The 281,051-nt window shown below is 43.5% G+C and overlaps 4 protein-coding genes and 1 non-coding gene across 11 annotated transcripts; 2 read left to right on the top strand and 3 right to left on the bottom strand.

Moving 5' to 3' along the window:
- Positions 1-32,878: 32,878 nt before the first annotated feature.
- LOC100976475 (ankyrin repeat domain-containing protein 18B-like) lies at positions 32,879-97,727 on the bottom strand. Its single transcript, XM_055117828.1, is given in 23 exon segments — positions 32,879-33,381; positions 36,381-36,434; positions 37,633-37,678; positions 40,023-40,085; positions 40,087-40,246; positions 41,599-41,810; positions 42,414-42,697; positions 50,466-50,593; positions 52,829-52,941; positions 58,153-58,304; positions 59,892-59,920; positions 59,922-60,266; positions 60,268-60,806; positions 65,337-65,407; positions 67,352-67,405; positions 68,363-68,499; positions 69,072-69,123; positions 71,629-71,696; positions 74,609-74,746; positions 75,539-75,645; positions 79,952-80,125; positions 86,457-86,571; positions 96,107-97,727. Coding segments are annotated over 23 exon segments (3,390 nt in total). The 5' UTR covers positions 96,313-97,727; the 3' UTR covers positions 32,879-33,238.
- LOC112440875 (U6 spliceosomal RNA) lies at positions 72,821-72,923 on the bottom strand. The gene has a single exon (XR_003028870.1). It is a non-coding gene; the product is annotated as a U6 spliceosomal RNA (small nuclear RNA).
- Positions 96,660-97,723, bottom strand: LOC117981759 (uncharacterized). Its single transcript, XM_055117827.1, is given in 2 exon segments — positions 96,660-96,958; positions 96,961-97,723. Coding segments are annotated over 2 exon segments (1,062 nt in total).
- Positions 97,728-110,231: 12,504 nt separating the features above from the next.
- LOC112440861 (stimulated by retinoic acid gene 6 protein-like) lies at positions 110,232-165,299 on the top strand. Its single transcript, XM_034967041.2, has 10 exons — positions 110,232-113,676; positions 121,205-121,295; positions 125,883-125,934; positions 126,632-126,648; positions 151,297-151,425; positions 152,287-152,357; positions 154,093-154,204; positions 162,078-162,153; positions 164,983-165,064; positions 165,253-165,299. Exons 2-8 carry the CDS (start codon positions 121,236-121,238, stop codon positions 162,120-162,122), a joined length of 486 nt encoding a protein of 161 aa, XP_034822932.2. The 5' UTR covers positions 110,232-113,676; positions 121,205-121,235; the 3' UTR covers positions 162,123-162,153; positions 164,983-165,064; positions 165,253-165,299.
- On the top strand, positions 165,253-255,888 carry CCDC180 (coiled-coil domain containing 180). Of its 7 annotated transcripts, XM_055117824.2 has the most exons (42): positions 166,003-167,074; positions 168,340-168,503; positions 169,239-169,385; positions 182,463-182,533; positions 182,710-182,859; positions 184,138-184,328; positions 186,834-186,922; positions 187,972-188,081; positions 189,129-189,257; positions 189,354-189,464; positions 189,587-189,682; positions 191,802-191,965; positions 193,197-193,316; positions 194,860-194,939; positions 197,567-197,655; positions 198,515-198,637; positions 199,753-199,926; positions 201,286-201,401; positions 202,739-202,865; positions 204,881-204,920; positions 205,050-205,498; positions 218,075-218,301; positions 222,051-222,226; positions 223,846-224,026; positions 225,144-225,290; positions 229,312-229,456; positions 229,635-229,751; positions 232,372-232,470; positions 234,728-234,847; positions 236,468-236,640; positions 236,932-236,987; positions 237,099-237,177; positions 238,753-238,863; positions 240,405-240,471; positions 241,291-241,432; positions 244,697-244,857; positions 245,418-245,555; positions 246,047-246,158; positions 249,000-249,105; positions 249,910-250,045; positions 251,220-251,341; positions 254,664-255,888. In XM_055117824.2, exons 1-42 carry the CDS (start codon positions 166,830-166,832, stop codon positions 254,701-254,703), a joined length of 5,640 nt encoding a protein of 1,879 aa, XP_054973799.1. In that variant the 5' UTR covers positions 166,003-166,829; the 3' UTR covers positions 254,704-255,888. The 7 variants fall into 7 exon arrangements, with proteins under 7 accessions (XP_034823733.1, XP_054973799.1, XP_063450353.1 ...); XM_063594283.1 differs by lacking the exon at positions 254,664-255,888 and having other exon boundaries at positions 238,786-238,863; positions 251,220-251,390; XM_034967842.3 differs by lacking the exons at positions 166,003-167,074; positions 222,051-222,226; positions 223,846-224,026; positions 225,144-225,290; positions 254,664-255,888 and adding exons at positions 165,253-165,301; positions 165,770-165,886 and having other exon boundaries at positions 251,220-251,390.
- Positions 255,889-281,051: the final 25,163 nt, after the last annotated feature.

Below are 281,051 nucleotides of genomic sequence, written 5' to 3'. Positions count from 1 at the left end.
AGCCTCCCTGCCTGATTCTCCTGCCTCAGCCTGCCGAGTGCCTGCGATTGCAGGCGCGCCCCGCCACGCCTGACTGGTTTTCGTGTTTTTTTGGTGGAGATGGGGTTTCGCTGTGTTGGCCGGGCTGGTCTTCAGCTCCTAACCGCGAGTGATCCGCCAGCCTCGGCCTCCCGAGGTGCCGGGATTGCAGACGGAGTCTCGTTCACTCAGTGCTCAATGGTGCCCAGGCTGCAGTGCAGTGGCGTGATCTCGGCTCGCTACAACCTCCACCTCCCAGCAGCCTGCCTTGGCCTCCCAAAGTGCCGAGATTGCAGCCTCTGCCCGGCTGCCACCCCGTCTGGGAAGTGAGGAGCGTCTCCGCCTGGCCGCCCATCGTCTGGGATGTGAGGAGCCCCTCTGCCTGGCTGCCCAGTCTGGAAAGTGAGGAACGTCTCTGCCCGGCGGCCATCCCATCTAGGAAGTGAGGAGCGCCTCTTCCCGGCCGCCATCACATCTGGGAAGTGAGGAGCGTCTCTGCCCGGCCGCCCATCGTCTGAGATGTGGGGAGCACCTCTGCCCTGCCGCCCCCTCCAGGATGTGAGGAGCGTCTCTGCCCGGCCGCCCCGTCTGAGAAGTGAGGAGCCCCTCCGCCCAGCAGCCACCCCGTCTGGGAAGTGAGGAGCGTCTCCGCCCGGCAGCCACCTCGTCCGGGAGGGAGGTGGGGGTGTCAGCCCCCCGCCCGGCCAGCCGCCCTGTCCGGGAGGGAGGTGGGGGGATCAGCCCCCTGCCCGGCCAGCCGCCCCGTCCGGGAGGTGAGGGGTGCCTCTGCCCGGCCACCCCTACTGGGAAGTGAGGAGCCCCTCTGCCCGGCCAGCCGCCCCGTCCGGGAGGGAGGTGGGGGGGTCAGCCCCCCACCCGGCCAGCCGCCCCGTCCGGGAGGTGAGGGGCGCCTCTGCCCGGCCGCCCCTACTGGGAAGTGAGGAGCCCCTCTGCCTGGCCAGCCGCCCCATCTGGGAGGGAGGTGGGGGGGTCAGCCCCCCGCCTGGCCAGCCGCCCCGTCCGGGAAGTGAGGGGCGCCTCTGCCTGGCCGCCCCTACTGGGAAGTGAGGAGCCCCTCAGCCCGGCCAGCCGCCCCGTCCGGGAGGGAGGTGGGGGAGTCAGCCCCCCACCCAGCCAGCCGCCCCGTCCGGGAGGCAGGTGGGGGGGTCAGCCCCCCGCCCGGCCAGCAACCCCATCTGGGAAGTGAGGGGCGCCTCTGCCCGGCCGCCCCTACTGGGAAGTGAGGAGCCCCTCTGCCCGGCCACCACCGCGTCTGGGAGGTGTACCCAACAGCTCATTGAGAACGAGCCATGATGACAATGGCGGTTTTGTGGAATAGAAAGGGGGGAAGGTGGGGAAAGGATTGAGAAATCGGATGGTTGCCGTTTCTGTGTAGAAAGTGGTAGACATGGGAGACTTTTCATTTTGTTCTGTACTAAGAAAAATTCTTCTGCCTTGGGATCCTGTTGATCTGTGACCTTACCCCCAACCCTGTGCTCTCTGAAACATGTGCTGTATCCACTCAGGGTTGAATGGATTAAGGGCGGTGCAAGATGTGCTTTGTTAAACAGATGCTTGAAGGCAGCATGCTCCTTAAGAGTCATCACCACTCCCTAATCTCAAGTACCCAGGGACAAAAACACTGCCGCAGGGTCCTCGGCCTAGGAAAATCAGAGACCTTTGTTCACTTGTTTATCTGCTGACCTTCCCTCCACTATTGTCCTGTGACCCTGCCAAATCCCCCTCTGCGAGAAACACCCAAGAATGATCAATAAAAAAAAAAAAAAGAAAGAAAAAATAAAAATAAAAATAAAAGACATATAAAGAATTGGGAAACATTTCAGGAGACGATCATAGCCTGTATGAATATCAGATTAGAACATACGGATTTACGATGAAGTTGTCTTCAACACCCAGCACTGTCTAAAGGGCTACTGTCCCAAATCCTGTGTGTCCCTTCAGCTTGTCTGATCACCCAACGGAAGTGGATACTTGTAAAGTCTACACCGCTGTACTTGGCGTTAAATCTTGCTCAATTTGTGGTAAGCTATTATCATTTCTACATTTTGTAGAATGATTTTGGTCTGCAGCAAAATTCTATTTCACTTCTTACACCCCTTTCCTTCCACTTGAAATGCAATTTAGACAGAGGCCCTGTGGTGAAAGTTGCAATATTAAGCTTACCTTTAGAAGATCCCTTCTCAAACTCAGAACCCTAGCAGCGTTACCTTAAAAATGAGCTCGAGAGGCCGGGCGTGGTGGCTCACACCTGTAATCCCAGCACTTTGGGAGGCTGAGGCGGGCAGATCACAAGGTCAGGAGATCGACACCATCCTGGCTAACACGGTGAAACCCCGTCTCTACTAAAAAAAAATACAAAAATTAGCCGGGCGTGGTGGCGGGCGCCTGTAGTCCCAGCTACTCGGGAGGCTGAGGCAGGAGAATGGTGTGAACCCATAAGGTGGAGCTTGCCGTGAGCCGAGATGGCGCCACTGTACTCCAGCCTGGGCGACAGAGCGAGACTCTGTCTCAAAAAAAAAATGAGCTCGAGAAAAAAGTAGCTCAGTTACAGAGAAGCAAATCAAGTTATTTCCCAGATAAAAAGTTTCCCAGATTCTAGGAATTGCAGTATCTTGTACCCTAAAATTTTTCCAGGTGACTCCTTTTGTTGTCTGTTGATAACTTTAATAAAGGTCATTTAAGGGCATAAGGTTTTAAAGACTCCCAAAGTGAGACTTAACCATTTTTGGGATTAGCGATTGCATATATCAGTTTATGTTGTGTGCTTAATTACTATGCCATGTGCTATTTTAGTGTTTGGGGAAAATGAAAAATAAAATTTGTTCTTTGGATTAATAAATATGTCTTAATAAAAAATACAGTGAATGACAATGAAAATGCAACAGATCAACATTTGTGGGTATGTATAAAGCAGGTGAGAGGGAAATTCATAGAACTAAATGCATAAATTAGATGATAAGAAAATTATCAAGCCAATAATTTAAGCTCCCACTTGAAGTACGTAGAAAATAAGAGAAAAAAAAAACCACTCAAAATAAGAAGGAAGGAAATAATGACTATAAGAGCAGAAATCAATGAAATTTAAAACAGAAAAACAATAAAGAAAACCAATGAAACAAAGAGCTGGTTCTTTAAAAAGATCTATAAAATTCACAAACATCTACCAAGAGTGACAAAGCAAAAAGGAGAGAATTATAGATTATAAATATTAGGCATGACACAGAAGGTATCACTAAAGACCTTGTAGATGTTGAAAGGATAATAAATGAATACTACAAACAACTCTAAACACATACATTTGGCAACTTAAATGAAATAGACCACTTTCTTGAAAAGCATAAACTACCACAACTTATCAATATAAAACATAATGCAAATAGCCCCGCATAAGATCTCCAGGCTCAGATGGTTTCACTGGAAAATTCTGCCCAAAGTTTAAAGAATAATAGATACCAATTCTGTATATCCTCTTCCAGAGAAAAGAAAGACAGCGGAATACTTCTCAAGTGATTTTATTTATCTCATTTATTTATTTTTACCATTATCAGAATAATCACATTTATTTACTTCCTGTCTTATTCCACCATTTGTATGTAAATTCCATGGATAAGGGCCTGCTCTTACATCCCACACCTCTAGGTCTACAGAGCCTAGAGACACAAGGTGTGAGGAAAGCACTCCGTGACCCTCCCTGGCCAGGCCACATGAGTTCTGGATCTGAATTTAGAGCCACAGACTTTAAGCACTAAAATAAACCTGAGGTTTTCCAGAGGCGTTTAACTTTCTCCTTTTATAGACAAGAATGCACCTAAGAATGGAGAGTGGCTTCCTGCAGTAACCCAGCCACTCAATAGAGACTAAGCCCACAATGACCTGAGTCAAAAAGTCTGCAACCTTTTCCCCCCAAATCCCACCTTCTCCTTCTCTCAACTCATTTTTAAAAGCTAGTATTACCTTGATACCAAAAACAAAGACAGTTAAAAAAAAACAAAACAAAACAGGAACTACAGACCAATATCCCTCATAAATATAGACACAGAATTAAGCAATATGTAAAAAGAACTATATGCTATGAGCAAGTGCAGTTTATTCCTGGAAAGCAAGGCTTGTTCCATATGTGAAAATCAATGTAACCTACCATATTAACATGATGAAGAGAATCACATAATCGTATCAATTGATGCAGAAAAATCATTTGACAAAATGCATGATAAAAACTCTGAGAAATGCCAGGTGTGGTGGCTCACACCTGTAATCCCAGCACTTTGGGAGGTGAGGCAGGTAGATCACATCAGGCCAGGAGTTTGAGACCTGCCTGGCCAACATGGCAATACCCTGTCTCTACTAAAAATACAAAAAAATTAGCCAGGTGTGGTGATGCATGCTAGCTACTTGGGAGGCTGAGGCATGAGAATCACTTGCACTTGGGAGGTGGAGGTTGCATTGAGTTGAGATTGAGCCACTGCACTCCAGCCTGGGTGACAGAGTGAGACTCTGTCTGAAAAAAATAAAATAAAAATAAAAACTCTGAGAAAAATAACAATAGAGAGGAACTTCCTCAATTTGATAAAGAGCTTTTACAAAACCTCCAACACTTAACATTAAACTTAATGGTCAAAGAAAGAATGCTTTTCTCCTAAGAAAGGGAATAAGGCAAAGATATATGCTCTTACTACTCTAATTCAATACAGCACAGGAAGTTTTAGCCAGTTCAGTAAAGCATTTTTAAAAAGGCATATTGATTGGAAAGGAAGAAATAAAACTGTTCACTTTTGCAGATAACACGATGGCTATGTGGAAAATCCAAAGAAATCTATTTTAAAACACCAAAATCAACAACTCCTAGAACTAGTAAGTGAATTCAGCAAGGCTGCAGGATACGACATAAATATACAAAAAAATCAAGTGTACTTTGAGTGATGAACGCTTGGATATAAAAATTAAAAATACAATAAGTACCATTTATAATTGCTCAGAAAAGGAAATACTCATTTCAAATTCTAACAAAACATTCGTAAGACTTGAATGCTAAACATTAGAAATTCTGATGAAAGAAATCAAAGATCTAAACAAATGATGAGACACATCATGTTCTTCAATTTGGAGACTCAAAATAGCAAAGATGTTAATTCTCCCCAAACTCACATATACAATTCCTACAAAAATTTCAGCAATATTTTTTGTAGATGAATACAAGATTATTTTAAAATTGTCTTGGAGATGCAAAGGAACTAAAATAGCTAAAACATTTTTGAAAAAGAATTGCCAAGTTGGAAGAATCAATCTATCCCATTACAAGACTTATTGTGTAGCTATTGTAATCAACAGCACGTGGTATTGGTAGAGTGAAAGATACACAGACAAATTAAACAGAACAGAGAACTCAGACCCACATAAATATAACTGACAGGTTATTGACAAAAGCATAAAAGTAATTCAGTGTGGGGAAAGGAAGTTTTTTCAACAAATATTGCTGGAGCATTTGCATATCCATAAGCAAAGTTGAATGGTGACATGAACCTAACACTCCATACCTGAATTAATTCAAAATAGACCATGGACTTAAATGTAAAACTACAAATCTTTTAGAAAAATACACCCTTCAGGACTTAGGGCCAGGCAAAGAATATTTTAAACTTTACAACAAAAGCATCATCAATAAAACCAAAAATAGATAAACCAGATGCTATCAAAATTAAAGAAAAAAAATTTGTTCTGTGAATGACCTTGCTAAGAGTATGAAAAAACAAACTACCAACTAGGACAAAATGTTTTGAAAGCATATAGCAGACAAAGGACTAGTATCTAAATTACATAAAGAACTCTTAAAACTCAATAGCAAGACAAACAAACAGAAAATGGGCAAATGATATGAACACGCATTTCACCAAAAAGCACAGACAGATGTCAAATAAGCACAAGGAAGGACATTTAACATCATTTGCTATTATGAAAATAAAAATTAAAATTATGATGAGCTATTACTATACACATATGACAATGGTTAAATAAAAAATAGTGACAACTCCAAATGCTAGTGAGGATGAAGGGAAACTCTTTCCCTTATTTACTATTAATGGGAATGTAAAATGGTACAGCCACTCTGGAAAAAAGTTAGGCAATTAAAAAAAATGAAACTGGCAGTGCCACCAACTGCATCCTTGGGCATTTGTCCCAGAGAAATGAAGACTTGTGTTCACACAAAAACCTGCACATAAATGTTTAGAGCAAGTTTATTTGTAGTGGCCCCAACTGGAAACAACCTACATGTCCTTTAGTTCGTGAACAATTAAACAGTCTGTGGTACATCCATAGCACAGAATACTATTCAGCAATAAAAAGGAATACACTATTGATATGCACAACATCCTGGATGAATCTTCAGAGAATTACAGAGTGAAAAAAGCCAATACCAAAAGGATACACAATGCATAATTCTGTTGATATAATATTCTTGACATGACAAAACTATAGAAATGGAGAACAGATTCAGTGATTGTCAGAGATGAAGGAGGGCCTGGGGGCAGGAGGGAAGTGGGTGTAGCTAGAAAAGGAAAACTTGAGGGGGCTTTTACAGTGAAGGCAATGCATCTTGACTACATCAATGCTAATATCCTGGTTGTGATATTGCAATATAGCTTTGCAAGATATTATTGTTGGGAGAAACTAACTGGAATGCAGATCTGTGTAAATAATATTCTTAAAATTGTTTGTGAATCTACAATTATCTTAAAATTAAAATTTTAATTAACAATACATATATTCTACCCCTATCCACTGAATATTCTAGGAGACAAAAATCTAGTAGCAACAAGCATTCCTGTTGTCTACATTGTGGACTCTAAATGTTATCTCTATCTAAAAGGAACTAGAGATCCTTAGAGAAATGGCTGGTTCTCTATCTGGGGCAGGAAATGTACCAGATGAGCCTGCAGCATCTTATTATAAACAGATGCCAAGAAGCCATCAAGGACTACTGGGCACATGTCTAAAGGGTCCAGACACCAACGTGAAGAGGCTCTCACTGGCCAGATATGGGATAATTTGAGCTGTAAAAATGATAATAACTGCAATGTTTTGAAACACATCAAATATTTGAAAAACTCAAGACTTTATAATGATATTAAGAAAGCTCATTAGGCTGGATGTGGTGGCTCACACCTGTAATCCCAGCACTTTGGGAGGCCAAGGCTGGAGGATTGCTTGAGGCCAGGAGTTTGAGACCAGACTGGGCAACATGGTGAGACTTTGACTCTACAAAAAATAAAAAAGTCAGCTGGGCATGGTGGCACATGCCTGTAATACCAGCTACTTGGCTGAGGTGGGAGGATAATTTGAGCCCAAAACTTCAAGGCTGCAGTGAGCAATAATTGCATCACTGCACTCCAGCCTGGGCAACAGAGCCAGACCCTGTCTCTAAAAAAAAAAAGAGCCCCATTTGTTTCCTTTGGAGGATGCTAGGGAACCAACTGATTGCTATAACAATTGGTAAATGAAGGGAAAGAATCTTGATTCTTGATCCTCCATTTCCTGCACAAACAATACTGAAGATTCAGGCGATGAGGGGAAGCTGTTGCATATACAGTCACCTCTGCCCTAACTTCCATGCTTTGGCTGTTCAATCTATCCTCAGCGCTTCAGGAGATGCTCCTGTTAAACAAAAGTCAGATCATGTGACTCCTCCACTCAAACCCACCAATGGCATCCTGGTTCACTCATAACACAGACCCAAGCCCTTCCCTGAGCTAAAGGGTCAACACCATCTGTCCCCACTGCCTCCTAACACGGGCCCCTCCCTCACTCTCATCAGCCACCCTGGCCTCTTGCTCTTTCTCACACTCAGCACGTGCGGGCCCCAGGGCCTGTGCACTTGCAGAGCCTTTCCCAGATTCCCCTGCGGCTATGCCTTCCTCACTTACCCAGTGGTTGGCTCAAGGGTATCCTTATTGGAGAGGATTCCTGTTTTGTGTATCCACTTGTGGTCCCAAACCTCACATGGTTCCATCTGATTTTACAGGCCATGTGCTTCTCCACTAAGCTGCACTGTGTCAGGGACTAAGTGGAGGGCAAAAAGTCAAGGGGCTAAGTGGAGGGCAAAAAGAAGAAAAAGACATAGTCCCTGCCCTCCACAATCTTCAATTTATAGCAGAAAGCCAGGCACACACACACACACACACACACACACACACACACACACACACACAGCCTGCTCAAAGTGAGTTTGCCCTGGAACATGTGGGAAGCTGGCCTAGTTCTGCACAAGAAGGGAACCCTGTATAAATGGACTTAGCAGAGAAGGTCATCCGAGAGGAAATGAGCCCTGTGCGCTGAGCTCTGAAGAGCAGGAGGGCTGAGGTGGTGTGGGACTGAAAGTAAGATTATCTGGAATTATCTGGGTGGGTCCAATCTAATCCCAGAAGCCCTTAAAAGCAAAGAACTTAGCCTGGAAGCAGAAGACAGTTGCATGCATGTACTACAGTTTGGTTATGCACTTCCCAGTAGATGGACATTTGGGTTGCTTCTAGTTTGAGGCTGCTGTAAACACTTTTGTGCAAGGCTTTTTGTGGACATGTGTTTTCATTTCTGTAGATGCTGTGGTTAAGTGGAAGAGGTATGTATAAATGTTTTAAGAAACTTGCAAACAGTTTTCCAAAATGGTTGTATCACTTTACACCATACAGTAGTGTATGAGAGTTGCTGTTGCATTAGTAGTGATTAGCCTTTTTCATTTTAGCAATTCTGGTAGGTCTATACTCGTGTCAGGGGGCGATTTTGATCTGCACTTCCTTGATGATTAATGATGCTGGACATCTTTTAATGTGCTGATCTGCCATATATCTTACTTTGTAAATTGTCAGTTCAAAGCTTTTATACATTTTAAAATTTGGATGTTAGTCTTTTTATTATTGAATTGTAGCAACTTTTAGAAAATATATTCTTTTTTTTTTTTTTTTTTTAGTATTTATTGATCATTCTTGGGTGTTTCTCGGAGAGGGGGATGTGGCAGGGTCATAGGATAATAGTGGAGAGAAGGTCAGCAGATAAACACGTGAACAAAGGACTCTGGTTTTCCTAGGCAGAGGTCCCTGCGGCCTTCTGCAGTGTTTGTGTCCCTGGGTACTTGAGATTAGGGAGTGGTGATGACTCTTAACGAGCATGCTGCCTTCAAGCATCTGTTTAACAAAGCACATCTTGCACCGCCCTTAATACATTTAACCCTGAGTTGACACAGAACATGTTTCAGAGAGCATGGGGTTGGGGGTAAGGTTATAGATTAACAGCATCCCAAGGCAGAAGAGTTTTTCTTAGTACAGAACAAACTGGAGTCTCCTATGTCTACTTCTTTCTACACAGACACAGTAACAATCTGTTCTCTCTTTCTTTTCTCCACATTTCCCCCTTTTTTTCTACAAAACCGCCATCGTCATCATGGCCCATTCTCGATGGTCGCTGTCTCTTCGGAGCTGTTGGGTACACCTCCCAGACGGGGCGGCCGGGCAGAGGCGCCCCCCACCTCCCAGATGGGGCAGCCGGGCAGAGGCGCTCCCCACCTCCCAGACTGGGTGGCCAGGCAGAGGTGCTCCCCACCTCCCAGACGGGGCGGCTGGGCAGAGTCGCTCCTCCAGGCAGAGGCGCCCCTCCAGGCAGAGGCGCCCCTCACCTCCCAGACCGGGTGGTCGGGCAGAGGCGCCCCCCACCTCCCAGGCGGGGTGGCCGGGCAGAGGCGCCCCCCCCCACCTCCCGGACGGGGCAGCCAGGCAGAGGTGCCCCCCACCTCACGGATGGGGCGGCCGGGCAGAGGCACCCCCCACTTCCCGGATGGGGCGGCCGGGCAGAGGTGCTCCTCACCTCCCAGATGGGGCGGCCGGGCAGAGGCGCACCCCACCTCCCAGACAGGGTGGCCGGGCAGAGGTGCCCCCCACCTCCCGGACGGGGCGGCTAGGCAGAGGCGCCCCCCACCTCCCAGATGGGGCGGCTGGGCAGAGGCGCCCCCCACCTCCCAGGCGGGGTGGCCGGGCAGAGGCGCCCCCCCCACCTCCCGGACGGGGCGGCCGGGCAGAGGTGCCCACCACCTCCCGGACGGGGCGGCCAGGCAGAGGCGTCCCCCACCTCCCAGACGGGGCAGCCGGGCAGAGGTGCTCCTCCGGGCAGAGGCGCCCCTCACCTCCCAGACGGTGTGGCTGGGCAGAGGCGCTCCTCACCTCCCAGACTGGGTGGCCAGGCAGAGGCGCCCCCCACCTCCCAGGCGGGGTGGCCGGGCAGAGGCGCTCCTAACCTCCCAGACGGGGCGGCCGGGCAGAGGCGCTCCTCCAGGCAGAGGCGCCCCTCACCTCCCAGACCGGGTGGTCGGGCAGAGGCACCCCCCACCTCCCAGGCGGGGCAGCCGGGCAGAGGCACCCCCCCCCACCTCCTGGACGGGGCGGCTGGGCAGAGGCACTCCTCACTTCCCAGACGGGGCGGCTGGGCAGAGGCGTTCCTCACATCCCAGACGATGGACAGCTGGGCAGAGGCGCTCCTCACATCCCAGACAATGAGTGGCCAGGCAGAGACGCTCCTCACTTCCTAGATGGGGTGGCGGCCAGGCAGAGGCTGTAATCTTAGCACTTTGGGAGGCAAGGCAGGTGGCTGGGAGGTAGAGGTTGTAGCGAGCTGAGATCATGCCACTGCACTCCAGCCTGGGCAACATTGAGCATTGAGTGAGCATGACTCCGTCTGCAATCCCAGCACCTCGGGAGGCTGAGGCGGGCAGATCACTCGAGGTCAGGAGCTGGAGATCAGCCCGGTCAACATGGCGAAACCCTGTGTCCACCAAAAATGCAAAAACCAGTCAGGTGTGGCGGCACGTGCCTGCAATCCCAGGCACTCAGCAGGCCGAGGCAGGAGAATCACGGGAGCCTGAGGCAGGGAGTTTGCAGCAAGCTGAGATCACGGCAGTACAGTCCAGCCTCGGCAACAGAGGGAGACCAAAGAAAGAAAGGGGAGGGGGAGGGGGAGAGGGAGAGGGAGAGCTAGATTTCTTCTAGTCATTAAGCACTTTGGGCCATTTTTCTGTGCATCCGATCTGACATTTTTGCTCTCAGATGAAACATGATAAAGGAAGCCAAGACGCCAGGATTCCTGGAGGGGACCTTGGGTGCTGGGTCTTGGGCTCCAGGGCCCTGATGGGACTGAACCAGAAGGAGCCAGGGAAGGGCAAACACTGGGGCTGACGCCCTATGACCCAATGGCCATTGGCGGCCGGGCCTTATGGCCCCAAGACACCCTGTCCTCAGGCCACAGACACCACGGGCTTTGGTCAGGTCCCAGCCTCCCAGTAGTGTCCTGGTACTAGCAGGTGCTGACCCCTGAGCCACAACCACGGTTTTGGGTTTTGTAAAACCACCTCAGGGACAGAGTTCTGGGGTTGGGTTTGGCAGGAACCATGGCGCCACCCAGGGATGGTGTGTCACTCCTACTTGCCACAAAATGTGCACATAGGCTGTCCCACTGCCCAGCACATCCTGCTGGACAGGATGGAGGAAGTCAGGGAACAGGCAGGGTGGACATCTGGGGTGTAGGGAGAGGCAGGTGCATGCTGGGAGGTCAGACCCTGGGAGGGTTGTGGGGGCATCAGGTGGAGTGGGCTCCAGGTGTACCCTCAATGCACTGGGCAGGTCTCAGGCCAGGCTCCCTGGACCCTGGCTGGGTGATGTGGTCACTGCCTGGGGTACTGCTGTCAGGTCCCGGCCACCCACCCTGGGCAGCACCGTCCCATTTAGGACTGGGCTGAGTCCTGAGACACGACAGTACTGTCCAGGCCTGACAGACTGGGAGGACCTGTTAAGTCCTCCATCTCTAGATCAGCCTCCCACGCAGCAAGGACAGTCTCTTACGTTTACCTTCAGGACACTGACTGATCCATCTCACTCTGAAGCAACCAAGGCAGAGCTGAGGACCTGTGCCAGGCTGGGAGCCAGTCCCCTCCCTAAATGGGCCCGAGGGAAGCACCATCCCTGTCCCAATCCGCTGCAAGTTTCAGCCCAGGAGATACATAGGGAAGGGAGGATGGAGCCTCTCTGCTGGCTGACACTGGAAAAGTGGGACCCAGGAGAAGAGGGAGTGCAGGGCTGGCAAGGGACACTCCAAGCCCACGGACAGCTCGGGCTGCACCATGGGGCTGCCCCTCCTGCGCTGGAAGCTGTGCCCTCTGCAGGATCTGAGAAAGTCCAGTCCTGAGATGGGACAGTGCTGCCCATGGTGGGTGCCCAGTGCCTGACAGCAATCCCCCAGGGAGTGACCACATCACCTGACCAGGGTCCAGGAAGCCTGGGCTGAGACCTGCCCAGTGCACTGAGGGTGCTCCTGGAGCCCACCCCACCTGACACTCCCACAGCCCTCACAAGGTCTGACCTCCCAGCATGCACCTGCCTCTCCCTGCACCCCAGCTGCCCACCTTGCCTGTTCCCTGGCTTCCTCTATCCTGTGCAGCCGATAGACTGTGACCATCTATCTGGCCACTCTGGCCCTTCCTTTACCATTGTCCTTTCAATATCTCTGAGCAAGATCTCCTAGGTCCATCCAAACACCTGCTTTGTCCACTTTTGACTGGGACTTTGGGCACTACTGGGCCATCCCAACTATCCACAGGGCCCTCCATAACGTGCATTGCACCTGACATCTCCCAGCAGTGCTCAGCAGCCCCCACTGACCAGGTCCCTGCTGACCATATCCCACACATCAGGTCCTCCCAGAACACACCCTCATTGATTAGAACCCCATGACCAGGCCCCACTAACCAGGCCCCTGCTGCCAGGCCCACAATGACAAGGACCCCACTGACCAGGCCCCACTGACAAGGTCCTTACTAACAAGGCCTCACTGACCAGGTCCTTACTGACAAGGCCTCACCGACCAGGTTCTTACTGACAAGGCCTCACCGACCAGGTCCTTACTGACAAGGCCTCACTGACCAGGTCCTTACTGGTCAGTGACCCCACTGCCTGGCACCACAGGCAGTGGGGTGACCCTTACTGGACAATGACCCCATTGCCTGGCACCACAGATGAGGCCCCACTGACCAGGCCTCCAGGGTACAGGCTGCCACTGACCAGGCCCGTATTAACCAGGCCTTGGTGACCAGATGCCCCTGAATGTGACCCTAGTGAGCAGGCCCCACTGAATTGGCACCCACTGCTCAGATCCCCGCTCACCAGGTCACCCCATAGACCAGTGCTACAAAAGCCACCACTGACCAAGCTCTCTCTGAACAGGCCCCCACTGATTAGGTTCCACTGACTAGGCTGCCCTGACCAGGGCCCCACTGACAAGGGCCTCACTGATGAGGACATGGTCACCAGGCCCTGCTGACTAGGTCCCATGTGACCAGGCCTCCACTGAATAGCACCCCTTGACCTGGTCACCAGTGACCCAGCCCATGCTGACAAGGCCACCACTAAGCCCCAGCTGACCAGGTCTCCACTGACAAAGCCCCGCAGCCCAGTTTTACACTGACCAGACACCAAAGAAGTGGCTGCCACTAGGTCCCCACTCACCAAGACCCCACTACTAGATCCCCCTAATGAGACCCTCTCTAAGCAGACCCCTGCTGACCATGCCCCCAATAAATAGGCCTCACTGACCAAGTCCCAACTGACTAGGTCCACTGATGAGGCCCACACTGATCAGGGCCCTCCTAACCATACCAGAAGGCCAAGCGGCAATGAGATATTTCATATGGCAGGAGTAGGAGTAAGACAGAGAGAGGAAGGAGCTGCCGCATCCTGTTATACAATCAGATCTCATGAGAACTATCAGGAGATCAGCATCAAGAAGATTAACCATTGGTGAAGGATCCCCCACCCACACCACCGCCCACTGTTTCCAGGCAGAAGCCTCCTGCAGAGGCAGAGCCTCTTGGGAAACTTCCACCATGGCAGTGCAGAAGGGAAATATGGGCTTGGAGACCCCACACAGGAGGCCACAATCCTCCAGACCCCAGATTCATAAGCCCACCAACAGCTCACACCCTCAGTATGGAAAAGCTACAGGCACTCCACACCAGCCTAGCCCATGAGAGCAGACATGGGGGCTGAAGCCTGCAAAGCCACAGGTGCACTCTTCTAGTAGAGGTTTTCCATGAGCCTCTGCCTCTGAAGCAGAATACTCCCCCTTCCTACTACCCCCCACCCTCCCACCACCCTAGTGCCAACCTACTTCCCACCCTACCCACCCCTTTCCTTCCAACCCCAACCCCCTCCTGCCATGATTAAATCACCTCCCACCAGGTCGCACCTTCAACATTAAGGAGTACAATTCACAGGAGTTTTGGTAAAGAAACACAGCCAAACCATATTATTCTGACCCTGATACCCCAGAATCTCACGTCCTTCTCACAGAGCAACATACATTCATGCCTTTTCAAAAGTTTCCAAAAGTCTTAACTCATTCCAGCATTAACTCAAATGTAAAAAGGTCAACATCTCATCTGAGACAAGTCTACAGTCCCTTTCGCCTATGAGTCCCTGAATTTAAAAGGATGTTCTTTTCTTTCAGGGTACAATGATGGTACAGGCATTGGGTAAGCTTTCTCAATTCAAAGGGAAGAAAATTCCCAGGAAAAAAAAAACCACAAATAGAACCACAAGCCCAATACAAGTCCAAAACCCAGAAGGCCAGTATCCATTCAATCTCATAGCTCCAAAATCATGAAGAGAACTCACTATCATAAGCACAGCAATAAGGAGATGATGTTTAATCATTTGTGAAGGATCCGCCCCACCACCACCACTTTTCACCCCTCACCCCCACCATAATCCCCTCATTCTCCCTACCCCCCACCTTCCAACCCCCATTCTCCACCATGATTAAATCACCCTCCACCAGGCCCCACCTTTAACTTTATTATTCTGTCCCTGGCTCCCAAATCTCATGTCCTTCTCACATTGCAAAGTACAATGATGCCTTCCCTACAGTACCCCCCAATCTTATATCATTCCAGCATTCATACAAATGTCCAAAGTTTAAAGTCTCATCTGACACAAGGCTACAGTCCCTTAGGCACATGAGCCTCTGAACTGTAAAGCAAGTTAACTACTTCCAAGGTACAATGCTTGTGCAGGCAATGGGTAAGCATTCTCTACCAAAAGGAAGAATTTTGCCAGAAAGAAAAAAACACACACAGAACTTACAGGCCCCATGAAACTCCAAACCCAGAAGGCCAGTCATTCAATCCTACAATTCCAAAATCACTCTTTTTGAAACCTTGTCCCACATCCAGGGCACAGGGACAAGACGGCTGGGCTCTGATGGCCTTGGGCAGCTCTGCACCTGTGGCTTTGCAGGGTTTATGCCCCACAGCTACCCCCATGGGCAGCGCTGGTGTTGAGTGCATGTAGCTTTTCCCAACTGATGGTACAAGCTGTTGGTGGGTCTATGAATCTGGGGTCTGCATGATGGTGGCCTCCAGTGTGGGGGCTCCAACCCCATATTTTCCTTCTACGCTGCCCTAGTAGAGGTTTCTTATGAGGCTCTGCCTTTTGGGGATGCTTTTGTCTGGTCACCCAGGCATTTCCATACATCTTCCAAAGTCTACAGAGAGGCTCCCAAGCCTCTAGTCTCATGATCCATCCACCCAGTGGCTTAACACTATGAGGAAGTTACCAAGGCTTCTAGCCTGCACCCTCTGAAGCAGTGACCCAAGCTGCATCTGTGCATTTTCAGCCATGGCTGGAGCTGGCGCTGCAGGGATGCAGGCAGCAGTGTCCTGAGGCTGCACATAGAGGGGGGTCACAGGACTGGCCCAGGAAACCATTCTGCTCTCCTAGGGCCCAGGGCCTGTGACAGCATGGGCTGCTGCAGAGGTCTCTGAAATGCCTTCAAGGGCTTTTCCGTATTGTCTTGGCTATTAGCACTGGGCTCCTTTTTATGCAAATTTCTGAAGCCTTCCTAAATTTTCTCCCAGAAAATCAGCTTTTCTTTTTGACCATTTGGCCAGGCTGCAAATTTTCCAAACTTTTGAGTTCTGTTTCTCATTTAATATAAGAATTGTGACTTGTTTAATATAAGTCCCATCCAGAGGTCATTTTCTCGGTCACACATCAGAGCACAGGCTGTTCGATGCAGAGAGGACACCTCTTGAGCTTTGCTTCCTAGAAGTTCACTCCACCAGATATGCACTAAGTCATCACCCTCAGGTTTAAAGTTTCACAGATCTCCAGGGCAGGGTCACTGTGTAGCCATGTTCTTTGCTACAACAAAACAAAAGTAACCTTGGCTTCTGTTCCCAGTAAGTTCCTCATTTTTATCTGAGACCTTCTAATGCTGGTTTTCACTGACCATTTTCCTGTCAGCCTCCTGATCAGAAGTAGTTAACAATTCTTTACAAAGATCCAAACTTTTCCTCATTTTCCTGTCTTCGAAGCCCTCAAAACTCTCCTGATTTCTGTCTGCCACCCCCTTCTGAACCTGCTTCTACATTATCAGCTATCTTTGTCGCAGCCTGGCAATGTGGTAAAGGAAGACAAGTCAATTTTCAGGGGGGAAATTCAAGAAGGCCTCAGATACTTGAATGAAAAGAATCTGAGTGCTGATTGCCAAGACAACAGGGAAAAGGCCTTGAAGACATTTCACACATCCACTTCCCAGTATTAATTTTCTCTATGATCAGAAAGAAATGGGGTTTAATTGGCTCATGATTCTGCAGGCTGTAAGGAAACATAGCGGCTTCTGAATCTGGGAGGACTCAGGAAGCCTCCCAATCATACCAGAATGTCAAGGGGCAATGACATGATTCATGTGGCAGGAGTAGGAGCAAGACAGAGAGAGGAAAGAGGTGCCATGCCCTATTATACAAGCAGATCTCATGAGAACTCACTATCAAAAGGTCAGCGTCAAAAAGATGGTGCTTAACTATTGGTGAAGGATTCACCCTCCACCCCCAGCTCCCACTGTTTCCAGGCAGAAGCCTGATGCAGAGGCAGAGTCTCTTGGGAAACCTTTACTAGGGAAGTGTGGAAGGAAAATATGGGCTTGGAGCCCCCACACAGATGGCCACCACCCTCCAGACCCCAGATTCATAGACCCACCAACAGCTCACACCCTCAGTGTGAAAAAGCTATGGGTACTCAACACCAGCCCACCCCATGAGAGCAGCCACAGGGGCTAAACCCTGTAAAATCACAGGTGCACTGCCCTAGTAGAGGTTTTCCATGAGCCACTGTCTCTGCAGCAGGTTACTACCCCTCCCTACTACCCACCACCCTCCCACCACCCTACAGCCAACCCCTTTCCTCCCCACCCTTCCTACCCTTTTTCCTTCCACCCCCAATCCCCTCCCATCCATGATTAAATCACCTCCCCCAGGCCCAACCTTCAACATTTGGGATTACAATTCCACATGAGTTTCGCAGGGACACACAGCCAAACCATATTATTCTGACCCTGATACCCCAGAATCTCATGTTTTCTCACAGAGCAAAATACAATCATGCCTTTTCAAAATTTTCCAAAAGTCTTAACTCATTCCAAATGTAAAAACTTCAAAGTCTCATCTGAGACAAGGCTACATTCTCTTCTGCCTATGAGTCCCTGAATTCAAAAGAGATTTCTTTTCTTTCAAGGTACAATGATGGTACAGATATTGGGTAAGCTTTCTCAATCCAAAGGGAAAAAATTTCCCAGAAAAATAATACAAACGCAAGTCCAAATCCAGCAGGACAGTATTCACTCAATCTTAAAGCTCCATAATCATCAAGAGAACTCACTATCATGCAGACAGCATTAAGGAGATAGTGTTTAACCATTTGTGAAGGATCTGCCCCCCATCCTTATCTTTCAACCCCACCCCCAAAATAATCTCAACCATTCTCCCCACACCCCTACCTCCAACACCCAGGCTTCAACATGATTAAATCACCTTCCACCAGGTCCCAACTTTCACGTTCCCCATTACAATTCCACATGAGTATCGGTAGGGACACAGAACCAAATCATATTATTCTGACCCTAGTTCTCCCAAATCTCATATCTTTGACACACTGCAAAGTACAATGATGCCTTCTCTACAGTCCCCCAAAGTCTTAACTCCTTTCAGCATTTACTGAAGTATCCAAAGCCCAAAGTCTTATCTGACACAAGGCTGCAGTCCCTTCTGCCCCTGTGCCTCTGAAATACAAAGTAAGCTAACCACTTTCAAGGTACAATGATTGTACAGGCATTGGGTATGAATTTCCAGCCAAAAGAAAAAACTTTGCCAGAAAGAAGCAAAAAATACAGATGAGACTTACAGATCTGATGCAAGTCAAAAACGAAGCAGGCCAGTCATTCCATCGTACAGCTCCAAATCATCTCTTTTTGATCTAAATCCCACATCCAGAGCACAGGGGTGTGATGGCTGGGCTCCCAAGGCCTTGGGTAGCTCTTCACCTGTGGCTTTGCAGGGTCTTTCCCCCACAGCTGCCCTCATGGGCTGGGCTAGTGTTGAGCACCTGTAGCTTTCCACACTGAGGGTGCAAGCTGTTGGTGGGTCTATGAATCTGGGGTTTGCAGAATGGTGCCTCCATGTGTGGGGATTCCAACTCCATATGTTCCTTCTGTACTACCCTAGAAAAGGTTTCCCATGAGGGTTTGCCTCTTGGAAAAGCTTCTGCCTGGAAACCCAGGTTTTTCTGTACATGCTCTGGAGTCCAGACGAAGGCTCCCAAGGCTCAAGCCTTTTGCTCTGTGCACCTGCTGGCTTAACACTATGTAGAATCCACCAAGGCTTGCATCTTGTACCCCTGAAGCAGTGACTCAAGCCATACCTGTGCATCTTTCAGCCATGGCTGGAGCTGGAGCTGCAGGGATGCAGGTAGCTGTGTGCTGTGGCAGAGCACAGCAGTGGGGCCTTGCAGCTGGCCCAGGAAAACATTCTTCTCTCTCAGGCCTTAGGGCCTATGACAGCAAGGGCTGCTGCAAAGGTCTCTGAAATGCCTTCAAGGCCTGTTTCCCATTGTCTTGGCTATTAGCACTGGACTCCATTTTATACAAATTTCTGAAGCTGCCTTGGATTTTCCCACTGAAAATCAGCTTTTCTTTTTGACCACTTGGCCAGGCTGCAAATTTTCCAAACTTTTAAGCTCTGCTTCTCATTTAAATTTAAGTTTCTGCTTGAGGTCATTTATTTGGTCACACCGAAGACCACAGGCTTTTGGACACAGACAGGATACCTCTTGAGCTTTGCTGCCAAAAGTTCATGTCTGTGATTTAGATACACCCTATGATTTAGATACACCCTAAATCATCACACTCAGGTTCAAAGTTTCATAGGTCTCCAGGTTAAGGGCATCATGCAGTGATATTCTTTGCTAAGGCAAAACCAAAGTAACCTTGGCTCCTGTTTTCAGTAAATTCCTCATTTTCATCTGAGATCTTGTAAGCCTGGCCTTCACTGTCCATCCTTCTGTCGCCCTTTTAATTATAACTATTTAAAAAGTCTCTACAATGGTCAAAACTTACCTTCATCTTCCTGACTTCTTCCAAGGCCTCCAAACTTTCCAACCTCTGGCTGTTACCCTCTTCTGAGCCTGCTTTTACATTTTCATCCATCCTTGTTGCAGCCTATCAATGTGGTAAAAAGAAGAAATGTCCATTTTCAAGGGAAAAATTCACAAAGGGATCCGATATCTGCATGAAGAGAAGCTGAGTGCTGATTGCCAAGACAATAAGACAAAAAGGCCTTGAAGGCATTTCATAGCTCCACTTCCGAGCACTAATTTTCTGTAAGATCATAAAGAAAAGAGGAACTGGTTCATGGTTCTGCAGGCTTTAAAGGAATCATAGAGGCCTCTGCTTCTGGGAGGAATCAGGAAGCCTCCCAATCATACCAGAAGACCAAGTGGCAATGGGATGTTTCATATGGCAGAAGTAGGAGCAAGACAGCGAGAGGAAAGAGGTGTGACACCCTGTTATACAACCAGATCTCATGACAACTCACTATGACAAAATCAGCATCAAGAAGATGATGCTTAATCATTGGTGAAAGATCTGGCCCCCCCAACACCCCCACCCCACTACTGTTTCCATGTAGAAGCCTGTTGCAGAGCCAGAGCCTCTTGGAAAACCTCTACTAGGGCAGTGCAGAAGGAAAATATGGGCTTGGAGTTCCCACACAGGAGGTTACCATCCTCCAGACCCCAGATTCATAGACCCACCAACAGCTTGCACCCTCAGTATGGAAAAGCTACAGGCACTTAAGGCCAGCCCAACCCATGAGAGCCGCCATGGGACTAAACACTGAAAGCCACAGGTGCACTGCCTTAGTAGAGGTTTTCCATGAGGCTCTGCCTCTGCAGGAGGCTACTCCCACATCCTACTACCCACCAGCCTCTCACCACTTTACTGCCAACCTACTCCTCCCCACCCTACCCCCTCCTTTTTCTTCTACCCCCAACTCCCTCCCATCCATAATTCAATCACCTCCCACCAGGCCCCACCTCCAACATTTGGGAATACAATTTCCCATGATCTTTGTAGGGAAACACTGCCAAACCATATTACTCTGACCATAAAATCCCTGAATCTCATGTCCTTCTCACAGAATAAAATACAAACAAGCCTTTTCAAAAGTTTCCAAAAGTCTTAACTCATTCCAGCAGTAACTCAATGTAAAAAGATTAAAGTCTCATCCAACACGAGGCTGCAGTCCCTTCTGCCTATGAGTCCCTGAATGTAAAAGGGAGTGCTTCTCTTTCAAGATACAATGATTGTACAGGCATTGGGTAAGGTTTCTCAGTCCAATGGGAAGAAATTTTCCAGAAAAATAACACAATTGGGACACAGGTCCAATGAAAGCCCAAAAACCTGGAGAGTATGTATGCATTCATCATGAGAACTCACTTTCACATAGACAGCATTAAGGACATACTGTTTAACCATTTGTGAAAGATCTGCCCCCCAGCCCCATCTTTCACCCCCACCCCCAGCCTAAACCCCCCAAACTCACCACACCCTCACTTCCAATCTCAACTGTCCACCATGATTAAATCACCTTCTAACAAGCACCACTTTTAACATTCCCCATCACAATTCTACATGAGTTCTGGTTGGGACACAGAGCCAAATCATATTGTTCTGCCCCTGGCCTTCCAAATCTCATGTTACTCTCACTTTGCAAAATACAATTATGCCTTCTCTACAGTCCCCCAAAGCCTTAACTCATTCCAGCATTTACTCAAATGTCCAAAGCCCAAAGTCTCATCTGAGACAAGGCTGCAGTCCCTTCTGCCCCTAAGCCTCTGAAATACAAAGCAAGTTAACTACTTTCAAGGTACAATGTTTGTGCAGGCATTGGATAAACATTCCCAGCCAAAAGGAAGAAATTTGCCAAAGAAGCACAAAACACAGATGGGACTTACAGACCCCATGCAAGTCAAAAACCCAGCAGGCCTGTCATTCCATCATACAGCTCTAAATCATACTTTTTGAATCTACATCCTACATCCAGAGCAGAGGGTGGTTTGATGGCTGGTCTCCCAAAGCCTTGGGCAGCTCAGCACCTGTGGTATGGCAAGGTCTTTCCCCAAAGCTGCCCTCATGGGCTGGGCTGCTGTTGAGTGCCAGTAGCTTTTCAACACTAAGGGTGCAAGCTGTTGGTGGGTCTATGAATCTGGGGTCTGGAGAATGGTGCCTCCCAGTGTGGGGGCTTCCCACCCTATATGTTCCTTGTGTACTGTCCTTGTAGAGGTTTACCATGAGGCTCTGCCTGTTGGAAAAGCTTCTGCCTGGAAACCCAGGATTTTCCATACATACTCTGGAGTCTAGATGAAGACTCCTACATTTCTAGTCTTGTGCTCTGTGCACCTGCTGGCTTAACACTATGTGGAAGCCACAAACACTTGGAGCTTGCAACCCTGAAGCAGTGACCCAAGCTGTACCTGTGCATCTTTCAGCCATGGCTGGAGCAGGAGCTATAGGGATGTAGGCAGCAGTGTCCTGAGGCTGCACACAGCAGGGGACCATTGGGCTGGGCCAGGAAACCATTCTGTCCCAGAAAACCATTCTTCTGTCCTAGGCTTCAGGGCCTGTACAGCAAGGGCTGCTGCAAAGGTCTCTGAAATGCATTCAAGGCCTTTTCCCCATTGTCTTGGCTATTAGCACTGGGCTCCATTTTATGCAAGTTTCTGAAGCTGTCTTGAATTTTCCCACTGACAATTAGCTATTCTTTTTGACCATTTGGCCAGGCTGCAATTTTTTAAACTTTTAAGCTCTGCTTCTAATTTAAATATAAGTTTCTAATTGAGGTCATTTATTTGGTCACACAGAAGACCAGGACACAGACAGGACACCTCTTGAGCTTTGCTGCCAAAAGTTCATTCTGCCAGATACACCCGAAACCATCACCCTCAAGTTCAAAGTTTCACAGATCTCCAGGTTAGGGGCATCATGCAGCGACATTCTTTGCTAAGGCAAAACAAATGTAACCTTGGCTCCTGTTTCCAGTAAACTCCTCATTTTCATCTGAGACCTTCTAAGCCTGGCCTTCACTGTCTATCCTTCTGTCAGCTTTTTAATCACAACTAACAAGTAATTACAATGGTCCAAACTTTCCCTTATCTTCCTGTCTTCTTCCAAGCTCTCCAAACACTCTAACCTCTGGCCATTACCGAATTCTGAACCTGCTTCTACATTTTCAGCTATCTTTGTCACAGCCTGGCAATGTGGTAAAGGAAGAAAAGTCCATTATCAGGGGAAAACTTCAAGAAGGCTTCAGATATTAGCATAAAAGAAGCCCAGTGCTAACAGCCAAAAGATTGGGGGAAAGGCCTTGAAGGCATTTCATAGCTTCACTTCACAGCATTGATTTTCTTCATGTACATAAATAATAGAGGTTGAATTGACTTACAGTTCTGGAGGCTGTAAGGAAAGCACAGTGTCTTCTGCTTTTAGGAGGACTCAGGAAGCCTCCCATTTATATCAGAAGGCCAAGTGGCAATGAAATGTTTCATATTCCAGGAGTAGAAGCAAGACAGAGAGAGGAAAGAGGTGCTACATCCTGTTATACAACCAGATCTCACGAGAACTCGGTATCAGGAGATCAACATCAAGAAGATGGTGCTTAACCATTGGTGAAGGATCCACCCAATACCCCACATCCACCCCCCCATTTCCATGCAGAAGCCTGAGGCAGAGGCAGATCCTCTTGGAAAACCTCTACTAGGGCAGTGCAGAAGGAAAATATGGGCTTGGAGCCCCCACGCAAGATACCACCATCCTCCAGACCCCAGAGTCAAAGACCCACCAAAAGCTCCCACCCTCAGTAGGGAAAATCTACAGGCACTCAACACCAGCCCAGCCCATGAGAGCAGCCATGGGAGCTAAAGCCTGCAAAGCCACAGGTGCACTGCCCTAGTGCAGGTTTTCCATGAGCCTCTGCCTCTGTAGCATGCTACTCCCCCTTCCTACTACCCACCACCCTCACACCACCCTACAGTCAACCTACTGCTCCGAACTTACCCACTTCTTTTTACTTCCAACTCCACCCCTCTCAAGTACAGGAATAAATCACCTCCCACCAGGCCACACCTGCAACATTCAGAATTACAATTTCCCATGTGTTTTGGTAGAGACACACAGCCAAACCATATTATTCCAACCCTGATCCCCCAAATATCATATCCATCTCACCGAGTAAAATACAATCTTGCCTTTTCAAAAGCTTCCAAAAGGCTTAACTCATTCCAGCATTAACACAAATGTAAAAGGTTCAACATCTCATCTGAGAAAAGTCTACAGTCCCTTTTGCCTATGAGTCCCTGAATTTAAAAGGGAGTTCTTTTTTTCAAGGTACAATGATGGTACAGGCATTGGGTAAGTTTTCTCAATCCAAAGGGAAGAGATTTGTCAGGAAAGTAACACAAATGGGGTCACAGGCCCAGTGTAAGTCCAAAACCAAGCAGGACAGTATCCATTTAATCTTACAGCTCCAGAATCATCACGAGAACTCACCATCATGAGGAAAGCATTAAGGAGACGGTGTTTAACCATTTGTGAGGGATCCTCCCCCAACAGCCATTTTCACCCCTCACCCCCACCAAAATCCCCCCCTCCTCCCCAATCCCCACCTTCCAACACTCACTGCTCTCCATGATTAAATCACCTTCCACCTCTCCCAGTTTTAACATTTCCAATTACAATTCCACATGAGTTTCTTTAGGGACACACAGCCAAATCTTATTCTGTCCCTGCCTCCCCCAATCTCATGTACTTCTCACTTTGTAAAATACAATGATGCCTTACCTACAGTGCCACAAGGTCTTAACTCATTCCAGCATTTACTCAAATGTCTGAAGCCCAAAGTCTCATCTGAGATGAGGCAGTCTCTTCTGCCCCTGAGCCTCTGAAATACAAACAAGTTAACTACTTCCAAGGTACAATGACTGTTCAGGCATTAAGAATTCCTAGCCAAAAGGAATATTTTTGCCTGAGAGAACAAAACACAAATAGGACTTACAAGCTCCATGAAAAGTCCAAAACCCAGCAGGTCAGTTATTCAAACCCACAGCTCCAAAGTCACCCCTTTTTTTATCCTTGTCCCACATCCAGGGCACAAGGGTGTGAGGGCTGGGCTCCAAAGGCCTTGGGCAGCTCTGCACCTGTGGCTTTGCAGTGTTCAGCCCATGCCGCTGCCTTCATGGGCTGTGCTGGTGTTGAGTGCCTGTAGTTTTTACCCATGGAGGGTACAAAGCTCTTGGTGGGTCTATGAATCTGGGGTCTGCATGATGGTGGCCTCCAGTGTGGGGGTTCCAACCCCATATTTTCCTTCTGCACTGCCCTAGTAGAGGTTTCCCATGAGGCTCTGCCTTTTTGGCAGCCTTCTGTCTGGACACCTAGGCACTTTCACACATCTTCCAAAATATATATGGAGGATCTCAAGCCTCTGAACTAGTGGTCTGTGCACCCACTGGCTTAACACTATGTGGAAGCCACCAAGGCTTATAGGTTGCACCTTCTGAAGTGGTGTCCCAAGCTGTACCTGTGCATCTTTGAGACAAGGCTGGTGCAGAAGCTGGAGCTGCAGGGATGCAGGCAGCTGTATCCTGAGGCTGCACACAGCAGCAGGGCCATGGGGCTGGCCCAGGAAACCACTCTTTTCTCCTAGGTCCCAGGGCCTGTGACAGCAAGGGCTGCTGCAAACATCTCTGAAATGCCTCCAAGGCTTTCTCCCCCATTGCCTCAGCTATTAGCACTGGCCTTCATTTTATGCAAATTTTTGAAGCCATCATGAATTTTCCCTCTGAAAATCAGCTTTTGTTTTGACCACTTGGCCAGGCTGCAAATGTTCCAAACTTTTGAGCTCTGCTTGTCATTTAAATATAAGTCACAACTTGAGGTCATTTCCTTGGTCACACATAAGGTCACAGGCTGTTTGACACAGACAGGACACATCTTGAGATTTGCTGCCTAGATGTTCATTCCACCAGATACACCCTGAATCATCAACCTCAAGTTTAAAGTTTCACAGATCTCAAGGGCAAGGTCACCCTGCAGCCACGTTCTTTGTTACAGCAAAACAAAAGTAACTTTGGCTCCTGTTCCCAGTAAGTTCCTCATTTTCATCTGAGACCTCATAAGCCTGGCCTTTGTCCCTCCTTCTGTCAGCATTTTAATTACAACTATTTAACAAGTCTCTACAATGGTCCAAACTTTCCTTCATCTTCCTGTCTTCTTCCAAGTCCTCCAAACTCTCCGACCTCTGGCTGTTAGCCACTTGTGAACCTGCTTTTATATTTTCACCTATCTTCATCACAGCCTGGCAATGTAGAAAGAAAAAAAAAAGTCTATTTTCTGGGGCAAACTTCAAGAAGCCTTCATATATTTGCATTAAAAAGACCAGTATTAATAGCCAATATGATGGGGAAAAGTCATTGAAGGCATTTCATAGCTTCACTTCGCAGTACTAATTTTCTGTATGATCATAACAAAAAGGGGTTTAATTGGCTCATGGTTCTGTAGTAGGCTGTAAAGAAAGCATAGTAACTTCTGCTTCTGGGAGGACTCAGGAAGCCTCTCAATTATACCAGAAGGACAAGCAGCAATAAAATGTTGCATATGGCTGGAGTAGGAGCAAGACAGAGAGAGGAAAGAGGTGTCACACCCTGTTGTACAACCAGATCTCATGAGAACTCACTATCACTAGGTCAGCATCAAGAAGAAGGTGCTTAACCATTGGTGAAGGATCCACCCCCCAACACACCTCTACCCCCTGCTGTTTCCAGGCAGAAGCCTGAGGCAGAGACAGAGCCTCTTGGAAAACCTCTGCTAGGGCAGTGCAGAAGGAAAATGTGGGCTTGGAGCCCCCATGCAGGATACTACCATCCTCCAGACCCCAGATTCATAGACCCACCAACAGCTCACACCCTCAGTATGGAAAAGCTACAGGTACTAAACAACAGCCCAGCCCATGAGAGCAGCACTGGGGCTAAACCCTGCAAAGCCACAGGTGCACTGTCCTAGTAGAGGTTTTCCATGAGCTTCTGCCTCTCAATCAGGCTACTCCCCCTTCCTACTACTCCCACCCTCCCACCACCCTATGGCCAGCCTACTCCTCCCCACCCTCCCCACCCCTTTCTCCTTACACCCCTGCCCTCCTCCCATCCATGGTTAAATCACTTCCCACCAGGCTTCACCTCCAAAATTCAGGATTACACTTCCACATGAGTTTTTCTAGGGAAACACAGCCAAACCATAGTATTCCAAACTTGACCCTTCTGTATCTCATGTCCTTCTCACAGGGTAAAATACAATCATGTCTTTTCAAAAGTTTCCAAAAGCCTTAACTCATTCCAGCATTAACTCAAATATAAAAAGTTCAAAGTCTCATCTGAGACAAGGCTAGTCTCTTCTGCCTATGAGTCCCTGAAGTTAAAACGGAGTTCTTTTCTTTAAAGGTACAATGATGATACAGGTATTGGGTAAGCTTTCTTAATCCAAAGGGAAGAAATTTCCCAGAAAAATAACACAAATGGGACCAAAGGCCCAATGCACATCCAAAACCCAGCAGAGCAGTATTCATTCAGTCTCACAGCTACAAAATCATGAAGAGAACTATCAGAAGGACAACATTAAGGAGATGGTGTTTAACCATTTGTGAAGGATCTGCCCCCACCCCTGCCTTTCACCCCTACCCCCTCCATAATTCCCAATTCACCCCACCATCCCCATCTTCCAACCTCCACTCTCCACAATGATTAAATCACCTTCCACCCTCCCCAACCTTTAACATTTCCCATTACAATTCCACATCAGTGGGACAAAGAGCCAAATCATATTATTCTGTCCCTGCCCCCACAAATCCCATGTCTTTCTCAGATTGCAAAATACAATGATGCCTCCCCTACAGTCCCCCAAGTCTTAACTCATTCCAGCATTTACTCAAATGTGCAAAGCTCAAAGTTTCATCTGAGACAAGGATACAGTCCCTTCTGCCCATGAGCCTCTGAATTATAAAGCAAGTTAACTATTTCCAAGGTACATGATTGTACAGGCAATGGGTAAGCATACCCAGCCAACAGAAGAAAAATTGCCAGAAACAAAAACAAAACACCGATGGGACTCACAGGATACATGAATGTCCAAAACCCAGCAGGCCAGCCATTCAATCCTACAGCTCCAAAATCATCCTTTTGGAATCCTTGTCCCACATCCACGGCACAGGGGTGTGAGGGCTGGGCTCCCAAGGCTTTGGGCAGATCTCCACCTGTGGGTTTGCAGTGATAAGTCCCCGCAGCTGCCCTCATGGATGAGGCTGGTGTCGAGTGTCTGTATCTTTCCCACACTGAGGGTGCAAACTGTTGGTGGGTCTATGAATCTGGGGTTTGAAGGATGGTGCCTCCTTGTGTGAGGGCTTCAACCTGACACGTCCCTTCTTTCCTGCCCTAGTAAAGGTTTCCCATGAGGCTCTGCCTCTTGGAAAGGCTTCTGCCTGGACACCCAGGCTTTTCTGTACATCCTCTGGAGTCTAGACGGAGGCGCCTAAGCCTCTAGTCTCTTGCTCTGTGCACCTCCTGGCTTAACACTATGTGGAAGCCATCAGGGCTTGGAGCAGTGACCCAAGCTGTACCTGTGCATCTTTCAGCCATGGCTGGAGCTGGAGCTGCAGGGATGCAGGCAGCGGTGTCCTGAGGATGCACACAGCAGCCAGGCCATGGAGCTGGCCCAGGAAACCATTCTCTCCTCATCCCTAGGGCCTGTGACAGCAAGGGCTGCTGAAAAGATCTCTGAAATGCCTTCAAGGCCTTTTCCCCATTGTCTTGGCTATTTGCACTGGGCTCTTTTTTATGCAAATACTCTAAGCGTTCTTGAATTTCCCCCCTGAAAATCAGCTTTTCTTTTTGACCACTTGGCTAGGCTGCAAATTTTTCAAATTTTTGAGCTCCACTTCTCATTTAAATAGAAGTTGCAATTTGAGGTCATTTCTTAGGTCACACATAAGAACACAGGCTGTTGGATGTAGAGAGGACACCTCTTGAGCTATGCTGCCTAGATGTTCATTCCACCAGATACATCCTAAATCATCACCCCCATGTTCACAGTTTCAGAGACCTCCAGGGCTAAGGAATGTCCTGTGGCTCCTGTTCACAGGACATTCCTCATTTTCATCTGAGACCTTTTAAGTCTGGCCTTCACTGTCCATCTTTCTGTCAGACTTCTGATCACAAGTATTTAACAATTATTTTCAGTGGTCTAAACTTTTCCTCATCTTGCTGTCTTCTAAGGGTTCCCAACTCTCCCAACCTCTCTCTCTTTTACCCACTTCTGAACCTGCTTCTACATTCTCAGATATCTTTGTCACAGCCTGGTAATGTGGTAAAAGAAGAAAAGTCCATTTTCAGGGGGAAAATTCACAAAGGCTTCAGATATCTTTATGAAAAGAAGCTAAGTGCTTGTTTCCAAGATAATGTGGAAAAGGCTCTGAAGGCATTTCATAGCTCCACTTCACAGCACTAATTTTGTGTATAATCATAAAGAAAAGAAGTGTAATTGGCTCACAGTTCTGCAGGCTGTAAAGGAAGCATAGTGGCTTCTGCTTCTGGGAGGACTCAGAAAGCCTCCCAATCATACCAGAAGGCCAAGGGGCAAGTAGATGCTTCATATGGCAGGAGTAGGAGCAAGACTGAGAGAGGAAAGAGGTGCCACACCCTGTTATACAACCAGATCTCATGAGAACTCACTATCACAAGGTCAGCATCAAGAAGATGGTGCTTAACCACTGGTGAAGGATCCGCCCTCCCAACACCCACCTCCACCTCCCACTGTTTCCAGGCAGAAGCCTGCTACAGAGGCACAGCCAGATTCATAGACCGACCAACAGCTTGCACCCTCACTGTGGAAAAGCTACAGGCACTCAACACTAGCCCAGTCCATGAGAGCAGCCGCGGGGGCTAAACTTGCAAAGCCACAGGTGCACTGTCCTAGTAGAGGTTGTCTATGAGGCTGTGCCTCTGCAGCAGGTGACTCCCCACTCCCACTACATCCCACCCTTCCACAACCCTACAGCCAGCCTTCTCCTCCCCACCCTGCCCACCTCTTTTTCCTTCCACCCCATCCACCTCCCATCCACGATTAAATCACTCCCACCAGGCCCTCATCTTTTTGTCATTTTCCAATCCCTCCAAACCCTCCCAATCTTTGTTCGTTACCCACTTCTGAACCTGCTTCTATTTTTTCAGGTATCTCTATAGCAGGTTGGCTATGTAGTAATAACACAAAACCCGATTTAAGGGGGAACATTCAAGAAGACTTCAGAAATTTGCATATAAAGAAGCCCTGTGCTAATAGCAAAGACAAAGGGAAAAAGGCCTTGAAGACATTTCACAGCTCCTCTCTGCAGTTCTAATTTTCTGTATTATCCTGAATAAAAGAGGTTTCATTGACTCAGGGTTCTGCAGGCTGTGAAGGAAGCATAGTGTCTTTTGTTTCTGGGAGAAGTCAGGGAGCCTCCTAATTACACCAGAAGGCCAAGTGACAATGAGATGTCTCCTATGGCAGGAGTAGGAGGAAGACAGAGTGAGGAAAGAGGTTCCACAGACTGTTAAACAACCAGATCACATGAAAACTCACTCACTCTCAGGAGGACAGCATCAAGGTGATGGTGCCTTATCATTCGTGAAGGATCTACCTGCACCATTTTATGACTAAATCTTTTTCCACCTAGGCCCCACCTCTAACATTAGGGAGTATAATTCCACATAGGTTTTGATAGGGATATAGAGACAAACCATATTATTCTGTCCCTGACCCCATGAATCTCTTGTCCTTCTCACATTGCAAAATACAATCATGCCTTGCCAGCATGAGTCTTAACTCATTTCAGCATTAACTCAAAGTTACAAAGTCCAAAGTCTCATCCGAGTCAAGGCTATAGCCTCTTTTGCCTATAAGCCTCTGAAATAAAATGCAAGATCACTGCTTCTAAGGTACAATGATGGTACAGGCATTGTGTAAACTTTCCGTATCCAAAAGGAAGACATTTTCCAGAAAGCTTCTTATTTCCATCTGAGACCTCCTCAGCCTGGCCTTCACTGTCCTTGTTTCTGTCAGGATTTTTTGTCACAACCGTGTAACCAGTCTCTAAGATGGTCCAAACATTTTCTTATCTATCTGTCTTCTTTTGAGCCCTCCAAACTCTTCCAACCTCTGTCCATTACCTAGTTCCAAAGCTGTTTCCACATTTTCAGGTATCTTTATAGTAATGCTTCAGTCCTCATTTGCCATTTTCTGTATGATTCATTTTGAAAAAGAGGTTTAATTGGCTCATGGTTCTGCAGGGTGGACAGGAAGCACAGGGCTTCTGCTTCTAGGAGGCCTCAGTAATCTTCCAATCTTCCTGCAAGGTGAAGAAAGAGTGAGTTGTCTCACATGGCAAGAGGAAAACATGCAGAGTAGGGAGGTGACATAGAGTTTTCAATGACCAGGTCTCATGAGAAGTCACTCATGATTGTGAGGACAGTAGCAAGGGGATGGTGCTAAACCATTCATGAGAAATTTGCCTTCAGGATTCAATCACCTTAGACCAGGATCCACCTTCAATGTTAGGAAATATAATTCAACATGAGATTTGGTAGGGACACATATTCAAATTGCATCATCAATCTTTGAATATAAAGACATCCATAGCAGGCTTTACCCAGCCAGCTTCTTTGAGACTCTTCACAGGGTTTGGGGTCTACAGCATATACACTAAAATATTCATACTTCAAAAAGCAATAAAGTAAGTGGTATCATTCTTCCAAAAGTTACAATGGTAGTGTAGGAATTCATAGCATGGTTTAGGTCATGTTTGCTACTGTTTCTACTCTATCAGCATATTAACTGTTTCCTACACAATTCTATATTCAGCTGAGTTTCAATTGAGAACAAAACCATCCTTGTACTACCACCAATACCTGGCACTAGCTCTTTGCTAGTGTTATTGTTCTGCTGTAGAAAGTATCCTTGAACTGGAAACAGTCCATAATCAAGTATCTAGTCATTCAACACTATAAATTACCGGGTGACTTTTTGAAAAAATAGTATCTCTTGTTGCAAGAAATGCTGCATCTGTGAGTCCATGTTTCTCACTTGAATTGGATGGAAGTGGTGAATTTCAGCCACAGTGTCCAAAGAAATCCTGTTCCTGTGATTCCGACATCATCAGCCTCTGCACCTCTGTCTTCCCTTCTGCCACATGTTGCCTACTCTCCGTGACTTTGGTTAGAGCTTCCTTGTGTATGTGGATGATGTCCGGGATGTTGGCCTGGTGTCCCTGAGACAGCACTAACAGGTCCATGACTGGGTCCCGTTCCTGGCTGGGCTGATTGGCAAAGAACTCACTGACAGTGTTGAAGGCATCTCTGGTGAAGTGATGGCCTGCTCCAGCTGCAAGACCTGGCTGAGGATGAAGAACTGGCCACCTTCTGATGCACTTTCTTAAAGCCCATCACCATCATCTGCTTGCATGTCAACTCATTGGCTGAGAAATTGAGCTGAGTGCCCTGTTGTCTATCTTCTTGGTAAAGCACTCAAAGCCGTCAATCTTGTTCTCCCACTCCTAAAGGTTGAGGGCCACCTTGGGGGTGGGCTCAGGGTCAGAAAGAAGCTGGAATTCACCATCTCATCCTTCTTAGCCTTCCTCTTGCCCTGTCTCCAGGCTGCCTCTTCAGTGCTGGTGTGGCACATCAGGAAGTGATGGAAGATGTGGCACTGTGCCTGCACCCAGAAGCTGGCCGTGTGGTTCATCCACCAGATTGGGCCCTTTCTGCACTTGAAAATAGAGTCCTTCTGAAGATGGCCTGTGGTCTGCCTCTTGGCACCCAAGAAGCCCACAGTGCTGTAGGAGCCCTGATGCATGGACTGGAGCCCCAAAGGCAGTGCACACCCTGCTCCTGAGCCTGCTGCTCATTTCCTCTATGTGGCTCCATTTGCAGCACAGTTGTTGCACTGAGGCCTGTGCATGCCAGGCAAGGCCAAGCTGGCTCAAAGAGCAAACAGCCACCTCTGCAAGGGTGTGCCAGGTGCAGGTGGACCAGCCACCAACCTCACTCACTGCCAGTCAGGGTAAATCAGTTATTCTGCCCTGGAGGTAGGGCCCCAGTGCCATCTGCTTTTCCTCAGGCCTCCACTCCATCAGCCGTCAGGTGGCAGCCCCTCAGGCTGTGGGAACCTGGCCACCCCTGCTTCCTTGAGTGGGTGAGGTTGGTGGCTGATCCATCTGCTCCAGGCACACCCTTGCAGAGGTGGCTGGTTGCTCTTTGAGCCAGCTTGGCCTTGCCTGGCATGCACAGGTCCTGGGTACTGACACGCTGCTGAGTGAGCTTGTCCTGTGTTGGGCCAAATTCTAACTCTGGCCAGGGCCACAGAAGGCTGAGTCCCCTGGGTGGTAATCCTGACTGCGGCTGGGGGGCCCATAGTGCCCCTCCCCTCCCAGGGCCCAGGATGAGGCCTGACTGGGCCAGGACCCTTTAAGTATGGATCTTTGTTCCCCAGCAGGGGGTCTCTTTCTCACAGGTTGGATGAGAAGATGCTGCTGGCTGCCAGGGTTGTTCGGATGCCACGTTCACCTTTTCCTCCGGGGACATCAAAGTTTCCAGCTTCCGCTTTAAGAATGACTTCCCAAGGCCCAGGTGCCATCTGGGGCTGCAGGGCAGCTGGCTGCCTGCTGCCCTGGCTTCTTCCATGTTGTGCTGGTCACTACCCACCAAGGGGGTCAGATGCAGGCACCGTGCAGGGCGGTTGTCTCTGGACCTGCGTCTTGGTTATCATGGAGCCAGACTGGGCCTGGTGACAGGGCCATGATGGGGTTGTCCTGGTGGTCCTGGGAGTGTCCAGAGGAGATGCAGAATGGAATTGCTGCAAGGATGAATGAGATGACTGTCAGCACAGAAAAGGCACCCGGTGAGTGCTCAGGGATTACCCTCAGTAGCTGCAGAGGCCAAAACCAACCATCTGATAGCAACTGTTCCCAAGCCAGGAGGAAGAGAAGAGAGCAGGTCCCACTCACCTGAGTCTGATCAGTCAGCTGTGTTGAGATGTGCCTTTCACCTAGAAAACAATCCTTAACGCAGAGCCACTCACAGAGACTGCTGTGTGTCTCTAAGTGCTCCACAACACAGAGGCGATGGGGACTCAGAAAGAGTGACATCGTGGGGTGACACAACCCACCACAACGGGAGCCTGCTTGGGTCAAGAGGGCCAAGAGTCAGTGTCCTCTATCCCCTGAACTGACATGTGAGCATGCGTTGTGTTTGTGTATGTGTGTGTGTATGTGCATATGGGTGTGTTTGTTTGTCTTGCTTCTCTGGCCAGGCCTAGCTGCTCCACTTACAGGAGCACCCAGGTCCTCATCACTAACACCACTAGGGCCCAGGGCCAGGATTAGAGCCTCCATAGGTGCTCCCCAATCTCTGCCCTCCCCACCGAGGGTGGTCCTGGGGATGCAGACAGAGGAGGGGCGCTGAGCAGAGCAGAGAGGGCTGGCACCCTCTCTAGGTGGAACCCAGGTCGTGTGTAAAGTTGGAGGTCTGCCAAGCAGTGCTGAATTCAACACATCTTCTCACATTCTCTTTCCAGCAACTCTCCAGGGTGCCCTGACTCAGCTTCCCTACAGATGGAGGCAAGGAGGCTCCACAGACAAACCCCGTGCCTGAGGTCACACATTGGCTAACTGGCCAGGTTCCTACTGACCAGGTGCCCCCAATGAGGCCCCTAATGAGCACTTCTCCATTGACCAGGTCCCACTGATCAACTCCCCACTGACCATGTCTCCCTAACCAGGCCCCCATTAGTAGGCCTCATGGACCAGACCCCACTGACCAATTTCTCACTGACCTGGTCCCCACTGACTGAGTTTCCACTGACAAGACCACAATTTACCAGGTTGCCACTCACCTCACCTCCACTGAACAATTCTCCATGGATCAATCCCCAGCTGACCGAGCCCCCTCTGACCAGACCCTCAATGACCAGGCTGCAAGTGTCTAAGGCCCCACACTGACCAGACCCCTAATATACTGAATAGATCCCACTGACCAGTTTTTTATTGTTTATGTTCCAACCGATCAGGCCCCACTAAGGCGGCCACCACTGACCAGGTCCCCACTGACTAGGCTTCCAATGACTAGGTCACAAGGTACCCACTCATGAGATCTTCACTGAGGAGGCCACCGCTAACCAGGTCCCTGCTGATCAGGTCCCAACTGACCAGGTCCTGATGGCTAGGTCATCTCTGACCATGGTCCGCTGATGAGGCCCTTGAGCAGCTGTGTTCAAAGTCTCATTACAATGCCCCCATCAGCCCACAGACCCTTCCTTCCTGCATGTGTGCCCAGAGGTCAGGCCCTGGGGGTTTTCTTGGGCTGTAAGGCCTCTCCTCCAAGACACAGGGAGGGACAGTCAGCCTCAGGCTCCAGGTACCCAGCTTCACACTCAACCCCCAAGGCCCTCTGGGCCCATCTCAAAGGAGACAGTGAGGTGGCCTGGCACTGCCTAGACATGCCATGTAGCCTTTTCCTGAGTGTCAGAGTGGGAGGAAGGGAGGGACATTTGGCAGACGAGACACCCTGTGCTGCTGGGTCTCCCAGGGCCCTTCCCGCAGAGCCCTGATCTGGAGACACAGCACAGAGGCTGCAGGGAAACTAATCCAGAACCCTTGAGGCTGAGCCAGGGACCACATGAGGACTGTCCCCAGACAGCTAGAAGGCCCTTTGCTAGTTTCTTGGTACCTCAGTGGATGGGGCAGCGGTTCTTCTGTTGGGGACTAGTGAGCGCGTGCTGGGGAGGGCTCTCCTGTGCTTCCTCAGTGGCTCCAACTCTGCTTATAAGAAAAATTACTCATTCTAGGGCTAGGGCAGAGAAAACACAAGATTAGCCAAAACCCTGGCTCAGCCTCAAGGGTTCTGGATTAGTTTCCCTGCAGCCTCTGTGCTGTGTCTCCAGATCAGGGCTCTGCGGGAAGGGCCCTGGGAGACCCAGCAGCACAGGGTGTCTCGTCTGCCAAATGTCCCTCCCTTCCTCCCACTCTGACACTCAGGAAAAGGCTACATGACATGTCTAGGCAGTGCCAGGCCACCTCACTGTCTCCTTGTGCCAGAAATTAAAAAAGTGCTGACAGAGTAACGGGGACAAATCAAAAAGACAAAGTCAGCTTGAAATGTCTACCACTGGCCTAATCTCAGGGAATTGGAGCACCAGAATCATGAGCTTTGCCTTCACCTTTATTTATTGGTTTTATTTCACCATGTAGAACAAAGAAGAGAATAAGAAAAATAATCATCTGGCAACCATCACAGTAACACTTGTTCAAACACAAGTCATCCATGAAATGCTAAATCTAGTGTGTTTTGAGGAGTAACCAGATATTTACAGAGCCTCAAAGTATCTCCACAAAAAATACTGTTGAACTACAAAAAGAAAATTGTAACATTAGTATGGACGAACCTGGCAGATACTCTTTAAGTCTCCTACTATATATAGTAATAAAAACTGTAAAATGCAAAGAAGCCTTCGATGACCTTTACTAAAGTATCAATGATGACTTGGTTGTTTGGCTGTTTAAACAGCTGGCATTCAGGCAATTTGAGTAGGTCAAACTCAATAATAATGGTGTTCATTTGCAAGATCCACTTAAAACTTAAGGAGGCTAAAAAACATCATTTAAAATAACATATAAATATTCATCATACATGATATGAAAATATTCTACTTTAGTAAAGATTGTGATGTTTTATATTTTATGATAAACCATTAAAATTTCATGTAAATAGCCCAGTAATAAAGTTTTATGATCTTTTAATTCATGCTTTTCCTTAAGATTTTATGGTTAAATATTCTCTTCATTAGATGTGGCTTACCAGTGGATTCTAGAGAAGAAAGGAGATGGGAGCAAGTGTTCAACACAGCAAAAGCTGGAAAGAAAAAGAAAGAATTATGTTCTTTACCTAAAACATTTCAGTTAACGAAGTGTAAGTTTAAAATCTAAAGAGTTGAGAACGTTATCAGAGTTAGTAAGAATGAGAAATATGTACGTACAATTACAATACAAAATTACTATTAAATAATTTACACATGGCGTTAATTCTAATTGTGGTTAAATATCACAACTTTTTCATTCTTCATTCATGTACTCAACAGCCACATGCTAAGGTACTAGAACGAGCACTGGAATTACAAGATGAAGATGGCATGGTCCACCTCCCAATAGTCATATGCTATAACCTAAAAGACAGGCAGGTAATGTCCATATAGAGTCATAAATACCATGTCAGGTATACAGCAGGGCACTACTGGAACACACAGAAGGGACATCTATCCCACTTTTGTGTCAATATCATGGGCTTTCTGGTGGAGGGGATGGATAAGTTGATGCCTGAAGGACAAGGAAAATCTTGCCAGATAGAGGGAAGAGGCGAAAGCAAAGAGCCTGAGGTAACAAAGAGCCCTGTGGAGTTCTACTCTGTCCACTTTGGTGCTAGAGCAAAGGGCAGAGTGCAGTAAGTGGCAAGAGACAAGGCTGAGTAACCTGACGAGAATTACATTGACATGGGTGTTTTTATTTCATGGTGAAATTTTTGGAACTTTTCCTGAGAACAGATGTAAGCCAATGACACAGTAAATGACAGGAGATTTAAAATGTCACCTGTCAAGTGACTGCTTATGAAGGGTTATTGCTCAGCTAAGTATTTCTAAATGAATCTGAGGCCTGTTTGCCTTCAATCTCTACCAAAATCCTGAGAACCTGATGATGCCTTTGTTTTTGGAGAATCGTTTCAGTGTGCCAGCTGACAGTTCCATGAGGATGGCAAAAGTGAAGAAATTGTAGAGCCAGTAAAAAAGAGATGGATACACTTCTTGGGAATTTTTTAAGCTATGGAACAGTAAAAAGAGATGGATACACTTCTTGGGAATTTTTTAAGCTATGAATTAATGGTGCATAAGTATGCTCTTCACTGTGAAAGTTTTTGGTTTCACATCTTTCATTAGATATGTGTAAGAAAAAGATACCGTAGTATCTACTAACCCAACAATGAAAAGGAATGCCATTTGCTATTTACACTTTATTACTAAAATAAACCTAAATTTAATTAATACATTTTGGCAACATACTTTTCTTTGTTTCTGTAATTATTTGTTCTACACAGTCCGGCTCCATCTAAAATAAGTAAAAAAACATGATAATGTTTAAGTTAAACAAGAGACATTATCATGAGATTAATATATCACTTACAAAATGTGGCCTTTAGTATTTTTAGTGACTAGACATAACATGAAGTTTGCTTAAATAGAAAAATAATCACATAAGTAAAGTAAAATTTCTACTTATTTTACGTTGAGATAATAGAGGATGTTTCTGTGTAATGCTGTTTAGAGTAATCTGACAAAAATAGATAATATTGGTCTATTAGATATAAATAATTTTAGAAAGGTGGTGTTTTATTAGTACAAAGGTTAAACAATGGACGGGCATGACAGCTCATGCCTGTAATCCCAGCACTTTGGGAGGCAAAGGTGGGCAGATCATGAGGTCAAGAGATCGAGACCATCCTGGCCAACATGATGAAACCCTATCTCTACTAAAAATACAAAAATTAGCTGGGCATGGTGGTGTGTGCCTCTAGTCCCAGCTACTTGGGAGGCTGAGGCAGGAAAATGGCTTGAACCCAGGAGGTGGAGGTTGCAGTGAGCCGAGATCGTGCCACTGCACTCCAGCCTAGTGAGAGAGCAAAACTCCATCTCAAAAAAAAAGAAAAAAAAAAAGGTTAAACAATTAAAGTCATATTTTGCAATGAATGCATTGCTTTGAAATTCTTAGCAAAACTGTTCTTTATAAAAGTTTAATCCATTTTTTTACTTCAATAAATTTTTTCTTAAAAAGAAATTTATATTCTTTACTTATTAAAAAAATTTGCATAGTAAAGTTTTCTTTTTTTTTTTCTAGTTTGTATTCTAAATTAAAGTGGTACCTGTGTAAGTTTCTTCCAAAAGTATATTGAGGAATGCTGAGGTTTGGAGTAAAATTGAACCCATCACACAGGTAGTGAGCATAGGACCCAAGAAGTAGTTTCTCAACCCTGGCCCACTCTGTGCCTCCCCATTCTTATTTCCCTGTGTCTATTGTTCCCATGTTTATGTCAATGTGCACCTAATGTGTAGCTCCCACATATGAGTGAAAATGAGATATTTGGTTTCTGTTTCTGCGTTAGTTTGCTTAGGATAGTGGATTCCAGTTGTGTCCATGTTGCTGCAAAGGACATGATTTTGTTCTTTTCATGGCTGCATAGTACTCCATGGTATATATGGAATTTTCCAATCTACCTTGGATTTTCAATCTACCTTGGGTGCACCTGGATTGACTCCATGTCTTTGCTATTGTGAATAGTGCTGCAATGAACATACATGTGCATGCATCTTTTTGTTACAATGGTTTATTTTCCTTTAGGTATACCCCTAGTATAGTAATGGGGTTGCTGCATGTGGGATTACACGTGCCTGTCACCATGCCTGGCTAATTTTTGTAGTTTTAGTAGAGATGGGGTTTCATCATGTTGGCCAGTCTGGTCTCAAACTGCTGACCTCAGGTGATCCACCTGCCTCTGCCTCCCAAACTGCTGGGATTACAGGCGTGAGCCACTGCACCTGGCCAAGCACAAAGCTTTTAACAGAAAAATGGAAATGAACCTTTCAATGTTTTATTTAATTCATAAAATGCACTTATTTTGGGTTCTATTAAATAATAAATATCTATATGTGGTTAAGTGTTTGGTTGCCAGTCATTCACTTGTGATTATAGGTGGACAGAGTTAAGATGGTGCAAAGAAACTTTAGAAGTGGTATGGGCTGGGCACAGAGGTTCACCCCTGTAATCCCAGCACTTTGGGAGGCTGACGTGGGTGGATCACAAGGTCAGGAGTTCAAGACCAGCCTGGCCAATGCAGTGAAATCCCATCTCTACTAAAAATACAAAAATTGGCCAGGTGTGGTGGCGGGCACCTGTAGCCCCAGCTACTTGGGAGGTTGAGGCAGGAGAATCACTTGAATCTGGGAGGCGGAGGTTGCAATGAGCTAAGTTCACACCACTGCACTCCAGCCTAGGCAACAGAGCGAGACTCCATCTCAAAAAAAAAAAAAAAATGATATGACCCACAAACTACAATCAAGTAGAGTAAGACAAAGCATCTCCAAGTATACCATCAGTTATTAGGCAATAACATGCAATTTCTAAAACCTAACTTAAATGCAGCTTTTAAAGAAATTTTAAGTATGTCAGTTTAGCCACATTTATTGAATAAAGTTAGCCAATGGGTGCCTCTTGAAAATGAGAGCTCTGGGGAGTTAAAAAATGTAAAGTTCCCATTTCCTTTCTGTGTTAACAAAGCCAATTATAATCTTTACTTAGCATGCATAAGTCAACAGAACAACTCAGTATTTCACCAAATTAAAAACAAGAATTATATTAGAGAAATGAAACCCAAAAGAGAAACGGTCACATAACTAACCTCAGTCAAGGAGTTCTTGCAGTTATTTGAAGTCTGTGGGTTTGAAGTAGGAATTCTTAGGGGGCATTTTGGGAATATATTTTCTGTTGAGTCCTATACTATTAAGATTTTCAACACAAGGTAACTCTGGGTCTGGCCTCATAGGAAGAGTGCTGAGAAAATATTTCATCCGTTCTTTCTCCATAAGGAGCTTGGTGCTGATCACTGCTATTTTCTTATCCGATCTGTAAAGAGAGCAAAGACAAATGCTTAGTATTTCATTTTTCCTTGAATGATTCTTAGTGACTTGCATTTTTTGAAAAGTTGCCCTTAGAGTAAACCAAATTACCCACTAAACAGTGTTTTCACATTAATATGTGTGAGAGCATACCTCTTGTAAGTAATTATAATTTTAAAATCATTCTAAATAAGTGTATGTGTTTCTAAGGTGATTTCTACTGAACAAGCAGTTCAAAGTGGACAGGGAAGAGAAATGGCTATCAGTGATGTATGGCTCAGTAGGTAACCTAGCTGCCTTCTAAAATAGCTCTACTTGTAAGATTCTAAAGATTCCTTTAGAAATATTTGTATTTAAAGGGTAACTATGTGGGAAAATGATTGTGTTAATTTGCTTGACTATAAGAACCACTTCATTATAAATAATTATATCAAAACATCATGTTGTACTCCTTAAATAATGTAGATTAAGAAAACTAAAATGAACAAAAATAATCTAGAAATACTTGTGTTTAGTAAACTAGTTTCATGTTTCACCCTTGTACATTTCACCCATTATCTAAGAACACTTAAGTATTTGGCACTGAGGAATAACTCAGAGCAACAACTCCTGGGGTAGAACTAGACTGGTTGGTGATCAAAAAGAACTAAAACATCTCTGAAGGCAATTAGCCCTCAACACTGTGACCAAGGCACTGGAGGTGGGGTTGTTCTTTCTGCCTTCCACACACCCCTTCAGGCTGAACAAAGTGTTATTTTTGAACCACCTTGTGGATTACACTTCTTTTCATTCCTGTGATAATTATTCCCTATTTCACAAGGATGCCTTTATGTAACACCTTGAAAATGTTATGCAAATAGTCTTTCTTGAGGCACCCTCTAGTGATAACACCTAAAGATCACAATCAAAAACAGTCCCTGCCTGAGTGCCAGGATGTGCCCAGAGTAGCAGTATCACTTGACACTTTGGGTTTAGGTTGTGATCTACCAAAAAATAAATTAAACTCGTTAATATTTCCATTTAGGGAAATTCTGACAAGTAATTTTATAACAAGATCACTTTGTTAATCATAAAGCTTCAAAAATACTTAGCGAAAAAAACTAACAGGTCAGGTTAACTACATGAGACTTTTCAGGGGAAAAAAGCCACATAAAAACAAAAAAGGAGAAGAGAGACAGAAACTATCCTTGATGAACATTTTAAAGGTAGGATTATTTACTAACATTATTTTCCAAAATTACATTATCAAATTAGCATTCACTTCCTACTGATCCCCTGAAGCCATCTCACTAAAAATTATGCTTTCAAAACAAATTAATGAGCTTAATTCATTTTCTATGAGTATATGTTTTGACTTACTTCATTATTTTTTCTGAGATGGAATTGTTAGCTTTCAATGCTACTGCAAAGGCTTCCTTATATTCTTCCAATTCAGTTGTAACCTCTTCATAAGCAGTTTTCATTTTGGAGAATTTACATTCCACATCTTTAACTTTGAGTTCCTTCTTTTTTAGTGAAGCCGTATTATCCTTGTTTAACTGCTCTAATTGTTTTTCAAATTCTGCTTGTTCCTAAAATGAATGAAAATACACTTTTAAAACAATTATAAGTTAATTACCATATGTTTGTTGCCTTTCATTTTGAATCAGTGATTCAAAGAGCAATTTTGAATATGTTAAAAAGAGGCTGAAGCTTAAAATATTTATCAGCAATATCAACAAAACTAATAACTGAATTCAGAATTAAGTCTGATTTATAAAAATTTGAAATCATAATTATGTTAGTATTAATGTAATCTGGTCCTATAAAAAGTAATAGAATCCACTTATAATTTTAAAAAGTGAACAATGAACAACGTAGCTTAAGACCAATTCAAAAGTATCATATAATTTCTAAATCACAGTTTTCTCTTATGCCAACTCATCTTAATCATCAAATCCCCCCTTTTACTCTATAGTGAGAATCATTACTTTGAAAGACTGATTTTGTTATAATAATAATGGAAATTTAAATATTTAAAAGGAAAAAACATCACTTTTTTTTCTAGAACTCTACAAAGGAAATTGCCATAAGAGAGGCAGAGGAAACACAATATATACATATCCAAAATATAGTTTGCAGTGAAATAAATGAAAGCCCATTACAGATAAACTTACCTGATTTTAAAACCTAACCTGTAAATGGATTTCTTCTAATTTTTCTATTGCCTGCATTGCTCTTTCATCCAGCTCCGATTTATATTCTTGTACTTTACCAAGTTCTACCATATCTTTTTCCATATGTGTCTTAAGATTTAATACTTCTTTTTCCAACATCTTTTTATCCTTCTCAAGTTTTTCACATTTCTCTTGTACTTTTCTCATAGATAATAACTCCTGATGAAGAACTTCATTGTCTTTGGCCAAATTGACACATTTTGAAGATTCAGCTTCCTTCTCGGCCATAAGATCATCAAATTGCATTAATAAAATAATAGAGCTTGATAATGAATTAGGCTGAGAATAATCTAATACAAAACCAATAGCAAATTTTGAAATGCATTGACTTGCATTAAAATGTTATCTATAATGCAGTAGATTCTTCAAATGTGAACCCTTAAATTACTCAGAATTTTAAGAACAAAGTTAAAGCTACCATGAGTCACAAAAATATGCTTTACTATCATCATCTTTGCCACGGAACTTTTGCACTTGCTTTTACTTTTATTTTTCTAATAATTCATTTTTGTTCCTCCTTAAATGGCACTAAGTTATCTCTTAGTAAAAAGTGTCTAACCCTCTTCCCTCATCATCATTCCCCAAAATTTGTCAAAAAAACTTTCAGAGATATCATATTGAGTTATTTAGGCCAAAGTCAATAAATGGCTCTCAGAATAAAACTTTGAAAATAATATAATACTCTACACTAGGCATGGTAGCTCATGCTTATAATCCCAGCACTTTAGGAGGCTGTGGCAGAAAGATCACCGGAGGCCAGGAATTTGAGATCAGCCAGAGCAACATAGTGAGACCCCCATCTCTACAAAAAAAAAATTTTTTTTTAATTAGCCAGGCATGGTGGCTCAGGCCTGTAGACCCAGCTAGTTGCGAGACTGAGGCAAAAGGATGGCTTGTACCCAGAGTTCAGGGCTGCAGTGAATTATGACCACATCACAGCACTTCTGCCTGGATGATAGACAAAGACCATATCTCAAAAAAACACAAAATAATGAATCCTGTAAATAAGAATTCTGATACCATAAGCCTTTCCCCAAACTGCACAGGTTTCATGCTAATTTGAATTGCATTTTAAGAAGTAATGATTCTTGGGGTAAAGGCCATAGAATACAGCACCCAGAAATAAATCCACATATTTACAGCCAACTTATTTTGGAATAAGGTGCCAAGAACATACATTGGGGAAAGGACACCTTCTTCAAATGAATGACACTGGGAAACTATCCATATGAGAAATGATACTAGCTTCCTATCTAACACCATATAGCAAAATAAACTCAGAATTGATTGAAGACTGAAATGTAAGGCCCAAAATTATCAAACTATTACAAGTAAACATAGGGAAAATGCTTCAGGACATTAGTCTGCACAAAGATTTGTATAGGTAAGACATCAGAAGCATAGGCAAAAAACAAATGATAGACAAATGGTACTACAACTGAGTGAAGAGAAAACCTGTAGAATGGAAGAAAATATTTTCAAGCTATTCATCTAATAAAAGACAAATATCAAAAATACACAAGGAACTCAAATACCCTGACAGTAAACAAAAATAATCTGAGTTCAAAACTAGGCAAAAGATCTGATTAGATATTTCTCTTTTTTTTAAGAGAAAAAAAGAAATACAAATGGCCAATAAATACATTTTAAAATGTTCAGTATCACTAATCATCAGGGAAATACAAATCAAACCTACAATGTGATATAATCTTGCTCCATTTCAATAAATGGCTATCATAGAAAACACAAAAAAAAGTGCTGGTGAGGTTTCAGAGAACAGTGAACTCTTACATGCTGTTGGTGGGAAGGTAAATTAGCGCAGCTACTATAGAAAACAACATGAGGTTTTCTCAAAAAATGAACAATGGAACTGCTGAGGGAGCAACCCCACTACTGGGTATTCAGGCGATAGAAAAGAAAACAATAGATCACAATGATACTTGTCCTCATATGTTTATTGTAGCACTATTCACAACAGCTAATGTATAAAATCAACCTACATGTCCATCAACAAATGAATGGACAAAAAAATTGTGGTACACATACACAATGGAATACTCACCATATAAAAAAATGAAATCCTCTTACTTGTAGCCACATGGATCAGTCTGGAGGATATTACGTTAAGTGCAGACACAGAAAGATAAATACTGTACATTCACACTCATGTGTGGGAGCTAAAGAAAAATTGAGGGCTGGGCAACATGGCTGATGCCTGTAATTTCCTAGCACTTTGAAAGACCGAGGCAGGAGAATCACTTGAAGCCAAGAGTTCCAGAGCAGCCTGAGCAACATAGAGAGACATCTCTACAAAGTAAAAAATCAAACAGGTGCAATGGTGCACTCCCATAATCCTAGCTGCTCAGGAGGGGTGAGGTCAGAGGATCACATGGGCCCAAGAGTTTGAGGCTGCAGTGAGCTATGATCAAATCACCCTCTAGTCTGGATGACTACAGTTGCCCAGAGCCCAGACTACATTAGCAAGACCCTGTCTCTTAACAACAAAAAAGCTCATAGAAGTAGAGGAAGGGAGTCTGGTTAATGGATACAGAATTACAGTTAGATAAGAGGAATGAGTTCTGATGTTCTGTGGCATTGTAGGGTGAATATGGTTAACTATGATTTATTCAATATTTTTAAAAAGCTAGAAGATTTTGAATATTCACAATTCAAAGAAATGAAAAATGGTTGAAGTAGTAAGTAGTAGTAAACATGCTAGTTAGCTTGATCATTACGCACCATATAAATGTATAAAAATGTCACTCTATAGCCCATAATTATGTATATACATATCAATTAAAACAAAAGAGAATCTATATTCATCCCATTAAAAGAATAGAATATGGGTCATCCTTACTGATGGCCTTCTCCAAATGAATAGAATGCAGTACAAGGGATACCATGTGGCTTCCCTATCTCATCTCAGACTGCTTTCCCTTCAAACTCAGCCCCCAGATTGTGAGAGAGATCAGTCCACAAAGACAGCCTGGGAGTGCCAGTGTCAGTGTTCATGCTGCCTGCCCCAGCCAAGGTTCCAGCCAATGGCCAGCATCAACCATCAAACACATGGGTGAGCAAAGCTTCAGATGATTCAATTTCTCCAACTTCCTAGGGAAGCTTAGGGGAGCAGAGGCAAGCTGTCCTGGCCAATCTTTTTCCAAACCACAGGTTCATGAACAATATAAATGTTTTTCTTTTAAGCCACAAAACTCTGGGTAATTGTTAGAAAAATAAGTTTAAAAAAGAGACAACAGGAAACATAACTTATGTAGCAGAAAAGAGTCTCCTTTAAAATAGGATCTAATAAATGTTGAGATTAATTTATTGATGAGAAACATTATTGAGAAGCAGCAGATAACCAGGAGAGAGATGTAAGCTGCTGAGGAGGAACTTTTCCTAAAACCCCCTTCAATTATGAACTCTGATAACAAGGCAAGGGTGTCTCCTTACAATTTCCCCACAAGTTAGGAAATAAGACTGTGAAGCAAGAAGACGTATGATTTGAAAAACAACTGGAAATGCTTGGTTACATAACCAAAATCAGACATTTACCTGATTTCAATTAATGAAAATTCTAAAAGAAGAAGCTTTGAGTATTTATTAATCAATCTAGTATTCGATTTTCATTTTCCTTTTTCTCAATGAGGAAATAAGGAGAAAATTATGGAATGACTTTTACTCTTCACAGAAGTAAAATAAACATAGCATACTTTGAGTGTTAAGACATCAAATGCAATTTCTCCTTTACCTTACTTCACATTTGTTTGTATGGAGACGTTAAGACCATCCCATCTCTATATTATACCACAATGCTTCTCTATAGCACACAACTTGGCTCTGAAATTTTGAAATTCAAAATACTAATCTACTATTTGTCTCTGATAAATTGCCTGAATATTACCTGATTTTTAAGTGCTGCACTCCTAAAACTTTTTCTTGGAATGAGTTAAACTTTTTATTCCAAGAATCCTCTACTGAGCTAGAAAGCAGAGCTGTGCATCTCTGTTTCAGTAAAAGGAGGTCAATACAGAAACTGTGGTTTCTGAGAATGCAAGATCTGCACCAAGAAAAGGATTAGCCACAGTGCTACCCAAGAGAACCAGTTACCAGGTGGAAAGAGGATCTGCAAACTGAAAGATGATGACTTCACTTGATTTCCACTGAGGAAAGCTGGCAGCTCAGACTTAAACTTCTCCTTCTTGGATGGTAAACATCTATGGATGATTCTATGAATTATAATGAGTTAGTAAAACATAAGGCACCAAATAGTAGACTATGTCAGCAGATTCTGTGACCAAAATTTACTGAAAATGAAACTATAGAGGGAGGCACTGGATAAGAGACTAAGGGTTTGAATGGAGAAAAAAAGAAATAGTGTGTCTTGTAAGGCTGACTTCCCATCATGTCTTAGAGTAAGTAAGTTATAAGCTGGCCACAGACTCCTTTGAGATACAAAAGGTGAAGTTAAAGATATTCTACTACATTTAATTTTTATTATGACATAAGATAACTGGTAATAGGCAACATGATTGAAAAAATTTTCTCATTAAATTTGATTTGGTCCTGGTATAAGAATAGACATAAACTAAGAATAAACTAAGAATTGATAATCTAAAAATAAACCTGCACATTTACAGTCAATTGATTTTATACAAGGTTAACAAAAAAACAGAATAGGAAAAGCATAGACTTTTCAATAAATGATATTGGAACAACTGGGTATCCACGTGCAAAAAAAATTATAAAGTTGGACTCTCACCTAATATCATATTTAAAAATTAACTCAAAATAAAACAGTTAAATGTAACAGCTAAAACTATAAAAGTCTCAGAAGAAAACATTGGTATAAATCTTTGTGAAGATATAAAGATGGATAATAAGCACATTAATAGATGCTTAATGTAATTAGTCATTAGGAAAATGTAAATCAAAACCACCTTGTGGTATCACTTCACACCACAGGATGAAATCTTTGTTCAATAAAAAAAGAAAATAAGTGTTAGGAAAAATGTAAAGAGATTAAAGCCCTTATCCAATGCTGCTGGGGATGTAAAGTGGTGCAGCCACTTTGGAAAATAAACTGGCAGCTCCTCGAAAGGTTAAGCATGAAGTTACCATATGACCCAGTAATTCCAGTCATAAGTATATACTCCAGAAAAATAAAAACATATGCAAGCACAAAAACTCATACATAAATGTTTACAGCAGTATTATTATTATTATTATTTTGAGATGGAGTCTTGTTCTGTAGCCCAGACTGGAGTGCAGTGGCGTGATCTCAGCTTACAGCAACCTCTGCCTCCTGGGTCCAGGTTCAGGCAATTCTACTGCCTCAGTCTCCTGAGTAGCTGGGATTACAGGCATGCACCACCATGCTCAGCTAGTTTTTGTATTTTTAGTAGAGACAGGGTTTCACCATGTTGGCCAGGATGCTCTTGAACTCCTGACCTCGTGATCCACCTGCCTTGGCCTCCCAAAGTGCTGGGATTACAGGTGTGAGCCACCACACCTGGCCTATAGCAGCATTATTAATAAGAATCAAAAACTGGAAAGAACCCAAAGGTCCATCACCTCATGAATGGTTACATAAAATGTTTGATGCATCCATACAATGGAATATTACTCAACAATAAGAAGAAATTAAGTACTGATACTGATAGAAGCAGGAGACAGCAAAATGCCTAGGCAGATATGGAAGGGTCCCCGGAGAATCTCCAGGCACACAAGTGTCGACACCAGATAAAACATCTGGTGTAGATAAGAGAACCTGCACAGGGGCTTGCCTGGACATGCCAGCAGCAGACTGGAGGCCCACATGCACTGGGGAGTTGGGGTGGAGCCACCAAGAATTCACGCCTTATGCAGAGGAGGAGCCTGGCCTCTTCAGCTAATGTGGGCTGGTCCTGGTATTCAGTTGTGAGGTGGAAATCTGTTTGCAGGACCCCTCTCTTTGCCGAGAGCTTCCCTTTCACTTAATAAATTCTGTCCTTTTCACCCTTCAATGTGTCCACATGGCTAATTTTTCCTGGTCATGAGAGAAGAACCCAGATTTAGCTGAACTAAGGAGCAAAAGCCCTGCATCAATACCTGCTACAGCACAGATGCAGCATGAAAAATTATGTTAAGTGAAATAAGCCAGTCACAGTAGACCACTTGCTTTTTATTTCAGAGACTTATAGGCAAATCTATACAAAGAAGGTGAGTGGTTCCCTAGGGCTGAGGGAGGAAGGGAAAACTAGTGAAGATAGCTAAATGATGTGGGGTTTGTTTTTAGGGTGATGAAAATATTCTAAAATTGATTGTAATGATGATTACATAACTCTCTGAAAATACTAAAATTCAAAGACTTGTATATTTTAAAGGAGTGAATTGCATGGTGTGTTAATTATTTCTCAATAAACCTGTTACACCCTGAAATTTATTTGGTACTAGTGATCTGGAGACATGGGCTGCTTGGTTTCAGATCACTGGCCAGGGTTCAAAACATAAGAGAATCAACAGCATGTCTTTTGTATAGAAAAATATATACATATATATATTTTAAAGTATCCTTTTTATTAGTATCAAGTCTGTAAAATTAAATGAATAATCTTTCACTTCTTAAAGCACTGAGAGATTTATATTGAGGAGCAAGACCTTGTATTCTTTTGCCCCAATTTCTATCTAAAGGGTCTGGGAATCACACCCTTCAATCAAATCTCATCAGATGGGTTTTATTAACTCTTATAATGTGGCTTACTTTCTAACCTGATTCTGGCACAGCATCACAGAGAGAAGGAGCTGAAAAAAATCAAAGTATTTTACCCCCAAATATATAGTTTTTGACATATTTTGAAATGGCTGTTGCAGGGCCAAGAGATTCAAATGGCCGTACAAAGCTGTCTTTTGTGGGGGAATTTGCATCTGTAAGAAGTCTTCATTAATGCAGCCCAATCTCTCCCCTTCTAGGTCTTCCCAGATCTAGGGAAGATTAACTAAGATCCTGATGCATTTAAAGTCTGAAAAGATATATTTACCGTCTATTTTCTCTGAGGGCTGCCAGCTAGGAGGCTTCATCTACATAATAAGAACCTTAACCTCCATAATGACCTTATCTTAATTAAGGCCGTCCTTTATACCTATTTCCAGTTTTAGACAACAGATTTTCTTTATCAATTGTCACCTAAAGAATTCTTAATACCCACCTATGACTTGTTAGCCCCTCTTTTTGATGTCCCACTTTTAGGCTGAGCCAATGTATGCCTTCCTCATATTGATTTATGATTTTCCCTACAACTCTGTCTGCTGGAAATGTACAAAACCAAACTGTAATGTGACTGTCTCATGAAACATTCTCCAGAGCTCTTGAGATTGGGTAATCCAGGGCCACAGTCACCACACTGGCTCAGAATCAACCTCCTTAAATGTATTTTGGCCGAATTTGGGTTTATCCATCATTAATATTTCTCCAAATTACATAATTTTAATCCCCAAACTGATTTAAAATTACCTTATGTTTAAATATGAATTATTGTATTATAAAGATAAATGTATTTGTATGTTCATTGCAGCATTATTCACAATAGCAAAGACATGGAATCAACCCAGATGTCCATCAATGATAGACAGGACAAAAAAATGTGGTGTATATACATCATGGAATACTATGGAGCCATACAAATGAATGAGATCATGCTTTTTGCAGGGACATGGATGAACTCGAAGCTGTTATCCTCAGCAAACTAATGCAGGAACAAAAAACCAAACACTGCATCTTCTCACTTATAAGTGGGAGGTGAATGATGAGAACACAAGGACTTGAGGAGGGGAACAACAAACACTGGGGCTTGTTGGGGTCAGGAGGGAGAGCATCAAAATTAATAGCTAATGCCTATGGGGCTTAATACCTAGGTGATGGATTGATATGTGCAGCAAACCATCATGGCACACATTTACCTATGTAACAAACCTGCACCTCTCGCACATGTAATCTAGACCTTAAGATAAAATAATAATTTTTTAAAATTACCTTCTGTTTTAGCTTCTTAAACAGAATATCCATTTTCAGTTGATCTGTATTTAAGTCTCCATGGCAACTGAAGTCTTCATTTCCAAATACATTTAACATATTTATTGTCGTTTCTAGGCATTTCTTACATCTGCAGAAATGTAAGAACTAGTAAGTCAAGTATTTTTAAGAGTAAATATTTAATAATTGTTTAAACAGATATTACGTTATGGCATATCAAAGAAACAAATCTATAAACTATGATCCTCTCAGTTTCAACTGAACATAGTTTGAAAGCATTCTATATGAAATTATAGTCTTAGATAAATAATATGAAGAACAATTTTATGGCATGTATGGCAGGTAAAGTGATATTATAGCCATACAGTTTTTGTTTTTTTTTTTTTTTTTGAGATGGAATTTCACTCTTGTTGCTCAGGCTGAAGTGTGATGGTGTGATCACAGCTCGCTGCAACTTCTGCTTCCTGGGTTCAAGTGATTCTCCTGTCTCAGCCTCCCAAGTAGCTGGGATTACAGGCATGGACCACCATGCCTGGCTAATTTTGTATTTTTAGTGGAGATGGGGTTCACCATGTTGGTCAGGCTGGTTTTGAACTCCTGACCTCAAATCATCTACCTGCCTTGGCCTCCCAAATTGCTGGGATTACAGGCATGAGCCACCACACCTGGCCTAACCATACAGTTTTTTATAAATAAACTATTCATATCCATTTTGGTATGCTAAGATAAAATAACATATTAGTAAATATAAGACATAACCAAGAGATGAGTAACCAAGATTAAAAAAAAGTAAAACACATATATGTTTGAGAAAGACACAAAAATACATTTTGATATCCGTTGACCACAGTCTATAAGAAGAAAAAAAAGTACACACAAAAAGCACAAGGACATTATTCAATGTAGAAAAAGAGAAGTAAACATCTTTAATGTCTGAATTGAGGAGAAAAAGAAAACAGGCAGTTTTAGAAAAATGGAAAGGTGGAGAGAGATATGTGATGATTTAAAGACTTTGAAGAAGAGATCTAGAGATCTTTACTGACATAATGTCAATAAAATGAAAGATACAAAACCATGTAGAGAAAGGCAATGACAGAAAAATGTTGATTAGAATCAGAAAACCAACTTAAGTGCTCAGTAAATACATAGAAAAGTAGCTGCGTTCAGGGCTTCAAAGACACATTCCATTTTTAAAAAAAAAAATCTGTGATCAAAACATGAATGCTCATTTTATTCTTTTTCTTTAGGTTATACTTTTTTTATATATAAAATTTATTTCTGTAAAACAGAAGTTTAATAAGATGTATACTTCATGTATACAATGGAGGTACCCACATAAAATGAGTAAATTTCCATGATATGTTTTATATCTAAAAGAAAAACAAAGAAGCAGAAACAAAATACAAGCTATATATGAAGATAAATTTTGATGTTAAAGAAGGACACAAATAGGTCTTTAAAAAATTTGAATGCAGCAGAGAATATTACAAAAGGAAGAAAAGATGACCAAATACAGCAAACATGTCTTCAGAAATAAAAGTTCAAACTAGATAATGAAGAGTGCACTTGACATTACATGTCAAAGCATTGTCATTATTGTTTTCAAAACCATTAAAGAATATGTTGCTAAGTGCAGTGGCTTATGCCAACTTTGGGAGGCCAAGGAGGGTGGATCATGAGGTCAGGAGTTCGAGACCAGCCTGACCAACATAGTGAAACCCCATCTCTACTAAAAATACAAAAATTAGCCAGGCGGGGTGGTGCACCCCTGTAATCACAGCTACTCAGGAGTCTGAGGCAAGTGAATCACTTGAACCCAGGAGGCGGAGGTTGCAGTGAGCCGAGATCATGTCATTGCTCTCCAGCCTGGGTGACAGAGCCAGACTGTGTCTCAAAAGATAAATAAATAAATAAATAAATAAATAAATAAATAAATAAAAATAAGTGTAATGTTTTGGCATTCAAAAAAATTTCAGACTGTGTTCTTTTTTCACATATTTTTAATATAAATTTTTTCATCCCAACCTCGCCCCAGCAGCTCAGCTGACTCCAACCCCCTGTTTCTCCCCTTCCATCAGACTCTATGACACATGGTCTCATCCAGAGATCTATTTTTCATCACTTATTTTGTTTTTATACTGAAATTTGATTTTTAAAATAATTCCAACAAAAAAGTCCAAGGGTCATGGACTCCCGCTCACATGCCTATAAAGTTGTGAGTTTCTGAAATACATTTAAAAATAGAATTCATTTAATTATGAAAATGCAGACATAAAATGAATTTGTATCAAGGTTTCAGTCAAGTAAAGTTAGAGTTAAATCAATTACTAAATGGTTAAAATGTTCTACAATATGAAAACCATACCCAGTTGCCTCTTCTTCTAATTCATGATTTTTCTTTCTTATTTGATCTACATTATAGTCCAGTGATGATATTAACTCAAAAAGTTTTCCGAGTTCTTCATGTTTTTCTTCAGGCTTGAAAAAAAAGTGTTTAAAATTGTTTTTGTAAAATCTAGAGACCCTCTTCTATCTTAAAAATATTATTTCTCATAAGTTGATGAATAATATGTATTTAGACAGTTGTATAAATTGCATTTTATAAACCTGATACCAATAATGACAGATTTCAAAACTAGTCATTTTCTGAAAACAGCTAAAAAATATTCACACTTTCATCATTATCTTTTCTGAAATTTAAACTGCCAAAAATGTTTGTTAAAAATGAGAGTTTTTGCACATAAAATACTAAGGGTTAGTAAGATAAATTAAGAGTAGTTATATTTATATTTACATTTTAGTTTTTAAACATGCTCTAGAAACATTGTCATTAATAGTTTAAGATATTCCAAGTTAAATTACATCTTACTAAGATGATTTTTAGAAAACTCTTATCTAGTTCCCATTACATTTTTGATCCTCATCTGTCTTCAGGCTGAGCTAAATACTGTCATTCTCTGTAAGTATTCACCTGTAGGTTTCAGTTTTTCCCTGTCTCTTAACCATTTCTCTTTAAACAAATTTTATTTTTTCTCTAATAAACAAATAATAACTTTTGTCTACTTTTTGTGGCTTTTCTATTATCCTGTTTCTCCCCTTCCATTGGACTCTATGACACAGGGTCTCATCCAGAGATCTATTTTTCATCACTTATTGTGTTTTTATATTGAAACTTGAGATAAACCAGTGCAAGGCTCCTTAGAGCAAAATCTAGATAACAGACATCTGGGTTGCTTGGCAAAGGTCATGTGTAATCCTAAGTTATGAACCTGTCACAATTTAATTAATTGTTCTGCCTCTGTATTCATGCTTTCACACCACTGTAACTGTAAGCCTGCCTCAAGCTAGCCCATCCCATTTTTGAAGTGTGTATAAAAGTCAAGTGCTGTCTTTGTTCTGGGCCCAGTTTATCAGATGTTGAGTCTGCTGGGTCTGAGTACACTCGATAAAGACATCCTCCTGTATACACCCCAAGGTCTCTCTCTGGTCCTCCTGATTCTGCAACAGTGTGATCTCCACTCACTGCAACCTCTACCTCCTGGGTTCAAGCAATTATCCTGTCTCAGCCTCCCGAGTAGCTGGGATTACAGGTGCCCACCACCTTGCCCAGCTAATTGTTTGTATTTTTAGTACAGATGGTGTTTCACGATGTTGGCCAGGCTGGTATTGAACTCCTTACCTCATGATATGCCTTCCTCGGCCTCCCAAAGTGCTGGAATTACAGGTGTGAGCCAACATGTCCGGCTGCTACTCCTCTTTTTAAATTCTCTCATAACTGCTAAAATCTCAAAACGTTAACCCGGATTCCCTAATATAAATTTCCAGCTCTGACCTTTTTACTGAGCCCTCTTCCCTCTAGTACACATATTATAGACAATATTCTCAACCACACACTCATACATTGCTACTTGGTGCAGATTACTTTTGTAGATAGTGAATCTTGTCTATTTTATGTTGATTCTTATGGATGTTACTTTGAGTACAGTGTTATTTTCTAATCTTGAAGGGGACTGTCTCACCCTTAGGATATTCACCAGTATACTTTGTCCGTCCTTCCTTCCTTCCTTTTTCTTTCCTTTCCTTCTTTCTTTTTCTTCCTTTCTTTCTCTTTCTCTCTGTCTCTCTTTCTCTCTCTCTCTCTCTTTCTTTCTTCTTTTTTGGACCAGTATACTTTGTCCATTTTTTCTTTTTCTTTTTTTGAGATGGAGTCACAGTCTGTCATCCAGGCTAGAGTGCAGTGGTGCCACATTGGCTCACTGCAACTTCTACCTCCTGGGTTCAAGTGATTCTCCTGCCTCAGCCTCCCAAGTAGCTGGGGCTACAGTTGCACACCACCAGCTAATTTTTGTATTTTTAGTAGAGACAGGGTTTCGCCATGTTGGCCAGGCTCTTCTTGTACTTCTGACCTCAGGAAATCCACCCACCTCAGCCTCCCAAAGTGTTGGGATTACAGATGTGAGCCACGGTGCCCAGCCCTTTTTTTCTTTTATAATGAAAACTTTCCCATAAGAAACAGATTATCAATTGTTTGCCTTTGTTTTCTTTTAAAGAATTTCCTTTTCCATAGAGATATGGCATGATAAACATCTTGTTCTAAAGTTTCTTTTGGGGGACACTCAACTATGTCATTGGGAAGCTCCAGTCAAGTAGAGATCTCCCTTCCTCCTAATCGAGATTCTTCATCTCAGAATGGTGTCCACCAAATGTCTTAATCCAGGTAGTCTCCTGCTTAGGAATTCATGAAATAAGAACCTCTGGAGAAGTTAGAGGCTATTGATTGAGATGGTTTAAAGCTTCCCCTTATTATATGTTTTACTCCCAAGGCAGACATCAAAGTGGCTAATAATTCTATGCCTGATGTCTAACTCAATTCTATGGGAATCTATACAAAACATTTTATTTATGAGACAGTGTCTCGCTCTGTTACCCAGGCTGGAGTGCAGTGGCTTGATCACCGCTCACTGCAGCCTTCATATTCCAAGCTCAAGTGACCCTCCTACCACAGCCTCCAATGTGGCTAGGATTACAGGCATGCACCACCATCCCTCAGCTAACTGTTTAGTTTTTTTTTTTTTTTTTGGTAGAGTCAGGGTCTCACTTATATTGCTCTGGCTGGTCTCAAATTCCTGGGCTCAAGCACTGTTCTTGCCTCAGCTTCCCCAAGTGCTAGAATTACTGGCATGAGCCACCTCACCAACCAGGTGTTCCATGGAATGGTTTGAGAGGCAGTTCTACACAGAAGCCAGAAGGCCTGGGTCTGAATCCCAGATCTATCAGATACTAGCTGTGTGACCTTGAGCAAATTAATTTTCTGTGTCTCTGGTTCTATATCTATGAAATGGAGTGAATAATACCATCTACTTCACTGGGATGTTGGGAAGATTAAACCAGGGACTGACATGAAGCACTTAGAAGAGTACGTGGTGCATGGTGAGCTACAGATAAGATTTGCTTAGAAGCACTTAGAAGAGTACATGTACATAGTGAGCTACAGACAATATTTGCTATTAGCGTGATAATTTTTACTGTTTTTTATATCTTGACCATTGTATGTTTAGACAGGTGGCATTCCAATGGAAGTGGTCTCCTATAGCTGCACTGAATCATCCTTCACACCACTGAAAGTGGCAGCAAATGGGGAGCATATAATTTATAGCTTACTTTTCTCTCTGTGTGACTCAGTGGGCAACAGTCATGTATGTACTACAATGTAAACAGCACCTCCTGGATTGAGTAGTACATAACGGACATGACCAGCAGAGACAGGCTGAGCCACGGAACTGAAAACCCTGGACTCTATTGCTAAATCAAGGCTTCTGAATCCCCTCCCAGCAGCTGTTGCTGTGGCACTGCCTTCACGAGTACTCTGCTGAGCGCTCAGATTAAGGAGCTGTGCTATCCTTCATCAGACAAGCTGCAGCCAGAACTGTTCAGTTGACAAACTGGCAACCATCCAGAAATACAGTTTGGCTACATAGTGAAGGGAGGCAAATTTAGATTCTTTTTTCATACTGAGAAAAACATGAGCATTTGATTGAACAATTCTCCTCTATTAGACTAATTGGTTTTAATTTCATATTTAATTGCTAAAAATACACTTAGAATAAAAGATTTACTGTGTTAATGTCTCAAAGAAGAAATAATTGGTATGGTATATTTTGTTCTATGCTGAAAGCTGCCAAGCTAAAATATTTTCAATTTATACAAGGATAGGTGACATGCATGTTATATATTATTTTCCCTTTAAGCAAATTTATGTTGACAAAATTATCTTCCATTAAAAATTAAAAGCCATGTCAAACTAAGAGCTAAGTTGTTCTGCAGACTGGAAAACAAGTGCTTAGATGTAAAGTCAGTGAGAGAACAGTCAGAGAAAGCTTCATGAAGAGGAAATTGCCTGCCAGGTCTGAATGAATGAGGCTAGATGAGCAGGAACTGAGAAGGCAGGAAGGACAGCATGGGTAAAACTGGTGCTGACATCTGCCCAGTTAACTCTGAGGATAAAGTCCAATAGCAGGGAATTAAAAACATATGTCCATACAATAACCTGTAAATGAATGTTTGCAACAGCTGTTTTCATAATAGCCAAAAAGTGGAAACAACCTAAAGGTCCATCAGCTGATGAATGAATGGAAAACTGGTGTAGCCATGAAATAGACTATTACTTGACATTAAGAAGGAATAAACTACTGTTATGTGCTACAACATGGATAAAATTCTGTAAACATTCTGCTAAGTGAAAGAGCCTGTCAGAAAGACTTCATATTGTATGACTCTATATATATAAAATATGCAGACCATGCAAATCTATGGAGACAAAAGTGGATGGTGGTTGCCTACAACTGGAGTAGGTGGAGAGACATGGAGTGGGGTTGCAGTCATGGCTAAGAGATGTGGGGTTGCTTTTGAGAGTGGTGAAAATGTTCTAGCATTGATTGTGCTGATGACCACACAACACTGTGAATATACTAACAGACACTGATTTGTACATTTTAAATGGTTGAACTGTCTGACATATGAATTATCTCTCAGTGAAACTGTTTTTAAAATCCCATGGTAGGATCCAGATAATTTTCTGAGCTCTCTATTTTGGATGTACATACTCTATTAGATCTGAGTATTTCTATGCCATTACAGTATATTTTAAATGAAAAGAAGATGAAGGCAATGCCTAACTTTTCAAGTAGTTTGTAAATTAACCTAAAACGTGTGCATTTCAAAGAACAGTATGATGGCCTTTCTGTACAAGTTAATCTAGAATCCATGAAATGAATAGGCACAGCTTCTGTGTCCATTCACAAAAGTGAAGAAATAAGACAACTTTCTGGAATATTCCATTAAACATTCTCTTCTGACTTAATCTGGCTTGCCTCACCAAGGCATTAAGGAAATTATCTAAAAATACTGTTTAACAGGAAAAAAGTCAATTTTCTGTGAGGAATGATGTATCATTCTCAACTTTCCCAAGAGTAGATATTGTAAGAGAAAACATATGCAACTATTTTTCAAAATGGCAGGACAAGAGCCAGAGTTGAAGAAGTAAGTACGTTATAAAGATAATAAAATGGTAATGATCAATTATAATGAAAATACAAAATCAAGCTGTCCACTGAAATTAGTATCCTAAAACACTTTATATTATTCAACCAGCTACAGATTAACTGTCTACATGTTAAATTCCATACATACTTGACTTTCTACTTGAAATAATTTCTTCTTTGAAGTCCGTGTCTCATCCAAATTAATATGACAATATGATGTACCTTCCAGTGGAGACTCTGACATTGAAAATTTTTTAAGGTGATCAGCCAGTTCTTCTTGAAGTTGTCTTACAATCACCTGACAAAATATTTTTGTTACCAATTTTATAAAGTACCTTATTATTAAATTATGTTAATCATATTTAACTCTAGCATACATACTTTGAAAATTATTACCACACACACAGATTCACTTTCTTTCCCTTATATGTATACTTTCTTCTTTATTACTGAATTCAGTGAGGGACATAGAAGTTTTTATCTTCCTGCCAAATTGGTATTCTCTTACATGACAGATTGATTCAGCCCGCTATTCATTCAACTTAGACCCTCAACTCAACCTGAGGTCCTCACATACTCAGTCACCTGTTGAAATCCTTCCAACAGATTCCTATCTCAGAATAAAAGTAAAATTCCAACGGCCTTCAAGGCCCTACGTAACATGGCCTCTACCTCCCTCCCTGACCTCAGCTCCTACAACTCTGTCCTGTACAAACTTCAATCCCACTCTCCGTGAACTCTGCCACCCCTCATTAGTCTGAAAATGGGGATTCAATGTCAAACTCATAAATCACAGACAGCTACAAGTATCTTTGTACTGGAAAGAATTATATCCAAATGATAGTCATTGAGACTTAAAATGTAAATTATGAGCTAATTATTCATAAAAATATTCACAGTAAATTATAAACACCTACCAGTGGAAACATTACATCAAATATCTTTTGCTAAAATTTACCACATTTATTCCAAATTGGATTTTATAACAAGTAGAAGTCTTTAAAATACTAAGTGGTCAGAAAAATACATAATGTGAGACTGACATATTTTCAGACTTAAGTCACATTGGTATGAATCAAAACAAAGTTATACCAACTAAAATACATAAAAGAGAGAGCCACTGAAGGAAAAGCATCACAAGACACCGCAACACACTTCAGTTCATCTGGGAAATCTAGAATTAAGTGTCAAAGCGGCTTACTTAATTGAATCTTAATTTCAAAATACACATTTCAGGTACAAGCATTTCCACTTACCCGCTTCATTACGGTCTTAAAATGTGGCAACATAAAGACATTACCTTTATTATTTCAGTAGTGTAAGACTACATACCTTATCAACAATGCTCTGTATCTACTAAAATTTCATAGGTGACATAACATCTTTACTCAAAGGAAAGCATCTCTCAGCTCCACCTTTTATTTCCTGGAAACAAAGTATGTTTCCAAGCTGATACAGTAAGCACTTTTTTTGGTTTATTAAAACAGCTTCGTTGAAATATGATTTTTCTTAAAACAGCTTTGTTGAAATATGATTTATAGAATTTATCTGTTTTAACAAAGAGTTCAAAGAGTTTTGGTAAGTTTACTGTGTTGTGCAACCATCTCTTCAATTCAACTTTAGAACATTTTCATCACTCCAGGACAATCCCTCATGCCCATTAGCAGTCATGACCCACTTCCAGCCCCAGGGCTATACAAACATTAATCTTCTTTCTGTCCCTATACCTGTATTTCCTGGATGATTCATGTAAATGGACTTATAAAGTATGGTAAACACATTTTCATCTATTTATTTTTATATTGAACTAGGTTCAACATATAGCCAGAATGAAATGTTTAAATTTTCTTTCCAGAAGGTTATAAATAGTTTTCTTCATACTTCCTTCTCCTTCTGCTTCTTCTTTTTCATACTGAAAGTTTTTCTTTAAAATAATTATATTCATTCATTAATTCCATATTTTTCTCTTCTAGAAGAAGATCTTCCTTTCCATTCTCAAGACAGCCTCCTTGGATATTAATGACTATCTCTTCATTATGGCCTTCCTTATGAGCATCCTCTAGTTGTTGTTCAAGCAAGAGATTTTCGAGTTCTTGTTGACATATTCTCTCCTCTAAAGAGTTCTGTGTTCCAGTGGATTGACTCTCCTTAGCTTCCTCATTTGGATGCATCTGCTTCATTTCCTTTATTTGATGCTGTGCTTGCTTTAGGTCCATCTGTACACTTTCTAAAGCCAATGTCTTTTCCCTGAGAGCATCTCGTCTCATGCAGCTTAGCTTTTAAGGTACTGAACTTCACCCGAGCTTTAGAAAGTTGTTTAGTAAGCAACTCATTCTTATCTGTTAGTTGAGAAATATCAGAACCCATTTTTTCTTGTCCATAAACATCATCTGCTCTCTGTAAAACTAGTTCTAGGTCTTTTCTTTCCAAAATTTCATTGTACTCATTTATAGCAGTTGCCAGGCTAGAATGGAGGGATTTGACTTCAGCTTCTAGTCTCTCTTTGTTGTGTTTTTCCTTCTCCAATTTTGAATTCAGCCTTGAATTCTCAGCTTTCAGATCATTGAGCTCTTGTGAATACTGGGCAATTGTTTTTGTTATCATTTCTTCATTGAGTCTTACACTCTTTTCAAAGTTAGCATTTATTTCTGTAATACTTTTAATTTCATGAATATATTCTTTTTCCTTTCTGAGACTGTCATTTTTTATTGCGTATAATTCCTGTTTGAGCATGGCAACGTCTCTCTTCAACATATAATTTCCATACATCACATCCTTCTTTTTTCCATAACTTTGAGAATCCTAAATAAAACAAAAGAAATGTTTAGCACTCAATAAAACAACATATGATGGTTATTTCTGAAATGAAAGAACAACCTGTACATTCATGCAATTAAAAGTTGCTGTAAGTGGATATCCAACTGGAGAAAAAGTTGAAGCAAAACCTTAAACCTTAGAGAACATGCATTTCAAAAAGTTCAAAAATTTATTTGAAGTCAATGAATCCATAAAATACACACACACACACACAGACACATACACACTCTAGAGAATTTTTAAGAATATCAGAATTGGAAAAGCCTTTCTCTGGATCACAACAAACTCAAAGCATGAAGTTGTTAAAAAAAATTGACTAAATTAAAATCTTGGAAAAAGAAAATTGCATTTATACTCTGATATCTAACCCAGACACCACCCTATAGTAAGAGCTTTACCTCCACATCTATTTGGACAGATAAAATCTCTCAAAGTTTTAAAAGTTCTGTTTCCCTGATCATATTCTATTGTGATTTGACAATAGAATAAATATATAAGCAAGCTGCAGGATTTTCCTCAGGGCTTCTGACTCTACTTCTAGTTCTACATCAGATCACGGTTACTTCTATGGTGTAAATATATCAACACAAAAACAGAGAAACAAAAAGACACAGGCATAAAATGTGTCTTCTGCCTTTGTCACCTGGATTCTCCATGGAATACCCAGATTGAGAGGATGTGACCTTGTGGGTCTTCAGAAACAGAAAAGAAGCTTTCCCATTTCTGAACTAAGCTTATTTTTTTCCTTTGGATCCTGGGATACCAAAAAAGTGAAGGCTCACTGAAATAGAGGAACCAAAGTTTGCCACAACACAAGGAGCCGAGTGAAACGGCTGAGTTGCTAGTGCAGAATCCTGGAAAATGAGATGTTCCTCAAGTTTACATTCAATTACCACAAAAGTTTATAGCTGGAAGATATACAGTAGAGTTGTCCACTCTAGCCCCATTATCTACTTGATAATGGAAGTAAAACCAAGAAATATTAAGTAACTCATCCAAAGCTCCTAAGGTGGCATTACCTAGTATTTCATGGCACCAAAAGGGAAGATACAATTACATATTGCTGAATTACATAAATTACCAGATAAATACATCAAATTTGTCAAATAAATTAAAAGTGTGACTTTGGCAAAGCAATTTAATGGCTCAGAGGGTGGTGGGGGGGCCTCATCTGCTTTTACTTTGAAAGAGGAGAATCTCTAGATTTTTGTCTATCTTTAGAACAAAATGTACAGAACTCAGCCTTCTACTATAGAGTCAAATGCTAAATTTTTGGCTGAGGAGTTATGCTACTTATATGATAAAATCATACATGCCAAAACCTACCATATTTTATTAAACAACATCATGTAAAACTCTGATTCAACAGAAACACTGGAGAGTGATGATTTTCTTAAATATGTGAATGTATATATATTTGTTTCCAAAAATATTTAAAGTGGCCATGATGGAAGTATAAGTTTAAACAGTTTGAGTCAAACAGATAAACTTGCATGCATGAATGCACATTAAACACACTTCTTTGGCTGGGAATATTTGTTGCAACTCTCAAGGTCAGATACATTTTCATGTCTCTTCTCAGTCATTGCTTCCCTCCCATTGTATTACCATTTTATCATTTAAATAAATGTAATTCATCTTTAAATGAATTTAGAAAAAAGAATCTAGACATTATTTCTTTAGCAATTTCCCTTATGCTTATCTGGTTCAGAAGGTCACATGGTATATGGCTAAATAATTTTCCCAGCCCATATGCCACCTGGAAGACTCACAGTGAGACTTAGGTTAATGAATGATCAAAGATTATGAGAATGTTTTCCAGAACCGTCATTTAGATAGCAGCACTAATCTACTTTGACACATAATTACACATTTAGATAACCCCACTGTAACTATGCACATGAGATTTTCTTGAGTAGAAAACCAGAACGAATCAGATAACTTATAATAAGAGAAGCAGCAAGGGAACCTCTTTCTTTTTATAGTTGAACTTTTTTTCTTCAAACCAGGAACTCTACTTGTAACAAGCCCATCTCATTCTTAAGCCTTTGCATATCTTGCTGTAAGTCTTCTTCTACATATGCTTTTGATGTTCTGTCACTATGTGGTGGAGAATAACTCACATTTTCTAATTCAGGTTTCATGCTTTCATAGATATTAGCAGTGGGACTGTCATATGTGGGTCCCTGAAACACACTTGCCAAACACCTTCTAAGCTTTAGAAGAGCTTCTAAGTTCCATGTGGCTTGTGGAAGCGCTGTATTGGTTTTCGGTTTTTGTTAAGTGTCTGTAACAGCAGAAATACTGTAGCTTTCTATTTGTATCACATGCTTCCATTCTTTGGAGTGAGCAAACCACAAATCAAAAAGAACTTTTGGATCTCCAGACTGAGGCCAATGTCTAATGACTAATTTCCAATCTGTGGTATTTTGGGTTATATTTTCTTGTATTTGCATATCAAACTCTTGGTCTTTTTTCATTTCAGCCATAACTACTGGGTTCCTTAATTTTTCAATTTCTATATCATTACAATTCTCTTTCTTCTTCTTCTCTGTGAGAAAAAGGCTACATGTCTGCTTTGTTATAATTTTTACAGTCTGATCTATTTTCATTTGAATAAAGCTTAGAAGATGACTGGCAAGTGTGCTGGAGGGACCCAGAGTATAAATGCAATGACAAGACCTGAGTGAGATGGGCTCCTTCTGTTCAGGCAATGCCTGGAATACCACAGAGTTAGACACTCCAGGTGCATCTGCTTCCTCACCATCAGGGATAGGATTCATCAGATTATGGGGCACTCCCTTTAAGTTTGTCCCTCTTTAAAGTTACAATGTAAGAGCTCTTCCTCAGGACAAACAGTAATTCTGCATTTTTCAAAACTTTCACCAATCTTCAGTTGAACTTTTTTGTAATGAATTTTTTTTTTTTTTTTTTGAGATGGACTTTCACTCTTGTTGCCCAGCTGGAGTGCAATGGCATGATCTTGGCTCAACACAACCTCTGCCTCCCAGGTTCAAGCGATTCTCCTGCCTCAGTCTCCTGAGTAGCTGGGATTACAGGCATGCACCACCACACCTGGCTAATTTTGTATTTTTAGTAGAGACAGGGTTTCTCCATATTGGTCAGGCTGGTCTTGAATTCCCGCCCTTAGGTGATCCACCCGCCTCAGCCTCCCAAAGTGCTGGGATTACAGGTGTGAGCCACCGCACTTGGCATTGTAATGAATTTTAAAGGAAGTCCCGAATATATAGATATATCTTCTTTATTACAATTCTTACTCATTTCTGGTTCTTGAGGCATTTTTTTGCAGGTGCAAAAGTGGAAAATTAATTTGCTTCTTTTGTTTCTCAGATGCCTTTTCTGATAGGGTGCATGTTTTAAAATTAATTTTATTCTAAATTAAGTATGAACAAAGAAAAATAGAAAATAATTAAAATTGAACTGTGAAACTTAATCTATGTTTTACTACCCCTAAGTTACTGGATTATAACTAAGAAGTAAAAAGTAATTTGCCTTGGCTTAATATAGGAGAAAAACCTGAACCAGGAAGCTTAACTCTGTTTGGAGTAAATTTAATTCATTATCAATTAAATCTGACAGAAATGGGTTCACAGATGATATGTAGTATTCTAAAGGCTTTCTCTCTTGAAAAGATTTTTACCTCAGCATACCCTAAATAGTGAACCCCTACAGTGAATTCATATTTCTGAGGATTAACTAAAGAGTAGGCAAATGTTAAATTATTAGAAGCCAAAATGAATACCAATCAGAAAGAGAAGAAAATTTTTAGATTCTACTTCAAATGTTATACTGTAATATGATAGTCTTATCTAGATAGGTTATCTGCATATATCCACGTCTAATATATTCTAAGCTCTACTAGTGACAGTGGGTTAAAAATTTTAATAGCATTTTCTATTTATGTTAAAATAAGAAATTTATTGTTTGTACCCTGACACCAAAGTCCCATTCTGGAAGGCATAATTCTGTCAGTAGGCAGTTGGGTTGCTTTTATGACCCCATCCTCTCCCTGAACATAGACACCGAAGGCAACCAGAAACCAAAAAACAGATGAAGTCTTTAACCTCAGCACTGGTGACTGGCAACATAAAACTGCAAAGTTTGAACCACTGGGAATGATGACTCCTTTAACATGAGGTGAACTCAGTGGCCATCACTGTTCAATTGTTCATAATTTCTCTTGCTTAGTAATACAACTCCATTTTTGATGTTACCTTCTTTATCATGAAGAAGGTTATAAAAATAAAAGAGCAAAGAGAGTTCTGGAAATTTCTGGCCTCAATTCCAAGGGTACAGATAGCTGTGAGTTATTACAGACTATAAGAATATTTTAAATTTTAAAACAGGCTAAAATGTTTCAAAATTCAATATGAAATTATGCTCTGTTGGATTCTAAAAGGATAGTCTAAAAGGTCACTTCACTTGGACTATGCTATGTTATTAAAGAAAAACAAACAAACCAGTATTAAACCAGAAATTTAAATTGTTACATACCTGTGGCTGTTTATTTTCACTTCTTTCAAGCCTTTCTTGCTTTTCCTCTGAAGCCACTTTTAAGTCGTGTTCTGCTGACAAATCCATATGTTTAGTTAAAATGAATGACTTAAAATAAAGACTATCATCTTTATAAAAATTGATACAAAACAACATATACTTTTATAAATTGAGAGTTTAAATGAAGCTTAATGTTTACTGGAATATTTACATTTTTAAGAAACACTTCTAATTATCTAAAACTTTAACAAACCACTTGGGGAGACACTAGGTATCAGCAGGTTCAAGCCATGCAAAAGTCTCAGGGTCATCCAAAAATTATTCCACCCAATATAAAAAAACGAAACTGCTGGAAACAAAACAAAATTTTAAAATACAGTAAAAACATATAAAGTAACACTTTACTATTCTCTACTTCATAATGGTATCTTTTTAACAACATGCTAAGTAAGTTGTTATTTACTAATAATTTGCAAAATTTTTGTTACTGTTACATCTTTATAGTGTACACCCTGTTTTTTACATCTGAAATATTTTCCTCTACTATTCTGACAAATTTATTTTTGTGTTTTAAGACTCAGAATGCAGGCTGGGCACAGTAGCTCACACTTGTAATCCCAGCACTTTGGAAGGCCCAGGTGGGATAACTGCTTCAAGCCAGGAGTTTAGGACCAGCCTGGAGACTATAGTGAAACCCTGACTCTATAGAAAATTTGCCAAGCATGGTGGTGTGTGCCTGTAGTCCCAGCTACCCAAGAGGTTGAGGCAAGAGGATCCCTTAAGCCCAGGAGTTTCAGTTTGCAGTGAGTCTCGATTATGCCATTGCACTCCACCCTGGGTGACAGAGTAAGAACTTGTTTCCAAAAACAGAAAAGGAAAAAAGGCTCAAAACGCTATGTGAAGTCCTCCCTGAATCTGGCTATCTTTCTCCACATACACAGGTGTCTCCTTCCTTGGGGCTCTCTTAGTACTTTTTAAATTTTTCTAATGTCACTTCACCATCTGAGCTGCACATCATGTCTTTGCATGTCTATCCCCTTTGTTGCTAGACTGTAGCAATCATCTTTGTATAAACAGTCTTTATTTTACTAAACATTTATTGAGTTCCTGCTAAGTGGTAGGCACTGGGGTTTAAAGAATGAGAATAAAAGCTGTCAGGGATGGCTTTTCTAGAGATCATGCCTGGGCTGAGACTTAGACAGTGAGGTTCACCAGACTAAAAGAGGCAGAGGGCAGCAATGATAACACATGCCAGGCAGTGGCAAGAGAGGGAGAGAAGCCTCCCAGAGCATATGCATTTATCTACATGAGAAGGATGGTGACAGAGGCATCACCAGCAGCTCAGTAATGCCAGAAAAAGGGGCAGACAGAGAAAGGGCTGCAGAAGATGAAGCCAGTTTCTGAAAGCCTTATATAAACCAACTATTACTGTCATTTCTTAAATTTTTTAAAAAAGCAAAACAAATTAGAAAAGCGTAATTGCAAGAAAAAGACCAACATTTTATTTGATTGTATCTTATCTTATTTGACTTGATTTTTCTTAGAGATGGGGTCTCACTCTGCCACCCAGGCTACAGTGTAATGTTGCTATCATAGCTAACTACAGGCTCAAACTTCTAGGCTCAAGTAATTCTCCTGCTTCAGCCTCCCAAGTAGCTGGGATCAGAGGTGCAGAACACTACATCCAGCTACAGTTTTTGAAAAAATAGTCACGGGGTCTGGTGATGTTGCCCAGGTTGCTGGACCTCCAAGCCTCAAGGGATGCTTCTATCTCAGCCTCCAACACTGACGAGATTACAGGCAGGAGCCACCATCCCCGGCAACACCAATATTTTCAAATGAATAAACTGGAGCTCTATCATTTTATTTTATCATGGATGGGTGAAAACTTTGTAATAGACTCATGTACTCCATGGATTTGTGACAAGGAAACTATAGCATTAACTATGGCTGAAGCTTCCCTTGTCTCCCAGTCTGTTTACATGGTTAAGAGTGGAGATACTCAAGTGTCTTACCTTTTGCACCTTCTTTTCTTTTTTTCAAATTTGCAGGCTTCATAGCTGCTGTTTCTGTCAAACATGCAAGCTTCTTAGACATTCCTTCTGGAAAACATCATCCCTCTGCCTCCTTACCTGGCAAAGTTTCACTTACTCTGCGTGCTTACCCTAAATCCTACCCATTTTTTTTTAGAAGCTTGCACTCATCAACACAAATTCAAAAGTGAATGGCATCTAATGAACATAATAAATACCTAGTAAATAATAACTATACGCTCCCAGGTGACATCTATCCTCCATCTACCCTCTACATAATGGGTCAGCACACTGCAGGCCACAGGCCAAATCCTGCCTACCATATGTTTTTTCTCAATGAAGTTTTATGAGAGTACAGTCATGCCTATTCACTGACATGCTATCTATGACTGCTTTCACACTACAATGCCAGGGTTGAGTAGCTACAACAGAGACCACATGGCCTTCAGCTGCTTAAATCATTAAATCCTTCTTGAAAAAGAGAGAGAGAGAGAGACCACATGGCCTAAAATATTTCCTATTTGGCCCTTTACAGAAAAAGCTTGCCAATCCCTGCTTTATACCCTCAACAGAATGCCCTATATCTCAAATTGAATCTAATGCCTCCCCTGTTTACACTTTTCCAATGAATTTCTAGAGCAAACACTGCTGGCTCCCTACCCAAGAGCAGTTCCTTGTTGTTTCTTGCTGGAGAATCACAAATCTGTTTGGGTATTTATTATCCCAATACCTCTCCCTCCTCAGCTTCAAAAGATAAGTGATTATTCTAAGCTAATCACATAACTACATTTGCTTTCCCAGTGCCTGGTTTAGGAATGAGCATGTGGTGTGACCCAGCTAATAAAATATTACAGAAAGGGCCGAGCACGGTGGCTCATGTCTGTAATCCCAGTACTTTGGGAGGCCGAGGCAGGCGGATCAAGAGGTCAAGAGACTGAGACCATCCTGGCCAACATGGTGAAACCCCATCTCTATTAAAAATACAAAAATTACCTGGGTGTGGTTGCATGTGCCTGTTGTCCCAGCTCTTCGGGAGGCTGAGGCAGGAGAATTGCTTGAACCTGGGAGGTGGAGGCTGCAGTGATCTGAGATCGTGCCACTGGACTCCAGACTGGTGATAGAGCAAGACTACATCCCCAAAGGAAAAAAAAATTACAAAAAGTCCCCTGCAAGTTTTCTCCCAATTTAAAAGACACGTGAAGAAAAGCATCCCTTCCAGCCTTTAGATACTGTCTTGTGAGAACATGATGTTTGGAGTTGTTGCTAAGTAGCCAACCATGAAGGGAGACATGAACAAGACACTGCGAACAGCATAGCTGAAAGAGGAACAAGTGGGATCCAATAATAACACCGGACAACCAAAACAAGTCTGGTTCTTATGGTTTTGGCCACTGTTAGGTCTTCTAGTATTTGCAGCCAAAAGCATTCTACCTCAGAAGATTCCCCTGGCCTACAGCATAAGATCTACTCATTTCTATACTATTAAAAGTCTTTTATTGAACTGGTTTCTAGACACAGGTAAAACAACAACAAAGTCTTTCCTAAGCTTGCCTTCACTGACACATACTAAACATAATAAATACATAATAAATAATAACTATAAGCTATTTTCACCTCATTACCAAGCACTCCATATTTTTTTTTGCACTAGTAAATTTGAACTGCTCATAAACTCTACAAAGTTCACTCAGGTGTCCTATCTTTTGAACTTGCTCCTTGTGTTTTAAAACTTTCATTCTTCATGGCTGCTGCTTCTGTCAAACATGCAAGCTTGTTAGATACTCTTTCTGCCAAGCATCATCCCTCTGCCTCCTTACCTGGCAAAGTTCCACTCACTCTACACACTTACCCTAAATCCTACCCACATTTTAGAAGATTGCATTCATCACCACAAACATAAACATGCCTGGCACATACTGAACATGATACATACGTAATAAATAACTGTAAGCTCCCAGATGACATTGGACACACAGTAAGCACTATTTCAGGTAGTAAATAAAATAAATAACAGTGGTAATAACAATCTCCTAACTCTAGTTTTTAAATGCATTTTGAAACATTGGAAAATGCTTAGTCTATAACAGATACATGATAGTTATTATTTAAGTGGACAAGTATTTGAATGAATTAAAATATTTTTCTTAAAAATTCTGTTGAAAAAACACAAAAATTAAAGTTATCTATATTCTATTATGAGCACCTTAAAGACAAAAACTATGTCAATTCCATCTTTGTCTCCTGCAATTTGCCAAACCTAACTTATAGAAGTGGTTTGATAAATATGTACTAAATTAAAGGTGTCTTTATATAGTTCAGATTGTACAATGCATTAGGTGTTATATTTTTGTTATTGTGAACCATTTTTATAATTTTATTATAATTTTTTGAGCCTAGAGTTTGGCTATTGGAATATTTATTATGATTATCTTTTGCCTAATGGTAACAGAGTAACTTTTTTTTTTTTTTTTTTGAGATGGAGTCTTGCTCTGTCACCCAGGCTGGAGTGCAGTGGCGCATTCTCGGCTCACTGCAATCTCCACCTCCCAGGTTCAAGCAATTCTCCTGCCTCAGCCTCCTGAGTAGTTGGGAATACAGGTGCCCACTCCCCTGCCTAGCTAATTTTTGTACTTTTAGTAGAGATACGGTTTCACCATGTTGGCCAGGCTGGTCTCAAACTCCTGACCTCAAGTGATCTGCCTTCCTTGGCCTCCCATGTGCTGGGATTACACATGAGCCACCACGCCCAGCCTGGTAACAGATTATTTTGTTCCAATAAAATTACTATTATTATGATAATTACCCAGCACATAAAAAAACACAGCTTGTTCTAAGAAGTGAATATATCTCATGAAGTTCCAACTTACGGTGAATAAATTAAAAATAGACCTTGTTTGTATAAGAATATGTAACATAACTTCTGCTTCTTGGAAAGGAATTACTTTTCTGTCTTCTGCATTCAGTAGGTATCTTCAGAAATAGTCTTCTATTTGTATGGGTGCACACTGGCTCCATTTTATGATTCTTATTGCCATTTGTTTATGGTATCAGAATGGGATTTTCGAATTCCTAGTTCTAAAGACAGTTACTTTCTTAGTGACACAAATTCCTATGTAATGCAGTTGACTCTTGAACAACAAGAGTTTGAACTGCAAGGGTCCACTTATATGCAGATTTTTCTTCTGCTTCTGCAACTCAGAGACAGCAAAACCAACCATTTTCTTCCTCCTCAGCCTAATCAACCTGAAGATGATAAAGATGAAGACCTTTGGGAGGATTCACTTATGTTTATGGATAGTAAGTATATTTTTTTAATTTTCTATGATTTTCTTTATAACAGCTTCATTTCTCTAGCTTACTTTATTCTAAAAGCATAGTATGTAATAATGCAACACATACAAATACGTGTTCACTGTTTATGTTATCACTAAAGTTTCCAGTCAATGGTAGGTTATTAGTAGTTACATTTGGAAGGAGTTGAAGTTGTACTCAGATTTTCAACTCCACAGGGATCAGAGTCCCTAACCCCCACAATATTCAAGAATCAACTGTAATTAAGATTTATTTACTAAATGCAAACCATTTACTATAAAAATTAAATAGAAGATCCATTTGCATAACAAGTCTAATTTGTAACAATGTATAGAGGAAAATGCAACATATTAACTTAATCTAATTTCTTATTTATATTAATACAAAAATATGTAGAATTTCAGGAATCATTAGTAGGTAAATGAATTTTTTCAGACAATACTGTTTGAGACTGAGAATTAGCTACAACTAACTTCTTAAATAACTCTGAATTCTAAACTAAAGAAATTAAAAAAAATTTATATATAAACATATATATTTTAAACTGCTCTTTTATGATTAAAAATATGTAATCTTACTTTTTTTGTTTTCTTTGGAGATAGAGTCTTGCTTTTCCATCCAGGCTGGAGTGCAGTGGTGCAATCTGACCTCACTGCAACCTCCACTTCCCGGGTTCAAGTGATTCTCCTGCCTCAGCCTCCCGAGTAGCTGGGATTACAGGCGCCCGCCATGACACCCAGCTAATTTTTGTATTTTGAGTAGACATGGGGTTTCACCATGTTAGCCAGGCTGGTCTCAAAATCCTGACCTCAGGTGATCCACCCGCCTCAGCCTCCCAAAGTGCTGGGATTATACGTGTGAGCCACCATGCCTGGCCTGTAATTTTGCTTTTTTAAAATCAGTAAGATCACCAAGGGAAATCAGAAATTTACTATCAGAAGTCTTACCTTGATTGTCATTTCAAAGATGATTTTTAAGTTTCTTATTTTTATGTTCCAAAATTTGTTGTTGAATGCTATGCATAATAAATGTAATAAATAAAATTAGTATTTTAATAGTGATATGAAAAATCTCTACCAAACAGATTAAATTCTTAAAGCATTTCAGACAATATCAGAGCTAATATCAGAACTCTAATGTCCAATACACTTTAAAATTTTAAGCTCTATAAACTTATTAAGCTTCTAATTAAAGAAGAAAAACAGGAAGTACTCATAAACTGAGAAAAGCATAGCTCAGTAAATTAATTCTAGTTAGCTAGCTTAACAGTCTGGAAACTGTCCTGCATTCAGAGTAAGTCCTCTCTCTGTAACCAATAGGTATTTTATTTTCAGACCAGTTGCTTCTCTTAGGCTCCATGGCTTCTTCCAAAAAATAAAGATTTTACTACTTGACTTCACTAGGTCGTTAGGAGGATGTAATGAGATAACATGTTTAAATGTTCAGAGAAATAGTAAAGCAATGGAAAAATTTATTCTTGAACTGCATTGCTGAAACCATTTTGGAATCTCAAATAAAACCTGATGAGTGTTTTTCCATAGGTTCTAATATTTGAATGTCACAGTTTTCAGAGAATGTGCTAATTTTGGTTATATTAGTTCTATTCATTGCGGCTTGTAGTTCAGAGCATTTTAGCTAGTTCATAACTTGTAACTAAATTTATATATAAATATATTATTATCTCATTAAAACATATAACCTAATTGTCCCCTATTACTGAGCTCATCAATCACACCAAGAGCAGAAAACTAATAGGTGACAAAACCTGGCTGGGACAACTACCATTCCTTTTCTACCTCCTCAAACTCAGAGCCAGCAGGTCTGTGTTAGGGGCTGCATCTTCTTGGTCCTCTCCGACTGACATACAAGACAAAGCCCTGCTTGTATTGTTTTTCAGTTCCATGAAAGAGATGCAAGTTGATGTTTCCTCATTTCCAAGTCATGTACTAACAACATATTTGCATATAACATCCCATGTGCTACTCAGCTCTGTTCTCATTTCACAGATCACCTTACATGAATACTTTTATAATGATCATAACAACAATTTCCATCTCGGGTGTCTCCCGTTTTGTTTTGACTCACATTGTTTCCTAGAAGCTAGTTAACAAATAGTCAAATGACCTTCTGGGGACTGTGTAATATGTGGAATGCTTTCTGAATTTGTGTGCCCTCCTTAGGCAGCAGGCATGCTTATCTGTTCTGTATTGATCCAATTTCAGAATATGTGCTGCTGAAACAAGTATAAAGCCCTGTTTTATACATGGATACTGATGAGTCATGGGTAAGGCTTAGCTCTGTTAAATCCAAATTACCTACTTTAGATACAGAGAATTCTACTGAATGACTTCTGTGAGGTAAAATTTTAAAATATTTTAAATACTTGAGGTAGAGATGCAAGTAGCCTGAGAGATTTTCATTATTATGGAAACACATTACTTGAGGGGCCAACTCCAAGGTGCCCATTACTCTATTGAAGGATAATGTGGAACATTTTGCTATCTAACAAAAGCTGCTACACAGGTCAGAAAAAAGCCTCAAGGTACAGATGTGATAACAAAAGGCAAAGGGACCTCTTCTCTCTTCCTGCAACATTATTTGAACATCCCTAACCGTTGAGTAAAATTCCAATTAATATTTGCTAGAGAAAATGGACACTGGTCTCAAAGGATAACATACCATGAAGGTATAGGCTAAGCCTAGCCAAGAGGTGGGCTACAAATAAGATTTTTAATGTTGGGGGAAGGTCAATTTACCACTATGTGTGTGGCTAGAGCCAGGAGGCCTCGCTGCCAGAGCAGGGTGCTGGGAACAATGGCTGACCCTATGTACATGAACTAAAAAACACTGTAGCTGTGGGCTGGGTGCGGTGGCTCATGCCTGTAATCACAGCACTTTGGGAGGCTGAGACGGGTGGATCATGAGGTCAGGAGATTGAGACCATCCTGGCTAACATGGTGAAACCCCGTCTCTACTAAAAATACAAAAAAAAATTAGCCAGGGATGGTGGTGGACACCTGTAGTCCCAGTTACTTGGGAGGCTGAGGCAGGAGGATGGCGTGAACCTGGGAGGGGGAGCTTACAGAGAGCTGAGATTGTGCCACTGCACTCCAGGCTGGGCGACTGAGCAAGACTCCGTCTCAAAAAAGCAAAACAAAACAAAACACTGTAGCTGTGGACTCTGTGTATGAGTCACCATGAAGAGTGATGGATCTGAATCAGTAAGGGCATCCTGGTGGCAAAAGTCAATCATTACCAGATTGCAGGACCAGTTACAATGGCAGCAATACAGTAAGTGAATCAATGGAAACAACAGAATGATTAGAATGGCCTTTTCCCCCCTTCTTCTGACTTGTAAAGCAAGATTGTCTTCCTTGGGCTTAGGGAACCCCTTAGCTTTTTGAAAAATTCAAAGGAGGAAGGCATAGGAGATAGCCTCAGGGGATAATACAAGATTTTCTGCTAAAGTGGACATTTCAAGACCCAATAACTAATTAGAAAAGTCAGGCCAGGCACGATGGCTAGCAGTTTGCGAGACCAAGGCAGGAGAATCACCTGAGCTCAGGAACATGAGTAACATAGTGAGACATTGTCTCAAAAACAAAAAAAAAAGAAAGAAAGAAAGAAAAAGTAAAAGATGTGACATTATTTCTATCTCACATATAAGGGTTATACTTGGAATAAAATGAACACTGAGATCCCTAGGGATAAAGGTCTTTAAAAGTCCAGAAAGAATCTTGCACTCATTGCTACTTCTAACTAGTCTAGATTTCTGTTTGATTTCTGGCTAAAAAGTGGACTAACTTGTTGCCATTCCAAACTACCTCAACCAAATTATGATCTGTCACCTAATATATAAGATGCAATAGTTGTAATTATTTTAAACCTTAATTTAGTATTAACCGGTCTTTTAATATAAGCACATACCTTCTCAAATCACAACAAACAGCATAATCCTCGGCCATTTGGCCAAACATGTCTTGAGAAAAGATATTTATATTTTGTTGAAGGAGGAGGCTGATGATACTTGACGAGCTATGCTGTACTGCAAGCATGAGGGCTGTTCTAAAATAATAAAGAAATAACAGCACTTAAGAACTTTAATAAAGATATTTAATTGGCAAATTGGATACATTTTACCAATTTCATATCTTGCCTGTCAGGATAAACATAATAACCATTTACATGTACTAGCTTATGTGTATAAGCATCTTGGGTGCTAAAGTGTTCATCTGGGTAAATTACCACCAAGGCTAAAAGGCAGGGACAACAAGCAAGCTTCATGTTCCATTGGGATATGACATAATACAAGTTGCTAATTTATAGTCCTTTGATGGCCAAGAAACTGTGCTGAGGTCACTTATCTAAAGTAGGCAAAGATTTAGATGAAGATTTCCCCATTGCTTTCCTAGTCTGATATATTGTAATTCAAAGTCAGCTAGGGATCAAATAAGTAAGAGCTATCTGCATACTGAAAACAACAGCAACAACAATAATGATAATAATAATGATAATGGTAATAGCAGTAGTTGTAAAGTGAAAGTTAAAGTCTACACTTTATAAAATTAATAAAATACAAAACCCCTTTAGCTAATATAAGATTGCAGGACCAAAAACATCAAATTACAAATAACAGTCTATAAGAGAAGATGAATCCTACTATATACTGTTTTTTATGTTGCTCAGTCCAAATAACTGCTTTTCTACCTAACTGATTATTCATGTTATTTTTTACTATATGCCAATAATTATAAGTTAAATCTTATTAACAGTTCTGACTTGAGTGACTCTTACCACTCTAGAACACTCAGATTTTTAGGAAAAAAAAAAACAAACCAAAAACAAAAACTATTGCACCTTCTGAAATTGTCAACGGAATGTATATTTGCCTGGTTCTTCAATAAGAATTCCACCACATGCTGTCTCCCAGAATTTATGGCAAACAAAAGTGGAGTGTTTCCCTCCTGTAAAAAGCAAAAACAATTTATAATTCACAAAATTATGTATTTCTCAACTGAACTAAAAATCTTCTATAAGATGCTATGAACTTAAACATGCAATATAGAGAGAAAGTAAATGCAAAGCAGTCCCGTCCTTTTCACTCCTCTGTGCTTTCCCACACACTGTCTTGTGAACACCCCTCCTCTGCCTCCCCACATTAACTTCGGTCATCTCCAAAACTCCCTTTTTTACCAGTCCCAAAAATCCTTGTTTCTGTCTCAGCATTTAGCACAGTACATTGTAATTATTTCATTGTTTCCCACTGAAACCAAGAGCTTCTCGAGGGCAAGGGCTGTATCTTTTTTCTCTATAACCCTAAAACCTAAGACATAGTAGTGAATGCTTTAAGATTTTAAAATAAATTAATGATCTAAATTATTATCTCTAGAGCCGTGTTTCTTAAACTATATTTCGAAGAATATTTGTTTTACCAGAAGAACTGCACCCCAACAAAAAGATTCCATGATCATCTGCATTTGAGAAGTATTACAAAATTATATTACATGGCCAACAATCTAGAAATCCCTTGAACTTTGCCTAATCTCAATTTGACAATACTTTTTGTGGCAAACATTAACATTTTAGGAACTAGAGTTTCAGGGATACAGTTGCCAGAGCTTCCCAATACAAGTGGAGGTTTCCTCTGGGTGGCACAAACTTGCTTGATTTACTTCTATCAATGGTGTCAGGATGCCAATGTCAGGCACTCCTGATCCAAAGGGGCCACTAAGGAAATGAGCTCTGAATTAAGAGAGATTGGCTTCAAAATCACTTATTTTCCTTATTATTAAATAGTCCATGGGATTTTTCCTAATACAAGAGGATAGATTTTAATCTTAACTATTAGAAAGCTCAGTATGTTCTGTGTAAGACAGACCAGTTAAAAATTTTTGAAAATAAATATTAAAAAGCAAAGCTCAGTAAGAAATTCTATTCTCAATTATAATGATAATCCTGGGATGCTAATGCAACTTTACTTTTTAAATCTATTTGTATTGATTTCCATTTAAATTGCTATTTAACTTTTTTTTACTTTAGGCAAAATATAAATCAGAAATAAAAATACAATGGCTTATCAAAAAAAGTTCTAATACTGATGTATAGGGCTTATTTCTAGCATAATAAAAGCCAGTAACTCACTTGCATTTTTGTCTTTTGAAATGGGGTCTCACACTGTCACCCAGGCTGGAGTGCAGTGGCATGATCGCCACTCACTGCAAACTCCACCTCCTGAGTTCATGCCATTCTCTTGCCTCAGCCTCCCAAGTAGCTGGAACTGCAGGTGCCTGCCACCACACCCGGCTAATTTTTTGTATTTTTAGTACAGACGGGGTTTCACCGTGTTAGCCAGGATGGTCTCCATTTCCTGACCTTGTGATCTGTCTGCCTTGGCCTCCCAAAGTGCTGGGATTACAGGCATGAGCCATCGCACCCAGCCATCACTTGTATTTTTAAGGGACATTGCTGAGAAGAAAGATATAATGTCTGCAATATTCATAATCTATCCACTTCTCAGCAGGAATAACCTAAAAAGGCTTCTAGGCATTCTTATGAGCAGATGACTATTTGTGGTATAGATATAAAAAAACAGGTAGGCATTCTTATGAGCAGATGACTATTTGTGGTACAGATATAAAAAAGAGTTAAAAAAACTTCTGAATTCTAAAATTCAACTCTATAATTGAGGGACTTATATAAACTATAGACTATATATTATGAACCAATGGTGTCTTGAAAACCTTGAATTCTTTATGAAAACATACGATAAAAAAGGAGTTGTAAACTCAAATACTTATAAGGATGAAGGAGGTTACCTAAGTAAGTGAAGTACTCAGGTGGACACAGTAGCAAACTGGAGAATATGTGCCTCCTACACAGGGCAACCTCTGCACAGCAGACCAAGCAGTGATGCGGTTCAGGGGACACCAGATTTGATTCTTAAGCCTGATGTCCAGATTTCTGCATGAGTCCACTAAAGTTTACATGTTGAATCAATTCAAAGAGGCAAAGAACAAATCTATATGCCACATTTAGACTACAGCCCTTGTGTTTTTATATTTGCTATGAATGTGTTGCTAAATGATTGTGTATAAACCAAGTACTTGCCTGTGGAACTTTTTCTTTTTCTAGTATCATATGTTTAATAAAAAAACTCAGGCCCTGATATATACCTAATAAAAATTGCTGTTAACACTCATAATACCCACCTCAAGAATTTTCCCAACATTTATTCATTTGCAATCTATGTGTATATAATTTTCCCAGATTGTTAACCAAATAGATAATTAGTTCATAGGAATGCTGAAACTAAATTATTAAAATAATTCCTATTGTATTCTCACTGACTTCAAGGATTTCAGTGTTTAAAACTGACATCCTGATAATGCCAAAGCTCTATAAACTTAATAGACATACTGAGATAGTCCCTAATACAACTGCAACTGAAAAAAAAAGGTTCAAGATCTGCTACTGATCTAATTGAGAAAATTTCACTTGTAATGAACACTTGTTGACACATAATCGCTTGAATGGTGACAAAGGAACATGAAATGGTGAAAGGGTCAGTCTCTACTTGTTGAAAGATTACTCACAAGTAAATTGCTAAAAACTTTCTGAATGGCAGTGAATGATTCATGGTGGGAAGCAAAAGGTGTTATTCTGTAAGCTGAGAGATGTTGCCAGTGATATTTCCACTTCCCAGTCACAAACGTAGAGAAAGACAGATTAAGTCAGGTTAATGTTATTGGAAAAGAGAACTTTGAAGAAAGTAGCACCTATCAAATGCCAACTCTTTTAGAGATTTCTTATGTCTTTGAGATACGGGAATTTATATACTGCACTTATCTATTCTGTGCTTCTTAATCAGGAGTGTATTCGAACACTTAGGTTTTTTTTTTTTTTTTTTTTTTTTTTTTTGGCTCTTGTTGTAAGAGACAAGAGTCTTACTATGTATTTTTAATAGAGATGGGGTTTCACCGTGTTAGCCAGGATGGTCTCCATCTCCTGACCTCGAGATCTGCCCACCTCAGGCTGGACTCAAACTCCTAGGCTCAAGCAATCCTCCCACCTCAGCCTCCTGAGTAGCTGGACTACAGGAGCATGCCACTGTGCATGGCTTCAAGAAAATATTTTTAACCATACATGTTCAGAACTTATTAGATCTATTACATCAAAATCCTCAGGGGAAAGCCTACACTTGTAGACTTTTAACAAAATTTCCCGAGGTCACTGTAATGCACAATTCAAGCTGAGAATTACTGCAGCAGACAATCACTTCAGTTTCATCTCTCACCCACACAGCCAATATCCTTTATTAGCTTGGGATGTGGCCAGAGAGAAGGGTATGAGATAAGAGTTATGTATTAAAACTCCAGTGAATTTTCCTGGGTGTGGGTATAACAGGGACAAGTAAACTCAAAATCCCAGTTGATTTTGCTATTTATAAGCTGCTCATCTCCCACCTTCCCACCAAGATATTCTAGATTTGAAAGGAGAGTTTAGACTCTTAGCTAAGTGGCTGTTTTTGCTGGGATGTGTAGAAAGTCAGTTACTAATTTGTTCCACCCTTTGCTGAAGTGTTTCTCACTTCATCACTGTATATTCACTGCCAATCTGGTTTCCTCAGAGTCCTCTAAAAATTAATCTTTAGGCAAGTTTCAGTCACTCTTTTTACCAAACCAAAAATGATTACCCCAAAGCTGAAGAGTGTTTTGTCTCAATACATAAACTGGAAAAAAAACAAACTAAAAAACAAAACCTCTTCTTGGCATTTTCCCTCATTACCTAATTTCCAAGTGACCTGCATGTTTTTGATTGCTCTCCTTTTCCCTTCCTATTTTTCCCTCTTAAACCTTGCCCATGAAAGATACATCCATTTTGTTAGAAGACCGTCAGCAGCAGCAAGACTTCCATTTATTGTAAGTTGTTTTAGTTTTGAGTTTTAAGATAAAGCCTATTTCCAGGGCAATTTTTTTTCCTGTGATGTTTTTACACTAATTAGAAAAAAAATACACCAGGGGTAGGAAACAAATACTTAAAAAGAAGTTTTACCTTAACAAATTCACAAATACTTCCCATAAGTGCACTAAAATAGCTGTGCCCTCTAATACTTCTTTAAAAGTATCAATATTTAAAGTAAAATTTTAGACAATTAAGTTATTTCAAAACATTTTCATTCAGGAAAACTTGAGTTCCAAATATGAAAAATTGACTCTTACCTATGTCAATGTTAAAACAAACATTTTGAAAAGAAAGTTGACTGATCTGTACCTTGTTTAGCGCTTTAATATTTGCATGGTGGGAAAGCAGTTTTTCCGCCAGTGAAGTCCCCTTATTATACACAGCATAATAGAGAGCAGTGTTGCTGTAGATATCCTTAATGTTTGGATTGGCACCATGTTCCAGGAAAATAATGGCACAAGCCTCTTCCTGGCAGTGTACAGCCTATTAGTGTTAGATAAAAAATTAGACTATAAATTCTAATAATTCAAAATACATATTCCACAGGTTCCACCAACTAGCTAATTTAAATGAGACAAATTCATTTTAATTCGGTGGAAAAGCCAAGATGGCTGAATAGGAACAGCTCCAGTCTACAGCTCCCAGCATGAGTGACGCAGAAGACGGGTGATTTCTGCATTTCCATCTGAGGTACCGGGTTCATCTCACTAGGGAGTGCCAGTGGGTGCAGGACAGTGGGTGCGCCACACCGTGCGCGAGCCGAAGCAGGGCGAGGCATTGCCTCACTCGGGAAGCACAAGGGGTCAGGGAGTTCCCTTTCCTAGTCAAAGAAAAGGGTAACAGATGGCACCTGGAAAATCGGGTCACTCCCACCCTAATACTGCGCTTTTCTGACGGGCTTAAAAAAAGGCACACCAGGAGATTATATCCCGCACATGGCTCGGAGAGACCTATGCCCACGGAGTCTCACTGATTTCTAGCACAGCAGTCTGAGATCAAACTGCAAGGCAGCAGCAAGGCCGGGGGAGGGGCACCCGCCATCGCCCAGTCTTGCTTAGGTAAACAAAGCAGCCGGGAAGTTCGAACTGGGTGGAGCCCGCCACAGCTCAAGGAGGCCTGCCTAACTCTGTAGGCTCCACCTCTGGGGGCAGGGCACAGACAAACAAAAAGACAGCAGTAACCTCTGCAGACTTAAATGTTCCTGTCTGACAGCTTTGAAGAGAGCAGTGCTTCTCCCAGCACACAGCTGGAGATCTGAGAACGGGCAGACCGCCTCCTCAAGTGGGTCCCTGACCCCTGACCCCCAAGCAGCCTAACTGGGAGGCACCCCCCAGTAGGGGCAGACTGACACCTCACACAGCCGAATATTCCTCTGAGACAAAACTTCCAGAGGAATGATCAGACAGCAGCATTCGCGGTTCATGAAAATCTGCTGTTCTGCAGCCACCGCTGCTGATACCCAGGCAAACAGGGTCTGGAGTGGACCTCTAGCAAACTCCAACAGACCTGCAGCTGAGGGTCCTGTCTGTTAGAAGGCAAACTAACAAACAGAAGGGACATCCACACCAAAAACCCATCTGTACATCACCATCATCAAAGACCAAAAGTAGATAAAACCACAAAGATGGGGAAAAAAACAGAGCAGCAAAACTGGAAACTCTAGAAAGCAGAGTGCCTCTCCTCCTGCAAAGTAACACAGTTCCTCACCAGTAACAGAACAAAGCTGGATGGAGAATGACTTTGCTGAGGTGAGAGAAGAAGGCTTCAGACGATTAAACTACTCCGAGCTACAGGAGGAAATTCAAACCAAAGGCAAAGAAGTTAAAAACTTTGAAAAAAATTTAGATGAACGTATAACTAGAATAACCAATACAAAGAAGTGCTTAAAGGAGCTGATGGAGCTGAAAACCAAGGCTCGAGAACTATGTAAAGAATGCAGAAGCCTCAGGAGCCGAAGTGATCAACTGGAAGAAAGGGTATCAGTGATGGAAGATGAAATAAATGAAATGAAGTGAGAAGGGAAGTTTAGAGAAAAAAGAATAGAAAGAAATGAACAAAGCCTCCAAGGAATATGGGACTATGTGAAAGACCAAATCTATGTCTGATTGGCGTACCTGAAAGTGACGGGGAGAATGGAACCAAGCTGGAAAACACTCTGCAGGATATTATCCAGGAGAACTTCCCCAATCTAGCAAGGCAGGCCAATATTCAAATTCAGGAAATACAGAGAATGCCACAAAGATACTCCTCGAGAAGAGCAACTCAAGACACATAATTGTCAGATTCACCAAAGTTGAAATGAAAGAAAAAATGTTAAGGGCAGCCAGAGAGAAAGGTCGGGTTACCCACAAAGGGAAGCCCATCAGACTAACAGCGGATCTCTTGGCAGAAACTCTACAAGCCAGAAGAGAGTGGGGGCCAATATTCAACATTCTTAAAGAAAAGAATTTTCAACCCAGAATTTCATATCCAGCCAAACTAAGCTTCATAAGTGAAGGAGAAATAAAATACTTTACAGACAAGCAAATGCTGAGAGATTTTGTCATCACCAGGCTTGCCCTAAAAGAGCTACTGAAGGAAGCACTAAACATGGAAAGGAACAACTGGTACCAGCCACTGCAAAATCATGCCAAATTGTAAAGACCATTGAGGCTAGGAAGAAACTGCATCAACTAACGAGCAAAATAACCAGCTAACATCATAATGACAGGATCAAATTCACACATAACAATATTAACTTTAAATGTAAATGGACTAAATGCTCCAATTAAAAGACACAGAGTGGCAAATTGGATAAAGAGTCAAGACCCATCAGTGTGCTGTATTCAGGAAACCCATGTCACATGCAGAGACACACATAGGCTCAAAATAAAAGGATGGAGGAAGATCTACCAAGCAAATGGAAAACAAAAAAAGGCAGGGGTTGCAATCCTAGTCTCTGATAAAATAGACTTTAAACCAACAAAGATCAAAAGAGACAAAAAGGCCATTACATAATGGTAAAGGGATCAATTCAACAAGAAGAGCTAACTATCCTAAATATACATGTACCCAATACAGAAGTACCCAGATTCATAAAGCAAGTCCTGAGTGACCTACGAACAGACTTAGACTCCCACACAATAATAATGGGAGATTTTAACACCCCACTGTCAACATTAGACAGATCAACGAGACAGAAAGTTAACAAGGATACCCAGGAATTGAACTCAGCTCTGCACCAAGCAGACCTAATAGACATCTACAGAACTCTCCACCCCAAATCAACAGAATATACATTTTTTTCAGCACCACACCACACCTACTCCAAAATTGACCACATAGGTGGAAGTAAAGCTCTCCTCAGCAAATGTAAAAGAACAGAAATTATAACAAACTATCTCTCAGACCACAGTGCAATCAAACTAGAACTCAGGATTAAGAAACTCACTCAAAACTGCTCAACTACATGGAAACTGAACAACCTGCTCCTGAATGACTACTGGGTACATAACGAAATGAAGGCAGAAATAAAGATATTCTTTGAGACCAACGAGAACAAAGACACAACATACCAGAATCTCTGGGACACATTCAAAGCAGTGTGTAGAGGGAAATTTATAGCACTAAATGCCCACAAGAGAAAGCAGGAAAGATCCAAAATTGACATCCTAATATCACAATTAAAACAACTAGAAAAGCAAGAACAAACACATTCAAAAGCTGGCAGAAGGCAAGAAATAACTAAAATCAGAGCAGAACTGAAGGAAATAGAGACAAAAAAAAACACTTCAAAAAATTAATGAATCCAGGAGCTGGTTTTTTGAAAGGATCAACAAAATTGATAGACCGCTAGCAAGACTAATAAAGAAGAAAAGAGAGAAGAATCAAATAGATGCAATAAAAAATGATAAAGGGGATATCACCACTGATCCCACAGAAATACAAACTACCATCAGAGAATACTACAAACACCTCTACGCAAATAAACTAGAAAATCTAGAAGAAATGGATATATTCCTCGACACATACACCCTCCCAAGACTAAACCAGTAAGAAGTTGAATCTCTGAATAGACCAATAACAGGAGCTGAAATTGTGGCAATAATCAATAGCTTACCAACCAAAAAGAGTCCAGGACCAGATGAATTCACAGCCAAATTCTACCAGAGGTACAAGGAGGAACTGGTACCATTCCTTCTGAAACTATTCCAATCAATAGAAAAAGAGGGAATCCTCCCTAACTCATTTTATGAGGCCAGCATCATCCTGATACCAAAGCCGGGCAGAGACACAACCAAAAAAGAGAATTTTAGACCAATATCCTTGATGAACATTGATGCAAAAATCCTCAATAAAATACTGGCAAACCGAATCCAGCAGCACATCAAAAAGCTTATCCACCATGATCAAGTGGGCTTCATCCCTGGGATGCAAGGCTGGTTCAATATACGCAAATCAATAAATGTAATCCAGCATATAAACAGAACCAAAGACAAAAACCACATGATTATCTCAATAGATGCAGAAAAGGCCTTTGACAAAATTCAACAACCTTCATGCTAAAAACTCTCAATAAATAAGGTACTGATGGGACGTATCTCAAAATAATAAGAGCTATCTATGACAAACCCACAGCCAATATCATACTGAATGGGCAAAAACTGGAAGCATTCCCTTTGAAAACTGGCACAAGACAGGGATGACCTCTCTCACCACTCCTATTCAACATAGTGTTGGAAGTTCTGGCCAGGGCAATTAGGCAGGAGAAGGAAATAAAGGGTATTCAGTTAGGAAAAGAGGAAGTCAAATTGTCCCTGTTTGCAGAGGACATGATTGTATATCTAGAAAACCCCATTGTCTCAGCCCAAAATCTCCTTAAAAGCTGATAAGCAACTTCAGCAAAGTCTCAGGATACAAAATCAACGTACAAAAATCACAAGCATTCTTATACACCAATAACAGACAAACAGAGAGCCAAATCATGAGTGAACTCCCATTCACAATTGCTTCAAAGAGAATAAAATACCTAGGAATCCAACTTACAAGGGATGTGAAGGACCTCTTCAAGGAGAACTACAAACCACTGCTCAAGGAAATAAAAGAGGATACAAACAAATGGAAGAACATTCCATGCTCATGGGTAGGAAGAATCAATATCGTGAAAATGGCCATACTGCCCAAGGTAATTTATAGATTCAATGCCATCCCCATCAAGCTACCAATGACTTTCTTCACAGAATTGGAAAAAACTATTTTAAAGTTCACATGGAACCAAAAAAGAGCCCGCATCACCAAGTCAATCCTAAGCCAAAAGAACAAAGCTGGAGGCATCATGCTACCTGACTTCAAACTATACTACAAGGCTACAGTAACCAAAACAGCATGGTACTGGTACCAAAACAGAGATATAGATCAATGGAACAGAACAGAGCCCTCAGAAATAATGCCGCATATCTACAACTATCTAATCTTTGACAAACCTGAGAAAAACAAGCAATGGGGAAAGGATTCCCTATTTAATAAATGGTGCTGGGAAAACTGGCTAGCCATATGTAGAAAGCTGAAACTGGATCCCTTCCTTATACCTTATACAAAAATCAATTCAAGATGGATTAAAGACTTAAATGTTAGACCTGAAACCATAAAAACCCTAGAAGAAAACCTAGGCATTACCATTCAGGACATAGGCATGGGCAAGGATTTCATGTCTAAAACACCAAAAGCAATGGCAACAAAAGCCAAAATTGACAAATAGGATCTAATTAAACTAAAGAGCTTCTACACAGCAAAAGAAACTACCATCAGAGTGAATAGGCAACCTGCAAAATGGGAGAAAATTTTCGCAACCTACTCATCTGACAAAGGGCTAATATCTAGAATCTACAGTGAACTCAAACAAATTTACCAGAAAAAAACAAACAACCCCATCAAAAAGTGGGCGAAGGACATGAACAGACACTTCTCAAAAGAAGACATTTATGCAGCCAAAAAACACATGAAAAAATGCTCATCATCACTGGCCATCAGAGAAATGCAAATCAAAACTACAATGAGATACCATCTCATACCAGTTAGACTGGCAATCATTAAAAAGTCAGGAAACAACAGGTGCTGTAGAGGATGTGGAGAAATAGGAACACTTTTACACTGTTGGTGGGACGGTAAACTAGTTCAACCATTGTGGAAGTCAGTATGGCGATTCCTCAGGGATCTAGAACTAGAAATACCATTTGATCCAGCCATCCCATTACTGGGTATATACCCAAAGGATTATAAATCATGCTGCTATAAAGACACATGCACACGTATGTTTATTGTGGCACTATTCACAATAGCAAAGACTTGGAACCAACCCAAATGTCCAACAATGATAGACTGGATTAAGAAAATTTGGCACATATACACCATGGAATACTATGCAGCCATAAAAATGATGAGTTCATGTCCTTTGTAGGGACGTGGATGAAATTGGAAATCATCATTCTCAGTAAACTAACGCAAGGGCAAAAAACCAAACGCTGCATGTTCTCACTCATAGGTGGGAATTGAACAATGAGAACACACGGACACAGGAAGGGGAACATCACACACCAGGGCCTGTTGTGGTGGGGGGAGGGGGGAGGGATAGCATTAGGAGATATACTAATGCTAAATGACCAGTTAATGGGTGCAGTACACCAGCATGGCACATGTATACATATGTTAACTAACTTGCACATTGTGCACAAGTACCCTAAAACTTAAAGTATAATAATAATAAAATAAAATTCATTTTAATTCTATGTATTTAAATCAAATGTATTTCATGTTGAAAGAGTTGGCTACTATGTACCTTCATTAAAGACGTCCTGTTTAGTCTGTCACAGATGTCAATCAGGCATCTTCTCCCCAGCAAGAGAGTGACCACTTCCACATGGCCATGGGCACAGGCCAAATGTAGAACAGTCCTAAGTGAGCGAGAGGAGTTTTCAGGAAATGTAGTGCAGTATCTCAAAACCTACAATGGTTCATGTAATTGTATACATTGAATGGCATGTTATTCCTCTGCCTTCAAAACAAACAATTTTCTTTTGAAGAAAGTACAATATTTATTAGCTCTTACTGCTCCCTACCTTAATGAAACAGCAGCCTATTTGGATAGAATAAGCTTGGTGTTTGGATTCAGTTCAACTAGGGTTTGAGTTCCACTTTGAACTCGGTCACATACCAGCTATTGCTTAGCCTTTCTGTGCCTGAATTTCCTCATTAATAAAGATGACAAAGCAGCTAGCTCACAAGACACCAGTGTGATGCTTAAATGAGACTCTATGTAAAGCATTTAGAACCACTTCCAGAACAAGCAACAACTCAATAATTGTTAGATTTTTGTTTGTTGAGACAGTCTTGCTCTGTTGCCCAGGCTGGAGTGCAATGGTGTATTTATGCCTCACTGCAGCCTGGAACTCGCAGGCTCAAGCAATCCTCCTGCCCAGCCTCCTGAGTAGCTGGGACTACAGGAGAGCACCAGCATGATCAGCTAATTTTAAAAATTTTTTTGTAGAGTAGGAATGTCACTTTGTTGCCCAGGCTGGTCTCAAACTCCTAGCATGGTGGGAACTTCCCACCTCAGCTTTCCAAAGTTCTGGAATAACAGCTGTGAGCCACGCACTCAGCCAGAAGTTATAATTATTACTATTACTACTCCTTAACAAAAACATTTTAATTAAGTAAAATGATACAATTATTGCTATTTTGCAGGATGATTTAAAGATTAGGTCACATTTCAGAATATCTGATATTGGAACAGTATTTATAATTCATAATTTTTTATAACTATAATTGGTAGCATTTAAAAATCATCTTCTTAATATAGAAAATAGTAGGGTATCACACAATCCATGAGGCCTTACAGTAAGTAGAATACTGTATACGCAGCAGGTCTAGGGCAGTTCTAGGCACCTAATTGACACTTAAATACATTTTAATTCCTAAAAGTACCATGAGGAAAGAGCACTGAAATAACAACATATTTTTAAAACAAATTACTTCTTACTCTGATTTTTAAAAATGTGAAGCTGTCCGGGTGCGGTGGCTCATGCCTGTAATCCCAGCACTTTGGGAGGCCAAGGTGGGTGGATCTGTAGGTCAGGAGTTCAAGACCAGCCTGGCCAACATGGTGAAACCCCGTCTCTACTAAAACTACAAAAATTAGCTGGGCGTGGTAGCAAGCACCTGTAATCCCAGCTACTCAGGAGGCTGAGGCAGGATAATCACTTGAACCTTGGCAGCAGAGGTTGCAGTGAGCCAAGATCACGCCACTGCACTCCAGCCTAGGCGACAGAATAAGACTCTGTCTCAAACAAAAGAAAACAAAACAAAAAAACCGTGAAGCTAAAGGAAACTCATGATTGAGATGAACAGGTATGGCTCATTTTAGTGAACACTTAGATTTACAGAATACATGCAAATCAGACTTTCCAATGATTAATATTAGTATTTAAGACTGATAAATTTTCAAAAGGGCAGTTAAAGCTTATCTCTTATTGTTTTCTACCTTCAGAAATGCTTTTGCTTGAAAGGTGGGAGGAAAAGCTTCAATAAGATTAAGTCCTACTATTCCCATTTTAAATCTCTCATCTTGCTGAGGCAGAACAGGTAAACAAAGTTTTTAAGTATGGAAGGGTCCTGGGAGATAGTGCAAAAAGTCTGCTACATAACATATTCAGGTTATGTTTGATGAATAAATGGATTGATAGAATAGAGTTGGGGAGCTCAATATTTTTAAATACAACTTCTGTAAACCAATATTTTTGTGATAGTAATAATATTTGCTATTTGTTATTTTTATAAGACTACAACTATAATGAAATTATTAATCTATCATTGTTTGCCTATATGTAATGAATCTATACATAAGAAAAACATATACACATAATAAAGTATATACATAAAATCTGCAAGCAGATAAAAAGATTCCCTTTTTACTTCTGAAGAAGCTAAAAGTTCAAACAAGATAACAACCCTCACAATAATAATGATAAAAAATAGTGAGAAATTATTTTTATCTATACAAGATTCACATTTCTCTCTTCCCAAAATTTATTCCATTAATAATATATTTTTACTAGAAATTTTATAAATGCTCACTTCAGAAATCAAACGTAAGAAAAAGGAACAAAAAACTTTAAAATACAAATGCTCAGAAGTTACAAATTTTATCCTATTTTGTACATAGTTTTGCCTAACACCAGACCATAGTATGTTTGTGTGTACGTGCAAGCAAACTGATTTCTTTTTCCTCACTGGCTGTAACAAAATGCATTTTCACACATCAACATATTTCTCTACCTATTGCCACCTTCAATGGCCACATATCCATTCTATGGGTTCTTGTTAACATAAATGCTGGGGAAAAAAGTGCATGTATCTCTATTTTCTGAAGGTATTTTATTACAATGGAATTGATGGGTAAAGGGCATATACATTTTTAAAATGTGGTAATTATCTCCAAATTATCCACTTGAAAAGTCATCAGCAAGTTAAACTTGAAGCAGCAGTGTAAGTGCCACTGCTCTTTATTCTTACAAACACTGTGGATGGAAAACAGTCTCATTCCTCTTTTAACTTAAATTCTCTTATGAGAAACACTAAGGAATTTTTCCTATGTACATAAGTAACTTGTGGATCTGCAAAAAGTACTTTGCTCACTTTTAGAGTTCTTTTCTTTTGGATTTGATTGGAAAGAATTCCCTGTAAAATAAAGTTGTGCTTTTTATCTGTATATATATATAACTGATATATATAACATTATATTAGTAATACAATTTGTTATACATATAATCAGTAATATATATATTATATATAATAAAGAATAAATTCCCTGTAGGATGAAGATACACTTTTCATCTGAATACATATTTTTATATATTAGTAAAAATATATATGGTAAATATTTTTCAGGTGTGTTATCTGTCAGGCCTCTGAGCCTAAGCCAAGCCATCGCATCCTCTGTGACTTGCACGTATACGCCCAGATGGCCTGAAGTAACTGAAGAATCACAAAAAAAGTGAATATGCCTTGCCCCACCTTAACTGATGACATTCCACCACAAAAGAAGTGTAAATGGCCGGTCCTTGCCTTAACTGATGACATTACCTTGTGAAAGTCCTTTTCCTGGCTCAAAAAGCACCCCTACTGAGCACCTTGCAACCCCTACTCCTGCCCACTGAGCACCTTGCGACCCCAACTCCCACCCGCCAGAGAACAAACCCCCTTTGACTGTAATTTTCCTTTATCTACCTAAATCTTATAAAACGGCCCCACCTTTATCTCCCTTGGCTGAATCTCTTTTCGGACTCAGCCCACCTGCACCCAGGTGAAATAAACAGCCATGTTGCTCACACAAAGCCTGTTTGGTGGTCTCTTCACACGGACACGCATGAAATTTGGTGCCGTGACTCGGATCGGGGGACCTCCCTTGGCAGATCAATCCCCTGTCCTCCTGCTCTTTGCTCCGTGAGAAAGATCCACCTACGACCTCGGGTCCTCAGACCGACCAGCCCAAGAAACATCTCACCGATTTCAAATCCGGTAAGCGGCCTCTTTTTACTCTCTTCTCCAACCTCCCTCACTATCCCTCAACCTCTTTCTCCTTTCAATCTTGGCGCCACACTTCAATCTCTCCCTTCTCTTAATTTCAATTCCTTTCATTTTCTGGTAGAGACAAAAGAGACATGTTTTATCCGTGAACCCAAAACTCCGGCGCCGGTCATGGACTAGGAAGGCAGCCTTCCCTTGGTGTTTAATCATTGCAGAGACGCCTCTCTGATTATACACTCACGTTTCAAGGGTGTCAGACCACGTAGGGACGCCTGCCTTGGTCCTTCACCCTTAGTGGCAAGGGCAAGTACCCCTCAACCCCTTCTCCTTCACCCTTAGCGGCAAGTCCCACTTTCCTAAGGCAGGGGCAAGTACCCCTCAACCCCTTCCCCTTCACCCTCAGCGGCAAGTCCCGCTTTCCTGGGGCAGGGGCAAGTACCCCCAACCCCTTCTCCTTCACCCTTAGCAGCAAGTCCTGCTTTCCTGGGGCAGGGGCAAGTACCCCTCAACCCCTTCTCCTTCACCCTTAGCAGCAAGTCCCGCTTTCCTAGGAGGCAAGAACCCCCCAATTACTTATTTCCGCACCCCAACCTCTTATCTCTGTGCTTCAATCCCTTATTTCCGCACCCTGACCTCTTATCTCTGTGCCCCAATCCCTTATTTCTGTGCCCCAACCCCTTCTCTGCTTTTCTGGAGGGCAAGAACCCCCCACCCCTTCTCCGTGTCTCTACTCTTTTCTCTATGCTTGCCTCCTTCACTAAAGGTAAGCTTCCACCTTCCATTCCTCCTTCTTCTCCCTTAGCCTGTGTTCTCAAAAACTTAAAACCTCTTCAACTCACACCTGACCTAAAACCTAAATGCCTTATTTTCTTCTGCAATGCCGCTTGACCCCAATACAAACTCGACAGTAGTTCCAAATAGCCAGAAAATGGCACTTTGAATTTTTCCATCCTGCAAGATCTAAATAATTCTTGTCATAAAATAGGCAAACGGTCTGAGGTGCCTGACGTCCAGGCATTCTTTTACACATCAGTCCCATCCTAGTCTCTGTGCCCAGTGCAACTCGTCCCAAATCTTCCTTCTTTCCCTCCCGCCTGTCCCCTCAGTACCAACCCCAAGTGTTGCTGAGTCTTTCTAATCTTCCTTTTCTACAGACCCATCTGACCTCTCCCTTCCTCCCCAGGCTGCTCCTCGCCAGGCCGAGCTAGGTCCCAATTCTTCCTCAGCCTCTGCTCCTCCACCCTATAATCTTTTTATCACCTCCCCTCCTCACACCTGGTCCGGCTTACACTTTCGTTCCATGACTAGCCCTCCCCCACCTGCCCAGCAATTTACTCTTAAAATGGTGGCTGGAGCCAAAGGCATAGTCAAGGTTAATGCTCCTTTTTCTTTATCCCAAATCAGATAGCGTTTAGGCTCTTTTTCATCAAATATAAAAATCCAGCCCAGTTCATGACTTATAATCTTTTTATCACCTCCCCTCCTCACACCTGGTCCGGCTTACAGTTTCGTTCCATGACTAGCCCTCCCTCTCCTGCCCAGCAATTTACTCTTAAAAAGGTGGCTGGAGCTAAAGGCATAGTCAAGGTTAATGCTCCTTTTTCTTTATCCCAAATCAGATAGCGTTTAGGCTCTTTTTCATCAAATATAAAAATCCAGCCCAGTTCATGACTTGTTTGGCAGCAACCCTGAGACACTTTACAGCCCTAGACCCTAAAAGGTCAAAAGGCCGTCTTATTCTCAATATACATTTTATTACCCAATCTGCTCCCGACATTAAATAAAACTCCAAAAATTAAATTCCGGCCCTCAAACCCCACAACAGGATTTAATTAACCTCGCCTTCAAGGTGTACCATAATAGAAAAAAGTTGCAATTCCTTGCCTCCACTGTGAGACAAACCCCAGCCACATCTCCAGCGCACAAGAACTTCCAAACGCCTGAACTGTAGCAGCCAGGCGTTCCTCCAGAACCTCCTCCCACAGGAGCTTGCTACACATGCTGGAAATCTGGCCACTGGGCCAAGGAATGCCCGCAGCCCAGGATTTCTCCTAAGCCGTGTCCCATCTGTGTGGGACCCCACTGAAAATCGGACTGTTCAACTCACCTGGCAGCCACTCCCAGAGCTCCTGGAACTCTGGCCCAAGGCTCTCTGACTGACTCCTTCTTGGCTTACTGGCTGAAGACTGACGCTGCCTGATTGCCTCAGAAGCCCCGTAGACCATCACGGACGCCGAGCTTTAGGTAACTCACAGTGGAGGGTAAGTCCGTCCCCTTCTTAATCAATACGGAGGCTACCCACTCCACATTACCTTCTTTTCAAGGGTCTGTTTCCCTTGCCTCCATAACTGTTGTGGGTATTGACAGCCAGGCTTCTAAACCTCTTAAAACTCCCCAACTCTGGTGCCAACTTAGACAATACTCTTTTAAGCACTCCTTTTTAGTTATCCCCACCTGCCCAGTTCCCTTATTAGGCTGAGACACTTTAACTAAATTATCTGCTTCCCTGACTATTCCTGGACTACAGCTATATCTCATTGCTGCCCTTCTTCCCAATCCAAAGCCTCCTTTGAGTCCTCCTCTTGTATCACCCCACCTTAACCCACAAGTATAAGATACCTCTACTCCCTCCTTGGCGACCGATCATGCACCCCTTACCATCTCATTAAAACCTAATCACCCTTACCCCACTCAATGCCAATATCCCATCCCGCAGCACACTTTAAAAAGATTAAAGCCTGTTATCACTCGCCTGCTATAGCATGGCCTTTTAAAGCCTAAAAACTCTCCTTACAATTCCCCCATTTTACCTGTCCTAAAACCAGACAAGCCTTACAAGTTAGTTCAGGATCTGCGCCTTATCAACCAAATTGTTTTGCCTATCCACCCCGTGGTGCCAAACCCATATACTCTCCTATCCTCAATACCTGCCTCTACAACCCATTATTCTGTTCTAGATCTTAAACATGCTTTCTTTACTATTCCTTTGCACCCTTAATCCCAGCCTCTCTTCGCTTTCACTTGGACTGACCCTGACACCCATCAAGCTCAGCAAATTACCTAGGCTGTACTGCCGCAAAGCTTCACAGACAGCCCCCATTACTTCAATCAAGCCCAAATTTCTTCCTCAACTGTTACCTATCTCGGCATAATTCTCATAAAAACACACGTGCTCTCCCTGCCAATCGTGTCCGACTGACTCTCAAACCCAAGCACCTTCTACAAAACAACTCCTTTCCTTCCTAGGCATGGTTAGCGCGGTCAGAATTTTTACACAAGAGCCAAGACCACACCCTGTAGCCTTTCTGTCCAAACAACTTGACCTTACTGTTTTAGCCTAGCCCTCATGTCTGCGTGAAGTGGCTACCGCTGCTTTAATACTTTTAGAGGCCCTCAAAATAAGTAGAGGCCTTTCCTACAGGGTCTGAGAAGGCCACCACAGTCATTTCTTCCGTTCTGTCAGACATAATTCCTCAGTTTAGCCTTCCCACCTCAATACAGTCTGATAACAGACGAGCCTTTATTAGTCAAATCAGCCAAGCAGTTTTTCAGGCTCTTAGTATTCAGTGAAACCTTTATATCCCTTATGGTCCTCCATCTTCAAGAAAAGTAAAATGGACTAAAGGTTTTTTAAAAACACACCTCACCAAGCTCAGCCACCAACTTAAAAAGGACTGGACAATACTTTTACCACTTTCCCTTCTCAGAATTCAGGCCTGTCCTCGGAATGCTACAGGGTACGGCCCATTTGAGCTCCTATATAGACGCTCCTTTTTATTAGGCCCCAGTCTCATTCCAGACACCAGACCAACTTAGACTGTGCCCCCAAAAAAACTTGTCATCCTTACTATCTTCTGTCTAGTCATACTCCTATTCACCGTTCTCAACTACTCATACATGCCCTGCTCTTGTTTACACTGCCGGTTTACACTGTTTTTCCAAGCCATCACAGCTTATATCTCCTGGTGCTATCCCCAAACTGCCACTCTTAACTCTTGAAGTAAATAAATAATCTTTGCTGGCAGGACTATGCTGAATCTCCTTAGGCACTCTCTAATCAGATATCCTGAGTCGTCCCAATTCTTAGACCTTTTATACCTGTTTTTCTCCTTCTGTTATTCCATTTAGTTTCTCAATTCATCCAAAACCGTATCCAGGCCATCACCAATCATTCTATACGACAAATGTTTCTTCTAACATCCCCACAATATCACCCCTTACCACAAGACCTCCCTTCAGCTTAATCTCTCCCACTCTAGGTTCCCACGCCGCCCCTAATCCCGCTTGAAGCAGCCCTGAGAAACATCGCCCATTCTCTCTCCATACCACCCCCCAAAAAATTTTCGCCGCCCCAACACTTCAACACTATTTTGTTTTATTTTTCTTATTAATATAAGAAGGCAGGAATGTCAGGCCTCTGAGCCCAAGCCAAGCCATCGCATCCCCTGTGACTTGCAGGTATATGCCCAGATGGCCTGAAGTAACTGAAGAATCACAAAAGAAGTGAATATGCTTTGCCCCACCTTAACTGATGACATTCCACCACAAAAGAAGTGTAAATGGCCGGTCCTTGCCTTAACTGATGACATTACCTTGTGAAAGTCCTTTTCCCGGCTCATCCTGGCTCAAAAAGCACCCCCACTGAGCACCTTGCGACCCCCACTCCTGCCCACTGAGCACCTTGCGACCCCCACTCCTACCCACCAGAAAACAAACCTCCTTTGACTGTAATTTTCCTTTACCTACCCAAATCCTATAAAACGACCCCACCCTTATCTCCCTTGGCTGACTCTCTTTTCGGACTCAGCCCACCTGCACCCAGGTGAAATAAACAGCCATGTTGCTCACACAAAGCCTGTTTGGTGGTCTCTTCACACGGACGCACATGAAATTATCTTTTGTTAATTTTTTTCTGATACACAGGGGATTTTAATTTTAGTTTGCTAAATCAATCTTCAGAATGCCTGCTTGTAAGGTCATTCTTAGGAAGGCCTCTTTTAACGTAAAATGTATCTGTATAAATAAGTCTTTGTGTTTTCTTCTGGTACTTTTCTCATTTTGCATATGTAAAAATTTCAGTCGGAATTTCATTGGGAACTCATTTTTGCGACATAAAATTTCATTAGTTTTCTTCACATAGCAGGCATTTTATTAATAACTCATCCTTTCCTACTCATCTGAAATGTTACTATTATTAATCCCTGTGTATATATCTTACATATATTTCAGTGTTTTTGGATTTCCTATTCTGTTCCATTTATTTATATGTGTTTTTAGCTGTTAGTAAATAATTGTGAGAATAGCACATTTTGATATCTAGAAGAGCAAGTCTTTTTTCACTCCATTATAAACATTTTTAAATGTCATCACAATGGTAAGATAGACAGCAAGTGTCATGCAAAAATGATAAAACCTTGATATTTTCATTCGGTTTATGTAAAACTGATAAACATATTAAGAGCTCACATTTTGAGAAAACTGAGTCTTCTCATTCAAGGAACCCACCTCCCACTTCCAAGTGTCCCTCTAAGAAGCCCCAGTAAAGAACCTATCTACCTAGGTGGATTCGGATGTAAAACCCACACAGGGTTTAATCTGAGAACTCTTCGCCTACTGAAAATGGCTCATGGTATTTTTGACATGGGAATGAGTTCTCATTAGGCACCTCCCTATCATGTATATGGCTCCATGTTTTAAACATGGATATACTTAACTTTGTAAGTTAAATCACGCAAATTATCCACCAAGCGCTACAGGCGGGAAATTGCCAGGGATGGAAAGCAGCTGAGGCTCCATTTGGCTCCGCGGCTCGAGGGCCCGGCGACCTCCAAGGCCCCCGCCTCAGGCGCTGCGGGGAAACCGGGCCTGGGGGCCCCCTCCCACCGCGGGCTGAGCCCCCGCTACCTGTCCTTTCTGTCGCGGGCGTCCAAGTCCCGGAACCTGCGAGTCAGGCAGCGCTCCACCTCCGCGGCGTCGCCCTTGATGGCCACCATGTGGATCTTCCGCAGTTCCCAGTCCCCGATGTGGTACCCCCGACCCGCGTACTCTTGGTCCATGGAGTTCAGGAGCGCCTGGCCCAGGCGTCTCCCGAAACTGAAGAGTTTCCTCATGGTGGCGACTTCTCAGACGCCCACCACCCGCTCCTGAGCCGCCGCGGCTCCTCGTGGCCTTTCCACCCCGACCAAGCTCCAAATCCGCGATTCCCCTCCCCACCCCGCTATCCACCCCTAAATCCAAGATCCACCACCAAACCAGCAATCCACCCCCAAACCCAAGATCCACCCCCAACCCCGCGATGCAGCTCAGAATCCGCGATCCAGCCCGGTCCACCACAGCCTTCAGCAGCGACACTCGCAGCCTCCGACCTCTCAAACCGAGTGAGCTTAACTAAGCCGTTACTCGCGCGCCAGCAGTTGGGTGCTCCGACCTCTCAGACCGCCTGAGCCCAGCAAAGCGGTTAGGCGCGCGCCTGCAGCTCGGCGCTAGCCCAGACTCCGGAAGCCGCTCTCGAGCTCGCGTGGACGGCAGAGGGCGGCTGCAGCTCGGGCGCAGGCGCCGCTGGCTTGCGGGTTCTCCTGGGCTCGCGCAGGACGTCCCGGAATCGCAGGCGCGCATCCCTTCCCGCCTGAGGGCCCGCCTGGCCGTGACTCCCGCTCCTCTCCTCCTCCGAAGAGAGATGGGGCCGCTGGCAGGGGCTCTCCGCAGCCACCGGGGATGGGGCTGAGGGTCGGTTCCTGCCCCGGTGCAGCCGCCGCGGGCAGACCGCCTGGCTTGGCCGCAGCCACAGCGACATCTAGCCCCGGTTCTGCGAGGCTGGGCGCGCCAGCCAGCTTGGGAGTTGCCTGGCGCCTGTAGCTGGGCGCCCAGGTGGTGGAGCATGGCCTGAGCGGCCTCTGGATCGCGAGTGCCCCTGGCCTGAGAGCCCGCCAGACCCTGCCCCTACCCGGCTCCTCCTCTGCCAGAGCTCGAGACCTCTAGCCAGGGGCCCTCTGCAGCCACCGGGGATGGGGCTGAGGGCCGGTTCCCGCCCCTGTGCAGCTGCTGCAGGACAGACCGCCTGGCTCGGCCGCAGCCACAGGGACATCTGGCCCTGGTTCTGAGATGTGGGGAGTGCGGGCGGGCTCGAGAGTTGCCTGGAGGCTGCTGCCTGCACACAGAAGGCGGCTGCAGCTTGGGTGCCCAGGCGGGCTGGAGGTGCATGGCCTGGTCGGCCTCGGGATCGCCAGCGCGCCCAGCCTGAGGGCCCCCAGGTCGTGCCTCCCGCCCACTCCTCCACCTGAGGGGGATTGGGGCCGCTGGCATGGGCACTCGGCAGTCACCCCGTGTGGGGTTGAGCGGCGGGTTCTCGGTTCTGCCCCTGTGCAGCCGCCGCCGGGCAGAATGCTGGCTTGGCTGCAGCCACTGGGACACCTGGCCCTGGTTCTGCGATGCTGGGAGCGCGAGTGGGCTCGGAGGTTGCCAGGCAGCTGCTGCCTGCACACAGAGGGCGACTGCAGCTTGGGCGCCCAGGCGGCGGAGCATGGTCTGGGTGGCCTCTGGAATGCGTGCGCGCCAGACCTGAGGGCCCTCCTGCTGGTGCCACCTGACCCGGTCTTCCTCTGCTGGAGCCTGGAGCAGCTGGAATGGCCACTCTGCAGTCACAGGGGATAGAGTTAAGTTTTCTTATCCCAGGCATGCACACAAAAAGGTAACTATTCTGTGAGGTAATTAACATGTTAATTGACTTCATTTTGGTAATCATTTCAGAATGTGTGTATAAACGCATCACATGTACAATTTTCTCTATTACACCTCAGTAAAGCTGAAATAATTAACAGGATCGAAAGGATAAACCCACAGTTCTATAGTAACAGTTGGACACTTCAATACCTCATTTTAATTAATGGATAGAAAAACCAGACAGAAGCTTTATGAGAAATACAAGACTTAAACAACAGTATAAACCATTGAGAGCTAATATACATATACAGAACAGTCCATCCAACAACAGCAGAACATACATTCTTTTCAAGTGTATATGGAACTTTCTCTAGGATAGGCCATATCTTCGTCCACAAAATATGTCCTAATCATTTTTAAAAGTTTGAAATCATACAAAATATAATTTACAACCACAATGGAAGAAACAACAGATAAATAAGTGAAAACTGGAAAATTCACAAAAATGTGAAAATTAAACAATACAGTCTTAAACTACCAGTGAGTGAAAAAATAAATCACAAGCAAAATTATAAAATATCTTGAGACAAATTAAAATAAAAACAAAACATACCAAAACTTATTGAATGCAGTGAAAGTAGAGTTCAAGGGAAAATGTATGGATATAAACAACTACATTTAAGAAAAAATCTCAAATCAATATCCTCATTCTATACCTAAAGGCAGTGGAAGAAAACAAAAAAAAGACTAAATCCAAAGCTAGCAGAAGGAAAGAAATAATAAAGAGCATAATTAGAGCATAAATCAATAAAATAGAATGTTGGAGAGCAGTAGAATAAATAAACATAGATTCTTTGAAAGATCAAGCCTTTCACTATATTGACTGAGCAAAAGATGAAAGACTAATTACTAAAATAATAAATGAAAGCAGAGCCATTACTACCAACTTTACAGAAATACAAAAGGATTACAGGAGTATACTGTGAACAACTGTCTAACAACAAATTAGGTGCCCTGGATGAAATGGACGAATTGCTAGAAAGACACAAACTACTAAAGTGGTTCAAGAAGAAAGAGAAAATCTGAATAGACCTATAACCTAAGAGATTGAATTAGTAATCGAAAGCGATTAACAAAGAAACTTTTATGACCAAATAGCTGCATTAACTGGTGAGTCAACCTAACATTTAAAGAAGAATTAATACTATTTCTTCTCAAAGTCTTCTGACAAAATATGTGAAGAAGGAATACTTGCTAATTCATTTTTTGATAATAGCATTATCCTTATACCAAAGCCAAGGAGAGCACAAAAAAGAGAACTACAGCACAATATCCCTTATGAATATATAAGCAAAAATCTCTGCAAAATACTAGCAATACTACCAAAATACTAGCAGCAATACTGTATAATCAAAGGATTGTAAACTATCACCCTGTGAGATTTATCCCCAAAATGCAAGGGTGGCTCAACATATAAAAAATCAATCAGTGTAATGTACTGTAACAGTAAAATGAATACGCACGTGATTATTTCAATTGATGAAGAAAAAACATTGATGAAATACAATACCCTTCTATAATAAAAATACTCAATGAACTAGGCATAGAAGGGAACTTCTGCAACCTGACAATGGGATGTGTAAAAAACCAACAGTTAATATCATGATCAATGATGAAACACTGAAAGCTGTTTTCCTAACACCTAGAACAAGACAAGGATGGTGCATTTGCCACTTGTATTCAACATAGCATTGGCAGTTCTACCCAGAGCAATCAGGCAAGACAAAGAAATAAAAGGCATCTAAATTAGAAATAAAAAATAGAAGTAAAATTATATCTACACATGATCTTATGTGTATAAAGCTCCAAACAAAACACAAAACCGATTATAACTAATAAAAGAGGCAGGATGCAAAACAAACATATGCAAATGAGCTATATTTCTATATAGTTGTAAAGAACTATGAAAACATTTTAAAAATTCCATTTATAATAGCATCAAAGAATAAGTTATTCAGGCATAAATCTAATCATGGTGGTATACACAAAACTGTGCTGAAAAAAACTAAAGAGAGTGGAAATAACTGGAAAGACATTCTGTGTTCACGGGTTGTAAGACAACATTGTTAAGATGACAATACCATCTAAAGTAATCTACAGATTCAATGCAATACCATCAAAATCCCAAAGGCATCTTTGCAGAAACAAAGAAACTCATTCTAAAATTCATACAAAAATTCAAAGGATCTGACAGACAAAAACAGTCTTGAAAAAGAATATTGGAAAACTCACATTTTTCAGTTTCACAACCTACTACAAATCTACAGTAATCAAGAGAGTGTGGTACTGGCATAAGACCAATAGACTTTTAGACCAATAGAATAGAATAGATTTGAGATCCTACAAATTAGTCCTCACATATATGGTCAATGACCGTTCAACAAGGTGGCCAAGTCTAGTCAAGGGAGGAAAGAACAGTCTCTTCAACAGCTGGATGTCAGTGCACAAGAGAGAAGTTAGACCCCTACCTTGCAGTATATACAAAAATTAATTCTAAATTAATAAAAGACTTAAATGTAAGGACTAAAAATATGTAACTCTTAGAAGAAAACACAAGGTAAACCTTTATGACCTTTGAGTTTTAAGTGTATTTTGAAGTATGACAGAAAAGCACAGATAACAAAAGAAAATACTCGTAAATTAGATTTAATCAAAATAAAAAACCTTTATGCATCAAAGGATACCATCAAGGGACTGAAAAGACAACCCATAGTATGTGAGAAAATATGTATCTGATAAAATCAAAGTGTGTATCTGATAAAAGCTTAATATCCCACAACTCAACAACAGAATTTCTAACATCCTAATTAAAAAATAGGCAAAGGACTTGAATAGACATTTCTCCAAAGAAGATACATAAATGTCTAAGAAGGACAAGAAAAGATGCTAAACACCGTTATTCATTAATAAAATGCAAGACAAAATCAAAATGAGATGCCACTTTGCATCCACTAGTAAGGCTTTCATAACAACGACACAGAAAATAAATGTTGCTAAGGAGGTGGAGAAATTGGAGCCCTCGTGAACTGACTACTAGGAATAGAAAATGATGCACTTGCTGTGGAAAACAATTTGGTGGTTCCTCACAGAATCACACAGAGAACCAGAAATTCCACTCCTAGGTATTATTCACACATACAAAAATTGACAGCAGGGTCTGGAACAGATATTTTTACACCCAAGTTAATTGCAGCATTATTCGTTATAGCCAAAAGGCAGAGACAACCCGTGTCCATCAACAAATGAATGGATACACAAATATGATACATAAATAATAGAATATTATTCAGCCATTAAAGAGGATGAAGTTCTGATACATGCAACATGGGTGAAACTTGGAAATATGATGCTGAGTGAAGTAAGCCAGACACGAAAGGACAGATGTTGTATGATTCCACTGATATGAAATATCTAGAATAGGCAAATTTGTGAAAATAGAATGAAGATTAGTGTTTCCCAGAGACTGGGGAGAGGTAGCAATGCTGGGTTATTGTTTAATGGGTACTTTATTTCTGTTTGTGATAGAAATGAAGATGCTGGTTGTACAAAACTGGGAATGTACTTAATGCTACTGAATTATATACTTAAAGTTAAAATTTTAACACAATTTAAAAATTTAAATATAGATCTGAGAATTCCTATATCCATTTTTATTTGAAAGTTATTTGCTCAATTGCCAAATATTAAGGTTTTTCTGAATATATTTTTGTTATTGACTTAATTTAGTCCTATTTTGCTCAGAGTACAAACTGTCTATGATTTAAATCCTTTTATATTTATTGAGAATTATTTTATGGTCTAGTATTTAATCTATCTTGATTAATGTTCCACATGCACTTGAAAAGTAGATCTGATGATCGTCACCTTTACTCTGTTGATATCTGTTTCACACATTTTGAAGTTTCACTAGGTTCACCCATTTAAGATTGTTAATTTTATGAACTGGCCTATTTTGATTATGACTCGACACCTTTATCTTTGGCAGTACTCCTGTTCTGAAGACCACTTTATCTAATATTAATATGGGCATACCAACTCTTTTAGGATTAGTATTTGCATGGCACATTTACATCTATACTTTTGCCTAAATGTTGTGTCTGTATCTAAAATGTGGTTCTTGTGAGCAGCATAGTGTTGGGTCTTGTTTATTTATTTATTGTTTAATCTCATCTGAAAATCTGAACTTTGAAATTGAGATATCCAGTCCTTCTATATTTATGTATTAGAAACAGGGTCTGGCTCGGTCACACAGGCTGGGCTGCAGTGGCATGATCATAGCTCATTGTAACCTTGAACTCCTAGGGTCAAAGGATCCTCTCACCTCAGCCTCCTGAGTAGCTAGGATTGCAGGGATATGGCATTGTGCCTGGCTAATTTTTTATTATTTAAATTTTTCTTTTTTTGCAGACACAGGATCTCACTATGTTGCCAGGGCTGGTCTCAGACTCCTGGTCTCAAGTCATCTTCCCACCTCAGCTCCCAGAGTGCTGGGGTTACAGGCATGAGCTATGAAGGCTGGGCCCTTTTATATTTAATGTAATCGTTGAAATGACTAGATTTAAGTGTACCCTGTTGCTATTTGTTTTCTGTCTCTGTTTCTTTTTTTCTTGATTCTTCCTTTAGTGTGATTATTTTTTAGTCTTCTGTTTTCTCTCTTCTGCTGGCTTTTTAGCTATATCTGTTTGTTTCAATTTTTTAAATTGTTAGCTGAAAGATTACAATACGTAGGCCAGGCGTGGTGGCTCACACCTGTAATCCCAGCACTTTGGGAGGCTGAGGACTGCAGATCACATGAGTCCCAAAGTTCAAGACCAGCCTGGCCAATATGGTGAAACCCTGTCTCTACTAAAAATACAAACCAATCCAGGCGTGGTGGCATGCTCGTGTAATCCCAGCTACTTGGGAGGCTGAGGCATGAGAATCGCTTGAACCCAGGAGGTGGAGATTGCAGTGAGCCGAGATCACACCACTGCACTCCAGCCTGGGTGACAGAGTGAGACTCCGCCTCAAAAAAAAAAAATTACAGTATGTATCTTTATCACAGTCTACCTTGAGTTTATATATATATATATATATATATATATATATATATATAATTTTTTTTTTGAGACAGAGTCTCGCTCTGTTGCCCAGGCTGGAGTGCAGTGGCACAATCTTGGCTCACTGCAAGCTCCACCTCCCGGGTTCGCACCATTCTCCTGCCTCAGCCTCCCGAATAGCTGGGACTACAGGTGCCCACCACCACGCCCGGCTAATTTTTTGTGTTTTTAGTAGAGACGGGGTTTCACCATGTTAGCCAGGATGGTCTCGATCTCCTGACCTCGTGATCCACCCATCTCGGCCTCCCAAAGTGCTGGGATCAGAGACGTGAGCCACCGCGCCCGGCCTGAATTAATATTTTAACACTTTAGTTAAAGATAAGAGCCTTAAAATGGTATAATTCCAATTACTCTCCTTTGTCCTTTATGTTAGTTTTGTCACTTATTTTTTTTTCTGCATGTTCGTTGTGAGTTATCAGGAATTAGTGTTGGATTTTGCCAAAATTCTTTTATGTCTTTTGACATGATTCTATTGATGTTCTACTTTATTTATTTATATGAGGTACTATGTTCATTGTGTTTTAGATAGTAAACCAAATTTGCATTACTAGTATTAATTCCAGAGACATGTAGTGTATGATCGTCTTACATACTGTTGGATGTAATTTGCTTCCAGGTTGTTAAACACATTTGCAGGTAAACTTATGAGAGACATTGTTTGGCACTTTCCTTTTCTTCTGATGTCTCCATCCTGCTTTGGTATCAAGCTAATATTGGCTTTCTAAAATGTTTTGGCATATCTTCTCTTCTGTATTTGCTGGAAATGTTTGTGTATGACTGATATATTTTCTTCCTTAAATGTTAGATGGAATTCATGGGTTAAGGCTTCTAGCACTACACTCTTCTTCAGAGGGAATATGTTTAATTACTAATTCAATTTTTTTTTACTTTATATACATCTATGAAGATTTTCTATTTGTTCTTTAGTCAATTTTGCTACTTAATGTCTTTGTCGGAATTTGCTTATTTCATTTATGTTGCTAAACTTGTTGACATTAGTTGTTCATCATAATACCTTAAATTCTTTTAAAATTTCTGTTGAATCTGTTGTGAGGTTCTATCTTTCATTCTTTTTTTTTTTTTTTCTCAGACAGAGTCTCGCTCTTGTCACCCAGGCTGGATCCAGCATCCTGCTACTGGATATGTAGATAAAAGAGAAGTATTACATCTTTGAGATATGGAATCAACCTAAGTGCTGCTCTAAGCATACAAGTGCAGGTATCTTTTTTATATAGTATTTCTCCTTTATGTATATATCCAGTAGCAGGATTGCTGTATTCCATATCTTTACGATAGCAAAGATATGAAATCAATCTAAGTGTCCATCAATAGATGATTGGCTAAAGAAAATGTGGTATGCATACAATGGAATACTATTCAGCCATAAAAACAATAAAATCCACAGTAGTCTCATGTAACAAATCTGCACATGTATCCCTATGTCTAAAATAAACTTCAAAATTTTAAAAAGAATGAAATCATGTCTTTTGCAGCAACATGGATGGAAATGAAGTTCATTATCTTAAGTAAAATAACAGAAACAGAAAGTCAAATACTGCATGTTCTCACTTATAAATAGGAGCTAAATAACACATACTCATGGACACAGAGAGTGGAATAATAGTCATTGGAGACTCAGAAGGGTGTGTGAGTGAGAGGGGTGAGGGTTGAGCAATTTCGTAGTGGATATAATGTGCACTCTTCAGGGAATGTTTACACTACAAGTCCAGACTTCACCACTACCCAGTATGTCCATGTAACAAAACTACACTTGTACCCCTTAAATTTATACAAATACAAATTAAAACATGCATGAGAGAGGACCTTAATTTGTCTTTTCTCTTTCTCTCTTTCATTCTTCTTTTTGACAGAGTTTTGCTCTTATCACCCGGGCTGGAGTGCAGTGGTGTGATCTCGGCTCACTACAACCTCTGCCTCCCAGATTCAAGTGATTCTCCTGCCTCAGCCTCGAGAGTAGCTGGGATTCCAGGCCTGTGCTGCCACTAGTAGAGACGGGGTTTTAACATGTTGGCCAGGCTGGTCTTGAACTCCTGACCTCAGATGATCTGCCTGCCTTGGCCTCCCAAAGTGCTGGGATTACAGGCATGAGCCACCGCGCCTGGCCAAAATCAGTTATCAACTAATTTTCAAACATGTAACTAGCAGGGGTCCCAGTAATGGGGGGACCATTATTGCATGCTTTGAAATTTGAGGGTCTCATTCTGCTGATTAATCTCTAGGCAGCAAAAAACAAAACAAAAAGCAGAACAAACCAAAAAAGTCTACGATGCCTATCAGGGAATGTTTAAGGGTTGTACCAGCGTTTTTTTTTTTACGGTGTGCTTGACACAGAATTTTGTTTTACTTGCTGGGCAGGCTGTGATCTAATTGCCTAGTTGTGACCAATTTTTCCCTAGATGCATAATTTTTTTTCTGAGACTGGCAGACCACTAGGGGTCACCTTGCCAGCCTGTGTACCAGTTAATTAATCCTTACCCAAGAGACTTTTTCTTCCAAGACTTTTTCCTCCAAGACTGTCCTAATAGTTTATTAATTTTTTTTTTTTTTTTTTTAGACAGAATCTTGCTCTGTTGCTCAGGCTGCAGTGCAATGGCACAATCTCGGCTTACTGCAACCTCTGCCTCCCAGATTCAAGCAATTCTCCTGCCTCAGCCTCCTGAGGAGCTGGGACTACAGGCGTGCCCACCATGCCCAACTAATTTTTGTATTTTTTCTAGAGAAGGGGTTTTGCCATGTTGGCCAGACTGGTCTGGAACTCCTGACCTCAGGTGTTCCACCTGCCTCGGCCTTCCAAAGTGCTGTAAGTGCAGGCACGAGCCACCACACCTGGCCCCTAATGGCTTTGAAAGGGTTGACTCAAGCCCGCCTTTATAGAAAGTAGATTTTGCTCTCAAGAAACATTTAGGGCCAGGCGCAGTGGCTCATGCATGTAATTTGGGAGGCTGAGGCAGTAGAATCCACTAAGGCTGGGAGATCAGGACTGGCCTGGGCTATATAGTGAGACCCTGTCTCTACAAAATACAAAAAAACAAAAAATTAGCTGGGTGTGCTGGCATGTGCCTGTAGTCCCAGCTGCTGGGGAGGCTGTGGCAAGAGGATCACTTGAGCCCAGGAGGCTGAGGCTACAGTGAACTATGATTGCACCACTGCACTCTTGCTGGGGTGACAGAGCAAGACCCTGTCTAAAAATATGTATATATTTTACACTAGTTCCTTACTAATTTTTAAAATATGATTTTCTGCAGAATCCTGACAATGTCTTTTTTTAAATCTATGGACATGAACACATAACATTCTCACTGATTCTCTTAACATAATTAATTGTATTAATGGATTTCCAAGTGTTGACTCTCACTTGCATTTCTGGCACAAAAGGCAGTGGATTATGATGTAATGTTTCAATGTGCTGACACAATGGCTTCTAATATTTAAACGTTTACATTTATATTCACATGTCCTATACTTTTGTAATACATGGCTCAAACCAGGGTAAGATCTCATATCACCTTTATGCACCCTTCCTGAAAACTATTGGGAAGATTGACTAAGACTTGAATAGTTTAGGTAGCGTCAGGTTATCAGTTAGTTTACTAGTAGAATTTCTCTCTGGATCATATGAACTTGGTGCTTCTGTGTATATGAGGGACTCTGATAAATGTCTCTGTTTCTTTTATAAATATTATACAATTTAGAATCTCTATTTCTCTAGGGGTAAATGTTAATAAAATATATATTTATAGAATATATAACATCTACATTTGATTGTTAATTTACATTGGAATGCCCAACATTGTTCCCATTTATTTTTCATATCAGTATTTGACTTCAAGTTGCTGTTTGCACTGTAATCTGTTCACATATCCTTCTCAAGTTCCTCGCATGATCCCATTTCTCTGTTCACAGTGAAATAATGGTTTGGCTCAGGAATCTGAGGATTAACAGAAAACTGGGTTTTCTGTAGGGGACCATCTCAGGAAAGCACAGACTCTAGTAAGACGCGTGTGCTCTGCTGCTAGCCCCTCAGTCTAGACTCACCCCTTCCTGCTCCCTCCCTAGGAGCCCCTTCCTGTTGCCTCCAGGGATTATGGAAAGCAAGAGCCTCTGCCAAACACTCTCATCTTGCTAGAGATGCCCACTAGAATGTGGGGAAAAGAAAGCGAGATCAGACTGTTACTGTGTCTATGTAGAAAGAAGTAGACATAAGAGACTCCATTTTGTTCTGTACTAAGAAAAATTCTTCTGCCTTGAGATGCTGTTAATCTGTAACCCTAGCCCCAACCCTGTGCTCGCAGAGACATGTGCTGTGTTGACTCAAGGTTTAATGGATTTAGGATTATGCAAGATGTGCTTTGTTAAACAAGTGCTTGAAGGCAGTATGCTTGTTAAAAGTCATCACCACTCTCTAATCTCAAGTACCCGGGAACATAATATACTGTGGAAGGCTGAAGGCCACAGGGACCTCTGCCTAGGAAAGCCAGGTATTGTCCAGGGTTTCTCCCCATGTGATAGCCTGAGATATGGCCTCATGGGAAGGGAAAGACCTGACCATCCCCCAGCCGACACCGGTAAAGGGTCTGTGCTGAGGAGGATTAGTGAAAGAGGAAGGCCTCTCTGCAGTTGATATAAGAGGAAAGCATCTGTCTCCTGCTTGTCCCTGGGCAATGGAATGTCTCCGTGTAAAACCCGATTGTATGTTCCACCTACTGAGATAGGAGAAAACCACCTTAGGGCTGGAGGTGAGACATGCTGGCAGCAATACTGCTCTTTAATGCACTGAGATGTTTGTGTATGTGCACATCAAAGCACAGCACCTTTTTTTAACCTTGTTTATGACACAGAGACCTTTGTTCATATGTTTTCCTGCTGACCCTCTCCCCACTATTACCCTATTGTCCTGCCACATCCCCCTCTCCGAGATGGTAGAGGTAATCATCGATAAATACTGAGGGAACTCAGAGACTGGTGCCAGGGCGGGTCCTCCATATGCTGAGCGCCGGTCCCCTGGGCCCACTTTTCTTTCTCTATACTTTGTCTCTGTGTCTCTTTCTTTTCTCAGTTTCTCATTCCGCCTGATGAGAAACACCCACAGGTGTGGAGGGGCTGGCCCCCTTCATAGAAAATTGTACTTGTTTTTGGTAATTGGTAACTGGGACAAAGTTTCTTGAAATATCTTTAGCTCCCCAAATGTGCACTGTCATTGTTGCCGCAGGTGAAATGCTCATTGCAGTGCTGCAAAAAGGTGAGGTCACAGGGCACAAACCCGTATCTGAGACCTGGATGCCTTCCTCCACGCACTCACCCACTGGCTGTCCTGAGCATCACCCTGTACCTATTGTCACAGCAACAAGGGAAAAATCAGGTGAGTATTTTCTATTTCAGTCTAGAAGGCATAGCCTGCAGGGGAAGGAAGTGTGCTGGGAGATGGAGCAGGGTCTTTTGTCTGGAAAACGGAATTCTGGGATAGAAACTAAGTCGGTGCCAATGCAATGCAGGGAAGGGGAAATCATCACTGGGTCGTGGGCTGCACTCGTGGAGAAGGAATGGAGGTCAAGACCATAAACCAGCCCCTAACTGCTTCTCATTTAATGTAATCCTCACTGTTCATCATTGTTGGTTTGAATAAAGTCATGAAATCTTTTTTTTTTTTTTTTTTTTTGAGACAGGGTCTCATTCTATTGCTCAGGCTGGAGTGAAGTGGTGCAATTGTGGCTCACTGCGGCCTTGAATACCTCAGCTCAAACGATCCTCCCACCTCAGCCTCCTGAGTAGCTGGGACCACAGGCATGTGCCACCACACTCAGCAAACTTAAAAAAAATTTTTGTAGAGACAAGCTCTCCCTATGTTGCTCGGGCTGGTCTCCTGGCCTCAAGCAATCCTCTTGCTTCAGCCTCCCAAAGTGTTGGGATTATAGGCGTGAGCCATCACATCCAGCCTATTTTTAAGTTCTCTAATATAATTTGGAAATTAATTTGCCCGCTGCCCTGTCTTATCTGCATGAACATTTCCAAGATTTGTAGAGGTGTTTCTATGACACCTCCATGCCTGTGATCATGTATAAGATGTAGCTGATTGAATTACCTTATTCTGTTCAGAAATAGTAAATATAGTGTTTTCACCAACTCTGTGCATAGAATATACCAAATGGAGACCATAAGTGTGTCATGACAGAAAAAAATCTATTGTCTCTTTATTATGGTGAGACTCTTTTCCCTCATTAAATCAGCAAAGAAAAGTAACTGAATTTAGCTTTTTGTGTTAGAAAAAAACATTATGCTCCTCAGCAGTTTTCAGAATTGCATTATTTTTTATCTTTCCTCTTGTTTAAAAATGTTTTCATGTCATCCCCAGGCTCAGTGCTCATTTTGGGTCAATGTATAATCATTACCTCCAGTTTTTCTTGTGCATAATGGACTTGAGTTTTAATATACTGAACTGTTCTGACATTGAAATACTATATTTGATATTTTCACATTCTCCAGTCCTCACTTTTTTTTTCTACACTCATGGTAATTTAGTTTCTCCTCTGCAATGTTTTCCCTCCTACTCGTTTTCCTTCTCCCTTGCTTAGCACACGGTCATTCCATTATGCCCTCCTTCTTGGTTAAGATGGAAAAGAACCTCCTCTTTTAATTCCATTTGTGCATTTAAGAAATTCCATTTGGTTGTATATAATTATTCTTCTAAGATTATGCTAAGATCAGACTATCTATATTTTACTTGGATCTCTGATCACTATAGATGATATTTGCCTATAAAACAAGTATTGGTGTTTTCAATCACAATCAAAAAGAAAAAACTCAAAACGATTCTTTTAAAAACTCACAAGAGGTACAAAAATATTTTTTAAATACATGGATTGTCTTAAAAATTATTTCTCTCTGTTGCTACGACAGCATAGTGGTCAAGTCCATTGTCAGCTTCTGACACTGCCTCTTACAAGGAGGTGACTTTGGAAATGTCATTCAGCCTTCCTGTGCCTGAGATCGCCTCACCTGTCAAATGGGAACAATAAAGCACTTCAAAGAATTGTTGTAAAAGTTCTATGTAAAACACTATTATAGTACTCTTATGCTAGGAATATATATCTATACACACATATATTTTTATAGTGAAACTCTCAGGAAGAGGAAAATGAAGTTTAATAGGAAATTAATGGCTTGGAAACAATGGTAAGTGGGAAAGAGTGGCTTCCAGTTGCCATGGTACAACAGGCCTCTTGTTTCCATGCCAGATCCTCTCACTCTGAATAGGATGATCAGTCATTGAAAAAAGACAAATGGCCTCCAGGGATGTGGCAATAGGAATATGATCTTCTTATCTCAGACCACAGTAGGATTCCTGGGCAATTGCTTTCTTCATCACCATTATAGTTATTTATTTCACCAGATGCACATTAAGGTCCACAGATCTGATTCTGCAGCACCTGACTGTAGCCAACTCCTTGGTCATTCTCTCTAAAAAAATGCTCCATATCCTTGTCAATGCTTGGTATTGGAAATCCTTTTAATTTAAGTCATTCTGGTGGTAGTTTTGGTATCTCATTATAATTTCAATGTCCATGATACAGCTATTTTTTTTTTTTTTGAGACAGAGTCTGACTCTGTTGCCCAGGCTGGAGTGCAGTGGTGCCATCTCACTCACTGCAACCTCTGCCTCCCAGGTTCAAGTGATTCCTGTGCCTCAGCCTCCTTAGTAGCTTGGATTATAGGTGTGCACCACCAAGCCCAGGTAATTTTTGTATTTTTAGTAGAGATGGGGTTTTGTCATGTTGCCCAGGCTGGTCTCCAACTCCTGGCCTCAAGGGATCTACCCACCTCGACCTCCCAAAGTGTTGGGATTACAGGCATGAGCCACTGCACCCAGTCATGACATAGCTATTAATATAGAACTTTTCATGTGGGCCTATAGGTCAATCTAGGAATTCGCCCTTTCAGAGGCTATTCATATTTATATGCATATTGGTGCATGGCAGGGGTTGGTGTATACACCTTGGTGTATGGCTGAGCCATAACTGGAGCATACCTGAGAATTACCCTATTCTAAGTGTGTTTGGAGTCCCAGGCTAAGGAATCCAGGAGTAGCCAACACTGAGATTCACTACTTATCTATGAAGGACAGCCATATCCCTGCCCCATCTCTTGGAACACAGGCTGTACAGGTGATCGAGGCCCTTTGTTTTGGGTTAAATGGAGATTGCTAGAAGGAGGGTTCTAAGTGAAAATGCTATATGCTATATGGACTACATGCTTTATTTTTTAATACAAACGGTAGTATTTCTCCAGGCCAGCCCACCACCACTGGACCACCCCTGTATATAACTCCTGAAAAAACCTTGTTTCCTTCACTGGTTCTGCCTCTCTTACAGTGCCATCCCAATCAGAATCAATGGGGATCCGGAAGGACAATTGGCCATTTAGATAACATTTGAAAATTAACCAATGTAATTGGTTACATTGTAACATTATTATTAAAATATTATTTTAAAATTATTATATAACAGTAACATATGATTATTAAAAATACATATGAACATTTCAATAAAGGCAGAAAAAGCACTTGATATTGAATGCTTTCCTCTTGATTTTACAACCAAGACAAGGAAGTCCATTATCACTATTTCTATTCAATAGTGGACATACTAGCCAGAAACAAAACTAAAAGGTATAAAGATTACAGGAAAGTTAAACCATCTCTATTCACAGATTGGAAGATTGTAATCACATAAATTCCAAAAGACTCTGTAGTCTTTTTGTCCCTTACAAATAATAAGGGAACTTAGCAACATGCTTGAATATAACATCAATATGTAAAAATCAATAGCATTTCTATATTCTTACAACAAACGAGAATATAAAAAAATAAAATGCTATTTAACATCGCATTTAAAACACTGCTCAAGAATAAATCTAATGAAATATATGTTTGATCTCTATACTGCAATCGATCCAAGCACAACTTGGATCCAAACATTAAGATATAAATATGTGTACAATCTACAAAATATTACCAGGAAAAATTAGAGGCCACTTAAATAAATGGTGGGAAATAATGATATTAATGGATTGAAGGACAGTATTGTTAATATACTAGTTTTCCCCAAACAGATCTACAGATCCAACGCAAGCCCAGTACAAATCCTAGCAGTTTTGTTTTTTTTTAAACTGACAAGCTAATTCCAAAATTCACCTACAAATACAATAGCCTTAGAATAAGCCAAAGCAATCTTGGGAGAATAAAGTCACAGGACTTCAAGACTTATTATAAAGCTACATGAATGAACACAGTTTGATAGTGGTATAAAGTTAGAAAAAGACCACTCCCTCCAGCTCCCCATTCTGCCCCCATCCCTGGAAGGCGCTGGCAGCTTTCCCCATCCGATCTGCATAGGTCAAAGGGCGCTGACGGAAGGCCTGACCGACCGGGATGGGAAACAAAGCGGCCCTGAGATCACTTTAGGCCACCTTCTGTCCCTCAGTGCTTTCGGATAGAAAAGGTTTTCCTTCTTGGTCTAGGAAGCCCACTAAGAAGAAAGCCTGGGCTGTGGAGTTATGAGGAAGGGAATGAATAGTACACGGGGGCCAGGCGCGTCTCCCCAGGAACCAGAAGGCCTTTAGCTCTATTAGTTCAGAACGACTTCCAGCGAGTCCCAGCCCTTTTCCATTCCCAGCGCAACGATCGCCGGAATCCAGGCGCCATCCAGGCCCCTCTGTTCCCTGAAAAGACCACGCAGCCTCCAGTGACATCACGGAGACGAAAGGGCTTGGCCACCTGTGGCAGCCATGATAAAACCTAGGGAAAACGGAGCTCGAAGTAGCTTATTTTATTTATTATTTATTTATTTATTTATTTATTTATTTATTTATTAAGGAGTCTTGCTCTGTCGCCCAGGCTGTGGTGCAGTGGCGCGATCTCGGCTCACTGCAACCTCTGCCTCCCAGGTTCAAGCGATTCTCCTGCCTCAGCCTCCCCAGTAGCTGGGATTACAGGCGCCCACCATCACGCCCGGCTAATTTTTGTATTTTTCGTAGACGGGGTTTCAGCATCTTGGCGAGGCTGGTCTTGAACTCCTGACTTCGTGATCCACCCGTCTCGGACTCCCAAAGTGCTGGGATTACAGGCGTGAGCCACGGCGCCCGGCCTGGAGCTTGTGTTACTAAAAGACATGCAAACGCCCTTAACCGCTAAGCTCCTGAGGGGTAACGGTATGCTACAAAAGTGCTTCTGAGCTACTACTCCTGGAGGCTTGGTCCGAGTGACCGCAGCAGTGGGCGCGGTGGAAGAGAAGGAGAACGTGTTGGCCCGGGCCTCCATAACCATGGCTGCTAGGGGCGGGGACTGGGAGCGCGGGTCCCGGGACTGGGAGCGCGGGTCCCAGGCCAGGGTGCGGGCTGGGAAGACTCGGTCCTCCACTGCCCCAGCAGGCCACGCGCCCGCGCGTAGCCTCCCGTCCCGCTAGCAGCACGCTGCGTGGCTGCTCGTTGGCTACTTAGACGGAAGCTCGGTTGGGGTTTCTGCAGAAGTTTCCCCCTTGGGCGGTGGCGGAGCTGATAAGCGCGCTAGTAGCAGCTCTGGCAGAAGCAACGGTGACTTCGAGGGATGGCGGCGGCTGCAACAGGACCTGCAGCATCCCAGAGGTGCGTGTTTTTCCTTCCCTTTGCTATGTATTTTATCCCCCTTTCCTTGGCTAGTGGGTCCTGCTGAAGTCGTTGTTTTCCTGAGAGGTTTTTTCCAGAGCTTCTCAGATGCTCTAATCCACTGCGGCGTTAGAGGTGAGAGAGCCTTTTCTGCTTCCTCCACCCCTGGCTGACGCGCCTCCTCCCAGCAGCACCTGATTGGGACCCAGGGTCCTGTGGTTACTGCGTCTCCGCCCCAGTATTGAGATTCTCAGTCTCCTCGCGTTACCTCAGACTCCTGTCTTGCCCTTTCCATTTCCAGACTCTTGCATTCCTGCAGCTTCTGAGAAAAACCTCCTCCATTTATTGGGAACATGGTTGACGACTGTAGTTGGGCTGAAAGGATTTTTTCTTTTTTAATGGCAGTTATGACTAGAAGAGAAAAGTGGACTCTGGGCTCGATGAAAATTAATTTTTTCGTTTGACATCATTGTTGCCATTCTTTTGTAAAAGTGCCGGTATGAAGTCAGTCTACTGGAACAAAAACCTTTTCCCTCACGTCCCTGAAACTTTCCAGATGTCTTGTCATAGTTCATTAGTCACTCATTTGTTTATTCATTTAAAAATGTTTTAGGAGTTGCTGTGTGCAAAGGCGCTGATTGCTATGGGTTAGTCTTAGTTATATACTTAGCTAACCAAGAAATCACTTCTTGCAGGTGTGCAGTGAAGACAAACTATAAAGCTGTAAAGGAATGTAAAAGAGCAAGAGTTAAATAATAGGAGTTAAAGAAGAGCCTAAAGATAAATGATGCTGTGGGTCACAGAATTTAACCAGGAGGTTTTTGTTTTTCATTTTGTTTGTTTGTTTTTTGCTTTAAAGCACAGAAAAAAGGAAACCCTGTTTTGTTGTTATAATCTAACATAAGTAACGTTAACAATTTGAGGCAAGACGGCGTCTTTTCTAGCTATGGCTTTTATAAGAAATGTGCCATAGGGTGCTGGAGCCTCTGTTAGGGTGATATTTGAGCAGAGACCTGAAAAAGCAAGAGAATTCGCTTAGAAGTTCTGGGGAAAGAGCATTCCAGGCAGGACCAAGAGCCAATGCAGAGATCCTGAAGTAGGCATGAAGTTGGCCTGTGTATGGAGCAGCAAAAAGGCCCTTTTTATTAGAGGGCCCATTTGATTAGGAGATAAGGTTGGGCAGGAAACTAGGAGCCACGTCCTGTATGGCCTTTTAGGGCCCAGGTATGTTTTTTGAATCTAAATATATAGACCTTTAGATACCAGCAATAAGGCGTCTGGGATCAGTTTTGGGATAATGTTACAGGAAGCAGTGAAAATTTTTCTCTGTAATTCCTTATATTAGATAGCTATTACTTTGAATTTACATTTCTTAATTGTCATGTTAGGGCTAGTACATCCTTTGGAAATCCAGTTTATATAAAAGTTGCTTTTAGGCTCAACGCGGTGGCTAATGTCTGTAATCCCAGCACTTTGGGAGGCCAAGGAGGGCGGATCCCTTGAGGTTAGGAGTTCGAGACCAACCTGGCCAACATGGTGAAACCCTGTTTGTACTAAAAATACAAAACAAACTTTAATGGGGTGTGGTGGTGTGGATCTGTTGTCCCAGCTACTCAGGAGGCTGAGGCAGGAGAATTGCTTTAACCTGGGAAGCAGAGTTTGCAGTGAGCTGAGATTGTGCCACTGCACTCCAGCCTGGGTGACAGAGTGAGACTCTGTCTTAAAAAAAAAAAGTTGCTTTTAAAGAATATTAATATAATAAACTTCATTGTCACTTTCTATCTTCTTTTACTTATTAATTTTTTTTTTTTGAGACGGAGTTTCACTCTGTCACCCAGGCTGGAGTGCAATGGCACGATCTCGGCTCACTGCAACCTCCGCCTCCCACGTTCAAGCGATTCTCCTGCCTCAGCCTCCCAAGTAGCTGGGATTACAGGCGCACACCACCACACCCGGCTAATTTTTGTACTTTTTAGTAGAGATGGGGTTTTGCCATGTTGGCCAGGCTGGTCTCAAACTCCTGATCTAAGGTGATCTGCCTACCTTGGCCTCCCAAAGTGCTGGGTTTATAGGTGTGACCATGCCCGGCCTTAAATTTTTTATTGAGGCATATATGACATACGTAAATAACACAAATTTTAAGTCTACAGTTTGATGAGTTTTTAGATACGTGTACACCACCCAGATCAAGATATAGAGCATTTCCATTCATAAGGTTCCTTCATGCTCCTTCCCAGCCAGCAGTTCTTCTTACTGTCCTGCTGACTACTGTTTTGATCTCCATCACCATCTGTTCGTTTTGCTTGTTCTGGACTCATAAACAGAATCATATAGTAGGTGCTTTGTTCAATGTACGCAGTCTGTTTTTGCTTTAATCATTCCATGAGTATACATCCATATTGTGTGAAGCAGTAGTTCCTTTGCATTGCTGTGTAGTATTCCATTGTATAATTGTATAAATATATGTTGTATAAATGTAAGTATAGCACAATTTATTCTAATTGGACGTCTGGTTTATTTCTAGTTGTTAGCTAGCATAAATAAAGTTTCTGTGAGTACTCTTTTGTGTATTTTGGTGAACACATGCATTTCTTTCTTTTGATTGTATATACCTAGGAGTAGAACTGGATAGAATAGTCATGTGGTTAGCACTGGTACCTTGGTTTTTAATGTGTGGCTCTTGGGCCAGCAGTAACAGCATGACGTGGCAATTCACTAGAAGTGCAAATTCTTATTGAAAGTCCTTATGGGCCAGGCACGGTGGCTCACACCTGTAATCCCAGCAGTTTGGGAGGCTGAGGCGGGTGGATCACCTGAGGTCAGGAGTTTGAGACCAGCCTGGCCAACATAGTGAAACCCCATCTTTATTAAAAATACAAAAAATTAGCTGGGCCATGGTGGCAGGCGCCTGTAACCCCAGCTACTTGGGAGGCTGAGGCAGGAGAATCACTTGAACCCAGGAGGTGGAGGTTGCAGTGAGCCGAAATTGTACCATTGCACTCCAGCCTTGGTGAGAGAGCAAGATCCCATCTCAAAAAAAAAAAAAAAAAAAAAGTCCTTGTGACTCATGTAGTCCAGTACTTCTTACTCTTCCTTTTCCCAGTGTACGTAAGAAAGCAGACCTTGCTAAGCGTGGTGGCTCATGCCTATAATCCTACCACTTTGGGAGGCTGAGGTGGAAGGATCACTTGAGACCAGGAGTTCGAGACCAGGAGTTCAAGACCAGCCTAGGCAACATAAAGAAACCCCATTTCTTAAAAAGTAAACAGAGATTCAAATAAATCCAAATGATCTGTCATAGAGACACACCAGTTACAGGCAGAAGGGGGGGGGGCCTCAGGACACAGGTTTTCCAAATTTTAGTCTAGTGCTATAGAACAGTGGTTCTCAAAGGTGTGGGCTCCAGATAAGCTGCAGCATCAACATATTAGAAATGCAAATTATTTATTTATTTGAGATGGAGTCTTGCTCTGTCGCCTAGGCTGGAATGCAGTGGTGCAATCTCAGCTCACTGCAGCCTCTGCCTCCCAGGTTCAAGTGAGTCTGCCGCTGCCTCCCAATTAGCTGGGATTACAGGCGTGTGTCACCACACCCAGCTGATTTTTGTATTTTTAGCAGAGATGGGGTTTCACCATGTTGGCCGGGCTGGTCTCGAACTCCTGGCCTCAAATGTTCCACTCGCCTCAGCCTCCCAAAGTGCTAGGATTACAGTGTGAGCCACCATACCTGGCCCTAGAAATGCAAATTCTCAGGACCCACCACAGACCCAGAATCAGAAACCCTGGGTGTGGGGAGGATGATCATGATAAGAACCAGCTGTGTTAAGAAGAAATGTTCTTTTTAAACTGTGAGATGACCTCACAAAGATGAACAGGTCAATGTAAATTATTAAATAATTGGTAATGATAAGTAGGGCCGAAACTTTGATGATGAATGTGAGTGTATTTCTCCTGGATTGTCCCAAGGGCTACTTTAACAGGCATTTGGGATTCAGGTCACTTGGTATTATGTGAGTTAAAATGTGTATATTTGATATAAGGTCATCCAATTAGGAATAAAGGGGAATGTTCTTATCACATAGGCTGTTTCACATTTTTCATTCATTCAACAAAGAATGAACATTAAGTGGTGAATGTTGTACTGGAAATCAGGAATCTAAGGATGGATAAGCTTCAGTGAGTGAGTTTTCAGTCTAGTGGAAAGACAAGTCAACAGATCATTAAAATATAAGGTAACTACTGTAATGGGGTTGTGTATAAAATGAGCGTAGCAGAATAGAATCCGACTGAGGGAGTTAAAAACTTTACAGAGGAGGTTGCAAAATTCAGTAGGGAGAGAAAACGTGTGAATTTTGAGAATCGTTCAGGGCCCAGTATGTGTGGTGGTTAAGAACCCAGGCTCTGGAGTCAGAGACTCTTGGGTCAAAGTTCTGGTTTCATGATAACTGTGTAACTTCAGTAAGGTTCCTGTCATCAGTCCAGAGCAGATTTCTCATCTGTCAAATGGAAACAAATAGGACCTACTTGAAAGGTTTATTTTGAAGATAAGTGAGGTACCCTGTATCATATGCTTAGTACAGTGCCAGGCACATGGTAAATACTACATAACTGTTCTGTTTGGGGAATAATACAAGTTGTTCAGTAGTATTAGCACATAAAATGTGAGGAGGCAAGTGCTAGGAGATAAAGGTTAAACAAGTGGAGAGAGGCCAGGCCATCAAAGGCATTAAATCTCAACAGATGGTTTTCAGTTTTATCATATGATCATGGAGACCTGTGAAGAATTTGGAGGAAGGGAATGAAATTTTCTGAATTACAAAACCTACTTTAAAAGCAGAGTAGATAATGAATTGGAGGAGACACAAGGGATAGTGGATAGCAGGAAGATGGTGGTACAGACCAGGTCAAAGATGAATATCTGCATGCAGGGCAGTGATTGTGGGCATGGAGGGGAGTTGTTTTATGTAAAATGCACTGGACTTGGTGATGATTGGAATATAAGGGATGACTCCTGAGTTTCTGGCTGGGGGAATGTAGTAGGAATTGGTGCCTTTCACTTAAATAGCACCTAGGATGATAGCACTTAGAAGATTGCATTCAGCATGGGGGAATAGGTTTGAAGGGAGGAATTAGTTTTAGATTTTTAATATTCGTATTTGAATTGCCTCTGGGACATTTTGGGTGAAGTCTAGAGAAAACTATGCTGATATTGCACAGGAGCACTGTCTAGGCTCTCAAGATAGACTTGAGTCATCAGGATGATTCAAGACATATGTGAAGCCTCCGACACCACTTAAAGAGTCAAAGAATGTTTCTAAAGGGGAGGAAGTCTAAGTACTGAGCCCAAGGGAAACATTAGGTTTTTTGTTTTTTGAGATGGAGTTTCGCTCGTCACCCAGGCTGGAGTGCAATGGCATGATCTTGGCTCACTGCAACCTCCGCCTCCTGGGTTCAAGCGATTCTCCTGCCTCAGTCTCCCAAGTAGCTGGGATTACAGGCATGTACCACCATGCCCAGCTAATTTTTGTATTTTTAGTAGAGATGGGGTTTCGCCATGTTGATCAGGCTGGTCTCGAACTCCTGACCTCAGGTGATCCAACTGCCTCGGCCTCCCAAAGTGCTGGGATTACAGGTGTGAGCCACTGCGCCCAGCCCGGAAACATTAGTTTTTAAAAAGCAACAGAATGGTAAGCTGAAAGGTCTGGTTATTGTCAGGGGCCACAGAGAGATCAAGTCAGATAGGAATCAGTTGGATTTGATAAGGGGTTACTAGTGGCTCTGAGAAGATTAAGACTAGAGAGGCAAACATTTTTATATTTTGTGGCCAAGGAGATGTGGTCAAATTAGAGATTGGGGAAAAGGCGGAAAAAGTCTGCAAGGAGAGAAATCAATACTTTTCATTGAGTGCCTACTGGATGCCAGGTATAGATCTAAGTAAGCCCCAAATCCTGGAGTGATCTTCAATTTTTCTTATCCCACATTGGCAAGTCTTGCTGGCTCTAATATATTCCAGCTCATTGTATTTCTCTTCATCACCTCTGTGGCTAACATCCTTTTCTAGCCTAGACTTAATGTATTAGTTTCCTAAGAAGTCTGTGTTTCCAGTCCTGATTTGTTATAATGTATTCACCATACAGCAACCAGAATGATATTTGAAAAGAGTAAATTGGACCATTTCTCTCTCCTACTAACAATGAACTTTCCATGGCTTTCCATCACACCTAAGGTCCAAATTCCTTATAACAGCCTGCAAGGTACAAAGTGAGGCCCTTGAAGTAGCATCTTATAGCTTCTTTGCTCTCTTAGTTTGAGCCACACTTTGTTTCTGTTGATTGAATGCAACCCCAGGTGAGTTGAGGGGCATCTGTATTCATTGCTTTGTGAGAATTATCTATTAGGTTAAAGCAAAGTCAGTGACACATGTGGCTATTGAAATAATTTTACCATTTAAGAAAACTACCAAATCCCTAGAGTTTGTAGGTAGTTGGCAGAAAATAAAAGTGTTCCTGTGTTCCTGCATCTGCCCTTGATCTCCCTAATTGTATAATCTCTTACATCATTATTTTTCCAGCTACCACACCTATATGTTATGACTGCACAGGGTGAAAAAGTTTTACTCTCTCTAATGTTAACTCTTGATCAGTTGCCATAGCCATCTATTAGATTATATCTCGGCTTTGAACAGGATGTTTAATTGCATTTTATTAGAGTTGTGTGCTATTGATAGAGGATAAGAGAGGGCCAGGTAAGCTTGATGGTGTAGATATTGATTGTCTTAACCTCCTTGAGCTCTAGATTTAACTTTTAGTCTTTCTTTATTGGACAGCTTCACATTTTCTAGGAATTTCAAATTCTATATGATGTTTGAATCTTCTCCAAGTTAGAAGGAGAAAATCTGTAATGGTCAATGCATATCAATTAAACTCTTCAGAATATGTGAGGTGATAATAATTACCATTTATTGAGTTCTGTAGGTCAGGAACTAAATGCTTTTTTTTTTTTTTTTTTTTTTTTTTTGAGATGGAGTTTCACTCTTGTTGCCCAGGCTGGAGTGCAGTGGTGTGTTCTTGGCTCACTGCAACTTCTGCCTCCCAGGTTCAAGTGATTCTCCTGCCTCAGCCTCCCAAGTAGCTGGGATTGCAGGCATGCGCCACCATGCCTGGATAATTTTTGTTTTTTTAGTAGAGGTGGGGTTTCACCATATTGGCCAGGCTGGTCTCGAACTCCTGACCTCAGGTGATCCGCCTGCCTCAGTCTCCCAAAGTGCTGGGATTACAGGCATGAGCCACCATACCTGACCCCTAAATGCTTTACAGTACAGAAATACTATGTTAGATTGTCTACTTTTGGGAGGAGGGGCAGCAGAAGGGGAGATCCTCTTATGAGGAAAAACTCCAAGATTACATCCCTGTTATCTTTCCTCCAAATAGTTTCTGATAATAAGTTATTTGTTTAAAAATTATGTTTTAATTAGAATTTGATGGCTTTTGAATACCTTTTACTGACACTCAACATGTTTGTTTTTGTAGGAACTGACTAAGGCTTTGGAACAGAAACCAGATGATGCACAATATTATCGTCAAAGAGCTTATTGTCACATTCTTCTTGGGAATTACTGTGGTAATTTTTCTTATAAAGTATATTGCCCCTTTTTAATAAGTTACTTATACATTTTACCCATAACCAATTAATCAAATAAAATAAAGGTTGTCTTTGAGGATTTTTGAGTTGGTCTTTCATACAAGGTAAAGTAGCTCAAGTGTGACAGATATGTTGAGCAACACCTATTTAAATTTTATGGATGTCTCTTTTTGCTTCAGTGGGTGGATAATGTATATAGGTTTCATTCATAGTTACTGAGTAGGCTGATAAAGAATAGTATCACATTTACTATTTGACAGAGTATTAAAATGAAATGCTCTTCTTTGTATTTTTTTATAAAAAAGAATGTGGCATGGTGGCTCACACCTGTAATCCCAGCACTTTGGGAGGCCAAAGCGGGAGGATCACATGAGCCCAAGAGTTCGAGTCTAGCCTGGACAACATAGCAAGACCCTATCTATATTAAAAAATAATGTATTCCTGTACTGTGTAACTTTAAAAATTATTCTGATGAAGAATCTGGATAGGGAAAAACTGAATATTTTTTTTTTTTAGATGGAGTTTTGCTCTTATTGCCTAAGCTGGAGTGCAGTGGCACGATCTCAGCTCACTACAGCCTCTGCCTCCTGGGTTCAAGTGATTCTCCTGCTTCAACCTCCCAGGTAGCTGGGACTACAGGTGCATGCCACCATGGCTGGCTAATTTTGTATTTTTAGCAGAGAGGGGGTTTCACCATGTTGGCCAGGCTGGTCTCAAATTCCTGACCGCAGGTGATCCGCCCACCTCAGCCTCTCAGAGTGCTGGGATTACAGGCGGGAGCCACTGCACCCTGCCAAATTACGTAAATGATGCTAATGAGAAAAGGAGATGAATTTTGTCACACAGCTTTATTCACTGACCGAAGAGCTTTAAGAAGGAAGCTAAATGTTAAGCCAAAAGGAAGGTACAAGAGTAATATTTATTTGAATTCTGTGTTGGATTAGCTTTTCCTAATTTAAAACCATCTGGTGTTTCTATCAACTCGAAAACTTAGAAATCTAAAACTGATCCGTATTCCGTGTGTGTTTGCTAGAATCTGTAAATAACTGACAAAAAACCATCTTTTTTTTTTTTCTTTTTTGTTTTTTTTTTTTGAGACGGAGTCTCACTCTGTTGCCCAGGCTGGAGTACAGTGGCACAATCTTGGCTCACTGCAACCTCTGCCTCCCAGGTTCAAGCGATTCTCCTGCCTCAGCCTCCTGAGTAGCTGGGACTACAGGCATGTGCCACCATGCCCAGCTAATTTTTGTATTTTTAGTAGAGGTGGGGTTTCACAATGTTGGCCAGGATGGTCTCGATCTCTTGACCTCGTGAACCACCTGCCTCGGCCTCCCAAAGTGCTGGAAATACAGGTGTGAGCCACCAGCACCTGGCCTGGCTTTGTTTTTTCTAATGGAGAAATGAGAGTTTAATTTGCTTTCTTGGTCAGAAGTCTGTTCATTTTAAGTTATTAAGAATGCTGAGATGGGAAATCTTAACAATAAGGTTTTTATGGAGAAGTGAAGTGTACATTTGGATAAATTATGAGAGAGTACAGAAGAAACCCAGAGTTTTGAGAGTATTGTTAGTTTTTAATGTTATATTTTTGAGGGGAATATATGAAAATTATCACAGCATTGTGGATATTTAGACATATATAGGAATTGTGAGAGCAAGAATTTTAAAATCGGAAAAATACTAAGACAGAGGTTATGAGTAATCCCAGAAAATTGTAGACTACATAGTCCTACTTGTACTATTATTTTATCTTTATGTTATGATAGAGTTTTATCACAATTCTGTAAAGCAGTGATTCTTAACTGGAAGCAATTGTTTCCCAGGAAACTTTAGGCAATGTTTGAAGAAATTTTTTATTATCATGAATGGTGGATGGGGGAGGAGCTACTGACATCTAATGAGTATAAACCAGGGGGTACTACGAAACATCCCATAATGGCCAGTACGGTCCTGCCCAACAGAGAAGTATCTGGTTCAAAATGTCAGTAGTGCTGAGTTAACAAGCTCTACGTATTAGATGTTAAATTCTTACTCTGTACTGCTTTGAATGTTTGCTTTTCTGCTGTATACCTATTCAAAAAAGAGATTTTAGGCCTAATGACACAAATGGAAGCTACAAATTAGGAAAGGAAAGGTCTGGGTGACAGGGCTTATTGTCAAATTTGCTTATCCCAGTTTCAGTTTTGGTATGTGAATAATAGGGCTATTCAGTCAGGAAGACAGCATATCTACACTCCTAGCAAATTCCAGAGTCAAGTTATCTAGTGCCTTGATACATACTTGAAAACCCTGAAAAAACGTGGGTCATACCATGCTGTACATTTTCTTTTTTTTTGAGACAAGGTCTCACTCTGTTGCCCAGGCTGGAATGCAGTGGTGTGATCTTGGGTCACTGCAGCCTCCGCCTCTTGAGCTCAAGTGATTCACCCACCCCAGCCCCCCAAGTCACTGGGGCTATAGGCACGTGCCACCACATCTCACTAAATTTTGCTTTTTTTTCCCCGCAGAGACAGGGTTTCGCCCTGTTACAACAGCTGGTCTTGAACTCCTGGGGTAAAGCGATCCACCTGCCTCAGCCTCCCAAAGTGTTGGGGTTACAGGCGTGAGCCTTTATGCCTGACCTCATCCTCTACATTTCTAGGCCTTATTACTTTTAAGAGCAATAGAAAAGTTTCCTGCCTAAATTCCTTTCTTTTTTTTTTCTTCTTTTTGGACCTGGGGGCACAGAGCCTTACTCTTTCACCCAAACTCGAGTGCAATGGCACCATCATAGTTCACTGCAGCCTTGAATTCCTGGGCTCAAGCTGTCCTTCTGCCTCTGCCTCCTGAGTAGCTGGGAATACAGGCGTGTACCATCACACTAAGCTAATTCATTAAACATTTTTGTGTAGAGATGAGGTCTCGCTACATTGCCCAGACTGGTCTCTGAACTCCTGGCCTCAAGTGATCCTACTGCCTTGGCCTCCCAAAGCACTGGCATTACAGACATGAGCCACAGCACTTGGCCCCTAAATTCTTTTCTTGAGTTTTCTTTCTTTCTTTCCTTTCTTTCCTTTTCTTTCCTTCCTTTTTTCCTTTCTTTCTTTTTTTTTTTTTTTTTTTTTGAGACAGAGTCTCGCCCTGTCTCCCAGGCTGGAGTGCAATGGTGCATGGTGCATTCTCGGCTCACTGCAACCTCTGCCTCCCGGGTTCAAGTGATTCTCCTGCCTCAGCCTCCAGAGAAGCTGGGATTACAGGTGCGTGCCACCACGCCCAGTTAATTTTTTTATCTTTATTAGAGATGGGGGTTTCACCATGTCGGCCAGGCTGGTCTCAAACTCCTGACTTCGTGATCCACCCGCCTCAGCCTCCCAAAATGCTGGGATTACAGATGTGAGCCACCGCACCCGGCCGAATAATATCTTAATATCATGCCATTGACATTTATTCTCTAATTACTTCAGAGGTGGCCTTCAGAAGAAGGCCTCTTTGGTAAAATTGCTATTGAGGATATTTCACTAACAAACAAATTTATCTTTACATTTAAATCCAGGAAAAATTTAAGTTAAACTTTTAGGCTTCTATTTTTATCAGACAGGGTAAAAAATTTATAACTCAGAATATTACCTTTTCCCCTCTTTGTATGATAGACTGCCTGATTTTAGTTACTGATTATTTAAAATAATAAGTTATTCAAACCCTCTTCTCTAGAATATAGTATGTGTGAGACAGTATATTTAAAATTTTTATTAAGGCCCATGTAGTTGTATTTCTTTTATAAATTAGTAAATTAGAAAATTTTGTTTTAAGAGATTTTTAATTTAAAATTTCCAGATTACCTATGGCTGGAGTTAACTTGAATTAGTAGGCTTTTATTTAGAGTACTCTCAATGTTTTTAACGTATTTCACTATGCACTGTGTATAAATGTAATCGTTGTTCTGTGTCTCCAGAAGTGAATAATTTGTTTATGCATACATTTACACTATTATCTGTAAGTATATAATTTATCACCTGTAGCCTCTTGACCCCCATGTAACTTGGATATGTGAGAAAACTTCACAGAATTTAAAGATGCTTCTTGGTGTTGGTAGGAAAGGGATGGGAACAGATAAAGCCACTGAGAGAATAGTGGACTGAATAGGTAGCCGCATTGAAGAGTGAGCTGGGGCTGGGAAAGGCTTATGGACCTCAACTCAGCTCCCAGTTACCAAGCCTCCTCCCCACCCTAACTAATGGCATTTTGGGAGTCTGATTTAGATCTGACTTTGTTGTGTGTATGAGGAAGCTTCTCTAAGGGCAGAGGGATTGAGGGAAATGTACATTATTTATATCTATGAAATTAGTGAGGTTTACTGTAGTTAAAATTAATTTAAAAAAATCAAAATGTTTCAGGATAAACAACCAAGTGTTAAACTATTGGTATGTTTATAGCTATAGAGAGTTTGCCATAAGTTCTGTTAAGACAGGTTTTATTCACTGCTGACTCCCCAGTGCCTAGAACAGTGCCTGGGATGTAATAGGTATTTAATAAGTATTTGCTGATTAACAGGTTGTGCAGATGAGTGATATGATAGGTTTTTCTTTCTAGGTGCAGATGCTAATTTCAGTGACTGGATTAAAAGGTGTCGAAGCTCAGAATGGTATGTAGATCTCCCATGGTATTTCAATTTAAAAAGAAGTAAACATTTGAAATTTTTTGGTTTAAACAAATTTGTTTTTACCTTTATAATTTATTTTAAATAATACATGTTTCCTTAAATGTAGACTTCCAAAAATATAATGTTTTTTGCCTAGCTTCTTAGGTTGAAAAGGAGATTTGGGTGAATTTGCTGGTATGGCATATCAGTAAGAAATTACTAAGGAGTCTAGGCCGGGGCCCGGTGGCTCACTCCTGTAATCCCAGCATTTTGGGAGGCTTAGGCAGGCGGATGACGAGGTCAGGAGATTGAGACCATCCTGGGCAACATGGTGAAACCCCATCTCTGCTAAGAAAATACAAAAATTAGCCGGGCGTGGTGGTGCGTGCCTGTAGCCCCAGGTACTCGGGAGGCTGAGGCAGGAGAATCACTTGAACCCAGGAGGCGGAGGTTGCAGTGAGCCAAGATCACGCCACTGCACTCCAGCCCGGGCAACAGAACGAGACTCCGTCTCAAAAAAAGAAATTACTAAGGAGTCTAAAATGAATTCAGGAGGCAAAATGAACCCACTTTTCTTTAGTTGAAAGGTATGGAGAATTGGCTTGCTTAATCAGTATGTTTGTGCAATAAAAATCATATAAATACCTTTGCCTTTAAATGTACTGTTAACTGAAAATGCTTCCTTTTTATGTTTTAATAGGCTCAGAATCTGAGGTGGTAAGTCCAGAGTTTTCATTCTTCATGTTTTTATTTACTTAGGTTAAATTTCAAGTACCCAATATATTTGAGACAGGACTCAGGATGAGCTCTCTGTCAGCTAAATATTAAACAATTCCATTTAAGTACTGGTTCCTCCAGGAACTGAAATAAAGCCATTTTTTCTTAAGTATGGAAGTTTCTAGTCATGAAATTTATTGGGCTATTTTAATGAATTTATCGTGTGGTTAAAATCGATTTCGTATGTTTTAGTATGGTCAAAATGATTATTTATCTGTTCCTTACTAAAACCTTATTACATTTATTTAGGTCCAACAGTTTGAATCACTTGTAGGGCTTTTTATGATAGGCTAAGACAAAAGTTAAGGAAAATTGGAAATGTTTATCTTTAATTCAGTGTAATGTTTATTGTTTTGGGCATGAAGACCTTCAAGTCTTTTCAGTTATTAAAAATTATGGTGGAATTGAATAAAACTAACTTTTAATTTTTTTTTTTTAAAAGACAGTGTCTTGCTCTGTTACACAGGCTGGAGTGCAGTGGTGCCATCATAGCTCACTGCAGCCTGAAACTCCTGGGCTCAAGTAGTTTTCCTACCTCAGCCTCCCAAGTAGCTGGGACTACAGGTGCATGTCACCCTACCAAGCCCGCTAATATATTCTATTTCTTTAAAAAGCTTTTTAGGCTGAGTGCAGATTTTTATGCCTGTAATCCCAGCACTTTGGGAGGCTAAGGCAGGTGGATCGGTTGAGGTCAGGAGTTCAAGACCAGCCTGACCAACATAGTGAAACCTTGTCTCTACTAAAAATACAAAAATGAGCCAGGTGTGGTGGTAGGCGCCTGTAATCCCAGCTACTCAGGAAGCTGAGGTGGGAGAACCCCTGGAGCCCAGGAGGTGGAGGTTGTGGTGACCCAAAATCATGCCACTGCACTGCAGTCTGGGTGACAGAGCGAGACTCCGTGTAAAAAAAAAAAAAAAAGGACAAACTACCATAAAGATGAACCTGCTTTTTTGTTTTGTTTTGTTTTTTAATTAAGCTAAATATTATGTTACTTCATTATGAGGGAACAATGAAAAGTTACAGTTTAAGTTTTAGATTCCTTTATATTTTCAAAAAGAAATAAAGCTATACAATAGAATTAATATTTGGAGAATATTTAACTATCACTCAAAGCATGTAGATAATAGCCAGGCGTGGTGGCTCACACCTGTAATACCACCACTTTTGGAGGCCGAGTTGGGCGGATCACCTGAGGTCAGGAGTTATACACCAGCCTGGCCAACATGGCGAAACCCTATCTCTACTAAAAATACAAAAATTAGCTGGTCGTGTTGGCATGCGCCTGTAATCCCGCTACTCTGGAGGCTGCAGCAGAAGAATCACTTGAGCCTGGGAGATGGAGGTTGCAGTAAGCTGAGATCACGCCACTGCACTCCAGCCTGGGTGGCAGAGTGAGACTCTGCCTCAGTTAAAAAAAAAAATGTAGATAATAGTGTAATTTAGTAAGAAAAGTACTGAACTGAAAATCTGAACTGAAAATCAAGAAATCTGACTCTGGATCTTTGCTAGCCCTGAGAATTTAGTCTAGGCACAAAATGACTATGACTAAATTTTTAGTACCTTTGAAAGGAGGTCCGTGGACCAAATGAGCTCTGGAGTCCTTTCAGCTGTAAAATTATATGAAGGTATAATGATAAATGAGTTCAGGCGAATAAATGATATAGGTAGGCTTTTTCCATTACTACTCCTTTTTTATGTTTAATTAATTAATTAATTAATTTTTGAGACAGAGACTCTCTCTGTTGCCCAGGCTGGAGTGCAGTGTTACAACCCCAGCTCACCGCAACCTCCGCCTCCTGGGTTCAAGTGATTCTCCTGCCTTGGCCTTCTGAGTAGCTGGGACTACAGTTGCCTGCCACCATGCCCGGCTGATTTTTATATTTTTAACAGAGATGGGATTTCACCATTGTTGGCCAGGCTGGTCTCGAACTTCTGACCTTAAGTGATCCACCCGCCTTGGCCTCCCAAAGTGCTGGGATTGCAGGTGTGGGCCACAGTGCCCGGCCACTACTCCTTTTTTATACAAAGTTCTGCAGCATACTGTTACTATTTATTAAGTTGAAGTTCTAAGGACGTGTGAAGTTTTCTATTGTGGAATAGGATCAGGGTTGGCCTGTGTCATGAAGAATGGTAACTAGACCTGTAGAAAGGAGACAGGTTCAGAGGGTTGGAGAAGGAAGTGCAAAGTGAAGTAGTTTTTTTGCATCTAGCTAAAAAGGATCTGCCTATTTATTTATTTAAAGATTGTGAAGAACAGAGCTGGTTAATTATGAGGCAGATTTATGAAATAGCTGCTTGGGACAATAGAAAGTGAGAAAAGGGATGAAATCTTACCAAGTTTTTTTTTTGGAGACAGAGTTTCGCTCTTGTTGCCCAGGCTGGAGTGCAGCGGCATGATCTCAGATCACTGCAACCTCCACCTCCTGGGTTCAAGCAATTCTCCCGCCTCAGCCTCCTGAGTAGCTGGGGTTATAGGCACATGCCACCACGCCTGGCTAATTTTTGTATTTTTAGTAGAAACGGGGGTTTCACCATGTTGGCCAGCCTGGTCTCGAATTCCTGACCTCAGGTGATCCACCCACTTCAGCCTCCAAAAGTGCTGAGATTACAGACGTGAGCCACCATGCCCGGCCCTTATCAGGATTTTGGTCTGTTTCTGGTCGTATCCACATGGTGTAGAATTTGTTTAATAAAATAATTTTGAGTAACCAAGCACAAAACTCTAGGTAGATTTGAAAGGGAGATATTTCCAAAAATTATGAATTTGATTTTTTTGGTGTATGTCTATGAAGAGATTGGTAATGCGTGTCCATTTGAAGTAATTTAAATTGAGTGTGAATAAATGATAATGAGCTTGTATTACTGAGCCATCTCATATACTGGTGGAAGAATAGCATGTGTGGTAAATACACAGATCTGTGTGGCTAGAGTTGAGGATGTAATTAAGCACTCTCATCTCATTCTTTTTTCTGTTTTGAATCTTGCATTTGTTGATTTTAACCATTCTTCAGTCCTACTTACTATGTTCTCAGTTTGCCTTTCTTCCCCTTTCTTCTTTAAATGCTAAGCAACTACTTTTCTTCCTTGTATAGTAGTTTATGAATACATTTCATATCCCTCATTCCTATGTAAGTCTTTGAGGTTAAGAAGCGTGTCTTATTTGCATGTTTGTATGTGCCTCAGTTAGGGTTCCCAGATAAAATACAGCATGCTCAATTAAGTTTGTATTTCTGATGAACAATGAATTATTTATTTATTTATTTGAGACAGAGTCTCACTCTGTCGCCCAGGCTGGAGTGCAGTGGCCCAATTTCGGCTCACTGCAACCTCTGCCTCTCTGGTTCAAGCGATTCTCCTTTCTCAGCCTCCTGAGTAACTGGGATTACAGGCATGAGCCACCACACATGGCTAATTTTTGTATTTTTAGTAGAGAGGGGGTTTCACTATGTTGGCCAGGCTGGATTCGAACTCCTGACCTCAAGTGATTCACCCACTTCGGCCTCCCATATGTTGGGATTATGGGCGTGAGCCACTGCACCTGGCCTATTTTTTATTATATAAGTGTGTTCTGTGTTGTATTTTTGTTTGCTAAACTTGGCAGCCCTTGCCATGTGTATTGCACAGTGGGAGCTTAGTTCAGTGAATCAATCAAAATTGGGTTCTAGTTTTAGTCCTGTGGTACTGGCAGAGTATTTTTATTCTTAGTTTTGCAGGTGAAAAAAAAATACGAGGTTAATGGACTCTAAATCTTTCCCTAAGTTTACCTAGTTAACTAAATTGCTCAGCCTGGCCCAGGAGACATACATACACTTGACTCCCAACCAAACTAGTACACCTTTGCTTAGTTTTTTTCCTAAGTTTTGAATTGAAGAACTTAGATTCTAAGGATTTGTTCTAAAGGATGATTATTTTTCTTGTCCTGTCCCTGGAATCTCCATATTTTATACATATATATTATATATATTATATATATAATATATATATAATATATATAATATATATATAATATATATAATATATATAATATATATAATATATATAATATATATTATATATAATATATATAATATATATAATATATAATATATATAATATATATAATATATAATATATATAATATATATAATATATAATATATAATCTATATTATCTATATTTTATATATAATATATATTATATATTATATATGTTTTATATATAATATATATTTTATATATATTATATATTTATGTATATATTATATATATTATATATAGTATATATTATATATTTTGTATATATAATATATATATTTTATACATAATATATATTTATATATTATATATTTTATATATATTTATTATATATAATATATATTTTTTTACATATTATATATATTTTATATATATACACACACACACACACAAACATAATCTTGTTAGATTACTAACTCTAAAAACTATTTGGGGGAAAACAAATTGAAAGAAGTTTTCTTAATTATGTCTTAAGGGAAATACATGATAAAAATCTTTCAATTTCCTTTTTTATACAGTAGAGGGAGACAGTATTAGAATACTGAAAATAAAATCTGTGGGTTACTGAGGCTTACTTTGTGGACACTAAGAGAGAACAGTACTAAAATAATTTGCTCTTCATATATTCAGATATCTTGATTGTGTTTCACTGTTTGGATATCTTGGACCTTTGTGAATTAAGAAAAGATGCATTTTGCTGGGGAGAATGTGCTTAGTATTAGAGCTTCTGTAAAATTTGCAGCTTAAAAGAGTGATTTCTGTGCTTTTGAGAATTCTCTTTTCTTTCCCACCTTCAAGGTTGAATGAATGTTGCATGTCCATGTGTAGTCAGTCAGTGGTTGAATGTTATTAATTTGAATGATATATAATTTGCGATGAAAGTAAGAAGAGAAAGAGGTAAAACCCTGAAATTAATGAAATAGCATTCCTTAACTATTTTACAATATAATATCTAATATGTTTTTTCCAAGCCAGGATTCATGTTTTTTCAGTATCTCTGATAGTTATTTCTACCTTTTGCTGAATATCACCTTTCATGTTAGCCTATTAATTTTTTAGAAATTAAGAAACTGTAATTTTTTATTTCATCTTGTTAATTTAATGACACTCTTCTCTGGTCACAGTCTCAGAATTGTGACTTTAGTGTCACCTATATTCTGAAATATTCATTTTAAATATTAGGTTTTATTTTTTTGAGATAGAGTCTTGTTCTGTTGCCCAGGTGGAGTGCAGTGGCAGCATGATCTCGAGTCACTGCAACCTCCGCCTGCTGGGTTCAAGCAATTCTCTTGCCTTAGCCTCCTGAGTAGCTGGGACTAAGGTACACACCACCATGCCCGGCTAATTTTTTGTATTTTTAGTAGAGACGGGCAGGCTGGTCTCGAACTTCTGACCTCATGATCTGCCCGCCTCAGCCTCCCAAAATGCTGGGATTACAGGCATGAGCCACCACACCTGACATTAATTTTTATTCCCTTTAAGAATTAGAATTCTCAGTCTTTTGGGGTGAATTTGCCCTTGTGGAAATGTTGTTTTATTCCTATTTTTAGTCAGAATAATTTTTCTGTATTAAACAATACAAAATCTGAAAGCCTGGAATTGTGGGAATTAAAAATGTATGTCTTAGAAGCAAAATAGCCTCCTTTTCTTTTACTAAAATTTGCGAAGTTTTAAAGTAATCCCTTTTTTTAATGTTCAGAGAAGAATATATGTATGTTAAAGAATCCTAGTGATAATGTAATGGAATGGGGTATCTGGGCATGATGCTCCTGCTTGTCTGAATACATATATATGGGAATTTTAAAAATTGTTGTTTTAACATCTTGCTTCATATAGTGGTGGTGATAGTAGTGAGAATTGTTTAATTTTTTTAATTGAGTTAGTTAAGAATCCACAAATCGTAGATCTTAGAATGTATTCTTGTTACTTTTGATATATTTTGTAACATATATTTATATATTTTTAAAGAATACTTTTACTCTACATAATTTTTAAACAGCTATACATTGTCAATATTTTTATCATGTCCTTACATATTCAACAGCAAAGTATTTCATCATATGCATGTACTGTACCTTATTTAGCCAGCTCCATTTTGTTTGTCCTGTGGATAATTATAATAGCTATTTTGACTGTTTTACCACATTGCAGGCACTGTACTGTGTATTATCTCATGTAATTCTCATAGTTACTGCATGGTGTAGGTATTTTTATCCCCAGTTTACCGGTAGAGAAACTGAGCTCAGAGATGTTAAATAATTTGTCCAGGTTTTTCGGATTATACTGATGAAGATACTGATAACTAGCATTCTATTGTCAGTTATTTGCCAGACAGGGTTCTTTATTTTTCTTATACATAGTATCATTTATTCTTGAGAACCCTGAATGAGTTATTCTTGAGAACCTAAATAAGTTAGGGCCTACTAAGTCATTTGCAATACAATACAATAGGAGAAACTGAGGCTCGCTGAGATTAAGTTGCTTGCTTATGGTTATACATCCAACAAATGGCACCTATTTCCAAGTTTTTCTGTTTACACAACTGATTGTTTTTGTCCCAACCCCTGCTTATTTCTGAGGAAATAAGTAAAAATTCTAGCTGAAAAAGACATTTCCGGCAAATTATTTCATATTTTGTCTTCCTCCTCTCTGAAATATGGATAACAGTCTTTTTTTTTTAATAGGGTGATTTTATTAAGTGAGATAATGCATGTGAAGCATGTAGCACACAGGGTATTATATAAAAGTCAATAAATGTTACTAATACTATTTCTATTATTTTATTTTGGTTATTTAGATTTTTATTCAGGCTGTAAAAGCAGTAAATGCATATTATAACATATCACAGAAAATCTGGAAAAGATAAAGGAGCTTAGGAAGTAATCACTCAGACTCACCACTGATGACATTTTAGCCTGTTTCCCTCGGGATAACTCATTATTTCCTGATACATAGGTCGATCACTACACATGACACGTACTGGAATCTTTTTACTTATGGGAATGTCTCTTCTGATTAACTACTTTAAGAAGAAAAGAGGCTGTGTCCTCATGTACCAGCACTGTTTCTAGCTCAGAGTGGGTACTCAGTAAATATTTGAAACGAGCTGTTAGAAGCTTGAGAGAAGACCTTTCAGGTCTTCGCCATTCGTTGCCATTTTTTGCATTTAAAAAATGATTATAAAAAGATTTTAGTTTAAAAACAAAGAAGGTAGATGTACTAGTTTGAGCTCAGGAAGACTGAGCTATTATCAGACAAAGGAATTTGATGTAACAATGAAACGTGCAAAGAGCTCAGTAAGAGTATGTTGGGAAGGTTGCATTCTGAAGATCGGGGAACAATTATTTAACGAGTACAGTCTTGAAGTATATGTTTCTCAAAAGTTTGCCAATAAATTGCCCCAGCTCTTTAGTCTCTGGGAAAGATCTCTTCATGTTAGTCAGTAGTGGTAAGTGGAATCTTCCCACTTAAGATGGTGGTGTCTGGATATCATGATTGTGTAAAAGTAATGACATCTCTTTAATTTTGAAGTTTCTTTCATTGGAAAAAATTAAACTCTGTGCTATGCAGAGGAGACTTTAGAGGTGGATGGATGGTAATACGTATAATGTTGAGAACTAATGATCCAGCACAGTAGGGATTCTTATTGATAACCCGTGAATACTCTTTTGGGATATTAACACCTCGAGAACTTTCCCGGTACATATGAGAGCAACATTCAAGCAAACTACCAAAGTTTTAAGTTAACTTTTAAAGTATTTTTGCCTTAAATGAAAATGGAATGGTTTCTTAATGGTTACAATAAAAACCTCTGAAATTGGACTAGTGCTAGTTCTAGAACTATCTCCCAGAATCAAGACTTAAAACTTCATTTTTAAAAACATTGAAACATTTGAAAGTGCAAGCATTGAAAGTGAATTAAGTGTAAAAAGGAATTCATAGAAAATTAGCGCCTCCCTTCTTTTCCTTTGCTGGGGGAGACAGGGTCTTACTCTGTTGCCTATGCTGGAGTCCAGTGGCACTATCATGGCTCACTGCAGTCTCAACTACCTGGGCTCAAGTGATCCTTCCACTTCAGCTTCCCAAAGTGCCAGGATTACAAGCGTGAGCCACTGCACCCAGCCCCCTTTACCTTTCTAAAAAAGATGCTTTAAGTGCTTTATTACATGCAGCTATTTTGGTGAATAAGTATAATTTCAAAAGTGGAGATCAGCTTGTCTCAGCTGAAACGGGTTGTTACTAAGAGCTTTTCCTTTGGCTTTGTAAAGGCCTCTTTGTTTATGCTGCACACTTACTCAGGTTATGATGGCTGTCAGTAGATGTGAATACTAGTCTGTGCTGCTTTTCAGGTGAAACAAGGAACTTTTTATAGATGATGTGTACATAGTTACAGGAACATGAAGTGTGAATATAGGGTGCCCTGTGGCCAAGTTTAGTGTGTTGATGAACACAGTACTTTCCAGGCCCTCATTTTTCAGACGAGTTGAAAATTAAAGGTGCAAGATGCAGTTTTAATCTTTCAGATAATATTAACAGTTCTTTTCAGTAACTGTTGCTGTGTCATTGCCAGCTATTGAATTTCTGTCTCCTTTTGATAAATATCCCAGCCTTAAAGTAACCAGAGTACTATAACTTAATCCTGTGTATGAGAAATTATTGGTGGTATATTACTTTATAGAAAAACTAGCTGGGCGCAGTGGCTCACGCTTGTAATCCTAGCTACTTGGGAGGCTGAGACAGGAGAATCACTTGAACCCGGGAGGCAGAGGTTGCAGTGAGCCAAGATCACACCACTGCACTCCAGCCTGGGTGACAGAGACTCTGTCTCAAAAAAAAAAATCATAGTTTACTTTAGGGAATTCTAGAGATTCTTATGAAATATTTGTTTTTATGTATGTAGAGTTTAAACATGTAAATTACACTAAAGATACTATACTCTGCCCTTATCCCAGTGACATGGTTTTATATTTTTCTTGTTATGAAAACAGTTGTTTATTGCATTTCTTTGCTCCTAAAGAAAATAAAAATAAACACTCGAGACCACATACCCCACATACACATACCATCACTTGATGTCTGATTAAAAATGTTGGCAACTTTCCCTATGTTAGCACTTTGTTAGGGTATTTTAGGTGCAAATTTTGAAGGTCTTTTTGCTAAAAGTAGATGGTATAAAGATTACTAGGAATTGCTAGTTTAAATGAGTCATCTGATAAAAAGAAGTCAAAGAACCTAGTGGTGAATGGGCTTCTCTTTTTGTTAAGTTTGCCTTTTGATTTTTTAATTCTGTTTGCAAAAGTAATGATCCTTTTCATAGAAAAAAGTTAGAATATAACATTCTAACTCAATTCTTCATTTAAACTGTTTTATATAATGTTATGGTGCTTACTTTAATATTTGCATTAAAAATGCTGATTTTAGCCAGTTAAAAATAGAGGTGAGAGCATTATTTGAATAAAGAAAACAAAAGGTAGATATAAATACTATGTGAGTGTGTGTTTAGGGGTAAGGATAGACTGAGGGGACTAGCCTTGATTAGAGAGTAAAAGATGCTATTAGGATACTATTAATTTTTCATTTTAATAAGTGAACTTAGTCTAGCATTCAGAAGTTCTTAACAGTCTGCCTTCTGCTTCTTTTTCTTTTTCTTTCTTTCTTTTTTTTTTTTTTTCTGAGACGGAGTTTTGCTCTTGTTGCCCAGGCTGGAGTGCAGTGGTGCGATCTTGGCTCACTGCAACCTCCGCCTCCCAGGTCTCAGCCTCCTGAGTAGCTGGGATTACAGGCATGCACCACTATGCCCAGGTAATTTTGTATTTTTAGTAGAGACGGGGTTTCTCTATGATGGTCAGGCTGGTCTCAAACTCCTGACCTCAGGTGATCTGCCCACCTCGGCCTCCCAAAGTGCTGGGATTACAGGTGTGAGCCACTGCGCCCGACTCTGCTTCTTTTTTTATCGTATTTTTCACTGCTCTGTTTTTTTTTTCAAGTCAAGTCCTGAACTTGATGCAAATTGGTCTTCTCCATACTCCCCTATGTGGTGTCCTTGCATACCCCAGTGCTCCAGTTAGGCCATTCCCTGTGCCTCTTGCAAATGATTTTGCCCTCCAAAGCCCTTCAGGGTGTATAAAGCCTTTCCTCTTCACAGTCAGGTGTGGTCTCTCCTGAGCTTTTAGCACATTTATTTATTTAGAACTTTAGTAACTTTCTTAAAGTATCTCACATACTTCCAAATGGTCGAAGATGTGTCTTTAATATTTTAAAAATCCAGCCAGGTGTGGTGGCTCATGCCTATAATCCTAGCACTTTGGGAGGCCGAGGTGGGAGAATGGCTTGAGGCCAGGAGTTTCAGACCAGTGTGGGCAACATAGTGAGACCCCGTCTCTATAAAAAATAAAAAAAATATTAGCTAGGAGTGGTGGCACATGTCTATAGTCCCAGCTACTCAGGAAGCTGAGACCGGAGAATCACTTGAGCCCAGAAGTTCAACACTGCAGAGAGCTGTGATCCTTCCACTGCACTCCAGCCTGGGAGACAGAGCAAGCCCCTTTCTCTACAAATAAAATAAAAATCCCCACCATCTTGAGGACTATACCATCTTATACTAGGTGTTTAGTAATTATTTGTTGAATGAATGAATGCAAAAATGTTAGCATTAGTTGTATTATGTTTATACAGTGAAATGTTTCTCCACTGTAAAACAGGTGAATGCACATGTAAACACAGTAATTGTTTTAGAATCGGATTTCTTAATAGTGGCATTATTGACATTTTGGGGGATTGCCCTGTATATTGTAGGATGTTTAGTAGCAACTGTGGTCTCTACTCACTAGACTTCATTACCACATCTCCCTTCAACTCCAGTTGTGGCAACTCACAATGTCTCCAGACACTGCCATGTATCTTTTTGGGTGTTTCAGAGAAGCTGAATAAAAGTGGGTCTCTCCATATTAACTAAATGATAATGATTAACATCTGTGTGGTACTTTGACTGCGTATAAAGTGCTTTCACATATATCACTGATTCATTAATTTGTTAAGCATTTATTGAGCTCTGCTACGTGCTGTACGCCTCTACTGGACACCAGAGTGTAATATACTGGTGAAGTGCTCCTTGAACTTGAGGCATCATAAAAAATGTGACTTCCCAAGAAAAGCCTTCTCCCACTTTGTTAAGTCACTCTGCCCTTCTTACTGTCTAGCGCCACACTCTGTCTCCTTTGCAATATTTTCTGTTCTGCTCTCCTTAAGGGTAGGTGTCATGTCAGTTTCTGTCACCTCTGTCAGGTCTTGAATGCAAGACCTAGTGTATTGCTAGGCCCAAAACAGGCACTCATAAAAGCAGTTGAGTCGGTGGAAGAATGGATGAAAGCAACATGCTCATAGGAAAGAGACAGGCCAAGATTCATTGCTACACAATATGATGGGTACCAAGGCAGAGAAGTGGGTTGAGGGCATTGTGTTAGTCTGTTTTGAGTTGCTATAACAGAATACCACAGACTGGGTAATTTATAAAGAAAAGGAATTTGTTTCCTCACAGTCCTGGAAGTTAGGAAGTCCAAGATGAAGGCACTGGCAGGTTCATTTATCTGGTGAGGGTCTAGTCTCTCTGCTTCCAAGATGGGGCCTTGACTGTTGCATCCTTGAGGAGTTGGGGAAGAATGCTGTGTCCTCATATAACAGAAGGCAGAAGAACAAAAAGGGATGAACTCCCTCTTTCAAGCCCTTTTATAAGGGCACCTAATCCCATTCACAAGATAGGAGCCCTTGTGGCCTAATCACCTTTTAAAGGCCCCACCTCTTAATACTATCACATTAGCAACAATTAGTTTTGGAGGAGGCACATTCAAACCATAGCAGGTATAAAAGACAAGCATTTAATCAGACTGTTTGTCAGTTGATAATTTTTCCTTCTTTCCTGGAGACCTGTCTATGAGTGGCTGGGAGACCTGTTTAATTCTGAGGTATAGAATTAAGATGGCCATCTGCCTGCAAGTAGAGATAAGCTGCATTCTCCCATATCAACTTTGTTTATAATAAAAGGAATGTTCTGGTCTCCATATGCCATACTCTTTATCGTCAATTTCTTAAACAGTTCACAACTTGGTTAGAGAAGAGGCAGGCTATCTATTGCCCCATCGTCAACCTTTTTTTTTTTTTTTTTTAAAAACTAAATACCTAATCGCTATATTGTTATTCTTTTGTCTGTTAGTGCTCTCCTTAACACGCATAAAAATAGACCAAACTGACATGATCATATTTTAGAAAAATGCTATTTTCTTTTTTTTTAAAAGGAAACAGAAAAAAAGATAGATGGCTTAAATTGTCTACTTATCATAACATAGAATTAGAAATCCCAGTCTTCGTGGCTGCCAAAAAAAAAAAAAAAAAAGGAATGGCCAAAAAATGAAATCAAATAAAAGTCTTTCATTGCTCTTTTCCTATGACTGTTAATATGAAGAAACTTAATAGTTCTGAAAATAAAGATGTAAATTGCTGCAGAATATAAAACAGGATAAAGTCACAATAGCCAAAATGTGGAAGGAACCCAAATGTTCATCCATGGATGAATGGATAAACAACATGACGTATATATGTACAATGGAATATGATTCAGCCTTAAAAAAAGTGCAATTCTTACATATGCTACAACATAGATGAACCTTGAGGACATTATACTAAGTGAAATAAGCAGGTCACGGAAGGACAAATACATGATTCCACTCATGTGAGGTAGCTAGAATAGGCAAATTCGTAGAGACAGAAAGTAGTTTCCAGGGGCTGGGGATAGGGAAGAATAGAGAGTTAGTGTTTAATTGGTATAGACTTTCTGTTTGGGATGATTCTTTTAAAAGTTCAGGGTATGGATAGTTGCGATGGCTACATAACAATGTGAATGTACTTCACACCACAGAGTTGCACAATTAAACATGGTTAAGATGGTACATTTTTGTGTATTTTACCATAAGAAAAAAAATTTAGGGCTGGTCAAGGCAGCTTACATCTGTAATCCCAACACATTAAGAGGCCAAGGTGGGAGGATCACTTGAGCCCAGGAGTTTGAGACCAACCTGGGCAACATAGTGAGACCCCATCTCTAAAAAAAAATAATAACAATAAAAAATTAGCCAGACCTGGTGGTGTGTGCCTATAGTCCCAGCTACTCAGGAGGCTGAGGCAGTAGGATCACTTGACCCCATGAGTTCAAGGCTGCAGTGATCTGTGATCATGCCACTGCACTCTAGCCTGGACGACAGAGTGAGAACTTGCCTCGAAAAAAAAATTAGTGTGATAAAGCGCAGACCATGTATATAATGAAGATACTTCAACCATTTGAAGGAGTGTTCTGTTCTCAAGCCAAATAGAGAACCACATACTATCCCAGAAAAAGGCACAGTTAGCAAAGGATCCAGGGAAGCTAGAAGGGCTGGTGTTTTGTGGCTGAGGTCAGTAGAGATGACTGCTCTGTTCATGGAATCCCATGGGTACTTATCTTCATCTTCTTAGCCACCAGTGACAGGGTACTGCTTGACAGACTGACCCTGTGGTGTGAATATCACATACATTATCATTGAATTTTTGAAACACCTTATAAAGTAGACATTCGCATTTATAGGAATTTAATACCTTTCTGAAATTTGCTAAGTAAGTGGTGCAGTCAACACTTAAACCCTAGATCAGCAGACTCCAAAATTGAGGTACTTTCCTCAGTATATCCCAAGAATGGCTTTAAGAAGAATTATATGGATAATCTGGAGTAAAAGGAACAAGAATTTCTTCATTTAGGTCAGTGAGATGCTGACAAGATGACCACAAATGCAGGAATGTTGGAGTGGTAATTAATATTTAAATGAGAAATCATTAGAGTTTAAAGAGTGGAATACCAATGCAAGTTTCTGGTGCTACTTCAGTAGGGCTCTTTGGAACTGATTGAAGGGGAAAAAATTAAAGCCAGAAAGCTCAGTGGAGCAGATGTCATAGTGGCCACAGTGAAACAAAGATTTTCAAAATGAGATGCTAAGTGAGAAACAACAACTGGGGAAAGAAGTAATTTCTCCAGGGTCACAATGGGCATAAGGAGAATTGTTCTTTTAGACTCTAGGTGAGCTCGTAGTAATCCAGGGATTGGTGATGTAGGCCACTGAGTTCTGGCTTTGAGGACATCTCTAATCCCTAAACCTTCACTAAGAGGGAGGTGAAGGGAGTCAGGTGTGCCACATGTCTGGCTACTGAAAAATGCCTAGATGGGAAAGGAGTTTGAAATATCATCCTAAAATGAAGTTTCTGAGTTAAGTTGGCCAGATTTCACCATGTGTTCGCTGTTATTACTGTGTAAGATCAAGAGATTTAAATGAGATTAAGATCTTTAATTAGCTTTCTGAGATATTGAAACGTAAGAACCTGGCCAGGCACAGTGGCTCACACCTGTAATCTCAGCACTTTGGGAGGCTGAGGCAGGCAGATCACCTGAGGTCAGGAGTTCAAGACCAGCCTGGCTAAATGGTGAAACTCTGTCTCTACCAAAAATACAAAAATTAGCGAGGCGTGGTGGTGCATGCCTGTAATCCCGGCTACTTGGAAGGCTGGGGCAGGAGAATCGCTTGAACCCGGGAGGCGGAGGTTGCAGTGAGCCAAGATTGTGCCACTGCACTCCAGTCTGGGTGATAGAGTGAGACTGTGTCTCAAAAAGAAAAAAAAGAAAAGAAAACTAAGAACCCAATGACCTCTGCTGCATACATTGCCTGACTTTGGTTAATATGGTGACATACTGAGCCCCAAACTGGCATATGTAATCTCTGGTCACTTCTATACCAAAGCTATTAGCCTCACTTCGCAATGAAGGCCAAGCTAAGAAGAGTCAGGAATTATGAAGCACAAAGCATAGAATGTCAAAACTGAGAAAGAAAAATATCTGTTTTCCTAATGCTTTCATTTTATAGGTGTGGAAAATTGAGGACCAGGGAGAGTACCTTGCCAGCAATTTTGTAGTTACGGTTTTAGATGAAGAGCTGCACAGTGTTAGGGGAAATTCTGAATGGTATTCAAGTCCTCCAGCCAGCAGCAGCAGAATGTGGTTTTTAGTGTGCCCTATGCAAGTAGTGCTTCAGATGGAGCTTATTCTTATTTTTAAGTTATTTTATTTTTTATTTGATTAATTCATTTATTTTTATATATTTTAACAGATTTAGTGACATAAAATTATATATGGTGTACAATTTGATGGTTGATATACACATGCATTGTGAAATGATCATCACAGTCAAGCTAATTAGCCTATTATCACCTCTTCATAATTACTATTTTGTGCATGCGTGTGTATTTATTTCTGAAATAATTTTAGACTGACAGAAAAGTTGCAGAAACAGTACAGAGTTCACATATATCTACCACTTTGCTTCCCTGATGTTAAAAACTTATGTAACTATAGTTCAATAATCAAAATGAGGAAATTAACTTTGATACAATACTATGAATTAAACTACAGCCCTTTGATTTTCACCATCTCCTCCCACCCCCTACCATGCCTTTTTAATGTTCCAGGATATAATCTAAGATCCCACGTTGCATTCGTTTCTATGTCCCCTCAGTTTCCTCCAATCTGTGACAGTTGCTCCATATTTCCTTGTCTTTCATGGACTCTTGATGAGTACTGGTCAGCTGTTTTTTAGAATGATCCTCAGTTTGGGTTTGTCCATGTTTTCCTCATGATTAGACTAAGGTGATGGGTTTGGGGGAAGAAGATCACAAGGTGAAATGCTCTTGTTATTTCCTATCAGGGGTACAGGATGCCAACGTGGCTTATTAGTGATATTTACCACGATCACTTGGTTAAGGTGGCATCTCCCAGGTTTCTTTTCTCCCTCTGTAAATGATAAACATCTTGGAGAGATGCTTTGAGACTGTGGTAGCATCCTGTTTCTTCTCAAACTTTTGGCTGCTGATTTTCGCTTTCGTTGGTGGATCTTGTCAACAGTTACTAATGTGGTGTTCAAGTGGGGATTTTGTATTTTACTCATTCCTTCTACATTGATTAATTGGAATTTTGTAAGGAAGAAGTGTCTCTTCTCATACATTTATTTATGAATTATTTATATCCATATGGATTTATGGGTATTTATTTTGTCCTATGAGATTGTGTTAGTTCTTGCCTTGCTATAAAGGAATACCTGACACTGGGTAATTCATAAAGAAAAGAGGGCTGGGCATGGTGGCTCACTCCTGTAATCCCAGCACTTTGGGAGGCCAACGCGGGCCAATCACTTGAGGTCAGGAGTTCGAGACCAGCCTGGCTGAATAGTACTTGGTGTGTGTGTGTGTGTGTGTGTGTGTGTGTGTGTGTGTGTGTGTGTGTATGTGTATGTATAGTCACCCAGGCTGGAGTGCAGTGATGTGATCTCGGCTCAGTGCAGTCTCTGCCTCTGGAGTTCAAGCAATTCTCCTGCATCAACCTCCCGAGTAACTGGGATTACAAACATGTGCCACCACACCTGGCTAGTTTCTGTATTTGTAGTAGAGACAGGGTTTTACTATGTTGGCCAGGCTGGTCTCAAACTCCTGGCCTCCGGTAATCCACCCACCTCAGCCTCCCAAAGTGCTGGGATTACAGGCATGAGCCACTGCACCTGGCCAAGAAAGGCACTTTAGACAGTGCCCGAGTTGAGGATTTGACCTGTGACTCGCTGCAGTTGCCACACTGCAGTTGCCACACTGTGGCCTTAGAACAGTCTTATCCAGTCCTGAAAACCCCAGTGCCTTGGAAACATCAGGACTGGTCAGAAGGACAGTAAGTCCTCAAGGCACCAGCCCCTCCTCCTTCCCCAAGGTTGAGGGGTAAGTATTACAAACTCTCTGCAGGACCCATATCCTGGGTGTGGACACCCAGTCCTGCTAGGACCTTCTTTGAGAAGAGTTGATCCCAGCCATGAAGCTGCCTGATGCCTTCAGCGAAGCAAGCAGGAAAGGCTCAAGTGATCCTCCTGTATCAGCCTCATGAGTAGCCAGTAGCTGGGACCACAAGCGGGCACTACCACAGCTGCCTAATTTTTTTTTGTAGAGACAGGTTTCATCATGTTGCTGTTCTGGAACTCCTGAACTCAAGTGATGTGCCTGCCTCAGTCTACCAAAGGGCTGGGATTACAGGCATGAGCCTGTATATACTGTGTGTATACATATATATATATACAATAAGGGTATGAGTATAGATTCCTGTTCTCTGCACTAGTGACTATGTTGCCCAGGCTGGTCTTGAACTCTTGGGCTCAAGCGATCCTACCGCCTTGGCCTCCCCAAGTGCTGGGATTACAGGCATGAATCACCAGACTCAGTCTAATTTTTGTATTTTTTTTGTAGAGATGGGGTTTTGCTATGTTGCCCAGGCTGGTCTCAAACTCCTGGGCTCAAGCAGTCCACCTGCATCAGCCTCCCAAAGTGCTAGGATTACAGGCATGAGCCATAATGCCTGACCCTTTGCCCACTTTTAAATGGAATTATTATCATGTTTTACTGTTGAGGTATTTGAGTTCCTTGTGTATTCTGGATGTTAATTCCTTGTTGGATGAATAGTTTGCAAATATTTTCTCCCATTCAACAGGTTGTCTCTTCACTGTGTTGTTTCCTCTGATGTGCAGAAGCTTTTTAGTTTAATATAGTCCAATTTGTCTACTTTTGTTTTTGTTGCCTGTGCGTTTGAAGTCTTAGCCATAAAATCTTTTCCTATACCAGTGTCCTTAAGTGCTTCCCCCTATGTTTTCTTCTAGTAGTTTTATGGTTTCAGGCCTTATGGTTAAGTCTTTAATCCATCTTGAGTTGATTTTTGTATATAGTGAAAGGTAGGAGGTTAGTCGCGTTCTTTTGTATGTGGATATCCAGTTTTCCCAGCACCATTTATTGAAGAGATGTCCTTTCCCCAGTGAATGTCCTTGACACCTTTGTTGAAAATCAATTGGCTGTAAATGTATGGATCTATTTCTGAGTTTTCTATCCTGTTTCATTTTATACCTGTTTTTATACCAATACCATGATGTTTTGGTCACTAGAGCCTTGTAATATACGTTGGAGTTAGATAGTATAATGTCTCCAGCTTTCTTTCTACTTAGGATTGCTTTGGCTATTTGAGCTCTTTTTTCGTTCCATATGAATTTTAGGATCATTTTTTCTACTTCTGTGAAAAATGGCATTGGTATTTTGATAGATATTTTATTGAATCTGTAGATTGCTTTGGATTGTATGGTCATTTTAATAATATTAATATTTTCTGATCCAGGAGCATGGATTTGATTTCCATTTCTTTATGTCCTCTTCAATTTCTTTCATCAGCGTTCTGTAGTTTTCCTTGTAGAGGTTTTTCACCTACTTGGTTAAATTTTTTTCCTAAGTATTTTATTTTCTTGTAGCTATTATAAATGGGATTTCCTTCTTGAATTCTTTCTCAGCTAGTTATTACTGGTGTATAGAAATACTACTAATTTTTGTATGTTGATTTTTTTATCCCACAACTTTTTTTTTTTTTTTTTTTTTGAGACAGAGTCTTGCTCTGTAGCCCAGGCTGGAGTGCAATGGAGCAATCTTGGTTCACTGCAACCTCTGCCTGCTGGGTTCAAGCGCTTCTCCTGTCTCAGCCCCCTGAGTAGCTGGGACTACAAGCGCATGCCACCATGCCCGGCTAATTTTTGTGTTTTTAGTTGAGACAAGGTTTCACTGTATTAGTCAGGCTGGTCTTGAACTCCTGACCTTAGGTGATCCTCCCGCCTTGGCCTCCCTAAGTGCTGGGATTACAGGAATGAGCCACCACGCCTGGCCATATCCTACAACTTTACTGAACTTATTTATCAGATCTAAGAGCTTTTGCTGGAGTTGTCAGGTTTTTGTAGATACAAGATCATGTCATCTGCATAGAGGGACAATTTTACTTTCTCTTTTCCAATTTGGATGTCTTTTACTTGTTTCTATTGCCTGATTGCTCTGGCTAAGACTTCCAGTACTGTGTTGAATATGAGTGGCGAAAATAGACATCCTTGTCTTGTTCCAGTTCCTAGAGGAAAAGCTGAAAGCTGTGATAGTATGATGTTAACTGTGGGTTTGTCATATGTAGGCTTTATTATGTCGAGGTATTATATACTCCTTCAATGCCTAGTTTGAGAGTTTTTATCATGAAGAGATTTTGAATTGTATCAAATGCTTTTTCTGCATCTCTTGAAATGATCTTATGGTTTTTGTCCTTCTTTCTGTTGATGTGATGTGTCATCTTTGTTGATTTGTGTATGTTGAACTACCTCTGCATTTTTGGGGCAAATCCCACTTGTGCACCTAGCCCGGGCACTCTGGCAGCCCAGAGGGAGCTCGTACCCCGATCAAGCCCAGCAGGCGCCGGCCTGCCGAGCCGAGTGCGGGGCCTGCCAAGCCTGCGCCCACCCGGAACCCGCACTGGCCTGCGAGCGCCCCGCGGGCAGCCCCGGCTCCCCTCCCCACCTCCCAACCCCCCACCCCCGCGCCTCTCCCTCCACACTTCCCCATGAGCAGAGGGAGCCGGCTCCGGCCTCGGCCAGTCCCAGAGAGGGGCCCCTACAGCACAGCGGCAGGCTGAAGGGCTCCTCGAGCACGGCCAGAGCAGACGCCAAAGCCGAGGAGGCACCAAGAGCAAGCGAGGGCTGCTAGCACATTGTCACCTCTCACAAGGATGTGTCACCATGCCCAGCTAAGTTTTGTATTTTTTTAGGCTGAGTTTCACCACATTGCCCAGGCTAGTTTCGTACTTCTGAGCTCAAACAATCCACCTGCCTCAGCCTCTCAAAATGTTGGGATTACAGGCACGAGCCACTGTGCCTGGCAATGTTTTCTTTTTCATCTTGGATTCTGTTTACTTTGTTCATCTTTTTTTTTTCCTTGGTTAGTCTAGCTAACAGTTTATCGATTTTGTTTACCTTTTTTGTTTCATCGATTCTTTGTATTGTTTTCAAAATATATTTCATTTAGTTCTGCTCTGATCTTTATTATGTCTGTCATTCTACTAATTTGGGGTTTGTTTTGTTCTTGCTTTTCTAGTTCTTTGAGGTGTATCATTAGTTTGTTTATTTGAAATCTTTCTACTTTTAAAATATAGGTGTTTATTGCTATCAACTTCCCTCCTAGCAGTGCTTTTGTTGTATCCCATAGGTTTTGGTATGTTGCGTTTCAATTTTCATTTGTTTCAAGACATTTTATTTTTGGAGACACAGGCTGGAATGCAATGGCGCAATCTCAGCTCGCTGCAACCTCCCCCTCCTGGGCTCAAGCAGTCCTTCTACCTGAGCCTTCCTTGTAGCTGGCATTACAGGCACACACTAGCATGCCTGGCTAACTTTTGTATTTTTTTGTAGAGACAGAATCTCACTATGTTGCCCAGGCCAGTCTCAAACTCCTGGGCTCAAGCGATCCACCCTCTGTTTGGGGATCTCTGTGCTTCCTGTATCTGCATATCTAAATCTCTTGGTAGACTTGAAAAGTTTTATTACTTTGTTAAGTAGCTTTTCTATCCCCATGGTTTGCTCTTTGCCTTCTGGGACACTGAAAATTCAAATGTTTGGTTGCTTTATGGTGTCCCATATGTCATGTAGGCTTTGTTCATTCCTTTTTTCTTTTTTCTTTATTTTTGTCTGATGGGGTAATTTTAAAAGATCTGACTTCAAGTTCTGAAATTTGTTATACTGCTTGATGTAGTCTGTTGTTGAAGCTTTTTAAAAAATGTTTATTCCACATTATTTCAGTCCTCACACATCTGCTGTGATCCATCTGACATGTAATCTGTTGGTTTTCCAGCAGTGATAATTTCTTTCTTTTTCTTTTCTTTTCTTTTCTTTTTTTTTTTTTTGAGATGGAGTTTCCCTCTTGTTGCCCAGGCTTGAGTGCAATGGCACGACGTTGGCTCACCGCAATCTCTGCCTCCTGGGTTCAAGCAGTTCTCCTGCCTCAGCCTCCCAAGTAGCTGGGATTACAGGCATGCACCACCATGCCCGACTAATTTTGTATTTTTAGTAGAGACGGGGTTTCTCCATGTTGGTCATGCTGGTCTCGAACTCCCAGCCTCAGGTAATCCACCCACCTTGGCCTCCCAAAGTGCTGGGATTGCAGGCGTGAGCCACCGCAACCCGCCTTTGATAATTTTATGTAAAACCCTAAATCCAATCTGAAATATTTTCTCTTCTCTTACTGATTGTCTTTACATCAATATTAGCCATTTTAATATACTGAGATATATTTTAGTTGGTTCATGACTGTGCCAGTAGCTCCATTTTTATATACAAATAGACATGCCTAAATCCAGTTTATTTTTTATATGCACATTTTATTTAATTCATTTTTAACTTTTTATTTTAGGTTCAAGGGTACATGTGCAGGTTTCTTATATATGGAAGTTGTGTGTCATGGGGGTGTGATGTACAGATTATTTTGTCACTCAGGCAATAAGCATAGTACCTGATAGGTAGTTTTTTGATACTCACCCTCCTCCCAACCTCCACCCTCAAGTAGGCCCCAATGTCTGTTGTTCCCATATTTGTGTCCATGTGTACTCAATATTTAACTCCCACTTATAGGCGAGAACATGTGGTATTTGGTTGGCTGTTCCTGTGTTAGTTTCCTTAGAATAATTTTTTTTTTTTTTTTTTTTGAGATGGAGTCTCACTCTGTCACCCAGGCTGGAGTGCAGTGGCACGATCTCAGCTCACTGCAAGCTCCGCCTCCCAGGTTCATGCCATTCTCCTGCCTCAGCCTTCTGAGTAGCTGGGACTACAGGTGCCCGCCACCATGCCCGACTAATTTTTTGTATTTTTAGTAGAGATGGGATTTCACCATGTTACCCAGGATGGTCTCGATCTCCTGACCTTGTGATCTGCCTGCCTTGGCCTCCCAAAGTGCTGGGATTACAGGTGTGAGCCACCATGCCTGGCCAGTTTCCTTACCTAAGAATTTAACCTGGAGCTGGATAGCCTCCAGCTCCATCTGTATTGCTGCAAAGGACATGATAGTGTTTTTTATGGGTGCATAGTATTACATGGTATATGTACGCCACATTTTTTTATTCATTTCACCATTGATGGACACTTAGGTTAATTCTGTATCTTTGCAATTGTGAATAGTACTGTGATTAACATATGTGTGCATGTGTCTTTATGGTAGAATGATTTCTATTCTTTCGGGTATATACTCAGTAATAGTATTACTGAGTCTCAGGGTAATTCTCAGGTTCTTTGAGAAATCACCAAACTACTTTTTACAATGGCTGAACTGATTTACATACCTACCAGTAGTGTATAAGCATTCCCTTTCCTCTGCAACATTGCCAGCATCTATTTTTTGGCTTTTTAATAATATTTTAATAATAGTCATTCTGACTGGTATGAAACGGTACCTCATTGTAGTTTTGATTTGCATTTCTCTAGTGATTAGTGATGTTGAACATTTTTTCATGTTTGTTAGCTGTGTGTATGCCTTTTGAGAAGTGTCTGTTCGTGTCCTTTGCCCTTTTTCTTTTTAAATGAGGTTGTTTGTTTTTTGCTTGTACATTTGTTTAAGTTCCTTATAGATTCTGGATATTAGACGTTTGTCAGATGCATAATTTTCAAACATTTTTTTCCCATTCTGTAGGCTGTCTGTTTAGTCTGTTGATAGTTTCTTTTGCTATGCAGAAGCTCTTTAGTTTAATTAGGTTCCACTAGTCTGTTTTTGATTTTGTTGCAATTGCTTTTGGCATCTTCATCATGAAATCTTTCCAAGGTCCTGTGTCAGAATGGTATTTCCTAGGATTTTATAGTGTTTTTTTTTTTTTTTTCTTTCTTTTGAGACAGAGTCCTCCTCTGCTGCCCAGGCTGGAGTGCAGTGGCATGATCAGGGCTCACTGCAACATCCACCTCCTGGGTTCAAGTGATTCTCTTGCCTCAGCCTCCCCAGTAGCTGGGATTACAGATGCACACTACCACGCCTGGCTAATTTTTATATTTTTAGTAGAGACGGGGTTTCACCATGTTGGCCAGGCTGGTCTCGAACTCCTGACCTCATGATCCCCCTGCCTTGGCCTCCCAAAGTGCAGGGATTACAGGCATGAGCCACCACACCTGCCCTCTTCCAGAGATTTTATAGTTTTAGGTTTTACAATTAAGTCTTTTATCCATCATGGGTTGCTTTTTGTTTGTGGTGAAAGGAAGGGGTCCAGTTTCAATCTTCCGCATATGGCTAGTCAGTTATACCAACACCAGTTGTTGAGTAGGGAGTCCTTTCTCCATTGCTTGTTTTTGTTGGCTTTTTTGAAGATCAGATAGTTGTAGCTGTGCAGCTTTACTTCTCTGCAGCCCTGGAAGGGTGGGAAGTTCATCAAACCTAGTTCACAGGTGAGAAACTAGTATATTAAGTGAGGCTCAAGTACATTAAGTCACTTACAGGAAGCAGTGGAATTGGGTATTGAGGCCAGGTCTGGCTGACTCCAAAGTCCATTTCTTTTCACTCTATGTAGCTCATCTCTTTTTCTATAAAATGGAAGACTTGGACCAGATGAGCCCCTTCCAACTTTGCCATGCATTGTCCTCAGAATTGGTGGGAACTGGTTCATCTCCTTAGCCCTGGACCCCAGAAAAGGAGTGAGTTGAAAGAGGGATGTCACAATGCGCCTAGAAATGCTACCAGCAGGTTGTGGGGAGCTCAAGAAAGCCACCTGGGCCAGGAGCGCATATATGCAGACCTTTATGTTTGGTACAACCTCAATTTATAGTACATATAGATATATAGATGAAAGACACAGGAATGTTGACAGTGGTCATATCTAGCCATAAGCATATGTTGGAGAGGAGGATCACGGGAAGACATGAGCCCTGCATCTCAGCATATCTCCGTCCTGCACCTTAACATCACAAAGTCAAACCCCAATTTCCCGTGGGAGGAAATATGACTCTGGAAATGTAAAAAACATGAAACAAACCAGTAAAGTATAAAAGATAAGTCACAATATTATTTGTTTTGAGACAGTGAAAAACCATCTTTTTCATCAAAATAAAACTAAAAACACAGAAAACCGATAAGTACCATCTTGAGAGAACTGTTACTCTTCCCTCAGCTTGTGTTGCTCCCAGCCTATGGCAATTATGGGTTATTTCTTCTTCTCTACCTCTCTCCTTCCATTTCTTCCTCTCTCTTTGTTTCTCCTTCTCCCTCTCCCTCTCTGCCTCCTCCTCCCATCTACCTACCCACCTCCGACTCTCTCACTCATATATTTTCCAAAAGGAGTATTTATTAATAACTTCCTAATAAGGAAAAAAATACCTTGAAAACTAGTTTTGTTTTGAGACAGGGTCTTGCTCTGTCACCCAGACTGGAAAGCTAGCTTTATAAAATAAAATGAAGGTGCCAAGACTTGAATGCAGGGTTGCTGTGCTCCAAGTTCACTGCCCATTCTGACGATGGGGGTTTGGGGGATCAGGGATTGGCCACTGACTCACAAGCCTGAGAGAGGGGGCCTTGCTGGAGCAAGCTGGGGCAGGCAGAGTCCTGCAGCTTCAGCAGGTGGCTCGGCCCCACCTGCCTGGAGCTGCATTGAGATCTGCTTCTGTTGCAGTTTGTGGGAAAGTATGAGACCCTCGTGTTTTACCGGCCCTCGCTGCTGTGCCTTGCCTTCCTGCTGGGCCGCTTCCTGCATATGTTTGTCAAGGCTCTGAGGGTGCACCTCGGCTGGGAGCTCCAGGTGGTGAGTACTAAGTATGAGCACTGCATGTGCTGATGGGTTTAATCTCTACAACAGCCAGAGAGGCAGGTACTGTTACTATACCTCACATTCTGAATTCAGAAACTTGGATGCAGAGAGGTGAGTTGAGTTGCCTGAGGTCACCCAGCTGTGAACCCTGAAAATCTGAGACAAGTCTCAGTTAATTTAGAAAGTTTATTTTGTCAGAGTTGAAGACACGTGCCCATGACACAGCCTCATGAGGTCCTGACAACATGTGCCCAGTGTGGTCAGAGCACAGTTTGGTTTTATACATTTTAGGGAGACATGAGACATCAGTCAACATATGTAAGATGAACATTGGTTCGGTCTGGAAAGGCAGGAAAACTGGAAGGGGCTTCCAGGTCATAGGTAGATGAGACAAATGGTTTCATTCTTTTGAGTTTCTAATTAGCCTCTCCAAAGGAGGCAATCAGATATGCATTTATCTCAGTGAGCAGAGGGGTGACTTTGAATAGAATGGAAGACAGATTTGCCCTAAGCAGTTCTCAGTTTGACTTTTCCCTTTAGCTTAGTAATTTTGGGGGCCCAAGATATTTTCCTTTCACATGGCTAACCTGTAGCAGAGCCAGAAATGGAACCTAGACAGTTCACTTGTGGAGCCTCTTCCTTAACCACTGTCAAACACAGCCTCTTTGGCATGGGGCAAATTCAACAGTGGGGTGTAGGGGGGAGGAAAAGACCTATCTTGACCACAGCGTGGCTAAATCCAAAAGAGCAACTCCTACCCCCAATCTGGCCCTCTGTGGCCATTGCCCCCTCTTAAGATCAAAACACTAACAAGAATTTGTGAGCCAAAGTGTAAGCCTGTCTGCTGTCTTACAGGAAGAAAAATCTGTCCCGGAAGCGCACCAGGGAGAGCACGTCAAGCAGCTCCTGAGGATACCCCGCCCTCAGTAAGCCACAGTTCTGTTCATTCACCTGCAGGTTTGCTCCCACTCTGGTGAGCTCTGATGATGCGACAGAGCCTGGGATGACCAGAAAGGCACTGTAGTGGTCAAGACTCTCATTTGCTAAAAACAGAAACCCAACTCAAACTGGATTAAAGCAAGAAAGGAAATTTATGGGCTCCCATCACTAAAAAGTCTAGAGGTAGTCAGTTTCAGGCAAGCTGGATCCAGAGGCTTAATTGATATCATCAGAACTAGGTCTCTCTCCCTCAATCTCCCCTCAGCTCTGCTTTTATGTGTGGGCCTCACAGTTAGGTGGGATTCCTCCACATGGTGGTGCCCAGACTCTCTTAAGTTTATACCCTCCTGGTTTAAGCCCAGAAGAAAGACGAATGCTCCTTTCCAGTTATTCAAACAAAAGTCCCACAAATGTATTTCACTGGATCAAATTGGATCACACGCCACCCCAGAACCACTTACTGTGGCAGTGATTGTAGTGCACTGATTGGCTAAGCCTGAGTCACATGTCCCTCCCCTTCCCGTGGAGCCAGGAAGTGGGATCAGCATCACTTACCCACTAAGACCCAGGGTCAGAGAGTGGTGGTTCCCCAAATTAAAACTGAGGTGTTAGGCTGGGCATGGCGACTCTTGCCTGTAATCCCAGTACTTTGGGGGGCCGAGGCGGGAGAATCGCTTGTGCTCACAAGTTCAAGACTAGCCTGGGCAACATGATGAGACCCCCGTCTCTACAAAAAATGAGCAATTTAATCAGGTGTGGAGGTGCACGTCTGGTCCCAGCTACTTGGGAGGCTGAGGTGGGAGGAGCACTTGAGTTCAGAGGTCAAGGCTGCAGTAAGCAGTGACCACGCTACTGCACTGCAGCTTGGGAAACAGAGCGAGACCATGTATCAAAACAAAAACAAAAGAAACAAACAAAATAAAACTGAGGTGCTGTTACCAGTAGAGGAGGATATAGATGTTGTCAGGCAAAAGCAGCAGATCTTAGAATCATACAAGCCACCACCACATCTGCTCCTTTTACTATGCATGTGGGCATATGCCCCAGTGAAGGGATGTGTCTGGTCCATGGTCACACAGTGGCAAAGCTAGTACTTTGGTTAGAATTCAGTTTGGCTACATGTAGTAGAAAACCACAAATAATAGTGGCACAACCAAGAGAGAGATTTATTACTTTCTCTTATAAAAAACTCTGAAGGTGAGCAGTCCATCCTGACCCTGGACTGCCCACCATGGCAGTTCACCAGTCACCTGTCTTTCTGTTCTAGCATCATGTATGTGCTTTCCATCCTCAATGCTGTCTCATGGTCCAATGTGGCTGCTGGAGCTCCAGCTTGGACCAGCCACCACATCTGCATTTCAGACAGCAGGCAAGGCAAGACAAGGCAGCTTTCCCAGCTGCGTTAGTTCCATCTGAGCAGCCTCTCCAAAGTTCCACACCACACTTGTGGTCACATGTCATTAGCCTGGATTTAGTCTGGTCACTCGTAGCTGCAAGACAGGTTGGGAACTTTAATCTTTTAGTTTGGTGAATTTCTGCCCAAAATAAAATCCAGTTTTTGTCCTTAAGAATAAGGGGAGAATGAAAACCATGGAAGCTAACAGTGTTCTCTTTCTATAATATACTCTAAGATTAAAAAGAAGGTGGGGTTATTTTCAGATGAATCAGGCATTCGTTTTCCTACCAGCCTCTCATCTCTTGATATTTATTTCTTATCCACAGAGAGAGAAAAAAGTCTTGGTTCCAAACCAGGATATATGAGTGGGATCCCTGCTTTCAATTTCCAGGCAGAATGATTGGAACCATTGTGTTGGCATTCATCTGCCTGTATCTTGTAAGTAGCTCTAAGAAAACCTTTTTATATTTTATAAATGGGGCAGGGTTGGGGATGGGGTTATGGAGTCTTTGAGGCAAGCAGCATGTTCCTAAAGAGCTGGGTCAAAATTGAATCTTGGTAAGTCAAAGAAGTACAATGCTTCAACCCCACCATTTTGATTCCAAGGACACTTTTACCCACATGGTGAATATGACTAGTAAAAATAATCCACAAAAAATAAAACTATAATGGTTAAAATGCCACATGGTAAAATTTATTATCAACTAAAACCTGATAGAAGAAAAATATATTTAAGAATATTTTGATATGCAAAATTTGAGCCAGGAAAGTTTACTTGGTAGAAATAGTCATCCCTAAAGAAAACTTAGAATAGTAGAATCTGTGATCAATAAATTTTTCTGTGAGCAAAAATCAAATCATTTAAATGTAAAATAATTGATTCTAAAAAAATAATTTCAATTCTTTTTCAATAATTGAATTTAAAATTATTGAACTTATAAATTAATAATTGAATTTATTTTAATTGAATTAAAAATAAAAGCAGATAACTAGAATTGGTTTACCATACTATATTTTTAAGCAGATTAAACATTCTTTTTTAAGTTTGCTTTCTCAACAAGACATTTTAAGTGCTGGCATAATTCTGACTTCAATATTTTATTAAGAATAGAATCAAAACATTTTGTGTGGTCAAAGTTATCTGAGATAAAATGGCTGAGTTAAAAGTAGGGTCAAAATGGATGCATAAAAATGGCAAGGCTAAATTGTCTTCTGTTCATTTTAAATGTAGTAGGAGAATACCTATTTAAGTAAATCCTGTGATTAAGTTTTTAGGTGAGTGTATTAGGTAGGTTATGCTGAAGTACCAGGTAACCTCCTAAATTCCTGTGGCTTAACAGTATATATTTTTTTACCCACACAACAGTGGTGAGTTCAGTGTTCAGGTTGGGGAAGCTGCACTCCTCTGTGTGGTCGTTCGGAAACCCAGAATTCTTCCATCATGTGCCTTCACCATCCTGGAGGACCTCATCACAATCTGCATATAGTCAACAGAAAGGGGCAAAGCAAGGAGAGATGCTTGTGGAGGGTTTCCATGGACTAGGTGTGGAAGTATCATATATTCCTTCTACTCCTCTTCTGTTGGCAAGAACCTAGTCATGTAGCCATACCCAATATAAGGGAGGCTGGGAAATGTAGTCTAGCTCTGTGCCCAAAGAAGGGAGAATGGATTTTAAGGGACAACTATAGTTCTGTGTAACAATGAATAACAAATTTGGGATTACATTGTTTCTTAAGTATTTATGGAATATCTACTCTATGCCAAGCACTGGACTAAGAGTTGGAAGAGGGCAGAGAGCTGATTCAGCTCAGTCCTGGGCTGGGAGAAGCTCATGGTCTATGAGAAGGAGATAAGACATGGTATGAGGGACCTGCCATCTTAAGAGAGAAAAAGGATAAAGTGAAATGCTCTGGAAGTTTAGCAAATCATTCAAGATCGAGCAGGTGCATGAACATGATAGTGTATGAACTCCAGTTTCAGAGATAAACGCGATTGGGTTTGTGAGTGAACTGGCAGCAGGAACTATAGAAGCAATGGCATGACAACAGGATGATAAGATGTTGGGCAACCATGACATTTGTACAAGAAATATTTGTACATTTCTCCAGTGTGGCTCCTGCAAAGATCAGTGAAGGGGATCAGTGAGATAGGGCTGGAATTGTCCCCCAGATCACCCCTTACTCAAAGTTAGTCATTCTTTTTTTACTGGTTCCATGAATGTTTGTAGAGTTTCTTGAGCCCTTGTGGGCCCTTGTCTTGTTTGCTGGAGGATAAAGAACAGACCTTGAAGTGATTTCTGTCTCCCAAGAACTCAAAATCCCATTCATCTTAGAATAGTCAATGTCTAGAATCATTTTCAGAAGAGCTTTGAATGCCTAGAAGACACTGGCCTTGACCCCAAAGGAAAATCCATATGTTATTCCCATGCTGAGTTGGACTCAGGTGAGACCTGGAAACCTTTGCTCTGTGTCCCCATTTCATTGTCATCGAGTTCTGCGTGTTTGTGTACGTGAGAGATGAGTTGGATGTGCTTGAAAACAACCTGGAAAGCTACATCACCTTCACGAACCATTCAGGGGTCCTGACCCCAGTCATCCTGCAGGTGAAAGAGCTGATCAGTGTCACCAAAGGTAAAACCATAAGCCACCTGTTCTCACACCTGTGTGGGAAACTGAGAGAGGGGCTTGTAACTGATGGCAGGTGGACACGTGTAGTATTTGTGGCTGCTAGCATTGATATACCTGGCTGGGATGACCACACTTGGAGAAAAATGTGTTAGAGCTGATTTACCTCCCTGGATTGACTAGAAAGACAAAGGGGTCAAGACACAGTCATTTCTTTAATGAAGCTGGAGCTGAAATGAACATGCCCTGAAAATTTTCTCATCTTAAATTGCCCATTTTGTCTCAATGCCAATGGCAAGTACTAAAATGATTCTATATTTTCCATTTGGAAAAAAATAAAACACCAAACCTTGACCTTTCTTTATGAAATGTTTATTTATATCTTTCAAATTTTACTTGAAAGTCACTTAAAAATAGATCTCTTTAACTTAATCTCTTGTCTAACTGAAATTTTGTATCCTTTGACACACATCTCCCCAATCCCACCCCCCTACACACACCCCTGCTTGCCCCTGATAACCACCATTCTACTCTGCTTTCATGAGTTCACCTCTTTTAGATTCCATACGTAAGTGAGATCATGCAGTATTTGTCTTTCTGTGCCTGGCTTATTTCACTTAATGTGATGTTCTCCAGGTTCATCCATGTTGTCACAAATGGCAGGATTTCCTTGTTTTTAAAGGCTCAGTAGTAGTTCATTGTATATAATGTATAACACATTTTCTCTATTCATTTATCTGTTGTTGGTCACTTAGGTTGATTCCATCTGTTGGCTGTTGTGAACAGTGCTGCAATGAAAATGGTAGTGCAGATATCTCTTCAATATACTGATTTCATTTCCTTTGGATATATACCCAGTAGTGAGATTGATGGATCACATGATAATTGTATTTTTAATTTTTTGAGGAACCTACATACTATTTTACAGAAGGTTGTACTAATTTACATTCACACTAACAGTATACTAGAGTTGTTTTTTCTCCACATCCTTGCCAACACTTATCTCTTGTCTTTTTGATAGTAGCCATTCTCACAAGTATAAGATGATACCTTGTTGAGGTTTTGATTTGTATTTCTCTGATAATTAGTGGTGATGAACAGTTTTTCATATACCTGTTGGCCATTGGTATGTCTTCTTTTGAGAAATGTCTATTCAGGTCCTTTGCCCTAGGCAATAAGAAAGGCACTTTATCTTAAAATGGAAACTTTCTTTGAAAATGACATATTCGAGTGTTATGTCTATTGCCTGTGGAGGGATGAGAATTGTTCATTATTCCCAGATGAGAAAGGACCTAGACAAGATGCCTGGATACATTCATTCTGTGTCATAAGACAAGTCAGGACCCCTCTCTTGGCCCCAGTTTCCTCATCTGTGAAATCACACATTTGTGTCATGGAAAGTTACCTTTTACATGAGCACTGAACAGATACTGCCCCTTCCGCAGTACCATAGTTTGCTGTTGCCCTTCAACAGTTTTATTCATCTTCAGTGGAGATTTATGTTCAACATAATGAGTCCCTGAGTATAACACTGAGAGAGTATATTATAATCTTTAATTTCAGTGATACCCATTCTAAATCTTACTTTTAGAAATACACATTTTCATCTCTGTTTTCGGAAAAAATTTTAAAGGAAACTTCACTTTCTTGGTCTCTGTGCTTTATGGTGAATATATCACCATGTTCACTCATGTTTTGATGTATTTATCACACATACAGACATTTTGAGAATCAAAACATTAAATTTTTCTTTATCCTGGTCTCTTCCAGCTTTAAAACAGCTACCCATTTGCCAAGAGAAACTTTCAAGCTGACCATACTTCACCTTTGCCTGGGAAGATAAAGGCATTAAATTAAATGCATAAGGTGTTCATGCTGTTAGCTGGAGCAACTCTGCACTCACCCTTCTTGTAGCCAGACTCGTCTCATCCTTCCCTTCCAAACACGTTTTCCCTGCATCCTCTGGGGTAGGATTTATGGCAGTTTTGGGTTGGTTGAGATTTGGAATGTAGCACTTGCCTAGTCCTAGTGATCCTGGGACAAGGACAAGGACACATTTGGAACTTGAAAGGAAATCTACTTTCATTTTCTTTCTTTTTAAGAAACTTTTTTTTTTTTTTCCAGAGAGGGTATCACTCTGTCACTCAGGCTCAGAGGCATGATTATGGCTCACTGCAGCCTCAACCTCCCAGGCTCAGGCAATCCTCCCACTCTGCTTCCCAAGTAGCTGGGACCACAAGCACATGCCACCACACCCAGCTAATTTGCTGATTTTTTTGTAGAGACAGGGTCTTGCTATGTTGCCCAGGCTGGTCTCAAATTCCTGCAATCAAGCAGTCCTCACACTTTGGCCTCCCAGAGTGCTATGATTACAGATGTGAGCTACTGCACCTGGCCTTGAAACACCTTTATGGAGACATAACCCACATTCCATACATTCATCCATTTAAGTGTACCATTCAATGGTTTTTAGTATTTTCTCAAGATTGTGCAACCATTTAGAACATTTTTCATCACCTCCCCAAAACATCATGACCCATTTCCCTCCAACCTTTCCTGTCCTAAACAACTATGAATCTATTTTCTATCCTTATGGATTTGCCTATTCCAGCTCTATCATAGAAATGGAATAATGTGATAATGTCATCTCTTTTTCAAATTTATTTTTTAAACTGACTTCTAAAATTGTATGCATTTATTCTGTAAAACATAATGTTTTGAAGTATATATCATTTTAAAATGGTTAAATCTAGCTAATTGACAAATATATTACCTCAAATAGTTACAATTTTTGTGATGGAACACTTAACATTCATTCAGCATTTTTGTAGAATATAATATATCATTATGAACTATAGTCACCATGTTGTACAATAGATCTCTTGAACTTATTCCTCCTATTTACAATACGTCACCCTTTGTGACAGGCTTCTTTCACGTAGCAAGGTTCATCCATATCACAGCATGTGTCCAAATTTTTAAATTATTTTTTATTCCTTTTTATTGTCAATTACTGTTCCATTCTATGAATATACATTTTATTTATCCATTCATCAGTTGATAAAAATTTGGGTTGCTGTAACTTTTTGACTATTACAAATAAGACTGCTAGGAACATTCATGTACAAGTTTTTTTTTTTTTTTTTTTTTTACATATTTTGGGTATATATCTAGGAGTGGAATAGCCGGTTAAACACATGAAAACTCTATGTTTAACCTTTTGGAGAACTGCTAGACTGTTTTCAAAAGCAGCTGTATCACTGTTTAGTCTCACCAGCATTGTGGAAATTCCAATTTCTCCACATCCTTGTCAACACTTATTATTATCCATCTTTTTTGTTTATAGCCATCTAGTGGAGATGCAGTGGAATCTCACTATTGTTTTTATTTTCATTTCTTTAGTGGCTAATAATGTTTGGTATCTTTACATGTACTTTTACACGTACTGGCCATTTGTATATATTCTTTTGAGAAATGTCTATTCAGATTCTTTGATGATTTAAAAATTGCATTATTTGTTTATTTATTGAGCTGTAAGTGTGCTTAATAATTTGTATACAAATCCCTTATGAGATACATGATTTGAAAATGTTTTCTCCCATTTTGTGGGTTACTTTTTCACTTTTCTTGATGATATCTTTTGAAACACAAATGTTTCCAATTTCAATGAAGCCAAACATATCTGTTTTTTCTTATGTCACTTGTGCTTTTGGTGTCATATCTAAGAAACCATTGTCTAACCCAAGGTCACAGGGATTTTTCTCATATTTTCTTCTAAGACTTTTTTAGTTTTAGCTCTTACATTTAGGCCTTTGATCCATTTTGAGCTCATTTTTATGTATGATTTGAGGTAGGAGTCTAATTTCATTGTTTTGCATGTGAATATCAAGTTGTTCCAGCACCATTTGTCAAAAAACACATTTTTGCCCCATTGAATTGTCTTGTCATCTGTGTTGATAATAAATTGACCATAAGTATGAGGGTTTATTTTGGATTCTCAATTCTATTCCATTGATCTATTTGTCTGTCCTCATGTCAGTATCACAGTGCCTTCATTACTGTAACTTTGTAGTAAGTTTGAAATTAGAAACAGCAAGTCCTGTAATTTTCTTTTTCTTTTTCAGAATTTTATTGCCTGTTCTTGGTTCCTTCAGTTTTATATGAATATTAGGATTAACTGGTCAATTAATGCTAAGATGGCATTTGAATTCTGATAGGGATTGAGTTGAATCTATAGATCCATTTGGGTAATATTGCTGTGTTAACAATGAATATCCTATATGTGAACATGGGAAGTCTTCCCAGTAATTTATGTCTTCTTTAATTTTTTTCAAAATCTTTTGTGGTTTTCAGTGTATGAGTTCTACATTCTTTTGCTAAATTTAATATTATTATTTTTGATACTATTGTAAATGCAATCATTTTCTTATTTCATTTTCAGATTGTTCATTGCTTGTGTATAGAAATACAATTGACTTTTATATATTTCTTTTGTGTTCTATAAACCTTACTGTACTCATTTATTAGTTCTAATAGTTTTTTTGTATATTTCCTGCTTTTTCTATATATGAGATCATGGCATTTGTGAATAGAGTTTTATTTTTTCCTTTCCAATCTGGATGCATTTTATATTCTTTTTCTTGCCTAATTGCACTGGCTCAAACCTCTAGTACAATTTTGGCTAGAGGAGAGTAGATATGTTTTTTTTTTGTTGTTGTTGTTCTTGAGGTTAGGGGGAAAGCATTCAGTCTTTTACTGCCAAGTATGATGTTAGCTGTGGGTTTTTAGCAGATGCTCTTTATCAGGCTAAGGAAGTTATTTTGTATTCCTAATAGGTTGAGTAGTGTTTTGTTTTGTTTTGTTTTGTTTTGTTTTTAATTGACACATAAAAATTGTACATATTTATTAGATACAATGTGATGTTTAGATATGTATATACATTGACTGATGATTAAATGAGTAAACCCATCCCCTCAGACATTTATCATTTATTTATGGTGAGAACATTCAAAATCCTGTCTTCTAGCTATTTTGAAATATACAACACATTATTGTTAACTATAGTTTCTGTACTGTGCAACAGAACACCAGATGTTGAATGTTTTTAATTGTAAAGAGATGTTGGATTTTGTCAAATACTTTTTTTGCACCTATTGATAATCAACTTCTACACAAGTTTTTAAACCAACAAATCGTCCTACTTCCCTGTTTCTACATCCCTCTCTCATGAACGCACACAATCTCTCTAAAAGCAAATTAGATTCTCAATATCAAAACTTGCTGAAGGGTGGGTGAGTGAATAGCCAAGACATCTTGATCCCAGCTATCTTTGTACCCGGTTGAGGTATAACCAACATCCCTCCCAAAAAAGTGGCAATTAGAGGTCAAATATGTTTTTCATGCACAGAGGCTATGTATGATATGTGGGAAATACTCCATAACTTTTCTTCCTTTCTTCACTGTAGAGCGAAAATATTAGTACAAAATGAGAGGAGTATGCAGGAACTATACTAAGGGTGTGTGCAGCTAAAATAAAACAGAAAATGAGCAAAAGTTTACTTACACAAGAAATGTGTTAAAGTCTACTTGATTTGCTTAGAACTTTCTGGTGCAGGATTCCGCATTTTTAAAAATTCTATTTCATGTTTATTTTTCAAGGTTTCTCATATCACTTTTCATATTTCAGGAGTCTGGGTGGCGACCATTTTGCCCGCCTCTCTCACGTGTGTGAGCTATCTGTTCCACATTTTGGTCTGTTACAGGTAAGAGCACTCTCAGAGTCATTTGTTTGTCTTTCACCAGGAATATGTATGACAAGCTTTCCTCAGAATCTCCAAATAGTGCCTGCAGTGGGCCTAGGAAGTGAATGCAAGGTCCAGGACTAACCACATCTTTTAGTAGGAAGAAGAAAAGCATTATTGATTTGAACTTCTACAATGAGCTAACATTATGCTTAGAGTCTTCACTTGAATTTCACAACAACCCTGAGGGATAAGTACTTTCATCCCTATTTTTACAGTTGAGAAAGCTGAAAATCAACCAGATTAAATAACTTGCCCAAGCAATTAGCAGATGATCAAGTCTTTCTGACCCCAGAGACCTTGTTATTTCTTGTACACTCAGACACCTCTATTGGGTATCAGACCTGCCTTGCTCTACAGGGCTAGTAACACTGGGTCCCCAGCAGGTGAATCTGGCTCAAGGGAACATCAGTGAATATTGAATCAAGGGGACAAGGGACATCAATCTCAAGAAAAGCAGTATAGGAAGAGGGAATGGCTTTAAACATGGTGTGAGCATTTGCACACAGATATCAGTTGGGTTTTAGGTACCTGCTGGTCACCTCTCTCTCTCTCTCTCTCACACACACACACACACACATGCACGCACACACGCACGCACACACACACAGTCTTACAGGAAGCCCAGGCCAATATCCAGCTCTGAAGAGCATCCTGCCTTTACATCCTCCTCATATGCCTGCCCAAAGGGTGAGTCTCTTGCAGAGGAAGGGTCCCAGCTCTCCACCAGCCCTGCCTTGCTCCCTTTCTCTACTTTCTTCTCACTGGACCCCACAGGTGGTCTGGATACTGCTACTCCCTCTGCCCTGCCTGATGTGTGCACATGTCTCCTCCTTCCCTCATTAGTCTGCATGTGGCTGGGAGATATTCACTGAGACATTTGAGCACAACCAGGGACAAGCACGATGCAAAGGAAGCTGCATGGACATGGATGTGTGGCCAAGGGCACAGGGAGAGGAGGCCTGCATTCCTGTCCAGGCTGCCCCTGCCCCTACCTGTCACCCAGGAGTGATGATGCCTGCCCTGCTTCCTTATCAGAACCATGGGGCAGAGGACACCAAGGATGAGAAACACACTACAAACTGTAGAGCACTAGCATTGTGTCAGCATTGTAGTTTTTATTATTCCAACCTACATACAGGTGCGTTAAAAAATATTACAAAAAATGTTTAGCGTAAAGTAAGTCTTCCTCCTCCTCAAACCCCTAATTTTTTGCCCTAAGATAACCACTGTTAACTGTTTTCTGTGCATACTTCCAGAAATTTTCCATGCACAATGCAAATATGAGTGTGTGCTCTGTGTGTGTTGTATGTATTGGTGGTACCACACTCAACTCCATGCTGCCAAACAGAAACAAAATGAAATTCACATGTTCAATTTTGAAAGTTCTAGTAGCCTCTGTTTAAAAACTAAAAATAGACAGGTTACATTAGTCTTAATAATGTTTTATTTAATCCAATATATCTCAAATATTATCATTTCAACATGTAATATATACAAAAATTATTATTGAGATATTTACATTCTGTATTTGTTCCAAGTCTTTCCAATTTAGTGGTCATGAAAAGTACAAAACAGGCTGAAAACTGCTGGAGAGAGAATGTGAAATTAAAAAACTAGGACACAAATATGAGTATAGACTATGAACATAATGCTGTCAACCTCACCTTTATGCACAGGGCCAAGGACTGGACTAGAACATTGAAAAATGAAGCTGTGACTTGTAAGGGGTGGGATTGTGAGGGGTTGTTTCCCCTTTTTCATTTTCCTTTACATTGTTATAAGGTTAGGCAATCAGTGAAATTGGTTTTCTGTTTTCAACTTTATTTATTTATTTATTTATTTGACAGAGTCTTGGTCTGTCACCCAGGCTGGAGTGCAGTGGCGTGATCTTGGCTCACTGCAACCTCTGCCCCCCAGGTTTAAGTAATTCTCCTGCCACAGCCTCCCGAGTAGCTGGGACTAAAGGCACATGCCACCACAGCTGGCTACGTTTTCAACTGTCTTTAAATCTTACTACATAGGTAATACATATTCATCATAGAAAAATAAGAAAATATAGAAAGAAAAATACGCCAGGTGCAGTGGCTCACACCTGTAATCCTAGCACGTTGGGAGGCCTAGGCAGGAGGATGGCTTGAGTCCAGGAATTTGAGACCAGCCTGGGCAGTATAGTGAGACCCTGTCTCTACAAAAAATTAAAATAAAAAAATTAGCTGGGCATGGTGGCATGTGCCTGTAGTCCCAACTACTTGGGAGGCTGAGGTGGGAGGATCACTTGAGCCCAGGAGGCAGAGGTTGCAGTGAGCCAAAATGGTGCCACTGTACTCCAGCCTGGGTGACAGAGTGAAACCCTGTCAAAAAAAAAAAAAAAAAAAAAAAGGAAGGAAGGAAAAAAGGAAGGAAGGAAAGGAAGAAAGAAAAGAAAAGAAAGAAGAAAGGGAGGGAGGGAAGGAAGAAAGAAAGAGAAAGAAAGGAAAGAAAAAGAGAAAAAGGAAAGAAAGGACAGAAAGAAAAGAAAAAGAAACAAGCCACACATAATCTCATCTATCAGATTCAGTCACCATTATGACTCAATAAATACATATTATTTTTACAAAATATAATCTAGACTAAAGATCAAGACTTTTAATGCAGTCCTGGGGCTACCTGGTGAGCTGCAATCAGCACAGGGAGGCTAGGGTGCATACCATCAGCCCCGCAGGTCTTACTGTGCTATCTATGGGACTCCAATTATGCACAAAGAGCCATCAGTTATGGGTACTACTTAATGTCCTACGTCTTTTCCAGAAAGCACATGAAGAGGCTATGGGCAGGAGATAAACATTTTCTTCCTTTGAAGTTCCATAACCCGGCCTCGTCGGAGAGCATGGTGAGTCTGCCAAGGTCTCTCTCTGATCTGAGACTAAGCCATATGCCAAAACCTGAGGGTGAGCATGACACCTGCCTCACTGGATTGGTGGGTGAACTTCCAATGAGAAAGGGATGCTGGGCACATGTTGCAGAGGTGATGAAGTTTTCCTCCTGCTCTGAGACCCCTTTTTTCCTTTTAAACCTCAGGTGGCCATTGCAAGGTACTCTGGCTGGCAAATAGCCTATATTCTGTGGGGTAAGTGCCGTTATGTGACCCATCCAATTCAGCACACATCCCTTCATCACCTAGGAAGTCCTGGCTGTGAGTGGGGAGGAGAGAGGTGGTCAGAAGCAGCCCTAGCCTCTGCCCTTGAGGGACCTTCAGGACAGAAGGAGAAACATAGTCTCGAGGTCCTCCTCACCACCCGTCCTGAACCCAGGGAGTTCATATGCTAAGGGTGGTGGTGACCCAGAGAAGAAAGTGACTATCCAGCCCCAGGGCAGGGCTCAGGTGCCTTCTAGGGGAGTTGACACTCGAACTGCACCTGGCAGGTAGAGTAGGAAGTGAACAGGAAGGAAGGTGAGGCCTTGCCAGTAGAAGAAACAGATAAGCAAGCGTGCCAGGGTGTCTGGCGGGAGGAGGGTAGAGGGTGGCCTGCAAGGAGGGGTATAGGGGGTAGCTTACGAAGGACCTTGAGTTACCACTGGCTCCCTTCACTCCTAGGCTACCTCATCATTCACATGGTACAGAGCCTATGTGGCATGGCAATCATGTACAGCCTGGTGCTACCCATCGTCCAAACCAGGGCCTGGAAATGCTGCAAGGGCTGGGCATCAGGATGTAAGTGCTGGGCGGGTATCCTGTCATTGACATGTTCTGAGAGCTGGGGTCCCCCCAGCTGCTATGTGGACCCATGGTCTTGGCCCTGACCCAGAGATGGGCCATGATAGTAACTCATGGTGGGGGGAAACAGCGTTCACAAAAGGCTGCCTCTCACACCATTCCACAATGCCCTCACAACCATGTATGGGGTGGGGGATACATATGTCCATTTTCCAGCTGGGAAAATTGAGGTTTAGGAAAGTAAAATGAGAGGCAAGACAGTATGATGGAAGGAAGCAGGGAATCCTGGCAAAGCTTTTGGATCTGCTGTGTGACCTGGGGTAAGTTATTCCACTTCTCTGCACCTCAGTTTACATATCTGGAAGACAAAGTAATGTTGGCTTCATTGAGCATTTAGTATGCATCTTTTCTCATAACAGCCTATGAACTTGGTGCTTGTGTTACCTTCCATTTTGCAGACCAGGGAACAGACGCACAGAGAGACTGAGCGTTTCCTCCAAGCAGGGGGAGGACTCAGGATTGGGAGCTGGGCAATCTGAAACCAAAGCCTCCTTTTAGCCACTACCTCTCATTGCCACTCTAGGGGATGTCAACACAGCATGCAGTGCTCTCTGGGGCCCCTCCCTACTCTGAGCTTCTTGATTCCATACTTGCCTCGAACCACCTGTGAGTTGGGGGCAGAGCCTGTCCTGTCCACTCTCTTGTGGTCTTCTCAGGAACTTCCGAGAACTGCATTCCATTTTTTAATTCCCAGCCTGTTAAACCACTCACCCAGCTGCCACCCCTGGTGAAAGGGACATCAGTGAAATCCTGGAGTAATGGTCTGTGATCTGGAGCTAGAAGACCTAACCATGTGGTCTTGGGAAGGTCACCTCCCCTTTGTAAGCCTCAGTTTTCTCCTCTACACAGTGGGCGTGGGAATGCCTTGTAAGCGTAAAGCATGGAACTCACATTACCATTGTCCTGCCGGGTGGTCAACCTGTCTCCTCTCTCTCACTGGGCATCAGAGAAGGATCTGGCAGAAGGGAAAAGGCTGCCTCAGGATGGCCCCACCCTGTGTTTCAGCCTCACAATATCCATCGTTGTGGGTCTCATGATCCTGCAGATGTGTATCGCTGCCAGCTTCTTCCTACAGCCAAAGCTGGGCACGGCTGACAAGCAGAAGCCCCTGGCTCTCAACAACAGGTGACAGTTAAGGAGGGAATGAGGGAATTGTAGGCCTTTGGCTTCAGCCATCTCTGGGTTCTTCCCTGTCCCCCATGACAGGTTCCTGGGCAGGCTCTACACTCTGAGAGGGTGAGGTACAGTGGGTCAGTGGGGGGCTCTGGAGCTGGACTGCCGGGGTCCAGATCCTGGCTCTACCCCTTAGGAGCCATGTGACATGTGGGAGCTTACTCAACATCTATGAACCTCAGTTTCCCCATTTACAAATAATTGTGCATACCTCAAAGAGGCATTGTGAGGATGAACTGTGTTAAAATATGAACTTAGAACAATAGTGCCCAGCACGTGGAAATCCTTTCTAATTCATTCATTCAAAGCCATCCATTCATTGGGGGAACAACATGGGCATGGGGGTAAAGAAATAATCCCAACGCAATCTGCCTGTAAGAAGCTCAGTCCACTGGAACAGACAACAGGCACATAAACAACAAGGACAGAGGATGCCAGGGAGTGCAAAAGGAATACAAGAGAAACCCGGAGGAGGAGAGGCAAGGGTGGTTAATGCCACTGCAGATGGGACTCTGGAGCTGAGGTCAGCAGAATGGTAGGATTTCTACAGGCAGAGAAGAGGAGAGGGTATGGCCGGCAGCCAACACCGCAAGGACAAAGGCAGGAAGCCACAAAAGGTCAGGATGTGTTAGAAGAGTGAGAATCGCAAATGGTTGCCATGCAGTGGACTTAGTGACAGGAAGGGGACACAAAGTGACAAGACCACACCCCTGGGGGCAGTGAGGGGGCTGAAACTCAGGATGCAAAATTTGGGCTTTATTCCAGAGGCAACAGGAAACCACATGATCAGGCGGTCATTTGGGAAATTTCCTTTGGAAGACTTTGGAACAGCTGCAGCTAGGAATAGGTCCCTCGCAACAGACAGTGGGGAAGCCCCACCCTCTGCCATAATCACTGACCCAGCTGCAGCCCTGTGAAATTCCTTATCATGCAGGAAGCCTCAAACTCCAAGGATCGCATGAAACAATGACTGTCCCCACTGACATACATTCTTCACTGTGCTCAGTGGCCCCCACACTGTACCTGAGCCATTCCTCACACCAGTGCTGTGAGGTGAGGGCAATCAGCTCCCCTTTATGGCACGAGGTCACAAAGCTTTGAGCCTGGACCTGCAGGATTTGACCCTGGGTCTGGGGGACTCCAGAGGCTACCTGCCTAGCAACCTTGCTCTACTGAAAGGTTGAAAGTTGGTGCCTTGGGCTGGCTTCTGTTTGCAGGAAAGCGTTCCACAACTTCAACTACTTTCTGTTCTTCTACAACGTGCTGCTGGGCCTGGGTGCCTGCCTTTCCAGGCTGCTCATCAGTTGCCTCCTCGGCATGTGGCTGATTGCCCGCATCGACAGGACCATCATGCAGAGTGGCTATGAGGGAGCAGACATGGGTAAGTGACCAGCACCCACCTGGCCACATCCTCTGGAGAGGGCTGGTCTTGCACCTCTGTGGCAGCTGCCTGGGAAGACGAGTATCAGAGGCCCAGAGTTCATGCCTTTCATTTATGCTCAGAGTTTATCTTCCAGCAGAGGCTATAAAGCTGAGTAGTAAAGACACATGCAGCCCCCTGGTCAAAAGAGAGTTCAAGGCTATTAAATTCCTGCCCATTTGGCAGACCTTTGGGGTATACAGGAGGAGTAGTCAAAGGTAGTCAAATTCTGTCTGAACACTTAGAAGTTAATTTATGAATGCACAGCTCTGAAAATTTTTAGGAAGAACATATCTCAGAATTATTAGTGTTGTTAGTTGGAAACAGTGCAGAAGATGTTCCATTCAGTTGAAATGCTGCAAATTCAAAGCCATTTCTGAGGAAGCAAAAGTAGTTTTTGTTCTGTTTTGAGCCCACAGTCATTCATTCACTCATCTATTCAATAAATGTACTGATGCTTGCTTGGGATTAACCACAGCAGCTCCTAACCCTTTGAGCTTTGAGCTCCCCATAAAATGGGCAGATTAGAATATGATCTCTAAGAGTCCTGCAGATCTTTATACCTCATTTTCTAGATTCTCAGAAAAGACTCAGGCACCATTGGAGAGCAAACTGGCTCTGCAGTTATATCATGAAAAGGACAAATGGGGCCATGTCAGGAGGTACTGCCTGGCCTGACCTGCCTCTGAATTTCAGGGTTCAGTGCATGGATTGGGATGCTCTACATGGACCATTATCACATCAACCCTGTGCTTGTCAGCTTTTGCCACATCCTGATCACAAATCACAGGGAGAAGAAGCTGCAGCAGAGCACCAAATACTGGTGCCTAAATCAATCGGCAGGTAACGGCTCCTGTTTGAACCTACGCTGGATTCAGACCCCAGGAAGTAAATACCCTGAGGCTCCCTGGGATCCCTGAGGTGCCCCAGGTTCCGCTTTTCCTGCTCCTTTTCTCTATACTCCATGCCCTGGGTGCCCTTGAGCTAGGAAGCCCAGGAGGCTTAGCTCCCAGTCAACCTGACGATGGGACCCACTCAGGCTTTGTGTCCTTGTCCTGTTAACTGGTCTCCTGCCTTGTTCCTGGAAGTGAACTCTAGCTCTGCTAGTGGAGTTCTCCATATCCCATGTGTTTGAGTCTCCAACCCATATCCCAGGCTGCATGGCAGATGTCTTCCAAGATGAGGCTACATTTTGATGATTCTGCCCTGCTGCTTACCACAAGATCTCTGAGGCTCTCTGCCTCTCTAGGGCTCAGACTGTGTTCATTGCTATTCCCAACACTGCAGATACTCAATTCTAAAGGACAACTTACATCCCTTCGACCTCCCTCATGTCTGCAGGAGTCCTAGTCTCACATGAATGTGCCACATCTTACACATTCCAGGCAGCCCTTTCAAACACTTTGGAGAGGGAGTTCCCCTCCCTGAGACCCCTCACTCCTTCAGTCTGTCTGCTCTGATTCTATCCTAGGTCCCCATGTCTCAGCTAGGTCCAGAACAAGGTGGTTCCTGTTGCAGACCCTAATCAACAACCCAAGACTCACCATGCACAGAAAATTAAAACTAGGGCACAGTTCCCAGGAGTCCCAAATTCTGATGGCATGCTCGGAGAGCTGATGCTGGCCCCCATCATCTGCTCCAAAGCCAGGCTAGGACATCTGCCACCAAGAGAGGGCTCAATCTAACCAGCAGCTGTCCCCTGCAATGAAATGGGATGGCACAGGCACCATCCATGCAGATGGCAGACAACAATGGTCACTCATGGGATGGCCACCTGGGCTGAGGGATGAAGTTTCAGGACTATTTCACTCCCTTGGCAAAAAAGATTAAAAAACTGAAGAAAAGTCTGTTGAACAAACTTTACCCATTAATGACTTCCACTATCCATTGTGGGTAGGCAGCCTTGGAGAGTTACTTGTTAAAAAGCACTTAGTTTACCTACAAAGCAGAATTTTATGTCACTGGAGAAGGTGGTAAAATGTGTACATCAGGAGAGTTTTAACCATCAGATCCTAATTTTTCTCTGGAACAGAATGTGGATTTCAATCTGACAGTACCCTCATTGCTTCTTGCCAGGCTTTATGGTGGATGGAAATAAAGGAAATCCATGATCCTGGTCCCCAGTGTTTTTAGACAAGCAGGCACACAACAGGCTTTCTCTCCCATTGCCACTGAGATGAGGAATGGATCAGAGCTAACTTGGGCGTTAGTCATAAAGAAGATGCACAGATTGCCGGGCGTGGTGGCTCACGCCTGTAATCCCAGCACTTTGGGAGGCAGAGGCGGGCGGATCATGAGGTCAGGAGATCGAGACCATCCTGGCTAACACAGTGAAACCCCACCTCTACTAAAAATACAAAAAATTAGCCAGGCGTGGTGGCGGGCGCCTGTAGTCCCAGCTACTCGGGAGGCTGAGGCAGGAGAATGGCGTGAACCCGGGAGTCGGAGCTTGCAGTGAGCCGAGATCCCGCCGACAGAGCGAGACTCCGTCTCAAAAAAAAAAAAAAAAAAGAAGATGCACAGATTCTCTCTAATAAGGGTGGGATTACTTGGAAAAGCCACCTGTCTGAAGATACAAAGACAGGGTAGGCAGGTATTCCAGGTGGGGGGATCACAAGAGTAAAGTTCTGTGAGCAAGCAAGCCCCAAGCATGTTTGAGGAGGGTGAGCCATGTGACACGTCGGGGTACAGAACTCTAGGGGCTGGCCAGGACCATCCCAAGAAGGGCCAAATGTCATGCCAGGAGGCTTGGACATTTGTCCTGTGCAAAGCCCAGTACTTAACCACATTTCATGCTGAAGCACAAAAACCTGGCCTAGGACCTGTACAAAATCTGTCCATTCAAAATTCCTTATGAAGCTTCTGCAGATATTATGAGGATCCCACCAACAAGACAAAGGGGAATCCCCATTCCCCTCATGAATCCAAGAGCAATTGTAATTCAGTTGTTATTGTTAAGCACCTAATGTAAAACCTAGTCCTGTTGCTAGGTGTTTGCCAGCATTGTCTCTTAGTTTAATCTCTGTAACTGAGCTTTATCATCCTGCTTTTTAGAAACTGAGAAAACCAAGACTCAAAGTGTTGGGATTCTCATGCCACCACTTTGTAGGTGTGTGCCAGCAGCTCAATTACTTTGCCTTTATTCACTTTTCTTATCTATAAAAAGAGAGTAATACCCCCTAACACCTAAAATTGTTTTGAGGAAAAAAATGAGTTAATAGAGACAAACACTCTTAAGATAGTGTCTCACATCCTAAACTCTCAATAGATATTAACTATTGTTATTTGTCATATAACACTTCGTGATGATCTGATTAATATCTGCTCACCCCCTCACTAAGATATCAGCTCCATGAAGAAAGAGGCCTTCTCAGGTTTTGCTTACTATCACCAAGCACACACCTATAACATAATAAGATCTTGGAATGAATAAAATAATGAGATCAAGATGAATAATTCTTTTGAGTATGAATTCACTTACCAAAATCAATCCTGGCATCATGGTTTGAATGAATAGTGAGTGAATACCCATGGGAAACCTTGCCGTGAATTGAGGAGGCTAATATGTAAACAGCTGTCTGTGATCCAACCCACTATATGTAATAACATGGGCTTGTACAAAGTTCTGTGGAGACTTGGAAAAGAAAATTACTAATTCTGCCTGTGTAAAGTTAGTGAAGACTTTCCAGAGGAAGTGCCATGGGAGCTGGAATCTACAGGATGTGACATAGGGCATTTCTTATTTGTGTTGGGGAAAAGGCAAGGCATACCTTCCAGCTTTGAAGTTTCCTGGGAGTTTGGAGATCATGCTAGATGAAGACACTCAACATGAAGAATCTTTATTTTGGGACCACTAGGCCTCACTGCTTTCTAGGGATGAGATGAGGTAGACATAGAATGTATTAAGAGAAGCACAATATTCAAAAGAATCCAGTGTCAATCTTAGGTAGTAGAGCTTCAGGACTACCTGCTATACCTTATTCTATTCCCATGCCACCCTCAGGCAGGCTCAGACAAGACACCAAAGGTGTCTGAAGACCGTGGGTAGCCTTCCAGGTCACAGACATGAACACAACCTGAGGGACTTGGGGGACATATCAAAAGAACCAACATACACATTTTATAAGAGTCCCAGTAGGGGAAGAAAGAGAAAAATGAGAAGAAAAATATTTGAAAAAATTAATGGTTGAAAATTTTCCAAATCAGATGAAAGACATGAATCTACACACCCAAGAAGCTTAATGAAGCTGGATAAACTCAATGAGATATACGCTGAAACACATTATAGCCAAGTTGTTGAAAATCAAAGATGAAGAAAAAAATCTGGAAAGATGCAAAGGGGAAAAGACTCACCACAAGTGAATGGTCCTCAATAAGATTAACAGTGGATATCTTATCAGAAACCATGAAGGGCAGAAGGTAGTGTGATGATACATCTTAACTGATGAAAGAAAAAACTGTCAATCAAAAATTTTATATTTAGAAAATCTTATCCTTTGAGAGAAGAAGAAATTCAGATATTTCCAGATAAACAAAAGTCAAGGTAGTTTTTCACTAATAGACCTGCCATAAAAATATTTTAAGTGAGTTCTTCATGCAGAAGTAAAAGTATATAGTACCTCAAAGCCATATGAAGAAATAAAGATCACTGATAAAGGCAACTTCATTAATAAATAGAAAACCCAGTATTATTGTATGTTTCATTTAGAGTGCCTTTATTTCCTCTATGATTAAAAAAGCAAAAGCATGAATCACTTATGATAAATCTATGTTATTGGGCACACTGTATTAAAATGCAATCTATGACAGTAACTTTATAAAGGGGAAGGGATGAAAATGTATGAGAGCAGAGTTTGTTTATAATTGAAACTAAGTTGGCATCAGTCAAACTAGGTTGTCATAAGTTTAAGATGTTAATTTTAATACCCAAGGTAACAACTAAGAAAATAACTAAAAACATGCAGAAATGGGAAATGAAGATAATCAAAATAGTACACTACAAAAAATCAACTAAACACAAAAAGGCTGAAATGAATGAACTGAAGAACAAATAACATACGAGACATAGAGAAAACAAATAGATAAATAGCAGAAGTGTATCCTTCCTTCTCAGTAATTACTTTAAATTTAAATGTATTAGAATCATCCAGTTATAAAGCAGGGGTTGGCAGAGAAGATAAAGAACATGATCCATCTATATACTGTCTACCAGAGGCTTATTCTAGATCTATAAACAAAAAAGATTGAAAGTAAAATGATGGAATAAGATATTCTATGCAAGTCATAACCAGAAAAGAGCCAGAATGGCTAGATATTATCAAAACAAAAAGATTTTCAGAAAAAATGGGTTAAGGAGATAAAGAAGTGCATTATATATTGATAAAGGGTTTAACCCACCAGGAATATATAACAATTATAAACATATGCATATATAATATTAGACTCCAAAACATATGAAGCAAAATTGACAAAATTGAAGAGAGAAATAGACAGTTTTACAATAATAGTTAGAGACTTCAATACCTCATTTTCTTTCTTTCTTTTCTGTTTTTTTTTTTTTTTTTTGAGACTGGATCTGACTTCATTGCCCAAGCTGGAGTACAGTGGTGTGATCTCAGCTCACTACAACTTCCACCTCCTGGGCTTAAGCAATCCTCCTACCTCAGCCTCTTGAGTAGCTGGGGCTACAGGCATACGCCACCACACCTGGCTAATTTTTTCTTTCTTCTTGTATTTTTTGTAAAGACGAGCTTTCACCATGTTGTCTGGGCTGGTCTCGAACTCCTGGCCTCAAGTGATCGACCCATCTTGGCTTTCCAAAGTGCTGTGATTACAGGCATGAGCCACCGTGCCCAGCCAATACCTCACTTTCAATGGATATAAAAACCAGACAGAAGATTCATAAGGAAATGGAGGACTTGAACAACACCATAAATCAATACATACAAAACACTCTATACAATAACAAAAGAACACTTTTTCTTCTCAAGTGTATATGGAACCTTTTCCAGGATAAACCATATGTTAGGCCCTTTAAAAGTCTTATTAAATTTTAAAAGACTGAAATCATACGATCATCAAGAAGTACATGCAAGCTGCTCTGAAACAAAGCTCATTGGTTTCAGTGACTCATTTCAGGACTTGGTGTTAGTTCACTGGGAGAAAATAGCTGTTTCTAGGCAAATGTCCTGGCCCAAGTGTCTTATCTGAAATACTGCAGATCAGAGAAAATTTCTGTGATAAGTTCTATTCTGTTATTCTGTTAGCAAGGTATGAAGGAGATATGCAGGTATTTTAGAATGCAACCATGAGGGCTTCTTCTTTATGGATCCTCCCTGACACCATTTTGGTTAGAGTTTTGACATAAGTGACTCCATTTTGTATTGTCAGCTTCCACATCAGATACTCCCCATGAGGCCACAAGGTACTGGTTGGGAGAGAGAAGGCATTGTAACAAGAGTAGGAACCACAGGCATTTGGACCACTTCTTGTAACTTATTTCTGCCTTCAGATCCTGTTCAGGCTCAATCATATACATATGTGTATATACATATATATATATATACATATATATATACACAGATATATATATATATATATATATATATATATATATATATCACTTCCATTGGATGATGAAGTATTGCTGTGCATGGCAACTTTATGGGTTGGTGGACCAGATAACACTAAATTCATCATGGGCAGCTCAGGGCACATCGTAACTTGGTGGCCCACGCATGATCAAGCATTCAGTTTCTACTAAGTCCCAGTAGCCGGTCAAAAGCTATCTCTTAAAAGAAGATTAGTTATCTGTAGATGATGGTAGTGCCTTGCTCCAAAATCCTAAAGACAGGAGCTGCAATTCACCTATAGGATGCCAAAGGCTCCCAACAGCATCCCTCTCTGCTGCTAACACCTCAAGTACCATTGAATCTGCTGGAGCAATGGTACTTGTGGCAGACCAAGTGGCAGACCAGCTTGGACAGCTGCCTGGACCTTTGCAGAACCTTCTCCTGTTTTCGGACCCACTCAAAACTAGCAGCTTTTTGGGCCACTTGGAAAGTGCAGAGTAACATACCTAAATGAAGAATGTGTTGCCTCCAAAATCCAAACAGCCCCACCAGGCATTGTGTCTCTTTCTGGTTGTAGGAAGAGCTAGATGCAACATCTTCCCCTTCACTTTAGAAGGGATAGGTTGACGTACCCCACACCACCCAACCCCTAAAAATTTCGCTGAAGTAGAAGTCTTATGAATTATAGTTAGATTTATTTCCCACTTTTCTGACACACAAATGTCTTACCTATAAGTCTAGAGTAGTTGCTACTTCTCATTCATCAGATCCAATCAGTCTAATGTCATTAACGTAATAGACTAGTGTGATATCTTATGGCAAGGAAGGGTGATCAAGATACCACAAAGATGTTCCAGTTCTCCTGGAATCAATGTCAGTTCGGAGCCAGTGTCCAGTAGTCCCTGAAATGTCTGATTATTTCCTTTTCTTCAATACACAGTTACTGTGGTAAAGAGCTGTATGTCCCTTGTGGAAGGCTGAGAGAGAGATTAACAGTACTGTCTAAATTTTCAGTTGTGTCCTTCCTTGAGGAGGCCCAACTTCCCCTTCATTCAAAGGATTTCAAGTGTATAAACAGGCTCAAAACTTGGAATTGATTGAGGAGCCATGATTATTTGTTTTTAGATTCAAATTAGACTTTTGGTGACTTGACCTGGAATTTTTCTGCTTATATGGATCATATAAGAATTTAGTAGACTTCGTATCTATTTCACTTCTAAGAACACTGTAATTAACTAGTCCTACAATATGCTGTGGTCAAGCAAAAGAACCCAGAAAGGTAATGATGTAATTCAGTCTGAGTCTGAAGACCTGAGAACCTGGGAAGCCACTGGTGTAAATGAGTAGCCAACATTATAGGGCTGTGCAATTCAGATAATTCTGATTGTTTTTTTAACTCAGCTATTCATTATGGTAATTTAGACCACCTTGTCTGGGCTGTTGAGCCTCCACTTGACCCCTGCCAGTCCAAAATCCAAATACTCCTATTGCATTTAGGTTTTCCAGTTGAGTGACTGCTGTTTCCACTTTAAGGTCTGGCCTACAGAGAAGAGAAATTGCAGAGCTCTTTAAGGATACTGGAGCTCCTCATTTATTTCTCAAAGTATTGGAGAAAAACATGTCTTCTGGAACCTTCGGTGTGGGTGATTAGGTTTTAAATGACAAATTCACGTTAACATTCCAATATCCTTGAGACTTTAAGTCCCTTCTTCTACTTTAAACCAAGAAAGATCAGTCATTTCCAATTTGCTCATCTTTTGATCCATGACTCAGCAAACTAACCAAACAAATTGTTAGTGCTCTTTCTAACTTCTCAAGCTGCAAAATCTCTGCTTAGTGAGCCCATTTAAGAAATTCAGTCTGGTTCAGCTTTATGCTCCTTCACCATTATCCCATACCTTTAACATCCATTCCCACACATGTTCTCTGGATCCCTGCTTATATAAATTAGTAAACTCAAGCAGATCTTCTGGAGTGTAGTGTACTTCCTCATGCATCACACTTTGTACCTAACCTTAGGGGCCTGCTGGGACTTGAGTCAAGTTAGAGGTCTAGAGACGGGTGGTGGGGGTAGATCTTGAGGAGAATCATCATTATTATCTTTCATGGTAACTACCTCATATAAGGCCGTCATTTCTTCAGACAATGCAGGGTTGATGCCCTCAGATAGAGGTTGAACAGCTGATACCACTGTGGGTGGGAAGCTATTTCTGTTGGGGGTGGGAAAGCCACTTTTTCTGGGAGTGGGGATACCTCTTCCATTGGCAAAGAAGACTTCAAAATTTAGGAGCTCAGTGTCCCCAGCTTCATCAAAATTTTCTCACACATCCCCATCCCAACATATAGAACCCTGTTTCCCAATGAAGGCCTGAACTTTTAACTGGACACCCTGGGAGGCTTGGGGTTCAACTTGCTTGTAATTCGTCCAATTGCTGGGATAAGATCCTGTGTCTGATTTTCAGTAATTTCAGTCCTGCATCTACAGGAGATAAGCCTCTCCCTCAGGGCACACCTAGACACTCTTAATTAAGTCATTTATGTGGCTCTTGAGCTTGGAATTCAAATACCTGACTCAGATAGCTTTTCTTTCACTGCTTTATCCAGTAGTGAAAGCAATCAACCAACATAACTGTATTTCTTAGTTTTCAAAAAATGTTTGGAAGTGTCATACACAGACTTACTTAGCTCTTTCCTTCTTATAAGTGGTTAATTAGAAGTACCCAATCCAGATATTTTGCACATCTCTATAAATAGTTCACTACATGGACTATCAGTGCTCTCTCTACTACTGGAAATGAAGTCATTAGCATCTTTATGTCTAAACAGATTAGAGAGCCATTTTCAGAAACCCCAAAACCAGTTCAGAAAACTAATCCTTAAAATTCTTTTCCTCTCTTAGTGTCAAAATCTGTATTAGTTAGGGTCCTCCAGAGAAACAGGACCAATAGGATAAGTAGAGAGAGATATATAGATATAGATAGCTAAGAGAAGATTTATTATGGGAGTTGGCTAATATGATTACAGAGGCTGTGAAGTCCTACACTATGTTATAGTCAAGCAAAAGAACCAGTAAAGGTAGTGATGTAATTCAGTCTGAGTCTGAAGACTTGGGAACCTGGGGAGCCGCTGGTGTAAATTCCACAGTCAGAAGGCATGAGAACTAGGATCTCTGATGTCCAAAGGCAGGAGAAGAAGGATGTCCTAGTTTAGAGAGAGAGAGAATTCACCTTCTTTCACCTTATTGTTATACTTGGGCCTTCAAAGGATTGGATGATCCCCACTCACATTGGTAAGGTCATTTTTTTTTTTAATTCAGCCTACTGATTCACATGCTTATCTCTTCTGAAAATAGCCTCACAGATACACCCAGAAATAATGTTTTCTTAGCTATCTGGGTATCCCTTAGCCTAGTCAAGTTGACACATAAAAGTAACCATCACACAAATACTTGGGCAGGGCTGGCTTCCTCTGGTCTTTCTGGTCACAGCAAAAAATGTAACCTCAATGAGAACATTTCTGAACCCCCCCACCCAATGACTTTCTGGCCCCACTCTCAGCACCCTACTATAAAGTGGAGGACTTACACTACCAGATATTGGGACTTCGTTTAAAACTATAGTAATGAAGGCTGTGTGTGCTGCTAGTGCAAAGATAGAAACTACGAGAAATAGAATTAGAGAGCCCAACTCAGACCCACACATTTGGATGTTTTATGTATGATGAAAGAGGTGTGCAGAGCAGTAGGGAGAAGTCAGTCTTTTCAGTAAGCGGCCCAGGTCAGCTGGTTCTCCATATGGGAAAGAAATGAATCGTGACTCCTAACTCATACTATAAACAGAAACCCATTCCAGGTGGATTGCAAATTTAAATGTGAAAGTTTAAAACAATATTTACAGTAGATAATATCAGAGAATATTTTCATGACCTTGAGGCAGGCAAGGATTTCTTAAGCAGGACACAAAGTGTACTGGACATAAAGACAAAAATGGATAAATTGGGACCTATTCAAGTTGTAACATCACTTCATTGAAAGTCACCTTCAAGAGAGTAAAAACGCAAGAACAGAATGGGAATACATATTTGCCAGATTTATGTGAAAAAGCCTCATATTTATGATACGTAACTAACTCCCATAAATTAATAAGAAAAAAGACAATCTGCCAGGAAAATTGGGCAAAAGATTTGACTAGACATTCCACAAAAAGACATCCAAATGTCCAACAAGTATATGAAATGTGTCCACATTGTTACTAATAAGGAAAATGCTAATTAAAACCATAGGATGATACTACCATGTAGTGGCTAAAATAAAAACAGGAGACAATATCAAATGTTGGCAAGGATGTAGGGCAACTGGAACTCTCATACACTGCTGTATGTAAACTGATACATTTTCAAAAATTCTTTGGTAGTATCTCTTAAAGATGAACATACACATATTCTATGACTCAGCAATTCCACTCTTAAGTATACACCCAATAAAAATGCCTGCATATGTTCACCATACAAAAGAATGGTCAGAGCAGCATTATTATTGGTAGTCTCCAAATTGAAAAAATCCAAACGTGTATCAATAATAGGATGAATAAAATGGGGTATATATTTTTTAATAATAGGATACTATACAGAAATAAACTATAGACACATTAAAAAATATATATGGGCTTGGCCTGGTGGCTCATGCCTGTAATCCCAGCACTTCAGGAGGTTGAGGCGGAGGATTACTTGAATCTAGGAGTTCGAGGCCAGCGTGGGCCACATAGTGAGACTCTGTCTCAACAAAAAATAAATAAAAATTAGCCAGGTATAGTGGTATATGCCTGTAGTTCTAGCTACTTGGGAGGCTGAAGTGGGAGGATTGTTTGAGCCCAGGAGTCTGAGGTTACAGTGTGAGCTATGATTGTGCCACTGCACTCCATCCTGGGTGACAGAATGAGACCCCGTCTCAATAAAAAAAAAAGTATACAACTTACAAACATAATGAAATAAGCCCAACATAAAAGTCCATTCTCTATGGTTCCATTTAAATAAAATTTTTAGAGAAGCAAAACCAATTCAGAAGTTAGAATATTTGTTATCCTGGGGGAAGAGAGGGCAGTGACATGACAGGTACACAAAAGGGGCTTCTGAAGAGTTGGTAGTGCTCTATTTCTTATGGGTACTGCTTACTAGGCACGTTCCTTTCAGATAATTCATTGAGCTATTCACTTATGATTTCTATACTTTTAGATATGTACGCTATGCTTCAACATGCACATCCAATCAGTTGGTTAAATAACTTTTTTTCTGGCTAGTCACAGGTCAGATGGTTCAAGACTTGAATTACAGGTTCTAGATTCATATCCTAGATCTTCCTATCTTGGAGATCTTGGCCAAGTCACTGACTCTGAATTTCAGTTTCTTAATCAGTAAAATGGGTTACTTAAGGCACCCCCTCATAGTTACTACAGGCATTAAATCTTCTCATTAAATATTTGCTCTTGTGGTGGTCCTCATTGCTCTGCTTTGTCTGGACTATGTAGAAGACAGACAATAGCCTGGGATAGAGGAAGGAAAAGGATGGGGTCAAGAGACATTTTCAAAGTTAAGAGTGAGAGGGAAAAGATCAAAGATGATGCTGAGCTACAAGAAAAAGATCCAGAGGCCCTGGTGTCATTCTTTCCGTTCCCTATCTCTGGCTTTTTGCCCGTATCTAAACACAGGAGGTGGACTAACCAGATGATCTCTAACTGGTTAGTCTTTCGCTATGATATTATCAGGTTGGGAGGAGAATGGAAATGCCATCCAAAAGGCAAACACGAATTTCCACGTTTGATGCAAACTCAAACACACAGTCTCAAAAACTTGGAAGTTAAGGGAGGTAAATTCTCAGTGCTGGGATTATGGGTTATTTTTACTTTCTCCATTGAAGTTTTTCTTTTTTTTTTAATTTTTGACAATAAATATGGAGTTTAATCAAAACAAAATCCCATACTTCACATGTCCATGCCTGCTATTTATAGCCATATAATTTTTTAAAAAGAAAGAAACCCCTAAATTACAGATGTGCCTGGAACCAGGACCCAGAAAGCATCTGGGTAGGGAAAATAGTTTCTAATGTTCAAGGCCAAAGCCAGTAGGGCCTCCTTGGATGGGAAAGAGATATGAGACTGCAAGTAATTCCTGGACATTACCTATTTGTTATTGTGTTTTCATCCCTTCCCTCAGTCACCTACACGTTTTCTTTTTCCAGCTAAAATGAATCTAATCATTTGTTACAGTACTTCACCTTGTTAATAAAACCCAGGACTGAAGAATGAGAATAAAAGGGTTTTATACTCACCATTTCTTAATTTCTGATTCTAGTCTGGACAGAACAATCACTCATTCTAGAAAATTGGCATAGGGAGCATTTATTAGCAGTTGTAACATATCACTGCCAAAGGGAGGGATTCTGTAAGGCGGCACTGGGTGTCTCATATGTATGGGAAACCCGAGGCCACGTTCAGTGCCAACCACAAGCATTTTCATCTCTGGCCAGGCAAGCCTTGATCCCTGAATTTTGAGCTCTCAACCTCTTTTAAAATGAGAAAGAGATGGTTTCTTCCAGAGTCTTTCAGCTTCTAACTTACAGGCAAACACTACCATATGCTGTCCCCCAGCAGAGATTGGTTTTAACCAAGGCAAATAAGTTAGGATGGACTTTGTTGACCGTGATGGCTCAGTGCTACATCTCATATATCCTACCACCTTTCAGAACATTTAATAGTGCTGCTCCTGGCAGCCCTGGGGTTGTAGTCCTTGTAGAGAGGAGGAACTGGCATTGAAGGAAATAGTTGAGTTTCACTACGCCACGTGGGGCGCTCCCATTGCTAAGAGCAACCTCCCCTCCCTGGGAAGAAAAGCGTGGGCGGAGCTGGGGCAGTCCCTCCCCTCCGCGTTGCCTTGGAGACCATGGGCGTCCAGCTGCAGTTGTTGCTGGACCGGCCCTGGCTGCCTTGAGAGGTGCTTTCTGCAGGCGGGGACGCGGCCAGGCCGGACGCAAGGCCTCCCTCCAATCTACCGGGCTCAGGGGGACGTCCAGGGGCTGCTCAGTCTACTTGGCGGGCTAGGGAGGGGGATGGCAGAGGCTGGTTGGGTCTTCTCAGCACACAGTAGGCGCCTAATTAGCGTGACCTGAATCAGGTTACTCTCTCCCTCCAATTCTCCTCCCTGTGTCCCATGGAGGGTGGATTAGGGTCCCGGATGCGAGTTCTGCGCCGCATTAGAGTTCCAGTCCCAACCGACACCTTGAGCGCCGTTAACTTTTCCCCGAAGAGCATGGCAGAGTGAAGCACAAGCAATAATCCTGTATTATTCGCGTTCCCAGAGTCCCTTCGGATTTGCGCCATGCGCGGCGGGGAGAACCGGCCTCCTGCTCGAGTTCAGAGCTCATCTGAGGTTAGTTTCATCGTTTCGTTGAAAGTTAAAACCCTAAGTCGACGTTCCCCAGCCGCCTACCCCCCAGCAGAGAGTCCTTCCCCGGGGAGTCCTGTCCTGGGGTGCCGCCTCGAGGCCAGACGTCGTCCCGCCTGGACCTGAACCTGAGTTTGGGACGGGCGATTTCCCAACCTCAGGAATTGGAATTGAGACACCAAAGCCTAGACGCGTTTCCTGGACGACGGCTTCCCGGCAGGGGCATCCAGCCAGCGGCCAAGATGTCGTCAGTGGGGAAGGTGACCCAGGTTCCGAATGGGAAAGCCTACCAGCAGATCTTCCAGGCTGAGGTAGGAGCCGCCCTCTGTCCCGCTTTTCTCCATCCCCCTTCCCTTGCTTTCTTCCAAACTTCCCTCCCTCCCAGGGCTTCCCTACTGGAAATTGAATAAAACAAGGGCTTTGAAATTTTGATTTTAAAAATAATTCTTGCTGGTTCTTAAATTGTACCAATACAAAATTAGAATGTCAGTTCTTGAAAATTAGAAAACTTAAATTAAAATTTTAAATGTAAATTACTCAGAAATAGCCTGGATGGAACCACTGGGTGACCTCTGTTTTTCCCATGCATAAAAACATGACTAATTTTTGTATTTAAAAAATAGGTTTCATTCTGTACTAGTGTTTTGAAATCTGCTTTTTCTTCATAACAGTATCTCACAGACCCTTTTCTATGCCCGTGGGCACCCATGTATTTCACCATACTGAGCAGCTGCCCACTTGTTGATCTAGGACTCCCATAACTGTATTAAAGTAAAGCCCTTTTGACAACAGTGTAGGTTGTTGAAATTGCCTTGTTCTCTCTAAAGCACTGTATAGACAAAACAAGATCTTAAAAGAAACACACAGACCCAAATTCTTCCTTTGAAGTTCTGTACTGCTTATTTAAAAGGGATTTGCATTCCTAATTTAAGCCTTAAATAATTATCTGTAAAACCTCTGGAAATTATAAAAGTATAAAGAAGCCAAAACAACAATTACATCACTCACATGATCCTGCTCTCTCTAAGGCCATTCTTAACTCTTGGCATACTTCCCCCAGGGCATTTTCCTATGCGTTTTAAATTTTGAGATCATATGGTATAGTTTTGGTTATAATTTCTAATTTCTAATTTCTATAATTCTATAATTTCTAATGCATGTAAGTGATATATTTAACCATATATCATCTCCTAAGCATTTCCTCAGGTTATAAAAAATTATTTCTGGGTCTCATCTTTAACAAATGCCTAACATTCCATCAAACAGACATACCATGTTTACTCAGCCAATCCCTATTATTAGTCAGTTCTGTTTTTCCAATTTCTTGTGATTATAAAAAAGGCTGAGATGTTCATCTTGATCTTCATTTAAGGTTCTTAGAAAGAGGCCTTCTTTGAAGTGGCTGAGTGACTGTTACTGGGAGGAGAGCTCTCCTATAGGGATATGACCTGGGGCTGAAGGCCTCCTGAAAAGTGCCTTCCTGGGGGCAGCTCTCTGGATGTCTTTCTAGACAGCCACCATCAGCCTGAGAGTGCTAGGAAGTCAGCAGCTCTGACCACTCCCCCATCCTTGGTCCTCCCTGGATTCAGGTGCAGCTGGTCCACTCCCTGGCGGCCACCAGGAAGCGGGCTGCAGAGCGTTCTGTGACCCTGAAGAGTGGCAGGATACCCATGATGAAGAAGGTGGAGACTCCTGAAGGGGAGGTGATGTCTCCCCGACAGCAGAAGTGGATGCACAGCCTCCCCAACGACTGGATCATGGAAAACCCTGTTCTCCACAGGTAGGTCCTGCTGTCCATGCCTCACCCCCATGCACTAGGGTACCTGAGCCTTCAAAAACTCAAAAAGAGCCAGCACAAGATGAGTAGCCTGTAGGAATGAAGTCTCAAGTACCACCCCTAAAGCAGGGAGGCTAATACCTACCTTGCAGGATGGTTTGCTTCTCTCGCCCCCATTCCCCCACTCCCACAATCATTATTGATTAAGTGCCTAGGACCAGGCACTGGGTATGGGGATCCCACCCTTATGAAACTTGAGACCTCGAAAGTAAATAAATAAGCACATCCCCCCAATGGCAGAAAAGCTCTGATTAAGGGGACGGGGCTATGGGACAGGGGTCAGGAAAGCTCTCTGAGGAGGGGGATCAGCTGAAACCAGAGGGTGCAGTATGGGGACAAGGCTCTGAGAAAGGTGGTCTTGGCCCCCTCCTGAAGGCTGAAGGTAAATGGACCCTGAGAGAGGGCAGGAGATGAGGCTGGGAGCAGCCTTTCAGGCCACAGTCAGTATTTTGAACTTTACTGCAGTGAGCAGCTGATTTGCATTTTTGAAGTCCCTCAGGCAGCTCTGTGCAGAATGTGGGGGGCTTCAAGAAGAGGCAGGAAGGCCAGGGCACAGGACACTGCAGTTGTCCTTGTAACCTTGTTGGTGGCTGTGAGAGGGAAAGTAGCTGTGGGCCTCGGGTGTCTCTTGGAGGCAGAACCCATGAGACCTAGTGATGAATTGGAGGGGAGGAGAGAGCTCCTGAGAGCCCTTGGTCTCTGGCCTGAGTGCTGGGTGAACAGCAGAAATGTATTTTCCTGAGATGAGAGCAGGCGGGGTCAGGCATGGAGATCAGGAGTTTCTTGTGAACTTCCAAGTTTAGAAGTTCCTAAGCATGCCATTTCAGTTCGCTGAGCTCTGACTGTCAGCTATGGGGAAAAGGAAGAAACAGATCTTCCCAGGGTTCTTGAGAGAATGGAGCAGGCACGGTGCTCCCCTTAGGCACTTTGAGTTCTACACAAGCCATAAACCCTTGCTGGGCCTGGGACTCTGAGATAGAAAGCAGGCCTCCGCTGCCTGTCTTGGTTGTTCCTTTCACCCTCTTTGGGGCAGGGACAGACCCCTTGCTGAGTATAGTTCTCTGCCCTGACCTGGCCTTTGAATTTTCCCAGGAAAGCCACCCCCAAAACTCCTGACCCTCATGCTCTGAACTCCCAACAGAGAAAAATCCACTGGCCCACCCAAGCCCAGACTTGAGGTCAGTGTTCTCTAGCCCATATCACCCTGCCTGATGCCCCAGGTGGGCATCCAGGGTTACAGGCAGCCTGATGTCCCAGGTGGGAATCTAGAGGAACTACCCATAGGGCCCAGCTCCCTCTAGACACTCTGCAGGGCTAGCAGAGGCCAGACTGGGCTGAACACATGAGTGGCAGAGCCAGGGCACCCTGTCTCCCTCAGGCGTCAAAGCAAAGGGTGCAGGTGTTTGAAGATTCGGCCAGCCAAGGCCAGTCCACCTATGTGCTCATCACCCAGGGCAGACTCCTGGGTGGGTGGATACCAGCCCAGGCCAGGGGGTAAATCATCACTGGTATAAACCAAGCCCCAAGTCCCTGGAGCAAGTGACCAAGAAGCTGGAGTTGACAGCAGGTGTCATCATCTCAGCTCCTACAGGGCTGCCTTGGTCCAGGGGCATTTAGAATGACAAGGTTTGAAAGACCTGTCTCTAGAAGATTGGCCTGGGCCCCATCAGCTACAGCCCAGGCCCAGCAGCTTCCTCCCTGCTAGGTCTGCATGAGGGCTAAATGAGAAGTTGACTGGAAAGTATTGGACATATGGGGGGCCCAAGGAATAGCAGCGGTTGCTGGGAGCTGCGGGATTTCTATGGTGCTTGCCCCATGGACAGGGCATTCACAGATGCCAGTTCCAAAGCTGATGTCACGTCCACCCTGCTGGTCCTCCCTGTTGAAATAGTTCCTCCTGAAACCCCAGCTCTCTCCTCCCTCACCCAAATTCCATGGGCCTTAGTGTCACAAGGATTGATCTTGGAGTCTCCTCTCTGTTGCATTCTGTGGTTCCTATAAGCCCCATCCCCCTTTCTGGAAAATGAGGTTACCTCAAGTACGTCATAGGATGGGCTGCTGAAGGAGCAAATGAGGATGCATGCCAAGAGCTAGCATGATTTGGCTTCACTGGGCTGCTCGTACCCCTTCTGATCCTCAGTTTCCCCAGGTGGGAAGTGGCTCAGGCTCATCATCCACACTTGACCACCAGAGCCAGAGCAGGCTCCTTGAGGGCAGGGACCCAACCTCTCACCTAGGGACCCACGGTGTCTGTTGTCAGGGAACCCCAGGCGGCGTTTGTTGGGAGCCTGGGCACTGCCTTAGGGCTCTCTGGAATTGGGGTGTGCCTGGTCCATTGCTGCTGCCCACAGTCCCTCTGGAGAACCACCCCTTGGTGCCCTTATGTGCCAGAGCTGCCATGGATGGCATCAGGAGCTGGGACTTCACTCTTCTCTGCTTGTGTCTCAGGGAAAAGGAAAGAGCCAAGAGGGAAAAAGCCCAAGAGAGTGAGAACACCATCGCTGCCCGAGAAGTGCGGGGTCTCATGGATACTATAGGTGAGCCTCCATTCAGCCTCAAGGCAGGCCTGTCCTGGGCCAGGGCGAGACCTGGGCAGGAGGTGGGGACGTCTCCTGGCAACTCCTCTGAGGAAGGCCCTGAGCTCCCACTGTGTTCCTCGGCTCAGCCACCCAGAGGGCATTCTCCCTGAGCATCTCAGCCAAGAGTCCTCACCTGTGCAGAGAGCTGGGGGAGGAGGGGAGCCGCCTGCATGGAGGGCAGTTACTGATGCAAAACAGGTGATTAAAGGATGCCACTCGTTTTCTTGCAGGTTCCCAACAGTATTTCTCATCTGCATTTTCTTCCTTCCTACTACATTGTCCTAGTTTGACCTTATCCTAATATAGAAACCTTTTTTCTTTATGATTAAAAAAGTAATACATGCTCACTGAAGAAAAACAAAGGAAGGAGAGAAAGAGAAAGTAAAACCTTCCCCTTCACCATGACACCTGTTCTTCTCCAAAGAGAGTCACCAGCCCCCACCCCAACCCACCCCCGGTTAACCCACGTGGCATCCGGCTTTCCAGCTGGATAAAGGGGACAGCAGAGCTTGTGGCAGGAGCACAGACCTGGAAGCAAGTGGCCCAGATCCCTGCTCAGCTGCTGGCCAACTTGGTTCTACAACCCCCCATGACTGAGTTTCCTCACGTGTGAAACGAGGCTAGGAATGGAAGCCACCTCTTGGCCTCAGCATGAAGACTAGCTGAGTTTGAACAATACCTACTATGCAGGAAGTGCTATGGAAGGAAGTGTTGGCAGTTATCATTTCTATATGTATTTGCTTCCATATAACTTTTTTTAAAAAAACATTCTGTGCATACTATTTTGGAACTTTTTCAGCTCTTAACTGTATATCTGAGGCCTCGGTCCCTCTAGCCCTCATGAATCACTGTCGTCTTTTCTCTTTTTCCTTAAGCCTCTGCCACCCTGACCTGGCTCTGGGGTCTACCTTCTGAGCCAGGCCTCGGTATGCAGGGGCTGTCTGCCTGTGCTGCCTTTTCCTGAGAGCTCTGAAGGCAGCCTCATCACCTCTGTTGTTGCTCCGCAGTTCCTGAGAAGATAAGCACCAGCACCTTTCAAAGGCGAGCAGAACACAAGAGGAGGAGCTACGAGAGCGCTCTGGCCAGCTTTCAGGAGGAGATTGCGCAGGTGGGAAAGGTGAGAATCCTCCCTCTCCCTTCCCTTCCCTTCCTGTGCCATTCCAAAGGTGGGTGTGTCATGGCTCCCAGCCTCCCTCCCCCTCTCCAGCAGAGAGGTCCTCAGGGGCTCACAGAGCCTTAGACGACATGGAACCCTCTCTGAGTGCCTGAGTGGCTTGTTATGAGTGTTTGTGGGCACAGGTCCGCATAGTTCTTGGAAAAGCCCTACAGGTCATGTGCTGTTGTTACCCCTTTTGCAGTGAGGCCCAGAGAGTCTCACCTGACTTGGTGCATAAGGGCCCAAGTCAGAACTTCCCTCCAGGTCTGACACCAAAGCCTAGCCTTCAGCCTCCCTGCTCAGTCCTTCTGATGAAGGGCAGAATGGCACACCCCTTGCTGATGGCCCAGCTCTGCTGGGCTCTTATGGACTGCCCCCCATTCAGCTCTCATTCCTCTCCAGAGACCTCATCTCTACACACACTGGTGTCTGGAATGTTCCCTAAACGAGACCAGCCTTTGCCCTTCTGGATTGCCCTGAGCCCCAGATTTCCATTTGTCCCCTTCTCCCTGAGTCTTTTCTGACCTGTGTTGTCCTGCCTTGGATTCCTGGAGCTGGCTCTGTGCCCAAAGCACCAAGAACAGGCTCTCCAGCCGTGTTTCTTCATACGTCCCAACTAGATGCCAGGTCTGCTTTCACCCTTGAGCTCTGTGGCTTTGGTGAAGCCATCTACCTGAGCCTCAGTTTCCTCATCTGAAGTAAACCTGGCATTCTTTCATTTGGCCACGTCTTTAATGAATATTTGTTGAGCGCCAACCGTAGGCTAGACCCGATGTCAGCAGCCAATTCAAAGACTGTGATGAGGATCAAATGAGCCAAGAAGGAGGGCTCAGCGCAGAGCGTGTGGCGTGGTTGTGAGCTGACTAGTGAGCCTCAACTCGTTAGGTCTAGGCAATGATCATCATTTTTGAGATAGAACCATGCCTGGCACTTCCCCCATGACAGGGAAGGCTCCCTCCTTCCCAGGGGTGCTGATGCCTTGGCCATCATCCCCCTGGCCTGTTACAGGAAATGGAACCTCTCATCGTGGACACAGGGGGACTTTTTTTGAAGAAGCTGACTGAGTCTGATGAAGAAATGAACCGTCTCTTCCTAAAGGTGGAAAATGACACCAACCTTGAGGACTACACCATCCAAGTAGGGGTCCCTTCGTGGCTGGGCCTGCCCCACCCAGGTCCTGCTTCTTCCCTGCCTCCCACCGGCTCCTAGCCTGACCCAAACTTCTCTGCGTAGGCCCTGCTGGAGCTGTGGGATAAGGTGGCCGGGCGGTTACTGCTCCGGAAGCAGGAGATTAAGGAGCTGGATGAGGCCCTGCACTCGGTGGAGTTCTCCCGAGCCGATAAAGTAAGTCGGCTGCAGGTGGGCTGTGTGGTGACTGTCACTTGCCGGGTTTATTAGGCATCCTTCTGTTTCCTTTTAGTTCTCCAGGAAATGAGCCACTAAGTATGGTGCCTTGTCATTTCTAGCTAAAAAGCGTGTTGAAGAAATATGCAGAAGTCATAGAGAAAACTTCCTACCTCATGCGGCCCGACGTGTACAGGCTGATAAATGAAGAAGCCATGGTGAGTGGTTTTCCTGTGCAGGGATCAGCCCATGGGAGAAGGGGCAGGACCAGGAACCCAGGGCACCCCGAGCCTGGTGTCTGGTGTCTCAGGAATGGTGGGCTTCTCATCTATAACGTTTCTAAGGGGCTCAGGTGGGCCTCTGAGGTAGAGAAGCAGAGTCCTTGCTATTGTAGTCCTTGCTATCTCTCTTTTCAATAGAGATCTTTCTAAAGTACATTTCATATTTCCCTGACATCTTGAACCAGGCACACCTAATATAGGGCTATCGTCTGGAGCGCTGATGATGTTAATGAGCACCTACTAGGTCATGTCTCAGCAACTGTGTGCAATGCAATAGGCGCTATACTATGGAGTCATCGGGGGGCTACGGTGGTCTCAGGGTGGTTTCCACCTTCATGAGTGATCTGCTCTGCCTGCTATGTCTGGGTTTTCTGCCTCTTCTTGCCTCTCTTCCTACCAGTGGTCTGTGCCCGTTGCTGAGCCTGCCTCTTGGCTCTGTCCCCACTGCTTTCCCCTGTCCATGCCCCCAGCACCCCTCCCCACAGCTGCTTTCCTTGGGGTGGAAAACACAAAATTCAAGGTTGTTCATGATGTCTCCAAGGTCAGAGCAAAGTCTTAACTCCTCTGCTGCTAGAGAGGACTCCTCTTTTGGCTGCCCAAAGGCACACTGTGGGTTTCCTGGTCTTGTGCAGTGAGCTGAGCTTGCTGGAAAAGGGGCCTCCTGGCAGCACAGTAGGCTGAAAAGAGGACAGTGTTCGGAATCACAGATGGGTCCAGCCCATGTCAGCTCCATGGCGACCCAGATAAAGCACAGGCAAGGAGTGAGCACAGACCTTTTCCACTGCCCAGATGTGGAAGCTTCTGAAATGACTCAGCCCCTGAGCCTGGAGCTTGCTGCGTCGTAAAATGAAGATAATAGAGATGTTCCTCCACTTACGATAGGGTCACATCCCAGTATACTCATCATAAGTAGAAAATGTAGAAAGTCAAAAATGCATTTAACACCTTCATAAACCCATCATAAAGTTGAAAAATCATGTCAAGCCATCGTAAGTCGGGGACTGCCTGTAATACCTGTCAGTACTTGTTGGGAGGATAATAAAAGAGGGTCCAGCTGTGGTAGCTGTCTTCTGAGATCAGCGAGGGCTCCTAAGTTGTGCACGTTTTATCCAATAGGAGAGTCAAGGATTTCAGTGTCCCGGATGTGTTTCACTGCTTCCCTTCCTTGTGCTTCTACTCATTATTACAACTTGCATTTGCTACTTGTTCTACCTGCATTTTTCTCATTTATTTTCACAAAATCCCTATGCTATAAATAGCATGAACCCCATCTTACGGCTGTGGATCTGTAGGTTGAGGAAATACTTGCCAGTGCCACCCAGCTAGGAAGTACAGCTAAATCAAGCCTCAGGCTCCACTGAAAAGCATTACTGGAATTTCTAGTCTCTGAGCTTGGCAGGGTTCTCACCCACTGCCCCAGCATACTGCCACCTCCCTGGAGGGCTTTGGGAAATGTGTGGAGGCATTTGGGGCCAGGGAGGATGGGGGAAGTTACTCTCATCTAAGCAGGGGCAAGTATGCTAAAGGGCAAAACAGTGCCATGCAATGGAGGATCATCCCACGCCCATGCCAGGGGTGCCCAGGTGAGAAGCCATGGGAGGACTGCTGAAGAATGTTCTAGCTCTGGCCTCATTTTGCCATTGGGTCTCGGTTCTCCTAACAACCATATGTGGCTCGTCCCTGATGGCACGAGCACTCTGCTTTTGGAAGAAATTTGTAAAAAAGAGTAAACACTTAGAGCTCACTGAGTGCCTGCCTCCTTTCACCTTCTTTAACAAACCATCTGAAGTGACCTTGGAGCTGAGCTGAAGCTCATGCAGTCAGGGTCTGTGGTTAAGCCTTCAAGGAAGACCCTTGTCCATGGCTACTTAGTGCCAGGAAGCTTCATCGAGTGCCCACTGACCCCTCAGTCCCCTTCAGGCCCTGCAACCACCCCACTTGGCCCTCACCCTGCACCTCCCCTCTCCAGCCTCCCACTGCTCCTTTCTAACTGAGCCTTGCCCTGACCCGAGAGAGACCCTGCCCTGTCTAGAGCCCTGCCCATCTGTGACCACAGGTCATGAACTATGCCCTGCTGGGCAACCGGAAGGCTCTCGCCCAGCTGTTTGTCAACCTGATGGAGTCCACCCTGCAGCAGGAGCTGGACAGCCGCCACCGCTGGCAAGGCTTGGTGGACACCTGGAAGGCTCTCAAGAAGGAGGCCCTGCTGCAGAGTTTCAGGTCAGTGCCGCCCACGCAGCTCCTTCTCCAGCCCACCAGGGGCTGGCAAAGGGTAGGGGCGGCATTCTCCCTCACTTTTTGCCATTACTTAAAAATGCTGCTGTTTCTCTCTGCTCTTTTTAAAGTTAGAAATAGTTAAAGGTATAAAGAATAAATTAAAAATCACCACTAATCTCTCCCCACAGTGAGAAGCACAGCAAATATTTTGGTATATTTTCTCCCAGGCTCTTTTAGATCCATACAGTATATGCAGTTTCATATTTTATTCATGAACCTTGCTTCATGACCATTCGCTGAGCTCCATACAGCTGGAAAACATTCATCCAATTATCTGTATAATTTCCACTCTTTATTATCACTCATAACCCTGTGGACACTGGGCCTGAACAAGTGGACATCCTTCAGGCAAACACTTCCCACTCTTGGGGAGCGTGTTTCCTCCCTCCCATGGGAGGAGGTGTGAAGAGAGGTCCCTTGTCCATGCTTCTTCTGCCAAGTGTCACTTTTGCTGTGGATGAAGGAAAAGTGTACCAAGGCCTACCTCCATCTTGCCTTTCCATGTGACCTTGACCAAGCCCTTGAACATTCAGAATCTGTCTCTTCCTATGCAAAACAGGCATCCTAATGGACCTGTGACAGAGTTTCAGTCATCCAACCAGATACTGCATGGAAAGTGCCTATCTGGGCCTGGCACCTGGAAGCTGTTATAAATGCCAAACATCATCAACAGTGATAGCAATGGCTGCCGTTTACTGGGCATTTCCCATGAGCCAAGCACAGTGCTAGGGGGCTTGCTTGCATCATTTTACTGAGTGCCCACAAGTGCCAACGAGAAAGGCACTATCATGAGTTCCATTTTACAGAAGAAGAAACTGAGGCTCAGAGTAGGAGAAGGACTTGACCAAAGTTACAGAGCAGGCAGGCGGTGGTCAGGACTCCATCAAATATGAGCCTGCTGGTCTCATGCTGTTGGTGCCAGAGCTCCATTGACCTGACGATCCCTCCATTCTTTCCTCCATTCCTCCGTCCCCGCTTTCTCCCACCCACCCTCTGTCCCTCCTTTCTTTAGGGTCCTAGAGAAGAGGCAAAGCCTGGGGAGGAAGGGGCTGGGGGTGGTGTTAGGGAAGGAGTGCTGGGGCTCTGAATGCTGTCACCATGGTTCTCTTTCCCTCTCTCACTCCTGCCCTGCTCCTCCTCTCCCCTTTATGGTGCCAACATGTCTGGCCACCAGTGAGTTCATGGCCAGTGAGAGTATCCATACTCCCCCGGCTGTGACGAAGGAGCTAGAGGTCATGCTGAAGACCCAGAACGTCCTGCAGCAAAGGCGGCTGAAGCACCTCTGCACCATCTGGTATGGGCAGGAGGGGCGGCCCAGGAGGGGTGCTTCTTGGGGTGCAGTGAGGGAGGCAGAAGTGGCCTGCAGTCTGTCCCCCAAGGCATCCTTCAGACTAAGCAGACCAACTCCCAGCTCTCTGGCCCTGGGCTGGCCACCTGGACCATTTCAGCCCCACTCACAAGAAAGGCCATGGCCCATGTGCTGCAGGAAGAAACTTAGTGTAGCTGCCAAGCAACTTGAAAGAAACAATGAACGGGGGTGAGGAAGGAGCAGGCACAGATCAGAGCACGCAGGAACTGTGGCCAGGTGGAGGGATTTGGACCTTTTTCTGAGGGCACTGGGGAGCAGAGTGGCTCCATGAGCTTTGCAGTTTGGAGGTATGTGTCAGAGGCATCTGACACTGGAGGCTGGAGGCACCTGTCAGAGGCTGTGGACACTCTCCTCAGATGTGGGTCCAACCAGCCCTGATTTCAATTTCATAAGAAAGCTATTCAGTGGGGTGCCCACTGAGTGTTCTAGATCCAGCTGGCCAGCCCAGGGCCAGAGAGCTGAGAGTTGGCCTGCTTAGTCTGAAGGTGAGGTGGGGGGAAGAAGCACATTAGGAAAAATAGCTAATGCATGCTGGGCTTAATACCTAGGTGATGGGTTAATAGGTACAGCAAATCACCATGGCACACATTACCTATGTAACAAACCTGCACATCCTGCACATGTACCCTGGAACTTAAAATAAAAATAAAAATTTAAAAAAGAATTCGGTGTCCTTTTTTTAACTTTTATTTTAGATTCAGGGGTACATGTGCAGGTTTGTTATATAGGTAAATCACGTGTTGTGGGGTTTTGGTGTACAGATTATTCTGTCACCCAGGTAATAAGCATAGTACAAGATAGGTAGTTTCTCCATCCTCTCCCTCCTTCCACCCTCCACCCTCAAGTAGGCCCCAGTGTCTGTTTTCTTCTTTATGCCCATATGTATTCAAAGTTTAGCTCCCACTTGTGAGAAGCTGTGGTATTTGGTTTCCTGTTCCTGTGTTAGTTCATGTAGGATAACGGCCTCCAGCTCCATCCATGCTGCTGCGAAGGCCATGATCTCATTCTTTTTTTATGACACTATTTTTAATGACTTCAGAAGAGGATCTGCTGTACTTAGTTTTCTACTGTTGATGTGAAGGTTTTTAAATCATCGTGTGTGTTTATGAACAGCATTGTTAAGTGAACATCTTAATACATAAACTTTATGTGCATTCTATAATGCCATCTCAGATTAAGTCCCAGAAGGAGGCTTCCTTGGTCAAGGGATGTGAACAGTTTGTTTTTTCCCCTGGAAAAATTATGTTCTTTTCTTTTCTAAGTAACAAATTCGTTACTTAGAATTTGTTAATTAAAAGACCTTTCAGCCAGGTCATGTTTTGGCACCAGGAAATCCCCAGCAGTTCCCTTTGTTCTTCAGTGTTTAAATCCATGATTTTCTGGAGCTATGTTCCTTGAAGATGCTACCCATTTTGGTGAGTAAACGGTTTGTTCCTGTGTGGCTTACTTGCCGTATCTTCCTTCCCAGTGACCTCCTGCCCCCCAATTACAGCAAAACTCAGCTGACTGAGTGGCATTCTTCCCTCAACTCCCTGAACAAGGAGCTAGGTGAGTGACGTCTGCAGGACTCCACCTGCATTTCTCCAGAACTGTTTAAGCAGTTGCTTTGCTGAAGCTCAGCCAAATGAGTGGCGCCGCCATCATGGGGAGGAGGGATGGGGGTGTGGCGGGAAAAGTGAGCTCTGAGGGCTCAAAAGGCCCCCCTCCCTTCTAAGGCCTCCCCTCCTCAGTGCCCAGCCTGCAGCTACACTAGCCGCACCCTATGACCCCTGACCCCTGACCCAAGCATGGAGACAGAGAGATGGCTCTGATACCCTCTTTGAGGAAGGCTCAGAGGCATGCCCCAAGAGTGTGAGGTGGAGCACATAGTATTGATGCCCAGCTCTGCTCCTCCCAGGCTGTGTGACCTTGGGAAAATTAGGGCCTCTGGTAGCCTCAATGTCCTCCTCTGTAAAATAGGGATGGCAAGAGGAGTAATAATGGTCCCTACTTGTGGGGTGGATGTCCAGTGGTAGTCCAGTGCCTGGCTTACACAGAGAATCCTCAATCACAAATGGTGATGTTTCAAAATGCTCTATAATAAGGGCAGTCAGGCTGTAGCCTGTGTGCTGACTGCTGGTTTTGGAACTAAGTGTTGTTAGACCCCCAACTGCCTCGTTTGTTGATGTATTGTGTGGCTGCTTTCACTGTAAATGGCAGAGATGAAAGCAGATAGCCCCTGACTTAGGATGGTTCAACTTGGGACTTTTCGACTTCATGGTAGTGTGAAAGTGATACACATTCAGCAGAAACTGTACTTCAGATTTTGAATTTTGCTCTTTTTCTGGGGGCTATGGTGCCTGGATACGTGGTGTGATACTCCCTGGCAATGCTGGGCAACGGTGACAAGCTGCAGCTCCCAGTCAGCCCCCCAAGATCATGAGGGTAAACAAGTGTACTCTGTTGCCAGATGATTTTGCCGAACTGTAGGCTAATGTATGTTTTCTGAGCACATTTAAGGTAGACTAGGCTAAGCCATGATGTTTGGTAGGTTAGGTATATTAAATGCATTTTCAACTGAAGATATTTTCAGCTTATGGTGGATTTATTGGGACATAACCCCATTGTAAATAAAGGAACATCTGTAGTTACAACTGAGACTGTATGAGGTTTGCCACGACTTGCTCTAGAAGATATGTAAAAAGTTTTTCATCTCCTTAGAGGATAACAGCAATCTAGTGAGATCGGTGGTGTCATTGTCCTCTTGTAGTAAGAGAAGGGTTTAGTGGCACAGAGAGGTGAAGTATCCTGCCCAAGGTCACACAGCCAATGAAGTGTCACAGCTAGACTTAGCCTGGGTACTTTGGCTAGTAGTACCTGCCATTGCTTCTAGGGCTCTCAGGTTTATAATACTAAGAGTGTTTCTGTATGAGCCACAGGACCCTTAATAATAGCAATGGCTGCCATTCATTCAGTGCCTCCTACAGACAGGCATTGTGCTGGGCCCTGGCATTCAGTAGCTGGCTCTGCCCTCGGGCACTTCCAGTCCAGAGCAGAAGTCAGAACAAGTAGAGAATGAACAGGTCCCCAGCCATGGGAGCCACAGTTAGGGACACAGCTGGTTCAGGATCGTGGAAACATTGACAAGGAAGTATCAAGGAAGTGGTTGAGAACTGCAAGGGAGGTTAAAGTCAGCCAGGCCAAGAGGGAGGAGGCATTCCAAGCAGGGATACAGTGTACAGGGCCCCGGAGGCAAGACAGGGCTGGGGCCTTTGGAAACAGGGAGGGGAGGCTGGAAGATGCAAAGCAGCTGGACTCTGCTGGCCACGTGGGCTGCATGTGGAAGTCTGGGCTTTATCCTGAGGGCAGTGGGAACTCAGTGGAAGGTTCTGAGCTGGGGGTGATGATGTCAGGGGGCGCAAATGGCCCAGAGGGATGCAGTAGTGGAAGCAGGGGGACCTGGGAGAGCCCATCACAGTGGCCTCACGGAAGGGTGTGGATACCTTGGCCTAGGAACTAGCCCTGGGGACAGGAAGAAGCAGATTTAGAGCTTCTTTTCATCAGTTCTAGCATCTGTCAACCCTCCCAGGTATCCTAAATCTATACTTAGCTGCCATCCCCCTGCCCTCCTCCCCAGCCCTGGACAAAGAACAACCACCACAAAATCTCTGTGTGGTCTTTCAGTTTCTAGAAATTGCCAGCAGCACTAAACCAGAGTTGCTTATCCTAGACATCAGAGTCACACTGAGTTTATTATAAGCTGGGAAACTGAAGGGAGGAGAAATAGAGAAAATAAATAAAAAAGCAAGCTTCTGTGCATTCTGCTAGTGCATTCCGTTTTTCAGGGATGAACCACAGATAGGATCAGTAAATGCTCATTGATCTCCACTCTCATTACTGGTTTACAACTTGGTGCAGTTTCCCAAAAGGAATTTCACCAGCCCTGAAACCGAGTCAAGAGTTAGGGCCAGAATGGATTCAGAACAGATAACGACAAGCTCTTCATTTGATATCCTTATCTTGGGATGTCAGGAACTTTGTAAGGGGACACCAGCCCCTGATCTCAATCGGGACCACTGATCTTCACCTAAATAAATGTTGCTGTGGAGGCATTTTGCTCCTTTGCAAAGGGGACACTCCCCTTTCTAATCTTCTCTTCCTTCTGGACTGATTTGCTTTGTTTTCTGCCCATGGAGACACCTACCACGTGGACTGCATGATGCGGATCCGCCTGCTGTATGAGAAGACGTGGCAGGAGTGCCTGATGCATGTGCAGAATTGTAAGGTGGGCACCCTTCCTGCAGGCCTGAGAAGAGGAATCCTGGGCAGGACCTGAAGTGCCTTCCCTGGCCCCATACCCACTGCCTTCCCTTCCCCAGCTATGTCCCCACTTCACACCCACACACCCTTTAGCCTCCATCCAAGCTTTTCTTCCTCATGGAAGAAAATGGCATGGCTTCATAGCCCCAGTGCCTGGTGCTCACTGGTCTCTGGGCATTCTGAAGCTGTTCCTTCTGCCCAGATCCCCTCCCCAGCTATCCCTGCCATCTCTCAGGTTTTAACCCATCACCTCCTCCAGGAAGCCCATGTAAGATGAAGTGTGTGCTCTCAGATCACCTCAGACTTCACCCTTGACTCTCTGTCATACACAGCACTGGGCGTTGTTTATGAATGGAGGTTGTGTCCTGGGGGTTATTGCAATGCGCCCCCTTCATAGATAGGCCTGGCCCCACTTTCCCCTCCACCCTGCCCACTGCATAACAGAGTGAGACAGTAAACTCGTTCCCAAACCCAAGCACGACTGTGACTTGTTCTCTGGGTTAGGGGAACTATTGAGTCAGAATGTCCCTTCCTGCCTCCTTGGTAAGACTGTAAGCGATGCCCCCACCCCCAAAGCTTAACTGTTGTGAAGCATGTTCGGCTGAGAGCACCACTTGGGGAGCCTCCCGAGAGCTCCTGCATGCCTCTCCAGCCAGCTTGTGCCTGGCCCTCCAGACCCTAAGGGGAACAGAATTCATGGGGTGCAGGGCCCTTCACCTGGAGCTCAGGTCTGACTTGTGCAACGCTGAGGCCTGTAGGATGCAGTTGATGCCTGTGGGGACCTCAGTCCTAAGCCAGGCTCTGCCTTGTCCCACACACTCCAGAAGCAGCTGCTGGACTGGAAAGCCTTCACTGAGGAGGAGGCAGAGACCCTGGTGAACCAGTTCTTCTTCCAGATGGTGGGAGCGCTCCAGGGCAAAGTGGAGGAGGACCTGGAGCTCTTGGACGTGTGTGCTGGGGACTGTTCCACTGGGGAGCTGAGGTGGGGTTGGGGGTCCCCGGGGGTGCTGGGCTGTAGGGAGAGTCCAAGAACTCCAACTTGCATGTTCCTAGTGTGTCCACTCACCCTTGTCAGCCCCTCTCAGAGTAGCCCACTTACGCTGGCCACTCCAAGCTCACTCACCGGACTCCTCCCAGCCACCCACTGACATGGGTGCTGCACAGAATTCCATGCCATGAGCACTCCCTGGCCATTGTTGACCCTGGGCACTGAAGGGCTGTGGAGGCACAATAAGCCCCCAGCCCAAGATACGTGTTATCTTGAACCAGGGTTGGCTCATGTTTTCTGTGAAGGGCCAGATGGTGACTATTTTAGGCTCTGTGGGCCATCAGGTCTCTGACGCACCTTGTCAGTTCCACCAGTGCCACACAAAAGCAGCCCTAGGCCATGCAGAAACAAATGGCATGGCTGTGTTCCAATAACTATTGATGGACACTGAAATTGGAATTGTATGTAATTTTCATCTCATTAAATATCTTCTTTTGATTATTTTCCAGCCATTTTAAAACTGGAATATCTGTGTGTAGCTCACAGGACCAAACAAAAACAGGTGGAGGGCCAAATTTAGTCTACAGGTGGCAGCTTGCCCACCCCTGGCCCAGATGAGGGCATAAGACACGTACATTTTTTTAAAAGGTGGGTGGTGTGGAGGATTTCATAGCAGGTGTGGTGTTTGGCCCAGATGCCATGAGTGAGGGAACTCCACAGAAGGAAAGATGCCCAGGCCAGTGTTGCTGTGGCCTCCTGAGTGCCCAGCCTGGTTTTTAGGAATGGCCCAAACTCCATCTTCTTCCTGTCAGAGACTTTTGTGGAGCACAGGATATGTCTAGAGATGGGACTTGAGGGTCAGCAAGACCAAGGGCAGGGCCTTGGGCAGACCTGAAATGCTGCGCTAGGGAGGGAGGACCAAGAGCACAGGTGTGGCCTAGAAGTTGACCTTGAGGGATGGTGTCTGGGCAATACTGTTCAGTCGTTAGAGACAGGGGGTCCCACAGGTGGGCCCTCTTCTTGGCCCTGGGACTGTCAGCCCTTAAGTCCCTTCTCTGGGCTCTGCCACTGCAGAAATCCTTCGAGACTCTGGCAGATCAGACAGAGTGGCAGAGTTCGCACCTCTTCAAGTATTTCCAGGAGGCGGTACAACTGTGGGAGGCACACCAGAGCGAGCTGTTGGTGCAGGAGCTGGAGCTGGAGAAGAGGATGGAGCAGCACCGGCAGAAGCACAGCCTGGAGAGCCAGGTGAGACCCACACCCGGGGCTCCATGTTTCACACCACAAACAGCAATGAACTCAAACAGATCCTTGACCCAAATGGAGAACCTTAAGCTATGAAATTTGTGCAGATGGGGACATTGAGGCTCACGTTGGTCATGGGATCAGATGGGAGTAGCAGAAATCTCCTGGAACCAAATGTGTCTCTAAGAGCGTGCATGAGAGACAGACATGGTTCAAGTGAGGAGACGATTAAAGGATGGTATCACGAATCACACACTTCATTGCCATTGAAAGAGAATTTTTTCATAGGTTCACAATGCTTAAAGAGGGTGAGAATAACATGAACCAACCTCAAAAGGAATACATCCACAGGGAGTAGACAAGGTACTTTAGGCACATTGTGAGCTGCAAAGCTATTAAAGTCTAGTTGTTCAATAAGGATGGATGCAGGCTTCCATGGGAAGTCTAATAAAAGCTTCAGGTGTGCCTTTCTGTGTGCGGTTTCTCAGGAGAAACTGGCTTGCAAGCGAACACAGTGGACATCTGTGATGGCACATAGGTCCCTGGAAGCCAGAGGGTAGTGCCGGTGCTGGTGGCATGGCTTCATAGCCCCAGTGCCTATCACAGCCTGAGCTCTCTCTCATTCAAAGAAGCCGCTGACAGAGTGAAACCTGCCTCAGCCTAAGCTCTCGAAGTGTCAAGCTCTTGAGTATTTCGAAGTCCAGTAGTTAAGGTTAACTCACATATGGGGGGCTGTTAAGGGTGACATCACATTCCCAAGGTGAGTGGGGGGAATAACTCCAAGTTCTCCTATATGGGGTCTGATAAGACATCACATTCTGAAAGAAAAAGGGGAAGACACTCCAAGTTCTTATTACAGACAAACATGTCATTCATGTAGCAAACTGTGCACGTGTTGGGAATCATTTCAAAGCTCCATAACTGGGGCAATCTCCTGCCTGCATAGGAGGTCAGCTGGCCCCTGCCTTGCCTGCTCTCACACAGTCCAGGAGGTGGGGGGACAAACTCAGCTTCTGATTTCAAGCACGACTGGTGAGAAGAAGAGCGAGGAGCAGGTGCAGTGCAGGCCTGACCAGGTGGGCGGGTGTGAGGGCCCTGTCTCCAGGGGGTCCCATCTGAGCTGGTTCCCCAGGGGTATGATGTGGGCAGGGAAGAACACTGCAGGCAGAGAAAAGTCTGGAGGGCTATAGTGGAGAGAGGGAGGGTGGTGGCAGATTGGGTACCCCATTTGTAGAAAGGAAGTCCTGGATCTGCTGAGGCACCTGGGCCTCAGTTCCAGCAGCAGGGTCCCTGCAGGTCACTTACACTCTGTGAGCACTGGAGGTCACATCTGCTTCCTCTTGTTTTGGGGGTGGCTTCCAGGTGCAGGAGGCCCACCTCGATAGGCTCTTGGACCAACTGAGGCAGCAAAGTGACAAAGAAACACTGGCGTTTCACCTGGAAAAGGTCAAAGATTATCTGAAGAACATGAAATCCAGGTAGGCCAACCAGACTCCAAAAGGCAGGAAGGGATGGTCAGGAATTCATCTTCAACGTCAAGGGCAGCCTGCCCAAGAGCCCAGGAGCCTGCCAGCTTAAGATGAAAATTGTGCCTCTCACTTTAGAAAGCATGTGGCCCTCTGCAGCTCTGCTCTCAGCCAACAAAGAACTTCCAGGGAGAATTTTTTAAAGTTTGTGGAGGGAGGTTTCAAAGCAATGCGGCTTAAGTTCAAGAACATGGGGCCTTCTTTTAAAAATTTAAAGATGTGGGTGGATCACCTGAGGACAGGAGTTCAAGACCAAGCTGGCCAACATGGTGAAACCCCACCTCTACTAAAAATACAAGAATTAGCCAGGTGTGGTGGCAGGTGCCTGTAATCCCAGCTACTCAGGAGGCTGAGGCAGGAGAATCACTTGAACCCAGGAGACGGAGGTTGCAGTGAGAGGAGATCATGCCATTGCACTTCAGCCTGGGTGACAGAGCGAGACTCTGTCTCAAAAACAAAAAAAAATTTAAACATGTACATTCTTGTTAAAGGGGGAAAAAGAAGTTAACCACTGCAAACATATAGAGATTTTTTCCCCTCATTCCTGCCCACTTTTCCTTTTTTATGGGCATATACATTTATATATATGAATATATACACATACATAGTGTTTTTAAAATAAAGGTTGGATTATACCGTGCAAATTGTTCCATAACTACAGATATACTTCCTTTTTTAAATGCCTTGTAGCATTCATTAATGTAGATACTTCATAATGGTTTAGTCCCTCAATTGATTAGCTGTTTTCTATTGGTTCCAATTTCTCAATATGACAAGCAGTTCTCTGTGAACTTTCTTGCATCTTTGTGACTTTGTACAGCTGATTCTGTAAGGACTGTTCACAGAAATAGAACGACACTGCCAATTGATTGCAGTACTTAGATTCAGAAGGCAATTCTGATTACTTTAGGCAAGTACGTAACCCTATGAGCCTTGGTCTACTTCTCTGAGAAATAGAAGTCTGGACCTTGGGGCATTTGCGAGTTTGATGGAATAATGTAGGTACCGTCAAGTTCGAGGACAGCATTAAGACCAAAGATAGAGTTAGGACCCTGGACAGGGAAAGGGAGCTCATGTTACAAGCAGAAAAGTCTCTTGTGTGTGTTTTCTACAAAAAGTATGTATTTCTCGTATGATCAGAAAAATAGCATAGCCAAGGACTGCTGCTATAAAAGAGCAGCCACACAGCAGCTCTACACAGAGCTGTGTGCCAGATTGCAGCCCATCTCCTTGGGGTCAGGGGTGTGGTTCCTAGCTGGGGTCTCCTGTCTTACCTACTTACCTCCCAGGTATGAATGTTTTCACACCCTCCTGACAAAGGAAGTGATGGAGTACCCAGCGATCATGCTGAAAGAACTCAACTCCTACAGCTCTGCCCTCAGCCAATACTTCTTTGTGCATGAAATCTTTGAACAGGTATGGAGAGGGTGATGATACACCCAGCCACTCATGAAGAAGCTAAGGGAGAGGCTGACTTCTTGTTATGATCTGCCTAGACTTTGAAAGCCATTCCTAATGCTGCAGAGTTCAAATCAATGCAAGAAGAAAGAAGCTGAAAGTGTCTCTAAAGAGACCATCTCTTTCTCAGTATAAAAGAGGCTGAAGGGTTCAGAATTCAGGGCTCAAGCCTGAATGGACTTATAATGAAAAGGTTAATGTATATGGCGCTTGGAATTCCATTTATCATACCTACCACTGCCACATAATTCTCCTAAAATATAGCTTTAACCCACCTACTCTCCTGCAAAATCCCTCCCCAACTGTGCAGCCCCCACCAAATCCAACTTACAGTCCCTAGATAACCACAAAGGCCCCACTCTCTCTGCTTCCCACCTTGACTCTCCCTCGTCCAGCAGACTCATCCCTCTTCTGGCGTGTGCCTCCTGCCTGCTGCCCTTCCTCATCATGCTCCCTCTGCTGGGACCCCTCTGTCTCCACATATCCCAAACCCACCCATACCTCCAATTCACTACCAAGAGAAAGGCTCCCACTCATTCAGCCTGACCCCTCATCTCACCTTGCTCAGCCCCTGCCACCTCTCAGAGCTCTGAACTTTTTTGTGCTTGGTTGCTGTCAAATACAGGAGTCTGGAGCACCCAACTATAATGTATTTCCTAAAGGGCAAGTATGCCTTAATTTTTATTCAATTTTGATTGTCATTAGCACAAGGGTCTTGCACATAATTCAGACACAATAAATGCTCTCTGGGTAAATGCATGAATACCTGGGATTCCCTGGTTTGAATCCCCCAGAGTTTGGCTCTTTTCCCGCACACCAGCCATAGTCCTGCCTGGCCTGAATGGAAATGCTCATGGTTGCCACTGAACCTGGCCAAAGGTTTCCCACATATACAGGACACCTGGCTCCTTCTCTGAGCATCTCTCCTCCCAGAAGAGATTCCTGTTTAGATTGCTAATAGCTGCTCCCTGTGCCACCTAGGTTGAGAGGGAAGCTCAAGCTATAGGATGGCGAGCTTATTGCCTGCCCTTTGAGATCATTTGGATCACCTGGGTTAAAGGTATAGGCACCATTATGATCTCCATTTCATGGAAGATAACACTAAGCCCCATAGGGTGTAGAGGACTTGCCCAAGATCACTTAGCTTGTCAGGAGCTGGGAATCAAATCCAGACCTGCAAATTCCACAGCCTGCACTGTTATCCATAACACAGAATATCCAAAACTTCACCCAGAGCCTGTGAAACAGGAAATTTGCAGGGTTTACAAGGGGGCTCTCAGGATCATGTAAATCATGCCCGTTGTGTCTGTTCCATCTAGCACAGAATGCAGCAGATTTCTGCCCTTTGTTTGCATCCCTCAGTTTATATTTTTCTTGCCCTTTGCTCCAGATCACTGCCAAAAAATATATCATAATGAGCTTTAATTCCATGATTACCCATTGTGTGCTATAAGGGTTTGCTAGCCTTCTTGGAATTAAGAAAAACTGGTTCCTAGGATTGAGAACAACCCAATTACCCCAGGGAACTAAGTTGGTCAAGGCCTGCATCAGATATTAAAGGGGAGGGATGGGTCCTTTTACTTAAAAGTGGCACTCTGGGCTGGGTGCGGTGGCTCACGCCTGTAATCCCAGCACTTTGGGAGGCCGAGGCGGGCGGATCACGAGGTCAGGAGATGGAGACCATCCTGGTTAACACGGTGAAACCCTGTCTTTACTAAAAATACAAAAAATTAGCCAGGCGTGGTGGCTGGCACCTGTAGTCCCAGCTACTCGGGAGGCTGTGGCCGGAGAATGGTGTGAACCTGGGAGGCGGAGCTTGCAGTGAGCCAAGACTGCGCCACTGCACTCCAGCCTTGGCAACAGAGCCAGACTCCTCTCAAAAAAAAAAAAAAAAAAAAAAAAAAAAAAAGGTGGGGGGCACTCTGAAGAAAGGCAGTGCAGGTCCTTCAGTGACTCTTGGTTTTTCCTTGTAGAACTTGGCTGGAGAAGTCATTTTCAAATTCAGGCAACCAGGTAACACTTTTTCAATTCAAGTTTTATTCTCCCAGACTTCACTCTTAATGCGTTTGTGGGTTGGGAGGCCCAATCCAGGCTGCATCAGTAAATTGTCTCTCCTTGTGCTTTGGTGTTTATCATCAACAGAAGCACATGAAAAACCCTCCCAGAAGAGAGTGAAAAAACTGAGGAAGAAGCAAGGGTCTAAAGAGGACATGAGCAGAAGTGAGGAAAGCATAAGTAGTGGGACAAGTACTGCCAGGTCAGTAGAAGAGGTGGAAGAAGAAAACGATCAAGAAATGGAGTCCTTCATAACTGAAGAGGTGCTGGGGCAGCAGAAAAAATCTCCACTGCATGCTAAGATGGATGAGTCCAAAGAAGGCTCTATTCAGGGACTGGAAGAAATGCAGGTTGAAAGAGAGGGCTCCTTAAACCCATCCCTGAATGAGGAGAATGTGAAGGGTCAAGGAGAAAAGAAGGAGGAGTCAGAGGAGGAAGATGAGAAGGAGGAAGAGGAGGAGGAGGAGGAGAAGCTGGAGGAAGAGAAGGAGGAGAAGGAGGCACAGGAAGAGCAAGAGAGTTTATCTGTGGGTGAGGTAAGCCAGCAACTGATTCATTCTTGGGCATAGAGAAAGTTTGCTATGCTCATTTTGTGTTTATCCCTAGTGTAAGCTGGGGTCTTCAGTGGCCCAGTCTCCATAGAGGTGCAGAAAGAGAATTACAAAAATATTCATACTATTCATACTTTAAAAAAATTTTATTTTAGGTTCAGGGGTACATGTGCAAGTTTGTTATTTAGGTAAACTATGTATCATGGGGGTTTGATTTACAGATAATTTTGTCAGTGGGCTAATAAGCATAGTACCCAATAGTTGTTTTTTTTTTTCTGATCCTCTCCCTGCTCCCACGTTTTACCCTCAAATAGTTCCCAGTATCTGCTGTTCACCTCCTAGTATCCATGTGTTCTTTGTTTAGCTCCCACTTAAAAGTGAGAACATGCAGTATTTGGTTTTCTGTTCCTTTGTTAGTTTGCTTAGGATAATGGCCTCCATCCATGTTGCTGCAAAGGACATGATCCCATTCTTTTTATGGTTGCATAGTATCCCATGGTTTATATGTACCACATTTTATTTATCCAGTCCTACTGTCAATGGGCGTTTAGGTTGATTCCATGTCTTAGCTATTGTGAATAGTGCTGCAATGAATATATATGCATGCATGTGTCTTTATGGTAGAATGATTTACATTCCTTTGGGTATATACACAATAATGGGACTGTGGGGTCAAAAGGTAGTTCTGTTTTAAGTTCTTTGAGAAATTGCCACACTGGAATACACTCCCACCAGCAGTGAATAAGCATACCCTTTTCTCTGCAATCTTGCCAGCATCTGTTGTTTTTTGACTTTTTAATAATATTCATTCTGACTGTTATGAGATGGTATCTCATTGTGGTTTTGATTTGCATTTCTCTAATGATTAGTGATGTTGAGCACCTTTTCATATACTGGTTGGCCACATGTATGTCTACTTTTGAAAAGTGTCTGTTTGTGTCCTTTGCCCACTTTTGAATAGGGTTGTTTGGTTTTTGCTTGTTAATTTAAATTCTTTATAGATTCTGGATATTAGACCTTTGTCAGATGCATAGTTTGCAATTATTTTCTCCCATTCTGTAGGTTGTCTGTTTACTCTGTTGATAGTTTCTTTTGCTGTGCAGAAGCTCTTTAGTTTAATTAGGTCCATTTGTCAATTTTTGTTTTTGTCACAATTGCTTTTGGCATCTTCATCATGAAATCTTTGCCAAGTCCTATGTCCAGAATGGTATTTCTTATTTTATCTTCCAGGGTTTTTATAGTTTTAGGCTTTACATTTAAGTATTTAATCCATCTTGAGTCGATTTTTGTATGTGGTATAAGGTAGGGGTCCAGTTTCAATCTTCTGCATATGGCTACCCAGCACCATTTATTAAATGGGTAGTCATTTCCTCACTGCTTGTTTTTGTCAGCTTTGTTGAAGATCAGATGGTTTAGGTGTGAGGCATTCTATTCCATTGGTCTGTGTGTCTGTTTTTGTGCTTGTATTATGCTGTTTTGATTACTGTAGACCTGTAGTATAGTTTGAAGTCAAGTAACATGATACCTCCAGCTGTGCTCTTTTTACTTAGGATTGCCTTTGCTATTCAGGCTCTTTTTTTATTGCATATAAATTTTAAAATAGTTTTTCTGATTCTGTGAAGAATGTCATTAGTAGTTTGATAGGAATAGCATCAAATCTGTAAATTGCTTTGAGCAGTATGGCCATTTTAAAGATATTGACTCTTCCTATCCATGAACATGGGATGTTTATGGTTTTTCATTTGTTTGGTCATCTCTGATTTCTTTAAGCAGTGTTTTGTAATTCTCATTGTAGAGACCTTTTACCTCCTGGTTAGCTGTATTCCTAGGTATTTTATTCTTTTTGTGGTGATTGTGAACGGGATTGCTTTCCTGATTTGGCTCTCGGCTTAGATGTTGTTGGTGTGTAGGAATGCTACTGATTTTTGTATGTTGCTTTTGTACTCTGAAACTTTGCTGAAGTTGTGTATCAGATCAAGGGGCTCTGGGGAAGAGACCATGGGGTTTTCTAGCTATAGAACGTCATCTGCAAACAGGATAGTTTGACTTCCTCTCTTCCTATTTGGATGCCTATTATTTCTTTATCCTGCCTGATTACTCTGCCCAGGGCTTCCAATACTAGTTGAATAGGAGTGGTGCAAGATGGCCTCCTTGTCTTGTGCTGGTTTTCAAGGGGAATGCTTCCATCTTTTGCCCAATCAGTATGTTGGCTCTGGGTTTGTTATAGATGGCTCTTACTATTTTGAAGTGTGTTCTGTCAATGCCTAGTTTGTTGAGGGTTTTTAACATGAAGGGGTGTTGAATTCTATCAAAAGCCTCTTCTGTGTCTATTGAGATAATCATGTGGTTTTTGTTTTTAGTTCTGTCTATGTGATGAATCACATTTACTGATTTGCAAATGTTGAACCAACCTTGCATCCCAGGGATAAAGCCTACTCGATCATGGTGAATTCGCTTTTTGATGTACTGTTGGATTCAGCTTGCTAGTATTTTGTTAAGGATTTTTTGCATCAATGTTAATCAAGGATATTGGCCTGAAATTTTCTTTGTTTGTTGTGTTTCTGCCAGGTTTTGGCATCAGCGTGATTCCGGCTTCATAGAATGAGTTGGGGAGGAGCCTGTACTCCTCAACTTTTTGGAATAGTTTCAGCAGAAGTGATACCAGCTCTTTGTACATGTGGTAGAATTTGGCTGTGAATCCATTTGGTCCTGGGTTTGGGTTTTTGTTTTTGTTTTTTTTTTTTTTGGTTTGTAGGCTATTTATTATTGATTCCATTTTGGAGCTCATTATTAGTCTGTTCAGGGATTCAGTTTCTTCCTGGTTCAGTCTTGGGAGGTATATGTGTTCATGAATTTATCCATTTCTTCTAGATTTTCTAGTTTGTGTGCAAAGAGGTGTTCATAGTAGTCTGATGGCTGTTGGAGTTTTTTTTTGTATTTCTGCAGGGTCAGTGATAATGTATTAATACTTTTTTATTTTTTGCTAACAGTGATCCAATTCTTTACTCAGAGTAATGCTTTTCATTTTTAAAACATTTTTAATTATTTTTTTTTTGAGATGGAGTCTCACTCTGTCGCTCAGGCTGGAGTGCAGAGGCGTGATCTCAGCTCACTGCAACCTCTGCCTCCCAGGTTCAAGTGATTCTCCTGCCTCAGCCTCCCAAGTAGCTGGAACTACAGGTGTGTACTACCACACCCGGCTAATTTTTGTATTTTTTTTTTCTTTAAAGGGGGAACAAGGGAATTGTTAAGTGAAATAATAACCCATATATGTTTAACATTTTACTTATTACAAAGTATTTTTGCATACATGTTCTTATTCTGTTTCCCAGTAAAATTTTCACTGTGAGGCAAATATTATTAATTATTCTCTTTTTAGAAGCATGCAAAACAATGCTCCTATCCTAGAGATAAGGGACTCCACAAACTCACTCAGCTACTAATGGAAAAGCTGGGACTCTTTTTATATTATACGACTTAGCCCTAGGGAGCCGTTATTAGCAATAGCCAGTATTTTAAGGAGTGTTTGTCATGTGCCTGGCATTTTGTGGACTTTACATGGATTACATGATTTAATCTGCATGACTAATCTGTAAGGTTGATACTACATTTATCCTCATTGTATAGACAACGAATCTGAGAGTTATCAAAGCTAAACAACTTTTCTATGCCAAAGCCAAGCTCCAAACCCTGGTAGCCTGACTCCAGGATCCATGTTCTTCTTTGTCACTAAGCTAACTGCCTTCTCAAACCAATGCTACTATGCTGGCCTTCCAGTACATACACCTTTATGCTCTGCTACATGTCCCTTTAGGGCTATGTATGTCCTTATAATATTAAGTTGCATTTTTGCTAATGTTTCCTGTTTTCCTATATAGGCTATTTTTTCCCATTGATGAAATGTCGAGTCATAGGGAAACAGAAAATTATAGTTTACATTATTTATAGTTTTCATTGAGAATATGGTAACATAAGGAACAAAATCATAGGGCCAAACATAGTCTACTCGTTAGACTTTCATCTTTAACAATGCCACCAAGAAAGTTTCAAAGGGTAGAATTATGTACACCTCCAAAGCAACTCTCTGTTGTCTTAGCAGCTTACTTTGAATGGTTATCCATGAATGCACACTTCTCTCAGAGAGATTATATATCTTGAAGAGAAGGTCCATATTTTAAACATTTCTCTCATGTCTAGTACTGTTCTGGATACAATAGCAGGTACATTTCATTAAATTAAATCTCAGCTTATGTAATATTGTATTGAAATTACCAATCCCTCACACATTTTTACACCCAGCCTGTTTTATTTTTTGAAAGTAAGACTTTCCATGTTAGCTTTCTTCCTTCTTTTGCTCTATTAAAAACTCTTTCCCATTTCTTCTTTTTTTATTTTAAAACTTTTTTTTTAATACTTTAAGTTCTAGGGTACATGTGCACAATGTGCAGGTTTGTTACATATGTATACATGTGCCATGTTGGTTTGCTGCACCCATCAACTCGTCATTTACACCAGGTGTTTCTCCTAATGCTATCCCTCCCCCATTCCCCCACCCCACAACAGGCCTTGGTGTGTGATGTTCCCCACCCTGTATCCAAGTGTTCTCATTGTTCAATTCCCACCTATGAGTGAGAACATACGGTGTTTGGTTTTCTATCCTTGCGACAGTTTGCTCAGAATGATGGTTTCCAGCTTCATCCATGTTGCTACAAAGGACATGATAACTCATCCTTTTTTATGGCTGCATAATATTCCATGGTGTACATGTGCCACATTTTCTTAATCCAGTCTATCATTCTGGATATTTGGGTTGGTTTCAAGTCTTTGCTATTGTGAATAGTGCCGCAATAAACATACATGTGCATGTGTCTTTATAGTAGCATGATTTATAATCCTTTGAGTATATACCCAGTAATGGGATCACTGGGTCAAATGGTATTTCTAGTTCTAGATCCTTGAGGAATTGCCACACTGTCTTCCACAACGGTTGAACTAGTTTACACTCCCACCAACAGTGTAAAAGCATTCTTATTTCTCCACATCTTCTCCAGCACCTGTTGTTTCCCGACTTTTTAATGATTGCCATTCTAACTGGTGTGAGATGGTATCTCTTTGTGGTTTTGATTTGCATTTCTCTGATGACCGGTGATGACGAGCGTTTTTTCATGTGTCTGTTGGCGGCATAAATGTCTTCTTTTGAAAAGTGTCTGTTCATATCCTTTGCCCACTTTTTAATGGGGTTGTTTGATTTTTTCTTGTAAATTTGTTTAAGTTATTTGTAGATTCTGGATATTAGCCCTTTGTCAGATGGGTAGATTGCAAAAATTTTCTCCCATTCTGTAGGTTGCCTGTTTCTTTCGCTGTGCAGAAGCTCTTTAGTTTGATTAGATCCCATTTGTCAATTATGGCTTTTGTTGCCATTGCTTTTGGTGTTTTAGTCATGAAGTCCTTGCCCATGCCTATGTCCTGAATGGTAATGCCTAGGTTTTCTTCTAGGGTTTTTATGGTTTTAGGTCTAACATTTAAGTCTTTAATCCATCTTGAATTAATTTTTGTATAAGGTGTAAGGAAGGGATCCAGTTTCAGCTTTCTACATATGGCTAGCCAGTTTTCCCAGCATCATTTACTGAACAGGAGATCCTGTCCCCATTGCTTGTTTTTGTCAGGTTTGTTGAAGATCAGATGGTTGTAGATGTGTGGTATTATTTCTGAGGCCTCTGTTCTGTTCTATTGGTCTGTTTCTCTGTTTTAGTACCAGTACCATGCTGTTTTGGTTACTGTAGCCTTGTAGTATAGTTTGAAGTCAGGTAGCGTGATGCCTCCAGCTTTGTTCTTTTTGCTTAGGATTGTCTTGGCAATGCAGGCTCTTTTTTGGCTCCATATAAACTTTAAAGTAGTTTTTTCCAATTCTGTGAAGAAAGTCATTGGTAGCTTGATGGGGATGGCATTGAATCTATAAATTAACTTGGGCAGTATGGCCATTTTCACGATATTGATTCTTCCTATCCATGAGGATGGAATGTTCTTCCATTTGTTTGTGTCCTCTTTTATTTCTTTGAGCAGTGGTTTGTAGTTCTCCTTGTAGAGGTCCTTCACATCCCTTTTAAGTTGGATTCCTAGGTATTTTATTCTTTTTGTAGCAATTGTGAATGGGAGTTCACTCATGATTTGGCTCTCTGTTTGTCTGTTATTGGTGTATAAGAATGCTTGTGATTTTTGTACATTGATTTTGTATCCTGAGACTTTGCTGAAGTTGCTTATCAGCTTAAGGAGATTTTGGATGGAGACAATGGGGTTTTCTAAATATACAATTATGTCATCTGCAAACAGGGACAATTTGACTTCCTGTTTTCCTAATTGAATACCCTTTATTTCTTTCTCTTGCCTGATTGCCCTGGCCAGAACTTCCAACACTATGTTGAATAGGAGTGGTGAGAGAGGGCATCCCTGTCTTGTGCCAGTTTTCAAAAGGAATGCTTCCAGTTTTTGCCCATTCAGTATGATACTGGCTGTGGGTTTGTCATAAATAGCTCTTATTATTTTGAGATATGTTCCATCAATACCTAGTTTATTGAGAGCTTTTAGCATGAAGGCTGTTGAATTTTGTCGAAGGCCTTTTCTGCATCTATTGAGATAATCATGTGGTTTTTGTCTTTGGTTCTGTTTATGTGATGGATTACGTTTATTGATTTGTGTATGTTGAACCAGCCTTGCATCCCAGGGATGAAGCCAACTTGATCTTGGTGGATAAGCTTTTTGATGTGCTGCTGGATTTGGTTTGCCAGTATTTTATTGAGGATTTTTGCATCGATGTTCATCAGGGATATTGGTCTAAAATTCTCTTTTTTTGTTGTGTCTCTGCCAGGCTTTGGTATCAGGATGATGCTGGCCTCATAAAATGTGTTAGGGAGGATTCCCTCCTTTTCTATTGATTGGAATAGTTTCAGAAGGAATGGTACTAGCTCCTCTTTGTACCTCTGGTAGAATTCGGCTGTGAATCCGTCTGGTCCTGGACATTTTTCTGGTTGGTAGGCTATTAATTATTGCCTCAATTTCAGAGCCTGTTATTGGTTTATTCAGGGATTCAACTTCTTCCTGGTTTAGTCTTAGAAGGGAGTATGTGTCCAGGAATTTATCTATTTCTTCTAGTTTTTCTAGTTTATTTGCATAGCGGTGTTTATAGTATTCTCTGATGGTAGTTTGTATTTCTGTGGGATAGGTGGTGATATCCCCTTTATCATTTTTTATTGCGTCTATTTGATTCTTCTCTCTTTTCTTCATTAGGCTTGCTAGAGGTCTGCCAATTTTGTTGATCTTTTCAAAAAACCAGCTCCTGGATGCATTGATTTTTTGAAAGGTTTTTTGTGTCTCTATCTCCTTCAGTTCTGCTCTAATCTTAGCTATTTCTTGCCTTCTGCTAGCTTTTGAATTTGTTTGCTCTTGCTTCTATAGTTCTTTTAATTGTGATGTTAGGGTGGCAATTTTAGATCTTTCATGCTTTCTCTTGTGGGCATTTAGTGCTATAAATTTCCCTCTACACGCTGCTTTAAATGTGTCCCAGAGATTCTGGTACATTGTGTCTTTGTTCTCATTGGTTTCAAAGAGCATCTTTATTTCTGCCTTCATTTCGTTATTTACCTGGTAGTCATTCAGGAGCAGGTTGTTCTGTTTCCATGGAGTTGTGCGGTTTTGAGTGAGTTTCTTCATCCTGAATTCTGATTTGATTGTACTGTGGTCTGAGAGACAGTTTGTTGTGATTTCTGTTCTTTTACATTTGCTGATAAGTGCTTTACTTCCAACTATGTGGTCAATTTTGGAATAAGTGCGATGTGGTGCTGAGAAGAATGTATATTCTGTTGATTTGGGGTGGAGAGTTCTGTAGATGTCTATTAGGTCTGCTTGGTGCAGAGCTGAGTTCAAGTCCTGGATATCCTTGTTAACCTTCTGTCTTGTTGATCTAATATAGACAGTGGGGTGTTACAGTCTCCCATTATTATTGTGTGGGAGTCTAAGTCTCTTTGTAGGTCTCTCAGGACTTGCTTTATGAATCTAGGTGTTCCTGTATTGGGTGCATATATATTTATGATAGTTAGCTCTTCTTGTTGAATTGATCCCTTTACCATTATGTAATGGCCTTCTTTGTCTCTTTTGATCTTTGTTGGTTTAAAGTCTGTTTTATCAGAGACTAGGATTGTAACCCCTGCTTTTTTTTTGCTTTCCATTTGCTTGGAAGTCTTCCTCCATTCCTTTATTTTGAGCCTATGTGTGTCTCTGCACGTGAGATAGGTCTCCTGAATAGAGCACACTGATGGGTCTTGACTCTTTATTCAATTTGCGAGTCTGTGTCTTTTAATTGGGGCATTTAGCCCATTTACATTTAAGGTTAATATTGTTATGTGTGAATTTGATCCTGTAATTATGATGTTAGCTGGTTATTTTGCCCATTAGTTGATGCAGTTTCTTCCTAGCATTGATGGTCTTTACAATTTGGCATGTTTTTGCAGTGGCTGGTACTGGTTGTTCCTTTCCATTTTAGTGCTTCCTTCAGGAGCTCTTGTAAGGCAGGCCTGGTGGTGACAAAATCTCTCAGCATTTGCTTGTCTGTAAAAGATTTTATTTCTCCTTCACTTATGAAGCTTAGTTTGGCTGGATATGAAATTCTGGGTTGAAAATTCTTTTCTTTAAGAATATTGAATATTGGCCCCCACTCTCTTCTGGCTTGCAGGGTTTCTGCTGAGAGATCCGCTGTTAGTCTGATGGGCTTCCCGTTGTGGGTAACCCGACCTTTCTCTCTGGCTGCTCTTGGCATTTTTTCCTTCATTTCAACCTTGGTGCATCTGACAATTATGTGTCTTGGGATTGTTCTTCTCGAGGAGTATCTTTGTGGTGTTCTCTGTATTTCCTGAATTTGAATGTTGGCCTGCCTTACTAGGTTGGGGAAGTTCTCCTGGATAATATCCTGCAGAGTGTTTTCCAGCTTGGTTCCATTCTGCCCGTCACTTTCAGGTACACCAGTCAAACATTGACTTGGTCTTTTCACATAGACCCATATTTCTTGGAGGTTTTGTTTGTTTCTTTTTACTCTTTTTTCTCTAAACTTCTCTTCTTGCTTCATTTCATTAATTTGACCTTCAATCACTGATACCCTTTCTTCCACTTGATTGAATTGGCTACTGAAGCTTGCGCATGCGTCACGTAGTTCTTGTGCAATGGTTTTCAGCTCCACCAGGTCATTTAAGATCTTCTCTACACTGTTTATTCTAGTTAGCCATTCGTCTAATCTTTTTTCAAGGTTTTTAGCTTCCTTGCATTAGGTTCGAACATCCTCCTTTAGCTCGGAGAATTTTGTTATTACCAACTTTCTGAAGCCTACTTCTGTCAAGTCGTCAAAAGTCATTCTCCATCCTGCTTTGTTCTGTTGCTGGTGAGGAGCTGTGATCCTTTGGAGGAGAAGGGGCACTCTGGTTTTTAGAATTTTCAGCTTTTCTGCTCTGGTTTCTCCCCATCTTTGTGGTTTTTATCTACCTTTGGTCTTTGATGATGGTGACCTACAGATGGGGTTTTGGTGTGGATGTCCTTTTTGTTGATTGTGGGCGGCAAGCCACCCAGGTGCCGAGGCGAGAGACCGAGGACACGAGCTGTTCCAGTATAATAAAATATAAAACAAGAATAGTTATGCCAGATATGGATCTTAGATATGATTATATATGAATATCATTAATCATTAGTTTGTAGCAATTACTCTTTATCCCAATATTATAATAATCCTCGCTCTATAATCATAACCTGGAAAAACCAGGCCATACAGAGATAGGAGCTGAGGGGACACAGTGCAAAGTGACCAGAAGACAAGATTGCAAGCCTTCTGTTATGCGCAGACAGGGCCACCAGAAGGGCTCCTTGGTCTAGGGGTGACGCCAGCATCTGGGAAGACGCCTGTTGCCAGGCGGACCATGGTCTAGCGGTAGCGAAAAGTGTCAAGGGACAACACCCGCTACTTAGCAGACCAGGAAAGGGAGTCTCCCTTTCCCCGGGGGAGTTTAGAGTTTCCCCGGGGGAGTTTCCTCCTCTTGTGGAGGGCCTGACATTAGACAGGCTTGCCCGCAGTTATCCGGAGGCCTAACCATCTCCCTGTGATGCTGTGCTTCAGTGATCACGCTCCTAGTCCGCCTTCATGTTCCATCCTGTACACCTGGTTCTGCCTTCTAGATAGCAGTAGTAAATTAGTGAAAGTACTAAAAGTCTCTGATATGCAGAAATAATGGTGTAAGCTGTCTTTCTCTTTGTCTCCTGTCTCTCTCTGCCTCGGCTGCCAGGCAGGGAAGGGCCCCCTGTCCAGGGGACACGTGACCCACGTGACCTTACCCATCATTGGAGATGACTCACACTCTTTACCCTGCCCCTTTTGCTTTGTATCCAATAAATAACTGTGCAGCCAGACATTCGGGGCCACTACTGGTCTCTGCACATTGGTGGTAGTGGTCCCCTGGGCCCAGCTGCCTTTTCTTTTATCTCTTTGTCTTGTGTCTTTATTTCTACACTCTCTCCTCTCCGCACACGGGGAGAGACCCACCGACCCTGTGGGGCTGGACCCTACAGTTGATGTTGATGCTATTCCTTTCTGTTTGTTAGTTTTCCTTCTAATAGTCAGGTCCCTCAGCTGCAGGTCTGTTGGAGTTTGCTGGAGGTCCACTCCAGACCCTGTTTGCCTGGGTTTCACCAGCAGAGGCTGCAGAACAGCAAATATTGCTGCCTGATCCTTCCTCTGGAAGCTTCATCTCAGAGGGGCACCTGGCTGTATGAGGTGTCAGTCGGCCCCTACTAGGAGGTGTCTCCAAATTAGGCTACACGGGTGTCAGGGACCCACTTGAGGAGGCGGTCTGTCCATTCTCGGAGCTCAAACACTGTACTGGGAGAACCACTGCTGTCTTCAGAGCTGTCTGACAGGGACATTTAAGTCTGCAGAAGTTTCTGCTGCCTTTTGTTCAGCTATGCCCTGCCCCCAGAGATGGAGTCTGCAGAGGCAGGTGGGCCTCGTTGAGCTGAGGTGGGCTCCACCCAGTTCAAGCTTCCTGGCTGCTTTGTTTACCTACTCAATCCTCAACAATGGTGGATGCCCCTCCCCCAGCCAGGCTTGCCGCCTCACAGTTCGATCTCAGACTAGCAGTGAGCAAGGCTCCGTGGGCATGGGACCTGCTGAGCCAGGTGCAGGATATAATCTCCTCGTGTGCCATTTGCCAAGACTTTTGGAAAAGCACAGTGTTTAGGTGGCAGTGTTCTGATTTTCCTGGTACAGTCTGTCATGGCTTCCCTTGGCTAGGAAAGGGAAATCCCCCGACCCCTTGCGCTTCCCGAGTGAGGCGATGCCCCGCCCTTCTTCGGCTCGCCCTCCATGGGCTGCACCCACTTTCCAACTAGTCCCAATGAGGTGAACCAGGTACCTCAGTTGGAAATGCAAAAATCACCCATCTTCTGCGTTGATCATGCTGGGAGCTGCAGACCGGAGCTGTTCCTACTTGGCCATCTTGGAATGGACCTCTAATTTTTGTATTTTTAGTAGAGACAGGGTTTCACCATGTTTCCCAGGCTGGTCTCGAACTCATGACCTCAAATGATCTGCCGCCTCAGCCTCCCAATCCTATTCAACCATCTTGGAACAGACCTCTAATTTTTGTATTTTTAGTAGAGACAGGGTTTCACCATGTTGCCCAGGCTGGTCTTGAACTCTTGACCTCAAGTGATCCACTGCCTCAGCCTCTCAAAGTGCTGGTATTACTGGTGTAAGCTACTGCACCCAGCCACAGCAATGCTTTCTAAAATTCATTTTCCTCTCCTCATATCCCTGCAACCTATTCTAAAGTCACTCTTCAACCTTCAACTGTATGGCTTTCCTTATGCCTCCCTGGTTCTCTCTCCTTCTCAATTCCTCTTTATTGAATAGATCAACTTAAACTCTCTTGCTTCACCTTGGTCTGTTTATTTCTTCTCTTTTCCTATTCTCAAAAGCTCCATATTCAAGCTGGCAGACAGAGCTCTCCTTTGAGTGCAGGGAAGTAACTCTCATAAAATAAATCTTGTCCTCAAAACATATTCAAAATCACAGAACAATAAGTTGAATTTCATAATCATAGAATTGCAGAAGAATCATTTTGTATATTGCTGTGGAAAAATTGTAGACTTCTTTTTGAGCAGGAATCCCAAACTCAAATGCCCACAGGTATGTAATAGAAAAGAGGGCTGGAGACCAAGTGTAAAATAATGACAAATGATGAAGACTGGTGCAGGCATTACTCAGCTCCAACTAAAGATGCCATGTGGGAATGCAGGCTCAGAATTGACATATTTTCTGATGTTTTAAGAGAAATTAGAAACCCATATTTTTGTGTAGAACTTCCCAATTTTAAAAGCACTGTGTGGGGGGCGAAAAAACCTAGGCAAGATTCGGCCCATAATCTTGGCCCAAAATTTGGTTTACAACCTCTGATATCAAGGAACCTGTGGTTGGCATTCCCAAGTCCATTTGATGATATCAAGTCAACTTTAGTGTTGTTGCCTGCTTAGGAAGAAGACAAGGAAGAGGGTCTAGAGGAGATATGCTATGAGGACATGGAGTCCTTCACAATCTCCAGTGGAAACACTTATTTTGTCTTTGTACCCCTGGAAGAAGAAGAGCATTGCAGGAAGTCCCATTCCACCTTCTCAGCCATGTTCATCAACGACACTTCCAGTGCCAAGTTCATAGAACAAGTGACAATTCCATCGAGACTAATTTTAGAAATTAAGAAACAGTGAGTAAAAAACTATTTTATTCTCATCCTGATGTTCTGAGTTTTGTAAACAAGGTGAAATATTAAAAAAAAAAAAAGGATTGGACTGGTATCAGTTGGATAAAGAAAAAAATGTAGGTAACTGAAGGAAGGTAGGGGTGAGAAACACAATAAAAAATGGCAAAATCCAGGAATTATTTGCAGTCACAGATATCTTCTGTGAGAGTGACCCCCTGCACCCACCTCAGGAGGCTCTCTGCTGGCTTGGGCCTTGGAGATAAGATACAGTGTTTTCCCTGACAGATACTTTTGGGTTCTAGTTCCTGGTACATCTGTAATCATAGGCTTCTTTTCTTTTTCTATTTTAATTCTATAGATATACACCATAAATATAAATATCTGATGTATGGTATTTTGTACTCAGTATGTGCAAAATATAAGAATGGAACTGTCCACTCATAGAGTATATCCATGTCCATCGCTAGAAGACATGACCAAAAGATGCTACCAAAGAGTTTTTTTGCAGAAAATGTAAGAACAATGAAGAATAGAGAAATGACCCATAATCCCACCACTGAGAATTTACTTCCCCTAACTCCCAAGTTTCTGGGCCTTTGTGTTTGAGTTTGGATCAAATGTGGACATTTGTGTTTGCCTTTTGGATGGCATTCTCATTGTCCTCCTGCCTCTACAATGTCATAGGAGGGCTCATCAGCTAGAGATCTCCTGGTTCATTCACCTCCTGTATGTAACATGGGCAGGAGGCTGGAGACAAGGAATGAAAGGAGTGCAATCAGGCCTTTGGGCTCTTTCTCCTACACCTGAGCAGCATCTCACCTTGGAAATGTCTCTTGACTCAAACATCATCCCTCTCCTTCCTCTACCAGAGGCCATCATCTGCCCTCTCCATAGCAGATAGGACAAAGGCCAGCAAGGACTATCACAGGAGCTATTATTTACTGAGTGTATTTAATCCCCTTAATAACTGTGAGAGAGTTACCATACTTAACTCCATTTTACAGATGAAGAAACTGAGGCTCAGAGAGTTAGTCATTTGGCCTAGATCTCCAGGACAGGAAGCAGTTTGATCCAAGATATGAATCCAGACAGACCCTGTAACTCCAGAATCTTGCACCAACCACTATGCTATCTGCCTTATGACTAACCAGAAAAAAAATTATCTGTCCAACTGATTGGGTTTGTATACTGAAGGATAACATGCATTCATAAAAGTATGAAAATCATAAGTGTATAGCTCAACGAATTGCCCAAATATGACACAGTTGATACCCAAAGCCCACAAGAAATAGAACCATTACCAGCCCTCAAGTGTACCCATCCCAAGTCACCACTCTCTCTTCCCCAAAGATAACAAATATTATAACTTCTGAGTTTATTTTGCTTATTTTTTTACTTTATCTAAATTAAGTCATACAGAACTCACTCTTTTATTATGTTTATGAGACGTATATATTATTGAATGTGGCTAGGGTTCAGTTTTTATTTCTGTATAGTATCCCGTTATAAAAAAATATTATCCATTTTATTAATCCATTTTACTGATACACATTTGGTCTTTCCAATTTGGGGATATACCAATAATGTTGCTCTGAACATTCTTGTACAAGTCTTCTGGTGAATATATGTACATGTTTCTGTTACATATAGAACTAAGAGTGGAACTGTTGACTCACAGAGTGTGTGTGTCCATATCCGTCTTTAGGAGATACAGCCGAAAGATACTACAAGGAGTTTTCAAAAGTGGTTTTTAACAGTTTTACAGTTTATAACAGCATATGAGAACTTCAATTGCTCCACAACGTCAGTGGTATTGTCAGTGGTTTTTATTTTAGCTGTTCTGATATAGTTATAGTGGTGTTTCATTGTGGTTTTAATATGTATTCTCCTGATGAATATGATATTGTATACCTTTAAAAATACTCATTGGGCCATTTGGTTATCTTTTTGGGAAATGCCTAGCAAAATCTTTTGCCTATTATTTTTCTGGTCGATTTTCTGTCTTTTTTTAAATTAATTTATGGGAATTAATTATATATTCTATAGCCGGGCATGGTGGTGTGTGCCTGTAATTCCAGCTACTCAAGAGGCTGAAGCAGGAGAATTGCCTGAACCCAGGAGGCGGAGGTTACAGTGAACCAAGAGAGTGCTGCTGCACTCCCGACTGGGAGACAGAGTGAAACTCCGTCTCAAAAAAAAATTAAATTATATATTCTATATAAGGCTTTGTCAGATAAATAAATGGCAAATGTTCATCCCCTCTCTGCACTTGCCTTTTTAAACTCTTTCAAGGTATATCTTTTAATGAACAGAAGTTCTTATTTCTAATAAGGTCCAATTCATCAATTTTTAAATTAGGGTTAATTTACTTTGTGCCTTACCCCCAAGGACATGGAGATGTTCTCCGAAGTTATATATTTAAAATGTTATTGTTTTCAACTTCCATATTAACATCTAAAATCCACCTGGAACTGATTTTTTGTTTACAGTGTGAAATAGGGGTCAAGATTCACTTCTTTCCCATACAGATAACCAGTTGATCCTGGGTCACTTAATGAGGAGACTCTTCTCTCCCCCACTGCTCTGCGACGTGTCTTTTCTAGTTCTCTATGTGTCTATCCAATGACTTCACGCTGCTTTATTACTACAGCTTTACATTAAGCCTTAATATCTGATAGTGTAAGTCCTCCACCTTTAGTCTTCTCCCTCCATTATTCTTGGCTCTTTGTATTTCTACATAATTTTTAAAATTAGCTCAAGTTTCCATAAGACATCTGCTGCGATGTTGTTTCTTGTTATTGCATTGAATCTATAGATCAGTTTTTGGAAACTGACATCTTAACAGTACATGGCCAAAAAAGTACCATACATTTTTAAAAGGAAGAAATGATAAGCTGAGAAGCAACATTTGCAACTCACATCAAAGTCAATGACCTTCATGTCCCTAGTATATGAAGAGCTCCTAGAAATTGATTTGTAAAAAAAGAACAGCTATTCACAACAGAGAAATGGGCAAAAGACATTCATGGACAGTACACAGAAAGAGAAATTAAATACTCTTGGGGTTTTTTGAGGCAAGGTTTCACTGTCACCCAGGCTGGAGTGCAGTGGCATGACTCACTGCAGCCTTAACCTCCTGAGTAGATGGGACCATAGGCGTATGTCACCATGACCAGCTAATTTTTAAAATATTTTATAGAGATGGGGGTCTCACCATGTTGCCCAGGCTGGTCTCGAACTCCTAGGTTCAAGCAATCCTCCTGCTTCCGTCTCCCAAAGTGCTGGGATCATAGGCATGAGCCACAGTGCCCAGCCTAAATAATCTTAAGCACATGAAAATATGCTCAGTCTCAATCATAATATGACAAAATTGTCAAATTTAGACGTCTGACAATACACTCTGAGACTGTGGAGAAATAGGAACATTGCTGATAAGAATACAAATTGCCTTCTAGTGGAAAACAGTTTGGCCATATCTGCCAAAACCACAAATGTATTTTAACCTTTGATTCAGCAATTCCAGTTCAAGGTCATTTATCCAAAGAAACAATTCTACATCTGACATACATAATGTCCTCCAGCAGTGGTATGGTTAAAAGAGTAATGGTCCATTTACACAATGAAATGCAATGTAGCTGGGAAATGAAATGAAGAATGAGTGAAAGGGGGAAGCACTTTGGGTCTCCATATGGAAAGACCTCTCATGGGTCATGATTGCTGGCAGGGCTGACCCTGGCTGGTCTCTCCCTCAGACTTCGAGCTGGCTTCTTCGAGCACCTTGAGAAGTGGTTTGACCAGTGTTCCCTCAACACCCGGGTCACCGTGGCCACCAAAATCAATGAGCTGGATTCAGAACTGGAGCTGCATCTGCACCTGCACCAGCCAAGAGCCCAGCAGATTGAAAAAGACATCCACAACGTCAGGGCAGGTACAGATGCTGCCTGGGAATGTCTGCCCTGCCCGCAGCCACTCCTTCAGCGTCTGCTCCACCGCGGCTCCATGTTCATTAGCTGCCCCAGTTTGTACCATGCAATGTTTAGCATGTTCTCATCACACCATGGAAGATGTACATGAGGGTTCGCACCTCTGAGGCTTGCAGAAAAAGGTAGTACTCAGAATCCTTCTGTGAGATTTTTTTCTCATTTCCATTTTTTTCTCAAGAGGGTGTTATAGTTGAAAACAAAGAGTGTTGTACTGTTTTAGCTCTTGGAACCCAGATCTGCTCATACACCTGTCAGATACACACCTGCATGGTGGATGTTCTAGAGGCAAGCTCATAGCTCAGGGAGTTGAAGCTCTCAGTTTCAACTCCTGTGACCGTGTGACCCTATACAGGTTACCTGACCTCTCTGACTCCTCTCTCACCTGCAGAAGGGGTTGATAGAAGTGTTTAAGGAGGTGGTGATAAACCCTTTTAAAATGGTATAGTAAGGAATCATGAGCACCTTGTACAAGATACAGCCTCCAAAAGTGGTAGCCATTATTTCTACTTTATCATTTATCATACTTAAAAATACATGCATTTCACACCTATGTGGTGGACTCTGTTAATGCGGGGCGGGGGGGCATGTTTTCAGTAGGATCCTTCAATGACCTCTGTTGGTTTTTCACCCAAATTATACTCCAACTCCTTCAAAGCCCTTTAGAGCTATCAGAGAGCCCCATCACTAACCCATGCAAACTCCTATTCCTGGAGCAGGGAAAGAGTTGTGCAAGTTGACAACTGGCCTTGAATCCCAGCGTTTGTGGGCTCAGGCAACTTGTGTGGCATTTGGAACCTCATTGTTCTCATCTGGAAAATGTGTGTGCTAAATGCACTGAGGAATAAAAAGGATTCTATGTGCACTGAGTAAAAGCTCCCTGAAGGCTGGCTCCCTTTCCTTGCCACGGCCCCTGACCCAATACACAGTGTGGAAAACAAGGCCAGAGAAGCAAAGTCCCAGCATCTCACCATTCATTTTTGGCAGAGTTGAGACCACAGCACTTCCACCACTTCAGATGATAGTGGGATCAGATGGGAGGTGGTCGGGGTCGGGGGGGTCTAGGGACTCTCTGCTCATTTAAAGGCCCATGATGGAGCTCTGGAAGCCCAGTCCTTGTTCTTGCCACTCCACCTTGGAAGACAGTTGGAATTCAGGCTCACTGGACATAAGTATCCGCTGATGTTAAGGAGCAAACTCAGACTGCTCAGTGCTGTACTTGCTGTTACCCACCAGACCCTCTCACCTAGATCTCAGCCCTCCCCAACACCCCCTGCCCATCCTGCCTGCTACTCAGCTGCTTCCCAGACTCTCCATCTTCCTGGCTGTGTTCCCTCTGCTCCGGGCAGGGTGTCTCCACAAACAGGAGCTCCCTGCTCATGGCCAGGCCTCCTCTCCAGCCCAAGCCCTGATGAAGGCAACAGGGGCAGGACAAGGGGCCTTGACCTGAATCGTTCCTGTTCTGCAGCTGGCCTGGAAGAGGCAGCAGGCGGGCCTTGTTCCAGGAAAGCAATGTGCTGAGGTGAATCGGGTCCCCGGGGCCCCAGCTCTCTTAATCCTTTTTCAGCCGAGCTTTTGCTTCATCAAGAGCGGTTGGACAGCCACTGTGCTGGGGTGACCGAGACGCTGAAGAAGAAGCGGCTGATGTTCTGCCAGTTCCAAGAAGAGCAAAACGTGAGGAGCAAAAACTTCCGCCTTAAGATCTATGACATGGAGCACATCTTCTTGAATGCCACCAGGAGCCAAAAGTAAGGGGTCCTGGGAGTCTCCACCCCAGCCATGTGGCTCTGGAATCCCAGTTCGGCTGCTGCTTTCAAAGGAGCCCCCCTCCCTGTAGACACAAAAGCAGAAGGCACCTCCAGAGCCTTCTTTTGAGTTAAACTCTTCAAGAGAGTCAAGTCAAACTCTGTGTGGAATATTGCTTGGGAGGGCAGGGAGTGAGCAGCCAGAGAGCAAAGTATATGCACAGGCAGCATGCAAGGGTGCACACCATGTGCTATGAAATATCAGTGGTGGGGAAGACCACTTCCCCTCAGGAAAAATCAGGGAGGGCTTCCTGCAGGAGGCAGCATTGAAGATGAACTCAGAGGAGCCCTGAATGGAGAAAGATGGGAGAGGGTTGAATTCCACAATCAGTGAAAGAGCACTGGCCCAGCTCAGTGTAGGAGTGTTCTCAGGGCAGAGCAAGGGGCTCCAGAGAGGCCATTTGGGTTATGAGATGGAGGCCTCAGGCAGGTCACAGGGAGGAGACTGGCAAGTGTCTACGCAGCCATCAGGCACATGAGGGACAGCTGTTTCTGGTGGACTTGGTTGTAAAGAGGACACTCGCAGGGCACTCTTTTGGGGTATCATGGGTGCAGGAGCCACCTTGCTGGGGGTCAGACACAGCCCATTGGAGCAGAGACAAAGATCCAGTAGGATCTTCTGGGATTCTTTCACCAATTTGATGTGCTCTGATCCAGCACACCCAGAATGTGTCCTGCAGACACTGGAATTTTGAACTTCCTTCTACTGCCGCCTTTGCTACCCAGAGAAGCTGTGCACCTGGGCACTGCTTGTGGAGCCCAAATAGACTCCCAGGTTGTCCTCCTTTCAGGCCCAGGTCACCACCCTCCCCTCTCATGCCCCCCAAACTGGTCACCCATCAGCGTTGTGCCCCCAGGAAGGTCACCTATCACCACCTGCCCCTCCCATGTCCCCAGGATCCTCACCATCACCACCTGTCCCTCCTGTGTCCCCAGGCTGGTCATTATCATGACCGGCCCCTCCCTTGTCCCTCAGGCTGATCACCATCACCACCTGCCCCTCCCTTGTCCCCCAGGGTTGTCCCCCATCACTGTCCTGTTCCTCCTCTGTCTCCCACAGGCTGGTCACTCTCAGCAACACACTGCACCAGGAGTTGCTTAGCTATGTTGATGTCACCCAGGTGTCCCTGCGCAGCTTCCGGCAGTACTTGGAGGAGAGTCTGGGCAAACTCCGCTACTCAAATATTGAGTTCATCAAACACTGCAGGTGGGAGCCAGTGTCCAGGGCCTCTTCAGGCCACCTGAGTTTCTCTATTGAGATGTGGTCTTGTTTCCCCCTTAATTTTTAGTTTTGACAAAATAAACGTAACATCAAACTTAACATCTTAACCATTTTTAGGTGCACAGATCAGTGGCATTAAGGATATCCTGGTTGTTGTGCTACCATCACCACCACTGGTCACCAGAACTTTTTCATCTTCCCAAACTGAAACTCTGTACCATTAAACAAGAACTCCCCATTCCTCCTTCCCCATGGCCCCTGGCAACCACCATCCTCCTTTCAGTTTCTATGAATTTGAAACCTCTAGGTACTTCATATAAGTGGAATCATATATTTGTCCTTTTCTTGTCTGGCTCATTTCATTTAGCATAATATCTTCAAGGTTCATCCATGTATCATGTATCATGTGTCACAAAATCATTCCTTTTTAAGGCTGAATAATGTTCCATTGTGTGTATATATCACATTTTGTTTACCCATTCATCTTTGATGGGCATTTGGGTTGTTTCCATCTTTTGGCTATTGTGAATAATGGTGGTAGGAACATTGGTGTACAAATACCTGTTCAAGGTCCTGGTTTTAGTTATTTTGGGTATTTCCTAGAAGTGGAATTGCTGGATTAAATGGTAATTCTATGTTTAACTTTGAGAGGAACCATCATACTGTTTCCACAGCAGCTGCGCCATGTTCATTCTCACCAGCAATGCACAAGGGTTCCAGTTTCTCTACATTATCACCAACGCTTGTACTTTCTGGTGTTTTTTGTTTTTTATAATAGACCTGTTAATGGGCGTGAGGTGTTTCTATGTTGTGGTTTTGATTTGCATTTCCCTGACGATTAATGCTGTTAACCTTTCCATGTGTTTATTGGCCATTCTTTCCCCTTATTTTTACCCCTGCAATCTTAATCCTGGATGAAAGTAATCCTAGATTTAGTCTTTGACATTTTTGAAAGGCTATATTTATTTTTTAAGGCTTATGCTATTTTAAAAATCACAAATCTTTTGATCATTAGAGCATAATCAAACACAGATTGTATATAAAGTACAAAGTGGAAGCCCTCCAAAAATATATTTTCTATGTGCCTGTACTTATGTATACATGAGCAAAAAATTGTTAGTTTTGTACAGAAATGGAATCCTAGTATACATGCTGACCCACAGCCCCCCACTACCAGCATCACCAAATCATGGTGATGTAGGGAGTAAAGGAACCTCCTTTCCACCCCTGAAGTTTCAACAATTTGAGCCAATAAAACAAGGCCAGGCACAGTGGTTCATGCCTGTAATCCCAGCATTTTGGGATTCTGAGGCGGGCGGATCACCTGAGGTCAGGAGTTCGAGAGTAGCCTTGCCAACATGGAGAAACCCCGTCTCTACTAAAAATACAAAAATTAGCTGGGCATGGTGGCAGATGCCTGTAATCCCAGGTACTTGGGAGGCTGAGGAAGGAGAATTGCTTGAACCTGGGAGGCGGAGGTTGCCGTGAGCTGAGATCACACCACTGCACTCCAGCCTGGGAGACAGAGTGAGATTCCATCTCAAAACAACAACAACAACAACAAACAATAAAGACGATAAACAGATCAACGGGAAACCAATTTATTAACATGCAAGTGTGTAGGTGTCACACAAAGTTTGAAACTCAAACAAAGACCAGGTGGTTGAAGCTTAAATAGCCTCTTCATAAGAGAGTGAGAAATGGGAGATGTAGGACATTTTAGAGGAAGGGTAAATGATGTTTAGGGGAGATTAATGGACCCAAAGAACAGACAATAGCCTGGGACCAATTCTGTCTGGGCTCTGGGTGTGGTGTCAACTCCAGTCTTCCTTCCTACAACTATGCATCAGTTTCTCCTGGTTGATGAGATATCTGGGGAAGGGATTCACAACAGTTGAATATCTTCTGGAGGATCCAGCCTTTAGGTAGACAGGTGAACTTTAGAGAAAGCTCTTCCCTGCATTTGCTGCTCCCCAGGTACTCTCAGTTTGAAGTTCAAAGCAGCACATTTTTGGTTTCATTTTCTGAGCCCCAAGAGTGGGCACCTTCCATGTCAGTATCTGCAAAGCTTGCATTTGTTTTAAATATTATTAAGATTTTTCTGATTATAAAAATAGAATTTTTAAAGAAAATTTGGAAAGTAGCAAAAACTAGAACTATAATTTGACATGTTAATCATCTCTACCTTGCTTATCTCTGCATGTCTTGTATATTTTAGCTTCATTCTAGCTAATTTCTTTATATTATTCTTCCTAGTCACTGATTCACTCTGTAACTGTGTTGAACCTTCTGCAAATCTATTCATTGAGTTTTCAATTTTAATTATTATAGTTTCCATTTGTAGATATATACATATACGTATGTATATATATATACACACATATACACATATATATATATACACACATATATACGCATATATATATTTGAGACAGAGTCTTGCTCTCTCACCCAGGCTGGAATGCAGTGGCACTGTCTCCACTTACTGCAACCTCCACCTCCTGGGTTCGAGCGATTGTCCTGCCTCAGCATCCCGAGTAGCTGGGACTAGAGGCATGTGCCACGATGCCCAGCTAATTTTTGTATTTTTAGTAGAGACACGGTTTCACCATAGTGGCCAGGCTGGTCTTGAACTCCTGACCTCAAGTGATCCACCCGCCTCGGCCTCCCAAAGTGCTGGGATTACAGGTGTGAGCCACTACTCTCTGCCCATTTATAATTATATTTGATACTTTTTCAAAACTGCCTGCTCCTTGTTCATATTTTGAAGCTTACTTTTTATTCCTTTAAACATCTTAAGCCTAGTTATTTTATAGTCTATATCTGATATTTCTAATATCTAATGGTTTTTGGGAGGTCTGTTTCTGTTCTCTATTGTTTTACTGTTTCTCATGCATGGTATCTTGTATCTTGATTCCTTATCAATTTTTAAAACTACGAGTCACTCATTTTCCTTGGGACTTTATGGGTAGCATTCTTTGAGGCCTGGACTGGACATTGCATTCCTTCAGAGAGAATCCTTATTTGTTTCTGCTGGGTAACCAGGGAGCACTACCTACCCAGGACCAATTAGAATTCTCTGCTTGAGGTTTTTTGGGTCACTCCAGAGAACATGAATTCATTTTGTAAATGTATGTGAAGTCTAGTTTGTGTGATGAATTTTCAGGGGACAGAGATCTTCTTTCCTCTTTGCCCTTGGATCTAGACAGGCAAGAGTCCTGGTATCTGGTGGGGTTCGTTTCTTCCTCAGTCTTACAATGCAAATGTTGTCCTCTGGATCCAGCTCTAGGCTATCCCTTCACCTGTGCAGTCATCAAGACTGAACCTCCAAGTCTCTGGTGCAAGCAAAGTCTTGGCTTCTGGTGCTGCCCACATTCCAAGCTCCTCTTCTAGTTTCACTTCATCTGGAATTCTTTTTTTTTTTTTTTTTTTTTTTTTTGAGGTAGAATCTTACTCTGTCAGCCAGGCTGGAGTGCAGTGGCGCAATCTCGGCTCACTGCAACCTCTCCCTCCTAGGCTTAAGAAATCCTTCCATCTCAGCCTCCCAAGTAGCTGGAATCACAGGCACATGCCACCACACCTGGCTAATTTTTTTTACTTTTTTAGAGACAGGGTCATGCTGCCCAGGCTAATCTTGAACTCCTGGCCTCAAGTGATTTTCCTGCCTCAGCCTCCCAAACTTCTGGGATTACAGACATGAGCCACTGTGCCTGGCAAGTTCATGTGGAATTCTTACCTTTATACAGTTCCAAGAAAGCTATTTTTATTTCGAATTTTGTTTCAGTTGGGTCTGTTAGAGTCTCCAACCTGATGAACTGACAAAAATGGAAATTCTGCACTATTTATGAATCCTACTCCTGTCCTTAAGCTATCTGTGTTCGTTTTCCCACATCTTGAACTCTAACCGGAAGCCTAGATTAAAAGTGTGTGTCAGCCACAGTATTTGGGATAGATGAGAACGCTTAGGTCTGATCTGTGGCTTTTATTTCTCTTTGATTATTTTCAGATTGTTTTCAGAGGGAGGCAACTTTTCTCCTAAAGAAATCAATTCACTGTGTTCCCGACTGGAGAAGGAAGCTGCCCGGATAGAGTTGGTTGAAAGTGTCATCATGCTCAACATGGAGAAGATGGAGAACGAGTACCTGGACCAGGTAGGGCCCCCAACCAGGCCCCAGGCCAACCGGTTCCACAGTATCCCTTGCTCAACTCCCTCTGAAGGGAGGGCCAAGCCCTCCATCCAACCATTCACTGGGCCTGTCCCCCTCCTCCTTCAGAGTCCAAAAGGTCCAAATTAAGCCCCTGTCCTTTACCCTTTATCTCTCTGTACAGGCCAATGATGTCATCAACAAGTTTGAAAGCAAATTCCATAACCTGTCTGTGGACCTTATTTTCATAGAGAAAATCCAGCGGTTGCTGACGAATCTGCAAGTGAAAATCAAGTGCCAGGTAGGATAGATTCATTCTTCATCAAGGATCTTTATCACACACACCTGCACACCAGGCACTGTCCCCGGTGCTGGGAGGCCATTGTGGTCTCTGTCCCGTGTGTGGGACTTGCTCTCCAGCCAGGAAGACAGACACAATCTTTTTTTTCTTTCTTTTTTTTTTTTTCAGACAGGGTCTTGCTTTGTCACTCAGGCTGGAGTGCAGTGGCGTGAACATAGCTCACTGTAGCCTCAACTTCCTGGGCTCAAGAGATCCTCCAACCTCAGTCCCACAAGTAGCTGGGACTATAGGCACACGCCACTATGCCCAGCCAATTTTTTCTATTTTTTGTAGAGATGGGGTCTCCCTATGTTGCCCAGGCTGATCTTGAATTCCTGGGCTCAAGCGATCCTCCTGCCTCAACCTCCCAAAGTGCTGGGATTACAGACATGAGCCACTGCGCCTGGCCAAAAATAAAATCTTAATAACTGCTAGTGTTTACTAGTTATTGAGCACCATGCATCCTGCTAAGCAACTTATTTTGATTAGCTGTGTTAGTCCTCACAAGAACTATAGGAGGCAAGTACTGTTTTTATCTCCATTTTAGAGATAAACTGAGGCAGTATTTTAGTGACTTAGGTAGGAACACAGAGCTCTTAAAGGGTAAAGTCAAAATGTGAACCCAGGTCTGACCGACACCAGAGCTTATGGCCTTAACCACAAACAGGCCATCTGTGCAACAGAAGGAGAAGGTGGCTGCGTGGGGATTGAGGGGCCAGAGGACTTAACCTGGGCTAAGAAAGTGGGGATTCCAGAGGCTTGAGGGAGAAGTAGGAACCAGCCAGGTAGGCGGTGGGGAGTGAAGCATTCTGGAGAGATGATGGAGAAAATCCAGGGGGCTGGAGCCCAGGACTGCAAGAGTGTGAGGGAGAGTGGGGAGCTCTGTGGTTGGAGAGCACCAGTGGGCAGACAGTGGGGGCCTGGGAAGGGTTCGGGTGGGGCTGTGTGCTCAGGGCTGCACTTCGAGGGTGGGGGTCCTGGCTGCTGACCACAGAAAGGCTGGAGGTGGGTAGGAGTGAGGCAGAAGTGCGAGGCTGATGGGGAGAGAATCATGGCCTGGGCACAATGTCAGCAGGGACACATTCTGATTCCAGAGCTGAGTGGAAGTGGGATGGGAGGGACTTGGGGTACACTGGAAATGAAGGTCCTGGGTTATCTGCATAGGTCAATGCCCATTCAGGGAACAATGTTTGAGGACCCACTAGGACTAGGACAAGCCGAGGTGAGGACAGACTTGTCTTTTGGGAGTGGCAAGTGCAGTTCGATAAAAGAAGTGTTTGCTGGCATCTCACGCTCTGAGATAGGGACTCCAGACCCAGCTTCCTGCCCGTTTCACCCCAGGAAGCACTTAATTCATCCATCTGTGAAATGGGAATCATAAAAGCAATTCCTAATATTATGGCACCGATAAAGGAGCTGATATGTGCTAAACTCATGACATAGTCCCTGGAGCATAGTGAATCCTCAGTAAAGGCAGGCTCTGGTGGAGGCCCCAGATGAACCTCTCAGGACTGGCTTCCAGTCATTCCAGAAGGAGCAGGAGGCAGCTCCAGGGAGCAGAGCCCATGGCTGCAGGGCATGTCACCACACTCTTGTTTGAGGAGTATATTCCTAAAGGGCCTCCAGCTGGTGCTGGCACTGATTCTTTTTTCTGAGCTAATATCTGGGGACTGTTCACAGTGTACAGGGGTTGCATTTCAAAATATCTTAACACCTGTGATAAACAAAATACATTTCCATCATGGACAATACTGGGAATATAGAACAAATACAAAACAGAGAATAAACCATAATTCTGCCACATAGCATAACCCCTGTTTAAGATTTCAATTTATTTTTTGAGTTTTTTTCCTATACATGAAAAGATGGGGATATGCCAAAATTGGCTGTTTGCTATTTATACCAGTTTTATAAGCTGTATAATCTTTAAATATTCTGCAAAGACACTATTTTGATGGCTTCTCTGTCATGGATGTGTTGACATTTTTACTTAAGCATTCCTTTCTGGAGGAACATTTGGTGAATTTTGCTTCTTGTTATGAAAGGTGATGCTGTGAGAAGTGCACTTGCCAGGACAGTCTGACTGCATCCTTCGGACGCCTCCTGGAAGCCACAGTCCTGGGTCAGAGCATGACCTTTCTATGGCTCTCTAAGCTTTCCAGGGAGTTTTTACAGCCTTGGCTCTGCACTGCTGGAGCAGAGCCTGTGCACTTGCCAGGACAATCTGACTGCATCCTTAGGGTGCCTCGTGGAAGCCACAGTCCTGGGTCAGAGCATGACCTTTCTATGGCTCTCGAAGCTTTCCAGGGAGTCTTTACAGCCTTGGCCCTGCTAAAGCAGAGCCTGTCCTCCCAACTCCCTCACCACACTCTGGGGTGCCAATTTTGCTTGAACCTTACTTACTTGAGAGGGGAAAAAAATCTTTTTAATTTGTATCAATGTCTGGTAAAACTGCATATTTTTCCCTGATTTCATTTTTTTCAGTGCTTAATCAGTTTCTCAGATGGTATGTTTCACAGAATGTTTCCCAGATCACAATATGTATTCTAGAAACAAAATCTCGGAACCTCTGGTTTTCTAGGTGGCAAAATCCAATTCGCAAACAAATGGATTAAATTTCTCTCTGCAACAGCTTCAGAACAAGATAAAAACTTGTCAAGAGTCCAGGGGAGAGAAAACCGTAAGTGTTCAATAGATTCTGCATGTGAATAATAAAGATATGTCCTGCTAAAGTCATAAATGTGAAATAAATTTACATGTGTGTATAGGATTTCTCCAGCACAAGGTTGGCGGGGTGGGGGGACATCTCTGAGCCTTCCTACTTAACCCCTGTTTCATGGAATGAAGAAAGGAACAAAAGAGAAAGCAGCCACTGTTCTCCACCTCCAACCCCTCCCAGGCAAGCATGGAGCAGCGTCTAGTGATGGGGGAGGCCTGAGTCTGGCTTCCTCTGACCTCACTCCCTTGGGATGTCACCAGGTGTCCCTTGCTGTAAGGAGAACTCAGTCCTAGATGCATGACAGAAGCAGGGCCCTGCCCCCTGAACAACCACTTTTTGTTTGACTTTCCACTTGCTTTTTTTTTTTTTTTTTTTTGAGACGAAGTCTCACTCTGTCACCCAGGCTGGAGTGCAGTGGCACAATCTCAGCTCACTGCAACCTCTGCCTCCGGGTTCAAGTGATTATACTGCCTCAGCATCCCGAGTAGCTGGGACTACAGGCACCTGCCACCATGCCCGGCTAATTTTTGTATTTTTAGTAGAGACAGGGTTTCACCATGTTAGCCAGGCTGGTCTCAAAACTCCTGACCTCAAGTGACCCGCCCGCATCAGCTTCCCAAAGTGCTGGGATTACAGGTGTGAGCCATCGCATTCGGCCTCACTTGCTTCTTTTGATCGTAGCACAGAAACTGGTTTTCTCTGTTTAAAGTATGAAAAGTCAGAATTGGAACAGTTTGTGGAGAGCGTGGTTCCAAGCGTTCGCCTGGCCCTGATCCTCAGAGCAGGTCTCTGGATGTCTATGTGCTGCTTTTTCTGCCATGAGTGCACGACTCTGTCCCCCAGTGAATGACAGCACACCCTTCAATGATGGGGGACATCGGGAGTTCTCTTCCTGGATCTACGGGTTCAACTCTGGGCAAATGACTTAAACTTGTTCAACTCAGTCTCCCCTGGCCTGTCGCCCAGGCCACACCAGGGAACCATTCCTCAACAGTCCAGCCAGGTGCTCCCAGAACCAGACACCCCAGCCTGAAGGTTCTGGAGTGGGAAGCTTTCTCCTCACCGTTCTCTGTCTTTTCTCTACCATTTCAGTGACTCTGAGTTGCAGTTCTATTATTAGCACTGAGAGGATGTTTATTTTTCTGTCTTTATTGCTTTTTCTTATATAGTTTATTGCATGACTCTTGAAAAAAGCGTAAACACCCACAAAGCATAGTTTGCAGAATAAATGTCCCTCTCACTATTCTCATTTTGCACAGAGGCACTGTAAACCCTGTTATGTATATGCATGCACTTGTTTCTACACATCCACTGAGATTACTTGCCCTGCAGTGCAGATGTGCAGAGGAAGGGTGGCTCCTATATTTTGCCTGTGACTTGCCTGATCTCCCTTATGAGCCCCCTAATGAGGAGCAGGGGGAAGATGAGGTTAATCAGCTGTAACTCTTCAACAGGCTCTTTAAGGCAGCTCTACCTCTCCAGAACAGAAACGTCCAGTCTCTCACATCCTCGCCTCCCAACCCCTGCTCTGTCCTCTCCTGTTAGGGTGTTGGGTGGGTGCCAGGGGCTTGCCCAGCCTCCCAGTCAGGTGAGGAGCATGTGAGCATGGGTGTGCGGGCATTCCTGTGTTGACAGAGGAGGCTGGCTGGACAGTCTGCAGAGCGGTGATTAGGGGACAAGAGTGATGCCTTGAATGTGTGGCGAGAGGGAAGATCCTCACCGTCGCATTCCTGCACACCTGTGGGGTGCTGCTCCGAGAGGGTGCGTGTTAGACATTGCCATGGAGGTGGCCAGATCACTCTCCTACACACTCCTGCACACCCTTGCCACCTGCATCAAATGTTTCCTTCTAAACATAGAATGTGAGAGCCAGAGGAGATCCTAGGGAATATTTCGTGTCCCCATCTTACAGATGGGGAGAACAAGTTGAGCAAGTTTAAGTTATTTGCTCAGAGTTGAACCTGTAGATCCAGGAAGAGAACTCCTGATGTTCCCATCAGTGAAGGGTGTGTTGTCCTTCACTGTGAAGTGAAGGCTGCCTAGCAGAGCCAGCCCAGCCTTCCCCACTCCCCAAGGGACTTCCCTGCATGTGAGGAGCCTCCATTAAGCCAAGAGGCATCCTCATCAGCCCAGCCCCTGTTCCCGCACTTCCCACAGAATCTACCCACCCTCCTGCAGTCTGCTTCCTTGGGGCTTTCTTCCTCCCTTTTCTCACCAGACAGTGACCACAGAAGAACTCCTCAGCTTCGTCCAAACTTGGAAAGAAAAACTGAGCCAGAGGATTCAGTACCTTAACTGCAGCCTGGACGGGGTGTCCATGACTGAACTGGTCTTTACCGTAAGGAATGGGATAGGGTGGCAGGAAAGGGTGGGTGAGCTGTTGTCTGGGCTCCCAGGAGACCTGCAGGGCTCAGTAGAGCCAAAGGGAAGAGGGGACTCCCAGGCCTCCGCGGGACATCAGGCTTACTGAGATGCTGTGGAAAGATCACAAGCTGTGAAGTCAGAGCTGGATTCTAATCCCCAGTGGGCCACTTCCTTGCATTGGTCTCAGAGGAGACCCCTCAGCTCCTGGCACTACCTCACCTGCTCCATCAGGACCCTCACTCACCCTATCCACGGAATCTCAAGCCAGTCCCACCTCTCAGCCTCTTCCTTCCCACCTGCACCCAGGGGCAGCCCTGGCTTCTCCCCATGGCACCCCCAACACCTCATCCAGACCCCTGCCTCTTGCCCACCTGATGCCCACATCCTCTCACATCTCCCATGGTCCGTTCCCCGAACATGGCCAGAAGAGGCCGGTCTGACCATGTCACTTCCCTACCCTCGGGGCAAAGTCCAAACACTTTCACTGGACACACAGCAGCCTCCGCGGCTTGTCCTCCATGCCTCTTCATCCCTCTCACTCCGCCTAAGATGTCACTCCCCACCAAGCCTCCTCTCACCTCCTGGTCTGGGTCGGGGTCTCCCGGCCCATAGCACCTCCCACTTCCCCACACAGTGGGGTCTCCATTTCGGTTGCTGTCTGCCCTGAGACTGCAAGCCTCTATGGGCAGAGCCTGCATCACCCCCACCCCTGCCCACACCTCACATTGGGCTGAGATGCTCAGCCAACTTCCAGGGAAGGGCCTGACAGCCAATGTCTGCAGAGTAGAGCACTGCTAGGCCCTGCTCTCACCACCAAGCCTTGACCAACCTTCCTTCCATGGGGAGGCCCTTCCCACCATGCAGCCAGCACTAGGCATCCATCTACCTCTGGTGGGGTGTCCAGTAGCATGGGGCTCCAAGGGTCTAGCGTGAAGGTATTGAGTGACTAGGAGACTTTGAGTGAAGGTCTCCCAGGACTTCACTCAAGGGACTGACAGGCCATTGCTAAGATGAGACTCAGAATGAAACAGAGAACAGCCAGAGAACCATGGGCGCCAATTCCACACTTTCTCTAGGAGCTTGCTCAAGGGGAGCTGGCCACTCACTCAGCCTGGCATTCACTCCTCCATCCATTTGGTCAAAAACATTGACCGGGCACATCTGCAGGTCTAACTTCAGTCTCACAGAAGATACTGGAACTTTTCTTTCACAGCACTGGTCCCAGTTTTGGAGAAGCATTTATTGGTATAAGTGCAAGTTAAATGTCTGTCTTTTCTGACTAAACCACAAGCTCTGAGACAGGAGGGATCATATATGGCCTCCTGGCCCCTGTGTTCCTAGAACATGGGCAGAGACTTGTGAAGAGCAGGCACCCGGGAAAATTTCTAAAGGCATGAATAAACGGATGAATGAATGAATGGCTCTGTAAGGGAGATCACTTTACAGAGGAGAAAATAGTGGCTCAATGAGGTCAGCTAGCTTGCCTGCAGCCACTCCACTGAGGCAGGGTGGGAGGGAACATGAATTCGGCCTGCTGCCTCGCTGGCACCTGGGCTGGTCCTTACACCCTCAGGCCCTTCTCTCTGGCATGCAGAACACCATCCTGAAGGACCAGGAGGAAGACAGTGACATCCTGACATCTTCAGAAGCCCTTGAAGAGGAGGCCAAGCTGGACGTGGTCACCCCTGAGTCCTTCACCCAGCTGAGCCGCGTGGGGAAGCCCCTGATTGAGGACCCAGCTGTGGATGTGATCAGGAAGCTCCTGCAGTGAGTGGCCCCAGGGTGCACCTAAGGCTCTGCCACCCCTGGCCCTGGACCTTCAGGGACCAGCTTTGGGGCCCCACACACTGGGGTTCCCACGTGAGTCCACCCCTGAGAGCCTGTGACCTCAGGCAAAGGGCTTCCCCACCCAGAGCCCCAGTTTCTCATCTGAAATGGGGCTTGTGACAGGACTGACTGACGTGGCGCTGAGGACTAACTGGGATGCTGCTCAGAGCCTGGCCTGAGCTACCCCCATGGTCACCGGAGAAGAGCTCACACCCTTTCCTTTGGTTTCAGACTTCCCAACACAAAATGGCCAACCCACCATTGTGACAAAGATCCGTCCCAGACAGGTAGAGGCGCATGGGCCTGTGGGTCTCGGGGCAGCAGTGAGGTGGGGGCTGGTGGTGCTGTGTGCTCACCTCCTGTCCTCTGCTCTTGTCCTGGGCCCTCGTCACCCAAAGGCTTCAAGCGACATCGGTGCCGGCCAGAAAACTCTGGGAAGAAGGCTGTACCCAGTGCCAGTGCTACCTCTGCAGGCAGGTAGGACACAAAGCAGCCAGAATCGCCCCTTCCCAGTCCATCCCCCAACACAAAGGCAGGAGACGACCTATGGCTTTCCCAGGCTTTTCCTCAGAAGGCACCACAATGCTCATGGCTCTGGGACTCCACGGGGCGCAGTGAGGGGTAAGCGCCATCCTTAGTTTGCTGGTTGTCCATGGTGCTGATGGATCTCAGCCATGCCACCTTCCACACACGGTCATGGTTAGAAAGACAGGGCAGATGACTTTCCTGGAGAGACATCACAGAGCCACAGAAAGAGTTCTGGGCCTTGGCACCCTGCCCACCAAGCCTCAGTGGGGTTGTTAGACTCAAAGTTTACTCCACATGCATATTTTATGGAAGGTGCATATCAGAAGCCCCATGGCTGAGTAGACTCGCTAGCTCTTTGTGTCAGCCTGGTTGACATGGGTTTGTTCCTGGTTTTGAGAAGGCAAGGGGAATCCCTGCTTTGCCTTTCCCTCCAGAATGTCTTTTTGAGCATGCGTGCTGTGTGCAATGGGGAAAGAAACAAAGACCAGCCACATGAGAAGAGCAAAGGCTATTGACTCAGAGCTGACCACAGCAGGGAGTCAGTCACCATCCAGGGTGTTTCAGCAGAGCTCCCAGGGCAGGCAGAGGAGTGGGAAGCATTGCCCTCCTCTCCAGCTGTGCGCTGATTGGGGGCTACTGTCATGAGGAAGCTGGAAGTTGCCCACTGAAAGCAGGGCATCCCACGTGATTGGTTACGGGACATGTTTGGCTTTCTCTGGTTGGTCCAAAGTTGGAAATGAGGACAAAAATTAGGGAAGCTGTCATTTATTAATTAAGTCCTGGCCATTTGGGACCTACTGTTATAGGTGATATTGTGTAGCTTCCTGGACTGTCCCCAAAGATGACAATCTCACTTCCTGCAAATCTGACTTAGAGCAGGCTGACTTCCTGGGTGGCTTCTTGTAGATAAGGTGGGGGTGGCCTTCTGGGTAGGTTGCTGCACATCATGGGGCAGAGCTCTATTTTTTATATGATCCAGCCATGACCTGTTTCCATGTTCAGTCTCTCAGAGGTTACAAAACAAAGTCCATGTCACTAGGGCTGCCAGATAAAAGAGAGGGTGCCCATCTACACTGGAATTTCAGATCAACACCACCTAATTTTTTAGCATAAGTATGTCCCAAATACTGCATGTGATACACTAATGCTGAAAATTACGGTGTTTATATGAAATTCAAGTTTAAATGGGCGTGCTGTATTGTTATGGCTAAATCTGGCAACCCTACCTGTGGCTCAATGTTTTTTTTCTTTGGGTCCTCATCACGGGGAAGCAGGAATGCAAATTTCTGGGCCTGAGCACCTCCACCCCTTGCCCTCTCACAGCAGCTGTGGTTGGGTTTCAGCAGTTAAAGTGGTTAAGATTTCACCTTACGGTAAGGTAGACTCACAGCTGTTGAGAAGGGACACGTCCCAAAGGGGTAGGCCCTAGAAATGGGAGTCCGGTTGCCCACGGGCAGGCCCAATGCCTCCAGAAACCCAGGCAGGGATCCTGCAGGCTCAGACCTGCCTTGCGTCTGTCCACAGCCTCCAGACCACCCACCCACCTTTGTCCCACAGCTTCACACCGCACCCCAAGCCCAACAAAATGGAGAGAAAGTACCAGGTGCTTGGGGACAAGCCTCCCCCTGCTGCCGAGTGAGTAACAACGCCTTTCCTTTTGACTGCATTTAACCTGTTTTGGGTTGCGGGGGCAGCAAATGTGACTCAGCTGAGGGGAAAAATCAGAAAGGGGAAAGGCAGGTCCAAGCAGAGGAGGGGTGAGAGGAGATAGCAAGGTCAAGGTCAGTTTGTCTCAGCCCATTTCACCTAAATTTGTTGAGAAACATTTTCATCAACATTTCACATTTTCCAAGCTAACAAGCATTTCCTGGTGGTAGGGCAGGAGACCCCATTCAAGGTCTGAACTTTTTTTTGTAATTTTTTTCAGTGCTTTCCCCCATTTCTCTTTTCCTTTATTGTAACTCCAGTGATTAAAACAAAAGCTGTTCAACTTAGTATAGCTTCATTGCAAGCAAACAAGCAAAATTCCAAGGTCAGAAAACAAAAAGCCTTCGGAGAAAGTCAAGCACCACAAAGGAGCTCCCACTCCCACTATGTCAGAGATCCCCCCAGACAGCGGCCCCCTCTCATCAGCCCTCTCACCCTGGAGACCTCGTCTCTGGGGGTCATGAACTTGGCAGAGAAGGATGGCTGTGACATCAGGCAACCCAGGTGTGGCCTCCAGCTGGCAGGTAGACAGTTCCCTCGTCCCACACCCAAGGACGCTCCTGCACCCTGAATACTTCAGCTCTCTATTTTTTATAGCTCGATGCAGGAGGATGTTTGGTCCTACATGAAGTCCTGTTCATTTGATTACTATTTAGGAGTAATCATTCTTTCAGCTAATCGAGGCACTGCCCGGTACAGGCACTGCCATGGGGCTGGGGATTCCATGGTGAACAAGTACAGACAGGTCCATGTCCTGTGTCAAAAGATAAACTCAAGCAAATTAAAATGTTGATGAGTTTATTTGAACAGTCAGTCATTCATGAATTGGGCAGTGCCAGACCCCAGGCGGTTCAGGGATCCACCGAGGGAACACCAGGGGACACCTTTTATAAGGTGTTCATAGAAGGAAGGCAAAGAAAATATTTGCTTGGTTAAAGTGAAAAGTTCCTAGTTGGCTATTTCTGATTGGTTAAGCTTACATTTCATTTTCCTAGACTATGACCATTCATTCTGAGTTACGTTTGTTTTCTAGCTAGAAACTCCAGGCACTGGAACCGTGTCAGCCTGATGGCCTCCTGTTTATGATCTTAAACACCTGGTGGCCTTCACAGTCTGCTGGGAGAGATGGAGGTTAATCAGCCAGTCACACAGATCAATCCCAAATCCACCTGATTAGCATGTCATAAGGCTGAGGGGGCATTAATCCAAGATCATTAAAGCCAGGTGGTCAGAAATTGCAGCTGAGCTGGGGTCTGAGGAAGGGCAGGAACAAATATAACCAAGAAGAGAAGTTAGCTGCTGTTATGGAGTGGAATCAGAGTGTGCAGAGGTCCTGGGGCAGCAGTGAGTAATTTCAAGGAGTGTCACGGCCAAAACAGAGCACTTGGAAAGTTCTGTTCATGTGGTTTTTGTCCATGTTTGTGTGTCTAGACCAGGCCCTTCAGGGATCTGTCTCGTGTGTGTTGCAGGGATTTTAAGGGGATCATCTTGACCCTCCTCTGGGAGAGCAATGAGAACTTGCTGACAGTCGCAGAGGTGAGGACCACCACCCATGGCCTGTGCCTGCCCTGGAAACCACGCCTGCCTTCTGCAGTCTGCTGATCATGGCCGCTTGGGGGAAAATGAGGAAGAGAGGATTCCACCCCCGCCATGACCACAGCTCCCCAGCTTCTGTCACCTCCCTATAAGTTTTTTTCTTCAAGAAACCAAACCTCATTCATTCATCTAATTGATCACCAAACATTTCTTAGATATCAACTGCATGTCAGGTACTGTGTGTGCCAAGAGGAACAAGCCCATCCTCTGTCCCCAAGGCACCCAGGCCCAGTGGGAAGCTGACAGACCTGGTGGGGGCACAGAAAGAGGTGGGGCAGTGAGACCAGGCACCAGACAAGCTGCCTAGTGCCCTGTTCCCACATGCCGTGCACCGTAGTGCGAGTGTCTTCTCCTGTCTGCCTCCCACGGGTCTGTCTGCCTCCTTCAGGGCAGGGTCCCTGGCTCGCCCGTCTTTGTGGCCTGCAGCCTATACCCAGCTTGGCACTTCCTTGTAAGCTCCCAACCTGGTCACCAATCTGAGATTCCATTGATTTGGGTCTTGAAGGATAAATAGGATTCTTGCCAGTCACTCATTCAGGAAATAACGAGGGCTGGCCATGGCCCCACTCACTCCAGGTGGGCCCAGGGAGGCGACACGGGCAGACAGGGAAGGAGGAGTGTCTGCTCGTGTCACCTCCACAGGGGAAGCCACGAGCAAAGGCTAGGGAGTGTGGAGGTGAGGGCAGGCTGGTGGATCCCAGGAGCAAGGGCCAGAGTCCCATGGGGTCCTCACCTGCACATGGTCACCCTCTCTGGCAGGAGTTCTACCGTAAAGAAAAACGCCCGGTCACCAGGCCTGACTGCATGTGTGACACCTTTGACCAGTGCGCCGAGAACATTAGCAAAAAGATCCTGGAGTACCAGAGCCAGGCAAATAAGTACCACAACTCCTGCCTCATAGGTGAGTATAGGCAGCAGGTAGGCACGGGGAGCAGGGTGGGGCGCGAAGCCAGTGGTGGAGCTCGGCCTTGGCCTTGTGGCCTGGATCCTCCCCTCTGGGGGAGGCAGAAGAGCTTCCCTGTGAAAAGCTGACCTCTTAAAATTAGGTAAAAACAATAATCAGATTTTACTGGGGAAATGCGACCATGCAAGAAAAAAGTTCACTTTTCTTGAGAAATATGGTGATTTGTACCTCTAAAAATATTTTGTTTCTTCTACAGATATTTTTGACAGCTTTGTTGAGATACTTGGGTACCATAAAACTTACCCATGTAGTGTACTAAATGTGGTTTTTAGTTTATTTACAGAGTTATGCAATCACCGCTACCGTCAATTTTAGAAACCCCATCCCCTAACCCCTCCCCAGCCTAAAGCAACCACTAATCTACTTTCTGTCTCTATAGACTTCCTTATTCTTTACTTTCATGAGAATAGAATTGTATAGTATGTAGTCTTTGGGACTGGCTTATTTCATTTTGCATAATATTTCAAGGTTTATGCATGTTGTAGATGGTGCCAGTACTTCATTCCTTTTTATCAATGAATAATATTCCATTGTATGAATCTATCACACTTTGATGTGGTCTACTGTGCTGTTTCAGAGGCCCTCTGGGTAGAAGGAGGAGAGTTCAGGGGATAGCCAGAACTGGGCCAGGACCCAGCCCCACCACTTCCCAGCTGTATTACCTTGGCCAAATGATCTCACCTCTCTGAGCCTCAGTTTTCTATCTTTTTTTTTTTTGTTTTTCTGAGACAGAGTCTCACTCTGTTGCCCAGGCTGGAGTGCAGTGGCACGATCCGCAATCTCGGCTCACTGCAACCTCTGTCTCCTGGGTTCAAGAGACTCTTCTGCCCCAGCCTCCTGAGTAGCTGGGACTACAGGCGCATGCCACCATGCCTGGCTAATTTTTGTATTTTTAGTAAAGACAGGGTTTCACCACATTGACCAGGCTGATCTCGAACTCCTGACCTCCAATGGTCTGCCTGCCTTGGCCTCCCAAGGTGCTGGGATTACAGACATGAGCCACTGCGCCCAGCCAGAGCCTCAGTTTTCTTGTCTGTGGACTGCAGATATTAATAACACCCACCACAGAAGGCCTTCTTGAGGATTAAGTTCCTCACACAGACTTGGCATGTACAGGGAATTAAGCAGCGATAGTGCTCATAGCTGTGGTTGTTGAATGACTGGAATTGAAACTACAGGCATTGTTTTGTTTCTCTAGCTCAGAATTTCCCCCAAGTGATCTCTGGGGGATCCCATCCTACATGATTGTCCTCAAAACAAGGGTTCCATGGTCAAATGGGCTTGGAAAATGCTACAGACTGCATCCCTCTCTGGTAAACTCACAACTAGTGAAGACTTCTGTTTCCTGCAGCTTGGCAGGCTAATGGGGGATCCATTCTCCTACTAAAAACATGTAAAATGCTGCATAAAATATTTTTGTAATAAAATCTTTTAAATGCATTAGCAAGCTATCTGTAAAGTGAGAAACACACAAAAGCCAAAAATTAAGTGAAAATAGAAACTCTGAGTGATAAATTGAGTAGTAACCCTGGTTATTGCCCTGGGGGCATTTGCTGACTCCCAGGTGAACTTGAGCCTCTATTTTCATGGCCTCCAGGGTATTGGGAACAAGAGACAAATCCACAGACCTCCAAAGTGGGAAGTCTAAAAGGAGCAAGCCACCTATAGCTGGAACCCAACAGGGCTTCCTGAGTAAGGCAAATGAGACGGAAACCAAGCTCCTCCCTCTGTCCCTCCATAAGACAGAAGGAAACTGTCTTATCAAAAACCATGGTATTGGGTGAAGAAAAAAAACTCCAAAGAGAAATCCAGAACTATATGCCAGTCCCTGTGTGGTTTCTAAATTTATGTTTAGATAATTCACACTTATCTAAACATGAATTCAATTTTGCTTTTGTGGCTCATCCAAAACACCTCAAGCTAATACCTGAGCTTAAAATGATCTTGAGTTGGTGGTGTTCAGAAGCTTGCTTGTTGGACATATAACAAATTCTCTCTAGGAAAATCTATCTTCAGTTCAGGCCTCAAAGGATTCTCACAAATAAAATGCCCAGAATAAGAGCTCACAGTAATAAACAAAGAGCAACAAAATCCCCATAAACACAAGGAAACAAAATGCCTTGAGCAAGAGGCAGCAGGAGACCAGCAAAGACTTGGCAGATATTAAAAGTATTGGACACAGAACATAGAATAATATACTTCTAGTTAAATAAAAGAGGGAATTGGAAACATGAATAAGAAGCAAAAGACTATGAAAATAACCAAGTAGCTATAAAAGAGAATAAAATAAAACTTTCATGAAGGAAAAATTAAGAGTTGAAATTTTAAAACTATGCATGACTTTACTACCAGGTTACATATAGCTGAAAGTAGAATTGGTGAACTGGAAGGCAAATCCAAAGAAAATAACCAGAATATAACACAGAAATATAAAGAGATGAAAATATGGGAGAGAGGTAAAGGGATGTGAATGAAAGAGCAGGTCTAACATACGGCTATTTGGAGATACAGAGAAAGAGGGAGACCTAGAATCAAGGCAATAGTTGAAATAATGGATGAGAACTTGCCAAAAATGCCAAGAGACACAATGCATTTTAAATGAGATGAGAAGTCTGCAGAGTATATAGGAGAAGCCCTTTGAATTTATTTAAGCCTTTATTTTATTTTATTTTATTTATTTTATATTTTATTTTATATTTTATTTTATATTTTATTTTATTTTATTTATTTTATTTTATTTTATTTTATTTTATTTTAGAAAGAGGGTCTTGCTCTGTGGCCCAGGCTAGAGTGTGGTGCAATTATAGTTCACCATAGCCTCAAACTCCTGGGCTTAAGCAATCCTCCCACTTCAGCCTCCTGAGTAGCTGGCATGTACCACCATGCCTGGCCAATGTTTAAATATTTTTTTAGAGACAGGGTCTTGCCCAAGCTGGTCTTGAACTCCTGGCCTCAAGCAATCCTCCCACCTCAGCCTCCCAAAGTGCTGGGATTACAGGTGTAAGCCACTGCAGCTGGCTAACCCTGTATTTTCTATACTGGTTTGACCTCAGGACCTCTTTTGATGGAATAGCTCTTACCACGTTGGAGACCAAGATTTTCTCTTTGGGAAGCTGCTTTGGGCCTTTGTTGTAGAGATCGCCTCTGCAAGTTGATTTTAATCTGTTCCCTCCCTTGGCCTCTTACCTGCAATTCTGGCAGAATTACGGATCCAGATCAGGAGATTTGAGGAGCTGCTGCCCCAAGTGTGTTGGCTGGTGATGGAGAATTTCAAGGAACACCACTGGAAAAAGTTTTGCACCTCCGTGAAGGAGATCCGAGGACAGTTTGAGGAACAGCAGAAGCGGCTGGAGAAAAGAAAGGTGAGGGCCCCAGGACCAGCCCTTCCACTCTAGGACCAGGGGAACTGGGAGTTCAGAAATGGTGGCAGGTTGTGGGCAGGGCCAAGTCCAAGGGAAGAAGGTGAGCTGGGCTTGGGATTTTTGGATGGGGGCTGAGGGACAGGAGCCATTGGCGAAATAAGAACTGAGCCAACAGCTTCTACATAGAAGGTGTTCAGTAAACTCCTTGTTGGCTATAATGGGTGGGTATGCTGGGTTCCGTGGGGCTGTAGTCATTAAGACAACAATAATTGTCCACACTGGTCCTTGGAGCTGTGGAACATGGGTACTGCTGATTTCACTGGACTAAAACTCTGATTGTGCTGGGCAGATGCTCAGCCTTTTCTCTTCCAAACCCCCAAGTCAGCTCCAGCCATGCCCCCCTCTTAACCCCTCTGCCACTCTTCTGCCCACCCATCACCCCCACACACCCAGGTCAGAGGACACATGAGTCTGGCCATAATCATAATTGACAGAAGACACAGGTCAGTGACTTTTGGTGGGTTAACATTGCCACTGAATTCTGGATTGTTTGATTAAAGGACAAAAATGCCCAGAAGCTCCATCTAAATCTTGGACACCCCGTACATTTCCAAGAAATGGAGTCTCTACACTTAAGTGAAGAGGAAAGGCAGGAAGAGCTGGACAGCATGATTAGGATGAACAAGGAGAAGCTGGAGGTCAGTGGTACCATTGATTCGCCAGTCCAGGCGTGCTCCAAATATAGCCCAATGGACAGCCACTGACAGCGCCAGGTGCAGCCCTTTCTTGGTATCTTGCCCAAAGCAGGCATGATCGTGGTTGGGTTTTGTAGGTAAAAATGGCCATTATTGGCTGTTTTAACTTGTATACTTTTTGACTTCTAAATTAATTAATTACAAAATTACTGACGATAACTTTTATTTAGTGATCCATGTCTAGTTTTATTTCCTCTTCTGTGAATTGTCTGTGTGTGTCCCTTGGCCGTTTCTGAATCATTTATTATGTTTAAACCAGATCACATCTTGGGAGAGGCCTCCTGGCTGAGGGCCAGATGCTGGTTACTTGGACACAGTGGATATAATGGCTTGGGTCCCCAGATCTCCCTGCAGAGTTCACCCATCCCCTCTTCAGCTGGCCTTGGAGGGATGATCCTCTCCTAGCAGCACTGTGCTCACCATGTTTTTTCCAGGAATGTACCAGAAGGAATGGCCAGGTTTTCATAACCAACTTGGCCACCTTCACCGAGAAGTTCCTACTGCAGTTGGATGAGGTGGTCACCATTGACGATGTCCAGGTTGCAAGTAAGAGGCACCACCAGCCTTGTGTCATGGCCCTGGGGGGCTGGTGAGGGCTAGGTTGGGCAGGGGTCTGCTTTCCCCAACTCTATCAAAGTGAAAACAAGTGATCCATTGAGGGGACTGATTAATTTGTTTTCCTTAAAAATAATTTTTTGATTAAAAAGCAAATGCCAGATGGCTCAACGTTTATATGTAAAAAATGAAACCCTATTAAGTAAACACTCCCATACTCTTGGGGTTAGGGATACCTTTTCTAAGTATGACAGGAGAGCTAGAAGCCATAGAGGGAATGGCTGGCTCTTTGTAGCCAAAACAAAAACAGAAAAATGTCAAAAGATGGAAAGACAAACCACAAACTGGAAGAGTATTCCTCACAACTTACAGATCAGAGAAAGGGTTAATATCCTTGTGGTACAAAGAACTCTCACAGGTCAAATTTTTAAAGAGACGAAGGACAAACACATGCTCTTCAAAAGAGAAGCAGTTCATATGGCTAGTCACTGTAAAAACTGCTCAACTTCACTGATGATGAAAAATGAAAATCTAAGCATTATTTAGATATCATTTCTCACCAATAGCCTGGCAAAGTTTTTACATTTGGTAACAACGTAAAAGAATGTCAAGAAACAGAGACTCTGCAGAGACTCTTGGTAGAGCGTACATGGATACCGCTGTCATAGAGAACAATTTGTCAGTCCCTGTCAAAATTCTGAGTGTGTAGACATTTGGCCTAGCACGTCTAATTCTAGGAATTTATCTGAGAGAAATACTTGGACACTTTTTCAAAGGTATATGTTCAAAAATGTTCACAGCACTGTTTGAAATGGCAAAGAATTGGAAGCAACACTAACATTGATATACAGAAAATTCAATGGGCCAGACACAGTGGCCCACACCTGCAGTCCCAGCACTTGAGAGGCTGAGGTGGGTGGATCTCTTGAGCCCAGGAGTTTGAGACAAGCCTGGGCAACATGACAAAACCCCATCTCTACTAAAAATTTAAAGATTAGCTCGGTGTGATGGTGTGCACGTGTAGTTCCAGCTCCAGCTCCTGGAGGTGGAGGGCGGTTGGGAGGGTGCTGAGGTGGGAGGATTGCTTAAGTCTTTAAGTCGAGACTGCTGTGAGCTTTGATCATACCACTGCACTCCAGCCTGGTGAGAGAGCAAGACGGTGACTCAAAAACAACGAAAATTGGATGCATAAATGAGGGTGCCAGATGTGCAGGTAAATACCACACAGCTGTTAAACTAGGTCTGCATGTGCTGACATGGAAAGACATGAAGGAGGGCTGTTGTGTGAAAAAACAAATGGACAAACAGGACATGTCTGTGATCCCATCTTTTAAAACACATGCATGATATCAACATGCATACTCACATCTGTTTAAATGAATCTGTGTGAGAGACAGAGACAGAGAGACAGGTACCAAACTGCTGATGATCACCTCTGCTGGGTGGGACTGAGAGAGATCCCTAAAACCTTTTTTTTCATCATGAAGTGATGTTTACATTTTTAATAATGTGCATATTACTTTTATAACTATAAGATTAAAATCATACATTAAATGTTATCCATTTATCACTGATCTATAAAGTAATTAAAATGCATCCTTTTTATTTGTAAAGGTTTTTAATTACAAAAACAATAAATGTTCATTCCAGTAAAACAAGAAAATCAGTATCAACCAAGAAGCAAGTGAAGAACACAGTCCTTCTGCCCTGAAAGCAGCGCCCTTTGCACTTGCTGTTCATCCTGCCAGGCCTTTCCCTTTGGGCACAGGCCTGTGTGTCAGGGTGGCTGGGGAAGATTACAGGGCTTGGGCGCTTTTGCGACCTGATTTCCCTGCAGGTGAACCTTGGCTGGGCTGGCCAGTCAACACTCCTCCTCTTCAGCATTTTCAGTTGCTGCACACCATAATGTAATAAGCATTGTAACTTACTAATTAGTCCCTTTGCTATTGAACTTTGGACCATTTCCAATTTCCCACTCCTGTAATTGTGCTGAAGAGGATCTCTGCATCCATGCATCTCTAGAGCAACAGACTCCTAGAAGTGCGATGTCTGGATCAAAGTGTGTACAGATTTTTGAAGTGTTGGTCACTTTTCTCTATCAGAGGTCTCTGTCAAAGGTGAGCCTTGTTTGGGAAATCAGCGCCTTGCAGAGATGCTGGGGTCGAGACCCCAGGGAGAACAGGCAGGCGAGCTGGTAGTGGAGCAGATCACAGTGCCTTGCAAGGAACCCCTGAGCCAGGAAGACTCCCTGCACCAGGCCCTAGGAGGCCTCTGCCTACTCTGCAACTCGGCTTCTGAGCCAGGCCACCGGGCCCTGCCATTCATGGCAGAGGAGTGTACATGTTACCTGCTGGCTCTCTGCACACAGAGCCCCCCACCCCCTCGCCCCCGATCTAGAAAGAACATCAGAGCATCAAAGATTGGATTATTGAGCTAGATAGTCAAGGGACAACCTTGAACGTGTTTGTTCCAGGGGAGGTTCTTAGTTCGGAACCCGTATGAGCTAGCCTAAGCCAAAGAAGTCTCTATGAACCATATCCGGGGACTCATGGAAACTGCAGCAACGTCAGAGCATCAAGCTTGGGTTTGGAGCTGGGAACAGCACCCACACCACTGCTTAGATTCCTCCATCCATGACCCCCTGCCCCTGTCACCACCCCGAGCTGTGTGGCGGGTGCATTCAGCTTCTCCATGGAGAGGGCTCAGCCTGCCATAACTCCAAGTGGGAGGAGGGGTGCCAGTCCTCCCTTTTCTAAGTGTAATGCCAGGGGAAATCCCTCGATCTCAGGCTGTCAGTGAGGCTGCAGTCACTAGCCTGTCTTTTGCCTCTAGGGATGGAGCCCCCCAAACAGAAATTATCAATGCTCATACGAAGGAAACTCGCTGGGCTCTCCCTGAAGGAAGAGAGTGAGAAACCCCTGATTGAACGTGGAAGCAGGTGAGAACCAAGAGCAGCAAGGACTACTGTAAATGGCTGTATCTGCTGGGGGTGGTGCAGTGTAATGGTTAGGGGCTTGGACTCTGAAGTCAGACAGACCTGGGAAAGGCATTGTGTTCTGAGCCTTAGTTTCCTCATCTATGAAATGAGCATGGCCGCTTACTTTGATATTATCAAGAGAAAGTTAAATGAGGTAGTACCTGGGGTGCCCCAGCACATACAAACAGCTCAACAGCTATTAGTTCACATGATAAGAACCCACCAAAGGGTCCCATGATGAAAGGGAGGCCTGGCTCAGTGGGGGACACATTCTTGGGTCACTGCTGGCATTGTGAGCCACTCCAGCTGTCCGTCATGTGTGAAGAGAGTTGGCAATGTGCCTGTTCCCTGTGCCCCAAGAGTGTGACTCTGCAAGAAGAAGCAGAGCAGTGATTTGCCCAGCTATGTTCTCAGAAGTGGTGTTTAGGGCATCATAGGAAAAGCATACCAGGCACTGGTGGCCACCGCCTGGCTGGCAGATCAGTGAGTAAACTGAGGCTCAGAAAGGGGAGCAACTTGAGCTGCGGCACTCCCCTTCCCCCCCGGAACCCCAGACCGTGCACAGCAATGAGACCAGTGGGGGCTAATATGAAACAGCTTGAACAAGTGCAGCATTCACACTCAGTATGTTTTTTCTTTTCATTAAGATATTTAAAGCCATGATAATTTTTTCAAAGAAATGCTAAGCTTTTCCAAGAGGGTTGGTAGGTGGATTATGAAAGATGAAGACAAGCCTGTGAGATTTTCACACATGTTTGTTTGTAGGAAGTGGCCAGGGATCAAACCCACCGAAGTCAGCATCCAAAACAAGATTCTTCTCCGGCCAACATCATCGATTTCCACCACCAAAACCACCCTGGGCCACCTGGCGGCCGTGGAAGCCCGAGATGCTGTGTACCTGGTGAGACAGGGTGGAGTGGGCGTGTCCCAGGGAGCACAGCTCAGGTCGGCTGCCTTGGGAAGGGGGAGCTTCCCATCACCCGGCACCCAACATTTGGCTGGTGCAGCAGGCAACACATGTCAGCACACCCCAGAGCTGCAGGTCTCAACACTCAGGACAGTCGCCATTCACAGGCACGAGGACGTTAGTGTGGGTCTGAGGCGTGATCCCAATGCTGTGGGAGCCCAGCTGAGGGACATCCCACCCAGATTAGGGGTGAAGAAAGGCTTTCCAAAGGCACAGTAGTGTCACAGCTAGGGAACATTGTCACCAGGCACGGAAGCAATGGTAGCCGTAGGCTCAGGGGGGACACAGCAGCAGGAGCAGTCACAGCTCCTGAGAAGTTACTGGGAAGTACTTACTGAGAGCTTCTGCTCTTGACATGAGGCATCTCACTGAATCCTAACAACTCCACAAGGGAGGTAAAATTATTATCATTTCATTGATGAGGACACTGAGGCTTAAAGAAACTTGTCCCCTCTATGCCACTACAGAGTGGCAGAGGCAGGATTTGATCCCAGTGCCTGTCAGACCCCCTGGGGACAGCCTGATGAGGAGGCTACACCCAGTTGCCTCTTGAGGGACCCCTTGGCTTTGAAGATCTGTGGACCTTTGGTCCTGATGTCCAGAGAGAAACCTTGTCCTGCCCAGAGACCAGCTGGCCCCCTTACTGGGAGAGGCTGAAGTGCCCAGGGTCAGCCCTCCCCCAGCTTCCCCTCCAAGCCCCAGGCAGAGGGTACAGTTCGGCCTGCTGAGTTCAGTGAGGGCGGGAGGCCTGGAAGGCCCAGCCTACCCAAAAACCGGGAGCCCTGAGCTCCCGAGAGGCCACAGTGTGGGACAGAGCTCAGGAAGGAGTGCTGAGCCTAGAGTCAGATAGACACAGGTCCTAGTCCCTGCTCAGCCTCCTTCTAGCTGGGTGACCCCAGGCCAGGCTCTGAGCCTCAGTTTCCCTGTCTTGTAAAATGGGGAAAACAACTAGGACTACCTGGTTTCTACCTGAGAAGTGACTTGGAGAACTCTTGCCAGTGCCTGGAATGGGTTAAAAACCACCTGCCAGCAAGTTACAGCATTGCCCTAGGGGAGAGGGTCCAGATGTCTCTCCTCATGTGGACCCCTCCTGCTACCTTCCTTCTAGAAATATTTAGCATCATTTGAGGAGGAGCTGAAGAGGATCCAGGATGACTGCACATCTCAGATGAAGGAGGCTCAGCGCTGGAAGGACAGCTGGAAGCAGTCCCTGCACACTATCCAGGGCCTGTATGTGTGACCCTCCGCCCCACCATGAATAAACACTTTCTTATACAGACTCCTTCCCTGTTCATCTACCTGCCTACCTACTTTCCGTCCATCCCTCCCTCCCTTCATCCCTCCACCCCTGCTCTGTGCCGGGCACTGTAGCTTTACCAGCGAACAGGACACAGCATGGTCCCTGCCCACGTGGAGCCCTCTTCCCATGAGGAAGGCAAGCATGAAAGGGGAATTCCACGTGGTTAGCAGGGAGGGTGAGTACCAGGAATCAGTCACTTCAAATAGGCACCAGAGCTTCAAAGGACATCACCTCCAAACAGCATGCTGGGCAGGGCACGTCATCTTGAAAAATGAAATAAAGGTCATGGGAAAGTGATATTTTAATTTAACAGAATAAACAAGTATGGGTTATAATTGCAACTCTGCACTGGTTCCTAGACCCAACAAATAACTAATCCAATGTTGATTGGTATTTGTGCCACAATTTGTCTGAGCAAATTGCAATATTTTGGAAAAAAAAAAATCTTCCAGGCCCCTTTAGTCCTGTGTTGCTCAGATCATTCTCTTGGAGTCCTCCAGCCTGCCAGTCTCTTGCTCGTCAACTCTCTTCTTCAATTACATGGCGTGAGCGTACAGCCTTCATTTGTCGGTAGCTGTGTGTGTCATCTGGACAGGTTTCCTCAGCCATAGACCTAGGAGGCCCCAGCCCCTAAATTTCCAGCCCCTGACAGCTGTGTGACCCTCCGAGTGCAGTTCCCTCACCTGGGGACACTCACTCTGCTCTCCTGGTTTGCTCCACCCAGTGAGGCCCTGCTTGGTTAGCTTGGTTAGCTTGGTGGCCTTTGTGCACTGAAGCCAGGAGAGTGAGGAGTCCCCTTCCATCAAGGCAAAAGCAATCTCCTGTTCTTTTCTGTGCTCCCCCCACCCCCACCCCAATGTGCTACCTTTCATTGCTTATTATTCTGAAAGGAATATATGCGCATTGTAGAAAAAAGAATTTATGAAACCAGCAAAAGGATAACTTTAAAATCCGGAGCCAGGCGCGGTGGCTCACGCCTGTAATCCTAGCACTTTGGGAGGCCAAGGCGAGCAGATCATCTGAGCTCAGGAGTTCGGGGCCAGCTGAGGCAACATGACGAAACCCCATATCTACTAAAAATACAAAAAGTTAGCCAGGCATGGTGGCACACACCTGTAATCCCAGCTACTGGGGAGGCTGAGGCATGAGAATCGCTTTAACCTGGGATGTGGAGGTTGCAGTGAGCCAAGATCATGCCACTTCACTCTGGCCTGAGCAACAGAATGAGACTCTGTCTCAAATTAATGAATAAATAAATAAATAATAAAATCCTGGAATCTAGAGACAGTCACTGTCCATAGCATCTTTCCATGTATGTGAGTTATTTTTATAAAATGGAATCATAACATGCATTAGGTTCCATAAACTGCTTGGTAAATTTTAACTGGATAAACCCTATGCCATATCCTTCAGTATTCATTTACATCATTGGTTTTCATACTTTTCTGACTCTGACCCACTGTATAAACATGTTCTAAACACACGGTCCTTGCACACATACACAACTTGGGACCAACAGGTCACAGGACAGCACTTAACCTTACTAGAAAGGCTGCTTTCTAATATTTTCTCCCTGCTTTTTAAATCCTAGCTCAGTCCACTAACTCAGTTCATGGCCCACGAAGGGGCTTTGATTGCAGTGTGGGACACTGTCATTTAAACAGCTGCAGAGTGCTCCCACTGCCTGGGGAACCAGATCGCCTCTGTCGGACAAGGGCGAGAATGTCCCATGCAGGGCTCCTAGAAAGAAGGCAGAGATGACATCCTCCCACATTAGCTCTTTGTACATATCTGTAATCATTCCTTAATCAGAGGGTGGCAGCTGTGGACATGGTGCCAAGTCACCCTCCAGGGAAACAGGCCACCCCCTCCCACCATTAAGCAGTGCCCATTGCCCATTGCCCATTTTTCTCGTCCACACCAAGGGTTCTAGTTTCAGGATTTGGGGGAAATTTTTTGCTGGTTTGGTTGGTGAGAAATCATATCTAAATCACTTTTCTAATAGTGAGTGAGACTGGACTCTCATCACCCCTATACCCATACCCCAGGGACCCCCTTAGGCTCAAGAGGCCCAGCTTGACAAGCACTGAAGGAACCCAATGCCACTTTGTCTACCTTTTGGCTACTGTAGATCCACACAAAAACTTGTTCATGACTGCCCGTAGCGGCACTAAAAAATAGTGCTGTTATATCTAAGACTCCATTGCCTAAAAGATAGTGCTGCTATGAGCAGTCATGAACAAGTTTTTGTGTGGATGCATATTTTCATTTCTCTTGGGTATATACCAATTACTAGGTCAAAAAGTAACTCTAGGCTGGGCACAGTGGCTCACACTTGTCATCCCAGCACTTTGGGAGGCTGAGGCAGGTGGATCACTTGAGGTCAGGAGTTAAGAGACCAGCCTGGCCAAGATGGTGAAACCTGTCTCTACTGAAAATACGAAATTAGCCAGGGGTGGTGGTGCACACCTGTAGTCCCAGCTGCTTGGGAGGCTGAGCCATGAGAATTGCTTGAGCCCAGGAGGGGGAGGTTGCAGTGAGCCGAGATCATGCCATTGCTCTCCAGCCTAGGCAACAGAGCGAGACTCTGTCTCAAAAAAAAAAAAAAAAAAAAAGTAACTGTATGCTTAACTTTTTGAGAAAGTGCCAGACTGTTTCCCAAAGTAGCTGTACCACTTTATATCAGTCTTGGCAGTATATAAAGGCTCTGATTTCTCCACATCATTGCCAAATCTTGTTATTATCTGACTTTTGGATGATAACCATCCCAGTAGGTGTGAAGTTGTATCTCATTATAGTCTTAATTTGCATTTGCGATGACTAATGATGTTGAGTATCTTTTCATGTGCTTATTGGCCATTTGAATATCTTCTCTGGAGAAATGTATTCAAGTTCTTTATCAATTTTTAATTAGATTACTTTTATTATTGAGTTGTTAGAGTTCTTTATATATTCAAGCCACTGGACCCTTATCAAAGACATATGATTTGCAAATATTTTCTCCCAATTGTATGTTGTTTTCACTTACAAAATTATCTCTAGATCAGTTGTAATTCACTTTCTTGATAGTGTCCTTTGATACACAAAAGTTTATAATTTTGAGGAAGTCCAGTTTATTCTTTCTTGGGTTGCTTGTGCTTTTGGTGTTGTATCTAAGACTCCATTGCCTAAGCCAAAGTCACAAAGATTTACTGCTGTTTTCTAAGAGCTGTATAGTTGTTTTATTTGTTTGTTTGTTCTTTTTTGAGACAGGGTCTTACTCTCTCGCCCAGACTGGAGTGCAGTGGTGTGATCTCAGCTCACTGCAACCTCCTCCTCCCGGGTTCAAGCAATTCTCCTGCCTCAGCCTCCCGAGTAGCTGGGACTACAGGCATGCACCACTACTGCCCAGCTAATTTTTGTATTTTTAGTAGAGATGGGGTTTCACCATGTTGGCCAGGCTGGTCTCGAACTCCTGACCTCAAATAATCCACCTGCCTCGGCCTCCCAAAGTGCTGGGATTACAGGCATGAGCCACCACACCCAGCCTAGAGTTGTATAGTTTTAGTTCTTCTATTTAGGTCTTTGATCCATTTTAAGTTAATTTTGTACATAGCCGTAAGTGTTCAACTTTATTCTCTTGCATTTGGCTACCAGTTGTTCCAGCACCATTTCTTGAAAATACTGATCTTTCCCCCATTAAATTGTCTTGGCACCTGTGATATAGTGAAATACATGTTTGGTTTTCTTCCCCATGTTCTGATGTGCAGCTCCTAAAACCCTTAGAATCTCTGGAGTGATAAGAGTGTCTTTTGTATGCTAATGAGACGACTGGTGGCTGGGGACCCCTGGACAGCTTCAGGACAGGGGCTGGTCAACAGAAAGATCAAGGCATGGTTAGAGGACTGAGACTCTCAGCCCCAAACCCCAAGGAGTTGATAACTAAGTTATCAACTAATGATCAATGATCAATTATTTAGTCAATCATGCCTATGTAATGCAGCATCCATAAAACTCCAAAAGCACAGCATTCTGGGAGCTTCCAGATAGCTGGCCACATGGAGATTCCTGGAGGGAGGCATGCCCAGCAAGATCATGGAAGCTCCGTGCCCCTTCTCCCATTCCTTGCCCTAAGTATCGCCTCCATCTGGTTGTTCGTCTGTATCCTTTATTAATAAACAAGTAAATGTAAGTAAAGTGTTTCCCTGAGTTCTGTGAGCTGCTCTAGCAAATTAATAAAACCCAAGGAGGAAGTTATGGGAACCCTGATTTAGAGCCAGTTTCTCAAGAATACTCACTTACTGGCATCTAAAGTTTCTCAAGTACTACTCACTATTGGCATCTAAAAGTGGAGGGCAGTCTTGTGGGACTGGGCCCTCAGCCTGTCTCCAGGTAGATGGTATCAGAATGGAATTGAATTAGAGGACCCCTAATGCCCACTGCAGAATTGCTGGGTGTGTGGGGAGATGACCTTCACACATCCGGTATCAGACGTATTGAGTGATGTGTGAGTAGAGGGAAAAGCCACTTTTTCCCTATATCTTACATATTGGATGCCTTTTCATTTTATTTCCTTGCCTAATTGCCCAGGCTAAAACCTCTAGTACAATGTTGAATAAAAGTGTCAAGAGCTGACATCCTTGTCTTGTCCCTGTTCATGCAAGGAAAGCATCTGGTCTTTCACCATTCAGCATCATGTTAGCTGTGGATTTCTTCTGGTGTTCTTTACTATGCCAAGGAAATTCCCTTCTGTTTTTAATTTGTTGAGTTTTTATCATGAAGTGATATTGGATATTGTCAATTGCCTTTCCTGCATCGATTGTGATGCTTTTTGAAAATGTGATTTTTAGGCCACGTGTAGTGGCTCATGCCTGTAATCCCAGCACTCTGAGAGGCCAAGGCAGGTGGATCACCTGAGGTCAGGAGTTCAAGACAGTCTGGCCAACATGGTGAAAACCTGTCTCTATTAAAAATACAAAAATTAGCCAGGCATGGTGGTGTGTGCCTGTAATCCCAGCTACTCAGGAGGCTGAGGCAGGAGAATTGCTTGAACCCAGGAGGCAGAGGTTGCAGTGAGCTGAGATCGCACCACTGCCCTCCAGCCTGGGCGACAGAGCAAGACTCCATCTCAAAAAAAAAAAAAAAAGTGATATTTGTTTCTAATCCTGTTGATATGGTGTATTACATTCACTGTAACTGTTCAAAGTCACCAACAAATCATAGGCAGAACCAGCTTGAGATCCAGAGTGTCAATCTAAAATAATTTAAAAGATTATGATCTGATTTAAAGAGAGTTTATTCAAGCACACAGTGTGAAGGTGGCCATCTGGGGAGCAGAGCTACAATGAAGAATGGTGATCAGTGCTTCAGTGTGTGGGGAAAAATGAGGACCATTTATACAGGCAAAACAGAGGTGCTGAACAGAACTACAGCACTGTCCGTACAAAGGCTGACATACAGATATACTGACTACACTCTAGGAGAGTTGTTTAACACTCTATTGTAAAAAGGCAACAGTCCCAAGGGTCTCTGTCTGCACCTCTTTTAGTCTAGGTTTGAATAAAGAGCAGAGAGTCTGGTTAATGTATAACATCTCAATGCAAAGGTCAGAAAGTAAAGGTCATGCACCAAAGAAGAAAAACAGTCATATTATGTGAGTCAGTTTCCAGGACTTTTCCCTTTGGCATAATAAATTTGGAAGATCCTGAAACTTAATTTTCTTTTTATAAGAGGCTCCTAGAAACTGGACTAAGACTTCAAGTTCATCCTCTTAAACTGTACCCTGTTGCTGCCAAGGTGCCAAGGCCCAACAGGGCCAAGACAAATGTCTGGGTCTACATTGAGCTTTACAAGAGACCCCCTCTTGGCACCCTGGAGAATGCTGGCTCTTGCTCCAGTGAGAAGCTTGTTTTTTAGGTAAGGAAAGTGAAGCCCCTGGCACTAGGTTTAGAAGGCCTTCCTCCAGTCTGCAGACCCCCTCCACCAAGGGCTCTACAGTCAGGGAAGTTATGCAGAACACACCAGAAAATCGCACCAAGTATCAGGAAGATCTCAACTTGGATGAGAACAGACAATCAGTATGTGTGGATACCAAGATGCCAGATGTTGGAATTATCTGACAGTGGTTTGAAATAGCCATAATAATAATGTTTTAATAAGCAATTATAAACACACTTGAAACAAATGAAAAATTAGAAAATCGTAACAAAAAAATAGAAGAAAGAAATCCAAGTGGAAGCTTCAACTGAAAAATATAGTAACCAAAATTTAAAAACTCAACGGGTAGGCTCAACAGGTTTCAAAAGTGAGGAGAAAGAATCTATGAACAAAAAGAACAATAGAAATGACCAATCTAAACAACAGGGAGGGGAATGAAGAGTCAGAGAAGCAGAGGGGAAGCACTTGGGGTGAGTGCAGGGCAGTGCCTGTTTACCACCCTGATTGGAAGCATTTCAGTATTTTAGTTGGTATGGCTGTATCCCTGCATGCCTGTGGATCATCAGTTTGGAGGCATAAAACCCCAAAAGGACAGGATTCTGGGAGCTTCCAGATAGCTGGCCACATGGAGATTCCTGGAGGGAGGCACGCCCAGAAAGGTCATGGAAGCTCCCTGCCCCTTCTTCCATTCCCTGCCCTATGTATTGCCTCCATCTGGCTGTTTATCTGCATCCTTTATTAATAAACAAGTAGGCCAGGTGCAGTGGCTCACATCTGTAATCCCAGCCCTTTGGGAGGCTGAGGCGGGCGGATCACAACGTCAAGAAATCGAGACCATCCTGGCCAACATGGTGAAACCCCATCTGTACTAAAAATGCAAAAATTAGCTGGGCACGGTGGCATGCACCTGTAGTCCCAGATACTCAGGAGGCTGAGGCAGGAGAATCACTTGAACCCGGGAGGCAGAGGTTGCAGTGAGCTGAGAGCGCCACTGCACTCCAGCCTGGCGACAGAATGAGACTCCGTCTCAATAAGTAAATAAACAAACAGCTAAATGTAAGTAAAGTGTTTACCTGAGTTCTGTGAGCTGTTCTAGCAAATTAGTCAAGCCCAAGAAGGAAGTTACAGGAACCCTGATTTACAGCCAGTTTCTAAAGAATGTATTAACAGGTGACAGCCTACTACTTGCTACAGGCATCTAAAGTGGAGGGCAGTCTTGTGGGACTGGGCACTCAGCCTGTCTCCAGGTAGATAGTATCAGAATGGAATTGAATTAGAGGATGCCTAATTCACTGCCTAATACACTGCAGAATTGCTTGACGTATGGGGAAATGACCTTCACACATCCGTTATCAGACGTATTGAGTGGTGTGTGAGTAGAGGGAAAAACCACTTTTCCCCTATATCTTACATATTGAATGCCTTTCATTTTATTTTCTTGCCTAATTGCTGGGCCCTCCCATGCCTCCCACTCACTGCCCCCCTAATGCCTCACCTTCAACTCTCCCCACGGGAAAAGTTCACAGTCCCCCCCACTCCTGCCCACCTTGCCCCATGAAATAACCACAGTACAAGACTGGACAGAGGATAAAGCCATCCAGGGGGCTGTAAGCTCTAAGGACTCGGGCCAGCTTGCCCTTAGGACAAGTCAGTAACAACACAACTGAGTGTGTAAACAGGGGACCCCCAAGACCTTGGACCTCAGGAACACAGGACCCCAGACTTCACCTTGGCCAGTATGGGAGTGTGGGGTCTGTCGTTGACAAGGAATAAGTACCCTTATCCTGGCAAACCAGAGCTCACCTGTGGTTCATCAGGCTCCAGCCAGGAAGAAATGGCCAGGATGTGCCTGACAGAGAGGCTGGGAGTCTTCTAGGGAATTTCCGCCTTGAAAGGAATTATACCAGGAATTGCAGGGATGCTGGAAATCCTAGATCTTAAGTAGTAGCAATGTTTATGCAATGAGGCCCAGCTGCAGCCTTAAAAATTGCATTGCAAAATCTTTCCCCCTGGATAAGAAACCAGCAAGAAAAGAAGTGCCGAGGTCAAAGACAGAATCCCAGGAGGAGTCAAATCTAAGGTCAAGGGTCACTCACGGCTCCCCTGGAAGTGAACTGAAGATGCAATGTCCAGCCTGCCCTAAGTCCATTTGCAAATAATCCTCCTTTGGCCTTGTCCTTTCCACATTACACATTTGGATCTTTTTACACTCCCCCTGCCCAAACACATACACACATACACACTTAGTACTGATGCAATTCCAGCGTTTGAACAAGAAAACTACAAGTCCCTAATAGTTGATCAAAGGAAACCTCAGTAAGCAAATCAGAACATGTTCCCTCTTCCTCCAAAGCAGTAGAAAGGTAGCCACTGTCTTGGGTCAGGAAATGGTCCCTGGAAGGGTATTTTTAAAGACACCCAGATTCCCAAGGGTGCTGCTATGCCGTGTGAAAGCCCCTTCAGCTGCTAACCTGGGAGTTCTGAGGGGCTGTCTCTGCTTCTTGCCCAAGCTGACGATACAGAAATGAACATGGGCCCTGAGGAAGTCCTACGTTTCTCCCATCTCCCTTCTCCTGCAGTCAACACACAGGCACCCCTGCAAGATGCCTCATCTCTAGGAGGGATAGAGAGCCTGTATCTCCAATTAACACAGGAAGTGAAAGAACAAAACCACAGCTCCTAGGCTGTAACAGAAACAGGATTTTAATACAGTATTCATCTCTATTGTATCCATTTTTATAGTAAATAAATTTCGCCCCTCTTCAAAGCAGCCAGGGCTGGGGGAGAGCTCTTAGGGAGAGGGGACAGGAGTGTCTCATGTTCTCCTGGGCTTCAAGGGATCCCAGAAAAAGACTCACCTCGCTGTCCTTCTCATCTGGGCTGGAGGAGCTGGCCCAGGGTCCCTGGGGGGCCCAGCTGTGCCCTGCTGCGTATGTAGGGGTCACAGTTGAGCGTGCCTCGTGTCTGTCCAGCCGCTGGTCCAGGGCTCTGCTCTGGGGGCCTGGTGGCTGGATGGGAGGGCAGGATGACCTGGAGGGGACTACCCCAGGGTCTCAGACTACCCTGCCACCCGCTCTTACTCTGTGCTCCAGGCACTGTGCTGAGTGCTTGGTGTCCCGGTCACGAGAGTGATCATTTAGCATCAGCCCATTTCACAGAGGAGGAAAGCAAGTCCCTGAGAGGTGAGGTGACCTGCCCCAGTCACAGGGCTGTTCAGTGATGGAGCTGGGAGCCCAGTGCCAGCTGTCTGACACTCCAAACCCACACTTAGCCCAAAGCTGCACTGAGCCCTGGGACAGTCCGCCCAGTACACCAGGTCACTCACAGGCACCTGAGCTTGACTGTGGCCTTTTCTCCTTGGCATTGAGGCCGTTGCTGGCTGACTCAGGTGGTGGTTCCGACTGGCAGGACTGCTTATAGCTACAGGACAGGGTGGCAGCCCTGAGACTACCTGGAGCCACACCTCAGCTCTCCCTCCCAATGCCTGCCCAGCACCTGCAGTCTGGATGGCCCAGCTGTCACCACATACTAGAGGATGACTCTGACCAGGAGCCATAGCTTCAGGCTTCCTGCTGCTGGCCACCAGAGAGAGTCGACCCCTGCCCTCACCCAAGTCCTTCCCCAGCCTGATCTCTCATCCTCACTGAGCTGCTCCATGGTCTGGAACCAGGTTCCAAAGTCCTCAGGTGGAAATTATCTGCAGCCACCTGAGGCAGCTGCAGCTCCCTAATTACTGTGCATTCCTGGTGCCAGAGGGAAGAACAGCAGGGTGACAGGGCCCGGTGGGGGGTGCTGGAGGAGCCCTGGTGGGGGTGTGGAGTGGGGCTAAGGGTCTTGGCCTCTCTAGGTCTTTGCTTTTAAGAGGCTCCCACCTCCACTCCAATCCCATCCAGTCCCTACTTGTTCTCAGAGTTGGGTTCAAACAGTCCCTCCTCCAGGAAGTTGTCCTTGATTCCAGCGCCTACCCCCACCCTCCAGTGGGATGGTTCCTCCTCTGCTCTGTATCAAGCCCTCCCAACGAGTCTAAGATGCAGGGGATGGGTCCAGGGAGTGTCTGGCAGGCGGGGAGTCTCCGACTTCCACGCCCCCAGCCTCCCGCAGTGAATGCCACAGCTGCTTACCTAACTCCTTTCCTGGAAGTTGATCAGATTTGCCTGGAAGTCAGACAGCCAAAGCCCATCAAAAAGGTCCCTGGCCCCTGACCACCTCCCGACCACATTCCTCTCACATTGCAGTACCAACAGGGTCCACCAGGGGGCAGGGCGTGCATACAAAATGGGACTTGGACCTGGGTCAGACTAGGCTCCAGAGGAGGCGGTCACGGCAGCGGAGGCTCAGGGACTTTAGAGCCCAGCCCTCTCTGATGACAGACAGGGAAACCGAGGCCTCGAGCTGGAAGGGATTGTTCACCTACTCCCGTGCTCTCTAACGTCACTCTCCTGCCACCATGGACAGCGCCCGAGGGAGCGTCTGACTCCAGCGCAGCTACAATCTCCTGCAGCTGGGCAGCGAGGCAGCTGGGCCGCTTCACTACACGGGGAACGGGGTCTGGCGGCTCCGTGGAGCCTCCGTTCCCTCATCAATACGGTGGGCGCGACGCCCGGCTCACAGGGGAAGTGTGAGGACCGCCTGAGAGGAGGTTTGCCGAGAGCTCAAGGCTCGGTGAGGGGCTCTCTCCTCCCAAGCTCAGGACCCTGGCCCCGCCCTGCCCCTCCCCAGCCTCAATCACATCTGGATAATCCTTCATCGCAGTGCCCAGCATCACCAGGTCAGGTGGAATGGGCCAAGGAGGGGTCGGACCCTGTGCCCATGGGGTGGGGTGTTGATGAGCACTGGCTCTCCGGTACCGCCCTCGGGTTGATCAGATCAAACAATCTGCAGCCACCTGGGGCAGCTGCAGCTCCCTAATTACCTAATCAAATCCCTCACACTCAGCCTCCCGGACCCACCCAGGCCTCCCACGTGGAGCAGCCAAGATTTGCCCCCACCCAAAACCCGTCCCCACACCTCTCTGCGTCTAGCAAACTCGCTGTAGCCACTCCTACAGCCGGCTTTGGCAATCACAAAGGTTGTGAGGGGCCAGCCCTGGTGCTCCCTGCTCCTCTCCAACCCACCACCTCCACCCTCTGCGCCAGCCCAGCTCTCCCTGACCCTTGCTCTGGCCACTTCTGTTGGAGGCATTTCAGGCACTGCTGGAGAAGCAAGGCCCCCTCCTCTCTTGATGTGAGGCCTTCGCTGGGAGGGAGGAGTCCTGCCCTCTGACTCCCTGGAGTTTCTCCCACCCCACCTGCAGCTGCTGCCTCTTCTGGGCTCTCTGGGTCTCCATCTCCAGGGTGGCCACCCTGAAGGTCCCCTCCTGCCAGGGTCGAGGGCAAGGTCAGTGAGGACATCCTCTTCACCCCTTTATTCTCCCAGCCCCCTGACCCTGGGGCCCTGGACACCTGGCCAGATCAGCTGGTACTAGTACTACTGCCACCACTTCTGGGGCGCTTTGATTCCAGCTTCACTCCCTTGGCCTCCCTGAACCTGTGTGTTTCCTCCTCTGGGAAAGTGCGGCAGGAACTCCACCTGCCTCACAGGCTCTCCTGAGCACCTCGTTCCTAGCACTCACAGCATTGTTCTTGCCATCACACCCCTCCCCCAGGGCAGAACCAGGCACAAAGCCCTCCACATTCCTCTCTGTGACTGCATTGTCACCATGTGAGTCCTGCACCACAGGGCCATCATCCCTCCACTTTTCAGATGAGAAAACAGAGGCCAAAGAGGAGAGTGACTTGCCCGGGGCCCCATAGGAGAGGCCAGCTTCCTCCTCCTAGCTGCAGGCCCCATCCCAGCTGCCTTCACCATGCCCCTCAGCACCACTGCTGACCAGGGCCCCATCCTCTGGGCTCTCGATGTGTGTCCAGGCCCCCAGCCAGGCCCAGCCGTGGTGGGAGAAGACAGGGTAGTCCCAGGAGGCCCAAATGAGTGGCTCCTGCCTGCCTCAGCCACAGGATTCTCTGCCCCAAAGGCTGGGCTGAGGCCATGCAAAGGCTGCACCTCCCCAGGGAAACCCCCAGGAAGTTCCCCTGCACAGAACACTTTCTTCCTCCACTCAGGAAGGGGGACTCCGAGGTGCTATCTCTAATTGACAGGCTAGGGGTGCCCAGGGTGATGGGTGAGGCCACTTTGCTTCCTCTTTTGTGTGGATGCTTGTGAAATCCTCTCAGGAAGTAGCCACCAGGGATCCATTAGTCCCCATATACTCCTCATAAACCATCTGGGATATGTGTCATTGCAAATGAGGCATCAGGGCCGGAATCTGTGACTGATCAGCAGTGCCTGCTATGGTGCCAGAGAGGGCAGTCGCAGAGTGCACATACCTGTCCTCTACTCTAGCCATTCGGACCCATGGCTGGGCAGCCTTTTTGACTACCTGGCCCATGGGATTCCTCGGCAGTGCCCATCCCTGGTGCAGGCAGGGTGCCCCCTCCCCTTGGAGCTGCAGTCCAGACAGAAGAGCAGCTGGAGGCCAGCTTCCTGAGGACCCTCTACCTTCCCCATCCACCAACAGCCTGGAGGGGGCTACCAGCCAGTGCGATGGGCCAGCCAGGGACCCAAGCCAGGGACCTGCTCAATCTGCCACCTCATCAAGCCCTCCTGGCTCAGCACAGCACAGCCACCACTATGACCCATTGCTGGGACCTCCTGCTCTCTGAAGTGCCCCCCACCCCCACCCCGCCTGCCCATGGACCAGAGGGGTCCCTCTGCTATGAATCCAGAAAAGATGCTATGAATCCAGAAAAGATGGAGACTGAAGATTTTCAAAGAAACTCTCAACAAGAAACTGAAAAACCACACCCTGTCCAGTCCTTCCACCCTCTCAGTTCCCTCCCTCCCAAAGGCTTGCCCCCATCTCCTCCTCCACTTTGCCATGGTGAGCAGAACCCTGCACAGTGCACTATCTTACACACCTTGGAAATTTCCGGGACTGTTTCTGTGCGGAGGGGAAAGAAGGAAGGAGAAATCTGGGAATCACGGGGAGGAGTATGAGTGCAAATCCCATTTACTTAAGAAGTCACAGACCCAAACACCCTAGATGAGAGGTTCCAACAGGTTCCTCTGAGTCTAAGGGCCCCATGAGACTAGGGAGGGTAGGGGAGTCTCAGGTTGGTCCACTGGGCCCCCACTCCCATTTCAGCTGAGCAGGTCTGTTTTGACCAGTTTTGATTTCAATCATCAGAGAAATGTGTTGCTGTGAGGTAAGCTCTTGATAGTCTCCGATTTGGCCCCAGCCTATATCTGACAGGTAAGGAAAGGTAACCTAATTTGAAGCAGAACTGCTGGCCTAAGATCCCAGGGAGGCTCAGAGACCCCACCCAGGTTCCCAGTCCCTACCTCGAGGGTTCACAGCCTCCCAGTACCTCCTAGGCTCACTGAGAGGCAATGCCCAGCCCAGCCCCGTGGATGTCCCTGATCCACCCTGGTGCTCCTATAGAGAGAGGCTTGCTCACCTGGAAACTTCTCTCCATGTGAATTGAGGTGCTCTGCAGAGCAGAGAGGATGGTGTGGAGTGAGGAGAAGTTCTTGAGGACTCAGCACTCCTGGGGAGGAGGGAGAATGAGCCAGGAGGTGGGGAGCTGGAATCCCCCCTGCTCCACTCCAGCTCCTCCACTGACATCTCCCCTCCTGGAGGAGACAGAAGCCCCGGGGAGCTGTGACAGGGAGTAGGGGCACACCTGGGACCTAGTGAGCAACACTCACAGGGAAGGAGCCCAGTAGGAAGTGAGCATCCCATCTCTGAGACACGTGTTCAAGGCCAGCATGCCCCTGACAGGAAGGCCTAGGGACTGTGTGGGGGCTTAGACCACAGACCACACACCTGAGAGCTGACAAGGAGGCCATTCCCAAGGCTGCAAGAGGGAGCATATTAGTCCATTTTCACACTGCTAATAAAGACACACCTGAGACTGGGAAATTTACAAAAGAAAGAGGTTTAATTAAACTTACAGTTCCACATGGTTGGTGGCTGGGGAAGCCTCACAATCATGGTGGAAGACGAGAAGCAAGTCACATCTTACATGGATGGCAGCAGGCAAAAAGAGCTTGTGAAGGAAAAGCTCCCCCTTATAATAACCATCAGATCTCGTGAGACTTACTGTCACGAGAACAGCACAGAAAGACCTGCCCCCATGATTCAGTTACCTCCCACTGGGTCCCTCCCACAACACGTGGGAATTCAAGATGAGATTTGGAAGGGGACACAGACGGGAGCTCCCTGGGCCTCCCACAGCAAACCTTGGCCACCTCGATTCAAAGTTGCACCACCCTGCGCCGACCCGGGCCTTCACTCTCTGGTCTCTGCATCACATGGTGGTTCACTGAGGGCACCCAGCACATGATGACCCAGGACCCAATACTGGCAGGCACAGGAGAGTGGCATTTTCACTCAGCCCTTCCTCACTAACTCCAAGCACCAGAAAGTGGCTTATGCCTGTCCCTCCCCAGATGGCATCTGTCTCCTTCTTGATCAGCCATCTAGTCTGTCTCCCCATTTGGATACATGTCGTCTTCCCCAGGGGCAGCTTTGTTTCAGTGTCTGTCTTAGAATCCACATTAGGTGCCTAATAAGGGCTGAGGTGGGTGAGGTTTCCTGAGCACAAGTGGGCAACCCATGCACCTGGCTGCTCCTCAGTGAGCACCCTCCACCTACAAAGGGACCAGGCCCTGACCTGCCTTCCCTCTCTCCTCTCATTCTGCACAGTCACTGTGTGTGGCAGGTGCTGTTATGTCCCATCTCTGCCCTGCACATGTGGACAGTGAAGGTCTGGAGGTTAAGAATCTAGTCCAGGCCATATGGTTGGTAAGAGGTGGAGATGGGATTGGGCCCGCATCATTTGACTGAGGCTCAGGGAAAGGTCCCAGAGGGGAGGCTGTCCCCACCCTTCCCTGAGAGCCCAGCGCTCATTGCATCCATCAGAGTCAATTGCTCTGCCACCAGCATAGGAAAGAATCCCCCAGGAGGCTGGGGACCTCCTCACTGGGCCAGTTCTGTATGGTCCCAGGCTAGGGACAGGAGTGCTCTGGGACTGATTCTATCTTGGGCTGTCACTGGAGCAGGCTCCTTCCCCGGACTGCCCTCAGGGTACTTTTCTGGCCAGGTGCCCAGGATAGAAGAGATAGTGTTAGGGGGTGGGGGGTGGGGGGCAGCAGAGTCACATACCTGGCCTTTCCTTCCACATTACTCTTCTAGGGCACCCTTGTTTGGATGTGGGCCCCTGTGCCTGCCCTGCCTGTCCAGAGACGGCCCCACCCAACCCCTCTGTGACTGTCCTGGCAGAGACAGCCCTGGTCTTCAGGCAGGGCAGGCATAGAACCTGCATGGGCTGGGTCTTGCCAGTGACTCTTGCTCTGAAGGGCTACCTGCACCAGGAATGAGGTTTGAGGTAGAAGTGTGAGCAGGTTGCTCACTACAGCTCCTGTTCTAGGTCCCCTAGAGGTTGGGTCTGGAGGGGTGGATGTGGAAGGAGGCGGGCAGAGCTGGGATGGGACTGTGGTGGGGATGGCTCTGAGCCCCAGCCTCCCTTTCACTTCCCAGGGGACTTGGATCTATCCATAACTCTCACTGACTAATTTCCTCCTGCAGAGGAAGCCCCCAGACCTCAGCCCTCTCATGGGAATCCTAAGATGTATGAGATCCAGGGTTCTGCCAGCCCCTCCCCAGCCACAGACTCCCATATGCCCCCAACTGTTCTGGGGAAACAGGAGCCCGTCCTTCTAGACCTGAAGTCCACTGACATTTTTAGTTGATCCTGAGGTCCATCATCTCTGTCAGAATATGGCAGGATGCATGTGTATCTGGAAGAGGCCAGGAGGACATCACAATGTCAACATACTGTGGACGCAGCCTGCTTATGATGTCTAGTGCACCCATGACTCCCCAGCCAGAATTCAGACAATCCCCAGGGAGTGCCTTCTGCAGGCAGAAAAGTACCTGCACAAAGTAGGTGCTCAGTGTATATTTGTTGAAAGAATGAACCCCAACCAGAATTTTCCCAGATATCTGAATTAGCGTAGGGCCCCTCCACCAGCCCCCAGGGAGCCCTGTTCTGGGTACCCCAAGCACAGGGATCAGCCATGTGGAAACTCAAACCCTCTTCACAAATGGGAAAACAGGTTTGCTTTCCATATGCTTTCCCAAACATAGGACGGCCACGAGTGAGGCAGAGAGCTACTTCATGTTCAAAAAATAAATAACAGCCACAGCACATCTGGCAGCCATTTCCACAGAGCCAAGCACCAGGTCAGCACCTGCCATGGCTCACCCCATTTAGTCCCTGCAAGAACCCTGTGAGATTCATCCTCTTACCACCTTTCTTCTCAGAGGAGCAAATTGAGGCTAAGAGAGGTGCAGCAAAATTCCTGAGACACACAGCTAGCTGGTGGCAGAGTCCCCACTGTGCTGTGGAAGGGACAGGCTCCCACCTATTGAATACCCAGTCCAGGAACTGTGGGGTAGAGACGAAGAACCAGTGGTTACACAGGAAGGTGGTGCTGTAGGGTATGTGTCTGCTCTGGAAGCCTGGTCCAGGGATGCCACCATATGCTCCTGAGTGCCCACCTGGAGGGTCCACATTGTGCAGATCTCGCCCAGGTGCAGGGTTAACTCATTTTCATACTGAGTGGGACAAGGAAGGACACAGAGTCAGAGGCAGCACCAAAAACCACCAGGAGAATCGTGAGCTAGAGCTCAGACCAGGAAGCCCCAACTCCTTGGGGACTTGTGTGTGAAGAGGGATGTGAGTGCCCACAGCAAGAGAGGTTAGCATTCCCCTATTAAGAGCTTGTATGAAGAGCATCACTCTAGTGCGTCCTAAAAAAATCCCCATTGTTGAGATGGAAAACAGAGGCTTAGGGATGTCAAATGGCTGCTCAAGGTCACACAAGACAGAACTAAGAACTGCCCAAAGCTAGGGCCGCATCACCTTCCCCCTAAGCTACCTGAAGCTTAGTCTTCTTCTGGCATGGAGGGAGAGGATCTGGGGGAACCTCATTCCCCACCCCACTGCCCCCACCAAGTTGAGAGACCAGTTTACAGTGTGGATCCACTGCTATGGTGTGCATGTTTGTCTTCTCTAAAACTCATGTTGAAGTGCAGTTGCCATTGTGACCATATTGGGAGATGGGACCTTTAAGAGGTGTTTAGGTCATGAGAGCTCTGCCATCATGGGTAGATTAATGTCAGTATCGTGGAGGTGGGTCTGCCCCCTCTTGCTGTCTCTCACTCTCTCTTTGCCCTTCTGCCCTGTGAAGCCTTCCGCCATGGGATGATGCAGCAAGAAGGCCCTCACCAGATGCCAGCATCTTGACTGTGGACTTCCCAGCCTCCAAAACTGTGAGAAATAAATTTCTGTACAATATAAATTACCCAGTCTATGGTGTTTTGTTGCAGCAGCACAAAATGGACTACAACACCCACCCTAGGAGAGTCCTTTAGACTTCAAAGCAAGGCACTTAATTTTCTTTCTTTTACAATAAAGGCAGTTTTGAGAACCTGAGCTATGAGGATCCCAGATCCAGCAAAGGGGCAAATGCCTGGAGGTTCCAGGGTGCGAGAAGGGCTGTCACAGCAACAAGAACATGAGCAGACAACTGGGGGAAGAGAAAATCCAAATGGCTGGCAAACAACTGACAGGTGGCTCAAGCCTGTAAGTGGGAAATTAAAAAGCAAAGGAAGCATACAGTGGCATTTGCCACATGGACACCAGATTATCAGGAATGTAAATGAATGACATCCCCCATTGTCAGGCTGGATGCAGGGAAGCAGCCACCATTGGAGACTGCTGTGGCAACGCAACTGCCACAGCCTCTCTGGAAAGTAATTTGGCTGAAGCGATTTAAGATTTTTCATATGCATACCCTTCCACCAAGCAACCCTATGCCTGGAGTCTGTCTTCTGTAGGGAATAAGTATGTGGTATGAGCCAAATTATGTCTCCCAAAATTCATATGTTGAAGTGCTAACCCCCAGGACCTCATAATGTGACTGTATTTGGAGACATAGTCTAAAGAGGTCATTAAGGTTGAGTTCATTGAGGTGGACTCTAATCCAGTCTGACTGATGTCCTCATAAGAAGAGGAGATTAGGGCACAAAGAGGCACAGAGTAGGGAGGTAGAGGTTGCAGTGAGCTGAGACCAAGCCACTGCACTCCAGCCTGGGCGACAGAACAAGACTCTGTCTCAAGAAAAACAAACAAACGACAATGACAACAAAAATGAGGCACAGAGTAAAGACAATGTCAACACAGAGATAAAAGGCGGCCATCTGCAAGCCACAGAGAGAGGCCTCAGAAGAAACCGCCCCAGCCCACATCTTGGTCTCAGAATTCTAGCCCCAGAATTGTGAGAAAACCAATTCTGTTGTTTAAGCCACGCAATCTGGGTACTGTTATGGCAGCCCTAGCAGGCCAGTGCTCTCTAATAGGACACACATAAGGTGTTCCCTGCAGCCCTGCTGAAATGGCAGCAGAATGGAATCACATCCAGGTCCACCAGCATTGGAAGGTGGAATTGCTGTGGCAAAAAAAAAAAAAAGCCCTCCTTTTGGAATATTGTGAAGACAGGTGAGGCCAAGGCTCTGGCCCTAGTGGGCTAAGATGATGTGTTCTGGGACATGACAAGTTGCAGAGACACATAAAGAAGAGCTGAACCAACCCCCCCCCCCGCCTCCATTTTTGTGTATAAACCACCCTATTAAGCCTGATGATTTCTAAGGCTTGGAGCAGGTCTGGAAGGACAGAGGAGCTGATTCTTACATGGGATATCTGGGGCAGGTGGCTAAAAGAACAAAAATAGTAGCAACATGCAAAAATGCTCATGGCCTGGTGTGATATGAAAACAATGAAAAAGTCTTTTCTCTGATATTCCTACAAGTATGTGAAGTGTCTTTCCACCTTACCAATTTGCAGGTGGAGGAGGAGTGGCAGCCCAGATTTCTGCGGGGTAGAACTGTGGGCCACTCTAGTGGGAAGGCCCTGCTTGAGAGACCCCAGGAGTCCTTGTATACAAAACTGGGTTCTGGACCCGGGCTGTTCATCTCGTGATACTGGCAGTGGAGACACCAGCACCACCACCCTCCCCCATGCCCGCTCTCACTCCAGACCAGTGCTGGTCATTATTGGTGGCATGGTGCACCTACCCCTTGTCTAGGAAGATGGAGGAGTTGAACCCATCAACCAGCTCCTCACTGATCTCTCACATGGAGCTCTGCACAAATGATGCTCGGCAGCCAGATCATCAGACATCAGGGCCCTGCCTGGCCATCACTGCAGCGGGAAACTCACATTAGAAATTCTGCTCCCCAGATAAGGCACAGGTAGGCAACTGCATAGAGGAAATGAGCTGAAGTCTCAGGAACACAGGATACCATCTGGGGAAATGTCCTTCACCCAGCACTCACCTTCCCATCTTGCCAGGCCCACCAGGGTTCCAACACCCAACAACCTGCTCCAGCCCAGGAAGGGCCCAACGCTCATCCCTTGCCTTCCCTCCACTGCCTCCCTCCACACACATGGCGATGGAGAGGGGTGTGGGGCTGCCCAGGTGGGATCACAGTTGTGGCCTGGCCCGGACTTCTCTGTGTTACCTTTGGGTACTTCCTGCCAAATGGCCAGAGGTGCCAGAAGTGAGTGCTGAGCCAAAAAGCCTGCAGCAATGGAAAAGGCTCTCGTGCCAGGCTTTCCTGGAGTCAGAGCCTCAGAAAGTCGGGATACAGCAGGAGAACATCTTATTCCCTCTAGTGGCTCCCATCGAGTGAGCTGGACAGGGGGTCTCTAGAATGTGAGTGCTGGTTATCAAAGTTCTAAGTTCTGTTGGGGCCTATCACCAAGGAAGTTAGGTCACTTCTCTAAGGTTCCATTACCTCGGCTCCTTCCTTCAAAGAGCTCCCTCTCCAAAGGTCTCTCTGAGCCATTGACTGCTCACCCTCCTCCTCTATGTCATCTCCTTAACTGTTCACAATTTTGCCAACATCCCCCCTCTGGGAAAACCCAAATGCAGCGAGGGCCCTAGGTTTGAGGAGATACAGCTGGGTTCCAACCCTTCTTTTTCTTACCAGTTCTGTGCCCTGGAAAACTCACTGTACCTCTCAGAGCCTCTCCAGTCCCCCAACCTGCACAATGCAAATCATCCCAGCATCTGCTTCCCAGAGACATCATCAGGCATACATGAGATAATTCTCATAACACTCATAGGTTGGTGTCACAAGTAACAAATGCACAAACTCAAGAGAAGGAAGAATTATAAGGATAGATGGGATGCAGCACGGACTTAAACTGAAGACATGCCCGGGTTCCACCAGTGTAATATTGGAAAAGTTACTTCCACTCTGGGCCTCATTTCTCATTCTGCACCATGAGAGAGTTAACATAAAATGAAACTCGTATATGGTCATCCTGTGGCATAAAGCCTTCCAGTGGTTTCCTGTTATATTTAGAATCAGACCTATGTGGTAGTCTGCATGCATGCACAGCAGCTTGCAATGAACCTCGCTGCTGGGATTCATGCCCTTGTTTAACCATAAAGTGGTTACTGACTCCCCTTCTGACTAAGAGAATACAGCAAAGTGACGGGCTGTCTCTCCTGTCTGAGTCAGTTAGGGCTGCTATAAGAAAGTGCCACAGACAGGGTGGCTCACCAACAACAGAAATGTATTCCTTGCAGTTCTGGAGGCTGGAAGTCTGAAATCAGGGTATCAGCATGGTCCAGTTTTGCCGAGGTCCCTCTTCAGGGTTGCAGACTGCCAGCTTCTTGTTGTGTCCTCAGATGGTTGAAAAAGGGTGACGGAGTTCCCTGGGGTCCCTTTGAAAAGGGCACTAATCCCATTCATGAGGGCTCCACCTTTATGAGCTAATTATCTCACAAAGTCCCCACCTCCTAATATTATCACATTGGGAATTTGGCTAACAACACATGACTTTTGGGGGACATAAACATTCAATCCATTGCAACTTCCAATATTTAGTTATAAAAAAAGCACCAGTTCCCTCGTACTTGCTGTCTCCTGTGTTTCTCCCTCCCTTTCCTTGTCCTTCTCTGTCCCTCCTCCTCTCGCTGCCTCTGTCACAGTCCTCTGAGGAAGCAAGCTTTCATGTCAGGAGCTACCCGACATAGAGGCCCACATGGCAAAGAACTGGGGAACATCCAGGCCAACAGACAGAAAGGAACTCAGGCTTAGTCCAAACTGGTTCTGCCAATACCCACATGAGTGAGCTTGGGAGCAGCTCTTCCCACAGCCCAGCCTCGGTTGAGACCACAGTCCCAGCTTCATGGGAGACCTTCAGGCAGAGGCACCCAGGTAAGCCATGCCCAGGTTACTGATCCACAGACTGTGAGATATTAAATATTTGTACTTTCACATTGCTAATGTTGTGAGAAGAATGGGTAACTCACCTAGTCTACCAGGCCCCAGGATCTGGCCCTGCCATCATTTCCCTCCTCTCCCATCCTCCCTCCAGGGCTCCCCCAAGCCACACTCCCCAAGCCACACTGGCTCTTTCTCTTCTTTCTTCTTCTTCTTATTTATTTATTTATTTATTTATTTATTTATTTATTTATTTTGAGATAGAGTCTCACTCTGTTGCCCAGGCTGGAGTGCAGAGGCACGATCTCAGCTCACTGCAACCTCCATCTCCCAAGTTTAAGCAATTCTCCTGCCTCAGCCTCCCAAGTAGCTGGGATTACAGGCTTACACTACCACACCTGGCTAATTTTTGTACTTTTAGTAGAAATGGGGTTTCACCATGTTGGCCAGGCTGGCCTCAAACTCCTGAACTCAGGTGATCCACCTGCCTCGGCCTCCCAAAGTGCTGGGATTACAGGCATGAGCCACCACACCCAGCCTACACACTTTCTCTTTCTAACCTCCTCTGCCAAACCCACCTCTGTTTGGGAGTCTCTGCTTCAGTGGTGCCTTCTCCTTGACACATTGTTCCCAAATGTGTGCAGGGCTGGCTCCCTCTGGTCCTTCTGCTCACAGCATAAAAGTAAGGCCCCTCTGAGGCCCACCCAGTGACTTCCCAGGCCCACCTCTCAGCACTCGACTTCATTTTCTCTACAGCACTTGCTCTTTTCTTTCACATGCCTTTGTCCATCTCCCCCTCCAGACTGTGAGCTCCTGGAGAGCAGGGACCACTTGGCTGATCTCAGCACAGCATGCTGGGCCCACTGGGGCACCTGCACAGGGCGAGTGCTCAGGCGTAGTTGCTGCATGAATAAATGGGAGGATCGCAGACTTTCCACCTCCCCACCTTCTGACCAGCTAAGACTGTGGAGATGATCAATGCAAATAAAAGGTGTGAGTCAGACCTGAGGAAGGAGGACGGCAGGCGTGACCTCTGCGTGACTTTTCCCTGGCACCAGTTGCTGGTAAAGCAGAGTAGGCACCCGGACACAGGAGGCTGACCGCCTCCTGGTGGCCAGCCGTAGCACTGCAGCCCCAGGCCAGAGCGCCTCGACTTAAGTCACACACTCCGGCTGGCTGACCTCAAGGCAGTGGTTTTTTGGGGGTCTCCAGGGGGCAAAGGAGCAGGTCCGCAGGCTCCAAAGGGCAGTGTGAGGAACCTCGGAAGCCTCCCTTGACCCCTTTTTGCCTCCACTTCCTTTGGCGTCAAGCATCCTTATCTCGGCCAGGACAATGCTTCCCCCTACTTCCAAATGCAGACTCAGGATCCAACAAGGATCAGCCTCGTTCCCGGACCACAGACATGGTGTCCGATGCTCTGGCACCCTCTGCCCTATAGCAAGCCCTCATCACCCAAGCCCCAAACCTAACTCTGCTCTGAATGATGTCCAGGGAGTGGAGAGCATTTTCCCGGGGTCTCAGAGCACAATGGGCACTGATGGATAAGCCATATCAACAGACACTTTCTGAGTATGTGGAACCCTTGGGGTCACTCACCCAAGCACCCCAATTAATACAGGAGGAAACAGAGGCTTTCTCTCCCATAGTCTCTGTCTGCACTAGCAGGGAGGGCTCATCCTACTTCCAGGTGCCCAGACCAATGGCCTGAGGACCCCGACCCTGGCCTCTCAAGGCTGTGCTGGGGCCCTTAGGGAGCCGTATGTCTGCCCTGCTCATGCCCTGGGTTCCTGGGCATGTTGCCGATGCCACTGACTCATAACAGAGCTGCCTCCAACCTCTTTCTTCTTTCCCTCTGGGAGGAGGCTCAGCACTGGCCTAGGAAGCTGGAGCCCTCCCTTACCTTTTAGACTCTGTGCATCTTCTGTGGTCTAAGCCAGGCCGCTCTTTCTGGAATTCGGTTTCCCAAATGCACAATGAGGGGATGGGTGTGAAACTGCCTCAGTGTGCTCAGTGAGGATGCAGTGTCAAGTTCCATCAATACAGGACGGGGTGTCAGGGTGGGGTGGCTCAGGTGCATATGGTGAAGAAGCCTCCCTAACTCGGGCAGATGCTGAGGGACACCACATATAACAGCCAGGCCTAGTGCCCATGGCCAGGCATGCTCAAGGGGCCCTGTGTCTGGACCAAGAAGAGAACATGCTGGTGAGTTCCTCCTTCTCTGTGTCCACAAGTGCAGTACACAAGGGAGCCCCAGGCAAGGTTGGTCTCATGCAGCCAGCTCTGTGCCTCCCACACTTGCAGGGGCCTGGGTCACATGTTCACCACTGGAGCCAAGAAGTGGTGTCAGTCTCACTTAAGCACTAAGAGTGATGGCAGGGAGGGGTAGTTTCTTAAGAAAAAACTGAGGTGCTGTCTTCAATAGAAGATGAGTTGGATGTCAGAAAGATAAAAGCACCCGATCTCAGAATCATACATATAGACCCCATATCACCTCTGCCACTAGGCACATGGGGATATATATGTCCCAGAGAAGGTAGGTGTCTTGTCCAAAGTCACACAATGAGCAATGGCAAAACTCATAATTTGGTTAACATTCACTATGGCTACATATACTAGAATCCCTAAAATAATAGTGACATGTATTAGTCAGGGTTCTCTAGAGGGACAGAACTAATAGGATAGATGTATACATAAAGGGGAGTTTATTAAGCATTAACTTACACAATCACGAGGTCCCACGATAGGCTGTCTGCAAGCTAAGAGTGAGGAGAGCCAGTCCAAATTCCAAAACTGAAGAACTAGGAATCTGATGTTTGAGGGCAGGAAGCATCCAGCACAGGAGAAAGATGCAGGCTGGGAGGCTAGGCCAGTCTCTCTTTTCACATTTTTCTGCCTGCTTTATATTCTAGCTGTGCTGGCAGCTGATTAGATGGTGCCCACCCAGATTAAGGGTGGGTCTGCCTTTCCCAGCCCACTGACTCAAATGTTAATCTCCTTTGGCAACACCCTCACAGACACACCCAGGATCAATACTTTACAGAGACAGGCCATCCATACTGACCTTGAACTGACCACCACAGAAGTTTATAAATCATGTGTTTCTGTTCGAGCATCTTGTATGTGCTTTCCATCCTCAATGCGGTCTCATGGTCCAATGTGGCTGCTGGAGCTCCAGCCTCGACCGGCCACCATGTTTGCATTTCAGAGAGCAGGCAAGGCAGGGCAAAGGGGGCCCTCTCAGCTGGGTCACTTCCATCTGAGCAGTCTCCCCAGAGTCCCACACCACACTGTGGTCACATCTAATTGGCTGGAACTTAGGTCATTCTTAGCTGCAAGAGAGGTTGGGAACTTTTTAGTCTTTTAGTTGGTGAATTGCTGTCCTGAATAAAACTGAGCATCTGCATGTAAGAATAAGAGGAGAATGAAAACCGTGGAAACTAACAGTGCTCTCTCTCTACAGTAAATGCCAAGATAGAGAGGAAGGGATGGGGTTGTTTTTAGATGAATTGGGCATTTGTTTACCTATCACAGCCTCTCTTTTCTCACTGTTTATTCATTCACAGGGAGAGAAAAAGCTTGGTTCCAAACCAGGATATATGAATGGGACCCCTGCTTTCAACTCCCTAGCAGAATGACTAGAACCACTGTGTTGGCTTTCATCTGTTTGTACCTTGTAAGTAAATCTGAGAACATCCTTTCCTGTTTCATAAATGGGGTAGGGAGGGGCTGAGAGCTGTGAAGCTTTTAAGACAAGCAGCATGTCCCTAAAAAGCTGGGTCAAAATTGAATGTCTGTAAATTTTAAAAGTACAATGTATTCACCCCAAGGACACTTTGACCCTCATAATAAATATTACCAGTAAAATGAATCCACCCAAAATAAAACTTAGTCCATTCAGGCTGCTATAACAAAATACCATAAACGGGATGACATATCAATAACTGAAATTTATTCCTCACAGTTCTGGAAGCTGGGATGTCCTAGCTCAAAGTCCCAGAAGATTTGGTATCTGGTGATGGCCAACCCCCTGGTTCACAGATAGCTGTCTTCTCACTGTGTCCTCAGATGGCAGAAGGCAGAAAGGGAGCTCTCTGTGGCTTGTTTTGTAAGGGCACTGATGCCATTCATGAGGGCTCTACCCTCACAACCTTATCACCTCCCAAAGGTCAAACCTCCAAATACCATCATACTGGGGGACAGGTTTCAAAACAGGAATCTGGGGGGACACAAACAGTCTATAGCAAAAACTGATAATGGTTAAAACTGCACGTGGTAAAATTTATCATTGACTGAAAATTGATGGAAGAAAAGTATATTTAACATTTTGATATGCATAATTTGACCAAGGAAAATTGACTTGGTAGGAATAATAATCCCTAAAGAAAGCTTACAATAGCAGAATCTACAGTCAGTAAATTATGATGTGGATCCCCAAAATATCAAGTCATTTACATAAAAAATTGATCTTGATAAAAATAACTTCAAGCCAGGCCTGGTGGTGCACATCTGTAATCCTAACACTTTAGGAGGCTGAGGTAGGAGGATTGCTTGAGGTCAGAGGTTTGAGACCAGCCTAAGCAACATAATAAGACCCTGTCTCTACAAAAAAAAAAAAATAAACATTCTGTCCACTGCAGCATCCTAAATTTATAACAGTCTAGTTTGAATTAATACCAACTTAGCTTCAATAGCACACAAAAATTCTGCTCCTATACAGTTCATCCCCTCCTACCTTTATGTTGCTGTTATCACAATTAATATCTTTTTTTCCCTTGAGACAGGGTCTTGCCTGTTCACCCAGGCTGGAGTGCAGTGGTGTGATCATAGATCACTGCACCCTCAAACTCCTGGGCTCAAGCAATCCTCACACCTCAGCCTCCTGAGTAGCTGAGACTACAGGCATGTGCCACTATGCCTGGCTATTTTTTTTTAATTTAATTTTTTTTTTTTTTTTTAGATATGGGGTCTCTCTACATTGCACAGGCTGATCTTGAATTCTTGGCTTCAAGTGGTCGCTCAACCTTGGCCTCTCAAAGGGCTGGGATTACAGGCATGAGCCACTGTGCCTGGCCATAAATTACACATTTTACATGTATGCCCGTTAAAAGATTTATAATTACTTTTCATGTATTTGTCTTTTGAACTGCATAGGAAATAGTTACAAACTAAAAATGCAACAATACTGTTTTTATATTAATCTATGCAGTTATCTTTACTAGAGATCTTTATTTATTCATATGGCTTCAATTTGCTGTCCAGTGTCCTCTCATTTCAGCCCCCAAGGACTCCCATTAGCATTTCTTGTGAGAGCAGGTCTACTGGCAGTGAATGTTCTCAGATTTTATCTGTGAATGTCTTAATTTATCCTTCATTTTTGAAAGATAGTTTTGCCAGAGAGAGAATTCTTCTTTGAGTTTTTTCTTTCAGCACTTTTTCATTCCACTGCCTGCTGGTCTCCATGGTTTCTGATGAGAAAGCAGCTCTTAATCTTATTGAGGAGTCCTTGTGTGTGACTAATCATTTCTCTTTTTCTGTTTTCAAGATTCTCTTTGTCTCTGACTTTTGACACTTTGATTATAATATGTCTTGGGGTGAAGCTCTTTGAGTTTATCCTAGGAGTTTGTTGAGTTTATCCTTGGAGGTTTGTTGAGTTTCTCGGATCTGTAGATTCATTTCTTTCATCGAATTTGGGACATTTGCCAGTCATTATTTCATCAGATGTTCTTTCTTTCCCAACTCTCTCTACTCTTTCTGAAACTCTCATATTGTAAATTTGATTCACTTGATGGTGTCCTACAGGGCCCTTAGCCTCTGTTCACTTTTACTTATTCTTTTGTCTTTGTGCTCCCCAGACTGGATAATTTCAATTGCCCCGTCTTCAAGTTCATAGACACTTTTTTCCACTTGCTCAAATCTGCTGTTGAATGCCTCTAGTTAATTTTTCATTTCAGTTATTACAGTTTTCACCTCCAGAATTTCAGTTTAGTTCTTTTTTATTTCTATTTATTAATTGATATTCTTTCTTTGTTCATATATAATTCTACTGATTCCTTTTAGTTCTTGGTTTATGGTTTTCTTTATCTCATTAAACATATTTAAGGCAGTTGACTTAATGCCATTGACTAATAATTCCAATGTCTGGTCTTTCTTAGAAAAGATTTCTGTAAACTTCTTTTTTTCTGTGAATGGACCATGTTTTCCTCTTTCTTTGCATGTTTTGTAATTGTTTGTTGAGAGCTAGAAATTTTAAATACCATGTTGCACTAACTGGATATCTAATTCTTCAATACCTCAGAGATTTCTTGTACTTTATGAGGACTGGGTCATCTATTTATGACTTTTTAAAACTATTTTTGCAAGATATATATTGTTGTTTGTGGTCACTAAAGTTTCTGTTCCATCATTTCTGTAATCAACCAGTGACCCGACAAAGATTTCCTTAAATGTCTGGTTCCCAAAAGACATGGGGGTGGGAGCACAAGTATTGTCTCTTTAAATCCCCAGGAAGCTGCTTCCTGGAGGTTCAGCTCATGGAGGTTGAAACAATGGCTGTCAGCCTCTGTGCTGGCCCCTGAACAATCAAAAGCAGAAATCAGCACTCAGAACACAAAACCTAATATTTGAAGGACAAAGTCCTTATTGCTTACCCTAGCTCTAGCAAGTCACACCAGGAATGTGGGCCGCCACTCCTAAGGATGCACACACACACACACACACACACACACACACAGCTTTGTAAATAAAGCTCCCATAATTACCGTGATATTTACAAGTGAGCTTATAGTTCAACCTGTAGTGTACAAAGGAAGGAAAATACCATGTTAGTGCTGACACACCATATCACTCTCAGATTAAGAACCACATCGTTAGAGGAAATTTCCTGCGCTGTCTTACTCCAGCCAGCAGCTTGCTAGCTCTCCTTAGCCAACTGCTAGCCCCCAGGTGCTATACTTTTCTAATTATAAATATAAAAATCCAGTTTTAAGGAAGTTGCTGCTGAGAGTGAGGAGTCCAGTTTTAAATGAAAAAGACTGTGTGAGGCGATGAGGGAGAATTGGGAGGAAGATGAAGAAGACTATCTCTTGTACTTATGGTAGGGGAAATACAATTTGGGGCTAAGTAAACTCCAGAAAGACCCCCCAAAAGAATGATTCTAACTTCCTCAACTGCTCTGAGCACTAGGGTAAGTAAGGTAATTTTATCTAGTAAAGATAAATTTGTGTATCCCTATGTCTACTGGTGTAAACAAGAATATCCTGCTCAGCTTCTCTCTGGGTGGAGTTGGCTGTTGGGGGATTTCGAGTAGCAGTGTTATCTGACCTGGCACCCCCGTTTTATGACAAATATTTTGTAATCCCTTCATTTACTTTCCTAAAGTGAAATTCACAGATAAAAATAGCATTGGAAAATTCACTGTATAGTAAAACTGTGGGGAAAATTATTTGTGTTTATATATAAGACCGAGGTCTGTCATCTACATAGATGACTGGCATGACATCCACATGTTGGTTGAGACAAGGGGAACTTCTCTGATATGGGGGAAGTACCACAAGCATCCCAGCCCCACCCACTCAATGCCAGGAGGTGCACCTGATCTTTTTGACAACCAAAAATAACCTCATAAAAGTACAAAACAACGTGCCCCAGGCTTGGGGGCAGGGGGCTTGGACTGGGGCAGAGCCCACTGTCTCAAGAGTGGTTGAGTATCTATGGGGAGTGGTTATTTCCCATAGATAACCACTGATGAATAGAAATTGACCAAACAGCCCCAAGAGAAGCCTCTTTCACTACTTTCTGTGTTCACTTTGCCACATAAGGGAATCCAAGGCTAGAACCAGAGCCAAAGGGCTCTGGAGTTCTATGCAACCTCCCAATTTAACGGAAGGTCAAGTCCTAAATGATCCAGGGCAAGCAACTAAGGGGTAGTGATTCTTCCTGTATAGTACACTTCTAATCGGAGCCCACACTTCTCGAATACTGTCTGCTTCTTTCAGTGTCAGCTCACCTATACTGAGCACCTCCTCTGCACCCATGTAGTTTCTCCTCACTGCCTCCCCAATTCCTCACCACTAGCAGCTATTGCAGTATAATTCTTGTGCCATCTGGTTTATTGACTATTACAAAATCAGTCATATTGTGGTTGATTGCCTTGCTTAAAATATTAGTTACCTCACCTCCACACCCCACCCCACAGCGGGGGCCCTAAGCCAGCTAACTCTTAACGATATCCACATCCTTGGAATCATTCTTATTTTGGGGTCCTAAGACTGAGCTATATGAATGACCTACAAGTCAGGAGAGGGCAAAGGTGACCTCTTAGACAGCCAAGACCCTCCTCTGTTGGTTCTATGACCTTTCTCTACACAATATCCCTTTAAGCTTTC

This window comes from Pan paniscus, chromosome 11, assembly GCF_029289425.2.
Source record: "Pan paniscus chromosome 11, NHGRI_mPanPan1-v2.0_pri, whole genome shotgun sequence".
Taxonomy (NCBI): Eukaryota; Metazoa; Chordata; class Mammalia; order Primates; family Hominidae; genus Pan; species Pan paniscus.
This window is presented reverse-complemented; position numbering and strand designations above follow the sequence as displayed.

Coding starts and splice junctions, on each gene's coding strand:
- LOC112440861 (XM_034967041.2), top strand. CDS start 121,236: ATGATGCACAATATTATCGTCAAAGAGCTTATTGTCACATTCTTCTTG. Junction 151,426..152,286: donor TCGGCTGGGAGCTCCAGGTG/GTGAGTACTAAG, acceptor GCTGTCTTACAG/GAAGAAAAATCTGTCCCGGA. Junction 154,205..162,077: donor CATTCATCTGCCTGTATCTT/GTAAGTAGCTCT, acceptor TTCATATTTCAG/GAGTCTGGGTGGCGACCATT.
- CCDC180 (XM_055117824.2), top strand. CDS start 166,830: ATGGAACTCACATTACCATTGTCCTGCCGGGTGGTCAACCTGTCTCCT. Junction 202,866..204,880: donor TGCATGAAATCTTTGAACAG/GTATGGAGAGGG, acceptor TTTTCCTTGTAG/AACTTGGCTGGAGAAGTCAT. Junction 229,457..229,634: donor AGAACGAGTACCTGGACCAG/GTAGGGCCCCCA, acceptor CTCTCTGTACAG/GCCAATGATGTCATCAACAA.